Here is a 288,358-nt window from a genome sequence, read left to right on the forward strand (position 1 = left end):
ACCGAAACAAATTTTACTTTCAATATTTCTGTTTTTTGTGGGGTTTATTTTTACATTTTAGTTTTGACATTTGTAACACAAAGAATACAAACCAGAGAGTCACACATTGATAAAACCATGGTAACAAAGTCCAAAACCGTTACCTCGTGTTTAGAGAGATGAGACATACGCACTAATAGAATCATCTGTAATTATTAGGTTAAGTAGGCTAAGGTATGGGAGGGCTACAGGAAAGGAAACCTGAGTAATTTATAGTTGGTGTGTGTACAAATTACACCTTTAAGGAGATGAGATATGATAGAGTTGTCATTATACTGTGGAAAGGAGAGGGGGCCGATTTTATGAACAATCCAATGGAACTAAATCTGAGTGAAAAGTTCTGATTTTTGTGGAGATAAGTGACTTGTTCCATGCAAGCGACATGCCAAATGCGCTTTCTAAGTAAAGAGTAAGGGGAGGTGAGAGAGATCTTTGAACAGATTCATCACGTGTGGTATAAGGTGCCCATATGCCTGCAATTCCTACACCAAGCTGGATTAGCTGTAGGATAAGGACAAGTTTTATTGCATTTTCTGTGTGGGTTTTTTTTGTTGTTTTTTTAAATAGACCTGAAAGTCTAACTCAGGACGTTATTTTATTGGTGCGATAAGCATGCACATAGGCACAAGTGCTAACTGTCCATCAATAAAATAAAAAATGTCAAATAATAAAATAAAAAGGCCTGCAAAGAATACGTACCTAAAATCTTTATATCTTTAAACATGATTGTAATTCATTAGGTTTTTAAAATAAAATAAAACATCCCATGGAGGTTTCAGACTGCTCCAAGAGTGGAGCTGCACAAAAATATGCTAGCTCCAGTGAGCCCAGATAGCAAATAGCCAGTCAACCAATGATTGATAACCACTCTGTGATTGACTGATTCTGCTAGGTAAAATAGCAACTGGACAGGCCATACCTACACAGAGGAAATGAGAAGTGGACTACTGAACATGAACATTAAGTTGGACACGAGAGAATGTAAGCTTTCACAGAGGGAAAGCTGGTTACACACTACAGAAAATTTCTCTCGATGAGGTATCTAACGATTTTGCCAACAATTGAAAATCCCAATAATCATGCCGACTCATGTGTACATACCTACATGATTTACCTTCAGATCTGCGCTCCTCATCTCCCATAACCATCTGATGAATAGATTGTGACTCTGTAAACTCCATAGTGGTCTATGGACACTGCTAGTTGTCAGGGCTGGATTAACTCGAGGGCTTTCTGGGCTACAGCCCACAGGGGCCTCAAGCAGCTGGAGGACCCTAGAAATTTTTTTTTTTTTAGGATTTTAATATGGAATCTTTTAAAAAAAGAAAAAATCTGTGCGGAGCCGACTTCTTCTGCATCAGAGCCGGGAGTTGTCAGGTTAGGGAGGCTGGCAGGCAGCTAACAACAAATGTGATGCTGTTAGCTGCCTGCTGTCATCCTAGGTGTGGGGGCAGTGCACATTAATCTCCTTAGTGGGGATATCTCGTGAGAGTGAGACTATGAGTAATAGTCTCACTCTCACAAGATCTCCTGACTAAGGAGATTACCGAGCACTGCGCCCGCACCTACAGTGACTAAAGGACGCCTGCTGCAGTGAAGAGGATGGTGAGGAGGACCAGTGGACCACAAGTAGTTAGGAGGTGAGTGCTCGGGGTGGTGGGGAGGGGGTAGAGAAGGAGCGATGAGCAGAGATAATACATTATGGCTAGGGGGGAGATCATTATGACTGGGGGGCAAAAAGAGAGAAATATAACACAAAAAAATATATTTTAATATATTCAAAAAGATTATGGCTGGGCCTGGGGAAATAAAAAATGGGGTACCCCTAGCCCAGGGGCCTACAGTATCTTTATCCGGCCCTGCTGGTTGTGAGCGCATACACACTTCAGAATTTGCCTAACACCATTCCATTGTTGATACTGATTTTTAGTCAGTTTGTAAAATCAAATCAAACGATACAATGTGCTTGTTACAATAAAACATGATTGTGGGAGTGCACATACTAATGCGTACAGTCGTTTATCATGTGATTGGCACGATTATTGAGTGAAAAACCTGTAGTGTCCTTGGCTTTAAAGACAGTTTAGTTTCTTCCCTCCTCCTGGCGCTCAACGCGTGCTTCGAGCGATGGAGTTCACAGACAGATGCCTGAAAGGTATATTAGCCCTCTATTAATCCCCCTCGGCTACTGTTTCTGCTAATGGCCTGACCTCGACGCCTTTCCCCATTATGAATGGCACTCGCCAAGGCTGCCCCCTCTCCCCACTTATATTTGCTCTTGTTATTGAGCCATTGGCTGCTAGGATCCGAGATAACCGTGAAATATCGGTTATACAGGTGGGCCCCTCTACTCATAAGGTTGCGCTTTATGCGGACAATGTTTTGTTGACCATTACTCACCCCAAATCGTCGGTACCTCTCTCTTAGCTGAGCTAGACCTATATGGCTATTTTTCAGGCTGTAAGATCAACCCAGACAAGACAGAGGTTTTGGACTTTAATATTCCTGATGCTGACAAAGTGTTACTAGAGCGCTCTTTTCCTTTCCAATGGGGCCTCCACAAAATTAAATATTTGGGTGTTTTCATTACGAATCCCTACCGATACCTTTTCAAAGCCAATTTTCCCTGCATCCTTAACCAAATAAAATCAGACCTAACAACTTGGTCTCAACGCTACATCTCTTAGATTGGTTGCATTAATGCCGTCAAAATGTATATCCTGCCCAGATTGCTTTATTTCTTCCAGACTCTTCCTATTCGTATCCTACCTTATGTCTTTAAATTCCTCCAATTCCATGTTACCAGATTTGTTTGGTCGGGTAGATGGCCCCGAGTTCGACTTATGGTTCTTCAGAGATCCCCGCAGGGAGGGGGCTTGGGGATTCCTTACTTCCAAAGATACTATCTCTCCGCCCAACTCGCTCAGTGTGTCTTATAGTCTGGTCCGATAGAAGCTAGAGTTTGGTCTAAAATAGAAGCCGAGGGTCTGGGGCTGCTCTCTTTATCTTCTCTCATTTGGCACCCAAGCTCCCGACGTCCCACACGCTTTTTACTTCATCCAGTTTTATAACATTCTTTGTCCATTTGGGACTCATCATATCAGAAATTTGGTCTGTCGCCTCATCCCTCCCTGGTCATACTGTTATTTAATTCCCCGGATTTTATTCCAGGAATTCATCCTAGCTCATTTCTGCCCTGGCACTCGGGGGGGGGGGGGGGGGGGGGAGTCAGTTATCTCAATCACCTAACCATCTCCGCAACTTTTCCGCAATTCTTTGAAATTCAATCATGTATCCACATTCCCTCAAAGCACTTTTACCAGTTTCTGCAACTACGTGACTTTCATAGTGTTGTCAAGGACCGCCTGTCATCCCGCCCCCTCTCTAGCATTGAATCACTCTTACGCCAATCCTCAACAAAAGGTCTAATCTCTACTCTCTATTATGAGCTTGCTTCTTCCAACTCGAATCTTAGAGCCCCCCATGAATTAGCATGACCTTGGTGAAGAGCTGTTAGATGAGGAATGGTCTCAAATTTACGAGAATGCTGCCTCTAGTTCTATCTGTGTTAGAATTAAAGAGAACATCTATAAGGTGCTATACCACTGGTACTATATGCCTTCGCGTCTCCGTAGAATCATCCCTGACTCGTCTGACCTGTGTTGGCGGGGGTGCTCCCATGAGGGCACGTTCCTCCATATATGGCGGACGTGCCCAAATTTGTTAAGCTTCTAGGTTGAGATCAAAGGCTTGATTAACTCAATTCTTCAGGTGAACATTCCCCTGGAGCCTAAATTCTTCCTCCTTACTGTGGCAGCTCCCTCAGCAACCCGACGTCAGAATAAATTAATCAGGCACATTCTCTCGGCAGCTACTTGCCAAATAGCGGCAGACTGGTGACTGTAATCCCCTCCCTCCATGCAGTCCATAATTGAGTCTGGCAGACTCAACGGATGGAATATATGATCAGTATTATTCGCAACTCCTCTAGAGCCTTCACCAAGGTCTGGGACCCGTGGTTATCCGTCTTTCAGGCATGTCCACCCTTTACATAACTCATTTCTATTACTTCATTCCTTTCTAGGGCTTCTTCCTTCTCTTACATTGGATCTAGTCACTTTTCATCCTTCCTCTCACACTCTTTCCTTCTTCTGTTCTCTTCCTCTTGTCCTTCTCTTCTCGATGTACGAAAACTCTGGGTCACATATGACAAGTGAAAAAAATAGTATTACACTTTAAAGGTGCTACTGGTTTGTGGTAGAACAGTTCCAAATAGCATACACATTTCAGCAAAATTTTTATCAAGGTTTTTCTTGCTGTCGCTTGGGATTCTTTTCCCTTTGATTTCTTTACCTACGAAACAAGGAAATAAAAAATGTTCACTATTAAACTTCTATATCTGTAATTTATATCCAACACCAGAAATACTCTCATTTGCTCACCTTGCACACTGCTCGGGATCAGTTTATGTTGTGGTCCCTGTGGCGCAATCACAATAATAGCGGCTTAACCTCCATATATTCTGGAAAACAGGCGCCATTTTGGTTAATTATAACAGTACCGGTATGTGACCAAAGCATTTAGTTGTCTATACATGTTCACTGAAATACCTTTGTGTATAACTTCTTTCATATCTTGGGATTCAACATCAATTTTTTCTTGTTTGATAACAGGTGTTACATTAGTGGTATCAGTGGTATCTAAACAGGCCTTCTCACCATTAATTCTTTGTTCTGCCAAAAAAAAATCTATGTTACAGATTAGGCGTTTAGATTGCTTCGTGTGAAACTAGAATGAATTAAAGTCCTTCAAACAGGTACACTACATGTGCTACTGACCTTTTTTAATGTCGTAGTCGTACTGGTCCAGTACTTTTACAATCATCTCCACCTCTCTTGGGCTCATTGGATTTGCTCTTTGCTCTTCTTGAGCATCTCCATCCCCCACCTTAACTTTTTCAATATTTTTTGGCCCTTCCAGCACCACCTCTGACTCAGTCTCCGTCTCCATAGCTGCCCCTCCCACTGACACCTTCTCCTCACCCGCAACTCCCACTGACACCTTCTCCTCACTCGCCATCTTCTCACGCTCCTCGGAGCTAGACAGGCTCCTGTCATTTTATACACTCAGACATGGGCGTTCGTTTCTGCTCTGGACCAATCAGCTAGGGAATAATTATTGCATTGCACTTTACCAGTTAAATGTTTTCTCTAAATTTTATGTTTGGTAATAAACTTTTTATAGGAAAAAATGAAGAGACAGTGTTGCCTTCTCTTTTTATGTGGCTTTGGGTGTTAACTACAGTGAAAGCTATGCCCCTTTATGCTAATGTCTTTGGTATATCATTACATGCCCCGCAAATGATGCTTCAGTGTGTACGAAATTAAAATTATTGCTCACGACAACATGGCTGTAAAAAGTCCCCAACGGGACGGCCACTCTTCCCTTTATTGTCTAAAACAAGGCTAGTGTGTATGCAGTCCATGGACCAAGCGATCGGACTATCGATCAGATGTAAAATCGATCGGCACATAAATTTGGTGGAAAATTCTGTAGTGTGTACCCAGCTTTAGAGGAGAAGCCAGCAGATTTTGATTTTAGGCAGCCCACTTATCCTTCAAGTGGCTCATTAAGTATGTACATTACTTACAAAGAAAGTGACACTGCATTTTCATGTATACTCCTTATATATGAACTTGCCCTGCTAATACCTTTCAATGTAATTGAACAATCACCATGTGAATGGGGGAAGAAATGGAAAGGTCTTTTATATAAAGCTATACCCTCACCGACAGGGCATCCCTAGTTCTGTGTGTTGAGCCAGCCCTACCCCCACCAAAAGGCCTAAGACAAATACCCTTCCTTTGTTACTTTTTATTACCCTCACTAAATAAGTGACAATTACTTGGTAATAGGTTGTCATTAATGGCTTTTATAATGAAAAAGGGGGGCAGGGTGATGAGAAAGTGTAAGGAAGGGTTAAGCAAGTGCCAGTTAATAGTGTCCTGATCTTGCTAATGAATATTTTCCCTAAATCAGTCCAGCTAGATATTGGGGGGGTCCTTACTGGTGTATGCCACTGCCATGAGGGTTGATTTATTACAAGCTCATCGTAGATCCCTAGTGGAATATACAGTACAAGTTCAGCATAAATCACATATTATGTGGATTTTGCTCTATATATGATAATCAGACAGCGCCTTCCAACCTATCCAAAAGGTGGCCACCAGAACGCCATTGTTCAGATTCAATTTTAACGCTAGTGTCTGAAACTGAATTGTTTACTGATCAAGGCTTTGTGTACCTTGATGTAAACACAGGAGGCTGGCTCCTGCAGTAGAGACTCGACCAGGATAATCGAAAGTCTTGCGAAAGGCTTGCGAAATTCTGGAGGAGAGGATGGTCTCACTCCCAGAGAGGCAAGGCCGAATCTAAAGTCTGACCCGTGAAGAGGGAAATAATAAAGGCTACTTTAGCTTTTTCAGACACAAAATTCCCAGGAAGCATCTCAGAATGAATGAGACATTGACTGAGAAATCTCATGCAATTCTTGGGGTCTCCATCATATTTTGGTGGGTATGTAATACGGAGTTGAGGCGCTGCTGTTCCACCCGGTGGTGCTTCAGGCACTGAAGGAGAGGGATTGGCACAGACACTTAAGACTAGCTGCAGAGCATCGAGTTGCTGAGAGAGACCTTGGAGGCACTGCTTAAGTTGGTTTTTATTACTTCTCTGCCTCTCTACACGTCTGAGAAGGCAATGTAAGGGTTATAATTTGAGGGTCACCAGGTTAATAATAGTGTGTAACAGTTGAAATCTGCTTTTATGTCTCTTGTGTGTAATGTAACCCTCTGAGGGTTACATTACACACAAATCGTTACTCACACATATAGGAGGGTTACCTTACACACATATCTGTTTTTAACATTATAAACCCTTGTGAGGTGTTCTATTTCACAGCTAATTGTTTTTCCTTATATGGTACATGAGCAGATGGTATATGATTTGTACTGCTGTGTCTCTTTAACTGTGCCATCTAAATTGATGGGCAGCACTATTGCAATAAACAAAACTTATTCGATAACTGGACATTCAATTTTTTTATCATGTCCAATCAACTGTTGTAAAGGGGTACGAGCAACAGATTACCAGTGGAATCAATTGGCCAGAGTGTACTGCCATGCTTCAAACTGAGGGAATAGGATGTTACGGATTACTGGATACACTACTAATCTTGATTAGCGCTGGCTTACCTGAGGTGCGGAGTCTAACGATCTCCCCGGTATTCACCAAGAACTGCCGCAAGGCGGGATGGGCTTTGCTGCCAGGAGTCGCAGGTCGCGGTCCTCAGGTTTGCCCCAAGATGTAGTACAGCGGAATAGGAGCAGATGAGAATAGTCGGATAGGCCAGGTAGGTACACAGGCAGGCAATGCAGACAGAATCAGAAGGCAATCTCGGAGTCAATCAAACCGGGTCGGTACACGGGTCACAAGAACAGGAAGGTCAGCAAGCCAGGTCGGTACACGGGAGAAACGGAATCCAGAAGGGTCAGCAAGCCGGGTCGGTACACAGGAGGTCAAGCACACAGGAAGCAGGAACAAGGAGGACACAGGAATCAGGAGCCAGGAACTGGTAAGTTGCTCTGACACTCACCAAGTGTGCTTCCGGGTCAGACAGAGCGGCAGGGGAACGCGGAGAGGTAAGTATTCGTAACAGTACCCTCTATCTTAAAGGTGGACTCCGGACACCTACACAGGTTTACAGGGAAATCTTTTATGAAAGAGTTTGAGTAGACGGGGGGCATGAAGGTCGATTGCTCTTACCCAGGAGCGTTCCACGGGACCATATCCTTTCCAGTCTACTAGGAATTGTACGGCACCTCTGTTCTAACGGGAGTCCAGGATTTGTCTTACTTCATATTCACCATGATTCTGAATAATAACAGGAGGAGGAGCCCTAGGAGGGGTGGAAAACTTGTTAGTAACCACTGGTTTCAGCAATGACACATGAAAAACATCTGGGATACGTAGAGAACGTGGAAAGCTACTGGATTGATGATCTCAGAGATGGTAAACAGACCAATAAACCTGGGAGCAAATTTCTTGCTGAGAACTTTTAAACGAATGTTCTGTGTAGACAGCCAAACTTTATCACTGATGGAGAAATTAGGGCCGACTCTTCTCCTTTTAGCATAGGCTTCCCTAGAACGAGTGATGGCTTTTCTACTTGATTTGGTTTGTTCCAAGATATGCGAGAAGTTGCGAAATAATAAGTCCACTGCTGGGACTTCAGAAGCAGAAATTTGGGAAACGGTGGGTAATCTAGGATGACAGCCATAGAGAGCGAAAAAAGGAGAATTAGAGAGAGCCTCGTGGAAATGGTTATTATGGGCAAACTCAGCCCATGGAAGGAGATCCACCCAGTTGTGTTGATTGGCAGAAATGAATATTCTTAAGAATTTCTCCAATTCCTGGGTGGTTCTCTCTGTGAGGCCATTAGACTGGGGGTGATATGCCGTGGAAAAATCAAGCTTGATTCCAGATTTGTGACAAAAGGCTCTCCAAAACTTGGATATAAACTGAGATCCTCGATCGGAGACAATGTGATGAGGACAACCATGAAGGCAGAATATCTCTTTAATGAAAATATCAGCTAACAAGGAGGAAGATGGAAGACCTCTCAAGGGAATGAAGTGGGCATTTTTTGAAAAGCGGTCCGTGACCACTAGGACCACCGTACAAGACTTGGAGGGGGGGTAGATCCGTAATGAAATCCATGGAGATTTGTGACCACGGGTAATCAGGAACTGGTAATGGAAGTAAATGACCATAAGGCCTCCTCCTGGGGGTCTTGTGTTGGGCACATATGGAACATGAAGACACAAACCTCCTTACATCTTCCCGCATGGAAGGCCACCAGTAGTTGCGAGATAACAGGGCCCAAGTCTTGCGAATGCCAGCATGACCTGAGAAGAGAGAACGATGAGCCCATTGTAGGAGTTTGATGCGAAGAGGTGCAGAAATGAAGGTCTTGCCTGGAGGACAGCTTCTTTTGATATGTGTTGCTGCCAAAATTCGACTAGGGTCCAGAATAAATTTATTCTCCTCCAAGGGTTCCGAGTCAGCAGGATCAAATGAGCGAGATAGAGCATCTGCCTTGATATTTTTAGATCCAGAACGGAAGGAAATGTTGAAGTCAAATCGGGAAAAAAATAAGGACCATCTTGCTTGTCGAGGATTTAGGCAGCGTGCAGTACGTAAATATAGCAATTTCTTGTGATCAGTATAGATAGTGATAGAAAACTGTACTCCTTCTAGGAGATGCCTCCATTCATAAAGAGCCAATTTGATGGCCAGGAGCTCCTTGTCACCGGTACTGTAGTTTTTTTCCGCAGGTAGCAGGCGACGGGAAAAGAATCCGCACGGACGTAGTTTACCGGTAGAATCTCGTTGAGAGAGTACTGCTCCCATACCTACAGAGGATGCGTCCACCTCTAGAATGAAAGGGCGAGAACAGTCAGGTTGTTGGAGGATGGGTGCTGAGGAAAAGAGAGATTTTAAGGTAGCAAAGGCTTGGGTGGCCTCTTCAGACCATACGTTGGCATTCGCAGACTTACGGGTTAAGGCAGTGATGGGTGCCACCAAGGTAGAGTATCCTTTAATGAACTGGCGATAGTAATTGGAGAACCCTAGGAACCGTTGTGTAGCTTTAAGGCCTGAGGGTTGAGGCCAATCTAGTATGGCTCTTAACTTGGTAGGATCCATTTGAAATCCAGTGCCGGAGATGATATAAACTAAGAAAGGAACTTGTCTCTGTTCAAAGATACATTTTTCTAATTTACAAGATAGATGATTCTTTCTAATACGAGACAGAACCTCCAAGACATATTTGCGATGTAATACTAAGTCTTGGGAGAAGATGAGGATATCATCTAGGTAGATGACCACGCATTGATATAATAGGTCTTGAAAGAGTTCGTTCATGAAACCTTGAAAAACAGCCGGGGCATTGCACAACCCAAAAGGCATGACCAAGTATTCAAAGTGACCGTCCCGAGTGTTGAAGGCTGTCTTCCACTCACCCCCCTCCTTAATGCGCACCAGGTTATAGGCTCCTCTGAGGTCCAATTTAGAAAAGATGGTAGCCCCCTTTATACGATCAAATAATTCTGAGATTAGTGGTAAGGGGTACAGATTTTTTACGGTGATGGCATTTAGGCCTCCATAATCAATACAAGGGCGGAGGCCCCCGTCTTTCTTCTTCACAAAGAAAAAGCCTGCCCCAGCAGGAGAAGAGGATTTTCGGGTAAAGCCTTTTCCCAGATTATCTTGGACATAGTCCTCCATGGCCTTGGATTCAGGAACGGAAAGTGGATACACTCTGCCTCGGGGTATTGGTTTGCCAGGAATTGAGATCTATGTTACAGTCCCAAATTCTATGTGGAGGGGAGTTTCGTGGCCTCCTGTTCACAAAAGACATCGGAAAAGATTTGGTAGGGTTCAGGAAGGAGTGGCATTTGGGATCCTCCTTGGGAACTACCTTTGATAGGCAATGATTAAAACAATGTTGTCCCCAAGATAAGATATGGCCGGACTGCCAGTCCACGTTAGGGGAATGGAGACCAAGCCACGGAAGTCCAAGGATAACCGGATTAGTAGATTTATAGATTACGAAGAAGGAGATACTCTCCTGATGAAGTACTCCAATCTGAAGACGAAGAGGAGTTGTGCGTCAAAAAGATGGATCCTACAGCAATTCTTCCCCCATCGATGGCCAAAAGGGAGATAGGTTGTTCTAAAGCTTGCGTGGGGATGGAGAATTGTTTTACCAAGGCAACAGAAATGAAATTCCCAGCAGCTCCGGAGTCAAGGAGTGCGGACTGAGAAAAAGTATATCGTCCAGACTGTAAAGAAATGGGAATGGTGACACAATCATTACTATAAGAAACTGAGGGAGATGGAATAAGGAGGCCTAACGACACAGTTCCCGAACACGTTAGGCCCTGTCGTTTCCCGGACGTTTCGGACAAGAGTTCAGAAGATGACCGCTCTCTCCACAATATAAACATAACTTGTTCCGGAATCTTCTCTCCCTCTCTTCGGCCGACAGGCGGGTCCTCCCTAATTGCATTGGTTCCTTGGGTGGAAGAACAGGTGTCTGGAAATTAGGAGCCAAACGGATCATTCTACGTCAAGATTGTTCCCTGTCGGAATTACGCTCCTTAAAACGTAAGTCAATCTTAACGCAGAGAGAGATGAGATCATCCAGAGATGTAGGGAGTTCTTGGGACACCAGCTCGTCTTTAATCCGATTGGAAAGACCCTGCCAGAATGTGGCCACAAGAGCCTTGTCGTTCAAATGTAGCTCAGAGGCCATAGTTCTGAAGTGAACCGCATACTGACCCACAGACTGGTTGCCTTGGCAAAGACGCAATAACCCGGTAGCTGCGTTGGAGACCCTTCCTGGTTCATCAAAGATCTTCTTGAAGGTGGACAGGAAGGTGGAAAGGTTATGCAGGATGGGATCATTTCTCTCCCACAACGGAGACGCCCATGCTAAGGCTTGACCAGACAGCAGCGAAATTACGTAGGCCACCTTAGCCTTCTCAGAAGGAAAATTCCCGGGTAACAGTTCAAATTGAATGGAGCATTGGTTCAAGAATCCTCTGCAAAGTTTAGGGTCTCCATCAAACTTAGGCGGATTAGGTATCCGCAATTGGGAGGAAGAAGCTGCTGCTGCAGGAGGAGGGTCCGGCGCTGCACTCACTGGTGTAGGAGGTCCGGCGGCCACTAAGGTGTTCTGAACAACGTCCAGCCAGGTAGATCAGCTCTGGAGGAATTTTAAAAGTTGCTCTTGGTTCGCCTCCTGTTTGTCCATTCTTCCCACTAAATGCTCCAGTAGATCTTTAGCCGCTGGATCCATTGTCAGAGCAAACTGTTACGGATTACTGGATACACTACTAATCTTGATTAGCGCTGGCTTACCTGAGGTGCGGAGTCTAACGATCTCCCCGGTATTCACCAAGAACCGCCGCAAGGCGGGATGGGCTTTGCTGCGAGGAGTCGCAGGTCGCGGTCCTCAGGTTTGCCCCAAGATGTAGTACAGCGGAATAGGAGCAGATGAGAATAGTCGGACAGGCCGGGTAGGTACAAAGGCAGGCAATGCAGACAGAATCAGAAGGCAATCTCGGAGTCAATCAAACTGGGTTGGTACACGGGTCACAAGAACAGATGCGTGGTCAGCTAGCCGGGTCGGTTCACAGGAATGGCAGATAAACGTACAGAGAGAGAATCGTGAGACAATCCGGGTCAGGAGCACAGGCAGTCAGGAAGGTCATACACACAACATTTTTTCCCCCAGCACACTGCTATAGCCAGCAACAGATCTGCCATTTCTACTGTAGATAAAAATGCAAAAGTCTTTGTTGCACACATTTGCAAATGTATGTTTAAGCCATCCTGCCACGCCAAGGCGCTTTTGCTAATAGGATGGTCCTACTCTAAACAATGAGAGTCCCATATATTTGGGCCATACATATGTGTTTTTAAATTGAGAGCCAACTTACCAAAGAGGTACCCCAGAAGCCTCCAAACAGCAATTCAGTGCCAGTACCCCCTCTCAGCTACTGACACCAACATGCCTCTCAGACAAATACAAAAGTGGAAGCTGCTCAAATCAAATTATAGGCCATAATAGGTGCTTGAAAGGGTGGGGTTATCCTGCAAGGAACATACACACAACATTTTTTCCCCCAGCACACTGCTATAGCCAGCAACAGATCTGCCATTTCTACTGTAGATAAAAATGCAAAAGTCTTTGTTGCACACATTTGCAAATGTATGTTTAAGCCATCCTGCCACGCCAAGGTGCTTTTGCTAATAGGATGGTCCTACTCTAAACAATGAGAGTCCCATATATTTGGGCCATACATATGTGTTTTTAAATTGAGAGCCAACTTACCAAAGAGGTACCCCAGAAGCCTCCAAACAGCAATTCAGTGCCAGTACCCCCTCTCAGCTACTGACACCAACATGCCTCTCAGACAAATACAAAAGTGGAAGCTGCTCAAATCAAATTATAGGCCATAATAGGTGCTTGAAAGGGTGGGGTTATCCTGCAAGGAACATACACACAACATTTTTTCCCCAGCACACTGCTATAGCCAGCAACAGATCTGCCATTTCTACTGTAGATAAAAATGCAAAAGTCTTTGTTGCACACATTTGCAAATGTATGTTTAAGCCATCCTGCCACGCCAAGGCGCTTTTGCTAATAGGATGGTCCTACTCTAAACAATGAGAGTCCCATATATTTGGGCCATACATATGTGTTTTTAAATTGAGAGCCAACTTACCAAAGAGGTACCCCAGAAGCCTCCAAACAGCAATTCAGTGCCAGTACCCCCTCTCAGCTACTGACACCAACATGCCTCTCAGACAAATACAAAAGTGGAAGCTGCTCAAATCAAATTATAGGCCATAATAGGTGCTTGAAAGGGTGGGGTTATCCTGCAAGGAACATACACACAACATTTTTTCCCCCAGCACACTGCTATAGTCAGCAACAGATCTGCCATTTCTACTGTAGATAAAAATGCAAAAGTCTTTGTTGCACACATTTGCAAATGTATGTTTAAGCCATCCTGCCACGCCAAGGCGCTTTTGCTAATAGGATGGTCCTACTCTAAACAATGAGAGTCCCATATATTTGGGCCATACATATGTGTTTTTAAATTGAGAGCCAACTTACCAAAGAGGTACCCCAGAAGCCTCCAAACAGCAATTCAGTGCCAGTACCCCCTCTCAGCTACTGACACCAACATGCCTCTCAGACAAATACAAAAGTGGAAGCTGCTCAAATCAAATTATAGGCCATAATAGGTGCTTGAAAGGGTGGGGTTATCCTGCAAGGAACATACACACAACATTTTTTCCCCCAGCACACTGCTATAGCCAGCAACAGATCTGCCATTTCTACTGTAGATAAAAATGCAAAAGTCTTTGTTGCACACATTTGCAAATGTATGTTTAAGCCATCCTGCCACGCCAAGGCGCTTTTGCTAATAGGATGGTCCTACTCTAAACAATGAGAGTCCCATTATTTGGGCCATACATATGTGTTTTTAAATTGAGAGCCAACTTACCAAAGAGGTACCCCAGAAGCCTCCAAACAGCAATTCAGTGCCAGTACCCCCTCTCAGCTACTGACACCAACATGCCTCTCAGACAAATACAAAAGTGGAAGCTGCTCAAATCAAATTATAGGCCATAATAGGTGCTTGAAAGGGTGGGGTTATCCTGCAAGGAACATACACACAACATTTTTTCCCCCAGCACACTGCTATAGCCAGCAACAGATCTGCCATTTCTACTGTAGATAAAAATGCAAAAGTCTTTGTTGCACACATTTGCAAATGTATGTTTAAGCCATCCTGCCACGCCAAGGCGCTTTTGCTAATAGGATGGTCCTACTCTAAACAATGAGAGTCCCATATATTTGGGCCATACATATGTGTTTTTAAATTGAGAGCCAACTTACCAAAGAGGTACCCCAGAAGCCTCCAAACAGCAATTCAGTGCCAGTACCCCCTCTCAGCTACTGACACCAACATGCCTCTCAGACAAATACAAAAGTGGAAGCTGCTCAAATCAAATTATAGGCCATAATAGGTGCTTGAAAGGGTGGGGTTATCCTGCAAGGAACATACACACAACATTTTTTCCCCCAGCACACTGCTATAGCCAGCAACAGATCTGCCATTTCTACTGTAGATAAAAATGCAAAAGTCTTTGTTGCACACATTTGCAAATGTATGTTTAAGCCATCCTGCCACGCCAAGGCGCTTTTGCTAATAGGATGGTCCTACTCTAAACAATGAGAGTCCCATATATTTGGGCCATACATATGTGATTTTAAATTGAGAGCCAACTTACCAAAGAGGTACCCCAGAAGCCTCCAAACAGCAATTCAGTGCCAGTACCCCCTCTCAGCTACTGACACCAACATGCCTCTCAGACAAATACAAAAGTGGAAGCTGCTCAAATCAAATTATAGGCCATAATAGGTGCTTGAAAGGGTGGGGTTATCCTGCAAGGAACATACACACAACATTTTTTCCCCCAGCACTCTGCTATAGTCAGCAACAGATCTGCCATTTCTACTGTAGATAAAAATGCAAAAGTCTTTGTTGCACACATTTGCAAATGTATGTTTAAGCCATCCTGCCACGCCAAGGCGCTTTTGCTAATAGGATGGTCCTACTCTAAACAATGAGAGTCCCATATATTTGGGCCATACATATGTGTTTTTAAATTGAGAGCCAACTTACCAAAGAGGTACCCCAGAAGCCTCCAAACAGCAATTCAGTGCCAGTACCCCCTCTCAGCTACTGACACCAACATGCCTCTCAGACAAATACAAAAGTGGAAGCTGCTCAAATCAAATTATAGACCATAATAGGTGCTTGAAAGGGTGGGGTTATCCTGCAAGGAACATACACACAACATTTTTTCCCCCAGCACACTGCTATAGCCAGCAACAGATCTGCCATTTCTACTGTAGATAAAAATGCAAAAGTCTTTGTTGCACACATTTGCAAATGTATGTTTAAGCCATCCTGCCACGCCAAGGCGCTTTTGCTAATAGGATGGTCCTACTCTAAACAATGAGAGTCCCATTATTTGGGCCATACATATGTGTTTTTAAATTGAGAGCCAACTTACCAAAGAGGTACCCCAGAAGCCTCCAAACAGCAATTCAGTGCCAGTACCCCCTCTCAGCTACTGACACCAACATGCCTCTCAGACAAATACAAAAGTGGAAGCTGCTCAAATCAAATTATAGGCCATAATAGGTGCTTGAAAGGGTGGGGTTATCCTGCAAGGAACATACACACAACATTTTTTCCCCCAGCACACTGCTATAGCCAGCAACAGATCTGCCATTTCTACTGTAGATAAAAATGCAAAAGTCTTTGTTGCACACATTTGCAAATGTATGTTTAAGCCATCCTGCCACGCCAAGGCGCTTTTGCTAATAGGATGGTCCTACTCTAAACAATGAGAGTCCCATATATTTGGGCCATACATATGTGTTTTTAAATTGAGAGCCAACTTACCAAAGAGGTACCCCAGAAGCCTCCAAACAGCAATTCAGTGCCAGTACCCCCTCTCAGCTACTGACACCAACATGCCTCTCAGACAAATACAAAAGTGGAAGCTGCTCAAATCAAATTATAGGCCATAATAGGTGCTTGAAAGGGTGGGGTTATCCTGCAAGGAACATACACACAACATTTTTTCCCCCAGCACACTGCTATAGTCAGCAACAGATCTGCCATTTCTACTGTAGATAAAAATGCAAAAGTCTTTGTTGCACACATTTGCAAATGTATGTTTAAGTCATCCTGCCACGCCAAGGCGCTTTTGCTAATAGGATGGTCCTACTCTAAACAATGAGAGTCCCATATATTTGGGCCATACATATGTGTTTTTAAATTGAGAGCCAACTTACCAAAGAGGTACCCCAGAAGCCTCCAAACAGCAATTCAGTGCCAGTACCCCCTCTCAGCTACTGACACCAACATGCCTCTCAGACAAATACAAAAGTGGAAGCTGCTCAAATCAAATTATAGGCCATAATAGGTGCTTGAAAGGGTGGGGTTATCCTGCAAGGAACATACACACAACATTTTTTCCCCCAGCACACTGCTATAGCCAGCAACAGATCTGCCATTTCTACTGTAGATAAAAATGCAAAAGTCTTTGTTGCACACATTTGCAAATGTATGTTTAAGCCATCCTGCCACGCCAAGGCGCTTTTGCTAATAGGATGGTCCTACTCTAAACAATGAGAGTCCCATATATTTGGGCCATACATATGTGATTTTAAATTGAGAGCCAACTTACCAAAGAGGTACCCCAGAAGCCTCCAAACAGCAATTCAGTGCCAGTACCCCCTCTCAGCTACTGACACCAACATGCCTCTCAGACAAATACAAAAGTGGAAGCTGCTCAAATCAAATTATAGGCCATAATAGGTGCTTGAAAGGGTGGGGTTATCCTGCAAGGAACATACACACAACATTTTTTCCCCCAGCACACTGCTATAGTCAGCAACAGATCTGCCATTTCTACTGTAGATAAAAATGCAAAAGTCTTTGTTGCACACATTTGCAAATGTATGTTTAAGCCATCCTGCCACGCCAAGGCGCTTTTGCTAATAGGATGGTCCTACTCTAAACAATGAGAGTCCCATATATTTGGGCCATACATATGTGTTTTTAAATTGAGAGCCAACTTACCAAAGAGGTACCCCAGAAGCCTCCAAACAGCAATTCAGTGCCAGTACCCCCTCTCAGCTACTGACACCAACATGCCTCTCAGACAAATACAAAAGTGGAAGCTGCTCAAATCAAATTATAGACCATAATAGGTGCTTGAAAGGGTGGGGTTATCCTGCAAGGAACATACACACAACATTTTTTCCCCCAGCACACTGCTATAGCCAGCAACAGATCTGCCATTTCTACTGTAGATAAAAATGCAAAAGTCTTTGTTGCACACATTTGCAAATGTATGTTTAAGCCATCCTGCCACGCCAAGGCGCTTTTGCTAATAGGATGGTCCTACTCTAAACAATGAGAGTCCCATTATTTGGGCCATACATATGTGTTTTTAAATTGAGAGCCAACTTACCAAAGAGGTACCCCAGAAGCCTCCAAACAGCAATTCAGTGCCAGTACCCCCTCTCAGCTACTGACACCAACATGCCTCTCAGACAAATACAAAAGTGGAAGCTGCTCAAATCAAATTATAGGCCATAATAGGTGCTTGAAAGGGTGGGGTTATCCTGCAAGGAACATACACACAACATTTTTTCCCCCAGCACACTGCTATAGCCAGCAACAGATCTGCCATTTCTACTGTAGATAAAAATGCAAAAGTCTTTGTTGCACACATTTGCAAATGTATGTTTAAGCCATCCTGCCACGCCAAGGCGCTTTTGCTAATAGGATGGTCCTACTCTAAACAATGAGAGTCCCATTATTTGGGCCATACATATGTGTTTTTAAATTGAGAGCCAACTTACCAAAGAGGTACCCCAGAAGCCTCCAAACAGCAATTCAGTGCCAGTACCCCCTCTCAGCTACTGACACCAACATGCCTCTCAGACAAATACAAAAGTGGAAGCTGCTCAAATCAAATTATAGGCCATAATAGGTGCTTGAAAGGGTGGGGTTATCCTGCAAGGAACATACACACAACATTTTTTCCCCCAGCACACTGCTATAGCCAGCAACAGATCTGCCATTTCTACTGTAGATAAAAATGCAAAAGTCTTTGTTGCACACATTTGCAAATGTATGTTTAAGCCATCCTGCCACGCCAAGGCGCTTTTGCTAATAGGATGGTCCTACTCTAAACAATGAGAGTCCCATTATTTGGGCCATACATATGTGTTTTTAAATTGAGAGCCAACTTACCAAAGAGGTACCCCAGAAGCCTCCAAACAGCAATTCAGTGCCAGTACCCCCTCTCAGCTACTGACACCAACATGCCTCTCAGACAAATACAAAAGTGGAAGCTGCTCAAATCAAATTATAGGCCATAATAGGTGCTTGAAAGGGTGGGGTTATCCTGCAAGGAACATACACACAACATTTTTTCCCCCAGCACACTGCTATAGCCAGCAACAGATCTGCAATTTCTACTGTAGATAAAAATGCAAAAGTCTTTGTTGCACACATTTGCAAATGTATGTTTAAGCCATCCTGCCACGCCAAGGCGCTTTTGCTAATAGGATGGTCCTACTCTAAACAATGAGAGTCCCATATATTTGGGCCATACATATGTGTTTTTAAATTGAGAGCCAACTTACCAAAGAGGTACCCCAGAAGCCTCCAAACAGCAATTCAGTGCCAGTACCCCCTCTCAGCTACTGACACCAACATGCCTCTCAGACAAATACAAAAGTGGAAGCTGCTCAAATCAAATTATAGACCATAATAGGTGCTTGAAAGGGTGGGGTTATCCTGCAAGGAACATACACACAACATTTTTTCCCCCAGCACACTGCTATAGCCAGCAACAGATCTGCCATTTCTACTGTAGATAAAAATGCAAAAGTCTTTGTTGCACACATTTGCAAATGTATGTTTAAGCCATCCTGCCACGCCAAGGCGCTTTTGCTAATAGGATGGTCCTACTCTAAACAATGAGAGTCCCATTATTTGGGCCATACATATGTGTTTTTAAATTGAGAGCCAACTTACCAAAGAGGTACCCCAGAAGCCTCCAAACAGCAATTCAGTGCCAGTACCCCCTCTCAGCTACTGACACCAACATGCCTCTCAGACAAATACAAAAGTGGAAGCTGCTCAAATCAAATTATAGGCCATAATAGGTGCTTGAAAGGGTGGGGTTATCCTGCAAGGAACATACACACAACATTTTTTCCCCCAGCACACTGCTATAGCCAGCAACAGATCTGCCATTTCTACTGTAGATAAAAATGCAAAAGTCTTTGTTGCACACATTTGCAAATGTATGTTTAAGCCATCCTGCCACGCCAAGGCGCTTTTGCTAATAGGATGGTCCTATTAGCAAAAGCGCCTTGGCGTGGCAGGATGGCTTAAACATACATTTGCAAATGTGTGCAACAAAGACTTTTGCATTTGTATCTACAGTAGAAATGGCAGATCTGTTGCTGGCTATAGCAGTGTGCTGGGGGAAAAAATGTTGTGTGTATGTTCCTTGCAGTCAGGAAGGTCAGCAAGCCAGGTCGGTACACGGGAGAAACGGAATCCAGAAGGGTCAGCAAGCCGGGTCGGTACACAGGAGGTCAAGCACACAGAAAGCAGGAACAAGGAGGACACAGGAATCAGGAGCCAGGAACTGGTAAGTTGCTCTGACACTCACCAAGTGTCACAGCTATGCTTTTATACTGTGTCCACTTTTGAATTTCCCGCCCTAGATAGTGATCATGTGACCGCCCTAGGTAGCGATCACATGACCGCCGAACCCGGAAGTGCGGCTTCCGGGTCCGACGGAGCGTCGGGGGAACGCGGAGAGGTAAGTATTCGTAACATAGGATTCCTGTTCCTCAGTCAGGATTGGCACTGGCAGAGAGGTAAGTATTAGTAACATAGGATTCCTGTTCCTCAGTCAGGATTGGCACTGGCAGAGTCGAGACGCAGAGTCTAACAGGCACCTCATTCTTCACCATGAACTATCACAAGAATGGTCATTAGGAGGAAGGTACCAAATCAGTAGGCAAAAGCGAAAAAAAAGAAAAAAGTAGTCAGTAACAAGCGGAAGCCCGAGGTCACATGCACAAGTTCCAGGTGAGATACAACCCAGAGACACGTTCAAAACGAGAGGCAAAATTAAGTCAATTCACAGTAATGATTAAAATGTAGCAAACAGCAGGGAAAGCTATGGCAGGTAAGACCTGACACTCTGGCAGCAATTACTGCACAGAGTGGGGTTTAGAGAGCGGAGAGAGTTTGTCATGTGTCAGGAATCAATTGACTGAAACCAGGAAATTATGTGAAAGATCACATGAATACACAGTTTATATGAACCAGGAAATCAGAGATCACATGAGTGAAAACTCAGAGAAATCAAGAAGTGCCAGAAGCAGAGGATGCAGGCCTAAATAGAAATACCTGGCGGCGAGACTGGTACAAAAAGAGGATTTTTGTACTTACGTTAAATCCGTTTCTCTGATTCCGTCTGGGGGACACTGCTACCATGGGTTGTGGAGGGGAGCACGGAGTTGGCACCTAACTAGTTAACTTTAGTAACTGCTGACAGACCCCTCCTCTCTACAATCCCCCTGTCATCTCCCAGTTAATTAAAAAGCCCAAAGGAGACAAGGCCAATCAACCAAGAGCACACTGAAGGAAAGCAGAAGGGAGGGATCGCAGTGTCGGAATCAGAGAAACGGATTTAACGTGAGTACAAAAATCCCCTTTTCTCTTTTATCCAGTCTGGGGGACACTGCTACCATGGGGACGTTCTAAAGCAGCCCCCTAAGGGTGGGACCGCTCTGAAAACCCGGCCCATAGAGCACTACTGTCTACAGGTGTGGACAGAGGACCAGGTGGCTGCTCTGCAAAGTTGGTCCGCAGGAGCCCCATGTCTCGCTGCCCAAGACGCCCCTACCGACCTGATGGAATGGGCCGTAAGTCTCTCTGGCACAGGACGGTTAGCCCTGATGTAAGCCTGTCTAATAGTTGCCTTAATCCATCTTGCAATAGACTGTTTTGAGGCTGGCCAGCCTCTTTTATGCGAATCAAAAAGGACAAACAGAGAATTGGTACGGCGAATCTGGGAAGTTCTCCTAACGTAAATACGGAGAGCCCTAACCACATTTAATTTCTCCATATACTGCTGATCAGAATGAGAAGCCTTCAAAAAGACCGGAACCACAATTTCCTGGTTCAAATGGAAAGCCGAAACAACCTTTGGAACAAAGGAAGGGAGAGTTCTTAATACCGCTCTGTCTTTGTGGAAAACCAAATATGGTTCTCGACAAGACAGAGCTCCCAACTCTGAAACTCTGCGTGCAGATGCAATAGCTAACAGAAAAACGACTTTCCAGGTCAGAGACCTAAAATCTGTCGCAAGCAATGGTTCAAAAGGGGGCTGTCACTGGCACTAGGAGTTCTGCCCAGGATTCACCAGTTGATAATGCTTACCAGAGGGGCGGGGGTTTACACAGTGGTCCTCTGGGCAGTAGGGTGAATAGTAGGAACGTATATAACAGCAGATGGAGAGAGAATGCCAATGGAATAGATGAGAGTCAGTGACTTGCAGCTATACTGGTAGGAGAGTCAGCGACTTGCAGCTGTACTAGTAGGAGAGTAGAGTGGACGTGAACAGGTGAAGGAAGGTAACGGGAGAGTCAGTGGTCTGCGGATAGCAAGTTGTACCACTGCTGTGAAAGGAAGACTTGTCCAGGTGCAGGTAGGTAGCGGGAGAGTCAGTGGTCTGCGTATAGCAAGTTGTACCACTGCTGTGATGAGAAGACTTGTCCAGGTGCAGGTAGGTAGCGGGAGAGTCAGTGGTCTGCGTATAGCAAGTTGTACCACTGCTGTGAAGGGAAGACTTGTCCAGGTGCAGGTAGGTAGCGGGAGAGTCAGTGGTCTGTGGATAGCAAGTTGTACCACTGCTGTGAAAGGAAGACTTGTCCAGGTGCAGGTAGGTAGCGGGAGAGTCAGTGGTCTGCGTATAGCAAGTTGTATCACTGCTGTGATGAGAAGACTTGTCCAGGTGCAGGTAGGTAGCGGGAGAGTCAGTGGTCTGCGTATAGCAAGTTGTACCACTGCTGTGAAGGGAAGACTTGTCCAGGAGTCTATAACTGTATAAATACAATTGGAGAGCAGAGGAGCTAGTCCCAAACAGATATGCAGCGTCACAGCTAATAGTCTATAGCGGGTATGTATACCGCTGCTGAGTAGAGAGGCTTGTCCAAAGCGGATATGCAGAATAACAACTGATAGTCAATAACAAGTATGCATATCGCTGTTGAGTAGAGGAGCTTGTTCAAACAGATATGCAGCGTAACGGCTAAAAGTCTATAGCGGGTATGGATAACGCTGCTGAGTAGAGAAGCTTGTCCAAAGCGGATATGCAGGATAACAGCTGATAGTCAATAACAAGTATGCATACCGCTGCTGAGTATAGAAGCTTGTCCAACGAGGATATGCAGGCACAGCAGGAGAGCTGAGAGACTGTAGTGGGTATGGGAACCGCAGGTGAGCAGAGCAGGTAATCCAGCAGACAGCTGAAGACACGAGCAGGACACAGGAGTCAGTAGCGGGTTTGGGAACCGCCGATGAGCAGAGCAGGTAATCCAGCAGACAGCTGAAGACACGAGCAGGACACAGGAGTCAGTAGCGGGTATGGGAACCGCCGATGAGCAGAGCGGGTATCCAGCAGGAAACTGAAGATACAAACAGGACACAGGAGACACCTTCAGAGACTCACAGGGAATGAGACTCAAGATCAGGCCACGATACAATGGCCACAGGTGCCTTAAATAGAGAGAGGTGATTGATCCACCAATTAGGTTAAAAGCAAGGTCATAGGAGATCATGGATGCTGCGCATGCGCAGTCCATCAAGATGGCGGACGGCCGCGGCTCAGGACAGGCGCGAGGATAGAGAACCACGCACCAGCGCAGAGGCACTCACGGTCCGGTGAGTGACAGGGGCCCTGTAAGCATCCAGTACCAGGTTAAGATCCCATGGTGCTGTAGGCGGAACATAGGGAGGCTGAATATGTAAAACTCCCTGAAGAAAAGTCTTGATGTCTGGTAAATCCGCTAACTTCAGGTGAAAGAAAACTGAAAGCGCTGATACCTGAACCCTTAAGGAACCTAAACTGAGACCTGCTTCCAGGCCATCCTGAAGAAAAGCCAATAATCGAGGAAGACGAAAGGAGGACGTATGACAAGACTTATTTTCACACGATCTGATATAGGCTCTCCAAATGCGATGATAGATGTGAGCCGAAACAGGCTTACAAGCTCATAGTAGAGAGTTCACTAAACTGGGGGAAAAACCCCCTAGCCCTCCAGAGCCTGGCTTCAACAGCCATGCCGTTAAATTTAGCCGAGGTAAATCCTGGTGACGAAAAGGACCTTGAAGGAGAAGATCGTCTCGCGACGGAAGACAATGTTCTCGCCCTACCACCATAGAGATTATGTCCGCGTACCACACTCGCCGCGGCCATGCAGGTGCTATCAGAATTACCGGCAGACCGCCCTGCCTCACTCGTCTGAGTACGCAATGAATTTGGGGGAACAGATACCCCAACCTGAAGTCCCATGACATGGTCATTACGTCCGCTGCTACTGCCAAGGGGTCTCTTGCCCTTGCGCAAAACCTGGGAACCTTTCTGTTGTGTCTGGAGGCTATGAGATCTATATCCGGTAGATCCCACCTCTGAAACAGAAAGACTTCTGGATAGAGGGACCACTCCCCTGGCATCATCGCATTGCGACTGAGATAATTGGCCTTCCAGTTCTTTATTCCTGGAATGAACATTGCCGAGATTGCTGGAACATATTGTTCCGCCCAAGCAAATATCTGAGCCAATACCCGCATTGCAGCTGCAAGACTCGTTCCTCCATGTCTGTTGACGTTTGCCACAGCCGTGGCATTGTCGGACTGAACTCTGACTGGATGACCCTGAAGAAGGGTCTGGGCTCCCCGAAGAGCCCAAAGGATTGCCTTCAACTCTAAAGTGTTGATGGATAGGGAGGACTCCTGGGCTAACCAAAGACCCTGGAGCCTGAAATGAAGGGCTACAGCCCCCCGACCCTTCAGACTGGCGTCTGTGGTGACTATCATCCATGACCATGGAACAAAAGACCTGCCCACGGACATGTGATCCAGAATCAGCCACCACTGAAGCGAAATTCTCGCATCAGTAGACACGAGAGATCTTCTGGCGATCCAAATGTAGGTGGGATCCTGACCATTTTGTCAAGAGGTCCCACTGAAAGACGGGAATGAGCGCGACCAAAGGGGATCGTCTTGAAGGAGGACACCATTTTCCCTAGGAGACACGTGCACAAGTGAATTGAAGGACTGGGAGAGGACAAGACCTGAGATGTTATCCTCTGAACTGACCTGATTTTCTATTCTGGCAGAAACACCTTCTGTTGTTTGGTGGCCATGATGAGTCGCAGAAAGATCATGCATTGGCTCGGAACCATCTGGGATTTAAGTTTATTAACCATCCATGGCTCTCGAGGAAAGCTATGGTGAGGGACAAGTGCTGTTGCAAGCAAACCTCTGAGGCGGATTTTATGAGATCGTCTAAGTAAGGCACAATCTGAACTCCCCTTGAGTGAAGACAAGCTGCCATTACCGACATGATCTTCGTGAAAACCCTTGGAGCCGTGGAGAGGCCGAAGGGAAGAGCTGATAGTGGGAGGCCCCCACCGTGAATCTCAGGAGACTGATGACCGCTCCAGATAGGAACGTGGAGGTATGCATCTTTTATGTCTATGGAAGCCATAAACTGATTCCTTTCCAGTCTGTTTATTACTGACCTCAGGGAGTCCATTTGAAATTTGTCCACTCTTAAGTGCACAATTAGGTTCTTTAGATTTAGGATGGGTCGAAAGGAACCGTCCGGCTTCCTGACAAGAAAAAGATTTGAATAAAAACCTTTCCCTTGCTGAAAGAAGAGAGGCAACACAACTCTGTATTGCCACCTCCTGGTGGGTAGAATTGCAGTCATAATGCAGGCTTCTCCTGAACCTTGGAGGCCTGATGTCTAGCTGATAAAGAGGACCTACCTCTGACTGAGAAGCCTCTAGAATTTGGTTGTCTGGATGACTGGCCCCTAGGAAAGAAGATCCACCGAAAGTACTGCCTAAAGGAGCTGAAATGCGGGGGGCGGGATCTGCCTACGTTCACTGGCAAAAAGGTGCTTTTGCCACCCGTTGCCTGAGAAATGATACTGTTTAATTCCGGGCCGAACAAACCGGATGCTGAAAAAGGAATGGTTTCTAGGGATTTCTTAGATTCCGAATCCGCCTCCCAGGATTTCAGCCATAAGGTTCTTCTTGCTGAGATTGCCGAAGCCTGAATAGAGGAAGACACAGACGCTGTGTTCTGCGCTGTCTCATAAAGATACCTTGATGTCTCTTTCAAATGTAAGACTAAGGGAAGCAATTCTGAATTGTGCAAGGCCTCAGCCAGCTGCTCTGCCCATGCTTCCATGGCTCTAGCGACCCAAGTCGAAGCAAATGTGGTTCTAAAGGAGGAACCCGCAGCTACAAATATAGACTTTAAATGAGATTCAATTCTGCGGTCAGTGGGGTCCTGCAGACTTGCAGTGCCCGGGACCAACAAGGTAGTCTGGCGGGCTAAACGGGCTACAGGAGTATCCACCTTAGGGATTCCTTCCCAGCGAGCCAGATCCTCTTTCTGTAATGGATATAAGGAGGAGAATCTTTTTGGAATAGAAAACTTTTTATCAATTCCACCGGAGGAGGAAAACGAATAACCTTTCTTCTGGCTTTCTTAAAGAGACTTCTGTCTATAGGACTAGGATCCTCTGCCTCTGGGAGGTCCAAGGCCTGCCTCACCACTAAAACAAATCATTAATGCCCTGATATGTGGCGGTTTCTTCCTGATCAGATACCTGAGCCTGGTCAGGATCAAAATTTGTTTCTCCTTCTTCTTCAGAAAACCCCTCTGAATTCGACGGGGACAGTAAAGGATTAGAGGACCTAAACCGCTTTCTTTTAGTAGGGCCCAAATCTGGTGATTCAAGTAACTGGTTTAGCCTGTCTAAACCCTTTATTAATGATGAGGACCATGCTGGTTCTGCCGAGACAGGGGCCGGATCCGCTACCAAAGAAGAAGGGCCTGCTATAGCCGTTCCAGTAGAAGCAGCCGCAGCAGGAAGCCCCAAAGTTGTAACAGCATTGTCCGACACAGTAGAAAGAGCTGTCGAGCTTGTCAGTAACTGAGTAGATTTAGTGAGAAGCTGGGCTAAAGAGGAAACCGACTGTGTCAGAGAAGCCACCCAGGCTGGTTCCTCCGACAGAGGGGCTGGAGTGTGCTGGGTTTGCGCAGTCCCCCTTCGCAATCAGAACAGAGCGCCAACAGGTCCTTCTGCCCACAGGGTAATTTAACTAGAACAGGTAAAATATTTTGATATAGGACCTTTTCTTTATCTGACATCTTACAAAGGAAAGAATCACCAAGCACACCAGACTTGAGAGAGACAGAAAAAAGAACAAGTCATCAACTAATCTATAATAAAAGTTGCACTTGTACCTTTAAATAAACAATGTGATTTTGGCAAGTAAAGAGTACAATAATATTACCCCTACTAGCCCCACTTTGTCAGCAAACAATATAGTTTTAGAAATGCTTAATAACAAAAGAATACTTAGCCAAAAGGGCCAAATACAGGAGAGGAGTGCCACCGCAGAGTCCTGATGCCTGCTCCCACAAAGCTGTCTCTCTTCCCGGGCTTCTCTTTGGCGCCAGAAGACCGGAATGTTCCAAGTTAATTGAAGAGCAAGGGAGCTCTATTTAGTTTTAGCTCCCCCTCTTCCGATATCTTGTCTCCTCTCTTTTTTTTTTTTTTAAAGAAAAATATATATATTGACAGAGTAATGGAGACATCGAAAAGATTGAGGTCTCCTGCAGCGGTTGGACCCCAATGCCCCATCCTATTTCTGAGGGGGGATCTTGGTATTGCCCCCTTCTTGCTGCCTCTCGTTCCTCCGGAGGTCCTAATCCAATATGGCCACCGGCTGGTGATCCGATAAGCGGCGCTCTATGCCTGCAGTGGCAGCGCTGGTTATCGGGGAGGCTCTGAGAGTGACAGCGGTCCGGAGACCGCTTGTCACTCTGTCTCAGACACCCAACACACTCCCAGGTATGCCTTCAAAATAAAAGTCTCTAGAGTAAAAAATTAAAAGTTAAGTAAAAAAAATTTTTTTTAACTTAAATATAAATGAATAAAATAAAACTAGCAGTAAATATAGCAGCCCAACTCCTTGGGCACCTAGGAAAAAACTGGGAGGTGACAGGGGGATTGTAGAGGGGAGGGATCTGTCAGCAGTTACTAAAGTTAGCTAGTTAGGTGCTATCTCCCGTGCTCCCCTCCACAACCTATGGTAGCAGTGTCCCCCAGACTGGATGAAAGAGAAAAACGGATACTGGCATAGCCCAGTGACCCAGGAAAGGTAGTTGTCATGTTTTGGAGATCCGGATCAGGACCATTAGCTAAAACTGGCTTAGTTGTTGAAGCTGGGAGCCTTGAGGAAGCTGATGCTCATCTGCACCTTACTCAGAAGAGTAACATGGCTTCTGTAGGTACTGGTGGCCTGAGACACGGCACTCAGAACCGGAGTCTGAAGCAGAAAACTCAAGACAAGAATCTGGAGCTGTAAACTCAGGTCTGTAACCGGTCACAGGACACACAGGACTGAAACCTGCAACCAGGTGCATAGACCTGGAACCTTTTATGGGGAATTTAGAACTGGAATGAAGCACATGAGACTCAGAACTGGCACCTAGTGAAGCAATCAACGGAGACCAATCCTACAGTGAAGTGTGTGAGATGGATGAGGTGGACAGGACTTGGTAATGCTGTTAGCAGATACTGTAAAAAGGAACAGAGCACTTGGTAATGCAGGTAGCAAAATACTGCAGATAGGGACAGCATCAGAGCCAGGAGACCTTCACCTAAAGAATAAGAGTTATTCTGGCAATATGCATACCAGCAGTTCCTGGTTTAAGTAAGGAGTCATGTGCACGGATAGGCTGTCTGAATCATGTGACCGAAGTTGCTGAAGACTGGTTTGACAGAATGGATCATACGATGCAATTCAATAAAGCTGTGCCCATAAAGCAGAATAGCAGGGAGTGTTAGTTTACAGATAGTGACACAGGACTCAGGAATGATGTAGGCAGCAAAGAGAGCACGGATGGCTGTAAGGTGACACCGCCGGACCAGGTAAGTGGAGTCACTATGGGAAAGGGCCGGGTGACAGATGCCCCCCCTTAAGCCAGAGCCTGGGCAAAGACCTAAACAATTTGATCAGTAAAGTTCAATGTTTAAAATGTTTTCAATTTCCGCATGCGAACTAATAACAGTGTCCAAGTTCTTAAGATGAAACTTAAAGTTTTGACTCACTGGAATAGATGCCCAGGCCAATTAAGTAAGATGTCTCTGGGACTGCTGAATACTTGTTGGAGATGCAAGATATCTTAGGCACATCTTTCCATATCTGGTGGGCAGGGGAGGACTGGCACATTTTAACCCTCGGGGCAAGACTCAACTTAGCAGCCTGTTAAGAACATTTTAAAGTAAGAAAATGCAGGTGGCCCAGTGACCAAACCCAAGGTAGCCCATTATGGGACCGGCCTGGGGGGGCAGATACCCCCTGCCCCTGCTGGTGGGAGTGCCCAAGGGTCGTTAGTTATTAAAAAATATTGTAAATATAGCTGAGGGGATCATGGGTGGAGAGGTTCTGGTTGGACTATAATTCTGGCTCCTCAATCTAATTGAGATTCTGATAACAAGCAACAAAAAAATCCCTACTCAGATAATTGAGTAATGCAGCAAAGGCAGTCATTCCAACAAACTGGAGGTTGTCTTCTGTGGCATCTCTGAAGGAATGGTTTACCAGACTAGACTTCTTCTGTGTATACTAAAACCCATGAGCATCATCACTCATTCTGCATATGTGATCCAAGGGGGAATATATAATCAATCATGTAGTTAAGGATCACCACATGAAACAGTCTTGTTGTGGACTATGCTTTGTGATGCCCTAGTTCTATCATTCAGTTATATATAACCCACTGATGGTGTAGAAACAGTAGTCTTCAGATTCCTCTTATATCATCTTTGGATGACTGTTAGAGTGGACCACTAACAAAAACCACATAAGCAGCTGCTTCGTTAATAGTACCTATGGCATATATTAATTCTTTCCATAAAGTAGCATGTATGTCAGGTGTTCTTTAAGTATTGACTTATTCCAGATCATGTTAAAAAAACATGGTCCTTGGGCTAAATGTAATGTTGGATATATGCTAAAGGATGACTATATAAGAACGTCTATTTTATACTGATACTATACTCAACAAAACAAGCAAATGAATTGCGCAGATTAACCGATTATAAATTTATTGTATTTCTAGCCATTGCACATAAAATCATATAACTGTGGGAGTGATAATACCACTCACATATATTACCAGCAATTACAATAAAATAAAATATCACAAATAGTGAGTAAATATCACAATGCGGCATATATGTATATAACACATTTAACCATAAGTATCTAAATGAATCTTAATAAAAGATACATGGAGAGAGCATTAGACAATATTTGGAACAACACATATATCTAGTAGATCGATCAAATAAAAAATGCAAATATAAGTACTTATTCTCATTTAATGAGGATCGTAGGCATAAATATTTCACACTTGAAAGGTAGATATGGGAGATATCTATTTCCTTTAAAATCCGGACATTGCAGCAATATTGTAATATTCTAGTCAGTCATAAAACTAGAAAAAAGAGAGTGTGTCTTTCTCTTGTATTTTTAGAATGTAATATAGCTCCACTGAGATGTAAAGGAGAAATTGATGCTTTTTTGCCGTTCATCAATGTTCAATCAGACTCCTCATCAGCATTGCACATTGTCCCAAACAGAAAATGGATAAAAAGCTTGAGAAAGTCTGTTCCTCAGACGAAACGCGTCGCTTGTTTTATGCTGCCTCACTATTTCTGAACTTACCAACTACGGAGACACTCTGTTCTAACGGAACTTCTGTGTGAAATTGTTTTTTGGGAGGTGCGCACCGAAGATAAGTGGTTCACACACATGCTGATTGAGCCGCTCTGGCAAAGAAAAGGTAAAACTTTTTATCCATTTTCTGTTTGGGACAATGTGCAATGCTGATGAGGAGTCTGATTGAACATTCCCGGAGACATTTGGTGGTTCTTCAAAACAATTAGCCGCTATAGCGGTAAGAAGTTATACCAACTGGGCTTTCACTTTATCATTTCAGCTATAAAGCACAATTATGACATTTATGATCTATTTACTCTACTAACTATATGAACGGCAAAAAAGCATCAATTTCTCCTTTACATCTCAGTGGAGCTATATTACATTCTAAAAATACAGAGAAAGACACACTCTCTTTTTTCTAGTTTTACGACTGACTAGAATATTACAATATTGCTGCAATGTCCGGACTTTAAAGGAAATAGATATCTCCCATATCTACCTTTCAAGTGTGAAATATTTATGCCTACGATCCTCATTAAATGAGAATAAGTACTTATATTTGCATTTTTTATTTGATCGATCTACTAGATATATGTGATGTTCCAAATATTGTCTAATGCTCTGGTTAAATGTGTTATATACATATATGTCGTATTGTGATATTTACTCACTATTTGTGATATTTTATTTTATTGTAATTGCTGGTAATATATGTGAGTGGTATTATCACTCCCACAGTTATATGATTTTATGTGTAATGGCTAGAAATCCAATAAATTTATAATCGGTTAATCTGCGCAATTCATTTGCTTGTTTTGTTCTATATATGTGGAGACCCAGCACTGCCTCCTTTTTGAACTGCTGCATCTGACACTGAATTTTATATTAATTACTAGCTACATATGTTTTTTGTTAGCGCCAGAGATTCAAGTTGTTTCCATTGATACTATACTCACTCATTTTGTAGAACTGATACCTTAATATACTGTTGTTTTAAGTTGAAGTTAAGAGATCTCATCTAACACTGCAATCTGCAAGTATGTTTTAGAAGTTACTAGATGTGACAGGATGTAACAGACAGTTTTTGCCAATAAGTATCCTGAAGAAGTAGAAATTTAGCCACAGCTACTGAACATCTTTCTTTGTTATTCCCTATTAATTGTTTTATATCAGACATAGCCAATGCTTATATTTCATATAATTTCAATTACACATCAATATAGCACTCCTAAGTTTAACCTTCAGTGAGTAACCTTCATTTGCAAACTTACGTGACTAAATTTCTTAATTAACTACAATGTATTGCAAAGAAGCGGATGTTCCTGTAAGTTATCATTGTTAAAAGCAAGTAGTATTAAACTAAAGAAGCCTATAATGAATCATGTAGACGAGTGTCAGCTCTGCATTCTGTCAGGTTAAGGTACACAGGACTGGAGTGTTCAACCATTTTCCATCTATTAAATGATCATTACAGTATGGTAAATTGGACAAAACTGCATATTCCCACCTTCCTGGACATGGGTCTTGATGTAATGCAGGTATGGCACATTTGTATGACGTTTTGATGCAAGTTTCCATCTCTATGAACACAACTGAAACTGAAGGGAAACATAACAAAACAATGTCCCACATGTAACAAATTACTCAATGGACAGATTGGAATTGCTCTGCAGAACTAGGAGATTGAGACTGTACAAATGCTACAGGTTGTTATGTACCAAACCTGTAAGATGAAGAATCAACTTGTTTCCTTTGTATTATAATATATATAGCTCGGAAAATGCTATAGTCAATAAATAAGGCAAGTTTCATCATTAAGACATCATTTACTGTTAGAACAGAAGCCAATTTTACAATATATCTATTTACAAGCATTAACATGACTTTGGAAAGGGGGGGGGGGACTGCAATAAGGCACGGGAGAATAAATACACACGGGGCGGGGTAGTCAGGCTTTATCCGAGGGTTCCAAAGATTTCATCTGTCCCCCATAGATAAAAAGAAGCGAGTAGGAAGGGACCTGCCCAGGATTAACATTGTAGAAGTGGCTGAACAGAAAGAGGAATGGATGCAGACACCTCCAACCACAATCCAAATGCAGCTTCAGGAAACAGTACTTCATTGTATCTCCCACGCTGACAGAGAGCGGTTTCTGGTGCTCTCTTATAGGGCAGAGGTTGTTTCCTGCTTTATAAATGTACCTAGGAATGTAAACAATCTTTTGATCATAGACCAGAGTGGGATGTCGCAATGTTCTCACCTCACAGCTGGATTTTTACAAAAAGCAACCACTGATTACAATATTTCTACACAACATGAGAAATACCTTTTACACACCAAACAATTTACACACAGAGCCTGAGAAAAGAGCATTCATATTAACACAAGGTACAAAAACTCCACAGTCATCTAACACGTTCATTACATTTGTGAGGAAACAGTTATAGGCCCAAATCAGTTACCATGGTCTCAAAGTCTTTAGGCAAAGGACAGATGGTGAGCATCCATTGTAGGAGTTGTTGATGCTTGTTATGGTGCTCACTTTCTGGTAGCAGTGCGTTGCCTGTCCCAAGCCACACGAGGTAGCACATCAATGAGAAAGTCTACTTCAGTCACAATTGGCTCTTGTGGTATCTAGAAAATCTGGCTTCAAAAGTATCCCAGTAGGAAACTAGCTAAAGCCCTTGATTCAGCCATTCCTGGACACACCTCTTCTGTGACTATCTACAAAATTTCCCAGTCCGCATTTTGTGATTGGCTGCAGGGAATAACCAATGCCTACACATTACATGCTCCCATGATGCTTTGAACACTTCTGAGATTAGCTGCTGTTCTTACAAGGCATTATGCTGCAGTAAAACATAGAAAGGGTGTGTGCTTCAATGGTTAGAGTCACACAGACTGGGCCACGCATGCAGTGAAGACAGACCCTAGTCCGCACTGACAGGAGGGGGGCTCAGCTCTCGGATGCTGTGGAGGATTCTCTTCATGTGGCCCACTTTTGTCACACCCAACTCCTGCAGAACAAAAAGAGGTTATCATCTACTCTTCATATTGAAAATACTAGGGGCCCAATGCAGAAAGTGACATATAGGAAAAGTGAGCTTAGATGAGCAAATTCATTCAGCTAACTGGAAAGCCAATTATCTATTTTGTTTGTTTTAATTGTAGGTTAAGCCACATAATTAAATGTATAAACATTGTTGATACTGTCTGCATTATTTAAAACTATTTTTTTATGTTTAACAATATCCATTTTACTTCCTTACCAGTATGCTAATCATGTGCATGGGGGCATATAGACTTCACTCTCAGATTATTGCCCAAGATATTATGCTGGTAACTGTACTGCCCGCTGCTCTGTGGACTGTACACGTATATAGTTTTTTTTATTAATCAGTATTGATCCATTAATCTCTTCAGCTTATTTTACTGGGTTTGAACCCTTTATTGTATTTCTTATTTATGCTCAGGCTGTGGAAGTATGGGGCAATATATACACAGACTGACACCTGCAAGTGATTAGTGTATTAGTAGAATATTTTCTGAACATAAAAAGTCGGCTACAATGGTGCTTACTAAATTCCCCTCAATACCAGTTTAAATACGTGCTGAAGCTGCCTGATACCCTGGAAATGATAGCTGGAATACTGGTTTTAGTTGGGATCGGGGGGTGTTGCTGCTGCTTGTCCTTCCCTTGATACACAGTTTTAAAGAGGGGTTACTTATATAATCCATAGCTCATTGTTTATGGTTTGTTATTTTAATATTATCTTAATCTTACTCTAATTTTTAGGCTGTGTTTAAATGCTTTTTGCAGTCTACTATTGTACACCTTACATACACAGTAAATAAAAATATCTATGTTAGGAAGAAAGTTTGTTCTTGTAAACTAGCTACAAGAACAAGAGCAGTGCGGCTTATTATTATTAGCTTACTGAATGGCCATAATATTTTAGCAATCATTAAAGAAAACACAGATAAAAGTAAGATAATGACACTCGACCTACTAAAAATGTAACATTTATGGCTGTTGAAAATCGGCCTACCTAAAAAAACACTTGCGATTTGGCAAATTTTAATGTTTTTGCAACTAATTAAATATAATATTCATTGCCATGTAATAGTGCTCACTGACCGTAACATAGGGCAAAAGAGTACATATTGCATTGGTAGAACAGTGCATTTTATGACTGATTGCTTGCAGGCAGCACAGTATGTAACTAGGAAATGCTAATAATAAAGTACATGCTATGATTGGTTAAAGTTTAGAGAACAAGGTTGTAGTATAGTGCATGCTAAGTATGGTTACAGGGTACAGAGAAATGGCTGAGGGGAGTGGCTGTAGTATAGGGCATGTTATGTATGGTTATGGGATATATATATATAATTGGCTGAGGGGAGTGGCTGTAGTATAGGGCATGTTATGTATGGTTATGGGATATATATATATAATTGGCTGAGGGGAGTGGCTGTAGTATAGGGCATGTTATGAATGGTTATGCGATATATATAATTGGCTGAGGGAAGTGGCTGTAGTATAGGGCAGGGTATGTATGGTTATGGGATATATATAATTGGCTGAGGGAAGTGGCTGTAGTATAGGGCAGGGTATGTATGGTTATGGGATATATATAATTGGCTGAGGGGAGTGGCTGTAGCATAGGGCAGGGTATGTATGGTTATGGGATATATATAATTGGCTGAGTAAGTGTCTGTAGCATAGGGCAGGGTATATTTATTTATAGGTTATAGAGAAGTGAAAGTAAGATATGTAATTGGTTACATGGCAATCTGGTTGAGGGGATGTTAGGAATGCTAATGGGAAGACTATGATTGGTTGATGACACAGAGATATGATGGAGGGAAATGTTGGTAGTATATAACATGCTATGACTGGCTGTAGAGTACAGAGATCTAACAGATGGAATGCTGGTACTTTATGCCATGTTATAAGTGAATGCAGGATACAGAGACAGGACTGAAAGGAGTGCACAAGACAATAATAGCAATGATTGGTTGCAGGGAGAAGGAGTGCATTAAAAGCATAAATACAGAGCAAAGGAGGACCATATTGCACTTTGGGTGGGACATCTGTAAGAGATACCTTGAGGTCTCGGCGCTCCAGATGTAGGAGCTCACAGCCTCGGATGTCATGGCGAGTAAAGACCTCCTTGTACTCAGACAGACTGAGACGCTCCAACCAAAGAGACACCTCCTCCGTCCCCCATAGGTGAGCTGTCAAAGAGAGTCCCTCAATAAGAAACCACATCCCAAAGCAAAGAAACACCACTTCACAAGATAAAGGATTACCCACAGCCCAGAGTAAAGAAATCAAATTACAAGATAGAGACCAGACCCACAGTACATATTTGTGTGCTACAGTTTAGTTCACAGTCCTTTACTTCATATGATCTTCCTGACAAAGGGTCAGCCATCAGGCAGTTTTACTAGAGGACAAACTGAGTTTGGGACCTTAAAACTTTCATCCGTCTTTTCTCTGTAATAGACTTTAATGATTATAAAAGATAATACAACCAAAAACTGCTTCCAGTCTTATTGTGTGCCCTACAATACTGCCTGGTTTACCTCAGCATGTACTAATGTCAGCTTCTTCAGCATGTTCACCAGTGTAACAGATTATGTTTGTCTGGCTGATAAACTCCTTATCATTCACAGGAATAAGTAGCTATGGGCTTGGCAGGCTATTCCAAAGAGGCATGCGATAGTACAAGGACCACTATGCCTAAAATACAAGTTTCCTTATATGAAATAACAATGACAAGATTCACAAAGAAATATATGAGTAAAGCTGGTGACACACTGGCAGATCCTACTGCTTGAACCGAGCACCCAGTAACCGAATCACTGTCCAAGGTGGCCACATACATGGGACATTTCCAGTTTTACTAGACCATTTTTGTGTGGTTTTTAGGTGACTAACCATAGACTGAAAGCTGTCATCCTGCAACGTGTCCGAAAAGATCTGATCTATTACAGTTATATGATTACCTAGTATTGGAGTCACACATGCTACAATATTAGGCCAATTTCCAGAAATGGTGATATTGTAGTGTCAACAGTTTAAAAAGTCTCATACAGAACGTAACAGGTTTGACATTCATATTTGATACATAGGTAACTGCAAGCTATTGATTCCATTAGCAGATCATTCAGGCTGAAATAAGGCAGCATCCTTCAATGCGATTACTGACAAGAAGTCTTCTGTGTATAGGAAAATATCTTCTGACATGATGACAACGTTATCTCAAATATCTTCAGCTTTGATAACTTTTTACTCAAATGTTGTGAATGTAATTGGCAGCTGTTTCATCTATGACAGCTTTCATTTTATATTAGGGGGACTTCTAAAACACAAACCAACTGTTTAGTAGATTATACTTTCATTTCAATGGTGCTTCATATATTTACATGTTACTTCTGTAAATAAGAACATATCAATATCATATGCTAGTATAATAATTGGTATTAGAGATGGGAAATAACCTTGCAGCTCACTGAATAAGTGATAAAGCCACTGGGATTGAACAAATGTGGAGTTTGTAGACCTCTGTACGATGTTTACATAGATGTCCTGTTTCAGGTAAACAAAGTGAAATACTGGATACAACTATAGTGTTGTAAAGTACAAATATGTGGGTTTTATTTGCCTGAACTCTATCCTCAGTCGCTCTGCTAAATCCACATTTCTCACCTACATCATTTCAATAACAGTGTCACACTCTCTAAGCAATTCAGATAGACAGGAAATACACCGTAGTGATGGATCACTGGTATAAGGACTGGGAGTTATGAAACCCCAAAAAGCAGACATTGTAACTGACATCCACTGCTGTGGCTTACATTGACATTAGATACCAATCTACTTGCTATGTCAGTAGGTAGGAACAGAAGATAGTAACACTGCCTATTTTACTTTAGTAACCTTAAGGGATACCGTTTGCATTGACGGTTACCAATTATATATTTGCCCATAACTCTCTGGATTCTATCTTTCCTTGTTATGAGACTCCCGCTGCTGGTGTATTTTCAGATTATACTTTTCTAAGTCCAAGTTTATGTGAAATGTTTGCACTGTAACATTTTCTTGTTATCATTGGTGTTTTCTTCATTTACGATGCATATAAACCCTTCTTATCGGATTTCCTACCACCTTGATTTAAAAAACAAAATAAAACATTTCTTCTTTGAACATTCTGCTGTAAATATGTTTTCCTTGCCTTGATACACAAACACATTATGACAACTAGTGGACAGGATATAATTAAAGGTGTCCAATCACATTCTGTCATTTTTCTACTTCAGTTTAGAAAATGAAAGGAAATGATTGGTTGTTATTGATTGGTTGTTATGGCTTACAGAACTTTTTTCCATGTGCCCCAATTTTTGCAAATATCACCCATTCTCCCTCCTTCTCTTCAGCGCTACCTATTCTATATAACACGTCCTACTTTGGTACATTCTAGAAAATGATAGCTATAATCTGATTGGTTGCTATGGGCAACACCTCCACTTTTCCTTTTTTAGAAGGTTTGATAAATCTACCCCTAAAGGGTACATTTATCAAGCTGTGGGTTTGAAAAAATGGAAATGTTGCCTATAGCAACCAATCAGATTCTAGTTACTTATTTAGTACATTCTACAAAACGACAACTAGAATCAGATTGGTTGCTATAGGCAACATCTCCACTTTTTCAAACCCACAGTTTAGTAAATATACCCCTAAGTGTCTATTCCTCAAACAGCAGCAATAGTGTACACACTTCCAGCTAAACATCCATTTACCAGGCGCCCCTGTGCTGCTCCGAGTCTCTTTGTTCTTAGTGTTCTTCTCCTTCTTGAACTTGCTGACCAATCTAAACCGACTGCTGCGCCTTAACTTGGAGTAATCAAGAGAACCCTGCGAAGAAGTGAGTCACAAGTAAACATACATTGGGGTGTAATAACTAGTGACCTATCTCCATTTTACTCATATCTACTTACATGATTTAATGACATATATGCATTTAGAAAGCAAAAAAAGACAGTGTTCTATTACTGCATTTTTACATGTGCTGCTCAGTGGTGAAACTTTATACATAAGAACCACAGTACAACAGGCTTGTGCCATCTAAATCTACTATAACTTTCACAATTCTGATAAAATGCTGCCTGCTTAGATTCTTAGGAGGGAATTTAAATTCCCATGAAGTGCCGCGTTCATGAAGTCACTCTGCGCCGATGTAACTTCACTATTTTTCTTTGCCTCCCCCATAGAGAGGCGCATGAAAATCAGTGCTGTTCGGGTACCACAGTAATGGAAATGAGTGCAGCCAAATATCGTCGTGATTGCATTCCCCCCTTTAGGGACAGCTTTGGGAGTGTTTTGTTGAACTGGAAGGCAATGAAAGCCACAATACACACCTCTTCTTCTCCAGGCTCAGTGCTCTGACTCAGCCATGGGATGTCAGCTAGTTTCCGCAGCTCGTGTTCTGTGTTACTGAGTAACGTCATCAGCTGCTCCTTCTGAGGGGGATCTAGTAGCTGCAGGACACAAAGAAAAGTAATCAAACATTTCATAAAAACTTTTCATTGAAAACATTGAGACCACATCAAATAACTGAAACAGCAACAAACATATATCCTTTATGAACAATGCAAATTAACAACAATACTTAAGGTAATGAAAACAATATAAATAACAATAACTGTAAAGATAACATAAGGGCTACAAACTAAGACGAAGGCTAGCAATGCCAACTTTTGAATGGCAGCTAGTAAAATTTGTTCATGGAGATGAAAATGTGTAACGGAAGTGATGTCATGCACTTCCCCGCGCGCTCTGAACCCTCTGAAGTACAACACTTGACCATTTCTGCATTAGCCCTTGGACTAGTTCATCTGTACAAAGCAGTGTGATTTGTTGACATTCGGAGCAGGAAAATGGTCTGTTAGTATAATATTTGTCTGATGACATCTTACCAACAGTAAAATCGCAGGATGGCTGGAACACCATCTCCAATGTCATCCGGCAACCAGCATACCAATCACAAATCCTGTCTCATGGACCCTGTTTTGCCCCACTATTGGTGGATTATGTGCACTTTGGTAATCGGTTGACATTCAGGTAGTAAGTATGTGTGTCTGAACGGGGCTGGGAAGTCTTCCGCAGAGTTAATGGTCTCAGCTTTCTCTGCGCTCCTTATTTACCAGCATGGAACTGTGTTGGTATTTATATGGTGCAGTGATAAAATATGGACAAAAGCCTGAATTCTTTAATTAATTCTTAGAAATTAAATCATAGATCCTCCCTTCTCCCTCCATACCCTGTACCTGCAGGAGCACACATCAGTTTTTTAAAGTGGGGTCTAAGTTAGTTCTTGCAGCTTTTCTTTTTTTATTTCATTTATATTGGCCACATAGAGCTGCTGCGGCAGATTGATGAACATAGTGCATCGGCACAGCCCATATGGCTGAGTGATGATGGAGCAGGGATCGGAGGTGCTGAGTCATATTGCCAATGCCACCTCCCTGCTACCAACAGGTAGTGACGTGGGATTCCGTGCAGCGGCTGCAGGGAGGTAGTCACTGCACCACCACCCACCGGGACCAGGTCAGGTAGGGGTTACTATGACAGCAATGCCCCTACTAGTTTGGTCTGAGGATTCAGTTCTTTCTGCTTGATTGTGTTCAGTTTATTGTATTATAAATTATTTGCCTTTCTGCTATGTCTGACCGGTGGGAGTTCTAGGAGAGCTAAGGCTGTGAACAGCTGTTGTGTCTGTATAGATTTTTACAAGTTGTAAACTCCATGTTAAATGACCTCTTGGACAGTCAGGCGCAGATGTATTATGCACAGCCTTCCAGGCTGAGGATCATGTACCATGTATGCCTGAAGGCTCTAGTACCTTTGGTTTGGAGGAGCTTCTGGTGGACATGTGTCCCATTTGGTCATGCGTAATTAGGGTCCAGTGGGTTCCATAGAGGCATAACAGGAGGAGACTGTATGGGCAAGAAATCTTGCAACAACTGAGCAGCGAATAGTCAAAGTCTCCTCCTCTTAAAAAAGGATGTTGGATTCTGCCTCGTAGAAGTATGTTCTTTTCCCCCCATTGTGAAAACGAGTCAGATTCTGACAGGTTCTCCCAAAAAGAGGGCGTGGTAGCTACAGGATCAGATCTAGAGGATTCTTCATAGTCTGAATAAGATCATTACAGCTGAGAAGGGGTGAATGATCTGATCCGAGATATGCGCCAGATATTAGACGTCCAAGACACGGAGGTTCAGATATATGAAACTTCCCTAATTAAAAGGAAGGCAAATAAATCTGGTTTTTTTCCTTCATCTCCCCAGCTAGATCAATTGTTGGGAGAGCTGTCAACATCACCAGGTCATATGTTTCCCTTAAGCTGCATAATTATTATCCACTTCCTGTGCAGGATACAGTTAAATTGGCCTCCTAAGGTGGATAACTCTGTAGCGAGGTCGTCCAAGACAACCACAATTCCCATTCCACATGTGGTGAACATTAAGAATGGCGCTGACCGTAAGTTTCAAGCTGATGTAGAATCTAAGCCGACTCTAGAGTCCCATACATTCTCTGGGGATGTACTATTTGGGCATGAGCTAGATAAAATTATCAGCCAGGCCTCAGGGGGAAGGAGTGCTTTTCTTCCCATTAATGTTGCAAGAGCTAGAGCTTACGATTTCTAGGGGAGGTTCCTGCAAGAAAAACTAGGAGTCAATACCCCAGAGGGCAAACCTTTGTCATTAGGGAAAGTTTGCAGAGAGGGAAGGCAGGCTTGGGATGCTAGATGCCCAGTTGCCAGGTCTTCTGACAAGCCATAAGCATTACAGGAATTTTGTGCACACAGATTCGTCAGTGGTGGGAGCTTGTTTTGTCCTCCTTTCGAGACCAACTGTTAAAATCCACTACAGATGCTTGGGTGAGAAGGATTGTGGCTCGAGGATACATCATAGACCTCCTCAGGACCCCAACCATAAGATTCTTCACCACAGGGCTTCCAACAGACAAGACAAAATGTCTTCAAGCATTTGTTCAGAAGCGGTTGTTCTGGTTCCAGATCACCAAAAAAGGTTTGGGATTTTACTCAAACCTTTTTCTGGGTCCAATCGATAGTTCATTCAGGCCCATCTTGAATGCGAAAACACTGAACACCCAGCTCCGGATAGACAAATTCAAGATGGAATCCCTGAGAACAGTAGCAAACAATATGGAAAGGGATGAGTATATGGTGTCCTTGGATATCAAGGATACTTATCTACACGTTGATACGGTGGGCATTTCAGTTCAGCCACAAGGTGGAGCTGTTTTATTCAAGGATGAGAAACCCAAAGCCATTCTTAGTAGAGACCATGTCAATCCCCTGGCAGTTCCATCTAATTCATCTATTTCTCCCAATACCAATGCTTCTGAAGAAAGTGAACAGAGAAGGGGTTTGGGTCCTTCTGGTGGCTCCAGATAGGCTATGAAGATCCTGTTACACAGACACATTCACCATGTATGCAGGTCGGTCATGGCGTCTACATCTCAGACCAGACTTGTTAAGTCAAAGGCCGTTTCTGCACCAAGGTTTATATCATCTAGCTTTAATGGCATGGCTGCTTAATCCTTGATTCTCAGAGCAAAGGGTTTGCCTGACAGTATGGTCCAAACCATCCTGAGGGTGAGAAAATCGGTTTCGGTCAAAAATGACCATAGAGTGTGGAGGAATTATATTGCCTGATGTGAGAGTAAGGCGTTTCCCACATCATCTCTTTGAGCACCCAGGACCCTTATGTTCTTACAAGATGGCCTGGACACCGGATTAAGCCTTAGCTCCCTGATAAGTTCAGGTGTCTGCTTTTTCTGTCTTTTTTCAAAGAAGATTTTGCTGTCAGAGTTAAGACATTTTTACATGGTGTATTGAATATACATCATTCTTAAATTTTTCTGGTGGAACCATGGGATCTAAATTTGGTTTAGATGCTTTGCAGCATTCACTATTTGAACCTTTGGAGGAGATAGACTTAATGTGTAGCAAAAAAAATTTCTTTTTTTTTATTGCAGCGCTGTGTCAGCCAGAAATAGACTTGCAAGATTGTTTTCTTTTTATCCATTTCAACTGCTAGAAGAGTTTCAGGACTGGCAGCTTTGTCCAGCAAATCACATGGCTGCACTAACCATCTGTGTGGAGATCACTCTGTACTAAATGAAAGTGTTTGCTGGAGACAGTGTGGGCTACGATCACCCCAACAAGATATATTACTGCCAACTCAATATCTGCCTGAATTCACACAGGATCTCTACAAAAATTTATATATAACTGGTGAAAACTTTGCTGGGGATACCGATATTGAGAGCCCTTTCAGAGTGGCTGCAAGTCAATTAAGCTCTAAACTGCTTACATTTCCAAATAAGTGTGGAAATTATCTGTATCACAGTGTATGAAATCTAATTTTGTGGCTCACATCATTATTATATAATCTGTTTGTCATCTAATAATTGTGAGTGCACCAAGTTATATATATTTGATACACTTACTATACCACATGATGTCGCTATATATTGTTGCTGTTCCTGATTTTTGGTGCTATAGAGTTAGAGATATGTAATTCCATCAGTGTACACTGTAGTTAATTATATGATATATCAGTGTATTGTTATCAGCCATAAGTTTTCAATGTATATTGTTGTTATTCATGTGATTTTTTCATTACATTTTTAATTCTTTGCACGGCAGACTTAGTGTGCGTTTGTAGTGGTGGTATTGTTTATTCTCACCACTATATAGGTAAGAAGCAGGCTCTGGTATTTTCTATTGGTATAGCTTTGCCCTGCAGATCTCCTCTTCTTATATTCCAAGAGGATAGGACGGTCTTTCGGACCAGGCCGCCCTTTTAGCCTAAGGTGGTCTCTAGATTTCACCTTAACCAAGTATATAGTGATTCCAGTCTTGGTCCATGGTAGATTTCCAGAGGAAGAGTGCTCTATTTAATCTTTGGATGTGGTCAAGGTATTAAGGACCTATGTCAAGTCTATCTTTATGAGGCCCATAAGAACGGCTGGCTGGCATCCAAGATATCTATTGAGAGATGGATTACATGCCACATGGACGGCACGGCATAGGGTCTCGGCTGAGCAGCTGTGTTGAACTGCTACCTGATCCTCAGTTCACACATTTACCAAATTATATAGGTTTAATGTGTTTGCATCTGCAGATATGGTTACTATTACCATCATTTGGGTTCATACAATCTAGAATATATAGTATTTTACCAGAGGAGCACAGCAGATAAAAGGCTGTCTATATTTGCTAGTGTTCTGAGACCCACTACATATGATTTTCAGAATGTTACTTTACATTTTGTACCACTCTAATTCTTCGGTTGATTTTTGAGTATTTTATTAGCAATATGATACGTTTTTTACCTTCTATATACACGTGCTGAGATTGGGCATATACCTGACTCCTGGTATTATGGGAACATCTGCACTGGTACTGCAAACTGTAATATCTAAACACAAATGCAGTATTATAGGGATAATATATACAAATGTGCCAGGGCTGGGCATGGACCTGTGCCCCTGGTATTATCAGAATCTAGCAACAACTCCCCTGCCCCTGCAAACAGTAAGAGTAACATACAACATCTAAAAACAAATGCAGTATTATACAGAAAAGCATAGCCTTCATTATGAAATTTATTGTGAATAAATGTAGATGGAACCTTAGTTGCAGTTAAAGCATCTACATTTATGTCATTACTCACCAAAGCCATCTTTCCAGTAAGTAGCAGCTCTGTCTCATTCAGTAATGCTCGGACATTGGTCACCATTTCCGTAACATGACTGCAGCTTACACCCTACAAAACATAGTGTTGGAAATCATTAGAAGATATATTAGAGAAAATATAATCCTTAAATTGTGCTGTGTAATATATATATTTTTTTTAAATACTGTTTTATTAGTAACATCAAGTACAAAAGAATACAAAAATATAGCGAATTCAAGAGAAGTCCAACAAAAACATATGAACAGATATGGAATTGGTGGCACTTCAAAGCGTGATATACAGGGGAGGAATTCAATTCTCAGCGGTAATTTTTTAACACTGCGGTAAGTGATTTTAACACCGTTTTCACTCATTCTGGAACGCGATAACTTTACCCGTTACTCAAATCTATTTTCAACGTTTTGTTAGTGAAAACGGTCCCATTGCAGACAAGTAATTATCCATTTAAAGTTTAGGGAGGGAGGGAGAAGCGTTAAAGGCTATTCAATTCTTTGTTAACGTCGCGCGGTGAACTGTCAAATCGGCAGTTTTATCTCGCACCTCGTATTGCAGTGTCAAAAATTAAAAACGTAAAATAAAAAAATATGTTTCTCAGTAATGTATAACATGGAAAAGGTGAATCTTTTTTACAAAAAGGATGTACAATTTTTTTTAATAAAATTAATAAACACAATAATCACTAATTAATATACGTATGTATGTATGTATGTATGTATGTACTAATGTGTTTAGTGATAGTATAGTAAAAAAAAGTAAAAAAAAAGAAATATAGTAAAAAAAAGTGCTGTATGTAGATATTATAAAATAGAAGGTTGTGTAATGTAAAACTAATGTATGCCAATGCATTTTTTTTATTCCAGATGGCCGCGTTAAACCCTCCACTCCCCTAAAAATTTGCATGTACCAATGGTTAACGTGCAAGGGCGACATTGTTTGGTTTCAAATTGAATACCACAATTTTTAACGCTGCGTTAAGTAAAAACGGCTGCGATTGCACGTCCAAACCCGCATTTCGTTTTGCATTTTTAGCGTTAAAATAAATTCCATAGATAATTGAATTCCCCCCACAATGTCAGTAGTAAACATAAACATACCCCAATGACACCTTTATACTATGAAATCAACTGATGATGTTATGTTTTTCACATTTTAAGTATGAAGGGCGGGGTTTATAGGGTAGAGAGGAAAAGAGGTTAAGTACATGGTTGTGGGAGGAAGGGGGGCAAAGAAGAGGGATTAAATGAGGTGTCTGTATAATATTTTTATTCATGATACAATACTGCAGAATAATATTTTAGAGATTCTTTCTCAGATATTCTGTGACTCTCTTTGTAAGAAATAATAGGAGGCTCTGTAAACATAAATTGGTAGAAGCACAAAGTAAAATTATTTCACTTTGAGGCTGTGTAACCTTGACACTAAATGACACTACATGATGCTGATTGTTAAACAAATAAACATAAACTTCTTCTTGTAAATAATAGCAGGATATAGCAGCATTCTTAGACCCTGCACAGTTCTGGACTGGTCTCTGAATGAATCTTCCGATAAATCTTCTGGAATTGAGGATGGTATTCAACACACTGGAATGCAGCCCTACTAGAACTGGACAATGCCACAGTGGAGACATAATTAAGATGGCAGAGGTCACAAGAATGCTGACCCAAGAGAACAGCCATTTACACCCAGGGATTGAAGACAAATGGTAGATACGGGTTATCGTGGAATGTTGGATCTAAGTAAATGAGCATTTCATGCAGACTTGTTACTTGTGCTCACATCCAGGGACACACACCCAAAGTGAACCTCGGTGCCCCTCATCACAGAGTTCCTTGATATGTGGATCAGTACGGAAACCCCATAGCAGAGGACTTGGATTCAGGTACTGCCTCATTCAGATCGCAGACGACCCATGACTTTAGTGGCCAAATTGCTAAATAATCTAATATCCTGATAAGAGATTTGGACAGCTTGGAAATGTCACCAAGAACCCCCAGGCTATTTCACCCATGTGTAAAAACAGATCAATGGGGGAAACAATATCAGAGTTAGCAAAATTCATGTTGGGGATGGATGCATGCATGCAGTACAAAGTCACCTGTTCTGGCAACAGTATAGCTTTGCTGCAGAGACATGCAAAATAAATGATCAGTGCAGAGGGTGCTTTGGGTTTTCATAATTCCTCTCTGAGGTCAGACATGTTGTGTAATAAAAAAAAGCAGAGACTAGGCATACGCAAGGAGGTATCACACTCGGTGTGATGTATGATGGACGAGGGTTGTAGTGCCAACCTGGACCAAAAAAGATTGTAGAATCCCAAATTGTGTCTCTCCCAAAAGTTACAGCTGAAGGATGTGGGAGGGGGTGAGATAACACACTTCTGTACCCATCTGTGGTTCCTAGGATGCGCCTACTTGACAAGGAGTGCCCCTGAAGATGTGCACAATCCATCAGTGAATCCTGTGAACCCAACACAGGTTAAAGAGAGGTGAACACTAAAGGATGTCACAGTGGAAGCCTGAAGATAAAAGAAAGAAAAATACAAGCAAAATGTAGACAGGCCCAGAAGACTGGTCAAGTGGCTAGTGCAGGGGGCATGGCACCGGAAATGTCATCATTTTGGCCATATAGGGGGGTATTCAATTGTCTGCGGATTCGAGCGCGGAAAAACTATTACCGTTAATACGGTAATCTCTCACTGGATTTCAGCTCGCAGCTCCCTGAGCTGTGAGCTGAAATCCAGCCAGTAAATTACCGTATTAACGGTTTTTCCGTGCAGGATTACCGCGGAATTTTCAGCAATCCCGCGGACAATTGAATATAGGCCATAGGATAGGAAATAAGTTAGGTAAAAAGCCAAGCAAGCAAAACCAGAAACATGGGCAGCATGGTGGCTCAGTGGTTAGCACTTATGCCTCACACCACTGAGGTCATGAGTTCAATTCCCGACCATGGCCTTATCTGTGTGGAGTTTGTATGTTCTCCCCGTGTTTGCGTGGGTTTCCTCCGGGTGCTCCGGTTTCCTCCCACACTCCAAAAACATACTGGTAGGCTAATTGACTGCTAACAAATTGACCCTAGTCTCTCTCTCTGTCTGTGTGTATGTATGTTAGGGAATTTAGACTGTAAGCTCCAATGGGGCAGGGACTGATGTGAATGAGTTCTCTGTACAGCACTGCGGAATCAGTGGTGCTATATAAATAAATGGTGATGATGATGATGATGATGATGTCTGTACAAGCCCACACACATCAACAGTAATAGGTGGAAAAGGAAGAACATCCCATGGTGGGGAAGGGCTTCAGTCCCCAATTTGATCTTGGAGAAAACAGTTATTGGGAAGTAAAAAAATCCCATTTTCTCCTTTGGTCAAGGGGTACACAGAATGAAGATGGGGACAACCCAAACTATGTTGTTAAAGTGGAGGAAAGTAATGGTTATTCCACAACCACCTCCTGCAATACTTTCCTACCAAAACTGACCTCAGCTGGGGAGAAAATGTGCATCGAGGATAATACCGCCAACTCTGGCCAGAACGTTTGGCTAGTCTTTGGTGAAGGGAATTTACTAGATCTGTGCCCCCAAAATACACTTCTGGGATGGTGCTGAGGAAGTTCCCTCTCCTGGGTCCATCTGTGCAGAAGGAAGAGTAAGAGACTGCACAAGGACACGTGCCCAGTCCTGGAAGCCTGAAGGACACTGAGAGGGAGAGCTCCTCCTGGCACCAAGGTCAGAGGGAGTCCTAAGCATGAGTTCACCACTCACCAAGGACTTGTCACAAGCTTACATGTAAGAGGTGACATGAGAGAGATCATCAACTGATAGTCCCCCCATCAATGTGGCCTTTTGTGTCAGGTGAGACAGACTCTCATCAGAGAGAGGTCTAAGAAGACAGTAACTCCAGAGCGCATGTTCAGTGACACACCTCCAACACTCCTCCCAGAGGAAACTCCCGGTTCACCCAGTGTCCCCTGGTGGTTGGAAGAAAAGTAGCAATCCTCCAACATCCATCTATGGACAGAGAACCAAACTAACTGATGCAGGCTCCCTGCCTTCACTCCAATTCTTCGTAAACTGCTTCACTGCACTCCCAAAGGTATAAGGGGAGGGGAAGAGTATACATCAGAAACTTAACTGGAGTCCACGCTCTAGATGTTGAGGAAAATCTGACTGAGGAATAGGCTGAGGAGAGGGATAATAAGACAAGATATGGATAATAAATTCCTTGTCGAGTTTCCTATTTGGGGGAGGTGGTTAAGTAGGAATTGTAGGGGCCATTCGTCTGCATCCTGTGTGTGGTGCTTAAACCCACCATGATCCTGTGTTCCCCTTTGCAGAAGGAGAAATCTGCTTAAACCCACCGTGATCCTGTGCTCCCCTTTGCAGAAGGAGAAATCTGCACCGTGATCCTGTGCTCCCCTTTGCAGAAGGAGAAATCTGCACCGTGATCCTGTGTTCCCCTTTGCAGAAGGAGAAATCAAGTTTTTACCTAACTATTAATATTCAGGTATTATTGCATTGTTTTAACAACCAAATGCATAATCACAAAGAGTGCTGTGAACATTGTTTTTTAAACACAACATATCTAACTCAAGCAGCTTGTCAATTGTGAATGAATTAAATGAAAATAGAAACATATACATCAATAGCTGTTCTTTCTTTGAACAGATCAGAAGATTGGCCACATACAGGGTGGCTAGGTTTTGGTATAACCAGATGTAAAGAAGTGCCATATTACATGCCTTCCAGATTATGACATGGCAGACCAATGATTTGGAGGCTACACATAATGTGCCAATTTAGACCCGGCTTGTCGGTTTATACACCGCATTGAGTGGCAACTTCTTGGTACCCGGAGCAGATAAAGACAAGAGAGAGTGAGTACACTCAGATAATGAGACATTACCTCAGAGTTCTTGCTGTACACTTTCTCCATAGACTTTGAACTTGCGTTGACAGCATGGGCCAACTCCTGCTCCATACACTGGTGAGAAACAGCTATTTCTTTAATGCTGAAAACAGAGAGACAAGTATATTTCTTTCTATACATTTAGATTTGTGTATACATGACATAATGTAAAGTGTAAGTTATAGATATTAGAGGTTTGTGAGCTCTGCGACCACATACATGTTTTAAGACAAGTCACAGAACTCCAAAATAGGTTATCCTTATTATCGACAATAGAGGTATTTTACTTCTTTAAGTGTTTCAATTAATTAAAGCATGCATATTTCCAGGTTATGCTTTCCTGCACAAAAGAAACATTACTATGATAATAAAAGACGTTCACCTATGAATGAGGGCACCAGCTGCATGGCCAAATCGTGACACTTGCGTTGACTCCTCTTCAGACAGCACTTCAGGGAGCAAAGGAGTCGTAGAAAGGGGTGAGGAAGCTTGTCGGGAAAGTTCACATTTCTGCTTATCTTCCCAAGACTTTAATGTACTTTCAAAGGCCTGAAAAATGAGGGCATTAAACTGCAAATAAACAGCAGGGAAAAGTAAGAAACCCACCACTTACTGTGATTACTATAAAGTAAGTTACATAATAAAAGTTGGAATTTAGTGGGGGTCAATTAGTATGCTACAATATGGCAACTTTACCCTGTCTCTGGTGAGCGTCTGCGTCCTGTTCTTGTGCACTATGCGGATATAACCTGGGGGTTGGACCCAAGCCTCTCCATCTACTTGCACAGGAACTCCTTCATCTCCGAGTACTGTGATCTTTACTGTTCGACACTAATGAAGGACAGTATAATATAGAGCATTATAACAAACTAATCACATTAAATGATTCAGAAAAAAAGCATTTCTAGAGCTATAAATAAAGAAGCTGCATAACCTGTCCAAAATCATGTCTGAACAAAGAAAAGGCTTCAAATGTATTAAAGGTTTATGTACAGAACACATATAGCTAGCTGCCACAAATGTGGAAGATTTTATTCACAATCTGGTCACTGCAGACTTTGGCCTGATGCTAAATCTGAAAATCTGGTAAGCATCAGCGTGTGTGTGCAATAATCTGCCAATCACAATACAGGGGTTCTTGTGTGATCAGGTGCTTTAGAATATCCCCTAGGCCAGGCCTAGCCAAGCTGTGGCCTTCAGGTGTTGTGAAACTACAAGTCCCAGCATGCCCTGTCACCTACGGTAGACATACAAATGTGTGCAATTAAGCATTGCACTTTCAGTTGTCAGTATGGCTACAGAATTGATACTATGGTGATTCAAAAAGGCTGTTTACGGCATGTTGCGCTAGTTTAAGACAATATAAAATAAATCACAGTTCACATATTCTGCCAGGTTCAGTTGAGGTGTTGGGGGCTGTCTGCTTATATATGTCAATTGTAATTCCTGAAAATGTTGTAAATGAGTAGCCAAGGGAAACCGGTGGGCTGATTGGGTAGTTTCCACAAAATATAAGTTGCCTTCCTTGCATAGAAGAGTACCAGTCTACTACAGTTATTGAGAGTGGGCTGATCTAGAATACCAAGGAGACAAACACCAGGGGTTAAATGTTGAGTTTCTGGCTGGTTTGAAAAGTGGAGATGATACCTATAGCAACCAATCAGATTCTAGCTGTCATTTATTTAGTGCATTTTGCAAAATGATAGCTAGAATCTGATTGGTTGCTATAGGCAACATCACCATTTTTCAAACCCGACGGAAACTCGCAAATTGATACATTTATCCCCAGGTGTATGAAGCTGACAAAAGAAAATAAAATAAGCCTCTAGAAATGAAAGAACGCCTGAAAAAATGTCTGAAAAATGGGGACTCCAAAACCACGGCACATGGAAGTTATATTAATGTGTCCTCCGAGCTTCTGACCATATATGGTATTATTCTGTTACCTCTTCTCTGATCACACGGAGGAAAGTCCGGAACAGAGTATGCCTTAACAATAACACATTTTTGTATGTGAGAGACTTGAATTTGGAAAAGTGAAAGACATAAAGCAGAGACCACGCTTTGTGGCAATTTAATTCCTAACCATCAGCAATCACTGTACATTGACCCTGCAGGACTCAATGTCAGCCTGGTGTTACCTGTGCAATCCGATGATGCTGCAATTTGATAACCCTGGACACAGCCATCTGCATACTGCCAAATACAGCAACAACCTCCAGTATCTTATCATCAAAAGAAGGTGCTGCAAACGTCTGGCGGCAGGAAGTAAACATAATGTAAGGGAAGAATCACACCGGCAGTGCATGATCTAGACTGATTCTAATTCACACAAGAAACTTACATCGTCTTCCTTGCTGCCACCCCAGAAGTTGGTGCCGCCAGCGTAACTGGGAATGTTCAGTACAGCGATTCCTTGCAGGCTGGGCAGGGGAATGGGCACCCCATCACACTGCGGGGGACATGGGGGTAAGAGGAGGTAGACACGCACATCCACTGAGAAAGAAAGAGACAGACATCTAAAAGAAGAAAGACAGACACAACCAGTGTTAGGGACAGACACAGAGACATGCAAGGTGAAGATACACATCGCAAACAAGGAACCTAACTAAACACATACAGAGTGGAACCAGTGATGTGCAGTGTAATCAGTATACATGTGTACACATAGCCGTGTGGTGAACCTAGAACATACACATAGTGGAGGCATCCAGTTTGTGGACAGGACTAATATGCATAAAAATGTGGCCTATCATTTCCCAGCAATTAGCCAGATAGTGCCTTAGTGATGTCACTAATTACCAGCAAATCGATTGGCTGAATACAAGTTTATCTCAAAAACTAATATGGATGACTCCACTGTGTGTAGCTGACCGGGTAAAAAAATGTTAATTAAGGATTAGTGTAATTTAGCACTGTTAACAGTGGTATAGGTCAGGTTGATATGGATTAATAATATACAACTACCAACTCTGGCACATGGAGATGATTACTTAAAAAAAGTATAACAATTTTTTTTTTTGTCTATAGGCTTAAATAATTCCTCCCAAATTTTAATACAGTTCGAGATACAGTTAAGTGAATTATAGGAGATCTACTTCACTGGGTTGAAGAGTCCCCCTACACACTTCAACAATCCAACAGTAATTTATTCTCTGTTACCGAATCAACCATGTCAATACCCCTCCTCTGTGAACTACTAATTGATTTGAGTTCCTGAGGGATGAGTAGTGACGACACCACGGTGTTAGAAATGTGCCCCACATCTCAGCAAAGCAAGCAGCTAGACTGTAGAGTGTGGATGAGGGAAACGTCAAAGCTAAGTGGTATTTAATTGTTTTGGATGAGTTATCTTTTTAAAGACAAGAAGCCTGCTGTGCATATGAAATAAATTCCCCCCACAATGACAATATTATCTCAAACATTTCTAGTCTTTATTCACTACTGAGATGTATATATATACATATATATATATATATATATATATATATATATATATATATATATATATATATATATATAATGTGTTTGTGTGTGCTAACAATGTTGTTCACCTTTTATTGTAGCTTGTCCTTTGTAGTGGTCCTTTAAATGAAGCTTGGTAAGTCACTACATTACATCAAGTTGATATATATGTAAAACAAGTGATTCCCCTCCATATGAAACACTCTATATGTACACTCTATTTAACAAGGAGAAAAAGAGGATTTATGTACTTACGTTAAATCCGTTTCTCTGATTCCGTCTGGGGGACACTGCTTTACCATGGGGTTGTGGAGGGGAGCTGGGAGTTGGCACCTAACTAGTTAACTTTAGTGCTGCTGATAGACCCCTCCCCTCTACAATCCCCCTGCCTCTTCCTGTACAATCCAGTTAGTTTTAAAAAGCCCCAGGAGAAAAAAGGGCAGTCAAACAAGAGCACACAGAAGAATAACAGAAGGGAGGGATCCCAGTGTCCCCCAGACGGAATCAGAGAAACGGATTTAACGTAAGTACATAAATCCTCTTTTCTCTTTCATCCAGTCTGGGGGACACTGCTTTACCATGGGGACGTTCTAAAGCAGCCCCTAAAGGGTGGGACTACTCTGAAAATCCCGCTCGTAAAGCATTACGAGCGAAATTTGCATCTGCTGATGCAAACACATTAAATTGATAAAATTTAGTAAACGTATGGACAGAGGACCAAGTGGCTGCCCTGCAAAGCTGGTCCGCAGAAACACCATTCCTTGCTGCCCAAGACGCCCCAACCGATCTGGTGGAATGGGCTGTGATTCTCTCCGGCACAGGACGGCTAGCCTTTATATAAGCTTGTCTGATGGTAGACGTAATCCATCTTGCAATGGACTGTTTTGAGGCTGGCCAGCCTCTCTTATTAGCGTCATAAAGGACAAATAGAGAGTCTGTACGTCTAATCTGGGAAGTTCTCTTAACATAAATGCGGAGAGCCCTAACCACATCTAATTTTTCCATCGATTGCTGATCCGTATGGGAAGAAGATGAGAAAACCGGAACTACAATTTCCTGGTTGAGATGAAAAGCCGACACTACTTTTGGTACGAAAGAAGGGAGAGTTCTTAACACCGCTCTGTCCTCGTGGAAAACCAAATATGGTTCCCTACAGGACAGAGCTCCTAATTCGGAAACTCTACGAGCCGAAGCGATAGCCAAAAGAAAGAGAACCTTCCAGGTCAACCACTTTAGGTCTGCCTTACTCAAAGGTTCAAAGGGGGGGCCCTTGAGCATCTCTAGGACCATGTTGAGATCCCATGGAGCAGTAGGAGGGACATAGGGAGGTTGGATATGTAAAACTCCCTGGAAAAAAGTCCTAATGTCTGGCAATTCGGCTAATTTCTTATGAAAAAATACAGAAAGTGCCGAAACCTGGACCTTTAGGGAACCTAGCCTAAGGCCTGCTTCCAGGCCATTTTGAAGGAAGGCTAATAGACGGGAAAGCTGAAAAGAGGACGAGTGGAACGTCCTATTTTCGCACCACTTAATGTAGGCCTTCCAAATCCGGTGATAGATTCGAGAAGAAATAGGCTTCCTGGCTCGCATCAGAGTCTGAATTACACTGGGCGAAAAACCTCTAGCCTTCCAGAGGCTGGCTTCAACAGCCATGCCGTTAAATTGAGCTGAGGTACATTCTGGAAATGGAATGGACCTTGCAGAAGCAGGTCGATTCGATACGGAAGGCGGAACCCCGGCCCTTCCGCCATAGATATGATGTCTGCGTACCACACTCGGCGCGGCCAAGAGGGAGCGACTAGAATTACTGGCAGAAGGCCCTGCCGAACTCGTCTGAGTACTCGAGGAAGCATGGGAATTGGGGGAAACAGGTACCCCAACCTGAATTCCCATGACATCGTCAAAACGTCCACTGCCGCCGCTAAGGGATCCCTTGCCCTTGCGCAAAACTTGTGGACCTTCCGGTTGTGTCTGGAGGCCATGAGGTCTTTGTCCGGAAGACCCCACCTGAGAACCAGAGACTGGAAGACATCCGGGTGTAGAGACCACTCCCCCGGCATCAGATGGTTTCGACTTAAATAGTCCGCCTCCCAGTTTTCTATTCCTGGAATGAAAACCGCCGATATTGCTGGGACATATTGCTCTGCCCAAACAAATATTTGGGCTGCAATCTCCATAGCCGCTGCACTCCTGGTTCCTCCTTGTCTGTTGACATATGCCACGGCAGTGGCATTGTCGGGACTGAATTCTGACCGGTTGGCCCTGAAGAAAAGACTGGGCTCCCCGGAGAGCCAAGAGAATGGCCTTACAATTCCAAAACATTTATCGGTAGAGTTGATTCCTGAGGCGACCAAATTCCCTGGAGTCGGAGGTGAAGGATTACCGCACCCCAACCCTTCAGACTGGCGTCTGTCGTGGCTATGATCCATGACCATTGTGCGAAGGATTTTCCCACGCTCATGTTGTGCGGACACATCCACCACTGAAGAGATTCTCTCGCTTTCTGAGATAGAGAGATCTTTTGACTTTTCAGGTGTAGGTGTGACCCTGACCACTTCGATAGCAGATCCCATTGGAAACATCGAGAATGGGCTCGCCCGAAGGGAATGGTCTCGAAAGAGGCCACCATCTTTCCGAGTAGCCTCATGCACAAGTGCATTGAGGGGCTGGGGTAAGACAAAACCTGGGAGGTTACTGACTGAATAGAGGAGATTTTCTCTGCTGGGAGAAACACTCTTTGCCTCCTGGTGTCCATGATGAGTCCCAGGAATACCATGCGCTGACACGGGATCAACTGGGATTTCTTTGAATTTTTTAGCCAACCGTGGCCCTCGAGAACTGCCTGGGTGAGGGACAGGTGATAACGCAGGCAACCTTCTGAGGAAGCCTTGATGAGTAGGTCGTCCAAGTAAGGAACGACCTGAACTCCCTGCAGGTGAAGACATGCTGCCATAACTGACATAATCTTCGTGAAGACCCTTGGCGCAGTTGAGAGGCCAAAGGGGAGGGCCCGAAACTGATAGTGAGCCAATCCTACCGAGAATCTGAGGAGAGACTGGTGGTGGATCCAGATGGGAATGTGGAGATAAGCGTCCTTTATATCTATGGACGCCATGAACTGATTTATCTCTAGGCCGTTTATTACTGACCTCAGAGATTCCATCCGAAATTTGTCCACCCTTAAGTGAACATTGAGGCCCTTTAAGTTTAGGATGGGCCGAAAGGAGCCGTCCGGCTTCTTGACTAGGAACAGGTTTGAATAAAAACCCCTTCCTTTCTGCCCATCTGGCACTCTGCAGATGACCTGCTGGAGTAAAAGAGAAGCAACACAATCCTGTATAGCCCGTCTTTTTAAAAGATCCTGAGGTAGCGGGGTCTGGAAGAAACGCTGTGGAGCCGGGCCCAATAGGTCTATTCTGTACCCCTCTGAAATGATTTTCCGAATCCAAGGATCTTGGGAAGACGCTGTCCACTGTTTCTAAAACAGGGACAGACGTCCTCCCACTGGCGCCCTCTGTAGAACAGGTTGGTCGTCAGGACGCAGGCTTTTCCTGGGTCTTAGCGGCCTGGCGCTTGGAAGTAAACGAGGATCTTCCCCTAGAGGAGGAGCCTCGGGAATTAGATTGCCTTCCTCTGAAGGACTGACCCCTTTGGAAGGAGGTCCCTCGAAAGGGCTGTCGGAAGGAGCTATTCCTCTGAGCGCGGCTTCTGTTAGCGTATACTGGCAAAGAAGTGCTTTTGCCCCCCGTAGCCTGGGAAATGAGGGTATCCAATTCCGGGCCGAATAAGCCCGCTGCAGAAAAGGGGATGGTTTCAACGGACCGCTTTGACTCTGCATGACCTTCCCAGGATTTCAGCCATAGTGTTCTCCTTGCTGAAATGGAGGCCGCCTGAAAGGCAGAGGAAACCGCCGCTGAATTCTGGGCCGCCTCATAGAGATACCCCGAAGCTTCCTTTAAATGCAAAGCAAGGGGAAGGAGCTCGGAGTCCTGTAAAGCTTCTGCCAGCTGGTCTGCCCATGCTTCCATGGCTTTTGCTACCCAGGCTGAAGCAAATGTGGGTCTAAAGCCAGAACCCGCAGCCGCAAATATTGATTTGAGCTGAGATTCTACCTTACGGTCATTGCCGTCTGGAAGAGACGCTGAACCCGGGGCTGGGAGTAGAGTATGTTTAGCCAGGCGAGCAATAGGAATGTCTACCTTGGGAATACTCTCCCAGCGAGTCGCCTCTTCCTCCTGAACAGGATACAAAGAGGAGAACCTTTTGGGAATGAAAAACCTTTTCTCAGGTTGTTTCCAAGCCCCTTCAGCAATCTCTCTGAGTTCTGCAGAAGGAGGGAAACGGTTGGTTTTTTTGTTTGGCCTTTTTGAACAGACTTCTGTCCCTGGGGGAAACCTCCTCCGGCTCTGGGAAGTCCAGCGCCTGTCTAACCGCTAAAACCAAATCATTAACAAATTGGTTTCTAGGGTACACTTCCTGCTCTGAGGAATGACTATGGTCAGCATCCGAATAGATTTCCCCCTCTTCCTCAGACTCTTCCTCCGAATCTGAAAGGACCACAAGGGGATTTACCGCTTTAAGCCTCCTTCTCTTAGCAGGCGGGGCATTAGAGGAATCTAGCAACTGGTTAAGCTTGTTTAATCCCTTCAAAAAGGATGTAGACCAAGCCGGGTCTGTATTAGCAGGGGCTGGGTCAGCCTGTGATGTGGAAGTTCCCGGCAAACTCGATCCACTGGCATCTGAGAAAGCCTGGGGGACTGACTGCGTATTAGTATTGCTAGCCACCGAAGTTGCCACAGTTGATAGCAACTGATTTGATTGAAAAACCATTTGGGCTAGGGAGGTAACCGACAGTGTTAGGGAGGTTACCCAGGCCGGTTCCTCAGACGAAGGGGGTGTAACCTGCTGGCTTTGCACAGAGGGGGCCCCTGCTTCGCATGCAGCGCAGAGCGCCAAAGGGTCCTTCTGCCCACAAGGTAATTTAACATGACATTTAGAACATGTGAAATATTTTGCCATAGGGCCCTTTCCCTTATCTGTCATTTTATATAAAGGAAGGGACACCAATCACACAAAATCAATCTAGCTGAATATACAGATAGAGGTAAAGGAAGACAGAGAGAGAGAGAGAGTAAAATATTAAAAGAACAGTAAATTACAAGTAATCAACTAATGTCTTTGAAAAAGTTGTACTTGAATATTTTAAACACCATAAATATTTTAGGCTAGCAGGAGACTATAATGTAAACCTGCTAAGCCAGTAATAAAACAACAAATATGTGTTTAAATAAGCTTGTACTTAGCCCAAGGGCCACCAAGACAGGGAGAAGTCCAACCGCAGTCTGTGCTCTCCCTCAGCTCTGTTCCTGTTCCCGGGCTTCTGCTTTGGCGCCAGAACCCTGGGAAAGTCCATCTCTCTCTTTCTCTGTAAGAAGGGGGGGAACTCTATGTTTTTTAGCTCCCCCCTCTTCCCTGATGCCGATGTTCCTGCTTGAAAATCCATAGGAAAAACGGCTTTTGGTGGCAGATTTGTGGAGACCTCTATTAGTTCCTCTTCCCAGGACAGAGGTCTCCGCAGCGGTACTTTCCGACGCCCCCCTCCTATGTCTGAGGGGGGAATCTTGGTTTAGCCCCCTTCTCCTCGGCGCTGCTGCCGAAATCCAAGATGGCCGCCACCATTTCCATTATCCGATAACCGGCGCTCTATGCCTGTAATGGCAGCGCCGGTTAACGGGGAGGCTATGGGAGTGCAGCAGTCCATGAGACCGCTTGTCACTCCCTTCAATCAGGCACTTTGTACTTCAGTCCCTGTTAGTGAGAACCGCTGGCTCTCTGCTGACAGGGGAATGCCTGCGCTGCCAAGCTGTGAGTGTGTTCTCTATATTAGAACACACTCCAGCGCTGCCACCTGAAAAAAAGTAAAAAGTAAAAGAAAAAAATAAAATTTCTTAACATTAAACTAAGCACTAAGCAAAAAGGCTGCCCAACTCCAGGGCACCTAAAAAAAACTGGATTGTACAGGAAGAGGCAGGGGGATTGTAGAGGGGAGGGGTCTATCAGCAGCACTAAAGTTAACTAGTTAGGTGCCAACTCCCAGCTCCCCTCCACAACCCCATGGTAAAGCAGTGTCCCCCAGACTGGATGAAAGAGAAATAGTAATTTAATCATATTGTCCCTTTGTGAAAACCATATCTATTGTTTCATTCTATCCAAAACCATGTAAAGATAGAGCGAAACCAGGTTATTTTTGTAACATCTGTGGTTGACAGCAAACCCCAAACAGGAATTGGTTTCTAGTTCTGTGAAGTATTTGTGTAGAAAAGTCACGAATAGTGTTGTGTCCTTCATAGCAAGTCACGTACAGACAACACAATGGAGCGAAGCCACATAGTTTATAGAAGGGCAGTAGAGACAGACACAAGAGAAGACAGGGAATTAGGAGTAGTGGGTAAGAGCGCACCTCTAGCAGAACTCTCTGCTCCAAGTTCTTGTATGTTCTCTGTAGCAGCTCTTTGGTCCCCAGCACTCCATACCACATCATATTCTTTGTACGGCTCCTGAAATCAGGCAAACATATGATGTAAACTAGTGGATACACCATTTCAAGCGTTTCCATCAGCCAGTTGTACTTAGGCAGAGATTTCTTACCTACACTTCTTCGGGTGTTCATCTCTTTTATTGTTAAAATCCAAGGAGATTTTTGCATCCAGTCCAATCCCAAAGTAATTATTCATCACACATTTTTCTGTGTAACAATCCCTAATGAATGGAGCAAGAACATTAAAAAGGCCTCTTTTAATTTCCTGATGAGCATGTGTCGATTTCTTCTGTCAATTACAGGACAGTGTGACATGCATAGGCAGATATATCACACAAAATACTGTCAGCCATATTTCTTCTAAATTCACAAATCTGCACAGAATTAGCCACCTTCACTGCAGATATAAATAGTCATGAGTTGTAAGGGATTATTTCACCCAAAAAAAGATTACATTAGTTCAATAAGTTATATATAAAACAGAATGCTACATACCTAGGGTCTGGTCCCCACACCTACTGATCGATCCTGCAAGGGCTCTAAAGGACCAGCGATGCACAACTCTCTCCTAGTAAGTCAGACTTCTTACATACAGCTGTGTTGTCGCTGAATGGGAAGGACACTTAGAGGCGAATCGACAACACTGCTATTTGAAACAGTGAAACGGTAGTAGGAGAGAGGAGAACATCACTGGACCATTGAAGCCATACAGCTAATGTGTGGGGCAACACCAGACCTTATTATCATTTCGCCCCATCACTAACACAGCTGCTTCTATTACATCCGGTTAGCAGGACTCTAACAGAGCTATCAGGCACTGGAGACCTATACGGGTGCCCTGGGGCTGCCCTCTTCTGGGGCAAGTCCTGGTGATGTCACTGCAGTGTCTTGACTGTGATCTTAGTACCAGGAACCAAAATACATTTGTCGAACTCTGAATCCTCTGGATGTTACTGAGTTTTAATTTTAATATAGTGCAATGTTTGATACTGTATAATAAGACTCTAAACATTTCATGCATTGTGGTTCTGAGAAACATTCTGTAATATCCTCAAACTACGGGAAGTCTGCCATCTATAGGCTCCTAAATGGCTTTCACACTAATCACAAAATTAGTGTAATAAATAAATTGAACATATAAAGATATAATAAATAAATGTATTAAATATTATCTGCAGTAGAAGGTATATTTTATCTGGAGAGAATATAGTTTCCACCTCAGTTCTAATGGTTTGCCTACTCTACTGCTGTAAACAGATGAGTGCCTTGATTAAGCTAATGACAGAGATTGAGCCTCCAGCTTGTAAAAACAATCACAGAAATTAAAATGTCACAGAGAAATCTTTGTGTTTTATTGTACCCTTATCCGCTTTATGACATTCTTATCATCTCCACTTACAAGTAGTCTGGTTCAGAGCTAAAGGGGTCAGCGCTAATTAACAGGTGGCTGATGATAGAGTTCCCTGGCAAAGATCCAGACATTCCAGCTCTCATGTCTACAAACAAGGAGAAACGCGGTGTCACAACCCTTGCAGTCTTTGCGCTTATCAATCACATGATAACAAAGTATCTCACTTGGATACATGTGGTCCCGTTGGGTGTTAGCAGCAGGGAGGGATGCGGACGCTCCTGCGGACAGGCTGCTTTTGCTGGTCACTCTTTCTGACTTTGCAACTGCAATCACAAGACAAGATACAGTACAAACATTAAAAAAACAAAGTGAGCATATGAAAAAGACAGACAAACCCTAAGTTCAGGAGGCAGCCAATGGGGTACAGAGGGGGAGTAGCTACAGTTGTGCCGGTAAGCTCCAGTAACTGCACTCTCTACAAGTATTCCTGTTTGCTAGAAGTGGCTATTTCGTAGTGACTAATGAGCTTTGCTTGTTATATGCCCAGAAATAATACATTTTAATGCAATTTTGTGCAGAGTATATCTGGTGGAAAACAAAAAGGGCATTAAAAAGAAATGAAGTATCAGGAATGAGCACTGTATATATTGATTGTATACGCTGGTTTTGCAACTGCTAATTGCGAAAAACTGAAGTCACTAAGAGAAGATATCACAACAAAAACATACAGCTACAAAAAAATAAAGAAAAAAGAGATCATCCGTTCCTGACATTGACAATAGATTGTTCTGCATTCATTGCATTAAAACCTTAAAATTCTGTGTTTAAACCATGTGTAAAAATTACAAATTAACAAACATAGTTCAAGCCGAACATTCTTTCTTCAGGCCAATAAACATAAAGGTGTGAGAGAACGTGTGGCTGGGTGCTGCTTCCCGTCATGGAAACACAGAAGCTTGTTAAGTAACGCGCCCGCTTCCATGGAATCCCAGTGCTATGCATGAAGTTAACGATCACGACCAGAGTTGCGGTAACCAAACTGCCAAAGGGGATGATAAAAAAAACCTCTAAACCACCACAAAGATTACCAACACTGCTGAAGACATAACTGGGGTCTAAGCTGGCACAAATACCCGGAGGGCAGCCGGTCCAAAGGCAGTCTCTTGAAGTCACCACATATAGTGTATAAAAGAAGAAACAAGTATATATAATGAACTGATAAATACAGACTCTAAAGGATACATATAATAAAAGAATCAAGACACACTCACTATGCAAAACATCTAGTGGAAACATAAAGTGGAACAAACGAAGCTAGGAAAAGTGTAAGTATGTAGGGGGGAGAAAAAGTAACAAAAAATAGCAAGAAAAAGTCCACATGTTAAGCAAGCAGGATCTTGTTTGCGGAGTAGTGCAAAATATCAAAGACACTAAGTGGCATCTCAAGGTCAGTTGGAAACCCAAAGTAGTCATACAGATAACAATCTTCCTTGAGGGTATGACGATAGATTAAAGAAAACATCTCAGCTCTATGGTAGAATGGAACATCAATCAGATGCTACTGGCACTTGAGGGTCAAATGTTCTCTATTGGTACAGGTGAAAAATCATTAAACAGGGAATGTTTATTTGTCATAGAAAGCTATTCCATGCACTCCTCTCATTATGAACTATAGGGGCAACAGGATTTAATCTGCACAAGGAGAAGAGGCCAACATAAAAGGCTCCAAAAAGCCTCCAATGAGAATAAGAATTTGTTCTTCAATTTATCTACTAAAATGGAAAATAGAATTCTAAATAGACGATCTGGCTCTGCAATAAGCCAAATGGTGGCTGGGTGTCTCTGCTACTTACACCAGGTAAGATGATGGTGATTCAGGTATGTTCTAACGCTTATTGTCCTGAAGAAAGAATCTTCTATGACTCAGATTGGTCGGCTTGAGCCATGCAGAAACAAACAGGTATAGGATTATGTGGAATCCTTGAGATTTAGGGTTTTCAGGATGAGGCTTTTTTCCTGTAATTTCAGGCACCATACTTATAATGGGTAATTTTATATCGAACAAACATGATGTCAGGCGAAGGGAGTGGGGGGAAGTACCTCTGTTTGAGCCCCTTATCCTGGGCAGTGCATTCCCACTATGCAAGTTCACTGTGCTCGCAATGTTCTGTTCTTTGTCATCCTCAGGAGGAAAGGACAGGAGAAAGTCTTCATTATTCGGCGTCTGTGCATTCTGCTCATCAACAGCTGTAAGGAAAGTGTTAAGAGACTATGAATCAGAAAATGACCACACTGGGTCTTATGCTCAGAACAGCAGCAGATCAGGCCCACGAAGAAATCCCCATGTGTCCCACAGAGGACACGCTACATTCTTATACGTTATATCTATATGCTTATTGAGTCTGCATTGCCTTCAGCACTTTGCATACCTGCGCCACATTCTGGATATTCAGAGCAGCTTGCCACCTTGGGAACATTGTACATACCTTTCTCGGCCTGCTCTATTATCTGTCGGATAGCTTTCTTGAGGCTGTTGGCTCTTAGCATGAGCTGCTCCCGTGGCCGAAAACTCTGTTGTCGACCTGGGGACGGAGACATGGCTGGCGGACAGATGATCGTTTCTGAGGACTCCTCTACCTCCTCAGTAATTGTAGGTGGAGGCTGAGAAATAACCGACGTAGTCTGAGACTCCTCATTTAAGGCTTTCAAGAGAGAGTCCAGCTTCTCCCTCAGAAGTGTACACTGTAAAACAGGGGTTCACACTCAAATAATAATGAAATAGAAACACACATCGCCAATGTTAAGCTTCACAATGCACATTATCATGACAGATTAGATAAGACAACCCTGCTCTAGGCTTGGTAGGAAATTCCAATACTTACTACTAATAGGAGTATAGTAGAGAGGGGTCAGTGGAATCCGCTCCTGTGCTCCCTAGTAAATAACACACCATCCCTCCCTAAAAAACTATGCTGCCCCTGTCAGAGCCAATTCACAAAACACTTACGGCATTAACCAAATATTAACCCCTGCCAACCCAAAAAATGTTTATAATATGACACAATGAGCCTATGAAGCATGTTTATTAGTAACATATAAAGGCTGATTTATACAAGTATGTTTTCTCTAGTTACCTACAACCAATGAATTGGGGAAGGTTGATTCTTATTGTAGATGAAAGAAATACCTTTCCTGCCATTGTCTCAGACTCTTCACAGCTCTCAGTCATTCTCTCGTAGGCTTTCCCGACACGTGCAACAAAATCTTTTACTGTTTCACACAGAACCCTAAAAAACAGGCAGCACAATACAAACCACTGCTAGGTTACTATGCAACTGGTCTTTATGTTTCTAGGACAGATGCCAATGTGTCCTACAATTTAGTCATTCAATTTGATTGATTTTGATGAAAACACATACAGTAAGATGTACACAAACCTTACTGTATGTGTGAGAGATACAATCAAAATGATACAATTAGATTGTTTAGAATTCAGATTAGATGAAATGGAGATTTGTTTTATCATAATGTAATAGAATTGCTGTGTGTATATTTAAAATTATATAAGAACAATACCATTCAATTCTGCTTGAATCTGATAACAATTAATATGTACCGTGTGTGTTGGAAAATGGCAAGACAACTGATTGTAACATGCATGGTTAGCTTCCGCTTCAGAGACAGAAATCTCTATCTCTACACAGACAGGCTACCTGTAACTTTCAAGCTGTTGAGGAACTACAACTCCCAGCATCAAAGTGACAGGGCATGCTGAGAGGTATAGTTCCAGAACAGATGGAAAACCATAATAGAACAACAGACAGGCAGAGAGGTAATAAGGTCCTGCTCACAAGCTTACAGCCTATTGGATATGGAATGGGTAAGGGTGTCACTTACTTAGCTGATGAGATAACCACTGAGTGCTGGTCTGAGCTGAGAATCTGTGATAAATGAGCAGCTACAGAGTCTTCATAAACCAGGATTTGCTGAACCTGGAGAGAGGCAAAAACAACCTTCAAGGCTTAAGAAATCAACACTAAAGAAATGATTATTAATAGCTGGGATCATTTTAGAACCAGAACATGTAACAGCCACTATGAGCCCTCACCTCACAGTCCTCGCTTGGCTCTGTGCCCATAGAGGGATCTGGTGCCTGAGTTGGCAGCTTGGTCTCATACACCATAATGCTCCACCTGCCAGGAATCAGAGCATTATGATATATATGGGGACGTTGAATTTAACCTAATGTCCATATTATATTTACTTTTGCAATGAAAATGTTTACGATTACAATCATATAAGATTTAGACTTATTAGGACACATTTTCATTATACTTACCTATCCAACATTTTAGTCCCGGCTCTCTCCAGCTTCTCCAGTATCTGGGGTAGCTGAGTGTCATCATCACATGCAGAGCCCCAGCCAAGCACGCGTGCCAGGTCGTTCCCTGTGCCCAGAGGCAGAACTCCTAGCTGACACTGAAAAAGGAGATCAACAGGCATTTGACAAAGCACAGTGAAGTGTATCAATACCAGTTAGTATAGGCAAAATGTAAACACAAATGAAAAGACAGAGCCCATAACACACCTTAATACAAGCTTTATAATTCTATCATGCGCAGTCATGATTTGCGTCTTGCTGATTATCACTATAATGGAACAGCCTAGTATTTAATTACAAATGAAACATAACAGCTACATAACATTTATATTCCGTGTATACCTGTTTGTGAAGATTAAGCGTGTCTATTTCGGAGAGAACCCAGCCCACGCTGCCATCACCCCCACAAACCAGTATCCTGAAGGTGTCAAACTTTTGAAACAAGCGTAAACTAAAGGAGAATAAATTCACAATGTCAGCTGTGCCCTAATGTATGCAGGTTTTATTCAACATAGACATCAATGTAAGTGTAAATGCCACTTTAACACAGTAGATAAAAGCTTTGTGCTTTGTATACATGAGATTTAGCTATTTTTCCCCCCTTCTGAAAACACATGGCCGCATTGTCTCACCCTAGATGAGGCCCTCCATTCATTAGATCAAACACTTGGGCTGGGTTAAGCAGCTGTTTGAAACGTCGCAGGAACTTCACTCCTTGGTTGTCTCCGCTCTTTGAATTAACAAAGACAAGCAGAGGACTAGTGCAGGAGGGAGGGCAGGTGGCCTTCCAGAACCCTGGAGAAGAGGAAGAGATGTGCCGATCAGCGGAAGGTTGGACATGCTCACGTTCCTATGGTACAATGCAGACACCTACCATCCGAGTCAATGCTGTTGAGAGCTGTCGGGGGGATCACAGACACTTTACACTGACCAAGTGGACATTTTTCAGGCAGAAGTTCTTTACAAGAAGAGTGTACCTACATCAAGCAGAGCACTAGTTATATATGGGAAAATATAAAGGGAAAGCGCAATGTCAAGAATAAAACAAAAAAAACGTTGAAACACCACATTGCTGAATGCTGAAACAGTTAATGCTAAACTACAAGTATCCATTAGCTTAACATTGGTAACAAATGCTTAAGTGGGACACCAATGTCAAAATTGTATATAGTTTTAAAACGAATGTTTACATCTTAAGTACAGATGTCTCAGCTCTTAACCATTTATATTGTACAAATATTTGTATTATTCTTCCATTTCAATGAAATTTGTTTATTTGGCTACAAACCCATAACTATTCATCTTATCCCTAATTAGCGCATACAATAAAAGGAAAGCTATCATCACTAAACATGGCTCTTCTGGAGAATGGACCTTTTATTTTAATACTTTTCATTTTTCAGAAAGACACAGGAATATACCACAACCTGACAAGATTGCAGAAACTTGAGGCTACATAAACACCACTGTACAAACATTTATTTTGTGAGACTATAAAACACAAAAGAAACAAAAATGCTGTGAAAACAAGAGAAAAGTGTTGGCTTACAAGGGAGACTGGAAGAGGAGAAGGATGGAAAGAAAGGTGGCCTGAACCTTTTTAAGAACAGGACCCCAAGTCCAAGCTCTCAAGCGCAGGCAACACTGGTATTACAATCAATTTTGAGGGGAAGCTTAAAATCTAAAGGTTACAAATACTGTCAAAAATGTGAGCCTTCTTATGTAGATCAGTTGTGACTTTCTCCATACTTGCTACATGCCAGACTGTACTGAAGACAGATGGGGGTATATTTACTAAACGGCGGATTTGAAAAAGTGGAGATGTTGCCTATATTTTGTAGAATGTACTAAATAAATGATAACTAGACTCTGATTGGTTGCTATAGGCAACATCCCCACTTTTTCAAACCCACAGCTTGAGAAATTCATCCCATGGAGTTGTTACAGAAATCTTGCTAATTCACACCTAGCTAGATTAAGAATGTAAAAACGAAGTTGGTCTGTGTAAACCCAGGAGACTCAAACACATAACAATGGACTTTTAAAAGGGATTGGTCAACAAAAAATCTGAAAAATATTCGGATGCGTTAAAAACCCCCCAAACCAAACCCATCCACCTTAATTTATTATTATTGAGCAATAGAAAGATATTAGATGAGGCTTTTTTGCTTGTCATTTTATGACAAATTGTTTGCTGCAGAATGCTTTATACAGCTGTTACTCCGTCACTCTTAGAGCCTGCATGTATTTCAATATAAGCAAAATAAATCAATAGAAAGAGAGGTGAGTAAACCTCCGTTAAGTAATGTAAAAAACAACATACACCAACCAAACAAGACACAAGTAACAAAGAAGTGTGTGATAATATTAGTTGTTGTGTGCTATTTCAATATGCATATTGTGTACAAGGATTTGATTTAGCTACATTTAAAATAAATAAATAAAGCAGTTACGTTTTTGAAGAAACTTAATAAGAAGCAAAGATAAGTAATAATAAGGAATGACAAATCACAGGAAGATAGACTGGTAAGAGAGCCTAGCAAATGGCATAAGAGGATAAAACTGCTAAATGACAAACTGTATTATATGGAGATTTAAATATAAGAAATATTAAAATAGTGGAATTTATTTTTAAATCTTACAAGAATTAGCCCATGACAGCGTGCATGCAAATGAGATTTATCAATTATGCGCTTTAAGATTTTTCCCTATCCAGAGAACATTAGGCTACAGATTCAATTAACTGCAGTAACACTTCTTATCTGTAACAACGAACAATGCTTAGCTAATAATTGGTGTCCTATTCTACATTTTAATTGATAGGACTTTCTTGTGTTATATGTGTTTGTTTTCTATTCAGAGTGAGAATTTAGCTGTCATATCATTGTGTAACAACTTTTGACAAAACAATGCTTTATTTAATCAATCTTGATCTTTAAATAATGCAATGAGATTATGCAGGTAATTTTTAACCAAAAATCACATGAACAAATCATATGAACATGTGATTTATCCATTTTAATGATTAATCCCCAGTTGAAAGTAGATATGTTTTAATTCATTATATAAAGGTGCCCATTAGTGCTACGATTTTCACTACCAATTAGGCCCTCTTAGATCTATTTAGACACAAAATGAAGAGTGCACGGGACAGATGATAAAAACTGACGGATCTTATAAATTTGGCCATTCACGTGAATGATCAACCCAGTGGTTGGCGTGTATGCGCTTCTTAAAAAATTTGTAAATCCAAATATTTGCTGAATATGAATAACTTTGAACAAACAAATAAATGTAAAGAAGGAAAAGCATATGACAGATCCTTATGAAACTGTCACACACACTCTAGAATTGGCTTCTGTGACTTGAAATCTGTGCACACACTTAGTTTCACTTCACAATGGTTTAATTTTCATTGTTTGAGCATGTTGCTTCTTAGTTCCTCTCATGCATGCTGTCACATTGTCATATAGTGCTGAGGTTCTAATCTACTGCTAGTAAATAATTATCTTTTCTGTGTTTCCTTTATTATCTCTATGAGAGCAAATGTAGTTACATCATACTCTGTATTGACATATTCACAATTTGCAAACACTGTTATTACATCTCAACAAAATATTATAAAAACTCATTAACACAGTATTCCAATCAACTTCAGTAACATTTCCGCATGACTTTAGTGAACTGCTGACTTAGCTACTCTGGGTTTAGAGAACATAGACAGTAGAGAGTCACACTTACAAGAGTGGAGTTAGACCAAAAATTGTGTTAATAGGAACGGTTTCTCCAACACTTAAACTCTAATTTCCAAACATCTCAAATATTTTTTTTAAGACCATTACAGTCTAAACAACAAAAAAAAAGATGGAACCAGAGAAACGGATTTATCGTAAGTATAAAAATCCTCTTTTCTCTTTCATCCTATCTGGGGGACACTGCTACCATGGGGACGTTCTAAAGCAGCCCCCCTAAGGGTGGGACTGCTCTGACAGCCCGGCACGTAGAGCACTACGGCCAAAATTGGCGTCTGTAGATGCAAAGGCATGGAATTGATAGAATTTTGTAAAAGCATGGAGCGAGGACCAGGTGGCTGCTCTGCAAAGTTGGTCCACTGAGGCCCCGTTTCTCGCTGCCCAGGACGCCCCCACCGAATAGGTAGAATTGGCATTAGGTCGACCTGGCACCAGCCGGTTAGCACTGATGTAAGCCTGCCTAATGGTTGCAGTGTTCCATCTTGCAATGGATTGCTTTGAGGCAGGCCATCCTCTTTTATGTGAATCAAAAAGGATAAATAAAGATTCTGTGCGTTGAATGTGGGAAGTCCTCCTCACATAAATTCGGAGAGCCCTGACCACATCCAAACACTCCATCGAATTTTGTCTGGAAGATGATGCCCCCTGCCTGAAACACTGGAACCACAATCTCTTGGTTCATGTGAAATGCCGAAACCACCTTCGGTACGAACTAAGGAATAGTCAAGTAGAAATGCTCTGTCCTCGTGAAAAAACAAATATGGCTCAAGACATGAAAGGGCTCCTAACTCTGACACTCTACAAGGCGATGCAATTGCCAGAAGGAACGCTACTTTCCACGTTAAGAACCTTAGATCAGCTAAATGCAACGGTTCAAAAGGAGGCCCCTTAAGCATATTAAGTACCGGGTTGAGATCTCATGGTGCCGCAGGCAGGACATAAGGCAGTTGGATATGCAAGACTTCCTTTAGAAACGTCCTAATATCCGGCATGTCCGCCAATCGAAGATGAAAGAAAACCGAAAGGGCTGAAATTTGTACTTTTAAAGAGCCCAAACGGAGACCTGCAAGACGGAGAAGGCGAAAAGACAACATATGGCAAGGCCGATTCTCACACCATCTGATATACATGTGCCGGATGCGGTGGTAGATATGAGCCGAAACTGGCTTACGAGCTCGCAACAGCGTGTTCACAACTCTAGGAGAGAATCCTCTAGACCTCCTGTCACTCACCGGACTGTGAGTGCTTCTTCCCGTATATTTAGGAACCGTGGCCGTCCTCCATCCTGAGGGTCTGCGCATGCGCAGCCCTTTCAAACCCTTCAGTACCTGTTCCTTTAACTTAATTGGCAGATCAGGCAACACTCCCTATATTAAGCACCTGTGGTCAATACCACGTTGCCTGATCTTGGAGTCTCATTCCCCATGAGCCTCTGAAGGTGTTTCCTCGTGTATTCAGCGCTGCTGATTCCTGTGGTTTCCAGATCACTTCTACTCCTGTGGTTTCCAGACCACTTCAACCCTCCTGTGTTTCATCGTGACTGTTAGCTGATTCCTATCCGCTGCCTCCGTGCACTACAGTCTTCCAACCACTTCAACTCTGCTGTGTTTCATCGTGACTGTTAGCTGATTCCTATCCGCTGCCTCCGTGCACTACAGTCTTCAATCTACTTCAACTCATCTGTGTTTCATCGTGACTGTTAGCTGATTCCTATCCGCTGCCTCCGTGCACTACAGTCTTCAATCTACTTCAACTCACCTGTGTTTCATCGTGACTGTTTGGCTGATTCCTATCTGCTGCCTCCGTGCGCTTCAGTCTTCAGCTCATCTCATCTCTCCCGTGTTTCCTCGAGACTGCTACAACTGATTCCTATCCGCTGCTCTCCATGCTCAACAGTTCCAGCTCAGCTCTGCTCTCCCGTGTTTCATCGTGGCTGCACCTGCTGGTTGCTATCCGCTACCTCCGTGTACCTGCAGAGTCCTGCTGACTGCTACTCCTCAGTTCTACTCGTGACTACAACAGCTGATCCGCTTTCCGTGCTTCTCAGTGTTCCTGCTGGTCTCTACTCGCCAGTCTGCATCGGATCTGCGCCTCACTGCTTTCATCTCGTCTAGACCATCGCTACTCTTCAGGGTTCTCCAGGAGTCCAGTTCTACATACTACTGCTTCCTGAGTATTTGTTCCCCTGCTGGTCTACCTACCTGTGCGCTGCACCTACTTGATTACCGCTTCACCCTTCAGGGACTTCGCATCCTGCCGGCCTCCAGCCGTTCAGGTATCTCTGCACTCCTGTCTGACAGCCTGCTCCTGAATCACGGTATGCATACTTCTCATTGACTGTGCTGGTGTATTGCATATCTTGCTGGACTGAGTTTGTTCTCCTCTGGAGTTTACTATCCGCTGGGACTATTACCATCATTGACTGTGTTATCTTTTGCCCGGATTGTTTCAGTGACTTTCTACTATTGCAGTGCTGTTCAGTCATTACTATATTGTGCATGTTATTGTGGATCAAGTTTAAGGTGCCCGTGTATCCTCTGTATTGCAGTCTCTCCCCGTGCTCCTCCTCACATATATATTCAGTGGTACAACTTGCTAGAGGCAGACCACTGATCCCTGTTTCCTGTGTCACCTGTTCCAGTATCCTCTCACATAGCAGTGGTACAACTTGCTAACGCAGACCACTGACTCCCCGGATACCTCCACTTGGATTCCATTCCTTCACTCAGACAGCGGTACAACTTGCTATCCGCAGACCGCTGACTCTCATCACCTCCTCGTTTCTGTTGGACATTCCTCCTCACTATAGCAGTGGTACAACTTGCTACCGCAGACCAGTGACTACCCTCACGTGTCCTTTGTCCATACAGTTCCTCGTGTATTACTACATCCATATTACCAGTGCTGCTAGTCATAGACTTTCCTGAGCATCTCTATCACCTGCTATTTCCTGTTCCGTGATCACCCTGCTACCAGAGTACCATATTACCATCTATACTGCTCTGGTAAGCCTATCACCTGGTGATTCCTGGGTAAAGACTCCTAGTGCCCGTGACACCTCCAAAGGCTGGCTTCAACAGCCATCCCGTTAAAGTCAGCCTTGGCAAGTCCTGATGTTGGAATGGGCCCTAGAGAAGGAGGGCTCGCAGTGGTCTGCATACCATACTCTCCGCGGCCAGGTGAGAACCACCAGTATCACTGGGAATACCCCTTGTTTTACTCTTCTGAGAATGTGGTGAATCATGGGTATGGGTAGGAACAGATATCCCAACCTGAAGTCCCAGGGCATTGTCATGACGTCGACGGCTAACACCAGGGGGTCCCTTGCGCAGAATCTTGGGACCTTCCTGTTGTGCCTCAACGCCATGAGGCCCAGGTCCGGGAGACCCCATCTCCGTATCGGAAGACTTCCGGATAGACTGACCACTTCCCCGGCATCACTGCATGATGGCTTAGATAATCTGCCTTCTAGTTCTGGATGCGTGGGATGAACACCGCTGAGATTGAGGGAACAATCTGTTTCGCCCAGGCAAAGATCTGTGCTACCATTGCAATTGCTCCTGCACTTCTAGTTCCGCCCTGTCTGTTGACATAAGCCACTGCTGTGGCATTGTCAGATTGTAACCTGACTGGAAAACCCCCCTGGGCGCCTCGAAGAGCCATTAGCATGGCCTTCAACTCCAGAATGTTGATAGACAGGGAAGACTGCTGAGTCGACCAAAGGCCTTGAAGGCGTAAGTGAAGGGCCACAGCCTCCCACCCCTTTAAGCTGGCGTCTGTGGTCACTATGATCCAGGACCATGGAGCAAAGGACCTGCCTACCGCTAGGTGATCCTGGACCAACCACCTCTGAAGAAACACCCTCGCTTTGGAAGACAAACATAATCTCTGGCGTTCCAACTGCAGGTGGGAACCTGATCACTTCATTAAGAGGTCCCACTGGAAGCAGCGGGAATGGAACCGACAGTAAGCAATTGTCTCGAAGGTTGACACCACCTTCCCTAGGAGATGCATGTATAAGTTTCCCCTTCACTCCCCCTTCCCTTATCCTCCTTCTCTCCCTCCCTCGTGTCTTTCTGTCTGTCTACCCCACCCCTTAGATTGTACGCTCCTTTGAGCAGGGTCATCTCTCCTCCTGTTTTCACCACTTTTAACTCTGCTCTCCAGCTACCTTGCCCTCCTCCTCTAGGACCTTCTTCTCCCCGTTCCCTCTTGCTCCCTCCTCTCCACCCTGGGGGTTTCCCTGCCATCCGTGCCCTCTTGCGCTCCGCCGTATGCGGGACCTTCCCCTCTCCCCTCCCCCGCCCCTCTAGCTGTGCTTTGAGCTCACTGAGTTACTGTGCGTTTTGTTTACTGTATTGTGCTGTCTCACCTTTGTATTGTAATTTTGTTTGTCCCTGTACGGCGCTACGGATACCTAGTGGCGCCCTATAAAAATAAATTAATAATACTAATAATAATAATAAGTGAAAGTTGGACTGGGAGTGGCCAGGACCCGTGTAGTTATTTCTCGTAACAACCTGGCCTTGTCCTCCAGGAGAAACACCTTTTGTTATCTGGTGTCCATGATGAGCCCCAGGAAGGTCATCCGTTGGCAGGGAATCAATTGCGATTTTTTTAGGTTTATTAACCATCTATGGTGCTCCATTATCCTGATGGTAAAAATCAGGTGCTGTTGTAACAGATTCACTGATGTGGCCTTGATGAGGAGGTCGTCTAAGTATAGTATTATTCTGACCCCACTGGAACGAAGACATGCCGCCATCACTGACATTATTTTTTTGAACACAGGAAATATTTTGTAAGTTTGCTTTCCCCTTATCAGATATTTTTAAGAGAAAAACACACTGAAGCAATAGAAATTCAGTCACACAAGATATACCGGTAGCTTGAAATAAATACAAGTATACTAATTAATCTATGACAGACAAAGTTGCATCTTTTAACAAGCAATATGAAAAGATGTAAGTTGACTAAGTAGAATCCAATATTTTTTTAATCTATTTGCAACACATTTAACAATATATATCATTATCCAATATGAATATAAAGGTATATAATATTGGTACTTAGCCTTACAGCTAAGCCAGATATGCAGGAGAGGAGTCAGCCAGCAGTGTCCCCAATGTGATGGCTGAGGAGAGTCTGCTGTCGTCCTGAGCAATCTCTTGGCGCGCAGATGGGGGAATCTAAGTGTGCAAATCAAGGTGGGGAAGCTCTATATACCTTAGCTCCGCCCAGGAGGTTTCCTGCTCCTCTAATCGGTGACTGTTATCCTATTATTTTAAACAGCCCACCGCTTGTTTATCCTTCGTTCTCCTTCCCAGACAAGTTCCTGCAGCTTAGACAGGATCCCCCCTCCTTTCTCTGAGGGGGGAACTTCGTATGACCCAGCAAGATGGCGCCCGCCATCGCTCTGAGTAACGGCGCTCTATGCCTGTCAAGACAGCGCCAGTATGTCGGGAGGCTATCAGTGTGACAGCAGCTTCATTAAGCTGCCTGTCAGCACTGAAACACTGCAAGCGCTGTCAGTGAGAGCCGCCCGGCTCTCACAAGACAGTGTATGTGTGGGCGTAAAAAGGAGTGTGTTCTCTATCTCTAGAACACACCTCTTGGATAATATAGAAACAGAAAAAAAAAATTCTTTACTAAAAAAATAAAGGAATAAAAGAGTAAATCAAAGTAACAAGCTATGCTAGCACACAAATTAAGCCCAACTCCCTTGGGCACTTAATCTAAACTTGAGTAGCTACAGGGGTTGCAGAGGGGAGGGGTCTGTCAGCATTGATACATTAAACAAGTTAACTAGTTAGGTGCCAACTCCATGCTCCCCTCATACAACCCATGGTAGCAGTGTCCCTCAGATAGGATGAAAGAGAAAAAATAATTTTATGCTTTAAAGTGACTTTTCTTTTGCATCCTAGCAAAGTACAAGTGAAATATCTTAGATGCTCTACTAGTGTTCTAGTGGTATGCAGGAAGCTTTTCACCCATGTCTGAGTACACAGTCCGTTCATTTCTCATCGGAATAGCTGATACCTACAACGGCTGAATTATACTACCCCACTATCTGGTTCCACTACATTCCAAACGTGCACTTGAGCCCTAAGGGTAGTATTTGGATAGACCTCACACATCAAATCCCATTGACATAGAGAACCACATGAAGAAATGTAGTGAGCTTAGCTTCTTCCAATGTTCTTCTGTGTGACATCAAACTAATATACATATAGAAACTCCTGATGCAGGTTAAAACACCAAATATTTATGTGACTAAGGAGACAGACCTGACGATCTATAAGTAAGGCTTACCATTGCTTTGCACCACAAACACTGCCAGTCCTGCAGACGGAGTACACTGCCACATGTCTTCTCACATACTGTGCATTTAGCGCTCACAGGTAGGTTCCCCTCCAGCCACTGGTGCGGCATTGATACCTAAAGGAAAGTGAGCAGAATGATGAGCCATTTTTAAAGCATTTCCAAATACTACCCTCAAGTGAATGCCTTTCAAAAGTGTAAGGTAGGTAGAACAGTGTATAACTCAAGATTGCAGACCCCATAGCAGGACCCTCTATTTTTCTCAATCTTCCCCCCATTTGATTCCACTCTGCACTGACCTGCTCCCTCATCTAACAGGTCATGCAGCCCCCAGCCACAATGAAAGAACACAGCTGTCTATACTTGCTCCCCATATGAACACAGACTGGAGGACAAGGGACTGACTGGGAGCCCCCTGGGCCCATAGGATACACTAAACTTATCTGTGTAATGCAAATATTAAGGGATGAAAGTGTAAAATATTGTTGGCTTTATCAATGTATTAGTAAGTCTGCCTGCTGATGACCTCACCATTCTGTAGAACTGATATATTCTCCCAGAGTTCTCTTGTGAATCATTTTGACTATTGATAATCCATTTAAAATACAATATCTTGGGGGTGTTTTAGTGGCAGGGAATTTGTGTGACATCATCTGGGCATGATATGATGTCATTGGGGAAGGGTCTGGAAGGACACAAATATGACAGAGAGCAGACAAAAGTGCTAGCAGATGAGTTAGCTCATAGTCTACACAACAGCACGAAATAAAACTGTGTGTAGCAAATGCATTGCCGTCTGCTAGGCACAATTAAGTAAACAGTCCTTATAAATGTGCACAAGGGTACAAATAGCTCTGCTCTATTGGCAGAAGCAGCAGGAAGTTAAGCAGCGAGGACAGATGTAGTCCTGTATAGGGCAGGAGTAACACTGACAAATATTTCTACATATAGAGGTGGCGGTGCTATATGGGCTGCTATGACTATTGTTATATCACTGGAGACAGATAAGTAGGAATAAATGTATACTAACCCCATCTTCATCTTCAATTATGTCCTTCCCAATAGAAGCCAAAGTGGTCCATTTGCAGTTATTGGTGGCCCTCACTGCACATCGTCTATGAGATTTAAACTTGCATACTGTATATAGAGGTGACAAACAAACAACACCACACATAATAAACCAACAGTCATTACATTCCACACATACCTGCAATAAAATGTATAACACATACACTAGATAATATCCCTGCTACACCATTTGCACTGGTAGAGATGAATGGAGCGTTCTACTCATTTTACACTGTGTTTTGCTGCATACTTAGGTCACTTTCTGGGATGTTGTGTGATATTTGTTATAATACAAAAAACAGTGCTAATTGGAAAAACAAATGCTCTGACAAATGTATATAATGTAGCTCAGCCTTCAGCAAACAAGAGGCCCTTAAGTGGTTGTTGAACAACAACTCCCAGAATCTACGTTTAACTGCTGTCAGCTCTTGATGTATATACATCTTTTCAATGCATTTATAAAAGCAGAGCAGCTTGTCTTAGTTCATAATCCACAAAGCAGGAAGTCATGTCATGCTGACAAAGTCGTTGACTTTAAGTACATAGCCTTTTATGACAGACACACCTAAAATAGCACTGAAATTGTGAGCTTCTCTTAGCAACACACTATAATCAACGTTTCCACTGAGGTGAAAGCACTAAAGACATGTAACAATGTTCTGGCTGCTATTTATTATTCTTCAACAATTCTAACACTATGAAGAAAACCGTTGACAAGGGTTTTTGACTTGACAAAAGAAGAACATCATGTAAGACAATGACAGCAGATACAATTGTATATACTACAGCAGCAGTAAGCCTTACAACCTTTATGCTATTAGTCTCAGGAATGGAGACCCCCAGACAGAATGTCATGTCAGTAAGTGTGTTTGGGGCCATATATCACCATTTACCTGTTCACAGTTAGCCCCCTTCTTGTTTTTTAAAAAGAGAATTTTACTATGGTTTGGAAAGTCTGATATTACTTTACAACCCACAATATATAGGAAATATTACTTATGTATTAATAATATGGGAGAATAACGTAATTATTTGGATTTAATGACATACATCACTATTAACAGAATTAAGATCGACATATTACAGGTCTAATTTCGGAATTAGGGTTACTTTAGTAGGAAATGTCAATTATTGCATTAGATTACAAACTATAATATGTTGGGGCATTACAGAGAGTTCCAAACCATTGTTCAATGGACTGATTCAGTGTCTATTTCAATACTACTTGTCATTTATAGTTGCACTATTGCAAATCTGATCAGTTACCTTCTTATTTCCCAATACAGAATGACTCTTTTGCCATGCAATCCTAACACTGACCCGTGGCAATGCAAGTCATTAATGTGACTATACCAGTTACATATATCACAGTATCATTATTTGTAATTAAGCAAACTGTACTTAACAGTCAAGTTAACAGTTTTATCCTTTATAGGTTTGATATGTCGCAAGCAATGTAAACAGAGTGTGTAACACCACCAGCAGGAAGAACTGCAAGCAGTAGAAATCTTTGAGTAAAACAACCTGACAAATGAAACAACATTACATATGACAGTGTATTTTATTACATACCTTCACAGGAAAGTCCATGGGAAGTGACCCCAGAGAGGGCTTCGCGACACACATTGCAGTAGGTGGGTCGAGCATGAGAACAAGCGTACCAGTTGTGCATTCCGGAGAAATGGTCCATACTGTACTGGGCAGACTGTAAGTATGACAAGCAGAAAGCTGTAGATCCTGCAGGCAGTTTGCACACACACAGGCAAAGCAGGTCAGATCACTGCCCGGTAGAGTTCTGCCTATCAGGATTCTTATGCAAATTATAGGAGAAGTATACTACCTTAACCTAGGAGCAAAACTATTTCCTGATTTTTCTTTTGCATAAGCAACACAATGTAGAAAGGAGAAAATAAAACCAAACATATGTAAACTTTACTTCTCTGCAATTAAAAATAAACTGAAACATAGGAAAAACTTATAAGTGGATTCTAAAAAGTTTGAGCTAGAGATATTTTTCATTCAGTTTACCAGTGAAAGTCTGGCCACTCCTGCAGTACAATAATGAATATAACGTGCACTTGTGCCTTCCAGGCAAATGACCCAGCTTCACCTTTCTTTCAGGCAGTGAACACTATCATTACTGCAGGTCCTATTACATTGGCTGCTGACATGTCACTTACCTCAAACAGTTCACGATTCTGCACAGACTTAAGTGCCGCCATCCATTCCTCCATGTCTTTTCTGTTGTCCGCACTGAGGATGAGTTTGCGAAAGGGAGTGAATACCTGGAAACAGGAGAAGTGGAGCATAAAGTGTATTAGGGACAGGAGAAAGTAAGTTGAAGTCAGCTAAACAGAAAGGCCAGAGAAGCACAACTGAGGCAGGAGGAGGGAGAAAAAAGATCTCATTTAAAGGAGCTGTTTGCTAAAGGCATGAAACCCAAGTGTGCATGGTGGCACTGGAAAGACAAACAAGGGCTTGTCTATAAACAACTCGATATTCACAGAGCTATATATATATACACAAAATAAGGTGCAGCAGACTACATTGGTTCATTAAAAGAGACCTCTTATGGGATATCACTGTTTATAGCAATTAGAAAGAATGGAAAGAAAACAGTTGGTTCACAGCTGCCATTGGTTTAGTCTAACACATTTGTCCCCATTATTTAGCACAAAGCAGCAGGGATGATCATAATAATTCCAATTTTTTAGGCACAGCTATGATACTGCACCGAACACACTCTAATCAGTAAAAATGGGAATTCCTTCCAAAAGAAAATCAGTGGCATGACCTCATGGGAGAGCCATCCTGCAAAACACCTATTCTATTCATACACAGAAGCAGCCTCAGTCTGGGACTTACAATCAAAGCACAGCAATGTGGAGAGAAACTATTATCAAAGCAGATCCGTCTTATCAAAGCGGATAGCAGTGCAGGGACAAAAGAAAAGCATGTACGTTTCCTATCTCTCCTCCATTCAACACACACCCAAACTGGGTGTCATATGGCTGGACCACACCTGGCAGAATCGGTCATCTTCAAATCACATTTGCCAAATAACCAAAAAATATCCTATCCTTTGCCTGCAGTATTACCTGTGTAGTGGGCAATAGAATAAGATAGGGATATTTGTAGTGTCTTGTGGGAGTTTTCTATAATTGGGACAATTGATCTAAATTATAATGCCTATTTAATAACAGGTCTAAAATAATACATGTGTGCTAATAACAACCAATCAGATTTTAGCTCTGAATTGTCTAGTGCAAGTCACACAAATGAATGGCAATATCTAAATGGCTGCTATTAGTGAAAACACGTGTGTATTTTACATGACAATGCTGTATGAAGGTAGAGGAGGGGATTAAAATGAATGGGAGACAAAATTTGAGGGCCACAAGGTCCTGCTGCTAATAGAAAGTAAAAGTGGGTGAGGTGTGAAAGGCAGGTAGGGGGATCTGATGGGCATGTGAAGGGCATGTGGGTTGGTCTTATGAGCATTTAGAGAGCTCTGATGGGCATGTGAGCATGTAGGGAGGTCTGAGGGGCATGTAGGGAGGTCTGATGAGCATGTGAGCATGTAGGGAGGCATGATGAGCATGTAGGGAGGTCTGAGGGGCATGTAGCGAGGTTTGAGGGGCATGTAGCGAGGTCTGATGGACATGTAGGGAGGTCTGAGGGGCATGTAAGGAGGTCTGATGGCATGTAGGGAGGTCTGAGGGGCATGTAGGGAGGTCTGAGGGGCATGTAGGGAGGTCTGAGGGGCATGTAAGGAGGTCTGAGGGGCATGTAGGGAGGTCTGAGGGGCATGTAGGGAGGTCTGAGGGGCATGTAAGGAGGTCTGAGGGGCATGTAGGGAGGTCTGATGGCATGTAGGGAGGTCTGAGGGGCATGTAGGGAGGTCTGATGGCATGTAGGGAGGTCTGAGGGGCATGTAGGGAGGCCTGCTGAGCATGTGGGAAAGGCCCGATGGGAACATGTAGGAAGGTAGGGGGCATTTTGCGGTAAGTGGGGGTCTGAGAGTATATGTGTCTATTTTGGAGATAGTGAGAGGTCTGAGTGGCACAAGGTAGAATTTTGGAACAAGTGAATGGCATGTGATGATCAGTGACGTGGACATGCTGAGGAAGTTTTTTCTGGGGTTGTTTTTTTTATTCTTGAAATTAAAGGTAATGTGCTGCCTTTTTGAAGGTTGGAGGATTGTACCTGCAGCCCTTGCAGTATGTCAGGTTGCCCATAACAGTGATTAAAGTATTTACACTCTTATTTTATTATCGGGAACAAATACCACCAGTGTTTGCTAACTTCGTATTTCAGGTACATTCCATGTGATCCTTTTTGGGACTCTTACACATTACATTAGGGTAGCAATGTGTTACGCTACCAAAACCAAAGGATAATCATGCTTGCCAGGGGGTGAAATCATACATTACTGTGATACACTGCTGTATGCATACACTGTAATGGATGGATTTGAATCTAAATCCCTGCATATAGGGGAAATGTCTCCTGGGCAAAAATCCTACAATTCAACCACAAGAGGGCTGCATGCGGTTCTAGACCATGTGTTGCCCAGCACTGCTTTACAATAATGTATTATTTATGTACCACTTTTATTCATTTTACACTTTGCTGCCCACATACAACAATATGTAGAAAAAAAGTTTAAACAAAAACACATTTTAATTGCACACAAAATGTATGATGGTGAACTTAATATCCTAACATGTATGTAGCAGGTTCAACAGTCACATACAGCATTAATTGATCGCCTTTTGGTATTTTGTGAACTAAAGTTACAATCTACAATTGGGAAATGTACAAGGAGATAGCAATAAAGGTATTCCGGAATAGTAGAACAGAATCAGTATGATTGTATCATTAGCAATTAAGGTGATTTTATATTAAGGCATGTCTATGTGTGGGGAGTCAACATGTATTCTGTTTTGTTATACATGCATGGGGGTACAGCTCTGCTTTGCTTTATTTAGTTTATATGCCTTTCAGACATTCAGGTACAGCTGATGTCAGATAGCTGACAAGAAGGAAGGTGAAGAAAGGAAAATCTGATCCATAGCTACAAATAATTATAGAAACGTTAAAGATTGCTACTCCAGGGTACGGTGAGGAAGATATTCTAGAAAAGAGAAACTAAATAGTGGGTTGAACAGATCAAATGAAAAACAGTAGACGACTGTACTAGGACAAAAAAGAGTTTACAAACACAGTTATGAATGCATTAAAAGCAATTTTGGATTGTATATGTTCTTCATTATTAGCTGCAAGAACCAGATAAGAAAGCAACAATGAGACTATTAGCATAATCTACTTTGTCAGGCTTATAGTCTAGGACACCTTGGTTCCCAAAATGTGCACCGCGGCACCGTGGCCAGAACCAGAAAAAAAATAAAAAACAAAAAAAACGTACTAATCCGGTGGCGCCCAGGACCCAGCATCCTCCTCCCTCCTCGCTTCTCATTGAATCTCGGCCGTGACATCATCATGCTTGGCATTCAGTGAGAAGCGGCAGAAGAGAGGATGCTGGGTCCCGGCACCACCGAATTGGTAAGAAAACAGAAGAAAAGACAGAAGAAATAAAAGAAAGAAGGTCAAGTGTGGTAAGTAAAGAAACGGAGGGGAACGTGATAGGAAACAGCAATGGAGGGGCAAAAGAATGAAAGAGGGGGCATAGTGAGGATGCAGAAGGGGCACAGTGAGGTTGCAGAGCGAGAATGCAGAGGGGGCAGAGCGAGAATGCAGAGGGGGCAGAGTGAATGGATGCAGGGGCACAGAGTGAGTGGATGCAGGGGCACAGAGTGAGTGGATGCAGGGGCACAGTGTGTGGATGAAGGGGGCACAGAGTGTGTGGATGAAGGGGGCACAGAGTGTGTGGATGAAGGGGGCACAGAATGTGTGGATGAAGGGAGCACAGAGTTTTGGATGCAGGGGGCACAGAGTGTGTGGATGCAGGGGCACAGAGTGTGTGGATGCAGGGGCACAGAGTGTGTGGATGAAGGGAGCACAGAGTGTGTGGATGAAGGAGGGCACAGAGTGTGTGGATGCAGGGGCACAGAGTGTGTGGATGAAGGAGGGCACAGAGTGTGTGGATGCAGGGGCACAGAGTGTGTGGATGAAGAAGGGCACAGAGTGTGTGGATGAAGGAGGGCACAGTGTGTGGATATGAAGGAGGGCACAGTGTGTGGATTACGGGGCCACAGAGTGTGTGGATGAAGGAGGGCACAGAGTGTGTGGATATGAAGGAGGGCACAGAGTGTGTGGAGATGAAGGAGGGCACAGAGTGTGTGGAGATGAAGGAGGGCACAGTGTGTGGATGAAGTGGGCACAGTGTCTGTGGATGAAGGGGGCACAGTGTGTGGATGAAGGGGGCACAGTGTGATTTAGCTGTAAATTATTCTTTGACAGAAATATAATTGAAAATATTATATAAAAATATTATTTTCCCTTGGATTTATGTGTATTATTTTTGCATGCAGCTAAATAAGTATTTCTGTCCTGACCTAAATAATTATTACTTTTTTTTGACTACTTATAAAATGGGACTGCTCGGTAATTATTTTGGAGGGGTGCCTTGAAAAAATTATGGAGACTCTAAGGAGCCGATTCAATTCTGCCGAGAATAATGCAGTGTTAGTGTTTTACCGTTAATACGGTAAAACTGCGCATAATTACCCTTAATACGGTAACGGAAATCCAGGTTAAAATTACTGTATTAACAGTAATACTGTTAACGCTGCGCTATTCCAGGCGTGATTGAATCGGCTCCTAAGGGTGCCGCGAACTGCAAAAGTTTGGAAACCACTGGTCTAGGTGTATGTCTAGTGTTAATGATAGTTTGGTACTGTATAGTTAATGAAAAATATAATAAAAAAAATAGATCTTATAAAAAAAAAAGAAGTAATTTTATATGAATGCAAAAAAAGGGAAGGAAAACACAAAAATTATTTGTTTTAAAATAAACAACATTGAACTTCGTTTATTCAAACAAAGAAAAAAACTTCAGTTCCCTAAACTCTAAATACAGCAGAGACCGTACAACGTTCACAAGAAGTATGTGCTACATATACAACCAGAGAGAGACACTGCAAAGTGACAACCTTCTCCCCAAAATTACCAGGTTGGGAAATAACAGTTCATACAAAAATAGTAATAATGTGAATTTACATCTAAGTGGTGTCACTGTTTTAGTCTTATGTGAAGCACACTTCCCTTCCAGGAATGACCATGTCACATAAGTATAGCTGACTGACAAAACTTGCAGTCCCCAAAGATTAAGTAACTTTCAAATAGCAAACCCAAAGAAAACTACTTCACAAAAAGGAAAACTAAGCAACATGTTTAAATACGAGCATATAATAGTAAAAAGCCTCAGATATCTTATTGTCAGCAACAGAAATGTACATTTCACAAGCAAAGACTGTTACTGACAATAAGTAAAATCAAGTGTACATAGGGACAGACAATTAAAACATTAGTTTATATATACTGTACAGTATATGTGTGATTCTGATAACACTATAGAAACAAACTGAAGAATGGTAATTTGAGCTGAGAAAGTATAATACAAGAACTCAGTGAGCAGGAGAGATGTGTGTGACATAGAGACCACCTTTCTCTCCTGACATTGTTCCTAAACAAGCTTTAAGGATACCTAGGCTGGAACCACAGATACTGTGAAGGTGAGAACTCCCAACTACCAGAGAGCCCATACACAAGTCCTTACTGCTCTACTCCTGATCATACACCCAGTTCGGATCCCGGAAGATCTTACAATGCTGATAAAGGACCACACCTAATACTCATAGGAGACCCCCAATGACATTCTAACACAATGCTCCATGGATGTAGATCTGGAAAGGAGCTTACAGAAGCACTTTCATATGCCTGCCAAGAAGCATCTCATTCACTTTCAGTATGATTCACATTTATTTTTAATGAGGTCCGACTGTATACAAGAATAGCAGAATGTCCTGCTATTCTTGTGTCAGCTCGGTTGTTAACCCACATCCTGCCCTGTAGAGCACTGCTCTGTTAACCACATGCTGAATGATACAGAAGGTGTGTACTGATGAGCTTCAACCATAGCAATAAAGCCACTCCCTTGTGGTTAACGGACTTCAGTAATGCAGAAAATGTACACGTGTTCAGATTATATTATATAAGTCTTCATATATTGTCCTAGGCTACATGCACACAAATCTCCCTCACCACCCTTTCGCTGTTTAGCAGGTGATCGGAGGGGAATGGATAAATATCACTGTTATCTATTGACAGATGTCAGTATAGAACACACAGGCTCTTTACCACAACGGGCGATGAAACAGGGAAGGGGAATATCACTGCAGGTTCTATGTACCACGTTCCTGCTCCATAATGTGCACTGGTTCTGTATCTCTGCATGTGAGCGCTAATCTATCTTTCATTCACCAAATCACTGGTGTAAACCAGGTGTGTGCACAAGCCCTTGCTTCCATTGTGAATATTACTGCATGTGCACATTGCTTTTGTTGTTATCATTAAACAGTCCAAAACCAGGCGAATAGGTGAAAAGAAATACATAATATACACACAATAAGTAAAATAGCAACAACTAGCCCCAATAGTTCATTATATCACCAGACAGAGACATCTGGGGTGCCAAAGATGTCCAGTGTCAGACATGAATCAGTATTTACAGATATACATAGGAATAGTATGCATCAGCTGAACCGACAAAATCACCATCATCATGTGACATTAATGATGTCAAAGTATCAGACCTTTGGCAGAGAGATCCAGCAGATGTATAAGCAATGAACACCAGATTATCAGCATCTGCACATCCATGCCAGGCTACTGATGAAGCCCTGTGTTACAGGCGGGGGGATACTTACTGTGAAGCTGTTGTTTAGATTCTTGGTGCTTGACTCAGCAACACTGGCATCTGTTATGTCCACCTCTTCAAATATTATAGACTGTGGGAGAAAATCGGATACAGGTTTTTGAGTCTGGGATACAATATAGAAACTAAAGCACATTTCATCAATAAGTCATTTTCATTCATTTTAATCTTTTTTTGTTATGTTCTGCCAGTATGTTAGTACTGAACTCTCTATCTGAGACAGTGACAGCTTCTGACTTAATGGATGTTTGTATTTTGTACATAACCGGAACAGGGCATCCTGCCGTAAAATATAAGGATATTAGATGCCACAGAGGAATTCCATATAAAGGGCCACCAGCGTAGTGCTTTTATTATATAGGTCACGGAACTCTTGTAATAGGATTTATTTTATAGTATGGGAGTACTTTATTCTCTATAAAACACAAGTGTCATTTTAAAACAGAGCATCTTGCTTGTATGAGGCAATCTTCATATCCAGATATTTTTATCTTAACTGAAAGTTATGCTTTTTATTACAGGAACAAACTTTAAAAGCCTTCAAGATCAGTTACTTAACACAAGCTGCAGCACAACTCTCCAAATACAAGTTATAATTCTACAGAAGTGGCAGCACGTTTATTCAAAACGACATGACAACTCACGTAGTGTTTTACAGGACAGTTTACCTATATTAAAATCACTTGTGTAGTGTGTATGTGTGTATTCTTCTTTAGGATTGTTATAACAAGGTATGAGTACAATCCTGTGAAAATAAAGTATTGAAAACTAAAGCAGTAAAACAAAGAAAGAAGGAAGCATTACTGAGATATAACAAAAGTGAAGAGAGGTAACACGCGGTTCTGGTATATTTTATTTTCATGATCTTGTCACTTAGAAGATGAAACATTTGGAATGCCAATTATGTTGTAGTTCTTGTTTCTGTAAGTTACATAGGTGTGTGATATACCATTCCACCCCAAGCCCTACTAGATGTTTCATGCTCTGCACTCATTTATTTGTCACATTGTAGCCCTCACCCCCACAGAGGATAGGGACTGCAGTCATCATTTATCAAAGCATGTAAATAAATTTTATCTAAACACAGTAGCAAATGACTAGTAATCCAGACTGTCAGTAGACGAATTGTAGCTGATGAATATACTAATAGTCATTGCTGTAAAACAACTAAACAACTGCTAAAGGCATTCACCTCCATCAGTCCATGGTGAGTAGATTGTGGTCAAATCAAGAACCTCTAAATTGATTCATATTTTTCCCATGAGCGGCTGTCCAGCAAGCAAGCCTTGTGATGGACACACACACCAATATCCCCATCAGTGTCAGCAAATTTGCCTGACATGGCCGTGTGAGTCCCCACAACAGGAAAAATACCAAAGAATGATCATCATCGGCCTGTAAATATTTTGGAGGGGGGGGGGGGGGGGCACATCTGCTGTTGCATTGCATGTGCAGAACTCCTACAACCACACTAACAGGCCTCTATGTAATCTGTCCATGTCGTCCATGGGCCTCATGAGTGGCCAAGCTAGAAGGTGATCATACGGCTCAGGCTGAGAGACGGAACTGGCCCATGTGTAGTCAGACTTTGGCCACTACTAGAAGAGATTTATCTATGCTGAAAATCTAGTAGAGACTTGGACCACTGGAGATGGTCTCAGTGATGTCATCCACCAACCCCTATGTGCATTTTATTTAATAAAGATTGTTTTAGTGAGAAGCTGTTGGGGACCTTAGGTGTACCAATATCGTGTGGAGCCTTGCACCACCATCATTTTGTTTAAACTCAATGACAGTGCAAGTTTAAAAAAACATAGATAGTTATCCAGAGATCATGGTAATGCAGTTAACAATCCTAAACATATTAGTATTTTTCCATCAACAGAATGTCTGAAGTAGAAGAAATATGTATCTTAGAATTACTGAGGTTAAGATTTGACCTCAACTCAATTGAAAAGTTAAGGCATGACCTAAAGTGAACATATACTGTAAGGGAATCCAAATTATCAATGAGTTGAAGCTGCTTTGGTTAGAATACCTTCAATCCAGTGTGCGGGACGGATCTGCAGAAACATGAGACGCCTTCACAAACTATAAATGTGTACAAGTGTAAGCCTCCCATCAAGAGGCCAATCTCCTACCACTTTAGGAAAACACCTTCCTTAAAAAGAACCAGCAGTTCTGTTTAATTTAGCCTCATTTATGTTGCAAATTAATCATGAGAGTGAAAGGACATTGAGACTGTCTTTATTGCATGTGGTACTTGTTTGTGTTTGAAGGGGCAAGATGCTTCTCATTAAAAGCACAGACCTCTGCCAGCTGAGAGCTGGTTCAAACTTCAAGTCCTTTAGTGGAATTGTAATGCCCATGTGTCTCACTGCACAGGAGGAAATGCACCTTTCACCTCTTTATCTCACTTCAATCATCATCTTGTGCAAACTAAAATTCTGTTCCTGTCCTGCTCTGAAAATTCGCTCTATACTGTGTAAGTAATGTCTTCTCTCCACCAACCTCCTACTGCCCCTCCGAAATTCTGACATCTTACTCTGTATGTCCACACTCTTTGGCAGAAATCTGGGCGCACTTGCAAACACTTAAGCTTATGTATTATAAATTACCACATGGGAATGTTGGATCATACTTTTCAAGTAACACATATAGTTTATCCAATGAAAAAATACACAAAATTATAACTGGTTTGAAATCGTTAACAGCAATAAGGTGTTTTTGTGTCATCTAAAATAATGCTATATTTTGCAAAATGTTAGCTTGAATCACAAAAACTACTTAAATATTGATTAGTGAAATGGATGCAAATATTAAAAGGTGTTAAATATTAGAGATAGCAATACATTGTTATTTGTATACAAATATTCTTAAAACCTTACATTTTAATCTGTTGTGAATGCCACTTCCTGTAATACGCATTATATAAAACTATGCTTATAGAGTTTATACATTCTAGTGTACTCCTCCATGATGTCTTGTAAGATTTCTCCAATAAGATCAATATTACAAATCTTATTCACCCCCAACTAATATGTTCTCCAATTTAATTCCACATTGATGTAATGAAGAATTTTACCCTGGGTATTTAGAGTATTCAACAAGCTAAGTAATAGGCGGCTGCTAAAAAGAAAAGCCTACCCTACAAAAACTATGGAATGATTTGCCATCTTCTTATATAAAAAAAAATCATATTAAATTGTGTGTTACAGTATTCTGATTTTCCTTGAAAATCATATTTTCGAGACCTTTTAAACGTTCTTGACTGCAGATTTTATATATTACATTTGTATATATGTTACAACTTAGTTATATGTTGCTGAATATGGGGCCTCTTGTCCTAAGATTGACAACAAGCCATTTGCTAATTATTCTGCATGTGTATTCATTAACTTTAGGGTACATATAACACCAGTAGTGGTTTGTGGATATTAGACCCTAAGATTACACGCACTAGGATAAAACATGGCGGTTCTAAGTGTTTTGCGTAGTGAAGTGATCGCAACTGAGTGTGACTGCACAAAGACTTATTTATTTCATTTGCTGATGGAGCCATGGGGACGTACACCTTTCGTCAGGCGTTAAGCATTCAGCTCAGGATCACAGAGAGCATTCATCACTGCTGCTTTGCATTGTGTATTGTTGCTGCACCTTACATACTACACTACAAAAGCTATACTAATTCATGCTATGATTCTTTTAGTTCTGAAGTTCTATACTTTCAACATAAGACAATTTGCATATGTAGATTACATTTACAACACAGAAGGTGCGCCATGTACAAGACCTATATATTTATACCTTCCTGGGCAATCCTCAGCCAGCAGCACATTTACCCTGACAGTTAAGAGACTGCAAAAGTACTTGATGGTCTTCTCCTTCCCCTCCAGACACGAACCATTTCTCACCATCTCTGGTAGGCCCATCACTTCTCTGTGGTCACTACAAACTGTTCTTATAATGTAGCACATTGTTTTAAGTAGCCGGGTCCCTGGTTTCACTTTGCTCTGCCCGTGTTCCCTGAGGCATACAATCGACTGGCTTGCTCGGTCTCTGTTCCTCACGCCTCTGGGAGACAGGTACGACGTATGTTGCATGTTATAGTTTGTTGTTGTAATTTCTCCTCACACTTATTGCAACACCCTGAATCTGAATGTTTATGTTTTTAACAATGTTTTATTCGCTAGGATGACGGATTTTGCTATTGTTGTTTGCACATTTAACTGTTGTATTTACCAGTTACATTTAGGTATTCCCCTTTGAATGCCCTGGGGTCAATTCACCCAGGTCCAGACTCATGTCCCCCATAATTGTTTCACTTTTCTGCCACTCTTTTTCTCCCCCCTGTGACAAAAGCCCTATCCTCCTTACAGAAGCTATTTTTGCTTACCCCCCCCCGTTAGTTCCTTTCCTGGTGTCCTCTCAGTCCCTCCCCTCTCCCCTAGTTATATGGAGACTACTGCTTGGTGCGAGTATCCCACCCCTCAGGTTTTATTCAAGGTTGTCTCTCACATTCATCAACTTTCACTATGGTCCAATTTCTGTCTGTAAACGCCAAAGGCCTGAACTCACCCAATAAACGTAGTATAGCACTTACATTTTTTGCCACCCACAAAGCGGATATAGTTGCAGTCCAAAAGACCCATTTCTCCCTTCATTCAGCTCCCCAATTCCAGAATAAATGTTACCCCACCTCCTATGTGCCATGTGGCCCCTTTAAGCGTAATGGGGTGGCTATTTTGATCAAGGCAGGGTGTCCCTTTAATTTGGAGAAGCAGGTAACTGATAAAAAACGGACACTACCTCATTCTAGTAGGAACCCTGGACGAGCAGTCCATCACCTTGGTTTCCCTATACGCCCCTAACTCCCAGCAGATTCCTTTTATGAGACGCACATTCCAAGCTGTCCAACAGATTAAGAAGGGCATGGTGGTTTACATGTGAGATTTTAATATAGCCCCTGAACCCAGATTAGACAAGTCTAGCTCCTCCACAGCCCGGATCCCTTCTCCTGCTATCTCTCTGGCCCAGAATTTTGCTCAGCTTCATGCTGAATTTGATCTATATGACGTTTCGAGAGCAGAACACCCAGGGGGAACTGGATTACGGGATTATACGTTCTTTTCCCTGGTGCACAACTCCTTTTCTCGTATAGATCTCCTCCTCTCCGATAAATGATCTCTTCAGCAGGTTTCCAATATTACGATTATGCCTATTACATGGTCAGACCATGCTCAATTAACTCGGTGCTTGGAGGCCACTGCTAGATTCCCCCCCCCCCCCCCCCCCCCTGCCGCATGGCTGAATATGTCCTGATGGAGGATATTGGATAAAGAGTTCTGAGTGAAGCACTAGATTCCTATCTACAGACTAACACCCCAGAAGACACCTAGGAATACACGCACTGGTGGGCTTTGAAGGCATTCATGAGGGAAGCGGCTATACCGGCTAGAATTAGACGCACCCACTTGGAGGTGAAAGAATCTTGTGAGGCCCAGATTGTCGCTGTAGAGCAACAGCATAAGCTCAACCCCTCTGACCCTGCCATTAAAGCATCCTTGGGGGATTTCCGGAAAAAATTAAGTTCCATCATGTTACTCCAAGTGAACAACGCCATAGCCAAATTATATCAAAAGTTCTATACATTGGGGAATAGGGTAAACTTCAGGCACGTAAGCTCCGGGGTAAGAACGCCATTAACCGCATTAAGGCCCTTGCAGGCCCTCGAGGATCCCGTATCTATAACCCGTCGGAAATTGCTAATCAGTTCGCCGTTTACTATGCATAGCTTTATAATCTTCACCAGGACCTCTCTCAACCTCACCCCTCTCCTACTAGTATAGCTGCCTTCTTAGACTCCATCCAGCTCCCCACTCTGGATCCAGATGTGGCGGCTGAGTTGTGCTCTCCCTGGAGGGAGGATGAGATTTAAGGGGTGATAAAATCCCTTAAACGAGACAAAGCGCCGGGACCCAATGGTCTCATAAATGGCTTTTTCCTTGCCTTCCAGAGGGAGCTTAGCCCAGTACTCACATCTCTATTTAATAAGGCCACTGAGAAGTCTGACTTACCTAAAGAAATGCTAGAGGCTGGGATAGTTACCGTTCCCAAACCTGGCAAGAACCCGGCCCACTATCAGAACTATAGACCAATTGCACTTTTAAATACAGATCTTAAAATATTTGCCAAACTGATCGCCATTAGACTTAATCCTATCCTGCCAAGCCTTTGTCACGATCGTCTGAATTTCTTGATCCGATTCGGGACCCTTGGGACTAGCTGGAGCAGGAGTGAAACAGAACTTAGCAGCCTGGATGAACTTCTTGCTCATGTTCGTGCTGATTGTAGAATATAGCAGGGGAATTAGCAGTCTGGAAATGTAGACAGGAACACTGCACTTGTAATGCAGTCAGGAACACTGCACTTGTAATGCAGTCAGGAACACTGCACTTGTAATGCAGTCAGGAACACTGCACTTGTAATGCAGTCAGGAACACTGCACTTAGGAGTGCAGACAGGATTACTGCACTTGTAATGCAGTCAGGAACACTGCACTTGTAATGCAGTCAGGAACACTGCACTTGTATGCAGTCAGGAACACTGCACTTGTAATGCAGTCAGGAACACTGGAGCCAAGAACTATCCTCTGGAGAGAAGTGTGTTGTTCTGGCAATGAACAGATCACAGCAGCAGGTTTAAATAGGATGTCCCAAACAACTATTGGCTGATCAGTTCATGTGATCACAGCTTCTGAATCTGGTTGGTTTGGAATGATCACCTGACTGCATCCAAGATGGCCGCGCCCATGCTGCAGGACAGACAGTATGTGTTTGTTTACAAATGAAGGTGTGGAGAACGGGAATGCTGCAGATGACCAGAAGGGACCCAGGTAGCCGTGATATGACAGCGGCGGATGAGGTAAGTGCGGCTAAGATCCCGATTTGTGACAGTACCCCCTCCCTTACGAGTGGCCACTGGACACTTAGATTGGGGCTTAGTTGGAAACTTGCGGTGAAATTTTTTGATGGGAGATGGAGCGTGAACATCAGAAGCTTTGATCCAGGCCCTCTCTTCTGGACCATAGCCTTTCCAGTCGACTAGATATTGTAAGGTTTTATGTCGAAACCGAGAGTCCAAGATCTCTTTAATTTCATATTCGTCACCATGTTCAGTCTGCACTTCAGGAGAAACCAGTTTGGGTGTATAAAACTGATTTAGCACCAGTGGTTTCAAGAGAGAGATATGGAAGGTGTTGGGTACCCTGAGGTAAGATGGTAGATGTAATTTGTAGGACACTGGATTGATGACTCGGGAGATGTTAAACGGTCCAATAAAGCGAGGAGCGAATTTCATAGATGGAACTCTGAGGCGTAGATTGCGAGTAGACAGCCAGACTCTGTCTCCGGGTTTCAAGCTTGGAATGGCTCGTCGCTTTTTGTCGGCCTGAATTTTGTAGCGTTGGGACGCTTTAAGTAGAGATTCCCGTACCTGGCGCCAGTGGCCTGAAAAATTCTTTAGGAAAACTTCAGAGGCAGGTACTGAGGCTGTAGGAAGTGGAGTAAACAAGGGTACCCTGGGGTGTAGGCCATAGACCGTATGAAATGGAGTGGAAGCAGAGGATTCGTGATAATGATTATTATGAGCAAATTCTGCCCAAGGAAGCAGATCTACCCAGTCGTCTTGAGAAGAGGATATGTACAAACGGAGAAATGTTTCTAGGTCTTGATTAACTCTTTCCGTTTGCCCGTTGGATTGGGGATGATAGGCCGAAGAGAAGTTTAGTTTGATCTGTAGTGCTTGGCACAAGGATCTCCAGAATTTCGCCACAAACTGAACTCCTCTATCTGAGACGATTTCTTCAGGACACCCATGCAAACGGAAGATCTCCTTTATAAATTGCTGAGCCAGGATAGGTGCTGATGGGAGTCCACGGAGAGGAACAAAATGCGCCATTTTAGAGAATCGGTCAACGATGACCCAGATGGTATTGAAATTATTAGAATTGGGCAAATCGGAAACAAAGTCCATAGAAATATGGGTCCAGGGTTTGGTGGGAATAGGCAGAGGCAAAAGTTGACCAGCTGAAGATTGTCTTGAACTTTTATGTTGGGCACAGCTGCCACATGCGGAAACAAATTGCTGAACATCCTGATGAAGCGTAGGCCACCAGTAGCTTCTCAATATGAAAGATTGAGTTTTGCGGATGCCAGCATGACCGGCAAATCTGGAACAATGTGCCCATTGGAGCAATTTTTTCCGCAGATTCTCAGGAACAAAAGTTTTCCCCTGGGGAGGTGTATTGTCGGGTCTACTGACTGCGATGCTGAGTGGGCTGATAATAGGCCGTGGATCCACAATGATGGAATCTTCTTCTTTTACCATAGAACGTGACAGAGCATCGGCCTTGCGATTTTTGGAACCGGGACGGAAGGTGACATGGATATCAAATCGAGAAAAGAATAGTGCCCATCGGGCCTGACGTGGATTCATGCACTGTGCAGTTTTAAGGTAGAGCAGATTCTTGTGATCCGTGTATATTGTGACAGGATAACGAGCTCCCTCAAGTAAATGTCTCCACTCTTCAAGTGCCAATTTGATGGCAAGCAGCTCTTTGTCCCCTATGGCATAATTTCGTTCAGCTGGTAAAAATTTTCGGGAGAAGAACCCGCAGGGATGCCATTGCTCATCAGCTGGTTTTTGGGAGAGAACTGCCCCTACTCCGACAGATGAGGCATCAACTTCCAAGTAGAATGGACAGGTTAAATCTGGTTGCCTCAGTATGGGAGCAGAAATAAATGCTTGTTTCAGAAGTTGAAAAGCAGATTGGGCTTCTTCAGACCACTTGGCAGGATTAGCTCCTTTTTTGGTGAGGGCGGTGAGTGGTGCTACTACAGTAGAGTAGCCACGAATAAATTTTCGATAGTAGTTAGCAAATCCCAGAAATCGCTGTACTGCCTTTAGTGTAGATGGTTGAGGCCAGTTAAGAATAGCTTGCACCTTCTCTGGGTCCATACGGAGACCGGTGCCCGAGATGATATACCCCAAGAATGGAATGGATTCAACTTCGAAGGTGCATTTTTCAAGCTTGCAATACAGTTTATTCCTTCTGAGACGGCTGAGGACCTCTTTAACATGTCTGCGATGGGACTGGATATCAGAGGAGAAAACGAGGATATCGTCCAAATATACCACAATAGTATGGTACAGTAAGTCCCGAAAGATTTCGTTTATGAAATTCTGAAAAACCGCTGGAGCATTGCTCAGACCGAATGGCATGACAAGATATTCGTAGTGCCCATCCCTGGTGTTAAAGGCGGTTTTCCATTCATCGCCACGCCTGATACGGATCAAATTGTAGGCCCCGCGGAGATCCAACTTCGTAAATATTTGCGCACCTTTGACTCTGTCAAATAACTCTGTGATGAGGGGCAGAGGATACCGGTTCTTGATGGTAATGTCGTTGAGACCTCGGTAATCGATGCAGGGACGTAATCCACCATCTTTTTTTTTTACAAAAAAGAACCCGGCTCCTGCCGGTGAAGAGGATGGGCGAATAAAGCCCCTTTCCAAGTTCTCTTTTACATATTCAGACATAGATTTTGTCTCAGGGATAGAAAGAGGGTAGACTCTGCCACGCGGTGGGGTTTTACCCGGAACAAGATCAATGGGACAGTCCCAATCCCGATGAGGTGGTAGAGTTTCAGCGGCCTGCTTACTGAAAACGTCTGTGAACTCTTGGTAGGCAGAAGGAACTGGCAAAACTTCCTTATCAGAGGTGGAGCAATGTGGAAGAACACGTTGTAAACAGGACCCGAAACAAGTTGGAGCCCACGCCAGGATTTGTGGAGTCGACCAGTCAATATGGGGGTTATGCGTTTGAAGCCATGGAAACCCGAGAACCACAGGGCTAGTGGCTTCTGGGATGACCAAAAAGGTAAGAGACTCGGAATGCAGAACTCCTATTTGGAGCGTCACTGGAGAAGTCTGATGCGTAATGGTACCCCCTGGAATACGGCTACCGTCAACCGCAGAGAGAAAGATGGTCACTGGAATTTTCTCTAGTGGAATGGCTAGTTCAGCAGCTAATCTGGCAGACATGAAATTCCCAGCTGCTCCAGAATCCAGCAGGGCTGAAATGTATTGGGAGCCTTGAGCGTGTTTCAGAGTGACTGGGATAATACAGTCCTTGCCTTGTGGGGAGCGAAGAGCCACTCCTAGGCTCACTTCCTCATTGTCAGCTAGGAGGTTGTGTTTACCCGGCTTACGAGGACAATGATGTAACAGATGTCCGGAACTGGCACAGTATAAGCAAAGTTTCTCTCTAACTCGCCGTTCTCGCTCGGTGGGTAAAAGACGTGCTTTGCCTAATTGCATGGGTCCTTCAGGGAAAGGAGACGGTACACGGACCCGTTGAATAGGGTGGAACTTGGGGTGTTTCAGCCTCCTCTTTTCTAGAGTTCTTTCTCTGAACCGAAGATCAACCCGATTGCAGGTGGTAATCAATTGGTCTAGCGTTGTAGGTAAGTCCCGAGACGCTAATACATCCTTAATGTCGTCAGACAGGCCCTGCCAGAAAACCGCAACAAGAGCATCGTTATTCCAAGATAGTTCAGAGGAAAGTGTTTGAAATTGAACGGCATATTGGCCCACAGACTGCTGCCCTTGCCGAAGGCGCAGAATATCTAAAGCGGCTGACGTTGTTCTTCCAGGCTCGTCGAATATTCTGCGGAAGGTAGACAGGAAGCTATCAATGTCAAATAAAATTGGGTCAGATTTTTCCCAGAGCGGTGATGCCCATGCCAGAGCTTGCCCTGATAGTAGCGAAACAATATAAGCAGTTTTGGTACGTGTAGTGGGGAAATTTCCGGGTTGTAATTCAAAGTGTATACTACACTGGTTGAGAAACCCGCGGCAATTCTTCGGATCGCCATTGTATTTAGCTGGCGTGGGAAGATGGAGTCTGGATGAAGTAAGTAGTGAAGCAGGTATTACTGGCTCAGGCGGAGTATGGGATGGTTGACTGCGGAATAACTGCAAGGTATCCACACGTGTAGAAACATCCTGCAGCAATCTCAAAATTTGCCCCTGGTTAGTTTCTTGTCTCTCAATGCGTTCAGCTAATATTTGGACAGAGTCCTCCCTCGGGGTATGTTCCCCTAGCGGATCCATTGGGCCAGAACAAACTGTCACGATCGTCTGAATTTCTTGATCCGATTCGGGACCCTTGGGACTAGCTGGAGCAGGAGTGAAACAGAACTTAGCAGCCTGGATGAACTTCTTGCTCATGTTCGTGCTGATTGTAGAATATAGCAGGGGAATTAGCAGTCTGGAAATGTAGACAGGAACACTGCACTTGTAATGCAGTCAGGAACACTGCACTTGTAATGCAGTCAGGAACACTGCACTTGTAATGCAGTCAGGAACACTGCACTTGTAATGCAGTCAGGAACACTGCACTTAGGAGTGCAGACAGGATTACTGCACTTGTAATGCAGTCAGGAACACTGCACTTGTAATGCAGTCAGGAACACTGCACTTGTATGCAGTCAGGAACACTGCACTTGTAATGCAGTCAGGAACACTGGAGCCAAGAACTATCCTCTGGAGAGAAGTGTGTTGTTCTGGCAATGAACAGATCACAGCAGCAGGTTTAAATAGGATGTCCCAAACAACTATTGGCTGATCAGTTCATGTGATCACAGCTTCTGAATCTGGTTGGTTTGGAATGATCACCTGACTGCATCCAAGATGGCCGCGCCCATGCTGCAGGACAGACAGTATGTGTTTGTTTACAAATGAAGGTGTGGAGAACGGGAATGCTGCAGATGACCAGAAGGGACCCAGGTAGCCGTGATATGACAGCGGCGGATGAGGTAAGTGCGGCTAAGATCCCGATTTGTGACAGCCTTATTAATCAAGACCAAGTTGGCTTTGTGTTGGGCAGACAAGCTCCGGATAACACACGCCGGGTTCTTAATATATTGTCCACCTACACGTCTCGGGCTAGATGCTGAGAAGGCGTTCTACAGGATTCATTGGGAATACCTGCAGGAGGTCCTTGCCAGGTTTGGATTTAGTGGCTTCTTCCCCCAGGCAATTCGGACCCTGTATAGTTGTCCCTCAGCCAGAGTCCTCAGTAATGGATTCCTGACGGCCCCTTTTGATATCACCAATGGAACCAGACAGGAATGGAGCCCCTGGCGGAACGGATCAGGACAACGTCTGCTATCACTGGCACTAGGATTGGGGACATCCATCATAAGATCTGTCTATTCGCAGACAATGTTCTTTTATTCCTGACGGAGCCCGAGACCTCTTTACCTGCCTTGCAGGAAGTCCTTGGAGCATACTCTGAGGCTTCCTATTACAAAGTAAATACTTCCAAGTCCGAAGCTATGGGGGTGGGTTTAGCACCAGATAGACTTCTCACTACAATCTACTTACAAATCCCACTGGTGCTACTCATCTCTTAAATACTTAGGAATCCATATCCCATCCCACCCTAAAGACCTTATAGACTGTAACTATACCCCTCTCCTGCAACAATTTAAAGCCCTAACTACCTCATGGCCAGAATATGAGGTCTCGTGGCTCGGTAGGATAGCTGCACTCAAAATGAGGCTCTTGCCAAAAAACCTATACCTGTTCAGGTCCGTTCCAGTCTTGGTCCCCCGCCAAATACTCAACAAATTTTACACAAGTGTCTTGCGCTTTGTGTGGAGAGGCAAGCACCCCATAATGGCTCGTTCATGTCTCGTAAATTAAGAGGTGGCCTGGCAGCTCCTGACCTGGAACTATACCAACAAGCCGCTAGGCTTGACCAGCTTAAGGATTGGACCGCTTTCCACCCTCACAAACCATGGGCCTCTATTGAAGGCCAAGCGGTATCCCCGTTCTCGATAGAGGACTTACTCTGGCTAGATGGCAAGTTTAGGCCATCCACTCTGCCTAGTGTTAGAGTCTCCTTAGCGACCTCGGATAAGATGGTTAAGGTCATTCAGGACTTTTCCCTCCCCTCCTCCCACCTCTCCCTTTCTGCGGTGGTGACATTAATTTCCAACCTGCGACAGGGGTCCATGAATCTCCCGAGGTGTCACTAACGTCTCAGTCATCTTTGAGCAGGGTATTTTGGTCCCGGTTTCCTCTCTTCAAGAGCGCTTTCAAATCCCGACTGCGGACTTCTACAAATACCTTCAGATACGTCATTGGATCCAGTCGCAGCAATCCTGCCCATACAAGCCACGGAACCCCCACCGCTTGTGAAGAGGTTGATATACTCACGTTCCCACGCTGGGATCATATACGCTTGGTACCAATGTTTCTTGACAGCTCCCGAGTATTGTAAATTGCAAGTCCAAGTGCAATGGGAAACTGATCTCGGTCAGTCCCTGACAGATGAGGACTAGGACTATGTTTTCAAAAATGTTTACACCATGTCGAAATGTATCAATCGATCAATCAGAAATGCTCATTAAAATGGTCCATAGATTATATTACAGTCCTGTTTAAACTACATAAAATCTGGCCCTCTCTTTCTCAGCTCTGTTGGAGGGAGTGCGGGGAAGCTTGATCCCACTTCCATATTTTCTGGTCCTGCCTCAAAATTAAATCTCTATGGGACGAAGTTTTTGGACTAATAGGACAAGTAACTTCGTTGTCTATTACACCTCATCCATCTCTGGCCCTTCTCCAACTCTATCCACCGGACTTCCCGGTTCACCACCGTTATGTCACAGGGCACATTTTAATTGCTACTAGAGCAGCCATCGCTCAAGACTGGAAGAGCCTGGCTCTCCCGCCTCTCTCCAAAACTATAGCAAAAGCATAGCTATGTGATGGAAACCATAGGTTTCAAATATTCCACTTCTGCCTCTTCCACCCTGATGAAGTGGTTCCCTTGGTTTGATTACTATTCTACCCATAAGTCTGCCCTCTCGCCTTCTGGGTCCATCTAGGATAGAACTATCTCTTCTTGATCCCCCTTACGTAGGGGCCTATTGCGTTCCCTATCTGACAACCTACTTATAGAAGCTCCAGGAGTTGACTCCATCCCTTATAACCCCCTCCACTTTTATCCTTTAGCTTGTACTATATACCCGTCTCTGTTCTTTTGGTTTGATATGTTTTTGCATGTGTTAACAATACCTGATGCTTTTTAATGTCACTTGACCTTTGTTTGTTCATACATAGATATATTTACTCTGTCATTCCTCACTTGTGTTATTTTTTGTGCTTTTTCTTTGGAAAATCTAATAAAAGCATTTTTAAAATGCAAAAGTGGGAATGTCAATTTATAGCACTGCCTAGTTCGCAGGCCCCCTACACCCAAACAGTCAGATTTAACCTTTCACAATATTCCCTCGAGTATGGCATGTTTGGCCCTGAACACTGAAGATTGGTGCACCAGCAGCTGCACAATGTCACCACAGGGAAATACCGCTGAAGCAGTGCACAATTTATATAGGAATTGTATAGAAACTGCAGAGGTTATATATACGCATAAAGCATGTGGCCTAACAAAATATAGTATTAAATAGTATTAAGCATTAGTAATGCCCTGATCCGTCCTGCATGCAGAACAACAAATTGTTCCTTTGCAAAAGAAGGCATCTTACTATATAAATCCATGCACGGTGGTGTAAGACAGTATAATGGGGTCCTATACACTATCTGGACATGGGTGGCCCCATGGGTGGCCCTATTTGATTACTAGCTGCACATTAGACACATAACTGCATCCAACCTTTGAATTATTATTTTGCAGTGTGGAAATGTATTCTTAATTCTCTTTGATCCCTATGAGTTTTCCGAGCATAATAAATTGCTAAACATTCTGTCAAATCCACTTTGCTACTTCGATGGTTTTAATAGTTGCAACATTTAATACAGTTTTATTATGTTTTGCTCTTATTTATTAAATGTATTCGCTGGAGAGTGTGTCATCTATACACTCTTGTTTCCTAGCTGTGCCATCCATGCACAGAATGTACATATCATACATGTTATATAGATGACAGATGAAGGAAGCGTGGAATGTAAGTAAGCATTTTCATATAATCACATTTTTCATTTTGGGTGAAGTTATCCTTTGATTGATAACAGTCAGTGGGTTTCCTAGATAATAAAATAACTATATTAGTAACTGGACAGACACCCATTCCACCGACATAAATGAACCAAGCCTGCGCTACGAAGCATGTTCACTACAGTATATAATGAAGTCAGAGTTAGTGTTGCAGTATGATAGAAATAGAAATATCTGATGGGGGGGCATGGGGAAACTGTTTATTAAATGTGCTGTAGCACATTTAGTAACGCGCATTGTAGTACAATATATCTCGCTTTAAACACGCTTTGTAGTACAATATATCACGCTTTGAACACGCTTTATAGTACAATATATCAACTTGGTGACATTTCACCTCCCTGTGAATCGCCCATCTTATAGGCCGTGAGACATTACCGTCATCCTTTTCATATCTTGTATCACACTGATAATCTGGATATAGCCTTATGTTAGTTTGCAGCATGTATTTATATAATGGATATACATATCTCTCAGCTGTCCCAATTCAAGGTTCATAAAGGGGGCGGGGCTTACAAAACTGAGCTTCACCCCAAAGTGGTCGTCTCTGGGCAGGAAGTGGGCGTTTCTGGCATGGGGTCTGTGCAGACTGGAGCAGGGCTTATTCTGTCTCGATTCCATGTTGGGATATACAGAATATCCTGTTTTCTATCTCACTGCAAACAACCAGTTACATTCTTAATGCAGATGGACCCCTTATGAGATCTCAACACACAGGAATCTCATCTTATTGATTGCAGTGTTATAATGGCAGAAACTAACACTGCTGAAGCACACACAGTATAAATACACCTGGCTGCATATTGCATCATTGCCAGCACCAGACTGCAGCTCTGCTAGCTCTTGTGTTTGAAAGGACCAAAGCAGCAGCCCCTGTTCTTTTCCCTATCGTATCCTATTGCAGCAATGTGCTGTGGCTCAAAGGAGACATTTCAGACTGAAAGTGGTTTGTGCTATAATATTGCAGCTTAGAAAGATTCCTGAACACTATTAATCACTTTAATTTTTGTATTATCATATGCACGTTTCGCTAGTGCAGCTAGTGTGTCCCTCGCGAAACCACTAGCAAAACGTAAATTGGATAACAGGGGTATCTGTGAATGCTGCAAGTTGAAGCTATCCATCCCTCCTCGTATGAAAGGCCTGGTTCACTTTCCAGTGGCTCATTAGGATTCTAGAAGGGGAGTCAAATATGCCAACAATTTACTATTTTATTACCTAACTCAAATATGCATAGAGATTAATAGAATAATTGTTTTTTTTATTTTGCACAGTTCGCCCAAATCAGGTTCTGTGCGCAATAAAACACCATCCATGACTTATAACTGGCAGGAGTTGCATCAGCTATGTAATCCAAATCCATCTTGATAAGAGTGCTCTCAAATAGTTTAAGCTCTGGCTCAGATGTTTGCTATAGCCAGCCAGAACGGAAATAAATGTGCCCTGTGCATATGCCCTGAAAGAGCACCATAACCATAGCGGAGATGCAGAGGGAGCAATCTAATAACAGAAGAGCTCAAAAGATTCCCCACATGTCTAGATATAAATTCAGTGACCTCGGCCCAGTAACGTTCCAATACAAATGACAGAAATACGCCTATTTGCTGCAAACATGTAAAGTATATGGGGTGGTCCTATCACATAGGACTCCACACCTGAGCTTGAAGTGACATATTAAGAGTGCTGAAAAATGGTCAGAGATGATTTAATGAGAAAAGTCCCCTTTTCTTATTATGGCAGGACATCCCCAGGTGTAACTAAACACCAGGATAATATAGGAAAGAGATGTATAGGCCAAATGTCTAGTTACACCCCTGACATAACCCTGCACAACACACAGTTTACTATACAGTTTAAGTGTCATAATTTCAGATGAAAACAAATGGAGATTTCTACATTAGGAACACTTGTGTAGGTTGTATTATAAAACATATACCTTTACCAGCACCTTACTGTGGGCTAGACAGACCAAACCAATCCACTGGAAGCAGCTGATAATACCACCTCCGAGGCTACCCTCTGCTCTAAGCTTCCTGCTGTGTGATTGCCAAAAATGTAAGGGATTCATTCTGCTCAGAGAGAAAGTGATCTGGTGTTCCCTAGAGTAGATGGGTTGTTAAGCTAAGTGAGCGGCCCTCGAAACATTTGGGCATCCCTTTAAAATTTTGCAATGCCCCCAAATTTCTAGCTACGCCCCTGGACCCATAACCCTGCACAAAGATACATTTTGAGCAGGGAAAAAGCTATATTGTCATGCCACAAAATGCAGCAATATCTCCATGCCTCGTTTTAGCCATTTAGCCTTGGAGGCAGCACATAAATGTTACTAGATGGTTATGGCTAAAGACTGCTCTTATCCTCTTCACTTCATCTGTCATACAGAGCTAAGCACTGGTGATCTGCAGTGTAGGAGGACGCATTGTGCAGAGAGCAGGTGTATAAAACCTCAGGCTTTTGCTCTGTGTTAATCTTTCCCCAAGTAGACACACATAGAACAACAACATAAAGAACAAGATGTTTCACACATAACAGACTGAAAATACAATAAAAAGAAAATAGGTTACAGTGCTTTTAATGACTTACAGAACTTTGAAAATAATAGTGTACAGAGAGACAAAAAAGAGATAAAGCATCACTGTTATCTCTGCAGAGACTGTCCCTTTTCCCTTCCATGTCTGACCTTTGCAGTCTTGGCATAGTAGAGCGTCCGGCCTCGCAGTTTGAAGTAGCGCCTTCTCCATCGCTGAAAGGAACTTGTCTGCTTCTGCAGGTGACCTTCCTTCACAATAGCCTTTAAGAAGTGAAGGAAAAAGAGTAATAACTGTGCTGTGAGTGTGGCTGTCCCTTCATGGCACTCATTCTTGGTCATCCCTATGCTGCACTGAGCCTTATGCTTTCCAATCACTTCCTCATCTGACATCTTCTTATCAAACAAGGTCCCATTTTATGTGTAATGATCAGACAGTAGTCACTATGAGGAAGATTTATCAAACCTTCTAAAATGGAAAAGTGGAAGTGTTGTCCATAGCAACCAATCAGATTCTAGCTGTCATTTATCTAGTACATTGAAGAAAATGATAGCTAGAATCTGATTGGTTGCTATGGGCAACACCTCCCCTTTTCCTTTTTAGAAAGTTTGATAAATGTACCCCCCCGAGTATCGGCTATGTTGTATGAAATTGTGGAGACACAACAATCTGTTCAAATAAGCTGAACACACAACAATTTATTTCAGGTGATGTTAACATTGGCAGCAATTCTTTTTAGGATGGATCTATATGACTATTATAATTTATTACTGTTTATTTATATAACACCATCATATATAGCGGTCCATTGGAGCTTACAGTCTCTGCCATATAAAAGTACTGAGAGAAAACCATGCTCAAAATTATTTATCTCCAAAGTATCAGAGTTCCTGCTTTACTTATTAGAGGCAGTCACTCAGTATTATAAAGTATGTTTACCATCCAATGTGTGCACACTGGAGAATTTTCTGACCAATTTGTTATCTACAATGATTGTACTGCTGCCATTCATGCATACACACCGACATGATTTACCTTCAGATCTGTGCTCTTCATTTGGTCCAATAGTCGTTTAGAGAATGACAGCACAATAGTCACTCATTCATTCATTCATTCACTCCTGTTACACTGATTAACCACCTTGTTATAGCTATTCACATGCCATAACAAATTTCCTTAGCTTCTGTGACTCTGAAACAAAATATTCAGTCTCAGAACGAATAAACAAACTATTCCATCTACAGTACTCTCTACATTTAGTCACTGGGACATGTTTATTGTCGGCATCGGCTGCAAAGACCATGACTCTGTAACCTCTATGGAGATTGTGATCGTGAGTGAATACACACTCCAGGATCGTAAGGGGATTGGAACGAGACTATTATCAGTACGACCAAATAAACGAAACAACAATCGGCTCTTTGGAATGACTGTCGCTCACCGATATGTGGCCTTGCAGACGTTTATCAGAAGATTGGCCCGATAATTGGCTGAGAAACCTCCAGCGTGTACCTAGCCTCAGGTCACTGACCAACCTAGAAGTGATGCATGTATGTGGCCAGCTTTACATTACAATCTGTATGAGTTCCTGCAAGTCCAGGTGCGTACCCACTATACCACTAGTGAATGGAACTGGCTAAACCCTTGGCGTTAAGCCTAACGGGAGCCCGGCTCTTCACCAAGAACCACAGAAAGAGGGTGATCGACGTTGCTACAGAGAACCCACAGGTTGTGACCCCCAGTCTAGTGTCCCTAGGTGGCCTCTCACAAATAGGATACTGTAGGATATAGGCCGGGACTGTTAGCTCTGGTGAAAAAAAGGCTAAAAAGGGATTGCCTCAGTCCAAAACTCAAATGGCTTTACACAGTATTTATAAGAGGAGAACCTCGGACAACAGTACACAGAACCTGTGGCTCAAGCACTCAGGCAGAATGTTTGAAATAAAGGTTTGATGCCGTGCACCAGCAATGATAAAACACACATATATGTGAATGCCAGGGACTGGCAGTAGAGTGCCCAAGTTAGCGAGATTACATAGACAGTTAAGTGACAGTTTGGGGCAGTCTGCTACGTGGCAGTTCAGACTCCTAGTAATAAATGCAAATAGTAAATGTAATTAGGTAACAATTATTAACAAACATATCTTTTCTCCAATTTAGAACTTCAAATGTTCTTAAATTTGCAAGAATTTAAATTATAAAACAAATCATACAAAAATACATTAAAAAGTAACCAAGAGGAGGAGGCGGTATAAACTAAAAAAAGTTAATAAGGAAGTCAATTTTTTTTAATGAAAAACATATTGGTGAAATGTATATGCTGTTGTAAAATAGTATCATAAAACATGCCAAAAATTGTACTAAAAATTAACAAATAAAAGATTAAATTTGTCAATTTATTTTAATGATAAAAACATTAAAATGTCTAATCTGTTTTACACCATTTATTTTTGGTCTAGATTTAATCAATGCTGCACTTTAGATGTCCCATTCTCAAATTGTCATTTCTAACCTCAAGGTATACAAGACATATTATTTCCTTGTAAAGTAAAAATTTTGTGCAAATCGAGTTTTGCGGCGGAACAGGGAACAGGCCAATATGCAGAGGTGCGAATTTCCAGCGGTACAAACTTTATGTTCCACTTTTGGCTTTGCTATTCCATTTCGCACTAGATTTATACATTTTCATTACACTGAATAGTCTACATGCAAAGCTGTTAGGACAACAGTCAATTCATTGTGCTTAGTGTTGTAATTATGGTAGGACTGGGAATACATAAAACATGCAACAATTTGCAGTCAATAGCGGAATGAGGCCAATATTCAGCAGAACATTACTCATCTCTATCTCCCTGCAGCTCATTGTCAGATGAATAAATAAAACTTTGTACAAAACAGGCTTCTTTTTGCACAGTGTACCGGCACACTGCACGTCATTCTTCCCAGTTCTCGGCTTGTCTTCACCATCCTGCATTTTAGACAAACTCACCTATTTCATGGCAGTATATTTCTGGCATATATCAATCCCCACTCCTGCCTATAACACTAATCCTGGCTGCCCAAAAAAGCAAACACGTTCCTCATGGCTGCCTACAACAAATAGACTGTTGCTGGTTCTCCATAACAACACCAACACCATCTGTGGCTGCACCACTCTCCTCAATACTGCCTACAAAAAGAACATTACAAGCTACACAGCTCTTCATCTGGCTGTCCGCAACAACAAATATTCTCCCCATGGCTGTACATGATAACATCTGACTGTACAAAACAACAACAAATACTCTGCCCCTGGCTGGTTTTGAAAACAAACATTTTCCCATAGCTGCCCACAACAGTAAATACACACCTCTTGTTGACCCTGACATTCTGTCTTTGACATCACCCCTTCATTGCCTGTCCCTAACAACACATTCTCCAAAGCTTTTCACAACAAAGTTCATTCACTGTCTCTGTTCCTGACAACACCTTCTCCAAAGCTTTACCCAGCAAAACTCATTCACTGCCTGTTCCTGACAACACTTTCTCCAAAGCTTTAACCAGGAAAAATATTTACTGTCTCTTCATGGCAACACTTTCTCCAAAGCTTTTCCCAGCAGAACTCATTCATATTCTGTTCCTGACAACACCTTCTCCAAAGCTTTTCACAGCAAAGTTCATTCACTGCCTGTTCCTGGCAACACTTTCTCCAAAGCTTTTCACAGCAAAACTCATTGACAGACTCTTCCTGACAACATTATCTCCAAAGCTTTTCCCAACAAAGTTCATTCACTGCCTGTTCCTGACGTGACAACACATTCTCCAGAGCTTTACCCAGCAAAACTCATTCACTGCCTGTTCCTGACAACACTTTCTCCAAAGCTTTTCCCAGCAAAGTTCATTCACTGCATGTTCCTGACAACACTTTCTCCAAAGCTTTTCCCAGCAAAACTCCACTCTGCCTGTTCCTCACAACACCTTCACTATATCTTTTCCAAACAAAGTTCATACACAGACTCTTCCTGACAACACCTTCTCCAAAGCTTTTCCCAGCAAAGTTCATTCACTGCCTGTTCCTGACAACACTTTCTCCAAAGCTTTTCCCAGCAAATGTCATTCACTGCCTGTTCCTGACAACACCCACTCACTATCTGTCCTTGCCAATGTTCTCACAATGCTTGTCAGAGTCCCCATCCACCTGGCTGCATGTCAGTAGTTTCAGTCCCAGATCTATCCCAAGTCTCTTGCTGTTCCTGCACGCTTTATGAGCTTTCGTCTATTCCTACCACCCCCCTATCTTCTCTGTCCCTGTCATGCTCTCCCCAGTCTGTCTCTGCATCCCATCCTAGTATGACACAAAACATTCTTAAACAAGAAATGCACATCCCACAGTACATTTCCCAGGGACATATTTTAAACTAATTAAGTAAACAATTTGCATTGCCTGCTGCCTGTGTTACTGCATGTTCCGTCCTCTATTTATATTAGTATGTTATCACATATATGATGAAAATCAATTATATCATCAATCAGCATGCGTATAGAGCACAATTTTGACAATATTTTGTCAATGCAATCATGGAACAAATATCCTTTAAATATTTAGAAAGAAGCTCTGTGGAATATGTAGGCACTATAATATAAAACATGGCAGAACTGGGAATGCTGCACTTTATTTAATGACGTCAGGGCTTCTACTAATTTGTGACCAATTTTAATATTTTAGAGATACATCAGTTTCAATGAAAAAAAAACTATTCTATGCTTTGGTATGTCCAAGGAAATTGTACATTATTTTGGGGGGCATATAGGGCTTTCATTTGGTAGCATATTGGAATAAATATAATTACATGTTATTGGATTGTTAAAGGAAAGAATAAGGAAAAATACTTTTCCATGATTCATCCTAAAACGACTTTCAAACCCAGAAACATACACCAATATTTTACCAGCTAGTTGTCGCGAGTATAGGGATATAGGGATATCAAATATGTGTACATTGCACAATATCTGATGGACCCAGAGACAAAGATATACATTGTAGTATTAGAACGGTTTATTTATTTTGAAATGTTATATTATAATTGCACTATAGGGTGGAAGTAAGTGGGTATAGGGCGAGTAGTGGACAGACAACAATTGGGGTTATGGCACCATTTTTGTATGTTTGTGATGCTGAAGATAATCATTATCAGGTTTCTGTGGTAACACAATCTGGAGATTCCATCTGTATTTACAGAGATTTCTTTCCTGTGAACCAAGCTATATGGTTCCTGGACAAAACGCTGGAACCAGACGCGGTCACCCATTTTCTGCACTGATGTAAAATGGCAGCTCAGGCTTCATTGAAGTCTGAGATAAAATTTTATGTAATTTGGCATGTTGTATCTTTTTAAACAAGACATGTATGTGTGTCATGTGTCATACATGACATGTATGTGTGTCATACATATAAAAAAATATGAAAGGAAAAAAAATACTAAAAAAAGAGCTAGGTTTATCTTAATATTGGCATTTGTCAACACAAATGTTAGTTTTACTTGAAGTGCTGAGGAAAAAATAAATATCATTCCTAGATAACAACGCAGCAATGTCACTCAATGACCTAATCGTGATAAAAAATACTATAACACGTGTGATAGGCATAGGAGTACTCTTGTTTTACTAAGCAGCAAGCACTACAACAATGTTTTGTTTTGGGTTTTTTTTAAATTTAATTTTATTTAGCATAATGTATCTTTAATATATAAAAGTGCTAAAGGAAGTGGGTGGGGATTTTGCACTTGAGAAAATTAAAGCAACAGGGATAATGCATTCAGTTTTAGGCAATGTTACTTTCCACCTGAAGAAGGATGTTGTCACATGTGAGCTTTTTCTGCTATGTTTTTTTCCATGTTTTATTGAAGTCAATGGGTTTTGCCTAGAAGGTGTCATACAAATAAGATATCTGCCCGGACAGCTGCTAAAAAGTTGCGAGCGACATTTCACTATTACCTACCACACCATGGTGGTTTAAATAGCGGGATCCCGGTGCAGCTCCATGCACCCATCTATCCCAGGACTGAGCTGGTTCTGTGATACAGAAACAGCACATCTATTTTACTTACCACTTTGCAATGGCAGTGGAATGGAAAAGCAGGTGTGAATGGGAAGACCGACCCGAAGCTATAATCTCTTGATCCCAGCTTCTGATTGGCCTATTCTCTCACACCTCCACCTGTGAGAGGTGCACGGAGCCCCGGGGAACAACGCTTACAAGAGGACTCACCAAGTTAGTAAAAAGTATATAGTAGGTGTTAGTGCAGCTTTAAATCCAGCAACAAAACAGAGCACTCAAGACAGTGCATCATAGACGCCAATGTTATTTCTCGTACATCTGCCACACAAGCGATTCAAAATGAGATACTATGCAGAGCTTCCAAGCAGCGTTTTTCCCCGTATCAAACAACTTATTTCTGTTGCTGTTTCCATGTACTGGGACTTGTAGTTCCATATTAGCTGCAGAGCTGCCTGCCTCTGCTGCTGTACATCAATGAATCCTGTAGTTTATAGGCATAATTGACTTAAGAGCTCTGTTACCATATAAAGGCACAAAGCCACTTACTCAGTGCTTTTCTATTGACCACGGAATTGTAAAAGGACTTCCCAAGCCTTATATTCTACAGTAGCGAGTGTGTTATTCTTTAAAATAGATTATTTGTAATCATATATCATATACTGAATATCCAACTCACTGCTCATCAATTATATGAATTGTATCTGGATTATCACGTAATTAATGTCAGTATGTCATCACATGAACTGCTTTTTCCAAAACACTTCTTGGCATATCTAAAATATTTGTCCCATTAACCTGTTATCAACTGCCAAAAGTAAATTTACTTTGGCAGATGGCGGTACTTATGTTGAGGTGCCATTTATTTATGGCACCTCAATATGACAATAGTGTGACCTCATTACCGAAACCCGACTGTTAATGACAGCATCACTTGCGGTTGCTGGCCACTAGATCAATGTATAAAAGCATTCCAACTGAATGCTATGTGCAGCTCTGTGGGGAAGCCGAGACTTCCCCACTGAGCACTGACAATCCTGTGATGTCACAAGTGACATCATCAAGAATGATGTCACAAGTGACATCATCAAGAATTTCATCCAAAGTGGAGAAGCTGGGCTGGGAGGTCCCATAATGGTCTACTTTGGGCTAGGTCGCTTGGCTACATTTTTTATCCTTTAAAATGTTCCTAATAGGCTGCTGAGCTGAGCAAGCCCCCAGGGTAAAATTTGCCAGCCAGCCAGCCCCTGATTGGAGCTGTAGGGAGACTTGTCTCAAATGTTCCCTGTTTTTCAGTACTGTTATATTTAGTGTAATTTGGAACGAACTTGCTGACATGTCAACTGCTGCGACACTGAATCCTTTAATACTGATAATAAGGTAAGCAAATCTCACAATTATACCCTAATCACCCATCCCATTAAGCCTGGTTCGCTTCTTACCCAGTGACAGTCACACCAACAAGCTCTCAATTCCTATTACTGTCTGTTTCTTAACTTGTGGCTTATTTACTTATTTGTTTGTTTACCTTTTTCTAGAACTGTTACTATTCTGGGCACTGAAACATGTTCATGATATTGCATTGTATTCAAAAGCATAAACAAAAGTATTATATTTTTTAAACTATAAAATAATTTTAAAAGTAAGAGAAAAGTATAAAAATATTAAATATAGCTTGGTTCCTAGGACCTGTAACTCTGTCTTACAATACATCATATCCCTATACTAAGGAGAAGTAGGAGACTGATTTGGGGAATACATGTCCAAAATTGTGGGTAAAAGGAAACCTAAAAAGTATCAAGGAACATAATGTGCTGTTTAGCTAATCTCGCCTGTTCTTAACCAGTGTAAAGCAATTACAACAAAAAGTTCTTTATTAGCACTATCTGTCCCGAAATAAACAATGTGAATCTACTATGGTGTGCAAAGTAGTTTAAAATATTAACATTTTACCCAACACACAACAAGACTGTAAAAAATGTTCTGGTCACAACGGTATGAAATATCCCTGGTCATGAAGAGGTTAATGCACTGCATACCTCTTGGTTCTGTTACCTCCAGGTGTCATATTCATTTCTGGCTATGAACCGGAGATCTCCTGAATGGTCTACCTAAAATAATACGCTGTTTAACCTGAGAACTGTCCCATGACTTTTCTGTCACCTTCAGTTGTCTCTCTCAGACCTTTCTATTACTTTCTGTTATCTGCATCAGTCTTAGACCTATGTGTGTATCTTGCCGGCTTCTCCTCTTACTACAGACTGGGAAGCACTTTCCCTCTGTCTATCATACCTGTTACATTCTGCCAGCCCTGTCTATTCAGGACTAGTGCATTTACCCACCTCCCAAACTTCAGCCCCTGATGTCTTTATGAGCTGTCCCTTTATTATCTCACTGTGGTTCTGAGCGGTCTCTTAGATATTTCAGTGATATTTCAGTCACCTTAACGTTCATGGACAGTCACATTTAGGTCTCTCTCAGTATTTTATGTCTCAGAGAGATGTACACGATGTATCTCTCCTATGGTCACCCTGAGATGTCTCTCGCATGTTATATGACCATACAATATGTGTTGTGTCACTTTCTGTGACTCTAGAAACAGTTTACAAGGAGAGGTCTCTGTCACTATGATGCCCCGTACTGAACTCACCGTAACCCTGACTGTCTCTCTGAGTGATCACAGATGTCACCCATGGATGTCTCTTGCTGTGTGCCTGCTGGTGCAGGATTGCTGGCTCCTCTTCTCCATTGTAGCTCTGCCTGACCTGCTCTGTCCTCTGCCTGTGGGTATATCTTTCTATGAGCTGTCTCTTCCCCGCCCCACATCTCTCTCCATGGCCTCCTGCCTGTGTCCCCTCTCTCTAATCTACATGTCTCCTGCCAGTGGCGGTCTCCCTTCTTGTCCCAGCTGTCTCTCACCTTCCTCCTGATTTGGCCCGATGTAGACACTTTCCTTCGTAGTTTCTGTGGCTCAGGCTCCGGCTCACTATCCGATGAATCCTCGGTCGGGGCCCCGGGAGTCATTGCAGCCAGGGAGGCCGCCATCACTACCAAAAGCCGGGGACATGGACACAGGGCCAGCTCCAGGGACCGCGATCATCTGGGGAAACAGCGCCATCTGCTGGCAGCTGGGGCACCGGCAAGCCGGGGACAGCACCATCTGCCGCTGACATGGTGTAGAGCACCCATGATGCTTTGCAAGTCTAAGCCATCTACAATGTCCTACTAGGAATGCCGCAGCCACCGGAAGTCACGTTATTATGGTCTCTGTACATGATGACTTCTCCCCGTTCAGTGTCATATTAATATTTTACCTCCATGTTGGCTCATAACAGATCCCTAAACCAGGCCAAGGCACAACCCCTTCTGACCATTTACAGTGTCCAAAGATGATGCACTTTGCAGCCCATTTGAATCAAATTCAAACATGTCAGAGCATAGATATAAAATACACACAATGGTGTTATAGTAAATGTAGGATCCAAACAAATATTTACATGAGCCAGTAATGGATCATTTTAATACCATCACTGACAAAATTTAGTATCTTAGTATCTTCAGTAAATTGACCCTAGTCTCTGTCTGTCTCCCTCCCTCTTTGTCTGTCTGTGTCTATATTAGGGAATTTAGGCTATGCTCCAATAAGGGAAGGGACTGATGTGAATGAGTTCTCTGTACAGCACTGCGGAATTAGTGGCTCTATATAAATAAATGATGATGATGATCTGTAAGGAACCCTTTGCTGCTGCTATTGTGTCGGTGGTCCTTTGAGCACTACAATACCCACCATGTCATTTACTGAACATGTTAAACAATATTGCGTTGTAAAGCCTAAGCAGGAAGAACAGATGGCAACACTTGCATAACACGCACAAACTAAGAATTGTGCATTTGGTCAATATTAAAAAATAGAGCCATTTAAATTGCCAACAAACTCAGGGACACGTCTGTGAACCTGTACTGTGCATTGCAATAAGGGACAGGTGGCAACTGCATTACAGACGTATATATATCAGATCTAAAAAGGGCAGCCATTCAAAGTATTGGACCTTGTACAAAAAAAAACCAGAACAATGTACAATCAGAAGGTATATAACATAATTATACCCATCAAATGTCCCCCCAGCCAACACCCCACTCCCTTTTCCATCACAATGGCAGGGTTGTCACAAAATCAATAAAAGTAACCTAATTCAAGGAATAAGAGTGGCAACCAGGCTATGTGAGAACACAAGTAAAAATGTACACCCTTTTAGGAATGTAAACTATATCAGGTTAGCTCATGTTGTGTCAGAGGGTATAACTGTCTAAGTGGTAGTTACTTTTATCACCTCAGTGGTACAGTCCACCGTACACATAAAACAACTGTACAATTCCAGATTTAATTTTAGCTGACATTTTATGCAATAATCACATTTTACTGCATATTTGTAAAAGACAAAAATGGCAATCTATTATGCAATAGTCTTAAGAAAATTATAGTTTTAAAGAAAGGAGAGAAGACAAGTCAATCAGCTGGAGGAATAGTCTTGTATGGGTTCATAATGCCTTTTGGATCCAGCAAGTGTTTAAGCTGCTGCATGAGCTGCACAGCTCCTCTGGATTTGCTGTAATAAATGTGGTCCCTCTTTTTGAATCCTAAGCCATGTTCAGCACTGATACTGCCGCAGTGTTGAGCTGTCCATTCATACACAAAGGGTTCCAGAGCCGACAGTAGGGTGTCACTGTGAGATTGTGCTGTGATGTTTAAATGCAAATTCCCATCACCTGCAAAGAAAACATGCCATATACACAATATTACCACTGAAGCATGAGGATATGCTTTTTAATTACCATAATATAAATAAGAGATTTCTACATGATTATATGCCTATTAACAAGTTAATTTTGCAAATCAATGACGCCTCATCCCATTTTTATATAAATAGACACAGCTATCCCAAAGTAGAACCAAGTCTTATCAACAACAGTCTTGTCCATATTCTAGACCAGGGGTGTCCAATGTTTTAGCTTCCCTGGGCCACATTGGAAGACAACAAGTTGGTTTGGACCGCACATAAAATACACTAACACTAACGATAGCTGATCATCCAAAAAAACAATATAGAAAACATAGTCAACATATTAAACTTACTTGGAAATGAAGTTAGTGAGAGTTAGGAAACCTGTTGCAGAATCATGATTAAAGCAGTAGTCCCATTACCAGCTACAATTTAACTTACCTGCATCTGCCCCTTAGTGAGGTTCGGGGAATTAAATGCCAAAAACGTTTTTTCCTCTCTTTCTGCAACCATAAATCATTTTTTTTATTGACCAGTTTGAAATGGTCACAGATATAGGTAGCATCAGGAGGACTAATAGAAATCTACAGAGATTTAAATATAGGGTGGCGGGAAAAATGGCTCAATGGAGCTGCCTCCGATGAGGGTAACAGTGGGTGATATTTTCACCCTACTCAGCACTGCACATTTAAAATTGTTTAAAATATTAAAAATACAATCATCTCTTAATATTTATATTAGATACATACAGAGAACACAGAGTAACAACAATAAGATACTGGCTAATCTTTCACTGCTGCTGATAGTTCGCGCGGGCGACTCCTCTGTGCTGCACTCCGCAATGGATGTCGGGCATGACGTCATCACGCCAGACATTCACTGCGAGCGCCGCATGGAGGAGGAACAGGGAGGGAGTTGGAGCGCCAGCTGACGTGACCTCGTGACCGCAAGATAAGTATTTTTTTTTGCAGGATTATTTTTTTTCCATTAACAGCGCTGCCCCCTTGCCACAACCAAAACTCCTGCTGCACAACCAAAACTCCTGCTGAGCCACATTTACAGACGTGCAGGGCCGCATGCGGCCCGCGGGTTGGACAAGCCTGTTCTAGACGATGGTTAATATAAATCCACAATATCAAGTCAGCAGCACCACTGTAGTAGAGATTCACCAACACAACAGGCAGGTAATGCACACACACTGCCACACAGGTGCAATAATCTAATCAGGATGACAAAGACAGAGTTGGATACAACAAAGCGAGAAGGCTCTCAATAGACCAAAATGTTTTTAATAGTATTGATAAAAAGTAAAGTATTGCACTTACAATCAAGTGACCATAAAATTGCCTTGAGACATAACACATAGGTATGTTATATGTTGCTTCATATGTGTTTTATACTTCTAATTTTATTATATTTGTATGCCATTATGACTTGATTGGATGTAATGTGCTTTTCAGAGTATAATAAGGATAATTAATGTAGCCTATATATAATGTGGCTTTTCCCACACCCACACATATCACAGCATGTAAGAGAAATCATAATTTTGAAAAGCTGTCCTGATATTTTGGCGAGAGTCTTTAGTGTCTCAAGGCAGTTTTATTGGCACATGAATGTAAGTGCAATACTTTTTATTTTATAAATATTAATAAACATACTTTGATTTACTGAGAGCCTTTTCTTTTTTGTATCCAATAATTTCAAGTACCACCCTCCGTTTAAAGCTTCCAGTCTGTTATTCTAATTCAATCAGCATGACAGAGTGATCTCCAGCCTTGTCCTCGTCAACACTCTCACCTGTGTTAACAAGAGAATCACTGACCTGATGTCCTTTTGTGGCAGTGCTGAAATGCAGTGGAAAATGTTGTTTCTGGGATAAAGTTCATTGTCATGGCAAAGAGGGACTTTGAAATTAATTGCAATTCATCTGATCACTCTTCATGACATTCTGGAGTATATGCAAATTGCCATCATAAAAATGGAGGCAGCAGACTTTGTGAAAAATAATATTTGTGTCATTCTCAAAACTTTTGGCCATGACTGTACAAGTCAAACACACCACACCAGCTGCCTAATCCTAATCAATTATTTTCCTTTTAAAGCCGAGTCAATGACAATCTGTCATGGTTCTGGGACCATAAAAGGGGTGGTTTCTAACTGAATGTATTGGTATTGTTTAAAGAACATAATGAAAGATCATTTACTATTGACCACACCAATAAATTCAATTATTTTGTGCATATGGCTTCAAAGGTGCATTTTATTAAACACTTTTTTTTTTCTTTTTTTGTACTATAAACTTTATGGGGGGTATTCAATTGTTAGCGTTAACGCAAAAAAACGAGCGCTCAAAAAATATTACCGTTTATACGGTAATATTGCGTGCAAAAAGCGTTAATACGGTAGTTTACTCGCGGAATTTCACGGCGAGCTGAAATTCTGCGAGTAATTACCGTATTAACGCTAAGATTTTTTGAGCGCTCGTTTGAGAGCGTTAACGCTAACAATTGAATACGCCCCTATGTGTTAATGTTTCTCCTTCAGCTAAATAGTGCACAGACACATTGGGGTAAGCACTGGGCTTTTGCTCTCACCCTTCTGCCTCACTGTCATTCGCTCCAAGGAGTGCAGCAATTTAGGGATGTAGAGCCTAGAGCAGTGGTTCCCAAACTGTGCGCCGCGTCTCTCTGGGGTGCAGCGGTGATCTCACAGGGGTGCCTCGGCCAGGGCCAGTTGTAAGCAAGTCAGGGGACTAGTTGGTAATTATTTTGGCTTAGGGGTGCCTTGAAAAAATTATGGAGACCTTATGGGTGCCTCGAACTGAGAAAGTTTGGGATCCACTGGCCTAGAGAGAAGACAGGGCCTGCAGTGGTGGCTTTTCTATGCAAGGCATTTCTGCAGCAGTCAACACCTGTGGTTACCCAAAGAATAAAGCTGACCTACCAATACTGTACCTCATTTCCCACTATAATGGTGGGCAAACTTTTTTTTTATCCCTTTTGTGTTCTTCAGTTTCCCCAAAGAAAGGTGTCTACAGAACACATTCACATAAATGTTAAGCACATCGGGACCCTCGCTCCCTACTGATAACGGAAGTATTTGCTTTTCGTGTTTATATACTATGTCTAATGTGTTTGAACTGTGTCTCATGTATGTACCATTACTATATCTATGAAATAGCTGTAGTCACACTGGGGAAGACTGATCCTGCAAAGACTGTCCAGAGCACAGTCTGCTCCAGTGTTAACCCTTTGTATAAAAGTGCTGTTGGTGCATATTCGTACTTCAGAAATCTTAAGTATTCTTCCATTCAGATTCTTGCCTGGCTCTTCTACGCCTTTCCCACATCTACAGTACAGGAGGTGGGTGATGGGCTGTTAGGTAGCCCAGTGTGCACTGACAGAGTGTGGCATTCGGTTAACTCCAGGTACACTTTCAGCTGGTCAGGTAAATAGCCACTTCAGATTATACACTTTCCATCATTTCTGATCAGATCCCTCCTGGTTACTGGCTTTTTATATACCAGGGAAAGTTGGGAAAAAAAATATCTTTTTGCATATTTTTTTCTCTCCCACAAGGTGTTTCAAGGTACCATTGTTTATGACACCACTGTGTGCAGGCAACAAGCACCCAGTGGGGTGCTGGTCCTCTTCCCCTGTGTCTTTGAACAGCTTCCACAACTGTTCCTAAAGTATCTAAGCATAAACATGTACAACAAATTGGCGGGAAGTAATGGGTATCTTGAGGAAAAGGCGTTATCAGTAAGCATAATGCTCTTCTTTCCTCTTCCATCCTCCATGGCAGCCATTACAATAGGATGTACCCAAGCAGTAATAGTGGGGAAGGCAACAAACTCAGCAAGACAATTTTATAAAGTGGAGAATATGTCTCCCACACTACATCAGCAGATGACATTAAGTCCAATAGATAATACCCTGTGAAGGTATGAATAGATGACCATCTAACAGCTTTGCAGAGATCCACTGTTGAGGCCTGAGCCCTATGTGCCCAATAAGATGCCACACCTCTTATTGTGTGAGCTTTCAGGATTTCGGGCACCTTATGTGCATTTCTCTTGTATGCCTGTCTCTTTATGACTTCTTTGATCCATCTCGGGATGGTCTGCTTGGATGAGGCACACCCTTTATTGGTGCCTGTCGGGATCACAGAGTTGTTCTGTGTTCCTAAATCCTTCTGTTCAAGATAAGTACACAAAACTACTCTGACTAAATCCAATACGTACTTTTCTTTACCATCAGTACCATTAGGGCAGGTATACAATGTTCGCATACAGAGTCAGAGGTGGTAATCTGTTTCCTCCAAATGTTGCTGTCGTCGGTTAGAATTTATCCGCTTTTTGGGCTCACACATGCTGCAATTTGTGGCTAATTCTAAAACTGGCTATTTAACAATAACAATGGCAGTGTGTATATGCACTTGTATGTATATTGTTTGCTCCTCTGAAATGAATGTTTGTATTCTGAGATTAGATGTAACCACCTTGACAGAAGAAACCTGGATATAGGTTTTAAATTACATTATTGAAATGTATGTAGTAAAAAATAAGCCTCCCTTCACTGTGTTTTTTATTATTAGAAGTGTCATATTACCTTACCTAAATGTCCATAACCAACCACACATTGAGCAGAGGTCCCTAAGCGAGCCCTTGTTTCCTCAACCAGGGTATACAGCTTCTCCACAGGCACTGACAGGTCATATTTGTAGACATAGCCATCGTGTGCTAGAGCCTCAGTGATGCGCTCCCGGAGGGCCCAGAGGGACTGTGTGAAAAAGACACAGAAGTCAAATAAACAACATAAAAAGAGTTAACCACAGAGAGGAAGTGAAGATAAACAGGTTAATACCAAAAGAATAGCACCATAAATAGCTACTAGTGGAAAAAGTATTTGATCATTTATGCAATAACTAACTGAATATGTAAAGTTTAATCCGAAACAGGTATATTATTTGTCACTTATTTTAGAATCTTTTTCTTTGAGTCCCGTAATGTCAGTGCAGACGACAGGGGGGTCTCTACTTCACCAATGGAATGCAGGACAATCCAATTCTGAAGCTTTAACCTGACTAAACTTCCTCACTCTAAGATAGGCTACAGGAAGGAGACTTTATTTCAGTTAGCATAGCCAGGATGTGGAGTCAAAAGCATTATAAATGGAGCAGTCAAAGAGGAAGAACAAGCTGAAAATTGGCCGGGTCAGACATTACATGCCTTCAGCTCATATGTTGGTTCAGATGACTGGGTGCGTCCCAAAGTCTTGGATGAAACTGGTTGAGAAAACAAAACAAATGAAAAATCTGAAAAAAAGGGAGAACCAATGCCTGAAAAAGGAAAAACGATCTGCAACACTTTTTAGCCACAAACTGAGAGACAGCAATGTGAACATTGTTAAACTTAGTAATTGTGTGCAGAGATGACCACACTGTGGCCTGACAGATCTGCTCCACTGAGGAATGGAGCAATCATTCCCACTCATTGTGCGGATTAGGGCAAAACAATGGAACTCAGATGTAGTACAGTCTCTACATGAAACATCAAATTGGGTTCATTACAGGACAATGCACCTAATTTATTTGGAAGCTTGTGCAACATATTAGATAATTTTGAGGTGAACAATGTGAGTTTGCAGCCAGCCAGGGTCTCAAAGAGAGGGTGTTGGGCTTGGAGAGGACAAGGTTACCATCTCAAGGTGGAGTAGGTGCCCTTAATGGGAGGCTGAATATTGGGAACAGCTTGGAAGAAACAGTGACTATCCATTAGTAAATCTGTTAGTATAGTAATCCCAATGTTGATACTTGCAGAAAATCCAGAATACTTTGAATGTCACAGAGCTGCTAGGAGTCCAAGGCGCTCAAGTGGAGAAACTCGAGTTTGAGGTCACTGGTCTGTGCCTAGTAGTACAAAGGGTAGCTTCCACAACTGACTGACCAACATATTGACATTGACATTATCCAAGTACCATAAGTCTTCAGGCCATGATATTGCTACAAGGATACAACAATCAGTTTCCATCCTGAGCTTAAGATAGACCAGATGACACTCCCACTCAAAAAAAGGCAGTCAACAAATATAGCCTATAGGTCCCTAGACCCCATGAGATCTACACATGTGAAAGACTCCAGTGACTAACCATTTGTTGAAAGATCTCTCGGTGCAGTGACAATTTGCCTGGGTCCAGATGTCCACTTTCCAATTTTCTCGGCCTGGCATTAAGACTACTTCCATCTTGGGTACAGGAAGTTCAGGCAACTGGATGGTTACTGAGACTTTCTGTAGTGCTGCTTATTATCATCTTGGAGGTTTGTACAGGCAAAGAAGAAGGTTTGAGATAGCTCTTCTTTAAGTTCTCCAGCCAATACAATCTCTGCAAATAAGATTTTTCGTAAAAACCTGTGCTGCAGGTAACCAAGATGGGGGGGAGGGGGGTTCAAAATCAGAAATATTTCTTGTGGGAAGTAGGCCTCTTGCTAGTCAATCAATGTCTTAAAGATGGCCTTGTCTATATAGTGAATAACTCAAATAAAATACTCTATTTTGAAGTTATAGAAGTGCACCAAATATCTAAAAAATACCTCAGGTTGAGCCATGACTTTTCTAAAAATTGAGGCCAATTGAGATAAGGCTCTACAAGGAGGTTTAAATGTATTTGACCATGGGGTCACAGAATAAGGCTTCATAGGAAGAGTTGGTCGCTGTGATGTGAATGAAATGGCAGAATCTACTCTAGGAGTTTTGTCCTATACCTGCGCAATTCTCTTCCGACACTGGAAATTCATGGTAAAATGTTTTTACTAAGGTGCCTTGGCATTTGTTGTTGGGGACTGATACTGGAGTAGATCACATTTACTCACTGCGACCGAAGTCTGAGGTATTTTTTGAGAAGGCAAAATGGAGTCACTTCACTGGGTCCATAGTCTGCTGCAGTGCTGCCTTGGACCATTCTAAATATCATAAATGGGTGACAGCTCGTAGTATACCCAAGGGTTTCCTGCAGAAACTGACCTTGATAAAGAATGTCCTGGGTCCATCTGAGGACTCATAGACAGCAACATTTGGAGGAAACAGATAACATTGTGGTTGGTTATGGTGGAGTAGATCACGCAGATCACATGTATCACATCTAGATTTAGATGGAGAATGGATTTAGTTTTGTTGGGGAAGGGGAACCTCTCTGTCCTTTGCTTTTGGCATTTTGCCTTGAAGGTAGATGAAGTAAGCTCCCAGAGATCAGGCAGTGTTATGTGTGTAACAGAGAAGAATAGAAGTGAAGCTGCATGTTAAAAAGGGAAGGGATGCTGATCTGCCGACTCAGCAGATTTCTGGTGGTATCCAAGAGGGAGCGAGAGCCCCACTATGGAGAAATTAGTAGTCATCTAGTGAAGGGAATAGTGCACACCACTGCCTTAAAAATAAAAGCTAAATAACCAAAACACAAGAAAAAAACCTCATAACCCTGCCCCCTGTCAAGACAAAGAGAACTGAAGTCTTCTCATGCAGCAAGAGTGTCTAGAGCTAGGAGGCAGAGCCAGGTTATATCTTCAACAATGGATTGTTCTGTGGTGAAGAAACAGATACATCAATCATCTGCAGTGACAGATGACACTTTCAAGAAACTACAACTACCATAAAAAAATATAAGTACAATGTTCTTAATTGCTTTTGCCAAAAGACACTATTTGACATGAATATTAGAGTAAAAGAATAAATAATTTTCACAATGGTCTCAAAATTGCATGCAAGTTACACAAAATCACAAATGTTAAACTTAAATCTTTAGGTTGTATGTATGTATAGTTTATTTGTATAAACACCACCAGTGTACAGAGCTCCTTACAATATTACTAGCTATAGATAAGGGAAAATGTGCATATTGTAAGGAAATTTGTTTGATTGCAACAAGCAATTGGTGCTTCCTGTCTCAAAAAGCTTACACTCTGATGAAAGTACATTTGAAAAAGACAATAGAACATGCTGCATCCATGTCTGTCCAGAAGCTTATGCGTACTGTAAGCACTTTTCGTCATAAGGTACAGTAATCCTATATGCAGTGCCAGCTATCACAGGTGAAAGAAAAGTGCTTATGTACAAAGACCCATAAAATACATCATGCATTGAGATCACAGTAGCATGAGTGATACATTGTCTAAAATTTTAAATATAATAAAGCTTCACTTAATATCATATGTACTTTGCTGTGAATTAAAAAAAGAGTGCATCCAGATGAACCAGTTAAAGCTTATTGAAAATCTGCAGACATCTGCACATATCATTGGAGTATATTCTAGCAGCCCATACTGGATGGAAAAGATACAGGGGTTTTTTTATTAACCAAATCAACATACATAGTTTTAGGTTATTTAGATTATGGAGGTTGCATCTACAAGGAATTAAGCACTCCTAGGGATATATTTACTAAACTGCGGGTTTGAAAAAGTGGAGATGTTGCCTATAGCAACCAATCAGATCCTAGTTATCATTTATATAGTACACTCTACAAAATGATAACTAGAATCTGATTGGTCTCCATTTTTTCAAACCCACAGTTTAGTAAATATACCCCCTAGAAACATAATAAACATGCATTAAATTATTGCATTTACATTCATACCAAATATAAGTTGTTCTCTTAAAGAGCACCTATTGCCTACACACAGCAGAGGCAGGTGTTTTGTCATTGGATCCATCATCATTTATTTATATAGCACCACTAATTCCGCAGCGCTGTACAGAGAACTTACTCACATCAGTCCCTGCCCCGCTGGAGCTTACAGTCTAAATTCCCTAACACAGAGAGAAACAGAGACACAGAGAGAGAGAGACCGAGAGACAGACACTAGGGTGATTTTGTTAGCAGCCAATTACCGTATTTTTCGCTCCATAAGACGCTCCTGACCATAAGACGCACCTAGTTTTTAGAGGAGGAAAACAGGAAAAAAAATATTCTTAACCAAATCTCAAATCGGACACCCTAGGCTGCAGCCTGAGCCTACTGGATACTATCGGTAAGTGTATATTGAGGCACTCCTCGGAAGTATATCCCCGGCATGCTGTAATAGCTGTCAGCTGCTGTCAAACGAAAAAGGGGGATAATATAAAGGCGCTTCTCCTTCAAAGTAGTGTCTAAGCTGCCAAGTAAATAAACAATATATCAAAACATATAGAAAGATGAATCCTCCTCTAAACTCAGCGCTAAAGACACAAAGTGTAAGTGTATAAATAAAACCATGCACAGAACGATAAAAACGTATCTGGACACATAGATAAACTTGAATGAATGTTTAAAAGCTCTTTTGTAACTGTAAGCAAGTGTGGACACTTGGTGGAGTACAAAGGGAAATAGATCTTACCCTATTCTTTCCCTGCCAGTGAACGTTCCTCCATGCTCTGTTATACCGAGATGTATCACACGCTGCAAGGGAGTCCTTTTGCGAATGAGAAAGCTAAAAGTAAAAATAGTCCTCAATCTGGATCGGCTTCTTTAATACCCCAACCACACCGGCTGCAAAAGGATTGACAGACTAGGTCATGATGTCCGGACTTAGAGAATCCCGCCGGGCATCGGGCTCCTCTGACAGTAATACCATCATTCCTGAAAGAATCAAAGAGCGAGCGTTTCACTCAGGAAGACTGCAAAGATCCGGCACAAGTTGGTGACCGTTGGTCGGTGAAGATTCTCCTCCGTATCGTCATGAGTGTGCCAGACGGCAGGGAACGGGGTGGAGATAACATGGAGTACCGGGACACCTCGTTGTAAGAATTTCTCCCTTTTCCCTCGGAGCGGCGGCTGTAGAGAGCGTCGGTCGCGTCCACCACGTCACTCGCATGCGCACTGGAGAATAGAGACATCCGCCGGGCAGCAGGACGCTTTAATGTCCCCACGGCAACCAGGTATTCGCTCCATAAGACGCACACACTTTTTCCCCCACTTTTTTGGGGGGGAAAAGTGCGTCTTATGGTGCGAAAAATACGGTAACCTACTAGTATGTTTTTGGAGCGTGGGAGGAAACCGGAGCACCCGGTGGAAACACATGCAAACACGGGGAGAACATACAAACTCTGCACAGATAAGGCCATGGTCGGGAATCGAACGCATGACCCCAGTGCTGTGAGGCAGAAGTGCTAACCACTAAGCCACCGTGATCCAATATTCATAATGAATGCAGCCTATGCATTTACTAGGAAACAGCGCTTCATGAATTAGTATAATCATTATACCTTGTGAAATTTGACCATAAAGAGCATCCATAGGCTGCCTACTCATGAATACTGGGTTCAGACCTAAAGATGGCTGTCTGCTGTGTAGGCGACAGGTGCTTAGACTATAATCAATAAAATAACTGCCCTGTTAGCAGTAATGCATGCTATAACAGACACATACAGCTTTATACTTGACACATTGAAGAATAAAGGACATACCATTATTTTACTTTCATCTGTAGCCACAGTCCCTGATGTCACTAGCCCAGAGTCCAGAGCGGTCTCCAAAAACACATTCAGTTTCTCTTCATCGTGCTTGGCACAGGATCCTGATGTTTCTACCAGTACGTAGAATGCATTGTCTGCAATTGTAATATATTAACACTATACATACATACAATGGTTGCTACACATACACGTGTATACCTGAATACAGATTAGGATGGCAGTTACCTGGTAGAGGGTTAGTGAGTTTCAGATGTGTCTGCACCATCCTCATAGACTGGGAGTCCAGGAACTCACAGGCAGACAGAATCTCTCCAAGTTGATCTCTGCACAAGCTGAACACCTGCAGAACTCTGCTGAAATGGTCACAGCCTGCCGCAAAGCAAAGTAGATCCATCTACATGGGCTCTCCAGGGCATTTTATCTTTACATGTGGTAAATCTTTTAGGTAAAGCTACATTTATACCTCAACTTAAGTAGTTTAAGAAATAAAAATAATTCATTATATTACAGAAAGTGATGCATTCACACTTTTTCATAACATGTACAGAAAAAATACATGAACTTTGGTATTTTCTATATAGAACCTTATCATATTATTATTAATAATAATAATCTCATAGGATATGTTTATTGTACCATGTTTAGGAAACTAGTAAAGAGTGATCTAGCTGTAATGTTCTCCTCTGAATTATCATTGCTGTGCACATAAGGGGTATAGATCATAATTGCCTACTCTCCCGGAATGTCCGGGAAACTCCCAAATTTTTGGGAGTTCTCCCGGACTCCCGAGAAAGCAGGCAAAAATCCCAGATCCAGCTGTCCCCGTTGTTGTAGATGGTGGGGCTAAAAGTGCCATTGTGGCCCCGCCCCCTGCTGTGATTGGCTAGAATTGCCTAAGATTGACAGGGGCAGAGCCTAATGACACACCACGCGTGGCCATGCCCCCCTCGACTGACCCCCTTCCGGACAGCTGCCTTCAAAAGTAGGTAAGTATGGTATAGATACCTCAGAGTCTTAGAGCTCAGACGTGCTCAGCGGGAGACTATCAGACTACTCAACCACTGTTGTCTATTATATGGGAATTACACACAGTGCTCAGGCAGAAACCTTGATCACTTGCTGGCTGACAACACCATTCAGGCCTTCTATGCAGTCTCTGAAACTGAGCTGCTGCACATGCTTTAGTGAAGCAGATCCCAGGATCTATTGTGCAACGAAAGATGCTGACTTCAGGTATGTATGAGGGATTACAGGAACTGGGCGCACAACTATAAGGGGTAACTTGAAAGTATATTTGTTGATCCCATTACAATTAATATATTAGCGTAATAAAATAAAAAATAATTGTAATATATTATATACACACACATACATTCATACATACATACATACATACACACACAGTGGCAGTATGGAAAATGTAAGTGAATGTAATTTGATAGTTTATACTGCAGTCTGTCATATGAATGCACATGTTGTCACTCCTGATAATTAGCATCAGCTTCATTAACAACCCCCTTAATTAATCACTTTTCCTGGTTTCCCTAAAAAAATGCCTTATTTATGTCCTGAATTATTCATAAGAGTATAGGGAAATCAGGTCTGTTTTTTTAAATTGGGACTATTTAAGGAGTCACATTTGTAATATTTAAGTATTTTTTTCTGTATAACAATGTACTTTCTGCTTATAAAAAGTGCAGAGAAAGTGCAAAAGATGTTCCATAAAGAGAAGTAGCCGGTGCCTGATCACTGCCAGCTCAGGAACAACCCAGTAAGAGCAAATGTTTGTTCTCCTGCAGCTGCTGGTACATTGATACGTTAGCTCATGCGCATTCCCATACAAATGGGTGCAATATTAGGCACATTTTATCACAAAATAATTGCGCCACAAGTCTGATTTTTTCACACTTGTAAATCACTTTTCAGTATGCCATTGTTCACTCATGTAAATATGGAGAGTTATAAGGTTTAGCACTAAACATGCCCATGTGCTTTAATAACAACATATAGCAATGGTCCACTATGAAACTAATGGAAGCATGCACCTTACCCAGCAGTACTACATTGACAGCACTAGGTTTGCGAGGGCACAAAATGGATATGGCAGTTATGATGCCTAAAGTTCCTTCTGAGCCAATGAACAGCTGCTTCAGATCATAGCCTGTGTTATCTTTGCGCAGGGAATTGAGGCAGTTCAGAATAGATCCATCAGGAAGTACCTGACAAGAGGGAAACAGTGGTGGGAAACTGACACAGAAGCTATGTATACACAGTATGTGATACTAAATAAATCTCACTGCTTCCAGCCCCAAGACTGTCCCTCGTAGGGATCCGTACCGGAGGAGTCTCAAGCCACCAGCATTAGTAGCCAAATTGCCTCCAATATGACAGCTTCCCTTCGCCCCAAGATCCAGTGGCATTGTGAACCCTTGTTCTGCCAAGTATCGGTTCAGTGATTCCAATATACAGCCTGCTTGGCACACCAAGGCACCTGAAATGTAAATATACATTTAAACATCAGTTACTCCTATCTTGTATTGTTAACAAAGTTGGAACCCAATTCTGATCACAATCTCCCCATGCCCAATAAAAAATTGATATGAAGTAATAACCAATTTGTACACAAGATCATAAATGGAATTTGTTTTTGTATATTACAAAAAGTGAAAACATTTTTTGGGCATATTTCTTTCAATAATAATAGTGCCCGCTGTTGTTCAGTTAGGGTACAGTAGTTCCTGTGATCTCACCACTAAATCAGATTTCGATCAACAATGCAAATATAATGACACGGTCACACAACCATACCCTATATAATGACTCCACTAATTATGAACAAGAATGTGCCTATCATGGTAACAGTTAAGTTAAAGGAGTTTTTTAAAAAAAAAGGCAAAAAAAAGCAATTAGCCCACACAAATATGCATTCTGGAATACCATTTACAGCAATAAAGGAAAGGAAAATGGAATACAAGAAAAGCTGCCAAAGTACATGACATCATAACGAACCACATCCTTGAAATCCAGTACAGAACACATTTTTAAGAGATCATTATTATAAAGAGATCATGCCTGGCAGTATGGTTTACAGGAGGGGAGGAGGGGGGGAGGAGTGAACTTATTCTTATTTAGGGTCTAACTCCTTGGAGGCAAGGCCTATACCCATCAAATAAGTAAACAAGCGATTTTGAACTTCGCCACACAACAGTAAGAATTGGCTAGATATTAAAAATTAAAAAAAAAACTAAAAAAAACCAAAAACCCTGTATCCTCTTCCACAACCATGCTAGGCTCACACGTTTAGAAAAAATGGATCATAATGAGATCGGTGTATTGAAAGAAAACTCACCAGAAACGTCATTGAAACTGATCACCTGGTCCATAAGTGCACTTGAGATAAGAATCTCATCAAAGACAGGGACACTGCCCCCAACTAAACCTGTGTTCCCTCCCTGAGGAGTTACAGCCAGGCCCCTTTCATTGCAATACCTGTAGGCATGAACAAAAGAAATACATAAGGAAATCATTGAATAAGGAATGAGAGGAATGTTGTTTGGTTTAAAATGTGTGCGTTCCCTTGTAATATTGGGGTCTTGTCTAAATAAAAGTGTTAAAACTTAGGGAGCAATAGACTCTTGGTGGAAGTGAAATTCATATGGTGTAACGAACTTTGACTTCATGTATAACATTTATGTTAAACATATACCAGTGACACTGGGACTTGTACTCATTATTTAAGTGTTTTTCTGTACATGGATATCAAATGACAATGATTCGGTTTTATAATTAACGTACTTTATTCTTCAGAAGTGTGAGAAGAGAAGTGTTTTCTACATATAATCTTATGTGAAGGGCATTGGAGACAAGTTAAGCAGATGAAGAAAGGGCTTAAGGGAACATAATGCTGTGTGGGACATTTCACTTTTTGAATAACGGATATTGTTCAACTTTTTTTCTTTTTAGGATCAATCGCATTTCAGTGACTTTTATGCACTCAGTTTATCTAATTTACCAATTGTCAGTGTATCTACATTTCAACATATGCTTGAATAGGCTATTATCCTCCGATGTAATCTCAAAGACAATAAAATGGTGAGAAAGGGGTTTGTGGCACAACATTCAATATTCCATATGGTAGTACTGACAATGAATGCACTTACTTCAGGATTTGTGAGACTTCTTCAGTATTTCTAGGCTTTAGAAGTACTTTACTATGACCTAGGGGAAAGTCAGAAAGCACACTTGCTATAAAACTGAAGCTAAAAATATATTCATAGACGCAAATGCATGCTTTTTGTATATATTCAAAAATGTTTAATACACTCCCCTTTACAGTTTATTTAACAATTTAGCAGAGGAGGGACGAGTGCCATGATTTCTCCACAAAGATTTCAAACAATATTTTCTAAACAACACAAAATGTATGCAAATATTAGGAAATTAGTCAGATTGGACATGAGTCCACAAACACTTCATCAAAAGACTTGTCTACTTTATTATAAAGGTTAAATGAGGATGTCTGTTGTGAATTGCAACATACACAGGAGTGCCTAAAATATAAGATTTATATTTGATTATTCCCCATGTTAAATTGCTTTGATCATATGAACTCACTGTAGGCAAGTAAAGAAGGTGGTAATTTAACTATACTGCAAGTTTCACCTGTCCATCAGCCCTATCCCAGCACGGGGTCAGTATGTCTTATATTAGTGTTGGCTAACCTGTGACACTCCAGGTGTTGTGAAACTACAAGTCCCAACATGCTATGCCAATATATAGCAGCTTATTGCTGGAAGGGTATGCTGGGACTTGTAGTTTCACAACACCTGGAGTGTCACAGGTTAGCCAACACTGTCTTATATTCACATACGAAAGGAACACATAAAAGAAACAGTGTTCATAACTCATACGGACATCAATGTCTGCTTGTATTTAGAATCATTAAAATTAGGCCAATGACATATGTCAAACTTAAATGCTAACCCCATAGAGAAGATATAGTAATAATGTATTGTCCCAAATAATCTAATATTGTCATTCTTCATATTGGTGTATAAATTTGTGACTTATTGTTAGAATGTAAAATTATGCTACTATGATAGAAGGGTAAAAATATATTTCAGTTCCCTACTAAATGGCATGTACTGAAGGTAAAAAAAAGTTTGTCGTAAAACCCCATTAGCATCTACAGCCCTCTTCTAGTGACCTCAGGTTAAGGCAGCCACTGGGCAGTAAGAAATTTGTTTAAAAACCATGAAAAAAACTGTTACCCATTGTTCATATCCCAGAGATCAATGTGCTATTGAGGATTTCTCCTTGCCCCAGCAAAAAAATCAACAAATTGTGTGACTTTTTCTATTTCTACTTTTCTCCTTTTTAATTTAAGAAACTCGTGTCCAATTGCGTTTTACTGTAGTCATTTATATATATGTTTTTATATACTTTAAAGCATTGTGACTTTTTTGTTACATTAAACTCCATATAATAACTCTCTGTCTTTGTGTTATTAACAGATGCACATGCTAATTAAGCTTGGTTATTACAACAAGAAGAAAAGACTTGTCACACTAGTTCTGAAGGTATTAATCCTCACACTTACCCTTACTTGTACAATGTGTTTATTACAAAATACAAACTCTGTACACAATGTGTGCTCTCAAGAAGTAATTGTATCATACGGATTCATAAAGTAGAAAAAAGACTAATTTTATATTGAGGCCCTCCTGGCTTGGTTACTATATTATATAACTGAAATACTGGATTATTAGGTTCACAAACTCTGGTTAACTTAAGTTGAACTGTACAGGGGTATAAGTTAGAGAAAACCACTAATTGTTAGTTTTGAAATCAAAATACCGTAATAACGTTTTTTACGCGCACTGTTACCGTAATAACGGTAATAGTGCACGCGCCGCGAGATTTCCGGCGTTTCCGCCGACAATTGAATATGTCCCATTGAGTCCTATCGTCAAACCAGATGAAAGTTGAGAGAACTGCTTATTTAGATTGCACCCTGCAAGATTCTATGACAAACCTGCTCACATACTCTCCACCAATTGTTAACACAAAGGTTAAAATATTTGTATACTCAAAACCATATCTATGAATAATATTTAACATATGTAACAAACTAAGACAAAAGGTGGCAAATTCTTTTTAAAAAAAATTAAAATACACAGTTCGGTACACCAGTATGCCTGCTCGGTAATGTAAATATCTAATCAGCCAATCATGTGGCAGCAACTCAATGCATAACATGGTCAAGAGGTTCAGTTGTTGTTCAGACCAGACTGGGTTAGAAATGTGATCTACGTGGCTTTGACCATGACATGATTGTTGGTGCCAGACAGGGTGGTAGGAGTATTTCAATAACTCCTGATATCCTGGGATTTTCACACACAAATCTCCAGAGATTGCAGAGAATGGTGCACAAAACAAAAAACATCCAAACCCCCAGTGCAGGCTGCTGCTGGCAGTGTGATTGTGTGGGGAATGCTCTCTTGGCACACATTGGACCCCTTAATACCACTTGGGCATTGTTAAAATGCCACAGCCTACCTGAATATTATTGCTAATCATGTGCATATGGCCACAGTTTACCCATCTTCTAACAGTTACTTCCAAATACTTGCATTATATGTGTATCTCTTCTGTTTTGAGACTGTACTTCAGACATAGACAACCAGACATACTCCAGTTTCCAAAAAGGCTGCACATTACCTTTAATTTCCAAACAACTTTGGCAACCTCACATCACTCATCCCAAAATGCATCCACATGGTCCAAAATTTCACCACAAGCCCTCAGAAACCCCACTTGTCACAAAACAGCACCAGCCACTCAGACTTCCCTACATATCCCCCATGCCACTGGAAAATGTATTTTACCTCGCACTGTTCGTAGCCAATCAATATTATGAGACTTTAAGTCACTTTCATTGGTAACAACTCTACCAGGGATTATTTGCTGAAAGTGATTGAGATCCTGAGCTGTGACCTCTGTAAAGGGCAGACGGGATACTCCATATCGGTCCGCAGTGAGAGGAGGGTCCAGGGTAACACTCATAAATCTATAGCCCAAGGATACACTGCTCTGTACCCATCGAGGCTCAGCCAGTCGTAAGATCCTCATCATTGCCCATGACGTCCTCGGACAAGCCTTGAGTCCAGAGAAGATCATGTCCAGCCTGTGTGGAGGACACATTAAAATTAGTACCTAAAAATGAAAATAATACTAAATAACCACCCCTTCCCTCACACCATCCTGATACCTCTGTGGCCAATAGGAACTGGCTGACCTTGTATCAGATAAAAGATAATTACTGGCTGACCAGTAGAAGGCTTAAAATAACTGTTCCTGTTCAACGAAGCAAATGGAAAGAGGACCGGTTTGGTGGCAAGTTAAACACTATAGGAGGTTGGTGGAAAATCCATTTAACATGTCCCTGTGGCCCTGCAGTGAAGGAACTTTTTAATCACTTTTAAAGAAACAATAAAACCTAAAATCTAAGATGTTTTCTATGAAACAGTTATTAGTAACAGTCACAAATTTATATGTAATGGTTTCAACAACTTCTAAAAATCAAAGCTATTTGACATATTATAGGTTGAAATATTTTCCTGCCTTACACGTTAAACAGTATTGCAAGAATTGATAAAAAAAGAAAAGTATTGCAGGGAGCCACTAGCACTCAAATGGAAAAGTTAGCTAAAAGAAGCACTTACAATGTCAGATCTCTTGTATTATGTTAGCATAAGAACCTTTATACTAGCGATGAGCGTGCTCGGATTCCGCTAATCCGAGCCCACCCGAACAGTGCGGATCCGAACGGGATCCGAGCACTGTTCGGATATTTCCGGCGGGCAAAAAAATGAAAACGAGGCTCTGTCGTCCAAGTCTCGCGTCGAATCTCGCGAGGGGAGGGAGGGCCCAGAACAATTCCATCTTGTACCTCTTTTTTTGGCATTATGTGCTCAAGCTACCTCGGTGCAACCTTTTGGCCTAAAAACAATATTGTGAGGTGTTCAGAATAGACTGGAAATTAGTGGAAATGATTGTTATTGAATGTTATTGAGGTTAATAATAGCGTAGGAGTGAAAAAAAAAAACACAAAACTGTTTTTTTAGCACTTTTTATGTTTTTTTCAAAATAAATCCAAAACCTTAAATCCGAACCAAAACCTTTCGTCAGGTGTTTAGCGAAACAAATCCGAACCCAAAACCTCAAGCAAATCCGAATCCAAAACACAAAACACGAGACACCAAAAGTGGCCGGTGCACATCCCTACTTTATACACACACTTGCAAATGCCTTTCACACCGAAGGCAAAGAACCCTTATTAAATGACCTCCACTTACTACAATGTCTTCAGAATTGAAAGTTTAAAGCAGGAATGGCCAACCCGTGGCTCTCCATGTTATGACACTACAAGTCCCAGAATACTTTGCCAATAAAAAGCCAGACGCTATCTGCTAGGACATGTTGGGACTTGTAGTTTCACAACACCTGGAGAGCCACAGGATAGCAGCCTGTTCTACAGACATCCCACACTGTTCTCGTGTCAAATTACAACTAAGTACATTTATATAACGGTCTTTGATTTAAAGGGTTCAAGGAAAGTGCACCAGCAGGAAGTGCACATTGTAAACAGTACACAGCAGTCTTGGGATACATCCAGATATATCATTATAATTACCACACTTCTCCATATAGGCGTATTTAGCTATTACATGCCAGCATTTACATTCAGGACAATGCATCAAAGCTCTTAAACTTAGCAAATAATTTCCTTCTCATCCCAGACACAACAGAACTCGATACTACACCAAAAACTCTAACACCTCACCTGGGTAGTAGCTAAGTCCCCTTCAGTTTAGGTACCTTCCCACATCACTCTGACATCACAGGGTCATGTGACCGCAGCAGTCACATGATACACAGTGTAGGACGGCTGCTGGAATTCTATGGCAGTCAGTGCAGAGTGCAGAGTGCAGGGTGCAGAGTGCAGGGTGCAGGAGCTGCAGCATTTCTGTCTGTTCCTGGAGTCACTCGTGTAGAAAAAGGTAAGAGGAAGGGGTAATATGACGGAGCATGTCTGGCTGAAGGTGCTGGGCAGAGGGGGGAGCATGTGTAGCTGAAGGTGCTGGTCAGATGGGGGAAGCATGTCTGGCCGAAGGTGCTGGGCAGGGAGGGTGCTTGTGTGAGGGTGCATGTGTGAAGGTGCAGGGCACAAGGGGGGCTTGTGTGGCTGAAGGGGCAGGGCACAAGGGGGGCTTGTGTGGCTGAAGGGGCAGGGCACAAGGGGGGCTTGTGTGGCTGAAGGGGCAGGGCACAAGGGGGGCTTGTGTGGCTGAAGGGGCAGGGCACAAGGGGGGCTTGTGTGGCTGAAGGGGCAGGGCACAAGGGGGGCTTGTGTGGCTGAAGGGGCAGGGCACAAGGGGGGCTTGTGTGGCTGAAGGTGCAGGGCACAAGGGGGGCTTGTGTGGCTGAAGGTGCAGGGCACAAGGGGGGCTTGTGTGGCTGAAGGTGCAGGGCACAAGGGGGGCTTGTGTGGCTGAAGGTGCAGGGCACAAGGGGGGCCATGTGTGGCTGAAGGTGCAGGGCACAAGGGGGGCCATGTGTGGCTGAAGGTGCAGGGCACAAGGGGGGCCATGTGTGGCTGAAGGTGCAGGGCACAAGGGGGGCCATGTGTGGCTGAAGGTGCAAGGCACAAGGGGGGCCATGTGTGGCTGAAGGTGCAAGGCACAAGGGGGGCCATGTGTGGCTGAAGGTGCAAGGCACAAGGGGGGCCATGTGTGGCTGAAGGTGCAGGGCACAAGGGGGGGCCATGTGTGGCTGAAGGTGCAGGGCACAAGGGGGGGCCATGTGTGGCTGAAGGTGCAGGGCACAAGGGGGGCCATGTGTGGCTGCAGGGCAGAGAGGGGCCATGTGTGGCTGAAGCTGCAGGGCAGAGAGGGGCCATGTGTGGCTGAAGCTGCAGGGCAGAGAGGGGCCATGTGTGGCTGAAGGTGCAGGGCAGAGTGGGGCCATGTGTGATCAGGGCCGGATTAAGGGAATGGAGGCCCCTGGGCTAAGGGCGCCTCCATTCCCCCATGAGGCCCCCAATGTGAGCCACCCCCCTCCCCCCCCAAGCGCTTACCTGTCAGTTCAGTCCCCCAGCGTGCTGTAAGCTCCTTACTGAGGAGATCTCGCGAGATCTCCTCAGTAAACAGATTACTGAGCGCCGGGGACGGAAGACTGAACTGGCTGTGCTCAGCAGCATTGATCGGGCTGGGGGCGCCCCCGCCCCCGGACCGATCAATAATGCTGCTGAAAACTTTGAAGGGCCCCCTGGATGCCCGAGGCCCCTGGGCTATAGCCCAGTTAGACCTCGGGTTAATCCGGCCCTGTGTGTGATTGATGCTGCAGGGCAGAGAGGGGCCATGTGTGATTGATGCTGCAGGGCAGAGAGGGGCCATGTGTGATTGAAGCTGCAGGGCAGAGAGGGGCCATGTGTGACTGAAGCTGCAGAGCAAAGAGGGGGTATGTGTAAAAGTTCTGGGCAGAGGGGGTCTTGTGTGAGTAAAGCATGTGGGCAGAAGGGGCATGTGAGGTAGAAGCTTCTTCCCGACACTGCCCCTCCTCAACCAACAATACCCTGACAACACGCACCAGCTTTTCTCTGATATTCCCCATGATACGTTCTCATTATCTTTTCCCTCACATGCCCCGCTGCCTCAATTCTGACACCTCTCTTACTTCAAAATGAAAAGGCATCTTTTATTTGAAAGAGGAGTAGAGCCTTACCAGCAAATGAGATAATACAGAGACCGTTATTGCCATTGATGTTGTGGTTTTGTTTTTTAAAAATACTGTATCTACTCACATTTTACTCAGATGATATTATCATTACAGACCATGAGTATAATTGCTTTTGTCCCAACACCGTACATAAGACTTTTCTCGATTTTCTTACAAAAATAACAATACATCCAGTTTTCTACGCACTTTTTTTAGGTGGTATACTTCAGCCTTCTCACTTATCCATAACTTTAAAATTTTGATATTTTTCAGGCATTCATTGCGGGACACTAGGAACCATTGGAGGATAGTGTAGGACCAGGCGAAAGGGCAATTTAAGACATCCTAGAACAGTGATGGCTAACCTATGGCACACCAGGTTTTGTGAGACTACAAGCCCCCCGCATGCTTCTCAAGTAGATAACTAGCTGATAGCTGGCAGAGCATGCTGGGACTTGTAGTTTCACAACACCTGGAGTGTCACATGTTAACCATCACTATCCTAGTAGTTCACTTACACTCCTCCTGCTCTATACTCCTCTCCTGTTAGGCCTTCAGTTTAGATTAGTTGCCCAGCGTGGCAGGGCATATTTTTTATTACTGGGGTGCTCTGTAGGACAGCAAGACTGAGTGTTAACCTTTCCCACCACAGTGCTGGAAGATAGGTTTAGTAAGCTGCTGTGGGCCACAGGCAGCGTCGGACTGGGCCGCCGGTGGACCGGGAAATCCACCGGTAGGCCCTGATGGCAGATAGCTCCGCCCTCCTCCGTGGTGGGGCGGGGCTAAAAAAATGATTCTTGTGTCGGTGGGGGCCGGAAGCCAGGTGCCGCGCGGCGGGGTCAGCGTGGCAGTGGGTGGCTGGCCCCTCCTCAGGGACCAGTCACTTTCGCTAAACAGGAAACAGGAAGTAGCGTGCGTTCCACCGTGGAACGCACGTTACTTCCTGTTTTGCTTTTGATCGCACAGCAAGCATGTGAGATGCAGCAATAAGGTAAGTGTGAATGAAAGATGGCCCTGCTATTTGTGTGAGAGACAGGGGAGGGGGGCCTGCTATTTGTGTGAGAGACAGGGGAGGGGGGCCTGCTATTTGTGTGGGAGACAGGGGAGGGGGGCCTGCTATACTGTGTGAGAGACAGGGGAGGGGGGCCCTGCTATACTGTGTGAGAGACAGGGGAGGGGGGCCCTGCTATACTGTGTGAGAGACAGGGGAGGGGGGGCCTGCTATTTGTGTGAGAGACAGGGGAGGGGGGCCTGCTATACTGTGTGAGAGACAGGGGAGGGGGGGCCTGCTATACTGTGTGAGAGACAGGGGAGGGGGGGCCTGCTATACTGTGTGAGAGACAGGGGAGGGGGGCCTGCTATACTGTGTGAGAGACAGGGGAGGGGGGGCCTGCTATTTGTGTGAGTGACAGGGGAGGGGGGCCCTGCTATACTGTGTGAGAGACAGGGGAGGGGGGGCCTGCTATTTGTGTGAGTGACAGGGGAGGGGGGCCCTGCTATACTGTGTGAGAGACAGGGGAGGGGGGGCCTGCTATTTGTGTGAGTGACAGGGGAGGGGGGGCCTGCTATACTGTGTGAATGAAATGGGAGGGGGGGGCCACAATATGGTGTGAATGAAAGGAGTGTGGGCTGCTATAATGAGGGAATGTTTTTTTTAATATAATGTGTGATATGAGGGAAAGGAGTGGGGTTGCCTTAATAGTACATGGGTAGGAGATAGGCTATTAATTTAATGGTGGAGTTTAGGTGGGGGCTAATTATTTAATGGGAGCTATTTTATTTGTGGGGTGATGGTGGGGCAATTTAATTTATTGGTGGGCTATTTAATTTAAGAGTGGGGCCTATTAAATTAAGATGGGGTGACAGACCTTTAATTTAATCCTGGGGTGGTTTAGGTGCTATTGATTGAATGTGGGGCTGAGTTTGAGGAGCACGAGGTCTATTTATTAAATGTGAATATGAATTATTTAATGGCAGTGCCTGTTGTGGGAAATAGGTATATGTATTATATGTAAATGATATTCATTTATTGCTGGGGCTGTTTGGAGGGAGGGAAATAGGTTTATTTATTAAGTGAGAATACTCTATCTTTAATGTTGGGGCTGGAGGAAGGCCTAAGTATTAATTGTGGGTGCTATAGATTTTACGCCGGGGCTGGTTGGAATTTTCTAAATGTACCCATTTTTTTTTCAAAATAGGGCACCCAACATTCCGGGATCCAGACAAGTCGCAACTTAAGAAACCAGCAGCCACAGGTGGTGACAAGAACAGGTAGGACAGTCTGTCAAATGTTCTGATTCTAGTGGGACAATCCAGATTTTTGGTGACTGTTCTACCCAATCTAAGGGGGAGGTCAAGACTGTGTACTCTTTATATACACACTGCATTCTTTATATACTACACTATGATGCTAGCTGTCCTTCATGGGCTGACCACTCCCCCCTCTAGTGTCAGGCCACGCCTCTATGATGCTGGCCACACCCCCTCTGGTGGGCCCCTAGCTTTGCAGTCCCCCGGTGGGCCCTTCATGCCCCAGTCCGACACTGGCCACAGGAATAGTTACCTCTTAATGTTCGGGCAGGCTTCCTGTTTCCTTAAGGGCCCTGGGTCAGGTGGGGGATACTGGGTGTATGTAAGACCACACTAGACACTGGACTGGTGGATGGTGCACCCTTTTTAACAGCTACCAATGCATTTCTGGGGAGAGGTGCTTCTTTCCTTTCCCTGCACTTTCTCTCTGGTGGTCTGGCACTCCACGTGTGCAGTCACTAGAACAGCAGCCATCTTGGATCACCAGCACTGCTTGTCTCTGATCCTCTTAAGGTAATAGGTTTTTCAGGTTTTACTAAGTGGTTAGTCCCAAAGACTTATTGGGCTTTAGGGCTGCCTTGCAGGCTCACTTTTTTTTTTTTTTTTATTGTGTGCTGCTTCTGTCTGTCCTTGTATTTTTCCTTCTATCTGTGCTTATGTCAGATTGCAGGTTGGTCCTCCAGGGCTATGACTGGGGTAACTTATATGAAGAAGTTTACCTGTTCCAGTTGAAACTCTAAATGCCTTGGATAGGTCACTAGCCAACTCTCTGGCTTAGATTGCTCAGCTAGTCATTTCACTTTGGCTCTTCAGGGAGTCTGGCTTGTTTGGTGTTTGTGTTGTTGGGCCAAGGTCCTGCGGGTCCTGTGGCAGCAGCCTGGTGTTTGTTTCCTCCATTTTGGAGAGGATGTTGGAATCCGCTAAGTGTAAGTGCTGGACGAGGTGACACCCCAACCTGAGAATGAGCCAGACTCTTGACTGTCCATAGGGAGGGCAGAGTGCTAGATTTGTAGGACTCCTGCTTTGGGCAGGGGTCCTGTCAGTGGGTGAAGGAGCCGATACATGCTGTGCGCCAGGTCTTAGACATCCCAGAGATAGAAGTCCCTGAGACGGCAAAGCCTTCTCTGTTTAAGTGGAGGTCAAAAGCGCGGGTTTTTGTCCTTTTTCCTCCGCTGGATGATTTGTTGGGTGAGGTTTGTAACTTGCGGACCAGAAGTTCCAGGTTTCCCTGTAGGTCACAGTTCTGTTTACTTCTTACCACTGAGGATATTGGTAAATGCGAAACAACTCCTAAGGTGGGCACATCTGTAGTACGGTTGTCCAAGACAACTACCATCCCAAGTCCTAATGTAGCCATACTTAAGGATGGTGCGAACCATAAGGCTGAGGGCAACGTTAAGTCCTTTTTTGGGGACAGCCTCCTTAAGGTTCACTTTGGTCTCTGCTTGGGTGATCAATTTTGTGAAATGCTGTTCCGAGAAGATTATTGAGGGCTTCTTAGCTGGCAATCAGTGCTCTGAATTGCTCCTATTGGTGGAGCAGATTCAGAGAGCTACAGAGTATCTGGGAGAGGTGGTCCTGGACAATGGATTGATTGGGCAATGGATATCTGACTCTGATTTTGGCTTGTTGGACTCTCTGGCTTTAGTCCTTGGAAGATGATATGAAGTCTAAGAAGACTCGAGTCACATTCTTTTTCTGTAGCTTGTCAATATTATTAGTTAGTGGACATGAGGAAAAAGTGCTTTCCTTCCTGTTAATGTACCAAAAGCTAAGGAGCCCAGATTTCTCTCCTTTCGTTTCTCTCATCTGCTAGGCGCTCAGTTGCCAAGTTTGCCGATAAGAAATTGGCATGATGGTGTACTGCCCACCCACGATCGCTGATGTTTGAGCCTGTCTACTCTTCTCCAGGGTTAAACATAAATTGAAGGCCTATTGGGAGAGTGGTATAGAGGGGATAGAGCTACAGTGAACTTCTAGGATGTCTTAAAGTGTCCACATAACTGGTCCTTACACTATACCCTAATGTTTTCCAGTGTCTCCCAGTGGACTAAGAAAAAAGGATTTATCAGATATATAAAAATCCTATTATTTCTTCTGTTTTCTTTCCATGATTACTTTTTCAGAAATAAAACATTTTTTCTTGCACTACAAAGCAATTTTTGTTACATACTGTCCAGACTGCTGCAACATCCTTCTTGCTATAATGGTATATTGGTCCCCTACATTCCATTCAAATAGCCACTGCAGGAATAACCTCTCTACTCTCCATCATTAATTACTCTTTTCCTACTGAAATCATATGGTCTTCCATTTTAATTATATTTTCACTACAAACGTATTTAGTGCTGTCCTATCCATTTCGACTTGTTATATATATTATCACAGTCTCTGTACATACCAACTCTCTGCTCACGCTGACGCTTTTTTTTCCCCCCAGGTTACCTCCGCTCTCAGGACCCTTCTTGAATGCTGCCCCTGGAAATCTTCAGCAGAATGTCTGTCTGTCAAGTATCGTCTCTAACGGCAGGATCCTGCTGAAAGCTCACCTGTTTAAGGAAGTGTTCAAATAGTGCTTGTGACTTCTCCCAGAGCTGCGCTCCAGAGGGTAAAAGGACACGCACTGGAGAAGACAGACTGTTATGGGTTTCTTTTTTATAGTGTCCGTTGATCAAGCGATATTAAAGGAGGAGAAAGCAAGAAACCTAATATAGACAATTTATTAATTATTTTATATCTGCTCTCGAACTTCATGTTATTACCCCACCTAAAAATGGCTGATGAATTTAAAACGAAGAGTGATAGTTATGTGAATAGAGAGGGGGATGAAGCTCTTTATATATGTCTAATGCATGCTGATGTGCATTAAGGTTCTAGCACCGAATAATAATTGTAAATAACTTTTCTCCTGGGCTAATATCTACACATTATCCTTTACTTTGAGTTGACCTTTCAGTTTGCATTTCTTGCTGTTACTTCCAATTTATAACCCTGTATCTTCAGTTTCGCTATTTCTCACTCTAAGATTATCTTGTTTTTAGCTCTCTACGCATCCATATTAATCATTAGTGAGTAACCACAAGAGAAATTAACTCTTAAAAGGTTGTCCCAATATGTACATTTTATCAATAAAAAATAAATGGCTAAATATTATTTTTTCGGGTGACTTGGAAACAAATTCAAGACAAAATGTACATATTATACTATCCATTTTCATGTTATTTAGTACTGATACTATCATCACCAAAAACAACCTCCGTAATATAAGACAGTATAAGTGTGGCTAAGAGCTGGCTAAATCCTATTTCCCATGCAGTGAATGTAAAAGGTACCTACACTGAAGGGGATTTAGACACATCACTGTGAAATGTCTAAATCCCCTTCAGTGTAGGTACCTGGTATATTCACTGTATGGGAAATAACACACCCCTGTCATCTGCCCTCCACTGTATGTAGCAGAAAGCGTAAGAAAAGCCACCTGACGGCCTTCAGCCAACCACAGCTCTCCTCTCATCATGTAAAAATAAAATAGCTACGCAGCTACTAGTACCAGAAATAAAGGACGTTCATTCGCTGTGATTGTGGAACTGGGTGGGGACATATGGAATGTTGTGACTCTGTGTGGAGTCAGCCGAGCGTCTGATTGGAACCGAGGCTGCAACTCACAAGCTCTGATGTCCTCTTATTCCACCTATAATAGTTATAGCTGTACTGACTGACCTCGCCCAAACATATTAGTTACACTATAAAAGGCACATGCTTTATTTTCAGGTTCCTGTGCTCAGCGTAGCCATGGTACTCACACCCCATAGTGCTCAGTTTAAGTCCTATTAGCAAAAGGGAATAGGTAAATGTAGTGTATAACGGCTAAAATATTTCCAGTGACCGGCACATCTTTACAGAATGCCCAAAATGGCCGCATAGAGGATTACTCGCGACTTAGCCTAGTACCTTTTATATTTGAAACTGTGTATCTAGTACAGGTTCATTCTTGATGTAAATGTAAAAATGTTAAGTATTAATTATCTACAGAGATTTCTGGTTTTGTGCAGTTACTAGCATTTTTGGATACTTTTGAGGCTTTTTTTTTTTTTATTGCAAACATCAAAACACCAAACGTGAACTACCATATTAGCAGGTGGTCCAACTTTTACAGTCTCACACCTGGGGTGGGGTGAGGTGTATTTTTTGTCAACCTTGGCCAGTACATGGTGGGCCCTACAAAATTTTGCTATGTATCCTGCAGATGTCAACGCTACAGGTTTCATATAATTTAATGCTTCAGAAGAAAGCCTGGATTTACACTTCCTTAATAGGCTTGGATAATAACAGAAATAGCCACCACATAGGTGCTGGCTAGCAAATATTAGCCTGGGGGAAAGCAATTAGCACCTACCCATAGGCAGTGGCCGTCCTTAAGAGTGTTTTTAGGTATAGTACAGAGGTTGATTTTTCAAAGGTTGAAAGGCTGGTGAAAAAAGTTTTTTTTGCTGGAGCTGGTTGTTTTCGCTTTGCCCTATACATTAATTGCGTTATCCCTCATTGGCGGAGCCTATTTATAATGCTTTTATGTGGTACCGCCTCTTCAGTTAATGGCATCACGAGATGGCATTACCAGAACAAAATCCCCTCTGTTTAAACAGCCTGCTGTACTACTTGCTCAGCCACTCCCTACCCATGCTACAGCTATTTCAGCCACCTATCTCATCATTGCACTTTCAATTCTACTCAAGGCTTTGTCTGCCATCAGAAGTAGGAAGAAATGAAACTGATTTTGAACCACTCTCCTCTCTCATGACTCTGCAAGAACTCCGCTACTCCATCACCTGTTCTTTATTACTCTACATTCAACACTTCCACCCACTCCCCCACATGGCTCCCCATATCATTACTCCATGCTGTCCAGACTTCCACGAATAACTACATCTACTGCAGCCTCACTCTGCACTACTTCTCTGATTACACAGGACATTGTAATTAGGTAACTCTTTTAATTCCCCCATTTTTTGCTATTTTACTCACAAATCCCAATGCTTGCTAAAATATTTTTCTTTCTATCTTTTCATGGCATTATCTATGTACCCCTCACTTTTCCCACACACATATAGCTACAGCAATCCAGCAAACCTCAAACGCATCACCAGTCTCCCTCTCTTACAAAGTCCTTTAAATGTGCCCTTTGGAATGCACGTTCTGTGTGTAACAAACTTACCTCCATACACGATCTCTTCCTCTCAAACAACCTAAACCTTCTAGCAATATCAGAAACATGATTCACGCATTCAGACACTGCCTCACCTGCAGCCCTTTTACATGGTGGTCTCCATTTCACCCACACCCCCAGACCGGGAGGCAGACAAGGAGGGTGGGGTTGGACTACTTCTCTCCCCTAAATGCACGTTCACAGTTCTCCTAGATGTCCCATCACTCACGTTCACATCTTTTGAAGTACATGCTGTTAGGATTTTTAACCCATTCTCTATGCGTGTTGCTGTCATCTATCGCCCCCCTGGTCCACACCAACAATTTCTTGAACACTTCTCTGCATGCTCCCTCACTTCTTATCCTCTGACATCCCCACCATCATCATGGGTGATTTCAACATCCCTATTGCTAATCCACATTCCAAAGCTGCTCCAAAGTACTCTCTCTAACATCTTCACTTGACCTCTCTCAGTGGATTGAATCCGCTACTCATCAGGATGGCCACTGTCTTGATCTTGTTTTCTCTAGACTATGCTCAGTTTCTGTTTTTCCATAACACTCCTTTCCCCCTCTCGGATCATCACCTTATTAGCTACTCACTCACCCCCAGTTCTTTAACCTCCTCACAACCGCAGGAATATCAACTCTATTGATCTTGAACAGTTTTCCACCTTTCCAACACCTTCTCTCCCCAATTTCTAATGTGCCATCATGCCCATGACAGAACCCTTCCACTTCCATGAAAACATTAATAGAAGTCAGAGACAAATTTTTATTGTCTGTTGTTGAACTAGAAAGTCAGCTGCTAAAGTCTATCTTCTGCTATGGAGGATTTGTCTGTTATCATCCAACTCATAGCAATTGTAGCTGTTATGTAGGTATTAACAGAGATTTGTCCAGTTTATTATGCAGCCATGATTCTGTAACAGGCTGACTTGAGTTTTGTATTTTGGCTTCCCTACTACAAGATGTCATCTAGGCATGGGAATACTGCAAGCCCCCGTTCTCTGAGAAGTCATCAATACCTTGGTAAATCCTCATCATTATTATTTAGCACCACTAATGTTGCAGCTCTGTACAGAGAACTCACTCACATCAGTCCCTGTCCCAATGGAGCTTACAGTCTAAATTCCTTAACACACACACTAAGTACTATTTGATAGCAGCCAATTAAACTAGGAGTATGTTTTTGGATGTCCTTATCAGAAGCTCCACATATTCAGTTATGTGTTTTACTGGTCTTCTTCCCCTCTACATGAGTACTGAAAATGGGTAATGTATAAAAATGTCTACCTAACCCTTGTATATTATGCAGAAACCTCCCAAGGGCTTACCTAGAATGGGTTTCTTTAGGCTTCTTTTCAGGGGTTCCAGATCCATGCCGCAGGTTGTGTACTGAGACTGAGTAGTGCTAAGTTTCTACTGCCTCCATCCTCTGTCAGCTGCTTCAGGTCATGGTACAGGAGGCTTCTCATGCTGCTGAAACCCTAACCGCAAATTCCAGACCGTTGGTGGTGGGATTGTGGTCCGGGAAGCCACTCCCAGCTTGGTGGGTTTTCAGTAAAGATTTTAGGTAAACCTACTCATAAGAAAAGCCTTACCTATATCACCACTGCCTTACTAAGCTATGATGAGACAGGAAAAAGACAGGCTGTGGCAGGAGGAGTCACATTATGTAGAATATATTCATTCCAGGGCTGGCAGTCTTTTCCTGTCACTACTTTGCTGAATAAGGGCATAACCAGTCTGTAAGGGCTGCCATGGAGTAGGAAGAGGACAACCATATAATTGCTTATTTATTAAATGAACAATGATCAGTGTATGTTAAATCATTATAACTTTCACTGATTCTTAAAAACTATGTATATGTAAGAGCAAAATAATGTAAGAATTTATTTTTTTGCATGCATATCTGTATTCCACCATCATCAGCACCCCAGAGAAAACAGTCTGTCAGAACATAGTGTAAATAATCAACACGTATGCTTTTTATTCTAGCATGCATGAAAGCAAAAATGAACCATTCAGGATACCAAAAGTGTTTGTGTTGATAGCTTTAGGAAAAAGAAAGGGGGGGGGGGGGGTCATGGTAATTGAACCCCTATCATTATCTGTAACTACTAAAGTTAATTATATACTTGTTCTTTTTACAAATGGATTGCTCCATTTATTGTGTGTGATGCATTCTCCAATGATACCATCAGCGTTCAGTGATTCCAAATGGCAAGTGCTGTTTACGCAGTGACTGAAAGTAAACAAATATGCAACCACCCGTCAAAAGCTCAGCTACAAATAGGACTTTGAAGTAGCAGAGCAAGTAGTAATACTTGTGGTATAAGCAAGTTTTAGAAGATCAGTTATGCTGCTCTGCATCAGTTTGGAATGTAAGATTTCTAGAAATAAAAAAAAAGGGACAACAAAACAAGTATGCAACTGTATGAAGAAGAAACCACATAGGTGAGGTGTGCAAGCAAGTTTATATTTCATAATATTTAATAGATCCAAACTTTTTATTAACTTTCCAGGTTAACATTGGACTGCAACATCCAGCTTCATTTAAATAGAACATTTATATCAGTCAAGAAGTCTTATAAATTAAATAACTCTGTTATATAACATATTCTCTGATATGTTTCAAAACATACATTAACAGTTTGTGACCATTTATAAAACCTGAAGATAGAATACCAAAATACACATAATATACATTCTGTCAACAGGGCTATTAGAATCTGACATAAAATATTACACCAGTACTTTGGTCACAATTATTAGGGGTTATACTGATAACACTAAATATATGCTCACAATATTGGCTACATTCAGACTTCCATTATATTCAGATTACAAAATAACTAATAGATGCAAAGTGATGAATAATGTTCTGTAAAGGAGTTCCCCATGTTGTTTGTCAGTGAGATTTTTGCTGCACATTTTTAAAAAAAAAAAAAAAAAAAAAGTACAACCATCATGAAATTAGAAGATTTAGAGCAAAACATTTTTTCAATTTAATTATTAATTAATGTCTTCTTTGCTTATGCCAGGTTAGAATTCATAATCACAGTTAACTGGCTTTAAATTGATTATAACAAAGTTATATTTTACATTAAATAATGACCAAATTGAAAAGACAATTCCTTCTGTGCACCTTTAAATAATTTACAGAAGTCTCCCATTCGCCAAGACTTTTGCTTTGGTGACTGTCCCTCTCCTAGGACCTATGCCATTTACACGAAGCAGTGGTGCATAAACTCCACTGGATTGGGTAGCTACAGAGGCAGAAAGAACTGATGAAAAGCAGCATTTCCACAAGTCAGGATGTGACATGCGATTAGAAATGGTAGCTGGCTCCCGATTGGATGATTGTGACACGCCTACAATGTTACAAGAGATCTAGCAATGCATCTGCTATTGCAGTTCCGTCTGCCTGCAGGTAGAATCCGGAATCTAAGAACGCACTCCAGTCCAAAAGAATGGAAAAGAAGAAGATATTATTGTTTTATCCTTATAGCCTTTTCCCTTCTTTTGGACTGGAGTTCCCATATTGATAAGTTGGAAGAGCACACCCTCACCCACTTACATTTTATAAGATAGTATAGGAATGATGATAGTCCTGGACTTGTGCAGATTCATTTCTGGTTTTGCTGCACGTAGAATGTGTATATTTTACACAGATGCAGCCCTAACATTTGATTTAAGCTCTTTATAGTAAAGCTACAAAAACAAAAACAAAAAAACTTTCAGGTTTACATAAATTGCACACTGAGAGTTTTACCATGTGCTAAACAATGACCACTTCAACAGATCGCACACAGCTGACAGAGGTCTATGGACAAGAAAGGAGCAGATTTACGGCCCAAAAAAAAAAAATGCATTAAACAGTGGCAGTGATCTAAAACAACAAGCGAGTTACAAATGAATATGAAAATTAAAAAAGTAATGTTATAGACCTGTATTCATGTCTTGACAAGGGGTATAATTATTACAAATCCTGAAACTAATTCTAAAGTAGATTAACACTGTAAAGAGAAAAGCAGTTTCCATGGCAACACAACACTTCCTCTGCGCGTGCAGATACTTCGTCTTCCTTTTTAGAGTATACAAAGCGAGATCGATGTACCTAACGCAGCATATCATTAGAATGGCTACAGCTGCAATAACTGTCCTGGCAGCATAGATCTGCTCTGCCAACCAAGGAAATACAAGCAATATCTCATATCATGGTCCATAGAAATATTCTATCAAATAGATTTGCTTGGGTTTAGCTATCCTGTAACGTCATTACAAAATGTGCCACTATTTTGCAATATTATGTTTCCACAATTGATGCATGCAACATAACATGTATTTTCGGAAGATCTATTGACTGATTTTCGGATAACACTGCATAACGTTGCAGTTTATAGCGTTTTCAGGTTAGCCACACCGAGACACACAAATGCACAAAATGTCCAGTTTAATAATGAACACACATATTGATGTCTATTTAATAGAAAACATACAAATATGGGTACTTGTAAACAAAACATTACCCTAAAAGTGGGATGATGCACACAAATTACCATTGGATATACCAACATACATAAAAAAAATCCTTCACTACTTTCTTTAGTTTGTTTTTAAATCTGCCTTTTACCCCTCGCATTCCTGCTGGCCCATGCCAAATGAACGGACATTTTATATGCGACGACAGATGTAGAAAGATGGATAGCAGTTTGAAAATTGCTGAGGTTTCAAAAAGAACATCTTTTTAGGCAAAAGTGACAGACCCACTTCCATATAAACTAACTGTAATGGCAACAAGTACCCCCCTTGCAGTAATTTGTGTGTCTCTTCACAGGTTTCATTTCTGTACAGGGTTACGTAAACCTTTGCCTCATGGGAGAACAACATGCTCCATGGATGAAGGCCGTATATATTTAAATTAGGAATAAATTATCATTTTCAATAGCTAGAATGCTGTATGTCCCTAAGAAAAGATCATGAATGAGGTGACAAATTAATGGGTATATGAAATATATTTCATTATCACCAATACTTTGACAGTTGCTCAGGAACATATTCCTGCTTTCGCAAAGATAAAAGTAACTAAAACTGTGGCCGTACTGAAAAAAAACAACCTAATAATATATATATATATATATCTCAGACACATACACACGCACTGAACAAACCATTAAACATCTTTTCATGAGAACTTCATCAAACTAAATATAATTCTGTCTCGCCATAACTCCTTTATACATATAATCTGATCTCCATATAGATATACATCATATTTATGTATTTACATGTAAAAATAAGAACTGGCACTCTGATACTATATTGGGTAATTTAATTTAATTTAACGGGCAGCCTCACAGAAGACCCCGAAAGCTGTGTAATAGATTCAATGGGTTCTAGAATCAAATATATAATCCACATTTTGAAGTTTCTCTATACAGTTTTGCTTAAAATATATCTTGAATGAAAGAGAATTGATAATGGGTCATCTTTGGTGCTTCTTACTATACTTAGCAGTGTCAGTTCACAGACATGCTAGAACACAATAGATTTGTTGTCAAACCACTTCTGAAACTGCACCATGAGATAGGAGCTCAGCTGAAAGGGCTCAGAATAGAGCCATAGGCTAAACATGGTGACTTAAAGAACTAGTTAAAAGGCAACTGCCCTACAATAAATCTACAGTCCTCTGTAATCTTATTTCACTCATATGAGTACTAATTAAGTCAGGTTTTACGATTAGCTTTTTCCTCAAGACCACTTGTCACCTCCAGCCATTTTTTTGGGGGATGATCCAGAATGCAGCCTATCAATTCCTAGAAACAAGTGACATTGAAATTAATGTTCATGATGGTGGACATATTTATGACATACTTGTTCTTGGTGAATTGAGAGGCTACATTTTTTTGAATAGTAGGAAAGCCCCCCAAAATGGATATTACATTATGGGTACATGACAGGGCCGCTTTAAAATGGGGGGGCACTCTTAATTAATACACAATATGAGCTTAAGTAACGTCACTAATTACACATGCTTTATGTGTAATTCTACATTACTGCATGACAAGGTCACTTTAAAGCTGTAGTAAATAGTTACAGGGCTATATCTTGTAATGACAATGTTGAGCAGTAGTGCAAGGGCTGGCTTTAGATCACTGCCTTAACTGTGAAGACAACACTGCAGTAATAACCCTCATTGTACTCACTGTAATAAGCATGCATGTTGTGTATGAGGTCAGAGTGCCCCTTTATAAAAATATTTAAACATCTCACATCAGCTACATATTGTTCAAAATTTAACATGACGGGTACATAAAACAATGGTTTACATGGCGTGTCACTGCACCAATGAGGTAAAAAGGAAGATCTGCTTGGTGCTTTGTCCTTCCCCATCAGTAACTTTGGTTGATGTAAAAACTTTGGAAAGGGAATCTGGATTAAGTGGTAGATTCTTGACATAGATACAAAAAATAAAAATGAATATATTTATATATATTTAGCAGTACCAATTCTAAAGTGCAACAATACTCTCCCTAGGAAGAGAGGTTGTACACTTGGCACAACCTGATTTGCTGCTTCTGCCCTTCATTAGAAAGCCATCCAGTAGCAAGACAAATGCCAGGGGTGATACACTGAACATAAGAACGTGGAAGTAGTAAAGACGAATTTGATCACAGATGGTGTTATGATCATTTCTTCCGCTCCTGAGTACAGCGGGGACAGAACCTAGAAAAGAGATTTACTTTAGCATTTGCTTCCCACAATGTACAGTGGTAAACCAACATGCAATGGTAATAAACATCTAAGATTACTGGTGCTGGAAGTCAATTTATAGCACTATTTAGAATGTGAAATCCAATATTGGAACACGGATAAGTCTAGTGGTTTATGTGCATGTTTCCATAATATATATATATATATATATATATATATATATATATATATATATATATATATATATATATATATATATATATATATATTACACATACACACACACACATACTCCAGTCAACAATTACATTTGAGACTTACCATTTTCCTTTTGGTTTAGTGGTGAGATCTACACAGGCAAAATGGAACCACTCTATAGGACACTAGCAATAAAAAACAAAACAACAATATTAGGTTTAAAACTTAAACACATTTTGTTCACTTGCTTTCAGAGAGAGAAGGAAGACTGAAGGTGTCCAGAGATGGACTGATCCTGCTGCTTGGCAGGAGTTGAATAGCAGCATCCTTCAATGTAGACACATGCTGGGGCTATACGAGACCCAGCTGATCAGCACTTGGGCTGAGCAGATAGATAATTTCCGCCTTCTCTGTAATCTGTCAATGCCGTCACAAGATGACTGTGCATACAGTCAGATAGTCATTGTTTGACTGCAATTTCCACCATACCAATTATAGCTCTAGAACAGTGGTTCCCAAACTGTGTGCCTAGGCTCCCTGGGGTGCCTCGGCGATCTCACAGGGGTGCCTCGGCCAGGGTCAGTGGTAAGCAAGGCGGGGGACTACTTGGTAATTATTTTGGCTTAGGGGTGCCTTGAAAAAATTATGGAGACCCTAAGGGTGCCTTGAACTGAAAAAATTTGGGATCCACTGCTCTAGAAGATAATTATCGGGCATGGGGCTTTTTGGGACAAAACATCGATGTATAACAAAGAGTGTGTTTTCATTAACAATACAGAGGTCTTACATTCAGAGGAGGGGTTATTTTCTTTCTAATGCACGAAATGAGCAGATTAGTTATTACATTATCTACCCGTCTCCTATATCTTCCTAGTGGGCCCAAATCATTAAGTAAGGTAAATGCCGATATTCACACCAGTGAACTCAAGTGCATGTCATTCACCTTCCAACAGAAAGGACACTGCTGACAGCCTATGATGAGGTGGAACAGGGGAGGGAAGGGGCGTATGCACATAGGAAATGTACAGCAAGGACGTGGCAAGGTTTAGCGCACACACTTCCGTCCGATTCAAGGTCTGGGCATCTCTGAGGTGCATGAGTTTAACTTGCGTCAGCTACAAGGCAGGTGTAAATGATGATGACGGTCGCTTATGCACGCTAGAACATATGTTTGCAAGCAAGAGCATCTATAAAAAATGGACTTTATACACAGTAGGCATTAATAACATCCTGATTTTTTTTTTAACTGTATTCTCATTAATTATATTATTAACAGGTGATAATGTATTTAATATTTTTTGCTTTCGGTACGTTCTGATAGAACTTTATATATACATATGCATTGTTCACATCCAGCAGTGAGTTGTGTCTGTCTGCATACAGCAAATACAGTGTAAGCTGAGCATACCTACACCTGTATTCAACTAGAAACGTTTCAGGAGATCGTCGGGAGTACCTGCTTGCATTTTCCATCCGTTAAAAAACCAAACAAACATAAAACTCCCGCAAATTGCGTTCACTTCGCATTCCTTAATTAAATCAGGCCCAGTATGCACAAGGTGACCAATTCAGAAGGCATTGAGTAGCTTAGCACAAAAAAGGCCTCTAGCTTTAAAGAGGAATTAAAAGTCATTAAAAAGTCTCCTTACTGTTTTAAAACCCCATCTTTAGATAGACTATAAGACTATGAAAGAGTCCCTTTGAATAATATATATATATATATATATATATATATATATATATATATATATATATATATATATATATATATATATATATACACACACATATATACACACACACATATATATATATATATATATATATATATATATATATATATATATATATATATATATACACACACACACACACACACACACACACATATACATACACATACATCTCTATGAGAACTAGTGCATAAAATCCTTACATCTGGATTGTCGCAGCCAATCATCTCTCCATAGGACACCTGGTGACACAGGCAATATGTGGGTTCATTAGGGTCTACCGGCATATCAAGGACATCGGAAGGATGCACAGAAAGTACCGCCTCTGAAAACATTGGCCTGCCAGATGAAACAAATCAGTTATTCACAAGGCACACAATTGTTGATTAGGGTTATCACATTAAGTTACAAAAGACACTGGATTGTACATACAGTAAATGGTATGAGCCTGGGAATACCAAGGGTTCTAATGTGACCAGGGCATTATTTGAGTGGTGTTTGAACATTCATCATATGCTTGTATGGGTTTCCTCCCACAGTTAAAATACATTCTGGTAGATTAAATTGGCTTCTGACAAACTGACCTTAATGTGCAAGGAAAGGAAGTTACACTGTAAGCTCCACTGGGGCAGGAACTGGTGTGAAACAACCCTCTCTACAGTGCGGTGTAATATGATGGTGCTATATAAACAAAAGGTTAATTAACAATGGAGGGAGGTAATCGTCTCAATGTGTATGTGCTCCTAAACAATCTAAACACTCTGCAAAGTAGTATGTAATACCCAATCCATGTAAGTAGTATGTAATACCCAATCCATGTAAGTAGTATGTAATACCCAATCCATGTAAGTAGTATGTAATACCCAATCCATGTAAGTAGTATGTAATACCCAATCCATAAAGGCATCTTTTGTAAAATGTCAGACCCTGTTACGTGTTGAATTCTAGTAGAGGAGGCAAGTTGTGACCTTCCAGCATGCACTGCTAACCATATTGATAGTACTTGTAGCTCAACAGGTTGCCCAAGCCTACTCTAGAATATTAAATCCATATGCTCTGCAGTGGATGCTCATGATCTGCATTTCTTCTTAGAGTAGCTGATATTATCTTTCATGCTTTTATTTTTCTTATGAAATGTTTCCAAATAAAAAATTTCAGACATTCTTAGTCATTGAGAGTACTGCATGGAAATCCACATTGTATCTAGCGTCTCTGGATTCTAATCACAACAAAAAGACTTCATCTTTATGATCATCTTTCTAAGCTGCAGGGGAGGAGATCCTGGTGTTGTGGACATGGTAATCATCCGAACACAACTTCCAGAAACACACCAATCACAGCACCCCCACCAGCCACTGCCGTCCTTCCTCGTAGTCTCTGAAGCTTAAACTATTTGCTGAAGCCACTCACACTTCTGATGTCTCTATGAGGACCATGGTGCTCACTTATCTATTCCCACTACCAGTGACTGCTGAAAGTTACTGAATATTTCGCAATGATGGCCATTTTATAACCTCTACAGTCACTTACCCTCCTTTTAGTTTCTTTTTCTTTACAGTGTCCTCTTCTGATACTCTGCGGCCTCGAGATCCCCGTTTTTCTTTCTGAGCACGATTCTCTGTAAAATAAACAGAGCAAATGTAAAACATGATATTCTGAAACAACTGAACCTTGCATACACAAAACAAGGCCTACATAAGGCAAAGCTTGTACTGTACAGTTATGATTTCACAACTTACTTTTTATACCTCGTCCAGTCGGGCTGTCAAACTCTGCACCTTCTAATTTATCCTTGAGGTCAGCCTCGAATCGCGCCAGATCTGCGTCCAGCCGTCTGATGTGTTTATCCACCTTTAAGGGGTGCAACAAGCATGTATTGATGTAAAGGAGCACATCCCCAAATACACTGTTAAGGATTATAATACATAAAGTGCTACACTTCTCACTCGTTAAATAGCAGACACAGGGTGCCTGATTCATTATCTGTCCCTACATTTTAAATGTAATGGTTTTGCCCAGGAACAAACTTACTCATTTTTTTCTTTTGCTTTACTTTCCTTAATGAATCAGGTCCATTTAGTGTTTTGCACTATTGGAAAAGAATTTTGCCCCAATTGTAATACAGAAGTCATCCATTGTACCAGATGTTAATCAGAATAATGCAGTATTCCATGTAAAATACTGTATATGATAATGAACCCCAACTGTGAAATAAGAACATCAGACGTTCCAGAGATGATCCTCGTCCATATAAAAGGACAAGGACACAACTAGCCGATTCAGATTTCAGTGAAGAAACACTAAAGTGAAATTAGAAATGTCAATAACTATAGTACAACAGTTGTATTATCGCCGCTACTTACCATCTCATAGGTCTGCATGGCCAACTGCACTTTGTCATCACTATACTCCTTGCACTTGGTGTAGGCATTCTGGATGCGTTGTAAATGCTGTACCCTCTGTTCAGGGGTGAAATCTCGCACCTTGGCAATGTACTCACTAGCCAATGTGTCAATCTCCTTCTTTTTATCTGTTACAAAGTTACAGGAAAATCTTTGTTAAAAAAATGTTTTACCAAAAGATCCATTACATCAACCAAAATGTACTTTGTATCCAGTTTAAAAAATTAAATTTTAAAAAATGAAGTATATAACATGAAATTAGGTTTATTTGTAGAACATGCACTATAAAACAGCTATTAAAATGTCATTTTTAAAGGACAGGTTCATCTTTGTGGATTCTTTTTAGAGAACTAAGAAAGTCTACTTTGTAAATAGAAGTATCTTTTATCTGGTTAGATACACTCCCTTGCAGTGTATATACCACTATATGAAGCTGATGGCTCTGTGTCAATGAGAAAGATCCTATGCAGTCGACTGATGTACATGGTTTTGAATATCTTTCCATGGTGGTGATTTCTAAACCTGCGAATGTTGTACAGATGATAGTCTTCAGCCAGATACACTTTCCAGCAGAGTAGCTAAATACTGGAAAAAGACAGGCAGGCACTTTTACGAACATAGTATATAGTATCTGCAAACCTAAATTTCTGAAAACCAGAAAGATAAAACTAAATACATTGCTACAGCTGGTGATTAGGTTTTATGAAAAATGTATTTACATACAAATTTGTATAGAAAGGCTTTATGTGCGGTGACGGCGCTTGCTACAAAGAGTAGTTAAACAGTCCATTAGAAGCATCACTATTGTTCGTGCTGTCTCTCCTGTGTGTACCAAGTTCCCTCTTTCCTCCCTACCATCATCATCTTCAGATGCACCACTCCCCATCTATACTGCAGATGGGCAGCATACCCTCTACACAAATGCCTGATAAGAAAGTAGAGAGTACGGGAGGGAGCAGAAGGGACCAGACATCCTTGCCTGCTGTGTATAAAACTCAATAGGGGGAATTCAATTCCCCCCGAGAACACCTATAGAATACCTTACCTTATCGCCAAGTCTTTTACCATGAATACAGTCATTTCAACTCCCATTTCTGGGAGTTAAAACCGGCATTGAAATGACTATATTAACAGTAATTATGGGCACTATTACCGTAATATCGGTAATAGTGCACAGGCCATCTCACTTTTTACAGTAACGCAGCCAATTGAATTCCCCCAATGTATCCCACAGAAAGGTCTTTATTCAAAGATAAATGTAAAAATACTGGCAGTTTTATTTACTACCTCCCTGCACATAACAAATATAAAGAATAATGTTGAGGTCAGAGTCACTCAACATGATCCGTTTCATAGCACTTACCTTCTGTCCTCTGGTCCAGGTCACTCATGAGTTGGAAATTCCTTTGAAGTTCACATGGTAAATTTTCTATGCCTGAAAAGGTGAATTATGGTTAATGCACTGTTAATTTATTTGGTAGTGGTGATCGTGTAGAAGCCTATGGATGAGGGTGAGAAAACATGTAAAGTTCTTGAACAGAGACAAAATAACCAGACTATTCCATATTTCCATTGAAGCAGGATTATCAGTCAAGCTACATATATTTTGGTCTCTACGAACAGTGTATGTTTGTTGATTACCTGAGAAAAACATATATATGGTGCATTTCTAAAATACCTGGATTGGCAACAGCTAATATTAGATTTAGTATTATTACATGACATACTGTCTGTTTTTTAATTAAATACATTAATCCCTTAATAGATTAAGATGATTCAGGCCTCAGTTGTTAGGCCACTTGTTATATTAAAAGCTAGGTGTCAATTAAAATGTATCTAATTTATTGCTTACTACACTTAAGCAAGATGTATATGCTTTTGAGTATAGTTAATCCCCAGTCATATATGTTGTTATACACATGCTTAGTTGCATACAATGCAGATGCATGCACACAGGATGCACCTGAACTAGCTACAAAATTGCCTGGCCGTAAGAGATATCAAATGTCTCTAATCCAACATTATTAAATGAACTTCACCCTTCTTACTACAAGAAAAATATGCAATTGTACAAAGCTAAATCATTGCATGGGATCTGTTGTTCATGTTCATTGTATGTTTGTATTTCATTAAAATCATATTAAAATAATAAAATATCTTGGAGATATAAGTGTGCATAATACGACCACATAAGAAGTGTAATCTACCATTTTTATGATTCATGAAACTTTAATCCATACAGTAGTTTCATACTGAGATTATAATACAGCTGAAATTAGCTTCTTATTAAAAAAAAACAGTACTTTTAAAGGATTAAATCAAGATGGATCACTGATTTCACATTACATTAACACAAGAGAGGCTGCCTTACAAATTGCAATATTATTTACCCAGGACCAACATGGGTTAGGGTATAAAACCAGGTGGCAAAGTGGACAGTCACCATATTTTATCATTTTGAATAAGTAGCTGTAGTTTTGCAACTAATAACTCTCATAATTTGAGAGTGGGATTCAACGCAGAGTGGTCAGTTACAGGAAAAACACTTGACTTTAACCTGACCCAACACCATGAGGCTGTATAAAACAGAGGTAAAGGAAATGTAATTTCAGTAGAACTACAAATCCCAGCAGGACCTCATCCTGGAACTTGTACTTCCACAGCAGCTAGCAATCCACAAGTTGCTTAGACTACAAACAGCACTTATGGAACTAGGGAGAAACCTACACACTGAAGTTGTGTCTCCTGTAATAACCATCTGATAATACAATTACAGCTGTTGGGATGAAATTATTTTGTTAAAATATGACTTTATAAATAAAGTTTTATTTTATCTATTTAAATAAAAAAAAAGTTACGTAATCTTAACTACGTCACCACGTTCCGCTGTGTGCACGAGTGCGTGCCCGCAAACTGGTGACGCAGTTTTAATTACACGCTCAGACACATTTTTATTATAACGTCCCCGCGTCCGGCTATAACACCGGCCTGTGCCCAGCCCGCTCATACCCTTAGACCCCACACTCACTGTCCAGGTAGTGCTCGAGGTACATTGCAGTCGCCATGTTCGCGAAGTCCGACCGTTTCCTCCCTCAGATCTCAATCCCGCTCAGCGGCTCTGTGGATTATTCATGAGTAGCGCGTTTCCGGGGTGGCGGGTTGGATGACTGCTTGATTAATATTCATTAGACTGAGCAGCCCGCGCCGGTGGTGGGTTTACGCAGCTTTGCTTTGGAACCAACTACAGCCTCTGTCACTCGGTTCGCTGATTGGTGGTTCTCGGGGCAATGAGTTTATCCCATTGGTGGAGATCTCAATCTACATGGGGGGCGGTGTCAGTAAATGAGTCACTGTAACACCATTAGCTGTCTAGTCCCGCCCCAAGCTGTGGTGGGTGGAGTCGTACACATGGGTCTGATGTGATTGGCTGTTTGGCATAAGAGCGGCATTTCTGATTTCATCCCCCGTGTCTGCTGTGCTGTCCCCGGGTCATTATCTCCCCGTGTAACAGGAAGATGGCGGGTCTGCGTGGGGCATTAATTGTATTGGAGGGTGCAGACAGGGCTGGGAAGAGCACGCAGGCCCGGCGACTGGTGGAGGCTCTGAGGGAGCGAGGCTACCAGGCCGAAGGCCTGCGCTTTCCTGGTGAGTGCTCAGCAGTGTATCAGCAGTACAGTGTCTGTATCAACTATGTACTCTCCCATTATCAGTAGTACAGCATCTGTATCAGCCATGTAGTCTCCCATTATTAGCAGTACAGTGTCTGTATCAACTATGTACTCTCCCATTATCAGTCAGTACAGTATCTGTATCAGCCATGTACTCTCCCATTATTAGCAGTACAGTGTCTGTATCACATGGACATTATCAGCAGTACAGTGTCTGTACTCCCATTATCAGTAGTACAGTATCTGTATCAGCCATGTACTCTCTCCCATTATTAGCAGTACAGTGTCTGTACTCTCCCATTATCAGTAGTACAGTATCTGTATCAGCCATGTAATCTCTCCCATTATTAGCAGTACAGTGTCTGTATCAGCCATGTACTCTCCCATTAGTAGGGATGTGCAGCGGCCACTTTTCGCGTTTTGGGTTGTGATTACCTTCAGGTTTTGGGTTCTAATGGGTTTTGCCAAAACGCCCTCCTCAAGGTTTTGGGTTCTGATTTTTTTTTTTTTTTTAAAAAAAGCATAAAAACTGCTAAAATCCAGATTATTATTTTTTTCACTCCTATGCTATTATTAACCTCAATAACAGTCATTTTCCAGTCTATTCTGAACACCTCACAATATTGTTTTTAGGCCAAAAGGTTGCACCGAGGTAGCTGAATGACTAAGCTAAGCGATACAAGTGGGTGGCACAAACACGTGGCACTAAAGTGGCAGACAGGATGGCAGTTTGAAAAACTTGGCCCCAAAGAGCACATAATGCCAAAAAAGGTGCAAGATGGAATTGTCCTTGGGCCCTCCAACCCACCCTTATGTTGGGGAAATAGGACATGCGCACTTTAACAAACCAATCATTACAGCGACAGGGCCTACAAAACTGGCTGAAATGATTGGTTCGTTTGGACCCCACAAAACGAGCTGGCAAAGAAAAAAAAGAGGTGCAAGATGGAATTGTCCTTGGGCCTCCCACCCACCCTGATGTTGCGGAAAAAGGACATGCACACTTTAACAAACCAATAATTTCAGCGACAGGGCCTACCAAACTACTGTGGTTGAAATGATTGGTTTGTTTGGGCCCCCACACAAAAAAAGTAATTCATCTCTCCCTGTACAAACTAAACTGGCTCTACTGAGGCAAGATGTCATCCTCATCCTCTGGAGTTCCAGCGCGGCACAACCTCTTGTTTGAGGTGATGGGAGGTTCAGGCGTTTTTGATGGTGCTCCAGTCTTCAGTATGCAGTGGCAGAAGGGCGAAAGTGTCCCGCAATTTTGCGGGCCACCGCAAGCATATCCTGCACACCCGTCACTTTTAAGATAATGCTGCACTACCCAATTTATTGTGTGGGCAAAACATGGGACGTGCTGGAAATTGCCCATATGTAATGCCCGCACAATTTTACTGGCGTTGTCTGACACCACAAATCCCCAGGAGAGTCTAAGTGAGGTAAGCCACTACGAGATGATTTCCCTCAGTTTCTCTAATAGGTTGTCGGCGTTGTGCCTCTTACTGAAATCGGTGATACACAACGTTCCCTGCCTTGGAACGAGCAGGCGTTTCAGAGATGCTGCTGTTGCTGCGGAAGGCGATGCATCTACCCAGTGGGCTGTCACAGTCATATAGTCCTTAGTTTGCCCTGAACCACTTGTCCACATGTCCGTGGTTAAGTGGACAGTGGGTACAACCACATTTTTTAGAGCACTGAGGACACTTTTTCGTACTTCTCTGTACATCCCGGGTATCGCCTGCCTAGTGAAGTGGAATCTAGACTGGATTTGGTATCGGGGACACAATACCTCCATCAACCGTCTAAATCCCACTCCACTGATGGCGGACACCGGACGCACGTCTAACACCAACATAGCTGTCAAGGCCGCAGTTATCCGCTTTGCCATAGGATAACTGCTGTCGTACTTGTCCTCATGGCAAACGACTGTTGTACGGTCAATTGCTTAGTGAAAGACGTAGCGGTCTTACAACTTCCCCTCTGCGAAGATGACCGACTCGCAGTGGCAGTAGTAGGCGTAGCGCTGCAGGATCCTCCGGAAGAATCCCGGATTGAAGAGGACTCAGTCATGCCGGTGACATGGCCTGCAGGACTACCTCCAATCCGGATCGAGGAGGAAATTGACAAGGAGGGTGTTGCTGGTGTGGATACAACAGGACCAAGGGATTTAGGTGTCCCTGTACTGCTGACTGTCCTAGCCACAGTTCCTGAACTAAACACAGAATTATGAAGGGTCTTCAGGTGACGTATAAGGGAGGATGTCCCCAGGTGGCCAAGATCCTTACCCCTGCTTATTGCAGCTTTACACAAGCTACATATGGCAATACATTTGTTGTCCGGATTGGGATAGAAATAATTCCAGACCGAAGAGGTGGATTTATTGGTCTTCTGCCAAGGCATGACGATGGGCTTTTTCATCCCATGGACAACAACTCTCCCCCCCCCCCCCCCCCCCGGTGCCTCATTTAAGCAAATCACATCAGCATCCTCCTTGTCAACTTCCTCGGCGCCAGCTACATCAATATCCTCCTCCTGGTGTACAACATTGACACCTTCATGATCAAAATCTGGAACTGCACTGTGGGTGATCCTTCCAGCATATGCAGAGGGCGTGCTGCAAATGGTGGAAGGAGCCACCTCTTCCCGTACAGTGATGGGAAGGTCAGGCATCGCAACCACCAACACCCTTGGACTCTCCTTGGGGATTTGTGATGCCATGTCTTTAGAAGGCAGAGTTGTTTGCTGTGTTTTTGATGACAGCTTAACTCTCAAATTTTCTAGAGAGGGGGAAGAAGAGGGTTTAGATCGTTGTGTGAAGCTGAACCACTAGTCATGAACACGGGCCAGGGCCTAAGCCGTTCCTTGCCACTCCGTGTCGTAAATGGCATATTGGCAAGTTTACGTTTCTCCTCTGATTTGAATTTTCTTTTTTTTGATCATTTTAGTGACCTTTGGCTTTTAGGATTTTACATGCCCTCTACTATGACATTGGGCATTGGCCTTGGCAGACGACATTGATGGCATTTCATCGTCTATGTCATGACTAGTGGCAGCAGCTTCAGCATTAGGAGGAAGTGGTTCTTGATCTTTCCCTACTTTATCCTCCAAATTTTTATTCTCCGTTATATGCAGCACAAGAAAGTGTACCCCTAAACCACACACACTTGGCAAAGCCTTTAAAAATCCTATGCGGCACAGGAGAGTACCACTGGACTTATACGGCTGTACCACTGGACTTATACGGCTGTACCACTAGACTTATACGGCAGGATCAGTGGACTGGACTTAAGCAGCACAGGACAGAACCACTGGACTTATGCAGCACAGGACAGCACCATTGGATTTATATGGCTGTACCACTGGACTGGACACAGGACAGCACCATTGGACTGGACTTATATGGCAGTGCCACTGGACTGGACTTAAGCAGCACAGGACAACACCACTAGAATTATGGCAGCACCACCAATGGAATGAGCAGGACAGAGCACAGGGCAGCACCACCAATGGAATGAGCAGGACAGAGCACAGGACAGCACCACTGGACTGAGCAGGACAGAGGACACCACCACACACCCTCCCTCTTCCCTCTCCAATGCCCGAGTGAAGATGGCGGCGGGAAGCGGGGAATAATATGAATCCGGATCTCGCGAGATCCGACGGAGGCATGATGACGTTTTGCCTCGTTCTGAGTTTTGCGTCGGCACTGTTCGGGGGTGTTCGGATTTCAAATATCCGAACCCGCTCACCCCTAATTATTAGCAGTACAGTGTCTGCATCAGCCATGTACTCTCTCTCCCATTATTAGCAGTACAGTGTCTGCATCAGCCATGTACTCTCTCTCCCATTATTAGCAGTACAGTGTCTGCATCAGCCATGTACTCTCTCTCCCATTATTAGCAGTACAGTGTCTGCTGCATCAGCCATGGACTCTCTCTCCCATTATTAGCAGTACAGTGTCTGCTGCATCAGCCATGGACTCTCTCTCCCATTATTAGCAGTACAGTGTCTGCTGCATCAGCCATGGACTCTCTCTCCCATTATTAGCAGTACAGTGTCTGCTGCATCAGCCATGTACTCTCTCTCCCATTATTAGCAGTACAGTGTCTGCTGCATCAGCCATGGACTCTCTCTCCCATTATTAGCAGTACAGTGTCTGCATCAGCCATGTACTCTCTCTCCCATTATTAGCAGTACAGTGTCTGCATCAGCCATGTACTCTCTCCCATTATCGGCAGTACAGTGTCTGTATCAGAATTCCTACCCATATACCTTCTCAAATGGATTTGCTGTTAGAAACCAAACATACATACACACTCCCAGCATTTTAACTTTCACACCTTACTCAGTTTCCTGTTTTGTATATAATAAAATATTGCATTTGTGTGAATATTAACTTTAACTTCAAAGGCAGCATTTGAGACCATAAATACTGCAACAAGCTGCACAGTCTATTCCCATCCTAGCACAAGACGACCTGGAGTTAGTTCCCACTAAAATAAGGAGAACATGAAAGTGTTCTCCCCCTGCTAAGGTGGAAACCAACCCAAGTCATCTAGCCTCTGGCTGGTTACCACTATACCTGAAGCTTGTGGTCCTTCCGTTATAGTAGAGCGGCAGGCTGGGGCCTCTGAGAACTGGTAGATGCAAAAACAAAATCGGCATTCAACCTTTTCACTCAGTGCTGAAAAGCGCTATCCTGGTAATAAGGAATGGTGCATTTAAACTGGTTTGACACTTATTGTGTGTGTTACCATAACCACTGCTGTATTTTCTTGCACAGTGGTGGATTTTTTTTTTCTTATGTAAAAATAATCTTGGGAAGCCCACAAGTAGCCTTACAATTATAGTAATAAAGAAAAATCCATGAAAAAAAATAATAAAATGCAAATAAAATGTACGCAGTTACGTGTCTTTAGGAAATGCAGATTTGCTTTTCATTTTTAGTTTAGCGCATTTTCTGAATGTCCATGCTTTTAAATGTTTCTTTTCTTCCAGTTTACAGTAGTGTATCAAATTACATTTATGGACGATTACAGAGATGTTAAACATAGCTACATGCTGCCGCAATACCTGTTCTTATTGCCCTCTCTGGACGTCGATAAAAGATGAAAAAAATTTATTTGAATAAAGTGTTTTTTAATGCATCATGTTTATACATGATGCTGATACTCTTATTTTAGAAGTAGTCATTTAAATTAGCCCCCCCAAGTTCTTGATCTTTGGTAGGTTGGCGTAGTTCAAATGTAAATACAGAAAGGAGGACAAATTGTTGAAAGATTTTTTTATTATTTTTTTTTTCTTATCCCAAGCTTTATTTTATGCTGGTCATAAACTTTCTGCAGTGGTTCAGTGTTTCCAGACAAAATAATGTAGATTTCTATTTTAATCAATATATGTAGATGGTTTATTAAATGGAATATTTTAACCTTGATTTGCATAATATTGAGCTTAATTTAAGACTGTTCTTTGTTTGTCTTGTGATCTGGCAGAGAGGACAACTGAAATTGGACGTCTAGTTGGTTCCTATCTTGAAAAGAAAAACGACATTGAGGATCACACTGTTCATCTGCTGTTTTCTGCCAACCGCTGGGAGCATGTGTAAGACTTATGAGAAATAATGGAAGCATTTGGGGGGGTTTGCAGAGTACTTTGTGTTTGGGCATAAACTTCCATTCATTACATTTATTGGAAAACAGTACTGGTTACCCATACTAATACTGCATTTCACCAACACTTTGTGGTAGGGGGTTACATGGCATATGTAAATAGAGCAGACAGCATCCAAATTTCACACCTGCTGCTCCTGGCCACATATGCGAGTGGTAAGAGGGCCCTAATGTATTAACAAAAATTATTTTGTTTTTTTAAAAGGTGTACCTTCCCCTGTTCTTTCTTTTATGTGCAAGAATTCTCACTTAACATGACCAGCCTTAAAGTGGAACTGTTACCATATATATATTTTTTTAATTATTGCAGTGCGTGGCCCCAACACAAGCATGTGGATGATTATCTTTTCAATATTGATCAGATCATTAGGCATATCTATCGGTAAAATCGGACAGATTGATATATTGCAGAGTGTATGGCTAAATTTAATGGGTACACTACAGCCCATATTTGTGGGCTGTAGTGCTATTTATGAGAAACCAGCCTATCAATGCACTAACAACCATTACCTCAAGTTGGGCCTCATGGATTATGTGCTAATGACAGATGTAGATATATTGTGGAGTATTTTCAACTGTAACTGCTTGTCATGGTGTAGATAAGAAACCAGTATCTACTGTCCGAATTGTTAACTCCTGTCATCGCACGTGACAATCTAGGCCCACTTGTGTTGTACTTTGGATGTGTAGAGCAGTATTTGCACTGTAGAACAGCTGTTTTGTTCATAAATTGCTATTCATGTAAGCCCTCCTCTTTCTAGGTCCCATTATAAGGACTGTCCTGCCAAAATCAGGACAGTTAGCAGCTATGCCATATTTCAAACTTTGTTTCTGGATTACCTAACTGGACAAAAAACAAATTAAAAAAAGCTTGGGCAGTGGGAAGATTTTAATTCGAACACGTTCCAGAAACTTTCAAAAACTTTCTTATATTTTAGTTTACTTGTCCTCATCGTGTGAAATGCCTGCGAGAAACCAAGTGAAACCGTTTCCCTTTCACTGTCACCTTGAACTACTATAGTATCCAGTGCAGTTTAGTTTCTTTTAGTGTGTTCAAAATGGTGCACGACTGTAGTATTTAAACTGGGAAAGTTGCCCATACTTTGACTTTGCATCGCCTTTAAAATGTTTAGGGTGTAATAGTATTTGATCATCTGTTTTTCCCTGCAGGCCTACAATGAAAGAAAAGCTGAGAAGTGGTATCACTCTTGTGGTTGACAGATATGCTTTTTCAGGAGTTGCATTTACAAGTTCCAAACAGGTGACTACAAACAAGTTTATTTTTTATATTTATTTCATATACTAAAGTGTGGTACGTACAATGTACTACAGCAAAAGACCTAAAGTCCCACATGTATACTTAAGGGACTGAAAAGCGAGCATGTATCATGCTAAACAGCTTCCTTTTTCCCATGTGAATCTATATTTATAAACTATTCTGTGCCCATTTTTACTGTTGTGAGATATGTACTGTTCGATACTTGCAAACTCTATCAATAAAGAAATGTTTCTGTCAATATGATTTTCTGACAGGAGTGAGGTCTTAGTAAAACCATTGTCATCTAGGGCATCTAAGTTACTACCTTAAGAGATGGCAAAATCCAGGCCACCCTTTTGAGGGTCATTTTCCGTCTTCGTTGTGGGTCAATAAGGCACTTGAGAGGTGATTGGAGCAATTGGTGGAGAGTTTGCAGTCTAATACTTGCTCTGGTGGAGCATATCCGCGAGGCCTCTGAATATGTTGGGGCTAATACCATCGATGCAATGCTCATTGGGGCTAGGGTTTCAACAACCAGTCTTGTTTGGTCCTGAACGGAAAAAGATTTCTCTGGTCACATGGGGAGACGTATTTTTTCAATGTTAATGCCCCCAGAACAAAGGGCCCAGGTTTTACTACTATCGTCCCTGTGGATGCCTGGAGTCTGATCTTAAGAGATCAAACATCTTCTCCTCATGGAATCTCGCAGAGGGGGAAACAGGTTTGGGCAGCTAAACGTCTGTGTGAAGGTTTGAGAAGTAAACTGTCAGCATGACAGACAGACTACCCATCGGGAATCAACTGTGTTTCAACAAGCCTACTACTTTTCTGGGTCCTGTCGTTCAGTTCAACCATAGATGCTTGAGTGAGAGGAACACTTTCTTCAGAAACCATCATGGATTTCCTGAAGTCCCCGCCTAGAAGGTTTTTCACCACTGGCCTTCCTGAAGTCACAAAGCATTTTAGTCTACGAGAAACTGTTCAGTGCTTGGTCTCCTCAGAAGTAGTTTTAGTCCCAGAAGAGCAGAAGGGATCTATGTTTTACTACAATCTCATGGTTCACAAACAGGACTGGTCCTTTTAAACCAATCTAAATCTGAAATCCCTGAACATCCAGCTTCGGGTGGACAAGTTCAAAAGTCCTTGATGTCTTTCATCAACAGCATGGAGCAGGGTCGGTTTATGGTGTCCATGGACATCAAGGTAAGGCATGCTTGCATATTCCAATCTGTTAGGCACACCAGTGTGTCCTCTGATTTGCTGTGCACTCCCAAAATTTTCAGTTTGAGTCTACCTGTCAACAGGTGATGGTGTTCACCAAGATCATTGATGGATGGCCTTCTGAGATTCAGCGGGGTGACTCATTCCCTTCCTGGATGATCTGCTGATCAAGGTGGGCTCCTCAGCCTTGCTGCAAACGCTTGTTCAAGAGAAGTTCCAGACCTTAGAATCTCACGGTTGGATCACCGACTACAAGCAGTCGAACCTGACTCCTTCCTGGGACTTCTGTTCAACACCAGCAAGGAAAGGATTTTTTTCCTGTAGCAAAAACACCACCTGCTGGCCATTCAGTGACTTTTATCACAGCCCATTCTAAAAAATCTCCATACAGTGTTCTTGATGTGATGTGCAGAGTTAGACTTAGCAAGCATAAAAACATAATTAAACAAAATGTCTTGATCTTATAGGGCCATAAGTGTTCTCAACTTGTATATCTCCCACATGGTTTTAGGCAAACCAAAAGCAAGATGTCACCTGGTGAGGATGAGCTAATATGGCATAACTTTCAAGTGAAAAATACAAATAGGGGGTATGTGACTGAGTATTATATAAGGTGGTGGAGAATGTGAATTGAGAAGGTGTGTCATAAGTGTTGAAAGCTATAGGAATAACAACTTATAGTATATAGAGGAATAACGTAAATAAGTGTGTGTGTGTGTATATGTAGATAGATATTGATAAATGTTGTAGTGCAATTACTATAATTTTGGTCTTGTTATATTGGTTGTGAATACTATTTCCATTCCACAAAAGGACTAAATTTTTGCAATTTTAAGTTTGGATGACACATTGTGAGACGCCTTATTTAAGCTGTAAGTGAGGGAAAACTAGGCAAAATTTTGAAGTTTAAGTAAATAAAAAAAAAAAGGTGGTTCTCTGCTTGTATCCGTTTGTACTTTGTGACCTTTGTACTGTGCCCCTATTCAGACTTGAATGCCTCTGCTAACTGAGGAGCACTTATAGCTTTCAGAGGCCTCCTGCAATTCAGAATATCATACCCCAAATCCCCTTTAAATGTATGCACAACTGATGTTTGGCTCTAGGCTCCCTGGTCTATACATTTCTCATCCTGATGTGTTCCCTTTTCAAAGATGGATACCTTTCTGCTTTCTGTGCATGTAGGTGGAGGTAATCTGGACTAGGTTCTATATCTTTACCACAGAAGGAGGTTCAGCTCTAGCTCTATTGCCGCACAAACGGTTTACTGCCAATTTTTCCTCCTTTCGTGAATATGGGAAAAGTATATAATAAAAGTTTAGCTGTTTTTTTTTATCAATTGTTCATTGTATTTCAAGAATTCATTTTCAATTCTAATTTTAGCAATTATAAATTATCTTTCCCTTATTTTCACTACTTTAACTACCCTTTGTTTCATTTTCATTGACATGTTTTTGCCATACGGTGTGTACTTGTAATAACAGTATTTAAAAGCTTTTTAACAATTTTACATTTGGTCACTTTACTTCTATTTGAGTACACTTTCCCGGTCTACAATCTTCAGGGATTATCTGAGCTGGTTAAACATTGCAATCATAAAACTAGCACCCTTGCAGAAAGTTTTATTGAAATTCAAATCAAATGTTATATGTCCTATTACCTGTACATTGGATCTCGTGTCTGTTCTATTAGTACCAGGTCCAGCACAGTTCAGTTGTATTTTCTATTAATAAATTTGGAGCAATGGTACTAGCAAAGGAAGCCAGATTGTTAACGAACCAGATAACAATCAGCTCGTATATTGAACGTCTGTACAATCGTTTATGCTAGGTGACTTACCTAAAATCTGTAATTTACTGATTTTATTAGATTGGTCACTGTGCATTTTAGAAGACTATTGTGGTTTCTGCTCCACTCCACCAACCTCACTCGATTAAAAGTATTTTTTTTTGCACCTGGATGTCTTAATACATTTGAAGAATTTGGAAGTAGAGTGAGCTTTTCTTGCAGTCAGTCTGCCGCTTTTCTGCAAATGTTTGTGCTTTGAAAATATAACCACGCTTCTGCAAATCAAGGAGTATTGCAGGACCATGGCTGATTTTTGCAATGTGCTTCCTTCATTTCTCCTAACAAACTTGTTTTCCCTATCTTCATTATATTGCACATTGTCTATCTAGACACACACCCTTCTTGCCTACCATCCATTCTCCCTCAAGTTCATGTTTAAGATCTCCTGTATTTTCTTACCTGCACAGCTGAAACCTCCCAATTGATGCCACCAGTACCTACTGTTGAGCCTGTAACCAAGAGAGATTGGTCAAGTTCTCCAAAATTTCTGAACCCTCCTTCCTACAGCAAGTCCTGTAGCAAGTGGCATAATATTTCAGAAAATACTTCCTTTTTGTATTTGGAAGTACTTGCTTAAATTCAGTTTCCCTGAATTTGAGTACTGTCCATCTAGCTTGTTAGCTTATAATTTTTCAGAGTATGCATGCATACAGCAACACACATCCCATTTGTGTGCAAAAGCCATATGCAAGAGACTACTTCCTTTCCATTCACTGACTGTCCATGATGTTGCTAGTTTTTGGTAAATGTATAGACTGAGTTGTCATGAGTATTGGTTCAGCACACAAAACTGCTGCCTGTACAATGTGTAAACATCGGGTGCACTTTTAAGATGTCTTTGTATGTCTTGTATAAAGAGATGATCAATTTTTTCTTTTGCACTCAGAACTTTTCCCTGAACTGGTGTAAACAGCCTGATGTGGGGCTCCCAAAGCCAGATCTTGTCCTCTTTTTGAACTTAAGTCCTGAGGATGCTGCTAAACGTGGAGATTTTGGCAATGAGCGTTACGAAACAAACTCTTTCCAACAGAATGTGCAAAAGCGATATGCTGAACTCATGGAAGACAAATCTATAAACTGGAAGGTAAAGTCAGCCTGAATATTCTACATCTGTATGGAATATACTATTGTATGTACCTTAAACATTGCTACCATTTTAGCAACCCTTAGGGCAGATTTGGATTGGCCTCATTTACAAAGCATTAGCTCTTAGGGCTCTCTATACTATCATGGATCCACAGTGCTAGATCAGTGGCACCATATGTAATATTTAGTTATTGCATATAATGCAGCTCTCCTCAAAAATGGAGCAGTACTAACTTCTGCCTCGCTCTGTCCACACTCCCCTCCCCCTAATGTTATGGGGGTTATCTAATTAAACTCATGTTGCCAATCGTTTTGTAAATGTGTACACTTGGTTTTTTTGGGGGGTTTTTTTTGTTTGCTGTATCTCCAAAGTTTAACCACCATCAGAGGTGAGTTTTGCATGAGGAGACCTATAAACGTAAAACAAACACCTATTGGTTTATACCTTTCATGGGGCGACTGTCTTCATGCTGACTTACGAGTGCATTAATACTTTATTTAATAATATTGTGAAAGACCATCTCACCATTTTGATGTTTTGTATTTCCAATCAGGTTATTGATGCAGCACAGAGTGTGGAAGATGTTCACAATGCAATCAGACAGATAAGTGAAGGCATCATAAAGGAAGCTAAGGATCAACCCATTGGGAAGCTGTGGGATGATTCTCACACTGTCTAACTATTGAAGTTCCACATGTCACTTTCAGTTCAAAACAAGACTTGGACTACTGTATAATTTTCACTAGCTTTAAGTGTCTAAGTTCAGTATTTTATCCTTTTAAAACTGATTTTTACTGTTGGTCTGTTAAGTCTGATTTAATTTGATCTGTGTTCATAAAAATCAACATGTGGATATTTATGGTTTATACCAAGTTGGCTTTCCATAGGAAGCAATTCGATTTCAACTGCTATCTGCAATATTTGCTATTATGGGTAAGGAACCCATACATTCCAGCGTGGCAAGAGAATACAGAAGAGGTTTTTATGCTGTGTATTGCTTGCCATAAGAATGAAATCTAAAATGTTCTAATTGTATTTAATATATATCTTTGAGTTATACTTTGTACATTTTTCTAAGTGTGTGAAAGGGCTGTAAGGCGAGCTCAGGGAGGACAGAAACCTCCCATGGAGCAGAAGGGCAAGATTCATTTATTACTAGATCACTATATATGTCTTTGTTCTAAGTCTGTGACTGATTAAACTTGTATAAAAAATGTATTTGTCATCCTCTTTACCACTGTATCTTGTATGTACTTGTGTAGTAACTAGATTCAGATGTATGTTACATAGTTCTCTGACCTTTCATGTAAGTATCGCTTGATACTTATAGTGCATCTGTGCTCACTATCACAGGCACAATAAATTTTATTAAAATGGTGGTGTAACCTAAATTGCTGTATGTACTGCAGCATTCTCCTGTTTACCTGCCACAGCAGGTAAAGTGAACATTATGTTATTGACCTTTTATATAGTGCCAACATATACACGGCACTTTATAGAGAATATTTAATAATTCATGTCAATCCTTGCCCCATTGGATTTTACAATCTAACTTCTCTACCACGAACATGCACACAAGGTTTAATTTTGTCCGAAGCCAAATAACCCACCAGTATGCTTTTGGACTGTGGATTGAAATAGGAGCACTAGGAAGAACCAACTCAATACAGATAGTGCTGTTGGAATTGACCCCCTGGCCCCAGAGGGGTGATGCAGCTCACCCCTGTGCCACCATGCTGCTTTCATCTGGATGGGCAAATGGTCAATAATTAAGCTGTCAGGCGCCGTCCCCGCTGATCCGCTGTCAAACGGGGGACGGACGCCTGACTTCCGTTGTGGCTGCCTCTGTATTCTGTCGGGACGCTTCTGTGCCTTGGGGCGCCGCCCTCCCTGAGCCTCCAATCATCCCCTTCCTTTCCCTATTTAAACCTGACTGGCGCCATTAGGGTGCCAGAGTATCGGGTTCATTCCTTGTGTTCCTGGCTTCCCTGCTCCTGTATATTGAGTGTTGCTCCCTGTGTTCCTGATTCTTCGTTGTGACCCGGCTTGCTGACCATCCTTCGTTCTGTGTGACCCATCATGCTCCGCGAACTCTGCTTGTTGACCTCTCTTCTGGATTCTCCCTGTTACTTCGCATTCCCGATTGGGCTTGACCTGGACCGTCTGACTCTTCTACGCTACACCGGTAACTGGCTAGCAGGACCGTGACCTGCGTACCCTGTGCAGCAAAGTCCAAACCTCCTTGCGGGGGTCCCTGGCGAATACCAGGGGTACGTTAGACTCTGCACCTGTTGGCTCAGTAGTGCGAATACCGGTTAGTGTCCTGCACTAGTACCCTCCAGAGGCTTTCGGCCTGCCATAAGCTGTCTGTCCTCCAACCCTCAAAATTGTGGGATGTTGGTTCTTCCAAATGTTAAAAGAAACTATATATTATTTTTTTACTATACATTTGGGTAAGAAACATCTACCAGTGCAGGCTCTTTGGACAGGTTCTCTATGCATTTATAGCTTAATACCATGGGAATCATTTAGAGTTGGGCATATGTCAAATTTGTAGTGCAAGATACGAATTTACATACCCAAAATTAGTTCCCCGCGTGGAGAGGAACCAGCTCACAGTCCCAGACAGCCCCCTATGCTGGACCCTGCAAAGGAATAGTGGGTGAGGGTTGTTGGTACCAATAGTGTCAGGTGGGGGCTCCCTGTTGAAGCAGCCCCATACTATTCACTATTTTAATGCTAGGCCCAGGAAGGATGGTGTTATCCCTGTACAGCACTTCATCCTTGACAGGACTTCCCTATTTGAGGCAAGCCCACCCAAAACAGACACTGCAGCAGTTCTCCCTTCTTTAGGGATTATAGGGTCAGGGGGCTGTTTCAGCCACACTTGTTCTGGATTTTGTGTCTTTTTTGCAGTCTTGCTCTGAAATTGGTCTGTTTTGGATTGTGCACTGCTGCTATGCTCTGAAATTTGTGTTTTGCAGTCCACTTTCAGTTTGTCATTGTGCACTGCATCTGTCCTCTATCTCCACTCATATTTCTTATTATGTGGGATAAGGTGAGTAAGTCCAGGGCCAAGCCTGGGAACATGATATTAACTGTATAATATTCTCGAAAGTGCCATTCTAGAGTGTTTAGTGGCCAATCACGTGGTGCCACAGGTACAGCAACTGCACTTACAGACATGGGGGGGGTCAATGTAATGGCTGAACCTGCTTCATTGAGATCATCGGTCTGGTGCATGCAGAGCTGATGCAGCTCTCTGTTTTTTTCCCCCCAGGGGCTGAGCAGGTATATACTCTCCTTTGCCCCTCAGGAGGAGCTTGTTGTGGTATCACCAGACTAGCCAACTTGGGCAGAAGGCCTGGTGTGGTTGGTGCAGGTTCTTGTTCAGTTGTCATTCTGCTGTAGAGATTTATGGAATCTGTCTCTGCAACTAAACCGTGGAAATGTAAAATTCCTGCTGCTCTTCAGTCTTTGGAGACTTAACACTCTATTTATGAGCTAATGGAAACCGACTTTTCATCTTTCTTCCCCTCTATTGTAAGACCTTGTAGGTTCGTTATGGTCCAGCCTGTTTGTAAATATAGGTATCCTGCAGGTTGCAGTCCCCATTTTATTATTTCCCTTGCAAAGATAAGCAGAGATGGGAAACGCCACCCTAGGTAGATGCTCCTATAGCTCGCCTCTCTAAGCCCACCTCCATTCCGATCTACCTTAAGGGATAGCATGGATAGAGGAACAGATGCCACTCTTAGGTCCATTTACACAGAGGCAGGGGCACCCCTTAGACCCATCTTTACTTTGGCTTGAGTCAATTAGCCATTGGAGAGGTGGTTAGGGCTATAGGCTGAAGGTCTGAAGACTGGTAGATGCTCTGCAGATTTGGTTACTCTAGTGGAGCATTACCAGAATGTTTCTGAATATTTCGGAGAAGCCATTATCAATGCAGGGCTCTTTTGGGTTTTGGATTCAGCCTCAGCATGCCATTCCATAACATAAAGGACACTAGAGTCCTTTCAGTATCACCTATATGCTGATGATATTCAACTCTACATCTCTTCTCCTGATCTTTCCTCCTCCCTCCTCTCTCGTGTAACTGACTGCCTCTCAGCCATCTCATCCTGGATGTCCTCTCGCTTTCTTAAAATTAACATCTCCAAAACCGAACTCATTGTCTTTCCCCCACCCAGGCTCCCTTCTCACCATGACCTCTCTATCGTTGTTAACAACTCCACTATCTCCTCTGTCACCCAACTCCGCTGCCTAGGTGTCACTCTCGACTCCTCTCTCTCTTTTGCCCCCCACATTCAATCCCTTGCCCAAGCCTGTCGCTTCCAACTCCGTAACATTGCCCGCATCCGTCCCTTCCTCTCTCAAGATGCCACCAAAACTATCATCCATGCCCTCATCATCTCCCGTCTCGACTACTGCAACCTCCTCCTTACTGGCCTCCCCCACTCCCGTCTCTCCCCCCTCCGCTCTATACTCAATGCGGCTGCAAGACTCATCTTCCTCTCACGCCGCTCCTCCTCTGCCTCCCCTCTCTGTCTTTCCTTACACTGGCTCCCCTTCCCCTACAGAATCCTTTTCAAACTCCTCACCACCACTTACAAGGCTCTCTCTCAGTCTACTGCCCCTTACATCTCTAGCCTCCTCTCCATTCACACTCCTGCCCGCTCCCTGCGCTCGGCCAATGATCGCCGCCTCTCCTCCACTCTGATCACCTCTTCCCACTCTAGAATCCAAGACTTCTCCCGTGCTGCACCCCTTCACTGGAACGACCTCCCTCGCTCCATTCGTCTCTCACCCAATCTGTGCTCCTTCAAGCGGGCACTTAAAACTCACCTGTTCCTTAAGGCCTACCAACCATCCACTTAACCACTCACCCTTCTGTTTCTCCCCTGGCTCCTTTCCTCTCTCCCCGTTGCTTCACTGGCTCCCTTTTGTGCCTGACTTTGTTTACCCTCCCTTAGGATGTAAGCTCGAATGAGCAGGGCCCTCTTCCCTCCTGTCTCCATACCTGTTCTTCTGCTCCGTCTCTACTGTATCTGCCTGCTTGGAGTTTCTGAAGTACTGGTACTTTGTGTTTATTGTCCTGTACTGTTTTACCCTGTATAGTCTACTGTTTGTACCATGTTCGGCGCTGCGGAAACCTTGTGGCGCCTAACAAATAAACGATAATAATAATAATAATAATTCTATAACTAAACAAATCCTTAATGAATGGGGGTGAAGGAAGTTTCCAATGTACTGGAATGAGTCTTCGCAGCATTATTTAAATGTTTCAGAAGGTTGTAATTAGAAATGGATAAATTGGGAGGAGCCAGAATTGCAGGTCTACTGGTATCTATGTCCCTGGTCTCTCCTTTAAGAGACTAAACACTGTTTTTCAAATTGCAGTGAGTTTGGAGAAATCCCACCAGCAAGAACCAGAAACAGATGAAAATATGTGTAGCAGGCTAGGTGTTTTGTGCCACCTTGACAAAACTTTAAATTGTGTCTCCACAACTGAGATACTAAGTGAGCATGCATGAGTTATTTGGAATATTTTTGTCCAATCACTGTCTGCTAAAGGTCTGGAAAAATCTCTGTTCCAGACTCCTACAAATCATGGCATGGAGTGAAAAAATCCTCCACAAGTAATTTGTAGAGAATAGCAATGGAATGTCTGGACCAAAGCGGTCGTGTATACTGACTCAAAGGACATAAGAACTCTTTTCCATTGAAATAGATTGCCAGGATTTGACAAGAATTGTCTGATTTGAAGGTAGACGCAATGTTCCTGAGGTGTGAGGGTGAACTCCTCATAAATTCTCAGAGAAAGAACATATGCGTTTCTTACCCGCACATCTCTCCCTCCCCCCCCCCCCCCCCCCGCCTTAGTCCAAACTTCAAATATGCATGGTTGAAGAACTGGGGGGAAATCTGGATTCTGTGCAGTCTCCCACACTCTAGAGTGGGACCAATTGTAGGGTGCAAGATTTTGGGTGGTTTAGACAACCAGGTCTATATGCATGGGCCCCTTACCCTAGGAGAGGTGCACCCACACATCCTAATAGGTACAAATATTTAAAGAAAACAGGGATGTGTATGAGGGGCACTCCGGAATTAAAATAATGTTAAATAGTATACTCATAACAGAGTTAGTGAAATATTAAAAAAATGTATAAATGGAATGATAAACAAAATGGATAAACAGATAAAACTAGCAGAAATTCTGCTAGAACGCGCCGACACTACTATATTAAATAAATGTATATAGGTGTTTGAGAAATCGTGAAGATGCATCCTTCTAACCCTTAATTCAGTAGTTATAGTTTGATTCCACAATGCAGAAAGAATTTCATTCCAAACAAAATCTGTGTCAGGTATAATGAGTGATGATATATAAGTGGATAGTGAAATCCTATAAAGTATCAAATATATAACCCATAGGGTTAAAGTAATTTCAAAAGGAATCTCCTAATGTTAATAGATACATACCCATCCATGTAACTGAAAGCTTTCTCAGCAAACATTACAAGGTGAAATGGTGTGCGTTACAATGTAACCAAGGATCCTCGAACACTTTAGCCTTAAGAGACTTTCCTCCTGCCTATTAATTTTAAGTAGGCTAATCAATCAGGCTGTTCCCCGGAGTTCCTACTAAGAGAATCAAACTCGTAATAACCCTTTAACTTGATATAAACAAGAACACCTATGATTCATAAATTCACATAATTAAGAGAGAGCCGGCACACGTGTAGCCGTCGCGCGTTTCACTAACACTAGCTTTTTCAAGGCAACCCGATTAAGTCTCTTAATAGGTTATTAATAGTCAGGGGAACCTCCCATTAATGATGTCATACATAGCATACCACTGTAGCAACCCAACATGTCCACTTCTGCTATCGTTACTAGCAGCCTCTGGATCCATATTTAGCCAGCGATATTGCTGACGGGAAAACAGAGGAATCTTAAACACACAAATAGAAACTGTATATACGGTAACTGTACAAACAAGGTAAGTACTTCTCAAAGAAAAATAACAACATAACTGCGGGCAAAGAGGACTATATTACTTTATATGTAAAGAGAGACACGGCATCTAGACCCAATATAGAGACATAGAGTGAACAATTAAATGAAATAAAATAAAAAAAAAGGAAAAAGACAGAAAAAAGTTCATTTTATATATCAACCACTAAAATAAAATAAAGAAAATAATAAAATGTCATGAAATAAGCGAGTACAGAATACAGAAAAAGGAAAAAGCTAACTATTATATGTGCATAACTAATAAGGAAATCTTATACTGATAAGGATACATGAATAAATCCTATTCGGTATATACACCAACTGTGATAATACTTTGTATCAAAAAAAAACATCATATGCAGTAAAATGCATAAGAAAAACTAGGTGTAAGTGACATGTTAAGTCAATATGAAGTGGGTATTTTGACCCAATTGTCCATATTGATATGATACTCTGTGTAAAAATAACATCATATGCCAGGGTTTCCCAAACCCAGTCCTCGGGGCTCCCTAACAGTGCAGGTTTTCCATATCTCCTTGCTGGAGCACAGGTGTATTCATTACTGACTGACACATTGTAACAAATCCACAAGTGATCCAGAAAACCTGCACTGTTAGGGAGCCATGAGGACTGGGTTTGGGAAACCCTGTCACATGCAATAAAATGCATCAAAAGTACTTGGTGTAAATGTGACATGTTAAGACAGTAAAGTGAAAATTGTTACCCCATTTTCCATAATAGTATAATTAATCAAAAAGCAAAGCAGGGCCTATAGAAATGCCATAAAGTTGTTATGGTCGTTAAGACTACTAGGGGTTAAGCTATCCATAAGAAAAAATCCTCTTTGCTTCTCTCAAAAGTTCCAAATTCAGATCACCTCCTCTAAATCCCATTTTGACTTGCTACATAGCAAATGCCTGGAGTCCCTGTGGTCTTCCATCATGACATTTTTTGAAATGTCTCGCCACTGTCGTTACCGGTTTCAAATTGTTAATGTCCCTTTCAGTCCGTCTGATAATACCCACATACTCCAAAACTCTTCTTTTGTAAATTACATGGGCAAGTCAGACAATAAATTACATTGGGGGAATTACAATTTAGAAAACCATTGACCTTCCATACCTTAACATAACGGTCCTTGTACTCCTTAGTTTGGACCACATATTGGCAGGTCAGGCACATGCCACATTTCTAAAAACCGGCAAGTCTATCAGAAAATCTGGTTATAGGCGGTAAAGCACTATGTACAATGCTATCCTTAGGTTTTTTGATCGACGCCACGATATGGATACCCTATCACCCAGAATATTTTCAAGATCATCATCAGATTTAAGCACATCTCAATGTTTTTGGAAGATTTTACTAACCTGTCGCCTTTCAGAACAGAATGTGCCAATCATACGGACCTTCAGATCATGAGTTTTACTTTTGGGGGGCAGGTAAATAAGACTTTCCCTATCCCTCTTATTCACTGTTACTTCAGCCTTGTGGATAGTACGTTTACTGTATCCTCTGGATTTTAGCTTCATTTTAAGTTCATCTGCTCTCCTGGTATATATATATGGTCATTTGAACAGTTACGCTTCATTCTAAGCAATTCTTTAGGAATACCCCTAATCACAGCTGGATAGTGGGAGCTGTGGAATGCAATAAGCTGTTAGTGGAGGTTTTCTTTCTATATATGTCAGTATTGAGATGCCCCTCTACCGTTTTTTGATATAGTCGGGTCCAAAAAATTAATACTGGCATCATGCATCTCAGACGTCAATTTAACATTCAGATCGTTAGAGTTAAGGGTCCTGGCAAAATCAAGAAAGAGGCTCTCCGCTCCACCCATAAGATAAGTATATCATCTATATACCTTAGCCACATGATAATGTGGCTAGTATATATAGTTTTGTCCTCAATAGAGACCCTCTCCCACCAACCAAGGAAGAGTTTTGCATACGTGGGCACGCAAGCGCTACCCATCGCAGTACCCCTGATTTAAAGATAAAAAATTTCTTCAAAGACAAAGTAATTACATGTCAAAACAAGTTTCAGTAGACTCATAATGAAATCACTGAAATCATCCATTGGTCCCATGTCTAGGAAGTACCTCACTGCCTGCTAGCCTTGCTTATGTACTATATTAGAATAAAGGGATTCCACATCAAATGATGCCAGCTTAGTTGTTTCATTTATAATGATATTATTAATTTTTGCTAAGACATCAGATGTGTCCCTAACATGAGTCAAGGTTGGTAACAAACTGGCTCAAATGTCCATCAATAAATTTGCTAGGCTTTTCAGTGAGATTGCCAATGCCCTAAACCATAGGTCTGCCTGGTGGGTTATTTTGGTCTCTATGGACCTTAGGGAAGACATAAAACAGCTTATTGCATTACACCAGCTCCCACTATCCAGCTGTGATTAGGGGTATTCCTAAAGAAGAATTGCTTAGAATGAAGTGTAACTGTTCAAATGACCATATATATACCAGGAGAGCAGATGAGCTTAAAATGATGTTCTACGAGGGTTAAAACATCATTAATGTCATAATTTCTTCAGTCCGCGGAATGGACATTTGCAACGGCAGTGTACTTTTTTCTATATATGGTACCATATTATATCAACTTTTTTGGCCATCTATCCTGATTCTGTCTGACTTGGTTTGTCAGTGAATTTAACAGCTGTCAGCGATTACATCAATATTGCTATCAATATATTGGTTATATGTTTTATCCTGTTATTATTACATTTGAATATTTTTATTAATAAATTGTTTACTTTTATATTATTCTTGTTGCTTTGCGCTCTTCCATTTTTGCCATATGTATTTGTATTTCTGACAGTTTCAGATTCTGTCTTCGAAGGGCTGCAGCACAAGTTGTAACATAAGGGTTAATTGCAGCACCTTACAAATTTATTTTTGTCTTTTTGTCTATTTATCTGGTTGGTAAGGATGCAGCATTGATCTTCTTAATTTTATACACATTTTTTATTGTTACCTACATGATCCACAGTTGGAAGATTTCAACCAGTTGGTTATTTTAATTTTAATTTTTTGATCGGGTGTATTTATTAATAATACACATTAGTGTAACTTAATATGTCTCCATTAAGGTGTGTAACCGAGAGATTGGAAAGAAGGCAAGGTTATACTATTCGGCCTAATAGTTTTACATCTAATAATACCGGTGATAATAATCTTGAAATGTATAAACTTTTTAATAAATTGGAAACCCTATGTCTAACTGAGACGCGCCATTGGTGGGATCAGATTACATTACAAAAATATCTTGATGGAGGTATTATTCCAATAGGTCAACGACTTTTTAAATCTGCCTCCTTTCAGGAGGACTCTGGTTTTACCAAGGAATGGAATACGCTTTTAGATAATTGCTCTTTTTCCTTGATGCGACTTCTGATTCAATACAGGAATAGTAAGGTTGATTCCTTACAGGTAGAAATTGAGAATATACAGGGATCCCTTAAACCAGAGGTGTCCAACCTTTTAGCTTCCCTGGGCCACATTGGAAGACGACGAGTTGGTTTGGGCCGCACATAAGATACACTAACAATAACGATAGCTGATCATCCAAAAAACCATAGAAAACATAGTTAACATATATATATGAGAAAAAAAGTTATATATATATATATATATATATATATATATATATATATATAAAAAAATCACTTTTTTTTAAAATCCCCCTATACTTACCTTTCAATCGCCCAGTTTAAAAAATCCTCTCTAGTTATTATACTATAATCACTTTTTGTATTGTTTCAATGGAATATCAATAAAGTGCATTTAAGCCAGGCATTGTATATCAGGGTGCCCTGACCAGGCCTGTGGTACCTGACATATACATCACTGTGACCCCAAATTGTGACCTGTTTTGCTAATTACACCACTATGTTAGTTAAGGGATAACAACTTATAATGGGCCAAGAGAATAATATATAATGCCCCATTAGTATTACAAGTAGAAGTATGTAGCAAGGAGATAATGTCCATGATGCTCCAGGACAAGATGACTTTTATTCACTGGTCAGCGTCCCTTGAACTAATAAAAAAAATCCCCTGTCCTCTGCTCTTCTTTTCTCCAATTCTGTGCTGCTGATTGTTCTTCTCACGCGGGTGACTCCTCTGTGCTGCGCTCCGCAATGGATGTTGGGCGGAATGACATCACGCCCGACATTCACTGCGAGCACCGCACGGAGGAGGAGACAAGGGAGGGAGCCGGAGTACCAGCTGACGTGACCGTTTGACCGCAAGGTAAGTATTTTCTTTTCTTTTTTTTGCAGGATTTTTTTTTCCATTAACAGTGCTGCCCCCATTCCACAACCAAAACTCCTTCTGGGCCACATTTACAGGCGTGCTGGACAATACGAAGGAGTAGAGGGTTTCAAAGAAAGAAACCATAAGATTAATTTAAGGGTAGAGGATTTCGAAAAATCCCTTATAACCCGTAAGAACAATAAGTTAGATAGGGATCGTGAGGACTATAAATTAGATCAAGTTAGATCTTATAATCAGAATAAAAAACAAAGGATTCCCTATAGGGGCAGGAATACCTCACGTTCAAGATATCCTCATAATTCGGTAGATCAGAGAAGATTTCGCTCCAGAGAACAGCCTCTCTCATCTCCCTATAGGTTTGAGCCACATAGATCCTCAATGAGGAAGTCATCTAACCATGGTTCGGAGTATAGAGTACAATATAATGGAGATGCGAACAATATGAACAGAGGAAATGATAAAGGAGGGAAACCTCCATCAACTCGCAGTGATTAGGAGTCTACTGTCAGAAGTTCCCCAGTCAGGAGTAAAAGTAGTTATGACCAACATGGGTGTAATGAACAGGGCGCCTCTGCTTCCTCTAATTCCTCCGCTTTTTTAGGAGACGGAATGTTCGCTCCGACATATGCACAAAAAATACAAGAAAAAAGTTTTCCTTCATTCAAAAGAACAAGAGAGGAAGAATCGGGATCCAGAGGAGGCTCTGCTAAGTCATGTAAAAAACACACGTCGCTATTAACGGGTAAAGGTGTTTTTAACCTTTCATTCAAGAAACTTTCACAAACAGAACTGAAATTACTTGAAAGAGGACTTAAATTCGCTCCAGCGAGTAAACCTAATCTTTTCGATTTGTTTGTCGATCTTAACAGGTATGTAAGAACATTAAGTAGGAAGCGATACTTTGCCTATAAAGCACTAAAAAAACCTAAAAGTGAAGCATCTCCGATTGTGTTGGACAAGGATGATAGATTGGCACTTGCAGATCTAGAGTCCCTGAGAGAAGAAAGCTCTGAATCAGAAGGTGTTTCTGAAATTGAGCTTTTTGACATCAATTCTTCAAATAGACATAGAATTTTCCGTAATCAATCAAACTTTTACCCCCTTCAGTTTAAGGGCCCTCTGATGGAGATTTTGTATCAAAATACAATGGATGAATTTAGAACTCTATGTGCAAAGGCAGAGAAGGAACCTCTTAGGGATAATTTAACTCCTAGGGAAAGGAACTTATGAGTGACTCCGGGATTATTGTAAAATCAGCAGACAAGGGCGGGGGTCTGGTTATCCAGAATGTGGCCGATTACCACAATGAAGCTATGAGACAGCTCAATAATGGTCTCTTTTATATCAAGTTGGATAAAGACCCTACCCTTGTTTTTCAGAGCAACCTAAAATGTCTGCTGGATGTTGCATTAACTAATGGTGTAATTTCCAAAGAAACTTTTGCTTTTTTATTCACTTTGTATCCGATTATACCAATGTATTATCATTTACCAAAGATTCACAAGTCACTTTTATCACCTCCTGGTCGACCTATTATTTCAGGTGTTGGGTCTCTGTCTAGTAATCTTTCTTTTTTTGTTGATTCACATTTACAACCTTTAGTCATTAAGCTTAAGTCACATATTAAAGATACTATAAGCTTTTTGAATTGAGTTAAAAATATAACTTGGAAATCTTCATATCAGTTTCTAACCAGCGATGTAGAAGCATTGTATTCTAACATTCCTCATCAAAAAGGTATAGATGCAGTCCAATATTATTTATCACAACAGGATGTAATTGATCAGTCATTATGTGACTTTATACTTGATGCCATTCATTTTATTTTACATCAGAATTATTTTTTATTTGCTCACCAATTTTATCTTCAGGTGAAGGGTACGGCGATGGGGACCAGGTTCGGCTGACGAGCTTCGTGAACCTTTATATGGGTCTGTTTGAGGAACGGTACATATGGGGTTCCAAATTTGGGGCGAATCTGGTCTTATTTAGCCGCTATATTGATTTATTTTTCATTTGGGATGGGGATTCTGAATCTATTTCTGCTTTTTTATCACATCTTAACACTAATGATTTTGGTTTAAGTTTCACTAGTCTTCACCATTCGGCAGAAATTAATTATTTGGATGTTACTCTACGAATAGAAGAATCTTCTATTGTTATGGAAAGTTACTCTAAACAAGTTGATTCACACAGATACGTGCACTATAAAAGTAGTCATTTGAATTCTTGGAAGAACAGTATACCTAAAAGTCAGTTTCTTCGTATGCGAAGAAATTGCTCAGATTTAAAAGAATTATAATAAACACTCCGATAAATTGATTAAAGCCTTTATAGAACAGGGCTATCCGGAAGAGCTCGTACAAAAAGCGTATATTGAAGCACATGATACAGATAGGGATTGTCTGTTAACCACACGTCCAAAAAAGACTAATTCTGACAAATCTGTAGTATTTGTCACTAAATACAATAGTTATGCAAATGAAATCAGACGTATTATTACTAAAAATTCTGTTTTGTTAGAACTTGATGACTGCATAGGCCAATATGTTAATAAAGGTAGAAGTATAGTTTTTAAGAAATAGAGGAACCTTAAAAACAAGTTATCTCCAAGTTTTTTTAAGAATAGTTTAAGTGAAAAATCCTTGTTATCGTATCCTTCTATAGGATGTTGGCTAACGACTAGACCGACCGGTTTCTATAAATGCGGCAAAATTAAGTGTACCATCTGCCTATTTGCTGACCATAAATGTACAAACTTCATCTCTTTCTCAACAGGTGAGAGTTTTGAGATTGAGAAAATTTTGAATTGTCGTTCGTCCTATATATCTTATCAACTGTAAGTGCGGGATGCAGTACGTGGGACGTACGATTCGCACACTAAATGTGCAATTTTTGGAGCATCGCCACAATATTATAAAGGGCATTAAGTCACACAGTTTATCGTCACATGTCAACGTATGCCAAAAAGGGGAAATAGAAGGTTTAAAAGTTCGAGCAATAGAACAGATCAATTCCACTATTAGGGGAGTGGATCGTTTCAATATTCTTTGTAAGCGTGAAGCTTTTTGGATCTTCAGATTAAACCCTACTACCGTTTGGCCTTAATGACAGCATTGAACTTAATAATATATAACAGTTTTGATTAGGCTGATTAGATTATGGTATGCATTTTTGTTATAATCGTTAATCCATGGTCATATTTTATGGTTATTTTGGTTATTTAGTTTTGTTATTCAAGGTGTCAATATTTATTATTAATTATCTAGTTTACCTTATGTGTTTCCAACTGCATATTTATATGCTGCTATATTCAGTTAACATTGTTTATTTTTCAACTTATTATTATTATTTTTTATTTATATATATTTTTATTATTATTTGTATAATATAGGTCAACTTTAATGGCTTGGTTCTGTGGATCATGTTTGGTTTTATATACGCATTTGACTTGTGTGCATTTATTAATTAAATGATTTTTTTAGAATTATGTTGTTTTAAGAAGATCATTTACCTGTGTTTTTAATTACATGGATAAACAATACATGCAATTTATGTTTCTCCTGGTCATGTGATCTGGTTCATAGGAGATCGGACTTCTCTGAAATGAATGATATTCAGTCGAATATTTCCGGATGGTTAGTTGATGAGGTTGAGACTATTTGATTCGGAATAGAGGAGATTGAATGTCTCCGAAATGAATTATATAATCGGACATTTCCGAACGGCTAGCCGACGACCATGAGATCATGTGACTTGGAATAGAGGAGATCGGTTACTTTTGTGACCAATGCCAAGCGGTCGGATATCTCCGGGCGGTCAGCTGATGATCATATGACTAGTTCCATGTGACTAGTCTTGTGCATTTAAACCAGCGCTGCTGGATTCTTTCATTATACTTACCTCTGATGAAGCGGCAGGACGCCGAGAAACGCGTTAGGACTGATACTCAGAGTAATCTATCGGGTGCTGGCCAGTTTACAACCTCTAAGCTGATTTGGATTATTTGCTACCAACAGTGCACTTTAGGCTGCCATTTGTATCCTACCGGAAGCATTGGATCAGGACTGACTATAGAAGTTTGGAATCCACGCGCTCACAAAGAGAAGCTAAGTACCTATTTGATATCCATCTGTGCCTATTACACCTATTGGTGCATTTAATATCTGGACACTGACACAGGTTTCTCTTATATCTGATATTGACTGAGCCCTACGAGGATTAGAACATCATTAATGTCATAATTTCTTTAGTCCGCGGTATGGACATTTGCAACGGCAGTGTACTTTTTTTCTATATATGGTACCATATTATATCAACTTTTTTGGCCATCTATCCTGATTCTGTCTGACTTGGTTTAAGTCTGTGAATTTAACAGCTGTCAGCGATTACATCCATATTGATATCAATATATTGGTTATATGTTTTATCCTGTTATCATTACATTTGAATATTTTTATTAATACCGTATATACTCGTGTATAAGCCGAGTTTTTCAGCACATTTTTTGTGCTGAAAAAGCCCTCCTCGGCTTATACACGAGTGAACGTCTGTTCTGCCGTCCCTCAGCTTTAAACTTCCACAGTGGAACGCATGTGCGTTCCACTGACAGGAAGTTCGGCATTTGGAACGCAAACTTGCGTTCCAAATGCCGAACTTCCTGTCAGTGGAGGCGCACATACGTTTCACTGCGGAGGTAAGTAAAAGGCTGAACACCGCTAATTTCATTTGTTTAAAAGGTTATCTCCAGGGGGGTTAATTGTCCTCTTGTAAATATAATAGTTAAATATCTCAACTGATAATCCAAGGTATCTATCTGCACGAGGAGGAATAGAGATTCCCAGATGAATAACTGCTGTGCTTCTAAACCTACTGCCTCTAATGCATGCAATACAATATGCGGGGGTTAAATAATCCACTACCTCCTATTTGTGACAGACTGTCTTGGAATTGAAGGTGCTGCACATACTAATATACCGGTAGGTATATTATCTGTAGCTGTTATGCTATAAGTATCTATTTAGTCTTGAAAAAGGCCTTGAAAAAGCATAGCGAAACACTTAACAGATTTTAATAAATGTAACTACTATGAAGATTGACTCTGCTAGTTTTCAATTCCTCTTAATATCGTCTGTGTTTTCTCTCCCCCACCTCTTCTCTCTCCCTCCTTTTTCTCTCCTTCTCCCTTCCTCTCCCTGCATTTCCCACCCTAGGCTTATATTCGAGTCAATAAGTTTTCCCAGTTTTTTGTGGTAAAATTAGGTGCCTCGGCTTATATTCGGGTCGACTTATACTCGAGTATATACGGTAAATTGTTTACTTTTATATTATTCTTGTTGCTTTGCGCTCTTCCATTTTTGCCATACGAGCTTAAAATGAGGCTAAAATCCAGAGGATACAGTAAACGTACTATCCACAAGGCTTATTTAACAGTGAATAGGAGGGATATTTTCCCGCCCCCCAAAAGTAAGACTCATGATCCGAAGGTCCGTATGATTGGCACATTCTGTTCTGAATGGCGACAGATTAGTAAAATCTTCCAAAAACATTGGGATGTGCTTAAATATGATGAGTATCTTGAAAAGATCCTAAGTGATAGGGTATCCATATTGTGGCGTTGATCAAAAAACCTTTAGGGATAGCATTGTACATAGTGCTTTACCTCCTATAACCAGAATTTCTGATAGACTTTCCGGTCTTTACACATGTGGCATGTGCCATACCTGCCAATATGTGGTCCAAACTAAGGAGTACAAGGACCGTTATGTTAAGGTATGGAAGGTCAATGGTTTTCTAAATTGTAATTCCCCCAATGTAATTTATTGTCTGACTTGCCCATGTAATTTACAAAAGAAGAGTTTTGGAGCATGTGGGCAATATCAGTCGGACTGAAAGGGACATTAACAATTTGAAACCGGTAACGACAGTGGCGAGACATTTCAAAAAAATGTCATGATGGAAGACCACAGGGACTCCAGGCATTTGCTATGGAGCAAGTCAAAATGGGATTGAGAGGAGGTGATCATGAATTTGGAACTTTTGAGGAGAGAAGCAAAGAGGATTTTTCTTATGGATAGCTTAACCCCTAGGGGTCTTAACGACCATAACAACTTTATGGCATTTCTATAGGCCCTATTATGGAAAATTAGGTAACAATATTCACTTTTTCTGTCTTGACATGTCACATTTACACCTAGTTTTTCTTATGCATTTTATTGCATATGATGTTTTTCTTTATGATACGAAGTATTATCACAGTTAGTGTATATACCGAATTGGATTTATTCATATATCCTTATCACTATAAGATTTCCTTATTAGTTATGCACATATAATAGTTAGCTTTTTCCTTTTTCTGTATTCTGCACTCGCTTATTTCATGACATTTTATTATTTTCTTTATTTTATTTTACTTTAGTGGTTGATATATAAAAAGAGGATTTTTGTACTTACGTTAAATCCGTTTCTCTGATTCCGTCTGGGGGACACTGCTTACCATGGGTTGTGGAGGGGAGCTCGGGAGTTGGCACCTAGCTAGTTAACTTTAGCACTGCTGACAGACCCCTCCCCTCTACAATCCCCCTGCCTCTTCCTGTCAGTTAATTAAAAAGCCCCAAGGAGAAAAGGCCAATCAACCAAGAGCACACAGAAGAAAAGCAGAAGGGAGGGATCGCAGTGTCCCCCAGACGGAATCAGAGAAACAGATTTAACGCAAGTACAAAAATCCTCTTTTCTCTTTCATCTAGTCTGGGGGACACTGCTTACCATGGGGACGTTCTTAACCAGCCCCTTAAGGGTGGGACCGCTCTGAAAGCCCTACTCGTAGAGCATGAGTGAAATTTGCATCCGCGGATGCAAATATATTAAACTGGTAAAACTTTGTAAAGGTGTGGACAGAGGACCAGGTGGCTGCCCTGCAAAGCTGATCTGCAGAAGCCCCATTTCTCGCTGCCCACGACGCCCCTACCGATCTCGTGGAATGGGCCGTAAGTCTCTCAGGCACAGGACGGTTAGCCCTTATGTAAGCCTGCTTAATGGTTGCCATAATCCATCTTGCAATGGACTGTTTTGAGGCTGACCAGCCTCTTTTGTTAGAATCATAAAGAACAAACAGAGAATCTGTACGTCTAATCGGAGAAGTTCTTTTGACATAAATACGGAGAGCCCTAACCACATCTAACTTTTCCATAGACTGCTGATCAGAATGAGAAGTCGATGAAAAAACCGGAACCACAATTTCTTGGTACAAATGGAAAGCCGAAACTACTTTTGGGACAAAAGAAGGGATTGTTCTTAATACCGCTCTGTCCTCGTGAAAAAACAGATATGGTTCTCGGCAAGACAGAGCTCCCAATTCAGAAACCCTACGTGCAGATGCAATCGGCAAAAGAAAAACGACCATCCAGGTCAGACACCTAAAATCTGCCGCCAGTAGTGGCTCAAAAGGAGGCCCTTTAAGCATATCCAGTACCAGGTTGAGATCCCATGGTGCTGTAGGCGGAACGTAGGGAGGCTGAATATGTAAGACTCCCTGAAGAAAAGTCTTGACATCTGGCAACTCCGCTAACTTCAGGTGAAAGAAAACTGAAAGCGTTGATACCTGAACTCTTAAGGACCCTAAATGGAGTCTTGCTTCCAGCCCATCCTGAAGAAACGCTAATAAGCAATGGAGACGCAAGAAAAACGTGTGACAAGACTTATTTTCACTCCATCTGATATAGGCTCGCCAAATCCGATGATAGATGCGGGCCGACACAGGTTTACGAGCTCGCAGCACAGTGTTCACTACACTGGGGGAGATTATGTCCGCGTACCACACTCGACGCGGCCATGAAGGAGCTATTAAAATCACCAGCCGACCGCCTTACCTCACTCGTCTGAGTACTCGAGGAAGCATGGGAATCGGGGGAAACAGATATCCCAACCTAAATTCCCATGACATGGTCATCACGTCCACAGCTACCACTAATGGGTCTCTTGCCCTTGCGCAAAACCTTTGAACTTTTTTGTTGTGTCTGGAGGCCATGAGATCTATATCCGGAAGACCCCCACCTCTGAACTAGAGGCTGAAATACTTCCGGGTGGAGGGACCACTCCCCCGGCATCATCGCATTGCGACTGAGGTAATCGGCCTCCCAATTTTTTTTCCTGGAATGAACACCGCCGAGATTGCTGGAACATACTGTTCTGCCCAAAGGAATATCTGAGCTGCAACTCTCATTGCAGCTGCACTCCTTGTTCCTCCCTGTCTATTGACATATGCCACAGCCGTGGCATTGTCGGACTGAACTCTGACTGGGTTGCCCTGAAGGAGAGTCTGGGCCCCCCGAAGCACTAATAGAATTGTCTTCAACTCCAACGTGTTGATTGATAAGGCTGATTCCTGAACTGACCAGAGCCCCTGGAGTCTGAGGTGAAGAACTACTGCCCCCCCCAAACCTCTCAGGCTGGCGTCTGTTGTGGCTATGATCCATGAGCCTGGAGCAAAGGACCTGCACATCTACATGTGATCCTGATCCAGCCACCACTGGAGCGATTCTCTCGCCCCCGGAGACAGAGAGATCCTCTGGCCCGACCATAGGGGATCGCCTCGAAGGAGGCCACCATCTTTCCCAGCAGCCGCATGCACAAACGAACTGAGGGACTGGGAGAGGACAAGACCTGAGATGTTATACTCTGAATAGAAGTGATCTTTTCCACCGGCAGGAACACCTTTTGTTGGCTGGTATCCATGAGTGAGTCCTAGGAAGACCAAGCGTTGACACGGGACCACCTGGGATTTCTTTAAGTTTATCAGCCACCCATGGCTCTCGAGAACCGATATTGTGAGGGATAGGTGCTGACATAAGCAAATCTCTGAGGAGGATTTGATAAGCAGATATTCCAAATAAGGCACGACCTGAACCCCCTTTAAGTGAAGACACGCTGCCATCACCGACATGATCTTCGTGAAGACCCTCGGAGCTGTGAAGAGGCTGAAGAGAAGAGCCAGAAACTGATAGTGGGAGGTCCCCACTGTGAATCTTAGGAGAGACCGATGATCGCTCCAAATGTGAACGTGGAGGTATGCGTCCTTAATTTCTATGGAGGCCATAAACTAATCTTTCTCTAAGTCGTTTATCACCGACCTCAGGGACTCCATCCGAAATTTGTCTACTCGTAAGTGCACATTGAGGTTTTTTAAGTTTAGAATGGGGTCGAAAGGACCCGTCCGGTTTCTTGACCAGAAAAAGATTTGAATAAAATCCCTTCCCTTTCTGGTTGTCTGGGACCCTGCAAATGACTTTTTGCAAAAGAAGAGAGGCAACACAGGCCTGTATTGCCTGTCTTCTTTGTGGATCTCGGGGAAGCAGTGTTACAAAAAAACGATGTGGTACCGGACCCAGTAGGTCTATCCTGTACCCCCTTGATATAATGCCCTTAATCCAATGGTCTTGGGATGACGCTGCCCACTGTTCCTGAAAGCTACAGACGTCCCCCCACTGTCGCCACCCCCGGGGGAAGAGTGAAAGTCAGGACGCAGGCTTCTCCTGAGACTTGGAGGCCTGACGCCTAGCCGCAAACGAGGACCTGCCTCTGACCGAGAGGCCTCTAGCATTCGGTTGTCTACCTCTAAATGACTTGGCAAGGAGGTCCCCCGAAAGGAGCTGAACCGTGGGGCTCGTCCCCTACTTGAGAATACCAGCAAAGAAGTGCTTTTGCCCCCTGTTGCCTGGGAAATCATAGTATCCAATTCCGGGCTGAACAAACCTGCTGCTGAAAAAGGAATGGTTTCAGCAGACTTTTTTGAATCCGAATCTCCCTCCCAGGATTTCAGCCATAACATTCTTCTTGCTGAAACAGATGCAGCTTGAATAGAGGAGGACACAGACGCTGTGCTCTGGGCCGCCTCATAAGGTACCCCGATGCCTCTTTCAAATGTAAAGCTAGGGGAAGTAAATCAGAGTCCTGTAAAGCCTCTGCCAGTTGATCTGCCCATGCTTCCATGGCTCTAGCAATCCAAGCTGAAGCAAATGTGGGTCTAAAGGGAGAACCCGCTGCTATAAATATAGATTTTAGCTGAGATTCCACTCTGCAATCAGTGGCATCCTGCAGAGTTGCTGAGCCCGGGACTGGTAGGAGAGTGTGTCGGGCTAAACGGGCTACTGTAATATCCACTTTAGGGATTCCCTCCCAGCGAGCCACGTCCTCCTGCTGCAATGGATACAGGGAAGAGAACCTCCTGGGAACATAGAACCTTTTATCAGGCTGTTTCCAGGCTCCCTCTGCAATATCTCTGAGTTCTACAGAAGGGGGAAACCGAATAACCTTCCTTTTGGCCTTCTTAAAAAGACTTCTGTCTCTAGGACTAGGATCCTCCGGTTCTGGGAGGTCCAACGCCTGTCTTACCGCAAAAAACAAATCATCAATAAACTGACTTTTAATGTTCTCTTCCTGTTCCAAAGCTTGAACCTGGTCAGGATCAAAATTTGTTTCCTTTTCCTCTTCTGAAAAACCCTCAGAATCTGAAAGGACCATAAGAGGATTAGCGGATCTAAGCCGCTTTCTTTTAGCAGGGGGAATGTCTGGGGATTCGAGTAACTGGTTTAGTTTATCTAAACCCTTTATAAATGCTGCGGACCATGCCGGTTCTGTGTGAACAGGGGGCTGGTTCGTAAGCAAAGAGGAAGGTCCTCGTATAGCCGTTTCAATAGAACCTGTGGCAGCAGGGAGGCCCAAAGGTGTAATAGCATTATTAGCCGCAGAGGCTGCCACACTAGATAGCAACTGATTAGATTGAGAGATAATCTGTGCTAAAGAGGAAACCGACTGTGTCAGGGAGGCCACCCAGGCCGGTTCCTCCGTCAGTGGGGTCTGACTAAGCGGGGTTTGCGCAGAGGGGACCCCTCCTTCACAGTCAGAGCAGAGCTCCAACGGGTCCTTCTGCCCACAAGTTAATTTAACATGACATCTAGAACATGTAAAATATTTAGCAATAGGTCCTTTTCCCTTATCTGACATTTTATAAGGAAAAGCACACCAAACACACTAAATAAAGATATATTGAGAGAGACAGAGCAAGCAACAAGTAACCAACTAATCTATAATAAAAGTTGTACTTGTATGTAACAGACAGTGTAATATTTATGCAAGTAAGAGAATACAATAATCCTTACTAGCCTCGCTCCTCCAACCACAAAATACAGTTTGTAATGGTTAAAGAAAGATTTTTTGCTACTCAGCCAAAAGGGCCACACAGGGGAGAAGTCCAACAGCAGTGTCCTGGTGCCTGCTCCCTCCAAGACAAGTTTCTTCCCGGGCTTCTTTGGCGCCAGAAGACCGGACTGTACCACTTGTGCTGAAGAGCTGGGGAGCTCTGTGATAGTTCCCCCTCTGCAGCCTTCTGTCTCTCCTTTTTTTTTTTTTTTAAAAGGAACTTATCTTTCTGGCAGAGTTATGGAGACCCCTTAGAAGAGGTCTCCTGCAGCGGTGAATACCCCGATGCCCCCTCCTATTTTCCCGAGAGGGGATCTTGGTATGGCCCCCGCTCTCTTTCTCCTTCTTCCTGCGCACCTCCGCGGGCCGATGACGTCATCATGGCCGCCGGCGAGGTATCCCGATAAGCGGCGCTCTATGCCTATAATGGCAGCGCCGGTTATCGGGGGAGCCTCCAAGAGTGACAGCGGTCCGGAGACCACTTGTCACTCTGTAATGTGACCATTAATGTTCTGCCATTGAGAGCAGTCTGCTCCCTCTGACAGAGCCCGGTCAGTGCTGCATCCTTTCTGGGAGTGTGCTCTCTATAATAGAACACACTCCCAGCTCTGCCCTAAACTAACTAATCTAAAAAGTAAAGAAAATTAAAGTTATTAAAAAATAAATAAAAGAAAAAACTAGCTGTATCTAAAACTTGCCCAACTCCTTTGGGCACCTAGAAAAAACTGACAGGAAGAGGAAGAGGCAGGGGGATTGTAGAGGGGAGGGGTCTGTCAGCAGTGCTAAAGTTAACTAGCTAGGTGCCAACTCCCGAGCTCCCCTCCACAACCCATGGTAAGCAGTGTCCCCCAGACTGGATGAAAGAGAAAAAGTTTTTTCTTTGTCTTTTTCCTTTTTTTATTTTATTTCATTTAATTGCTCACTCTATTTCTCTATATTGGGCCTAGATGCCGTTTCTCTATTTACATATAAAGTAATATAGTCCTCTTTGCCCGCAGTTATGTTATGTTATTTTTCTTTTAGAAGTACTTATCTTGTTTGTACAGTTACCGTATATGCAGTTTCTATTTGTGTATTTAAGATTCCTCTCTGTTACCCTGTCACCAATATCGCTGGCTAAATATGGATCCAGAGGCTGCTAGTAACGATAGAAGTGGGCATGTTGGGTTGCTACAGTGGTTGCCATGTATGACGTCATTAATGGGAGGTTCCCTTGACTATTAATAACCTATTAAGAGGCTGAATCGGGTTGCCTTGAAAAAGCTAGTGTTAGTGAAATGCGCGTCGGATACACACGTGCCGGCTCTCTCCTCTTAATTATGTGAATTTACGAATCATAGGTGTTCTTGTTTATATCAAGTTAAGGGGGTTATTATGATTTTGATTCTCTTAGTAGGAACTCCGGGGAACAGCCTGATTGATTAGCCTACTTAAAATTAATAGGCAGGAGGAAAGTCTCTTTAGGTTAAAGTGTTTGAGGATCCTTGGTTACATTGTAACGCAGACCCTTTCACCTTGTAATGTTTGCTGAGAAAGCTTCCAGTTACATGGATGGGGATGTATCTATTAACATTAGGAGTTTCCTTTTGAAATTACTTTAACCCTATGGGTTATATATATTTGATACTTTATAGGATTTCACTATCCACTTATATATCACTCATTATACCCGACACAGATTTTGTTTGGAATGAAATTCTCTCTGCATTGTGGAATCAAACTATAACTACTGAATTAAGGTTCAGAAGGATGCATCTTCACTATTTCTCAAACACCTATAAACATTTATATAATATAGGACTGTCGGTGCGTTCTAGCAGAATTTCTGCTAGTTTTATCAGTTTATCCATTTGGTTGACCATTCCGTTTACACATTTTTTAATATTTCGCTAACTCAGTTATGAGTATACTATTTGACATTATTTTAATGCATATCAATAAAGTTTGACATATGTTTTATATATTTGATTTCCGGAGTGCCCCTCATACACATCCCTGTTTTCTTTAAATATATGCACGGGCGTCTGAGAATGTACGTTTCTGATCTTTGTCCATTGCTTTGCACGTCCCAATTGAATCCAGTCCAAAACCCTTCTAAGCATTATCGCTTTGTGAACAAGAGAACAGGGGTAGCTGTAATCCTCTTCTATCCTTGTATCTATAACACAAACATAAAACAAACCATGCTTACACCTGGATCACTTGCCCCCTAGACAAAGTCATGGACCATATTTAATAAATTAACCATAAATTTGAATAAAGGGGGGGGGGGGGGCGGGTTATCCTAATTGAGACTGCCTGCATGACAAAAATAATCTTGGGAGAGAATATTCATTTTTAGAATATTAACTCTTCCCAACCAAATAAAGTTTTTGGATTTTTCGTTGCTTGAAGTCTTTCTGGCCCTTGTCTAAAAGAAGTATGAGTTTGAGGCTGAATAACCGAGTACAATACAATACCCAGGTACTGATCTGGGACAGCTCTATGAGAGTTATCCATGAGCTTATAGTGTCCTTTTTAATACATGTTTATAATAAATTATTTATAGTCTGGAGAGAGCGCTCTCAATTTTGTTTTGTCTGCTGCTTGTGTCCACAGGTCCAGAGTACTGTGCTTTGGGAGCTACGTTTCAGACTTCATGCTGTTTGTATGATTCATAGCACCTGATATTTTCTTTCTATTGTTGCAGCTTTAGTTTTACACTGAAATGTAAAAGTTGATCTAGCACATGCCCTACCCCAACTATAAATCTGGCCCCACATTTTAAATTTACCTACCCTTCCAATGCAACATGGCTTTGCCAATGGGCAAAGCTACGCCTCTTTTTTTTTTTTTTTCCTTTGCTCTCCTTAATGACTCAATATGTTAAGAAAACACAAGAATGTAAAGCGCACACACAAACAAAACCCCAAAAAACACAAAGAGGGCAGACTAGAGGCTCTTTTCTGATGTCAAATTCTGTGTTTCTATTTATCTTATGGTTCATTCAAAACTAACTTTAAAGCTGCACTACCACCTACACATTACTAACCTCCTCCCACTCTAAAAAGGTGGCGGAGGGGTTGTGTGAGCAGGAGGACCAATCACAAACATACATGGACTTGTCCCAGTTTTCGGCCTGAACTGTGAGAACAATAGAATGAGCTCCGGTAAAAATTCCTTCACGGAACAGCATCCATGGCTCAGGGGAAGGAGGACGTTAGTAAAATGTAACGTGTAAGCGGTAGTGCAACTTTAACGCATGCGACAGTAATTATTAACATAGCCAATGGACAGTCATACATACATTAAGGTCTAGGCCAGAGTTGTCCAACCTGCGGCCCGCATGCGGCCCAGCACGCCTGTAAATGTGGCCCAGAAGGAGTTTTGGTTGTGGCAAGGGGACAGCACTGTTAATGGAGAAAAAATCCTGCAAAAAAAATAAAAATAAAATACTTACCTTGCGGTCACGTCAGCTGGTACTCCGGCTCCCTCCCTTGTCTCCTCCTCCGTGCGGTGCTCGCAGTGAATGTCGGGCGTGATGTCATCACGCCCAACATCCATTGCGGAGTGCAGCACAGAGGAGTCACCCGCGCGAGAAGAACAATCAGCAGCACAGAATTGGAGAAGAGAAGAGGACAGGAGAACAAACTGATTAAAAGGTAAGTTAAGGGGGATTTTTTTTATTATTTCAAGGGACGCTGACCAGTGAATAAAAGTCACCTGGTCCTGGAGCATCAGGGACCTTATCTCCCTGCTACATACTCCTACTTGTAATACTAATGGGGCATTATATATTATTCTCTTTGGCCCATGATAAGTTGTTATCCCTTAACTAACATAGTAGTGTAATTAGCAAAACAGGTCACAATTTGGGGTCACAGTGATGTATATGTCAGGTACCGCAGGCCTGGTCAGGGCACCCTGATATACAATGCCTGGCTTAAATGCACTTTATTGATATTGCATCAAAACAATACAAAAAGTGATTATAGTATAATAACTAGAGAGGATTTTTTGAACAGGGCGATTGAAAGGTAAGTATAGGGGGCTTTGAAAAAAAAGTGAATATATATATATATATATCACTTTTTTTCTCATATATATATATATATATATATATATATATATATATATATATATATATTATATATATGTTAACTACAAGTTAACCCGTGCATGATACTCATGCATTCTAGTCAAATCAAGCTACTTAAGGTGTTAAAAAGGTTCTTGTCATGCATTTGGGCCATAGCCCAGGCCTCCTCAGGGGAAGAGCGTTACTTCCCGACGTAAGCGCCCTTTTTTAACGTGGTTTTGTCCACATGTCACCACCTCATCATTCTTCTCCATCACCTCATCCTTCATTTTCATCGCCACATCTATCCAGATGTCTATCCAGACACAGGGATCTCTCTCAGCGGTCCTGAGTATCACACTCCTCTCACTCTGTCACCCCCGGCAACCACCAACCACTCCCCACTGTCACCCCCGGCAACCACCAACCACTCCCAACTGTCACCCCCGGCAACCACCAACCACTCCCAACTGTCACTTCTCCTTCAAGAAATATATATATTTTTTAAATCTTTATAAACACTTTTAACAATTAACAAATTAAAAACATCTTAGTATACCAAATTTCAGCCCTTTCTGAATTTTTTTTTCCACACACACTAAGAATTTAGTAGGTCAGTGTACAACTCTGCCCAGCAGGTGGCGCTGCAGCTTGGTTTTATTTTTTCCACACACACACACAGAAAGACTAACACACGCCACTAAGCATTTATATTATAGATGTTTTCTATGTTTTTTTGGATGATCAGCTATCGTTATTGTTAGTGTATCTTATGTGCGGCCCAAACCAACTCGTCGTCTTCCAATGTGGCCCAGGGAAGCTAAAAGGTTGGACACCCCTGGTCTAGGCAATCCTGGTTATAATATATGCCCAAAGTGAATGAACTGTGTACATCAGTGTTGGACAAATATTGAATGCCAGGTTATAATGGCGCCAAGATTTACACCTAAATTAAGACCCGTTGCTAAAATTTCTCCCTGAATTTGGTGTTATTTGTCCAAGCCTGTTGTAGACTATGATTTGTAGCCTTATGCTATTTCAATAGCTATTTTGTCCCATGGTTGTGAACTAACATTATACTAAATACTGCTCCACTGCCTCTACATGCTCCTTTTATACAGTGAGGCTACGCAACAAATACAATTATGTATACAATTATGTTTCTGGCATCCTTGAAATAATCCAAGGTATACATAGTGTCACATCCCTACAGACAATGGTCTCTCCTATAGGCACTGCACCTGTAAGGACCATATTATAAAAGAGGTGTCGATAAATGCTTCATCAGATGTAATGATAAAATAACACACATAAAGTGGTCTTAAATATGTGCATGGCAAATCACAATACTATCACTTGGAAACAGATGCGCTCACCAGGATCACAAACATAGTGTTAGTTGAATATTATATAAAAATGATTTGCCTAAAGCAAGTCATGAAATACATATGAGATTAGCCTAAAGATATGCTAGAACCTTGTCACTTCTGTATGTGGCCCCAAAAAAGAATGTTTAAAAGAAACATCTCACAGGAGACGCATTTGTGAATATACACTAACATTTCTTTAATATCTGCCAGAAAATATATTGTAGTAACAATATACTGATTATGTGGCACCAATTTTATTATATGCTGGAGACAATATAGTGAAGTATTAAATGTGAGAAGCAGAGCACTGTAAACGGTTTATGGTACCCTTGGTGTAATACATAAGTATTGGACATTGTTGTACACCAGACTGACATCTCAAAGTTGTAATCCACAATTATGACATACGATTAAACCAGCCGTTAAAGACCGTCCTTATAACTTGTAACCTTTTACCACCATGAAAGAATTCAAAACTGGAGGTGGGAAAAACATATCTGATATATTTTAGTCATCTTGTGATGTTTTCAAATGATTTAAAAGCAAAATACCCTAAAAGCCATGGCATATAGTATACCCATTGCCTACACACAGTGGAGGCGGACATGTTGTGTGCTGAACCTGAATTCATAATAATACAGCCTACCAATTCAGCAGACCCTAACGGCATCGCAGAGGCAGGAATAATGATCCAGCCAATAAAATGGCTGCCACCACCTTATATGTGCAACTGGTACACTGCTCCCATCTCATCACTGATCATTACACACTTCCTAGCAGCTCAGCCTCACATGATCTGGCCAGAAAACCATGCAAAGATCAGCATAAAGACAGTGGAAATGTTTTCAAGAAATTCCAAAAACGTTTTCACTGAAGGCATTAAAAGGCTTTTTTTTAATCCCATAAAATCTGCCATATCCCCTCAGCTTGGGCCTTAAAAACGGTTTTCAGCAACATCACTTGCTGCCCAGCCAAACTGCTCGTGTATTAATCCTTCCTGGCACAGCAGACTGTATAGAACACTCTTCTTAGCTGGGTAGGCTCTCCTAGAACTGTATCCCTGTGCATGGAATGTAACAGACCCAAAAGCATTACATTATACCCGATCCTGGACATGTCTGGCCATCCTAGCGGTAGGCACTGCATTAAAATGCAGGTTGCAGTATCTGATCTCTTCTTTGTATGGGGCTTTGCGAATGTAATAATCCTTTCCCCCAGAAATATACAATATCCAGCAATCTTCAGTTTCTGACCCATGAAGAAGCAGATGCCTCCATCTCCTGTGGAATATTCCGCTTTGTCCACCTTCTGCCTCAATCATCAAAAGGATAAAATCTCAAATTCCTCATCTTCAGAATCAAAGAACCTGTCCAGGCGGTCAGCGTCTGAGGAATCTAACGTGGACATGATTATTATTACTCACATACATATAGGTCCAAATACGCTCAATGGAAATCTTAAAATAAGACTTGTGTGCTTCAGTCTAAAGTATTGAAGAGTCATTGCTGCCAAAAAATTACCTGGATTTTTGTATACTTGACTCTCTTTCCATTTCTTTACAGCAATGGAGAATTATAAATGCCACATTGGCATTGGGCTATGTTTTACAAGCAGTGGCATCCATCACACATGTACACTGAATATATATCTATTCATGTCTTAGACTAAACGAAACAGCTGGCTTCTTTTTGCTTTTCAGTGGCTTATTTATAACATTTCAAGACTGCAACTGTATGCATGCAGAACCTGGACCTGAATCTTCTTACGTGTATGGCAGAACGTCAGAGTTGCCCAAAGTACACCGTCAAATAGGTCACCAGTAAAAAAAAAAAAAAGTAACATGACCGCAATTACCTGGTGTAAGGTTCAGCACATCGGGATTGGATAAGTGGAGGGGCAACTGGTCCACCACCTCAAACATGGGCAAAGCTCCCCCAGGAAGAGAGATCTAGAAGATACAGATGTGAAAGGGAACGTATCTGAAGTGGCCTAAATATGTTACATTATATAATATGACTATATACAGGGAACTGGTCACAACTTAAACTTGATTTTATATTTGTTTATTCAAAGTACACCCTTTATCTGTCTGGTTTATGAGAAGCAGAGTTTGGGAGGATTACAGAAGACAACAGCTTATCTCTGGTTATATTATACACATATAATTTCACTTACACAACTGTATTTAAGAAAACAAAGCAACATATTAAGATGTGTCCGTATGACAATACCCACTGCCTGTATGTATAAATGAAATATTCAAATATTAAAGACAATACTACAATAGATTAGTACTATTAGTATTTGTACTGCCTCATCTGCCCTGCAGGTACCAACCTTTCTAATGCGTTGACACCAATCATCAAAATCCTGTTCAGAGCTGCAGAAGAATCCCTGGAGTACAGAAAGGGATGGTGTGTGGTCAGCATTAATGTGACAAGGATTGTCCCCCATCTAAAGCGCCAGAGACGCACTCACCACAGCAATGGAGGGGTCGATCTCAGACACATGCATACGGCAGGGAGGGTGCTGGCAGTGGAAGCTCTCGTCTATTATATGACCATCATCACTGGGCTCCACAGCCGGCTGTGTAGTGTGAGGGTCCAAATAAATGAGCTCATCTCCTGTCCGAGATCAATGTGAACATTACATTAAGGAAGTTATACTGAGCCTAAATATATTTGTCCTTCTCAAGGATAATTCAAATCACATGGAAAAGATTCCGAATCATCTGACCACACGTTTACATAACACAAACAAGCCAATAAAACACTCTGTTACCAATTACTATAAACAGGTAGTGCTGCTAAAACACTCATCACCTGGAAAAGCCGCCCATTTCAAAGCAACAACATGGACCATTTAAAGGGACTGGGACTTTTCTTATTTAGTAATAGACTATAAGCTACCTATGCATGATGCTATCTATCTATTCCGGAAATGCCAACGTATGATTACCTATTTATATTTCATCTGTATTATTCCTTCACTGCCAGCTCCTCCCTGATGTTAGGGACTTTCAAAAGGAGAGGAACCTTTCAATAGTATTTCAATGAGGGAATCTGGTTACACTATTATTTTTACCTCAATATGTATTTTATTACAAAGCAATAATCTGATCCGCCATATGGAGGCCATGTGTCCCCTATAAGCAAATTGGCCCAATACTGCACCAAAATGAGCGAAGTGCCCAATGAATGATCCTATAGCAGCGGTTAGGTCATTATGGGGCATCCCGCTAAATCTGGAGCTTGTCTGTGTGGTGATCTCATAACCGCTCTTACAGGCCCCACTGAGTTCATGAAACAAACACAAGCTGCTGAATGCATGAATCCCATCCAACATGTCCACCTTTAGTCATGTGTGCAATTGCTACAAAACAGACAGACACTGAGATGTCAATTGCTGTGTTAGACGGTTCTACTAGACATCTTCTGTAATTGTATGGTTCATATTAACCACCTGTTCAGGACTATGCAAACCTAATAGCATTAGTGAAGGGCTTTCAACATAAGTGTAATAAGGGGCTATTTAGCAGGAATATGAGCCCTTGTCACTATAGCTAGTGGGAGGTGCATTTGAACAATTATTAAAAATACAAAATAAATATTCCCCTGATTGACTGTTTATACAGAACTGCATTATACAGCCATAGTGCATAGAATTCCCAAGACTCATAGCACAGGCAGCGTTTCAGTCTCTTTGCACTGATCTGCTATACCCAGGCAGACTGCACAGATCTGCCCACCCCCTCCCTCCTGATTGCCACAGCAAACGTTTCCCCAACCACATAGAACACTCCCCCACCATACCAAGCAAGATATCCTTGCACAGACCTTGATCCCATAACTAGATGCCACATGACAAAGACCTCCCCCATTCAGTGGTGCGTAGCTAGTTCCAGTTTCTGCTTTGCTGTCATAGTAGCGGCAATACCCGGATCTAATATAAACTAACCCTAGCCCAAAAAACATTAGGAAAGTTTGCTGGCAGTGTAGGCTTTTAAATGCAAAAAGAAAGGGTTAGACAATTTTTTTGCGGAAAAGTGTATTCAGGGATAGTAGTGGATATAGGGTAAAAATAGGACTGCAATATTGGGTCTGGGGGGATTTTCACAATTGAAACAGATTGGTGGTTGCTTACTCTGGATCAATTTCAAATAAAGGTGAGGGATCGCAGGAGATCCAAAATGGGTTGAACTTGATGGACTGGTGTCTTTTTTTCAACCTCATCAACTATGTTACATAGTGTGTGCACGTCTGGAGGAATGTGTGTTGGGCCCATGTAACACCTACTTCTGTCCATAACAGCACTCTTCTTTCTGTGCAGCTTTGAGTGTCATAATAACAGCTTCATTTTAAAACCAATTATAAAGACTATGCGTACCACAGGAGTTTGGACAATCTATTCCCAAAAATATGATTCATTGATGACTATTCCATCCATTATATTCACTTTTCAATTGTCCCAGATACCGAAGGTAGAGTATCAAAACTTATACTTACCCACATATCCTATGAAGTAATGAGCACTGTTGGGTCGGCCACCAATAACGCCCAAGGACTGCGGTAGCATGAAGCAGTGCTGTGCAATACACAAACATACCAAATGAAGATACAATATCCAGGTATTCTAGTTTCCTAATGACTAGTTACAGATTTAGTTGTGAAGCCAATATAGTAAAACAAAGAACAAAAGGTTGTTATTTATTTAATTTTTTTAATTATAAATGGAAAAATTACCTTCAGTGTTTCAATATATGCTTCGTTGATCTCACTTAGTCCCAGCCGTAGTGGTATAAGTAATACAAGCGGCTTCCACAGCATGTCTGAGTCAGAGGCTCCAGCGTGACCATTACACAGCGTCCCAGCCTCACAGCTTCCTATTCTGCACAGTCTTCCTGCACACAGCAGTGGGTCAGTGGTCAGACAACATTATCCTGTTACATTACCCATAACTGTGACCATTACACAGCGTCCCAGCCTCACAGCTTCCTATTCTGCACAGTCGCCCTGCACATAGCAATGGGTCAGTGGTCAGACATTATCCTGTTACATTACCCATAACTGTGACCATTACACAGCGTCCCAGCCTCACAGCTTCCTATTCTGCACAGTCTTCCTGCACACAGCAGTGGGTCAGTGGTCAGACAACATTATCCTGTTACATTACCCATAACTGTGACCATTACACAGCGTCCCAGCCTCACAGCTTCCTATTCTGCACAGTTGCCCTGCACACAGCAGTGGGTCAGTGGTCAGACAACATTATCCTGTTACATTACCCATAACTGTGACCATTACACAGCGTCCCAGCCTCACAGCTTCCTATTCTGCACAGTCTCCCTGCACACATCAATGGGTCAGAGGTCAGACTACATTATCCTGTTACATTACCCATAACTGTGACCATTACACAGCGTCCCAGCCTCACAGCTTCCTATTCTGCACACAGCAGTGGGTCAGTGGTCAGACAACATTATCCTCTGTTAGTTCCAATACCCATAATTGTGACATTCTGTTATGGAAGTGATTTGGTTCCTGTCCTTTTGACTATGAGTGACGGTTGAGGTCCAATGATCACAGCGCACATTATTAAACAAGCGTCTTAGTATTTGTGATAAACATCGCCCCTTACATTGATCATGTATGAAACTTTCCTCTCTTACTCACTTATCTCATCTGTCACAACAGTATTATCCATAGCTATGTGAACGACCATTGAGCTCCACACATCAAAAGCAGCTAATTTCCTATGGGAAGAGAATATAATAACTAATCATGAGATAAGTGAGACCAGGTCAGTAAGAAACAATATACAAACGTGCTCCGACATACCTTAGCACCTGGGCCACAGTGTTTGGTCCATACCACTGTCCAATGTACTTTCCTTCACCAACTCCCATTTGGGCTGTAACAATAATCATAAGCTTTGAGCATTATATTAATTTCAATTATTGGTTTAATTATCCAACAACACAGAAAAATAAGAAAGAGAGAAGGATAGATAGCGGGTGGATGGGAGGGCTGGGGTCAGGAAACAGAGGATAGAAACATATAATAAATTCTAATACAGTCCAATCCGTAGGTGACCATTAAAGGGGCTGGATGAAATATTTAAACTCCTGGGCCCCTGTGATCCATCTTCCAAGTTTCCTCCTCCAATATTTTTGTGAAAGAGGGCAGTGTGCTTTTAGGAATATATATGGGAGACAACATGAGTCTTGGGGCTGAAACCATACTGCTTCTTAGTGCAATATTGTCCTGCACAGCTCCCTATTGCTCATCAAAGACCTGTAATAATAGGATCACTGCAAATACTCAGAACCAAACCATAGCAGAAGATTTTCAGTAGCCAATAGAGCCAAAAGGAGATTGAGTTCCTCAGATGTCAGTACATCTTTAAACCGTGAGCACGCTCCAGTAACTTCAGAGAGTGGGCAATAGTATGTTGAGAGATATTTGGTGGACTGTGGAGTTCAGTGGTGTGATAAATGGACTAATTGGGTGTGATTGGCTATGCTAGGTAATATTTTAAACAATTTTCCATCATTCTATGCAGAAATCAACAATTCAAACTATTCACTTTATGTCCAATCATTTTGTTGAACCAATACTGCTGCCTTGTGGTATAACATGAAAGTCAGGGAGATCTAGAACCTCCTCTAGATTTGTGCTTCAGAAGCACGTTGAAGACAATTTATTGCTTTATAACAGCCCAATTATATATTAGAATAATTAAAGGGTGTGGAACTGGAGTTGGGAAGTGTCTGAAATAAGTAGACAATTATAGGAAGGATATTCATTTTAATTACCGTATATCTATTTTTCCAAAGGATAACTTCCAATTTCTAAGGTATTTCTTAAATTGTGTAAGGAGTTTAATAAAACAAAACTTGTGTCCACTGGATTTGCAAGATAGGATATACAAGATAAGGCAGCATACAACACTGCCTAGAGGCGGTGTGGATCAGGAATGACATGACACCATTCACCAACGCTAGCAGGCAGGTTCCCATAGAGAGCCATCACCCAGAACATTTGTGTAGAATTTATATTATTTAGAATTTGGGTGATGTCTGTCATGTCCTTATTTTGTAACTTTAACTGACCATGCACAGGACATGTTTTGAAGCAGTGTGCAGAACAATTCAATTCAAAATATTTTTGATGCACTTGTCATGTGTTCAGCAGGAATGCTTTCAATACAAGAGTCAACCCAAACACATGATGAGGACAACAATCATACTTGCTTCCGATGCATGTGTTGGTGTATCTGATACAATACACAGGACTTCACTCAGTTTAATTTTGGTCTCCACATCTTTTTCTTTGAGCTTCAGTGCATGCAAAGTGCTTTCTATATAAAAGGAAGTTCATACAACGATAGATATCTTTATGGGGAGGGATCTCTGACATGCCAGACCTCACACACAAACACCGTCTCACCAATCTGATGTATGGAGTAGTAACTATCCTTCTTGTCTAGAAAAGCAGTCAGGATGCTGAGGTATTTTCCCTGCGGTTTCTGTTTGTCCCATCTCCATTCTGGAAACAAGAGCACAGGTATTGAATGATTGGTGATGTCAGCTACGCGCACATAGAGATTCAGATACAGTTAAGGTTGTAGTACAGTTGTTTTCAGAATGTATTATTAATGCAAAGAATCACAGCAGAATAACCCAGTTATTAATAGGGATTCCCAGAACGTATAACAGGGATGCCTTATTAGGACAGCCTGGTGGCTCAGTGGTTAGCAATTCTGCCTCATAGCGCTGAGGTCAGGTGTTAGATTCCCGAACGGGGCCTTACCCATTTGTATGTTCTCCCTGTGTTTTGTGGGTTTACTCTGGGTGCTCCGGTTTCCTCCCACACTACAAAAGCATACTGGTAGGTTAATTGACTGCTAACAAAATTAACACTATACTGTGTGTGTGTGCGTAAGCTCCAATGGGGCAGGGACTGATGAGACTGACAAATATTCTATGTACAGCGCTACAGAATTGGTGGCGCTATATAAATAAACGGTGGTGACAATGATGCCCGCAACCACCCTTCAGCTGCTCATTTCTACAGGCACTTCCACCTCAGTTATATTGTGATACAAATGTGAATACACCCTAAACCCTATCATTAATTTCCACATGAAACATCCACATCTGTAACTAAAGCAGGATACAGGGCAGCTCTAACAAAAACACACTTGAAATTCATTGCAATACAGAATGAAATGGAGAATATAGACAGTATTATTTAATTAATTAAACAAAGCTAAGTGAATCAGAACATGTTAGAACAAACAGGCCGACCACCTTTACCTCGTCCTATGTGCCTAGATATAATAGCCTGAGCAAAAATCATCTGTCCACAACGCAGCATGCAACCCCAACCGGTGTCAGATGTTGGCCCTGTTCCACCTGAAAAGATAATGGATAAGAAATGATAAGCATCACAAAAATACCAATATATCTCTAACAGGCACAAGCTCACTTGTAAGACACAGGATGGATTCAGTCCCGATACTTCATGTAGGAATAATCCTCAATATTGAATAGGGACTCCAAGGAGTATATTTACTAAACTGCGGGTTTGGTGTGGAGATGTTGCCTATAGAAACCAATCAGATTCTAGCTGTCATTTTGTAGAATGTACAAAATAAATGATAACTAGAATCTGATTGGTTGCTAAAGGCAACATCTCCACCTTTTCAAACCTGCAGTATACTAACAAATTGTCTATGATGTAACAAATTTTTAATGACAATTTATATATTCTGTAACACATGGAGCTAGTACCATTGGAGATTGACTTTGTCACTGCTCTTGTAGTATGAGTGTGTTACTGCATCTGTTGAACCCCATATGATTTAAAAAAAACAAACAATCTTATATATTGACTTTAGTGGGACATTTTGTGACAAATCATATTCAATATAGCAACAGGAAGAGATACAAAGTTACAAAACATGTGTCACAACTGACAAATCACAGACATTAGCTAACAAAACACAGACGCAACATACGTCACATGACACACAATACTATTGCAACATTAGCTTAACTCAAGACACTTCTGCTTTTTAAAGACCTCTACACAAGCAGAATATTTTTCCAATATTAAGTTGGGAGAAGTTTGAAAGTAAACTCAAGGTGCGGAGACTGAAATGGTCAATACATCTGACTGGACAAACCATGTCTGCTAAAAAGGTGTCACTGTTTTTTATAATTAGATGAACATATACTAAAATGCAATAACATAAACTTTGATGTCAATGACCTAACAGCCAAGAGCTGCTTTGAGTGGGAATTCTTTGAGGGGTGGAAGGTACATATTTGCTACAATGTATGAAGGAGTGAGATCTGGCAGGTGGATGGCAATAGGGTGAAAAGAAGTGCCTGTGACCATTTTAATAGAAAGACCTTAAATTTCTACCAACTAACAAAAGAAAATAATCTGTAATTGTCTGGTCCATAAATGTTCATTCATTCATACCTATTGCTGGGAAGTTCCTTCTGTAAGTAAACCACAGTCTGGATGTGACATCATTCAGAAGCTGCTCCTTCTCTGCATAAGGAGACAGGTTAGTGAATGGGACGATATAAAACAATAGCTAGCTTTCAATCCTTTCTTTAAATCACAGAGTCATTCCGTCTGAGTTCATAGAATTATTTTAAAATTAACGTGTTATATACACACAGTGACCATTTTTGAATCTTAGCCAATATTCTGTGTGGAATTTGTATGTTCACCCCGTGTTTGCGTGGGTTTCCTCCGGGTGCTCCGGTTTCCTCCCACACTCCAAAAACATACTGGTAGGTTAATTGGCTGCTATCAAAATTGACTCTAGTCTCTCTCTCTGTCTGTCTGTCTGTGTGTGAGTCTATTGTAGGGAATTTAGACTCTAAGCTCCAATGGGGCAGGGACTGATGTGAATGAGTTCTCTGTACAGCGCTGCGAAACCTTGTGGCGCTATATAAATAATTATGATGATGATGAGAATACAGCTTATGATTGCAATGAGAAATAGTGAGATCTATGAGGCAATCAGTGCCTCATGCCTCAGTAATGTCACTGGTTCCTACTGAACTAATAAGTTGCATGCTCCCGAGTACTGGCTCAGCCTCCAACATACAAAAACAATAAGTATATTAAAATCCATGTATTTATTCTATACACTGCCATATTCAATTATATTTAATTTTACATCAGATTAAAATAAATGTATATAGATTACAGTTTCGCTTTTAACAGGCAGCAATCAGATTCTAAATCCCCTATTTCTCTACAGTTTGCCCTGTGAGTGTAGGTTGTCTCATTCATGAACTCCAATAGTAAAATTAATTGGCGATATTTAAGAATCCAAATATACATGGGAACAAAATTATAAGAATAGCAGATTAGACAAAGTAAACAATTATATACTATTCAGAAAGTAGGTAGGAATCAATTATCCGTGATAGGCTTAACATGCAGTTATAATACCTGTCAATGCACTGTACTTCTTTCCCAATATCCAGACTGGCTCTGCAGTTTCAGGAAAATCAGGGGCATCTGCAAACCTCAGCGTGTCATAGGTGAGTGTTGCTATAATGAGAGAGAAGAACACAGAACAACACCTTATTTACACCGCTACCATTCTTCTTTTCATAATCTGTAAACTGTTTGGGTCAAAAAGCAATTTCCTGTTCTACATAAATACAGGGTATACCTCTATATAATGGGAAGCCAATGAATATGTTGCCACTTTAAATCACAAAATTGAAATTTTCAGATAAGAACCATGAAGGTAAAATACATTGTTCAGTGTTACCCTAACATTACACTATAGCTCTCTTAAAAAGTATCCCTCCTCGCTACATTGCAGACAGAGGAAGCTCTTCCCATATCTTTAGGGCAGTGCCCTAATGTGAGCTGTATGAATCCACAAAGTGATCAGTCCTTTCATTGGAACAACGATCAAAACATTTGTACGTAATTTCATCTGGATCTCTGTTATAGACTGTGCGTACCGTCTCTAGATCCAATAAAAGGACTGAGCTTCGACCTGCAACATAAAAGAGTTTTTCTGATGACAGCTTCATTCCTTTTAATGTTTTCTTTAAGGTAGCTTTAGTATGTTATTATTTAGATATAAAAGAGTGTGCTCTCAATATTAGGAGTTGTTCACAGAAAGTGTTGACAAAATCTTCAGCGCTTTTTGCACATTTTTCAAAACTGCACCTGTCATCAACACCCACTGTGTGTCCGTAACACGTTCTATCATCTCCTCTTCCAATTTGTTCATCAGCTGTTCCTTTAACTGGTCAGTACCTGGATAGTTTATTCATCTAATTGGCACTCTGGCATCACTGGCAGATCCAAGGGAAGGGGGGGGGGGGCTTTTGGGCACTCACCCCCCCCTACTAGCAGGGGCATACTGCTTGCGGCCACACACTATCTACAGGTCTGTGACGGCAAAGACAGAAAGAGAAAACCGCTCAGCCACTCTGATTGTGCTTTAAACACAATCAGAGGGGCCGGGCAGCATACTCTGACTGCCTGTCTCTGCTGAACTGACCAGCACACAGTGTGTGGCCGCAGGCAGCTTTACCTATCAAATAGGGGGCGGAGACTAAATCACCCTACAACAAAATCCTAGATCCGCCCTGTCTGGCGTACACATTATATTTTGCTAGGCATACTTTATAACCACTCAGATCTGATCAATCATCCAATACCATCTCTTTTAACTTTGCTCCACTTATCATTAACGTAACATTCTGATGAGAACAGAATGTGTACCACTTACTTAGACACAGTGTATTATAGAATGATGTGTCGCAATAAACAACAAACACTACAAATTTGAGAACCAACTTTAAATTGGGCGTGGACAATCTTAAAACATCAAGGAATAAAGACAATGTCATATGTTTTTTGTAAATCCTGGCCTGAGAATGTTTGGGTTTTGTACATTCATGCATGCCAAAAATTGTGGATTTCTGAAAATATCAAACCCTTATAAATATAATAACTCAAAAACTACACATTCTTCTGTGCTGCTCCTCAGTCCTTTCCAACCACCATGGAACCTGTGTATTCATTTTAACAGACTATTTCCCCCTCAGTAATCTTGTCAAGTCTATAGGGATTTCTGCATCGATTGCTTAAAGTACAGTAGCTCCATCACTTTAAATATAATTGCTTCACTATGATTGCTTTAGTAAATGATTTCCCTTAACAGCTATGTTTTGAGTCTGAATGTTACCACTCTGCTTACCCATGTTTAAGTAATATTAATAGAGCAAACCAAAATGATATATATCATATATTGCTAAACATTGAACAATGACTGTCTAATATTACCAAACAGTGATAATGATGAAATGTTGCAGATTAAGTAATTCTCACAGAGGTCAATGGATGCGTTACCCACGGCTTCTAGTCAATTACACAGAATCAAGATCCAATAAACTGTATGAGTTTCAGCGGCTATAAAGCTGTGAGGTAGCTGTAGCTATGTTTGTGATCTCCGCAACTTACCACTCTTACCTACCACCCCCTCACATCCATTGCTTATTTGAATCTGTTATGTCATTTAAGGTTGACTGGTTAGTGCAGTACTTGATGTATAATGTAGAATGTCATATCTTGTACCTTATGGGCCTGTGTTCATTAAGGAAAGGAAAGCAAAAAAAACAAAAAACTTTGAACCTTGGCAAAACGATGTTGTTTTGTAGGGGGGAGGTAAATTTAAAATGTGATGATAGATTTATAATTGGGGTAGAGCATGTCCTAGGTCAACTTTAAATTTCAGTGTACAAATAAGCTATCAAGTATTTGTGTGCTACATGAAAAAACAGCCAGTATTTAAATCATGTGCAAAATAATAAACTCATTTGCACCCTTTGAATTGTAATATGGTTTTGTCCTGGAAAAAACTTACTCTTTTTAGTGAATCAGACCATATGTCTTGTATTGTGCTAAACCAGGCCTGTCCAACCTGCGGCCCTCCAGGTGTTGTGAAACTACAAGCCCCAGCATGCTTTGCTGGTAGACAACCAGGTGATAGCTGGAAGGGCAAGCTGGGACTTGTAGTTTCACAACATCTGGAGGGCCGCAGGTTGGACAGGCCTGTGCTAAACAGTATGAAAGATTATGTTTCACGGTGCACTGTGTACACTTGAATGTAATGTATTGTATGTTTTTTGTACCTTTATACAGATAAATATACTTTTTCAAGCTGTACCTATGCTGTCCTGAACTAGCAGAACACACAGTACGCTGAACGTTGTGCTCAAACTGAGACAAGTATGATGCTTTTAGCCAGCAACTGACTGACCACAGACAGACTTTTAATAATTTGTTAAAGAGACTCACTAAATGTAACAGGAAAGAGCAATTATCACATAGTGATCAATAGGCGCGTGAGCCACTACTAGCCAGCGAGCCAAAGAGTAATAACTGCATGTAGTATTAACTGTGGTTCTTCAGCTCAGGACCAAATAAACAGTATAAATTTAAGGTGCTGAACTCTACAGCCCTGCTGCAGCTGTATCTATGACGCCCTGTGCATATATTCTGCAGTACTAATATCTAGTGTTGTGCACACAGTCCGAGTCGGAGTCAGGTTCAATTACAAGGTATGTCTCACCAGAACCTCGCACAGTAATAGCATTTACGGTACTGAAATCTTTGCTTATTTTTGCTTGCATCTCTAAGAGATGAAAACCAAAATAAATGAAGATTTTAACCCTGAACATCCCACCGAGGAGCCTCATATGAGGTTCTGACTAGGCATCACTTATAATTGAATCTACTCCAAAGACTACCAGCAACTTGGGACACCCCACAGACACCCGTTTATACGTTTAGGAAAGACAAGAAGTTATTTATTTCAACTGGACAAAGTAATTCTCAGCGATCAATAGGTACTCTGGCCACAAGCAGACCTCAAAGATTGTATCACCAGAACTTCGAACCTATGAGAAATATCCTGTTCTACCTTGAATCTAATTTCTCTACCAATTCTTTCATCTCTAGTGTGAAGCAATGGTTAGACATGGAGTGTCACAAAATGCAGTGCATGATAGAACTTAAGAACTTTAGGTTATGCAAATGAATGGGTTCAGCTACAAGAGTATATTTCTAACACAATAATTCACATAAAAGAAATATAATTTTTGAATAGTTGTTTTAGATAATATATAGAAATAATCTGATTGGTTTTCCTTTGTTACAATTAAAAAAAACAACTTTGTGTCTTCGAGTAAAAGTATGCAGGATGCTATAAATTATTTGGACTTAACGTTGACACCCTAATTTAAATAAAATGACAGAAGATAAAGATGGTACTGCCCAAATGAGCTTACATTCAAAAGACAGAGATGACCAAACCCAGTCCTCAAGGGCTACCAACAGTTCATGTTGTCAGAGTTTCTTTAATCATTCATATGCGCTTTAATCTATTTCCCTGGGTCAGTAATTATCGTACCAGTTTCTACAGATAGAAATTCAGAAACTCTTGAGGACTGGGTTTGATCACCTCTGGGCTGAGGTGTGAGATACACTTGATACATAAATAAGAGTTATAACAATTGTAGCAGTTGGTGTTGTAAGTGCACGTGGCTATAGTTAGCCAGCAGCATTATCAGTCACAATAACAGATCATTGGCCAGTGTACAGCACAAACTCCCCTACTCCTTCCAAAAACAAATTTGGTACCCCTCTCAACTCAGCCCATGACCCACCTAATAGACCTCTCACATTTTAGCTCTATCAGAGGCTTGGAGTCTCTACATGAAATATGATGCATTACTTGATTAGAATTCTGTTTTGTTTGTAAAAAAAATAAAAATGTAAAGAACAAAAACAGAATCCATTTGAACAAGTCTACATCGCTTAACTACACTACACAGTAGGGGTGAAACATTGCATCGGCAGGACCTATAGCAAAACTTGGGAAGGGGACTGGATAGATTGTTCTCACCTCTTGTGCCCCCCTCTCTGCTCTCAAAAGAGCAGTGGGGGGCCACTTCTGAGCATGGGCGTTCCAGCCCATGAATCCAGTGGGCATGTGCCAAACTGACATATTATCAGAGGAGCCCTCCAGTCTGAGATCAGGGGGATGTCGGAGATGGGGGTGACTCTCTCTTGTTCCCCTTGTAACCATACCCCCTCCACCTATGATAGTCACTGCTATCTTAAGCTAGCTTAAGTAGCGCCTAACCTCTGGCCTGAAGGCAGTGAATAGGGAGGACTTCCACTGAGACTCTGTGGTCAATAACAAAGTTCACCACAACACACAGTCACATGCAAAATGTAATAAGATAGTGATAATGCCATCAACGAGATCATGCTAGAATATACCAGCAGTAGCAACAGCATGATGTCATATGTCATATTGTTCCCAGCTCTATCTCATATGCCTATATTATTCAGCTCTGTAATACATAGCCTGAATATCAAATATGAAAGGCTGATGATGATGAGTACTCTTTAAACCAAATAGTGAACATAAATCACCTTAGTGTCTGTACACATGTGACACTTTAGAATTCTTTGATATCACCACTAAATTTCTAGCAACAATTTATTTTATTTAGTTTTTCGATAAACCAAAAACAAATCCTACTATAAAAGTATTCAGCTCTGCCATCTGATGTAGTCAGCTTTGGGCACAAAAAGAACGATTGTTGCATGTCTATGTTAATTCAGAGCATGATATTTTGGCTCCTAATAAATATATAATAAATTATTTCAGATTATAACGAGACTCCAAAGCCCAGCTACATAATGTACAATACTGTCATAGGCCGACCATGAAATACAGGACTTACAATAGAAGATAAAGCTACATTACACGAGCTTAGGCCCCACAAGTGTTCATAAATATATTTTATGCCATAATCAGGGCGTAAGACAGACAGGTAGACACATGAGCTGACAATCGAAGACTCAACTCACCTGCGTCCATCATTCCTTTTTTTTCACCCACTCATACGGCATAATGCCAACCTAGTCTGATAACAACTACTGCATCAGCTGACCTGCAATCCACCTATCAGGAGCAGCTTTACTACAGGACCCCTAAGAATGTGCGCAGACACGGAAGTCAGGCGATGTCGTAGAGGCTGACATGTTGTTGTACGGAACAAGGATCGGCGCTGGGACGACGTGTATGGCAGTTTGTATCAGTACTGGCAGCTTTAAGGGAAATCGTCTCTTGAGGCCGAAAGAAGCTTTCGTACAGGAGAGGCCATATTGTGGTTTTGCTCTGTTCAGTCAGGTTGTTCCTGGGAGCAAGGGTGCCGCCATCTTGTACGGAACACGAAGGGGGCTGTCATGGTGATATGCTGTGCAGCGCTGAACTGCACCAACCGGCAGGGGAAGGGAACGAGAGGGACCGTTTCTTTTCACAGGTACCAGCTAGGCTGGTGTCTAGGATACTATCAGAGGCTAGGCATGTTTTACATAAGACATAGGTGCTAACCTGTTGCTCTCCCACTGTTAGAACTACAAGCTGCGAGACATGCTGGTACTCGTAGTTCCACAACAGTATCCCCATGTTGCCTACTCCTGACACCTACATAGGTGTTCAGTGCTATCCATCCACTATGCTCTAAGCAGATGAGAGACAGTAAACTTCTGTCCTACAGTTCTACTTTTTCCTTATGTTTTCTTATATATAGTGTAGATAACAGTTTCAGACAGTACCCCATACTATATTAAAATTAAAAACTATTTTTTATTTCTCAGCCTGGAACACTTGAAGACAAAATGCCACTTTGTTGGACAACTCATTTTGAGCCTGATGTATAGTTGGATGCAATTTACACTGCAATCGTAAGTGAAATTGCATAACAAGTTGAATGGATCTTTAGATCTATGGACTTACTATGCAAACTGCATAAACACACCTCTTTATCTGCCTTATGGACTGGTGTGCATGATACACTTAAGTGTATCAGTCATAGCAGCCATGTAAAGTAGAAGAATTATTAAATGAACGTAAAAAAAATAAAATAAATATATATATATATATATATATATATATATATATATATTTATTTTTTTTATTTTTTTTTAAAGCGTGCTTCTCCTCCCACAAACAGCACTAGGGCTGGTTAAGCTATTTCGAAGGGGATGCACACCTTTTTGTAAAAACAAATTACTAACAAAAAAAATAAAATAACACAGCAAGGTCTGTTGCACCAGCAGAAAGCACCTGCAAAAGATACATCTAGGGATCTATCTGTGCCTGCTTTCAACTCCGCATAGTATGTAAAGACATTGCTAGGCTCGCCCACTACCATCCCTGTTCCAGAGAGGTGCAAGGGGAGGTCCGTTTCTCACGGAGTGCAAACAGACAGATCCTAAAAGTGCTTTTTGCGCTGATCGGTTGGACATGCATCCAGCTCTACATCAGGCCCATTGTAATTTCCAGACACCAAACACCACACTTACTTTCTTTTCATACCTCACTTCCAGAAGATGGGGAGGTATGAAAGAAGAGCTGGCTTGATGATGCCATTTGCGTAATCAAGTGAGTGAGTCTTATTTTGTGAAAATACCCCTGGTCCCTTCCTATACAGCAGCAGGTAAATCCTGATCAAATTGATGGCTCTCCCTTGAGTCCTTACCCTATTCCAGGAGTCTTGGTAACTATGCCAAAAATAGATTTTAAGCACAGGTGTTGTTACAGACACTAGAGTATAGATCACAATTGCTAAACTAGAATTATTACTTTTTAAGTGTGCTAAAAAAATCATATATAATGGAATGTTTTTTGTTTTTTTTTTCTGGAAAATTCTCTCCCTTCAGAGGAGTTGTGATTTGCCAGTGGTCCCTTCAGACACATGTTACATCACTTAAAATAGGGATTGATCCCTGTGTAGTAAACAACAGGGGTAAATGTATCAAGCTGCGGGTTTGAAAAAGTGGAGATGTTGCATATAGCAACCAATCAGATTCTAGTTATTTATTTTACACATTCTACAAAGTGACAGCTAGAATCTGGTTGCTATAGACAACATCTCCACTTTTTCAAACATGCAGCTTGATACATTTACCTCATACAGTAAGTTTATAGAGAATGCTGGAAAGATCTTGCAAAACCTTCCTGTAGTCAGGGCAGTGGTTTAAACCTAGAAAAAAAGTACCAGGCATATGGCAGTATGGATGGTTTGTTCAGGAAAGTAGTGCTGTCATGCTAAATAGTGAGTGTAGTTTAATTGAGGGTAAGTCTAGTATGATAATGGGTTGAAAATGTTCAACATTTAAAAAGAATAGTAAACAGTTGAAAAGTGGGGAAAAAAAGTTATCGAGGCTCAACAGATCTTCAATTAAGGGAACAATCTATATTTATTTTTATTGAATTTATAGTACAGCACAAGTTTCGGGGTATTTTACAAGATACCAATTTGGATTGTTCCCTTAATTGAAGATTGTTAGACCCTCAATATGTGTTTATGTTACTGGCCATTTAGTGGACGATTGCTAATCGTATTGTGCTCCTATTTGATTAGAGGTATGCAAAAACAGGGATATTACATATTGAATCTATAGGGTTGTCACACATCCCAGCATACAGAACATCAAAAGTGACAGTATGCAGTTGTCAGTAGACAAATAAATAAAAATTCAGGCTCATTAAAATGTGGTGTTATGTTTGTTTTACTTTAGTAATTTACCCTACCAGTCAAAAAATACCTGATGGCTGGACTACTCTATTGGGTCAGGGATCCCTATTCCAAATGATGTACAAGCCATGTTCAGCATGAGACTAAAGTCAGCTCAGGCTGGATGGATCATGGTTGTAATAAGTGCTACTTCGCTCAGTACTGAATATGAGGTTATTATGTAACACGTTTCACATATTAGATGGTCCCTGTAAACCATAGTTCATTTTGGATACTAACTGCAATAAACTGCTTTGGAAATTAAGCCCCTTATTCCAGGTCTGACATGGCATTAGATTTAAAAAAAAAAAAAAAATTCTAAAAAGAATACAAATATAGAACCATTTTTACAAATTACAAGCTTTTTAGGAGGAAAAAATCAATGCTATGTTTTAAACTGCACTATATGGGAGTCATAAATACAGGGAGTGAAGTTGGAGGAAATATATTCGTTATATGTTTGTAGAAAAGATTACTATTTGTAACCCTGAAAGATTAAATCTGATTAAAACCCAATATAAAGTGGGAAAGTTTCACTTGTCCCATGGTAATTTATACTTAAATAAATAGAAATGTCTCATTTCTTTTTATAAAAAAAATAGTTTTAAATCCTGTCTCTTTATATCTCTTTATTTATTGCATTACAATCTTCCTCCTTTAGACCTAAATGCATTGTTTGTCTTTTTTTTCTCCAAACTGTTGTTTTCTTGGTTCTAACTTGTAGGTCTCAGAGATAAACCTTTCAGTAGACACCCCCCCATCCCAAATGTCTGCATTTTATATGGTTAATTTATGTTTAGTTTTTATCTGTGATTGTTTTGTGAAATGAAAATGTACTCCCAACTTCTGTTTCCTTGTGTCTGTATGATGGCATACACCTGGTGACAGGGCATACCTCTAGGATGTATGGAAGACCAGAAAGTCTGGAGTCTTTTCAAAATGACCAAAGTCTTCCAGACAATGTTCATAATGACCAAAGCAAAAGTACTAAGATTCAAAGGCATGAGAATAGCATATACCATAGAAGAACAGTCTAACTAGAGGGGGTGGTGCAGACTGAATAATTTACTGTCTGAGTTGGAATCTTCAGCTGCCACCACATCAATTTTATAATGCTTGATGAGTGTGTATAGAGCTACTAATGTGGTTACCCTATAGATTTCCTATGGCGAAACTGTAACTTTCAAGGTCAGCTATTGTGAATTGAAGAACTAATAACGGCTTAATTACAGCAATTTTTTTTTCAATGTGGTCATGGTTTGAATCTTAAAAATAAACAAGATGTTAATTTGAGTTTAGTTACAAACTTACAGTTACTGCAATAAACTGTATGTTAATTTGTTCATCTAATGCCAGACATCATCCACTCGTCTAGGTTCCCTCTGAAAGATGTCGCTCGCCTCTGCCTCTGGACCGCTGCTATACAGCGGAGTGACTGGACACCAGGACCCTATTCTTTCCTGTGCAGCGAGCATTTCAGCCAAGACAGCTTTGTCCCACGTATGCCTGACCAGCACCAACTACTAAGACACAATGCTGTGCCATCCTTATTTCAGAGTGGCAGGGAGGATAATAGTGGAACTGGTGGACTACATATTTTGCGAGTCGGAAAGAGAAAGCGGCCGCCAAAAAGACCACCCTCCTCCAAAGAGTCAAAACGGTCTCTTGTGTTAATTGGAGACAGCCTTTTAAATGAAAGCAGACATCACACCGACATCAATATCAGGGATGACCTCACGGACACCGCTTTTACCTCTAACCCACCCAAAAGCCATACAGCCTCTAAGTTCATCTTCTCCCTGCATTCTTACAGCAGGTCTTCCGTGCCATCACTGACACAAAATGTAGCTAATATGGATCCATCAACTCATCCAGTGGAAGAGAGAACAGAACATTCATTTGATATAACTAATGAAGAAAACAGTAAGAACCTTCCCACCATTGTACAGGACAGTGGGGATTTCTTCTCTGATGTAGAATGTTCCGAAGGGAAATCACCTCAAAGAGAGTTTAGTGGTAGCAGCACATTGGCTTCCATAGGACGTATTCCTATTCAAATAGAGTTAAACCACAGTGAAATCTTGGAATCCCTCCCATATCAGGCAGAGGCGCCCAGCCTTTCCTGTAGTGGACAAGACAGGATTCTTCCTCAAGACATTTATTCACTGGTTCCAGACACTATAAACACCCTTCATTCCTATTGCTCCTTAGCCAAACCTCTGCCCAGCCCAACACATCAGTGCAGTAGCCAGGAATTGACAGCAGGGTGCAGAGGTGGAGAACACTGCAGATCCCGGGCTGACTCCAAACTACCAGGTAAGAAGAGCAGCAGAAGGCAAAATAATGTAAATTCAATTAAAAATACTGGTTTGAACAATAACAGTAGTAGCAGTAACTAGCTGATCAAAAGATATACTGAAAATATACTTAGTTTACAAAAGAAATGTGTGTCCTATTATTCTTGATGTGAATGAAAATCAGGGAGAACGTTTCTGTTATTCTTCTACTGTCATCTGCTTCTAAATCCTAAGAAACTCCTGGTGCCTGACCCCTTAGATATGTCCATACAATCCACATTTCTGATTTTATCCATTAAAATGCATATTTAGCCATTATCCATAACTATTATTAGAATGATTATTACCCTTTGCACTTAGGCATCGTACACGGACATTAATTTAGGCGCTGATGTAGAGTCGGCCACAATTGCACCTCAAAGCGCAGACCAAAATTGTGGTCACTAAAATAAAGCCACAGTTGGGGACATATGCAAAGCTGCAACTACTGCAAGATACATGCAGGTCTGCACCAGTAACATATGTGCCTGGTTTATGTTTCATACACTATTGCCCATGTTTATACCCATTTGTTCTGTTTGCAAAATAAATTTTCACTTAGGCTTCAATAAAATTTCAAAAACCCCACTAATGCAGAAGAAACAACTCCCTGTCTTGCGTATTTGAAAGAAAACAAATTGTTTAAAGAAACACCAACCAGCGTCAGCAAACAGCCAATCACAAGCAGTTTCTTATTGCTGGTGACTGTCATCATCATCATCATCCTCTTTTGACTACCCACATACAAAATGACTTGTAAAGACGTACATGCATGTTCCCCTGTGTGCATCTGTTCACAGTTGCATGAACACGCCCTTACTGTACTTGGCCTAGGTTAGACCACTCCTTTCCCTGCCTGGTCCCGCCTCTCCAGATGCAATACAGCATGAGTGCCGGAATCACGCAGTTCTATATAGGCCATATGCAGAGAGATTTCATGCAAGATACACTACACAGACTGGAGTAGTAGCCAGTCTGCATCAGCCCCTTAGAGCACAATATAAAATGCACTTTGATGCTGATAGTGCAAACAACAATGTAAGCGACGACCTGGCCTTCCCTTCATGTCCATGTCAGCATTGCCTGCAGTGTTCAAAAAGTAGTGTTGCTCTGTAAATATGATTGCGTTCTATGGGAACGGTCTCAAAGTACACAGTACGCCTTAATGCAGGGGAGCGATAGGAGACATTACTGAACACACTTCTAAAACTCTCTTCAAACGGACAAAGTACAAGGTTTTATGTGTTTATAATCAGCACCAACACCTGTGTGTACAAGTTCCTATAGTGCCAACCTGTTTTGTAGTATTGAACAAGGAGAATTCCTAAACTGCTAATCATACCGGTACATTTACAGAGAATGGTAGAGGTCTCCTTTATATATGCTATTAGTGCACGTGCACATTAGATTTTCTTTGTTACATATTCATGGGTTTTCCTAAGCTTAGGTTTTCCTAAGTCACAGATTATAGATAACTTGGGCGTAGAAATCAGGTGACAGTGCTTCTGACATTTACAGCTGTAAACTCTTTGACAGCTCATGTAATATGTAACCTGAGACTATATCTCCCACTATGCCCTACTTCTGTGTGATGTCATATCCTGCCTATAACAAGACAGAGAAGAGACATGGCCAGTGTGCTAAATGCAGGTAAAGAGTCTGTCTACATCAGAGGAGTGCAGACATACAGTAGCTTCTTGTAGGCAATGCTGGTGTACAGTAAAGGGCACTGCAGAGCTGTGCCTCAAGGTATTCTAAATGTAACCCATCTGTTTCCTTATGTTACAGGCAAAGCCAGACTTGGTGCATTGGGGATCACAGATAATGTGTCTGGGTCATAAATTGGTGTTATACTGTATTATGAAATGTTATATTATGGTAGTGCAATAATACTGCATTGGTTAAAATGAGTGAATGCCACATGTTTACAGGACAAATAAGTACAGATAATAACTAATATGTATGTGACAGTGACACACTGCATATTGCTTACTGATCGTTGTTTTACTCCAGATATATAAATAACAAAAAGCTCTAGCGTAGAGATATGCAGCAAGTGGCTCTTCAGCTGCTGTGGAACTACAAGTCTAAGCATGCCTTTTCTGACATACCATATTGGGACTTGTGGTTCCACAACAGTTAAGAGTCACAGGTTGTCTAAACTTGGTCCGAGGTCTCTGTGTGATGTGGTCACAATCAAAGGGAAAAATATTTTTGTGTAGGGCCAGTAATGACTTCATAAAAAAACATGACACAGTTATTACCTGCTCTACATCTATAAGAATATACTAGATAAATTATAGCTAGAATCTGATTGGTTGCTATGGGCTGCACCAACACTTTCCCTTTTTAGAAATTTTAGTAAATCTACCCCTAAATGTTTTGCATCTTACAATGTGTGTTACAGCTTGCCAGGCCCTCCAGAGCTCTTAGGCCTCATACACTGTCGCTATTGTCAAACATTTAACGTATGTTCTCAGAGCCTATTATAGACACTTAGGGGTATATTTACTAAACAGTGGGTTTGAAAAAGTGGAGATGTTGCCTATAGCAACCAATCAGATTCTAGTTATTTATTTAATGCATTCTAAAAAATGAAAGCAAGAATCTGATTGGTTGCTATAGGCAACATCTCCACTTCTTCAAACCCGCAGTTTAGTAAATCTAGTCCTTAGTGCATTATCTATCAAGCAGCAGCTTCAAGAACTGACTGTTCCCTTTCTGCCTAATATACCTCACCCCTTGACAGGTGTCATTGTAACAAGATAATCGGTGTTATTCACTCCACTTGTCAGTGGTTTTAATGTTGTTGTGACTTATAGGTGCTGCAGGTTTTCTAGCAAACACTACTTGAAATTTCCCAGTAAATACATGTATTTGTGATTCACTGTCACTTGTATGTACATGGGATAATTAAACACAGTAATGAATATTCCTAGCACCTGTCATTTATGTTCAGGAGCATTGTAAATCCTTGTCTCCATTCTGCATATGATTGGTGTCTAATTTTAACTTTCATAAAAATTGTTTCTATGATTCCTATAGTCCTGGTGATATGTGTAGTGGGATTACCCATTATGAGGTTTACAAGACACTCTGTTAGCTCATTATAAAGGTAACTTGACCCCTGCTTTCAAGTTACATGGAAAATAAATGTTATCAGCTAATGTGCCATAGTCTGGATACATTTTATGCTTTATGAGTGACCTCCCCCTTTTATTAATACTGATTATTGTTCAGTATTGTATTGGGATTGTAACATTATGTACTCACATACTGATTGTTGGCAGAGTTTACAATATGTTGTTAATATGTAACAGATTTAAGCTCATGTCCATTTGTCTGGAAAATAAAAATAAACATTTAAATAAATCCCAACTACAGAATTACAACAAAGCAACTCGAGATACTTTATAACAGTGTGATCGTTGCCAAAGGATAGTCCACCGTTTTCAAGCTAAATTATTAAGATCTTTACTATTGCATTAGTTAATTTGACTACATGTGTGGTTTTATTATTTAGTGTTCTTGATCTGAAATACATGGATGTATTGGTTTGACTTTGTCCAGAACAACGTTTTTCTGCCTCTACATCACAGACATAAAGTAGTAGCAGAGTCACACACAGCGGTAGGTTCTTGAAAGATCAGGAGAGAGGAGGGTAGTGTAAAATGTTTAATAATATCATAAAACCTGTGATCAGTGGGTGAGAGGAATACAGACATGTAGATGTAGCGGCAGCTGATAGTAAGTGAATGCACAGGAACACAGACTGGGGTGGGCTTTCCTCCGACTAGGATGGTCAGGGAGTAGGCGTTTATTTACACTGTATATCATCATCAAAGTTTATATAGCACCAACATATTCCGTAACGCTTTACAAACACAGTAATAAACTGAGTAAAGCAGATAAAGAGGTGAGAAGGAACTGCTCGCAGGCTTACAATCTATGGGACAATGGGAGTTGGATACATGAGGTTAAGTCTACATATTGCATTTCAGTCCATTTCAGTCCAGCCAGAAATATCTTGTCTAAATGAAGTGTATAAAGGTGTGTTTGGTGTTTTGCACAATGTTGTTGTTCCAGATGCTCCTCCTTTGAACCCGGCTGTGGCACCGCTGGTTTGGATGCTGGGAACCTGGGTATCTGATCCCGCTGGGGAAGGGCAGTTTCCCTCCATCCCATCTTTCCGCTACATAGAGGAAGCTGTCATCTCGCACATCGGGCAGCCCATGCTCAATTTCATGTGAGTGGTGGGTTACACAAAACAAGTAGGATATGACGGACTTCTGCAGTTGGAACCCTTGGCTAATATATAGTTGACTTTTTTTTTTTTTTTTAAAGTAGGGCATGTAATATTATTTATTATCTCTTCTCCCATGCGAATCAATGATGGCTGCTTGCAGTTGGCTACAAAGTACTTTGTGTGGCAGGTACCTAGTCTCATCCATCCACCCAATAAAAAAAATGTAATAGTCTGGAAAGTAAAGCGTTTTTTTTGGTGCAGCTCCAAACATTCTGCACTAAATAGGACCAGGATGTAGGATATTGCATGCTAGAGAGGAGGTGGAAGAAGGAAGTACGAGTTAAGCAGGTAAACAGAGTATTAAGGCATGTGTACATAAATTATACTACAATTCACGTGTTTAGGCTCATGTTGTTGTGCAGGTTTTGTTCCTCTAACCCTGAGACGGGGAAGGCGATGCACAGAGAATGTGGATTCATCCGTGTAAAGCCTGGGACCAACCAAGTGGCATTTATATGTGCCCAGAACACAGGTAAGCCCAGCATAGGAACCACATTCTGTGCACTGGTGCTGACATGTTTATGGAATCTCTGTACTCAAGATAGATTAAAGTACAAAAACAAAAAGCTTCAGTAGCGTCTATCATCATCATTTATTTATAGGTCTCCTCAGACTCCGCTCATCTTACAGATGTGGCATCCATCTTATAGATATCACATGCCTGAATATAATAAACGTAATAATATATCAATATGTAATATCACATACATGGATAGTCCTGAGCTAGCAATTACAGTTGGCATGGATACCGGTATGAATTCCAGATATGACAATCAGCAGAAGATTCAGCTTAAATCATGACATCAGGATCGTACGAGGTGGACAGACATAAGACACAGAGAGGACCTTGTCCGTGAGAGGTTACATTGTAGAGAGAGAGGGTAATGAGACAGTAGCTGATCACCAGGTCTTCCATTTATTCTGCAGTGTAATTTGTAGACTATACTAGGGCAGGATTCATGTATATAATATTAGCATATGTAAGCTACGCAAATATCAAAATGTGATGTTTGTCGAAAAGTGAAGGTCCCATAAAATTCCTGTGTTTGCCCCTGTGGTAGTTCTCTTTCTATGATACCTTACAGATTAGGAATTCCTTCTCAGAGAGCCTGCACTTGTCCCCACTGTAGAGTGCGCCGATGTAGTGACCAATAAGTCTTTGCCTTTTTCAACTATATATGAATACTTAAACAATCTGCTATGACAATACCAACCATTGAGCGTTCATGGTGGGATTGAGTCTTATGTATTTCTTCTTTACATTAATGATTATTATTGACTTTAAACCATGTGCTAATTTTGTATGTTTAACATTGGAGTAATGTGGATGTTTTTGCATGAACATTAGACACAAATATAGTACGCCGCACTGGTTCTGTGTGCAGGAATTGGTAGTGGTGGTATGACAAGTTTTACATATCTCATCAATGCCTGGCTAGTGTCTGTTTAATACCTGTCCTGCTTATAGCTGTATTATTAGCGGCTGGCCCTTACTATAGTCATTGAGGTGGTCCAGGCTGTTTGTGATGGAGCACATGATTTTCACAAATCAGTTTGAGAGATGTGCTGGATCACTACTGTGTTACTGCTAAGTACATCTCTGCATTATCTGTGCTCAGGTGTTGTGGAAGTGGAAGAAGGAGAGGTGCAGGGAGAACAGCTCAGTCTGACCTCACAATCACTCGGCAGGATCAGCTTTGCCAAAGAGCCTCATGTGCAAAAGGTAAAAAACCAAGTGGCCAACTGTATAGAACAGTGCATCAGCACATAATTGTACAAAATATGAATTGATGGAATATAACAAGGCATTTTGTCCCCAGGTTATATAGAACTTTAGATGTTTGAAATTGCATATTCCATTGTTATCTAGCCATGTCCAAGCCATTATCCTCCACATATCTCTAATTTAGACTCCAGAGGGTAAACGTATCAAGCTGTGGGTTTCTGGCGGGTTTGAAAAAGTGGAGATGTTGCCTATAGCAACCAGATTGTAGTTATTTAGTACATTCTACAAAATGATAGCTAGAATCTGATTGGTTGCTATAGGCAACAACGCCCCTTTTCAAATCCGCTGGAATCCTGCAGCTTGATACATTTACCCCCAGATGGTTTCTTGTTGTTACTTTCACTAGGCTTACAGCCAGACTTTATGGTGTGCATATAAAAATGTTTCTCCTCTATTCACAGCCCAATATATCATTTTAATTCTGATGACACATTCCTGGAACTTTTTCATGTATTTGTGCATGTCACTTTGATATTCTATTTGTCCATTAAAGTTGACACAGCAATACAATCGTTCTCCCCATTCGGTAAACAGACGGATTTGTCAGCATTGTTCTCCAAATAGCATAGGGCCGGTTCTAGCTGCCATGGTTTGTGCATGCCTAAATGTGACATCCAATGGTTGGGACACTAATTATCCCATACAGTCTGCTGCAACAAAGGAGGGAAAGTTTTAATTGCATTAGGCAATTCAGACAATCATTTGACAATTTTTTTTATGTATGTGTATACAGTCAAGTCCATAAATATTAGGACATCGACACAATTCTCATATTTTGGGCTCTATACACCACCACAATGGATTTGAAATGAAACAAACAAGATGTGCTTTAACTGCAGACTTTCAGCTTTAATTTGAGGGAATTTACATCCAAATCAGGTGAACGGTGTAGGAATTACAACAGTTTCTATATGTGCCTCCCACTTTTTAAGGGACCAAAAGTAATGGGACAAACTAAACAATCCTACATCAAACTTTCACTTTTTAATACTTTGTTGCAAATCCTTTGCAGTCAATTACAGCCTGAAGTCTGGAACGCATCACCAGATGCTGGGTTTCATCCCTGGTGATGCTCTGCCAGGCCTCTACTGCAAATGTCTTCATTTCCTGCTTGTTCTTGGGGCATTTTCCCTTCAGTTTTGTCTTCATCAAGTGAAATGCATGCTCAATCGGATTCAGGTCAGGTGATTGACTTGGCCATTGCATAACATTCCACTTGATAGCCTTAAAAAACTCTTTGGTTACTTTTGCAGTATGCTTCGGGTCATTGTCCATCTGCACTGTGAAGCGCCGTCCAATGAGTTCTGAAGCATTTGACTGAATATGAGCAGATAATATTGCCCGAAATACTTCAGAATTCATCCTGCTGCTTTTGTCAGCAGTCACATCATCAATAAATACAAGGGAACCAGTTCCATTGGCAGCCATACATGCCCACGCCATGACAATACCACCACCATGCTTCACTGATGAGGTGGTATGTTTTGGATCATGAGCAGTTCCTTTCCTTCTCCATAGTCTTCTATTCCCATCACTCACACAGGTTGATCTTTGTCCTGTCCATAGAATGTTGTTCCAGAACTGTAATGGCTTTTTTAGATGTTGTTTGCCAAACTCTAATCTGGTCTTCCTGTTTTTGTGGCTCACCAATGGTTTACATCAGGCTTGTCCAACCTGCGGCCCTCCAGATGTTGTGAAACTACAAGTCCCAGCATGCCCTTCCAGCTATCAACTGGTTGTCTACCAGCAAAGCATGCTGGGGCTTGTAGTTCCACAACACCTGGAGGGCCGCAGGTTGGACAGGCCTGGTTTACATCTTGTGGTGAACCCTCTATATTCACTCTTGTGAAATCTTCTCTTGATTGTTGACTTTGACACACATACACCTACTTCCTGGAGAGTGTTCTTGATTTGGCCAACTGTTGTGAAGGGGTTTTTCTTCACCAGGGAAAAAATTATTCTGTCATCCACCACAGTTGGTTTCCGTGGTCTTCCGGGTATTTTGGTGTTGCTGAGCTCTCCGGTGCGTTCTTTCTTTTTAAGAAGGTTCCAAACAGTTGATTTGGCCACACCTAATGTTTTGCTGTCTCTCTGATGGGTTTGTTTTGATTTTTCAGCCTAATGATGGCTTGCTTCACTGATAGTGACAGCTCTTTGGATCTCATATTGAGAGTCAACAGCAACAGATTCCAAATGCAAATGTCACACCTAGAATCAACTCCAGACCTTTTACCTGCTTAACTGATGATGAAATAACGAGGGAATAGCCCACACATGTCCATGAAATAGGTTTTGAGTCTATTGTCCCATTACTTTTGGTCCCTTAAAACGTGGAAGGCACATATAGAAACCGTTGTAATTACTACTATCACGAGCCGCGCCTGTATGCCACATCCTGGCGTGAACTAGCAGCCGGGCATGTGCTTTAGGTTCTATGCTCTGTTATTTTCCTTGTGGCATAGATTTAGAAGGGTGTAGGGACAGCCTCCAACACCAGGGGGAGCGCTCTCTTATGATTTAAACTGGTTCACTTATATTTTTATACATGCTTCCTGGTTTTGTTATTACTTATGCTAGTTCTAGCTAGTAATTAATTAGCTGCCTCCTGAGGCTGATTGTCAGCCCTATCCTTCTCTGTCCTGATTGGCTCTTAGTGCTATGTAAGGCAGTGAGATCAGAGCCTCACTGCCGGTTATAGCGTCCTGTTCACAGTTCTGCTGCCTGCTTGGTGTTAAAACCTGTGACTGACTTCCCTTGTATAACCCTCGCTTGTTCCTGGACCTTGAACCTACTCTTCTGACCCTGACCATTTGCCTGGAAACTGGATTCTGCTCCTCCGCCAGTGCCCCTGACCTTTCGCTTGTCCCTGGATTCCGTACCTGTGTTTGTGACCTCTGACCTTGGTTTACTCTGCCTGAACCCCACGCTGCTGTCCGCCAATCACTCCACTCCTGAGTTCTCCTTAGCCGGTATACGATTCTCGACCCTCTGTTAGCCTGAGGCCAAGTCTGTCCCCACCACTAGGGGCTCCAGCGAACACCAGGCTTTCAGAGTAGACTCCGAGTTTTATTGTGCTGGCTAGGCAGTTCCTAACATTATAACCGGCAGTGATGCTCTGATCTCACTGCCTTAAATAGCACTAAGAGCCAATCAGGACAGAGGAGGATAGGGCTGACAATCAGCCTCAGGAGGCAGCTAATTAATTACTAGCTAGAACTAGCATAAGTAATAACATAACCAGGAAGCATGTATAAAAATATAAGTGAACCAGTTTAAATTATGAGAGCTCCCCCTGGTGTTGGAGGCTGTCCCTACACCCTTCTAAATCTATGCCACAAGAAAAATAACAGAATATAGAACCTAAAGCACATGCCCGGCTGCTAGTTCACGCCAGGATGTGGCATACAGCCGCGGCTCGTGACAGTACCCCCCCCCCCTTGAGGAGTGGTCAAGGAACCCCGACAACCGGGCTTTGTGGGAATTTTTTTTAAAAATTCCTTCTTGAGTCTCTCAGCGTGGAGACGCTTTTGTGGTATCCAACACCGCTCCTCTGGACCATAGCCCTTCCAGTGCACTAAGAACTGGACCTGCCCTTGAACCTTCCTTGAGTCCAGAATTTTTTCAATGATGAACTCGCGGTCTCCATTTATAAGCAGAGGCCGAGGTCTGTTAGAGGAAGATTGATTGTATTTGCTGGGAGCAACGGCTTTTTTCAGAAGAGAACAATGGAACGTACAAGAAATTTTTAAAGATGGTGGTAATTTGAGTCGGAATGCCACTGGATTCACTTTCTTTTCAATCATAAATAGCCCGATGAATCGAGGACCAAATTTCCTGCAAGGTTGCCCCAATTTGATGTTCCGTGTGGACAACCACACATGATCTCCTGCTTTCAATACACATGGACCACGATGGCGATCAGCGAAGGCTTTAGACCTAAGAGAGGCTTGACACAGAGCGGAATGTACCTCTTCCAAACGGACTTCAACCTGGCAGTGAAGGCAGGTATTCCAGGATCACCAAGGGAAACAGCAGAAGAGAAGGAGTTAGATTTTGGGTGGAACTCGAGAACACAGAAGAATGGGGAAGTGTGTATAGAAGAATAGCAGGAATTATTGTACGCGAATTCCGCCCAGGGCAAAAGAGAGGACCAATTATCGTGGAATCTGGAAACATAGATGCGGAGGTAATGTTCCAAAGACTGATTGGTCCTTTCCGTCTGCCCATTCGACTGAGGGTGGTAAGTGGAGGACAGACTGATACTAATTCCTATGGAATTACAAAAAGACCTCAAAGTGTGCAATAAACTGTGAACCTCGATCTGAAACAATGTTTTCTGGGAGGCCGTGGAGACGGAAGATATGGGTAATAAATAAGGTAGCCAAACTTCTGGCATCTGGCAATTTGAGTAAGGTTATAAAGTGTGCCATCTTGCTGAACCGATCAACAACTACCCAAATGGTGTTGGAAGCTGTCCCTACACCCTTCTAAATCTATGCCACAAGGAAAATAACAGAGCATAGAACCTAAAGCACATGCCCGGCTGCTAGTTCACGCAAAAATGTGGCATACAGCCGCGGCTCGTGACAACTACACCGTTCACCTGATTTGATTGTAAATACCCTCAAATTAAAGCTGAAAGTCTGCAGTTACAGCACATCTTGTTAGTTTCATTTCAAATCCATTGTGGTGGTGTATAGAGCCCAAAATATGAGAATTGTGTCAATGTCCCAATATTTATGGACTTGACTGTATGTGTGTATATATTATATATGTTTGATCCATTTTTTTTGTTCGTCTTCAGATAGAAAGTCAGAGTTATGTATCATCACCTCTGGTTTACTCGGGTTCCAATAGTATTCCTTGTCTTCCTTGTCTTGCTCCCCTCACAGATCTCGCGGACCTTCCGTCTGACCGCTGAAGGGAAGCTGGAGCAGACGGTCTCCATGGCAACTAGCACACAGGCCATGGCTCCGCACTTACGTGTCACCTACAAGAAAGTGACCTCATAACAGTTTGTGTCCAAGATATTGAACTAATGCCTTTACTGGGCACATGAACTGATTAAATCCAATGCTGCTGACCGCTCTATTGTATCCTTATAAGATTGTTTGTTTGTTTTTTTTTTTACCAAAAATCCATATACCAAGTGTATCATTACTAAGTCTATTATACCATTCTTAAGCTTTTTTTTTTTTTTTTTTTTTTTTTTTTTTCAGTGAGGTACATTATACAACCTCTTCAGTGCCTCATGTTTTCACATAGTGTGTAAAAGTAATTTTCCAATTGTAACCAACACATCTGAAAAATGGGAAAACTGTTCTGATTATTCAGCTGTTAAAAAAACAGGTCACTAAGCGGTTAACGTTCACTTTGTTTATCAATCAGTTTTTTTGTTATCTCGTTTCCTTGTAATTTTCTTCACTATTCAAGCATGTCCCGGTGTTTAGTATAAGTGTAGTAATAACACTTTGTAAGGCATGTACTTCTTATAGAGTGATGAGTAATACATGGGTTATTTGTGTGCGTGATCCATGTGGATGTCAGTATGAATGAAACAGCTACTGGCTGATAGAAATATGGAGAATAGATGCCAACAGGTTTGGGGTACTACAGAAAAACTAGCCTAGACAAAATAAAGAAAAAATGTAAATTTGGGCATGGAAAAATTACCCCAGCGTTCTTAGATTAATTCCTGTCAGCCAGACAAGACTATTTGACCGCGGCCATTATTTGACTGTAAGGGGTCGATTCAATTCTGCCACGAATAGCGCGGCGTTAACAGTATTACCGTTAATATGGTCATTTTAACCTGGATTTCATCTCGCAGCTCAGGGAGCCGCGACTAAAAATCCACCGTTGTAATTACCGTATAAGGGTAATTATGCACAATTTTACCATATTAACGGTAAAACTGCTAACGCCGCGCTATTATTGGCAGAATCTAATCGGCCCCTAAGAGTGGGTACAGCAAAGAAATTGACGTTGAGAAAGTTGATTCAATACATTGTTCTCCTTCTGCATTTGTGCTGGTTGAAGCTGTCTTTTGTGTAGAACCTCTGGTCAATTTTTTTTACAGAATATTACAGGGACCACACAAAATACAAAGGCTGTACTTAGTACTTATCAAAAAATGAAGATTTATAATTAAAGTAATAAAAAAAACTACTTACTGAAAAGTGCATCTTCGGTCTTGGTAAAATGTTTATTTTCATAAACGTCTGTGTAACTCTCTGTACAATAATAATGAACGTTATGTACCCCAATAACCCGTTCTACAATTCTGTCTGACATTGTGTTTCTATACAACTTGGTGTAGTGATACAGCTTGTGTGAAGGGCTGTGACAACAGATATCTGTCGGCAGAATCTTTATTCCATAACACCTACGTATTACACAGCACTTTACAGATAATATGTGATCTGCCCAGTGGAGCGTACAATCGGTAGAATTAATTATCATTATCTTTTAGACTGTGGGAAACCCAGGCAGACATGGGGAGAAGATACAAACTCCACATGGTAACCATTGTGCCACCTATATTGGCAGTAACGCTCAAGCCCCCTTCCTCATGTAACCCCTCCCAAGCAACAGTGACTACCCTCTCACAGGGCAATAATCAATGCTTTTTCTCTGTATAACCCCCTCCAGACACCAGTCCATGATGCAGTAAGAAATATTTGGTCACAGTCACCCTTTCATAGAGAAATAATGCTAGTTCTCATTATTTCTCCGTTTTCCCTGTCCCAAATAACAGTGCTGCACCAGTATTGCTGGCAGAGGCTGTCTGGGTGCGGCTTTTGTGCTCCATTTGACCAGCTTTTTGTTCTTAGGGGGGGGGGGGAAGGGGATTTATACCCAGCCCCATTTTCTCTGTCAGCCGCACACTATAATGTCCCTGTCCGCAGATGATGCTGCCCGTCTGCTCGGATTGTGTTTAAAACAACATCGGAGCGGCCGGACAGGATCTCTGGCTGCCTCTCCGCCCACAGCGACAGGAATATAGTGTGCGGCTGCAGGTAGCCCGCATGTGCCCTGATCGCCCACAGATCCGCCACTGGTATGACTAGAATTTTTCTGCTCTTATCTTTACCCCGCACTCACCATGAAACTTAGTCCATCAATTGCCGTTTTGCATTTTATCATACAGTATTGTTTAGTACATATGTCTTTGTGTTCCCCATGTTAACTCGAGAATAAAAGTGAATAGTGCAGATAGAAAGTAAAGTCATATAAAATGTTAAACAAGTATGACCTATTCTAGAGGATTAAAGGAAAGCAAAGCACCTGATAGAGTAATATTTCTGGAACTTTTAGCCAAAATAAAGGTGATATTGTGTATGCGTACTGAATAGATTCTTTGATAAGGTTTGTAAAAGTTGTGTGTTTCACAGGCTGCACCCGGATACTATCCAAGTCTCCACACCATATACAAGACACATATAGAAAGCAGCAATAATGTAATATTGTTTCAGTATAATCACCAACACATGCGTGTTTTGAGTGCCGGAAGGAGTAGGACCTCTGGTGTACTGCTCGGTGGAAAGAGACCTCAAGAGATTTGAGGTTCGATTGCTACTACAGATATGCAATTTTTATTTATTATCTGGTACGCACAATTACATCCACGGGGTGTTTTGGTGTAGTTATTATACTGAAACAATATTACACTATTGCTGCTTTCCGTATATATCTTGTACATGGTGCGGAGCCTTGAACAGTATCCGGGTGCAGCCTGTGAAGCACACAACTTTTACCCATCAAAGAATATATTCAGTACACATATACAATGTCACCTTTTTTTGGCTAAAAGTTCCATAAATATTACACTATGAGGCACTTAGCTTTCCTTTTATCCCTTAGAATATCTTTACCCGACCAACCACCTGGATGATTACAACACAGCTGCCGCTTGTACACAAGAAGTGTTTGGGTGAAACTTATGAACTAGATTGGGACTGGATTTGAATTTAGCGCCGCTTATAAGCATATAAGTATGACCTGTTGTATAAAAAATACCACTTTAATCATTTGCATCAGAAAACGGAAATTGAAAGACTAAATTATGATCTTTTATTTATAAAGTGACACAAAGGATCCGCTGCACCGTACATAGGGGGATGAACAAAGTACATATTTCCACACATTAAACAATGAATACGTAATTACACAAATGTTATACAGTGAGCAAACAGCCACGAATTAACGGAGTACATAACAAATCATACAAAAAGGGACATACATAAGAACAGTAAGTATATATGGGTACAGAATAATATAGGCATGGATTCAATTAACAGAACAAATCACATGGCATGCAGGAATCATTCATTTAAAGCATAACAGAGACAAGGAAGGCGCGGAAACAGAGAGGAGACATAGGATAGAGGACCCTGCTAACATTCTAAAGTTGTCCTAGTATCAATATAATGAAACGGAAGCATAGTGTTTATTTAATACTACAAATATGGATGACAAGTTTCTAGTGATTGTTATGATATTCTAAGAGTCTGACACTGGTGGACAACAGTGATAGGCTTCACATTATAATTGGATAGAAACATTGAGGATAATGAAGGTGAAATACACATATATTTACACTTCATATCCTAAATTTGCACCTAGACAAACCATAGGGTGCAAATGCACCAATATTAAAGATGCCTTCTATAGACTAAGATCCAAATACATACAGAAAAATGCCAGTGCTAGAACTAAAGATATTTGAGATAATACTGTATGTAAGAGATTTTCTTGCCTCCCTGTGAAGGAACCATGGCAGCTACCCTCTGTTAGACCCTTTTTGCAAAGAAAAATGGCTGATAACAGAAAGTACCAGCTTACACTGTAACTTCATAGTTAAATGTCAGGTTCTGTCATGGCCATTCTGTTGTCCAATCTGGCAGATTTAGACAAAATTAGCCCAGAATCTTCGTCTGAGTGAGGACCCAGCAAACACCAAACTGAAATCAGGAAGTTACTGGCTATTATGTGTGTCTATCAATCGGCAGACGGAACTAATGGAGCCTCACATGATCCAGCCATTTGCACTGACTGTTAGATCTGTCCAATTTGTCCAACCATGTCCAAACAGAACATAAAGAGCGACAGACCACATCAACGTGGGAGGCAACCTTCACATGTATGCTTGTGCATGGTTAATACAAGACAACTTGCATTTCAATTTTACTTCTCTAGTGCCTGATTAGATAATACTAAGTCAGTTATCCAATTAAACGCCTTTTCTAGTGATGCAGCACCTGGGTATCATACACTTTGTTTAAAGGATAATTAAAACAAAAATTAGGTTTGGAATATACAAAGTTAAACCTGATTCCAGACCATTATTAACCTTTATTCATAAAGTGCCTACATAGTACATAGAACTTTACACAGAATAGCCATTCATACCAGTTCTTGTGTCAGCGGAGCTGTATTCCCTACCACACAAACACACTAGGGTTAATTTTGACAGAAAACTTTTAACTTACCACTACGTATTTGGAGTGTAGGAGGAAACCCACACAAACATGGGAAGAGCATACAAACGCCTCACAATAGGGCCTTGGTTATAATTGAAGTCATGACCCTACTGCTGTGAGGATACGGGAATGAAGAGACCCATCACTGCCCAGACCGTATAGCGATTACCTAACTTTGCTCTCCTTACTGCTGCTTGTAGCATGTTGGCACCATGTAGTCACCAAGCTGTTCATATGAAGAAGGCCAGGTCGATAAAAGGGAAGAGAGTCCCCAGTTATCTGACGTCCTCTCTATGCTCCTTTCAACCTGGTACATATTAATAGAGACAGTGTACTAAGCAAGCAGTACCAGGCGTACAACAGACAGACCCCATGTAAGATCTGTCAGGGCTAATTCAAAATATTCAGTCCAGTTTTTGGATTGAGTATACAGACTACAAACACTAGCTGACTGCAGGAGCTCCTGTCACAAAATGAAAAAAACTGGTGCTTTATAACCTGGGGACTTCTCTATGACCTCAGCTCTGACAATGTGGGAAATCCCCAGATAATAAATAGACCTAGCATCTGTCTTTTTTCCATTTTGCATGGGAGCTAGTGTGTGTTGTCTGTTAAGGTTTTTGTTATTTTGCCAGGCATGTTACTGTGAAGTATTTTGGTTTATCAAGCTGTAGTACTAAAAGCACCAGCATGCCCAAACTGTTAATGACAGACTGGGATTGCTGGGACCTGTAGTGGGGGGGGTAGTCCGATTTTTCTTTTTTTTGGCGCACACCATCTCCCTCATTATGGCAGTAGGACCCATCTCTGCGGGTGCCCCTACTATAGTGCCCACCAGCCCCGAAGTCTCCGGACGAAACGCGTTGGTTAGACACCTCACAAGATCCAGACAAGCCAACCAAAGAAACCTGAACGCGGAGAAGCACCACAGATTCACAAGCCGCTCCACATAAGGTGATACACATCCGAGGGCAGGAGACACACACGCGGAGAGCCCTACTCTGCAGTGGAACGCACAGGCGCCTGTGCGTTCCAACCCAATACCGGAAGTGAGGCAGCTGGAACGCATCTGCGTTCCAAGACCAACGGGAGGAAGCCGCTCGGCCGCAGCCACCCCGGCCGCTCGTCCAGCGCTACAATCAACATCTACCATCAGCAGCCACCCGCCCACCAACGGCACCGTGCCCAGAACAGCCACTAAGTTGCGCCACGGCAGAAACAAGAAAACAAGCACGGGAATTGGAACACCCGGAACATCCGTAACGGCAGCAACCACCCTCAAAATACACAAATCAAGCGCAGACGTCCCAGGTAAGCCCTCCCAAAAGGGTCTCTTCCACCCACATCAATGCCCTTTGAATGATGACATTACTGCTGTCGACAGTCACAATGTTACCATTTTAAACATGTCGACAGAATGTATGTAGACATTTACACTGTCAACATTTAAGTATAATAATATATGTTTCAACATATTCACCATCGCCAGAATGTCTACATCCCGTACACAAAGTTTACTGCTCCCAGTCTCATGTGGTCACTCCCACGACCAGATTTACTGTCCCACTTTTATCTGATTATTGATTCACAGATATAAAGTCTAATTTTTACCAAATCCTCTTAGGCCCACATAATTCCTAAGAGATATTAGGCAAGTTTGGTTTTAAAATAACCAAGTTAAAATTGCTGCCTTTGTGAATTAGTCCTCAGTCTTCTAGATGACATTTGATAAAGTCAGATAAATTCGGTCAGCTTGTAACCCATTATTCATTTTAACATGTTAATCGTTCGTAAGAAACACTGTAACATACCTTAAAGTGACTTTCGCCTCAAAATAACTTTCCAAAATCTTCCTTTAAACCATTGTGAGCTACTTTTAAAATTCATTTTTACACCACTCTTTACATTTTAAAACTATTCTCAGGAAATACAGAAAAACATCTTTAAAAATATTTCTCACCATAAGATATGGTATTATATTTTTAAAGCAGACCTATCACGCACAGTACTGTTCCTGTAAATATATATTCTCATGATGAACATCCTGTGACGACATCAAACTGGAGAAAGTTACCAGCTTGTAAAGGTTTTTTGGTTCTGGAAGCTCACATGTGTTAATCGTCACAGGGGCTTCAGGTCCCACAAACAGATAGTTTACATAATTATTGCAGAAAGAACCAATAGGGAGTGACATCGCTTATTGTATCAATAATGGTATATGGGCTAATGATTGTACATTGCAATTGGGATTTTACACATACTGTACAATTGATGATTTTTTGGAATAGTATAATCGACATAAAACAACTCAACCGCACATGAGTTCTTCAAATGGTGACTTCAGTGAGAGAAATGCCATCTATGGAAGACAAGACCTCTTTAGTATCTAGTAAATAAAAGTTACACTGTAGCCTACATGTACCAGGGGGGCTCTGAAAGATTTAAAGTGAACTTTGACCTAATCCATTGAACTCCATATAATTACTGGTAAACACTGCTGCAAATAATAAATACAGCACTCAATCATAAGGGATTATTCAACATTCAATATCAGGGGGTACACAGCAAGAAGGTATTAAGGAAACCCAATCGACAACAGCCAGCTTCTTCTTTACTTACAATGATGGTGGTGGCTGTTCAGCAGAAGCTGTTTTACTAGAACTTGCTTATCTAGTTTCTAAAGCATTTTAATAGCTCTGTGGTTTTGGCCCAGAGAGCCATTATGAGAGTTACAAAAACAGCAACTATCACAATGTTGTTTTTCCACTGAAATGCTGACATTATTGGCTGTTCTGCAGAGAGAGTTTATTGATGAAGTGGAACCTTGATATTCCTTTGAAAATCTCATTAGTTCCATGTGACTGACACTAAAGGTCATGTGACAATGCTGAGCTTTGTAGGATTTGGTGGGTTTTCAGATTTCTTCCTGACCTCTTCTGGCTGAGGCCCAAAATATTTAAATTCCTGAAGCTAATTTGCTTTATGCATATACAAGTCACAGTTACATTATTGCATATTACATTATTTTCTTACTCATTGCAATTACATTAGAAAGTATAAGTGGCTTTCCAGCTGTTGGACAAGTCGACCACAGGGCCTAAGAAATGTAATGGCAAAATGTGACTCACATTTATAAAAATTGTGCTAACAGGTTTATAGATGTCCCCTGTATAGCACCTTGGTTTGAAAATCCAATCAGATTCTAGCTATCATTTATTTAGTACATTCTACAAAATGAAAGCTATAATCTGATTGGTTGCTACAGGCAACATCTCCACTTTTCAAACCTGCCGGAAAACTCTCAGCTTGATACATTTACCCCCAGGTCTGACTTGGTGAAGGACGTGTGTCTTATAAGCACTGAATTTAATGTTGCCAGCACTACCTGTTCTTCTTGAATGTCATGCTCTTCTTTACACTACATCTCCACCCCTTTTTCACATAGAAATTAAAATTTCCTGCTCCCCCTCTATGGCACAGTGCTGTTGTTGCTTATGATTTCATTTACAAAATACTTTCACAAATGCTCGCCATTAACTTCTTTTCATTGACATTCATACATATAAACACCCATAAAGAAAAGTAACAGCTTCCTCATTGATCATAGCAGACAGCTGGTTCATAGCATTCAGTGGTGGTCGCCAGGTGTTTCAAGATACTCCCATTTTTTTATATATCATAGAGAAAAATATATATTTTTTAAATAGATATAATACTAACACAAAGTTTACACACTTTGTAAAAGCTGCATACTATTTTGGATGCCAAATGCAGTAAAATCAGCGAAAAAACTGAACAGTCCTGGGAAAAACAAGACTAGGAGCTCTAATTGTTTGTGGACCTGGGACACTTGCATTTCACACTCGCAAGAAGGTTGTAAATACTTTATTACCACTGAAGCTGCCTCATCCGCAGCTCTTAATCTTCTTCATCATCATCTATTTATATAGCACCACTAATTCAGCAGCGCTCAACTCACCCACATCAGTCCCTGCCCCAATGGAGCTTACAGTCTATATTCCCTAACACACACAGACTAGGGTCAATTTGACAGCAGTCAATTAACCTACTAGTATGTTTTTGGAGTGTGGGAGGAAACACAGAGTAGCTGGAGGAAACCCACACAAAAACGGGGAGAACATACAAACTCCACACAGATAAGGCCCTGGTTGGGAATCTAGCTCCCCATTGATGTGAGGCAGAAGTGCTAACCACTAAGCCACTGGGCTCCCCCAATTGTTCCCCTATTTTATAGTGTTTGAGAACCAGTGCAATGTGTTCATAAAGCCTGAGCATGACATACATATACTACTGCTTACTATCTGCCTAGAATTCTCTTTTATGTCACATTGCAGAAGACAGATCTAGACTAGAGTACCGAGAGCAGTAGTATATTATTGATTATAAAATTACAAAAGAAAATTATATGTAACAGAATTTTTTTTATTTCTCTTTTATGTGCACTGTTGCTTCTTTAATACTGGTGTAGTATATCTAACAGTAACTTAGCCTAATCTCAACTATTTCCACAGTGTATATGTCCACACACACATACTGGTCCAGTTACAGTACAAATGGCTCAAATCAGACAACACTGCTACTTCTGTCTGCAGGAGTTGCTCTGAGACCAGAGAAATAGCACAACACTTTCTGATGTTTCTTTATGAATCAGCATCAGAGCCAAGGTTTCATTCGTGTAAGCACGATGATCCATGATGGGTTCACAGGACACCGACGGTCGGACCAGGACACAGGACACGAAGATGAAGCAATGTCTGGCAGTAAATGACTTGTTCTCAAAGCTGAAAATGCTTCAGGAACATGTAACTATTTCAAGTGTTTATCGCTCACGAAGCAGGAAAAAGATTACCGCCTTCAGGAAGTGACCTAAGTTGCAGGCGCTGGAAACCAACCAATGCGATCGGAGGCCAGGTTCAGAGGCGACGACGCATTTTGTTACATCCGTCTGTAAATCAAAGGAGAAGAAAATTAGGATTCATTCTACTGTTAAAAAAGCTTATAAGCTGGCTGCACATACTGCCAATTATAACGAATATCTGGAGCTGTAGCTACTGGAATTATGGGTGGAATTCAGTGGCTTGGAAAATTATTCAAGACTCTATAAAGTCAACAGATTTGTCTGCATTACAAATGAGCGAGTGAGCAAGTGATTCTAGTAACACACTGCCATTGGGACCTGGCATGATTCACATGTGATACATATATTCTGAGGACTGATCGGACTACAGTGCATAACTACTACGCAACTGCCACTAAATTGAATTGTAAGTGTTTACTACTACTTGTAGTTACTACTTGTAGTTACCTGCTATCCACCATCTCTCTAATTCTTTGATATCATCTGTTTATCTATTTACATACTGATGTGGAGCTTGTACTGCTAGACACAGGATATCAAGATCATCGTTGCCATTGACTACTCACGATCAAGCCTCCTGTAGAACTCTATTGGTAATAAGCAATTACCTGGACACTGATTACAATCCTTCTATTCTTGGTCAGTAGAAGCACTATTATAGCTAGCCACTATATATACATATATATATATATATATATATATATATATATATATATATATATATATATATATATATACATATATATATATATATATATATATATATATATATATTCCTAGTCTCATGATCAGAGATTGAGCGCTGTGTATTGTTTTCCTTTTTGTATTACAAGTGACACTTACACAGATTGTTCCAGACAGTATTTTTATTGTGAACCAGTAGGCTCTTAAAGTAAATGTTCAAACTCATAATTCATTATTTGTCTGCAGATTTTTATTAAAAATAAAAACAGAGAAATGCTGCTTAAGTAAGTAATCAACCCCGTTCTGTGGAAGCTCCATGTTTACACAGATGAAGATATTGCCCTAACAATTGGCTTTTAATTAGCCTCTATCTGTGAATAATTAAAAAAGGTCAGCTATTGGGGATAAAAGACCCACTAATTCAAATAACATTGATCATACTATGAATCTGAGGGAAAGCTGTGAAAAAAGAAGACCAAAGAGCATGCTAAGAAAAGTAAAGATAAAGTTATAGACACACACAAGATAGAAAAAGGCTACAAAGTAATATCCAAGTGCTTGGATATCCCAGTTGAGCACTGGTGTCAATTGTGAGGAAATAGTGCCTCAAAACTCAGCGTCACAGCAAGAAGGAGACTTGTGAGGGAAGCACAGAGCGGCCAACTATCACTGGAGCTACAGAGTTCAGTGGCTGAAGTATCAAGAGCTTTGCATATAACTGCACGTTATGGGAGGGTGGCTGGAAGAAGCCATTACTGAAGAAAAAAACACAACAAAACACAGCTGAAATTTGCTAAAAAAAACAAACAAAAAAAAAACGTGACCAAACTAAAATGTGGCATAAGGTTTGTGGTCAGATAAGACAAAAATGTAGTTTTTTTGTATGGGTGTGGCAGCATCATGTTGTGGGGATGCTCTACTGTCCAGGGAGTGAGGAGTTTGTATGTTCTCCCCATGTTTGCGTGGGTTTCCTCCAGATTCACCGGTTTCCTCCCATACTCCAAAAACATACTTGGGTTAGTTAATTGGCTGCTGACAAACTTATCCCTAGTATGTGTGTCTATCTGTGTATTAGGGAATCCAATGGGGCAGGGATAGATCTGAATGATAAAAATATTCTCTCTACAGCGCTGCAGAATTGGCGGCGCTTTATAAATTAATGGTGATCATGCTTTTTCTCAGTGGGTATTGGGCATCTTGTTAAAATCAGAGGACAGATGGATTATGCAAAGTACTGGGAGATATTACAAGACAACCAACTTTAGCCTGATAGAAAACTAAAGCTTCGGGGAATGTTCACCTTTCAATGGAGCAACGATCCCAAGCCAAGGATAAAGCAACATTGTCATGGTTGAAGAAAAAAATGAATGTTCTACAATGGCCAAATTAAAGTCTAGGAGGTAAATGTATCAAGCTGAGAGTTTTCCGGCAGGTTTGAAAAATGGAGATGTTGCCTATAGCAACCAATAAGATTCTAGCTATCATTTTGTAGTATGCACTAATTAAATGATAGCTAGAATCTGATTGGATCTTCAAACCCGCCGAAAAACTCTCAGCTTGATACATTTACCCCCAGATCTAATTTTAACTGAGAATCTGTGGCATTGTTTGAAAATTGTAGTTCACAAGCGTCACCCAACCAGCCTGAACAACCTGGAGTGAATTCCAAACAGTGTGCAAACCTGTTAGAAATGTACCCCAACGGACTTAAAGCTGTTATTGCAGCAATAGGTGGTTCTTCCAAGTACTAGTCTCCAAGGATTGATTACTTATGCAGGCATCACTTTTTAGTTTTTATTTTAAGAAAACAAAACAGACAAATAATTAATTATGTGTTTGAAAATTTACTTTAACGGTCTACTGGTTCGCTAAAATACTGTCTGAAACAATCTGTGTAAATGTCATTTGTAATGCAGACAAATTTGTTTACTTTTTAGGCGGTTGAATAATTAGGCAGGCCACTGTAGGGTTAATATTTCTGATGGGAGCCCAGCAGATGGGTATTAATAAAGAATCAGTGATCAATCTAAAAAAATAAGCAATGTGATTTAGATAATTTTTAGAGGAATACTTAGACTTTTAGTAATACTACTTTTGAAAATTTTGTTAATATATTTTTGTCTGTTTTTTACAGCATTACATTACATTACACAAAAGGGGAAGATTGTTGTGAGCACTGTAATACAATTCAGTAGATTTGAATACACTCAAAATCTAGAAATTATCTGTATTCTTTTAAAAATATTTACTGTATTTTGTAGCCATATTCTGGGAACACAGCATAATGTCTCCTGTAGAGAAGTTATTATGGCTAGCCTCATCAGAGCAGCTTTCAATGAAGCTGAAATAGAAGCCAAGTAATCTTATCCTTATCAGGAAAGAAAGCCGAGATTGGAGTTCTTTTTCCAATGAATTCTTGGTATTTGAGCTGCGTCACAGACCTTTTAATCCAGATTAAGAGTTATTTTAACTGGATGTTCATTACTAAAAGATGGTGTGATGCTACTTTTCATATGTTTTCTTTGGACTCATTCTTAAGTCAAACAGAGGCAAGTGAAGAAAGACATACATTCAGAATAGAACAATAAACACATAATCAGGGTACAAGGTATCAGAATGTATAGCTTTGTATGGTGTCTCTCACACAGCGGATGTTAGTTTTTAAAACAAATTTTTAACGTCAATATGAAACTTATGAACAGTTTTTTTTAAACTGATTGCAATGTCAAGTGTGTCAAGAAGCTTTAAAAATAATTTTGATACTATGATTTCAGCCTTAATGTACACTGATACACAGGAAACAAATAATTTTATTAACATCATTGTCACAAATTAGTCTAGAACTGTTGAACTGTAACAAGCACTGTTTAATTATTTTTTAAAACAGCTTGTGAAGACATCTGATCACCAGTTATCGAATTTGCCATTACTTTTTCAATATTTTAAGCAACGGTCAATAAAGTACAAACAGTTTTCAAAATGAAACAATATCACAAAGGAACCACAACTAAATAAGTGCTTATACCTTGTACAGAATGATTTAAATCAGTAGCCCATGGGGAGTAGGTACAACATCAGTCCAGGTTACTGAACAGGACATACTAATCAATGTTTATTTTTTTTGAAGGGAGAAATAAAAAAGATGAAACAACCAACAAAGGCAATAATCCAACAAAGAGACAACTATAGACATATTTAACACTTTAGTGAATGTATACCTTAGTCACTCATTATTATGTTATATGAGAAAGTAACTGAAAGATACAGTCATTCAAGAGTGAAAAAAAATACTGCAGTATTTGTTTATGAATATGTGTATTTAGCTACAACTTGCCGGTTACTATGATGCTATTATTAGCCTGACGTATATAGTAGGCAATGTACAGATGCAGTGACAGATCTACGTGGGAGGTAAATGACTAGAATAGGCGCCAGACTGGGTGTGTGTCAAAGTAGTGAGTGGCTGAGTGAGATAACTAGTAACTGAGCCAACCAAGCAATATAATTAATAGCATGCGAAGTATGGCAGCCTGAGCAGAGCACTCCATGCCGAACTTACTGCTATGATCAAGCTGTATCGATCATTAAACAAGATGGTTCATACTTACCTTCCAAAGAATTCTCCTCCGCTCAGCAATGTTGCCAAAGCTCAAAAAACTCAGCCGTACCCACATTTTGGGCATACTTTTTCAGGTATCACCTGACATCTGCATCCTCACAAGATGACAGATCCCTATGAATCCCTGAAGAGGAAGACTTAGCGCTGGGTGCTGACAACATCTATAATCTATAAAGCTTAAAGACCTGTATTCTGATATAGAAGCTTTATTAACAAAACTCTAGACACAAACATGCTGGAGAGCGACTGGCTGTATTTGTTGAGTCATGTGGGGAGATGCAAACTGGCAGCTTTAAACTACACTCCCAGTTGTACTCTGTACTGAACAGCAAAATGATGCTGATTATAGAGTAATAACCTCCATTTAATGGGTATACCGCAGTCTGTTACTAACTTGGAGCAGTACTTAAACAGTTTTTCATTCCATCCTCCATGAGATGGATGCTGATAGATTAGACCACACCCAACGAGCACTGTGAAGACCATTGTCTACCTTGGCACCCCCATGAGCCACTACCCTCCAGCTATATTATCTATATATCTAAGGAAGCCATATTCACTAAGCTTAAGCCATGGTATAATTACACAGTCCAGGGAGCTCTCACGTTTATTCTGATATTTCTCCTACCACAATGGTTAGAAGAACCTTCTTAAGCCCCTATCACTGATGTCCTTCATGATAGACAGATCCTGTACCAGTGGTGAGTCCTGTTCCCACTCATTCTTCATCTCATCGGACAGCTGATTTTTCTTTAGGATCTTAAGGATCAATATAATTTTTTTCACTTACTTTGCAACACTGAATTGCCATTAAAATATTTACCAATTTCCTGCTCCCAGAATGGGCAAATATCAATAGTTCATGAGTATTATTATTATCCTTTATTTATAAGGGACCACAAGATTTCCACAACGCTGTGCTGAATACAAACAGTTGACCATACAGTGTAAAACAGTACAGAACAATAAACAAGTAAAACCAAGACTCCAATAGGTTCAAGCATAGCTAGTGCAGTGAAATTGGAGGAGAAGAAATGGTCAAGAGACAGGGGGGAAGAGGACCTTGCTCATAAGAGCTTGCACACTAGAGGGAGGGCAAGCAGACTGCAGGCATGAGGGGGAGTCAGTGGAGGGAATCAAGTGCAAGACGAATTTCACATTTTCACATGATGAGTGTATGGATAATGATTTTTATGGCATCCTGACATAGGAAGGGCCAGATGCGGGCGATGTTGCATAGTTGGAAGCGACAGGATTGGGCAAGAGATTGAATGTGGCGGCAAAAGAGGGGGAGGAGTCAAGCTTGACACCCAAGCAGCGGAGTTGAGGACCAGGAGAGATGGTAATATTGTTAACAGTGATAGAGCAGGACAATAAGTTCTGTTTTGGCAATGTTGATTTTATTAAAATGTGAGGACATCCAAGAGGAGATGATGGTAAGGCAGTCAGATACATGAGTGGGGGGGGGGGGGGGGATCAGAAGAAGAGATGTAGATTTGAATGTCAAAGGTGATACTGGACACTGAACAAAGTATGATTGCAAAAAGTTGCTGTAGTATTCTTGGCCTTTCAATCCTTCCAGATGCCCAATTTTTACCAAAGCTGCTGCAGCCTGAAATTATCTACATAACTTTTTCGTGCTCATATGGGATGTTAGACTGCTACATGTCGGATTTGGTTATCTAACCAGTTTCATATCTACAAAATGACTGCATTTTTGCTAAAGGATATGAAGTTTATTACTCCTGACTGACACTTCAGCAACAAGTTTTATGCATTATATTTGTATGCTAGTTCTTCTCATTTTGGAACTAGACATTTCTGCACTATGTTGAAGATGCGGGACCCTGAGTGGCGTTTAATGGGACTATCCTAGCCTTGCAGTGAAATTCAAGGGAGTTTACAATCTAAAGGGGAGGGGGAGACTGACAGGAAACATAACGTGGGGAGACAAGGTGATGGGACTGGAATTCTGAAGGGAGAGATGAACAAGACTGGGTAGCAGACGCGGGCTGGCAAGTTTAAGCCCGGGGGCGCACAGGCGGCCGCATCACATGACACACGGCCGCGTAATTGATAACGTGGCCGCATCGCGGCCCTAACAGAGGTTGGACTGAGCAGCCCCGGCCCAGCCCGCCCCGGCTGGGTAGTAAGAAGAATGGAGGAAGAATGAGGGGGAGATATAGTATGGTTAGTGAAGAGGGGTAGGCTTTCCTGAACATATGGGTTTTAAGATCATTTGAAATTTAGCAGGCTAGGAGGTAGCCTGATAAAACAAGGGAGATCGTTCCAGAGAAGAGGGACAGCACAGGAGAAATGTTGAATGCAAGAGTGAGACGTGGTAACCAGATAGGAGGTGAGGCAGTGGTCGTTGGTTGAGAGGGTGAGAAGGAGTATGATTGAGATGAGGTTGAAGAGTTAAGGAGCAGTGGAGTTAGAGAGAGATTTGTAGATGAGGGAGAGGAGTTTAAAGAGGATTTTGAAGCGGAAAGATAGCCAGTGGAATGCTTGACAGAGAGGGGTGGCAGAAGTAGACCGGCAAGAGAGGAAGATTAGTCAGGCTGCAGCATTGAGTAAGGACTGAAGAGGAGCGAGACGGTTGTGGGGGAGGCCAGGAAAGAGGAGGTTGCAGTAATCAAGACAGAGATGATCAGATAATTGATGAGAGTTTTGGTGGCATCAATGGAGAAGAAGGGTCTGATCTGGGCAATATTGCTGGGATGGAAGCAGCAGGATTGGGCAAGGGATTGGAATGTGGTGGGGGGGGGGGTGAAGGAGAGGGTGCAGTCATGGATGACACCCAGGCATCGAACTTGGGGAGAAAAGGTGATCTTGGTATTACCAAGAGAGATGGAGAGGATGAGGTGGATGAGTATCTTGAGTGAGGGAAGACTATAAGTTCAGGTTTACCTATACTTAGTTTAAGGAAATGTTGGGACATCCAGGATGAAATGTCAGAGAGGCAGTAGGACACCTTAGTGAGAAGAGAAGGGGAGAGGTCAGGAGAAGAGAGGTAGATTTGGGTGTCATCGGTATAGAGGTTGTACTGGAGGATCCCCCGCTGAAGAAGTGTATAAAGAAAAGTGCAGGGGGCCAAGGGTGGAACCCTGAGGGACTCCTACAGAAAGTGGGGAAGATGATGAGGAGGAGCCAGAGGTAGAAACAGAAAAAGAGTGGTTAGAGAGATAGGAGGTGAACCAAGAGAGGACAGTGTCAGAAAGGCCAATGGTAAGGAAGATGTGCAGCAGGAGAGGGTGATCAACTGTGTTGAGGGCTGCAGATAGGTCCAAGAGGATGAGAAGGGAGTAGTGGCCTTGAGATTTGGCAGATAGAAGATCGTTAGTGGCTTTAGTGGAGTGAGGGGGTGGAAACCAGATTGGAGAGGATCGAGGAGGGAGTTATCAGTAATTAATGTGACAGCTGTAGACTAGCTGTTCGAGCAATTTAGAAGCGAAAGAAAGGAGAGAGATGGGGCGGTAATTGTACAGGGCGGTGGAATACAGTTTTTTAAGAATGGGCGAGACCAGAGCATTTTTTGAAGGAAGAGGGCAAAATTCAAGAGGAGAAGGACAAGTTGAAGAGGTGAGCTAGGATCTAAAGAGGTGGGAGGGAATGGGATCAAGAGGGCAGAAAGGCCAATGGTGTGGGGGAGAGGGGAGAGGACACAAGTAGAGAACGGACTTCTTCACTCGAGCTGGGGCGGTAAGAGCACAAAGGATGATGGTTGGAGGAGGGATATGAGAGAAGTGTGAGGAGGAGATGTCGATCTTCATGGCATCCAAAGCTTTCAATGAAACAGACTAACAAAAAAATGCATGATCTCACTGTACTTCGCATAGAAATTAATAGTTTGGTATCAATATAAGAACTGTTATTTTTAGTGAATTTTGACTATGACACTTCTTTACCCTCCCTTCCCCTTCTCCCTTACCTGTTATCAATCCAAGCTTAACAATATAAAAATGACAAACTGGCATTGTTTTTCTATCTCATATTTGTATTGTTACATTATTGTCAAGTTATTGAACAGTTTGTACTACCAATTTATACTGTTTCTACAAGTGTCATTTCAAAATAAAAAGTGAAAAATAAAATAAAGCATACATTTGGCCCTCAGGCAATATGCAATACTGCATTCAGCTATGGCTCTCTATCTTAATCCTACAGCTAGGGTTTGAGCAGGTGTCTCCTCTCTGAGTGTTTTCCATTAAATATGGCACGTGACAAGGTTATAATATCATTTTTGCTCTGTGTCTAGAGCAGAAAGTGAGATTGAATTCAGATATGTGAGGCACAAAAGTGAGATCAGAAAGCATCCAAATTGCATTATTTGCAGATGACACCATTTTTACACCAATAATGACACTTCCTAAGCTCTACAAATTTAGGGCCTTATTTAGCGATGAACATAAATCAATATGCAGCTCATATGAAATGTGCTTGTATTAAGAGTTAATGTAAAATACAGCTGCAGCCCTGGAAAGGTGGATCAGAGGCATTCATGTGTAAGAATAGCACAGTAATGGTGTGCACACATAAGTGCAGCATGCCCCCCTTACAGTCTTGGCTTTTGTGGTTCTGCATTATTGGTACAGTAAAAACCTCCTGCCTGCAGTGTTGCTGTATGCTGAATTTTTGCTATTCCAGCAATGTGACAGTTAACTTCATCCTTCAACCAGTAATGAGTGCACCTGTGCTGTGGTTTTATAAATCTGCCTTTTATAGCTATAAGGGCTGGTTAAAGGTCCTGTTCCTTGTTCCTGTCTTATGCTGTGTTTTGGTTTATTCACTGCTGCTGACCCTGGCTTGGACCTGACTATGCTATTTGTCTGCCGCCTGCCACTGACCCTATGCCTGGACCTGACTATGCTATTTGTCTGCCGCCTGCCACTGACCCTATGCCTGGACCTGACTATGCTATTTGTCTGCCGCCTGCCACTGACCCTGTGACTGGACCTGACTATGCTATTTGCCTGCCGCCTGCCACTGACCCTGTACTTGGACCTGACTATGCTATTTGCCTGCTGCCTGCCACTGACCCTATGCCTGGACCTGACTATGCTATTTGTCTGCCGCCTGCCACTGACCCTATGCCTGGACCTGACTATGCTATTTGCCTGCTGCCTGCCACTGACCCTGTACTTGGACCTGACTATGCTATTTGCCTGCTGCCTGCCACTGACCCTATGCCTGGACCTGACTATGCTATTTGTCTGCCGCCTGCCACTGACCCTATGCCTGGACCTGACTATGCTATTTGTCTGCCACCTGCCACTGACCCTATGCCTGGACCTGACTATGCTATTTGTCTGCCGCCTGCCACTGACCCTATGCCTGGACCTGACTATGCTATTTGCCTGCTGCCTGCCACTGACCCTGTGCCTGGACCTGACTATGCTATTTGCCTGCTGCCTGCCACTGACCCTGTGATTGAACCTGACTACACTACCTGCGAGCCACTTATCCTCTTACATTGTGCTTGGATCTGTTTTTACTGGCTCTTACTCTCTGTCCGTCACTTCAGTCAGCATTTCATCATTTGACACCTGGATACCTACAGCGAGTATTATCTAGATTATTGTGTCTCCAATATTACACTTCTGTTGTGCTACATGATTAAGTCATGGGGACAGCTGAGTACCAGTGAGGTGTTCTGAGGCCAATGGGGGTTTATACGCAGTACTAGAAAGGTGTACCTAATAATGTGGCCACTGAGTCTATATCTTCTGGAGTCTGGAGGGAATAAGTAACAGAAGAGTTTTTTAACAGGAATCATGGCAATTGGACCTATAATAGTCAAGGTAGTAACTAAAACTAGAGCAGTGTCCAAAGCACGAGCACCAACAACTTTTGGTTTAATTACTTCCCAATGTAACTGCATCAGATAGCCAGCATCATGTGTTTGCTCTATTCACAGCTGATGGATCCCTGGACATCCACTTACATTTGATTAGAGTGTTAGCGTCTGAAGCTAGCTCTCATGTAATAAGCCAAATACATTTTTGAAGTCTGTATTCTCTATGGCTGACAAGGTGGCAAATTAATTTCTGGTATGCAAGATATTTGTCATCTGATAACAACTATGCAAGTTCCAATATATTGTTTTGATGGTTTTATTTTTTTTTTACAAATTATTGTCTACTGTGTACATAACAGAATTACCAGGGAGGAAGATTACACCCGTGGAGAGGGCTGCATGTGACACCCTCCTTGTCCACTACTGAACAAGGCAGTGTGGATGGGTGTTTAATTTGGTCATAAAATAATTGACATGAATGGGTTATCAAAAATGTGCATTTACCCATCCTCCTCTCCTCTTTAGCCAGGTGACCAGAGTTTTGCGTACAAACTCCCCGAGACAGTCCACAATGGTTAGAACTAGTGCCGGCTGGGACTGCTTCACACAGTCCACTGCGAGACCTGCTGCCACTGCATACAGCGAGACCACCTTCCCCCACGTAATCCCTGCAGAGGAAGATGAAGGTAATTAATACAAAGTGTACAATTTACAAGTGGATCTAAACAAGAAAACATTTAATTTAAAAATCCAAGCTAGAGTCACGTATTCCTACAATCACTGTGGCTCATTTACTAACAGTGCAAAATTAATACTCATAGCAACCAATCAGACAACTGCTTTCATTGTCTAACTTGCGCTAGGCAGATAATAGCTAATTGCTGATTGGTTGCTGTGATGCAGTGCACAGTTTGCACCTAAAGGCAGTGTAAATGAGCTCATCTGCCTTTACTAAATGGGATATGCCATGATTACAGTGTACTCATTTCTTGCTTAGATTCAAGAAAATGTGAAGAAGCTAGAAGATTTGATTTTGTATTTTAAGTAAAATCCCTAAATATTGTAGGGAATAAAAAACTATAATGTAGCAGAAATTTGTGCCAGCGGATGTGAGGAGTATGGTGGAGTGAGGGCGTCCATTGCAAGGTACAGAGTAGTTGCACCGGTGCAGCTAGTATATTGTTACGAGCCGCGGTGGTACTCACAGCCGCCGCGGCTCGCTTCCTGTGCCCTCTAGCGTCCCGGCCGTCACCTTGACGACCGGAACGTCATTTCCACCTAAGACCCGACCGTTGCCAGGGCAATGGTCAGATGCTAAAATCTTCCTGGCGCCGCGTCCTGGCAAGATAGGGAAGCCAGGCGTGCGCACAGAATGTTACTAGCCTGTGGGCTAATTAATTAATGTAATTAGCAGGGGGCTAATTACATTGGCTATCAGCAGTATTTAAGGCAGTGAGGTCTGAGCCTCAGTACTGGCTCCTAGTACATTGATAGGCTGAATTCTTATGAATATTGGTTCAGCGCACAAGATGGCTGCCTCCTCTGCGTGTGAATGACGTGTACATTTTACACATTATAAGTACCTGCTGTGAATATCTCTGCAGCAACTGCCAGGAAGGCGTCGGACAGAATAGACTCTGAGGTGAGCGAGATGTTCAGCTGTCGGGCTATGTTCCTGTATATGGCCGGTCTCATATATTCCAACTCATCCCCTGCAATGCAACAACAATAGGAAACCGGTTGTTATCGAACCCTCAGCTTGCGGAACACAGAGTAAATACAGGACGAAAACACATCGTTCTGGATTGATCAGTTATATTTTACACTACAGAGTGAAAAGGCTGGTTTGAAAGCAGCGATACCCACAACCCACGCCATGTATAATACAGTACACATGTGGGGTCCGGGTATTGCCGCCTTAAAACCGGCCTTTTCACTCTGTCTATGGAAAATGACGGAATTTACTACTGTACCTATTTAGGACATTTGGATCTTACACGCGCCACTCATTGAAACCTTCGGTCAAAGGTAGTATCTGTTATATAGTAAGTAGGCTTTTTATTAGTATTGCTGTTATACCAATCGTTATGCTGGGTTCGTTTAAAACTATGTCGGCCTTCACAGAGCCGTAATAATGAGTACCACCGGTTGTAGGTCTGCTGTGCTCTACCACACAAGACACTGCAGGATACGTCTCTATGTTTTCTATTTGTTCACTTGTCACAGACGTTATACAGCAATACTTCCCTATATGGATGTTGTCCTTTTTTCCCTCAGATTTATCACACTTGGAATAAGAGCAGGTGCTGCAGAAGGCTGACACCTCTCTTGTTTATTATCATTGCACGAAAGGCAATTATGGACTTGGACCATTATTTTACTTAAGGATTTCATTATTTACCATGTGTTCCTTGTGTACTGAGGTTGGCATAAAGAGTGGATTGTTTTCTAAGTAAGTCATGTTTAGCACTCACTGAGCGCCCATCACACAGAGTTATTTTGGTCAATGTTAAAGGAATGTGGATACAGTTCAGGCACATGTGCCGTATTATTTAATTAGTAATTAGTAAACTACAGTGTTTAGAACTGTTTTGGAATGGAGCAGAGGGTGCCTGCAGTGTCCCATCATGAGTTTGGTTTAGGACACATGCGTTGAATTTACACAGCATCGATTTCTGGCGGGATGATCATTACCTACTTTTCATAACTCCCGGAAACGAAGAATGAAAACAAGTCTAAATTTTATCTGTATTTGTGACAGATACATTAAGGGATTGTAACATATAGAGTTACGACCATAAGAGAAGGAGGGAGGGGGATATGGGAGCACCAAGAAAAATTGTCCAAGAGAAGCAAAAATTGCAAATATGGGTCTAGTACTAAATTTAGGCTAAAAATACTTTTTTAGAAGCTTATTTATACTATGTCAATAGATTCTAATATCTGAACTTAAACCAACATCCAATGTTACGAAAGATCTTCAACCTCAAGATGGCTTTTTAAATCTCATTTCCCACATTGTAACAGCTGCTGGCTAAGAGTCCTTGTCACTTATTAATTCTATCTATCTGCAGTACTGTGTGTGTTTTTATACACAGTAACTTGCCAACTTTCCTGGAACATCTGGGAGACACCAGAATTTATGGGGAACTCTTCCACTAGAGAGGGCCACCATCTGCATTCCACCCACTTCTCTAGTGACAGGAGCATTGATGGTGCCATTAGCTGCGAATGGCCTTTAGTAAGATAATGGGGCTAGCACAGTGGCTAAGTGGTTAGTACTTCTGCCTCACAGCGCTGGGGTCATGAGTTCAATTCCTGACTCTGTGAGGAGTTTGTATGTTCTCCCCGTGTTTGTGTGGGTTTCCTCCGGGTGCTCCGGTTTCCTCCCACACTCCAAAAACATACTGGTAGGTTAATTGGCTGCTATCAAAATTGACCCTAGACTCTCTCTGTCTGTGTGTGTGTGTATGTTAGGGAATTTAGACTGTAAGCTCCAATGGGGCAGGGACTGATGTGAGTGAGCTCTATGTACAGCGTTGCGAAATCATTGGCGCTATATAAATAAATGGTGATGATGATGTTTATTATTATTTTTTATTTATAAGTGGGGAAGCAGAGCTTATAACAAAGAAATACCAACAGGCAAAGTAACAGACATACAGGAAGCATAATAATGTTTATAAGATGTAATCAGGAGAGTATACACATGTTTTCCTGATGAACACTGCATTGATGACATCAGAACACACCGATTATAAGCAATGACTTCAGATTAACCCATACTTGTCAACTCTCCAGGAATGTCCGGGAGACTCCCGAAATCTGGGTCAGTCTCCCGGAATCCCGAGAAAGCAGGCAATTCTCCCGATTCCCGGCCGGGCTTAGTGGTGTCATGCACGGCACCACTAAGACCCGTCCCCTATTTTTATTGGCAAAAAAAGTGATGGCGGCTTTGGGGGCAGGGCTAACGACGCGATTCTTCGAGCCCTGCCCCCACACACCCACTTGCCTCCCAGATCTCCCGAGACACAAATTGCCAATGTTGGCAACTATGGATAAACCTCTTCACACTCACAGATATAAATGACAAGAGCAGACAAGGAGACAAGCGGAAACCCTGTTTGCGAGGGCATGTACCCCAATCATGAGATCCGGAGAAGAGTAGGAAAAGATGAAGTGGGAGGGGCTTGATGACAAGGTTCATGTCAATTGTGCTATCAAGCAATGCCCACCCTACTAAGTCTTCATGATGCGGTTCACATCACCATTAGTATGACTATTTCCAGCCAGTTATGTTGGGGGACTATACTGTGGCAAAGGCTTTCCTCAAAAAAATAAAGCATTCCAATTACCCACTTATTTAAAGTGACAGACAGATTTTTCAGAATTTGCTCGAAAAATACCCAGCAATTTCATATTTGAAAGTAACTTTTAACTTTAATATCCCAACCTGCATATTTCCTCTTCTGGAAGTGACAGCTATGTACAGCACTGTCTTATAAACCACCCAGCACTACTGTCATCTTCATCTTTGTCCATTTTAGTTACAGAGCAGATTGGCACAGTGAGGTCAGCCTGGTATGCTCAGCCATAGGTTATAAAGCCTGCAGCTCCACAGGGTTGAATAGTAAATCACATATAGAGGGAATGCATTATTATACAGGGCCAAGGACATGGCTGAGGTTGAAGGACACTGTGAAGAATAGCGCTTGTCAGTATGAACATAAATATGTACTGTAGAAAAGAAACATGAACTATATAAAAAAAAAAAGCCGTCAGTGAGCAGGGTCTGGTTTGTATTTCATTAAATAACCAAAACATAGTCACTTGCTGATTCATGAAAACAGGAACAATGTGGCCAGCATGGAAGGTTCTGTAGCTACACTTAGTGCTGCTTTTTAGTTTTTACCACAGGAAATGTTGATATGGATACTTTCCTGGATGTGCATGTTTATCTGGAATGTGTTCCACTATTTCTCTTTCGTGGCTTTTTTTTTTTCTTAGAATACTCACTTTTTGTATTAGTCAGTTTTATGGTCAGAGGACCACTATATCTAATCTCTAATTTGCCTTATTGTAAAGCTTGTAGTAATGTTCAGAATGAATTATATGACCCAGCATTTTCTTTTGTTGTTCAGCTGAATTCAAGCTATTGTTCACTGTTATCAGGCATTTATGACTGAGAAGAGGCTGACACCAGAGGCTTTCAGAGAACTACTGACAAGATATGTGAGACAATGGGCTAGATTTACTAAACTGCAGGTTTGAAAAAGTGGAGATGCTGCCTATAGCAACCAGTCGGATTCTAGCTGTCATTTTGTAGAATGTACTAAATAAATGATAACTAGAATCTGATTGGTTGCTATAGGCAACATCTCCACTTTTTCAAACCTGCAGTTTAGTAAATATACCCCAATGTCTCCCAACATCATCATAACTGTATCTGAAACATCTTCCATTCTTCTGAAACCTATACCTATACATGTATATGCTTTATAAGGCAGCTTGTAATGTAGGTTTAGTGGTCCTGTAAAAGAAAAGAATTAGCTCTGTCTGCACCATATGTCAGATGTCATGAGAGTACTGACCCAGCCTCAGAAAGGTGGCAGAAACCTCCGCCATACGTCCGCCTGCTGCAGAAGCGATGCCATGCTCTGGTTTATTCCATCCAAGACCAGCACGCTGCAGCCGAGCTTGGATAAAGTCCCTGCAGAGAGCTTTCCCCTGTGCAACCAGTTCTTTATCGGTGGGTGATCTGTCGAAAGCCTCCAAAACTTCTGCGGCAAACACAGAAGAGCGGCGTAGCATCTCCATGGTAAGAGAACACGGTCCTGCCCTTCAGACGTAGTCCGGAGTCGCCATCCACATCCAGAGTTAAAGATTTCTATGAGGTTGCTTTTTTATTTAAAATGTCCAGTTTGTCCCAACGTGTACCGTACCCTGGAAGACAGATGACAACAACTTATGACAGCTTGTGGTTCTGAATTACAAATTAAACTTATACACATTGGGCCTGATTCGTTAAGGATAGCAAAGCAAAAAAAAAGAGTATATTTGCTCCTAGACAAAACCAGGTTACAATGCAAGGGGTGCAAATTAGTTTATTATTTTGCACATAAGTTAAATACTAGCTGTGTTTTCATGTAGCACACAAATACTTGATAGCTTTATCTTTACACTGAATTTTAAAGTTGATCTAGGACATGCCCTACCCCAACTATACACCTGTCCCCACATTTTAAATTAACATCACCCTCCAATTCAACATGGTTTTGTCAAGGTGCAAAGTTACTAATTTTTTTTGCTTTACTTTCCTTAATGAATAAGGCCCGGTGTGTTCTCATTGCTCATCATAGCAAACAGGTAAATCAGTTCTTCATCTGGCAACACACAGGCAGTGGAATTGGACAGATTCAGTTGTTACAGCAATGGCCATCCAAAGAATCATTAACGACACAAAGCTTCCTGATCGCTGACGACCATACACAAAGCCGATATGGTCACGGTCTGACAGGCAGCCTTGTGCTATTCTGAAAAATTCTCATGAGAATTTGATTGTGCTGAAAACTCCTTTTGTGCCCACAGTGATAAAACTGGTTATGGGAATATGTAACATGTAGGCACCATAAGAGATATCCGTCACATAAACCAGGGTTATCTGATGACCTCTAAGCTTTGCAATCTTTAAGAGAAAGAGCAAAAAGGTCTAATGAGGAATCTACCCTGAAGGGCTTACAATCTGCAGATTTATTCCTAGCAAGTAACATTCTTAACAGTATCATTTCCAGATCACTAAGATTAGAGGGACCAGTGCTGGTGACAGAAGCCTGAAAATATTTTCTTTGGAAATAATAAAATTGACCTTTATTTACCCTAAGTGACCAAATATGTCCTGAAATTACCTTAATGACCTCTAGATTCTTAAATGCAGTCCAACCTCAGCACTTTTAGTACATTTTATAAAGGAGCTACATTCAACTGCACTCACTATCACAACATTCTGCAAATTAATGATGCCACAGGGTTTGCTTGGTGGTGGTATATGCAGACGCTGATTACATCTTACAGTACGCAGGACACATTAGGCCCACAAGTAAGAGTATAACTACCAAAGAGGCAGGGGCGCAGCTGCTATAGGGCCCACAGCAGAAGGGAGTCCACCTTCCTATCACAGCCCCAAATGTATGTAGGTTTTTTAAGACCGAGCAGTACTTGGGGGCCCTTGGCAAATTTTTACTATAGGGCCCATAAATGTGCAGATCGTAAAAACAGGACAGAGATAGGGGGACCCAGGATGTCGGGACAGAAATATTACAACAATGTGAGGGGGGTACTACAATAGGTTTCTGTTCTGGCATCCTCTGTATCTGACCTGTCTTTTCTCCCAGAACTCACTGGGGCTGAGGGGATGGGGACTGTGACAGTGAGGTCAGGCTGTCTAGTAGCTAATCAGACATAACTCATGGCAGACTGTCACTGTACTATGGAGTTTAGTCTCATGAGTGAGACTTGTTCAAGGTTTAGCTCATAGTTTCGTTCTCCCGGAACGAAAGAGTACGCAAACCTCCCAGACCCTGTAAAATGATGAAATTCACAGCACTGAATAGCGGGGGGCGGAGCTTAATCGTGTCATTAAGCCCAAATGAGTAAGGTCAAATGAGTTACAAGGGAGGGGCATAGCACGTCCCCTTTGTAGCATGATGACACCTATGTGGCATGACCATGCACAAAAAGATTGTGCAACCCTGGATTACAGCATTCATACCACACACCTGCTTCCAAAAATACTTCAGTGAAAAACATGCAACAGACAGCCACAAAAACACAGAAGTGCAGCACATTTCTTCAGCGTGTTCATGTGAAGTGTTGTTTTTTTTTTTATACCAACACATTAGTTAATGTTCTGTTATTAAGGTGCACTTGGCGAAGGTCTGAGTCTGTAATAGTTCACTATCTCCGTTACTACTTTAGGCAACAGCAAACAAGAGGAACGTGATGCTATTTAAAGTTATTTTTGGACTGTTCATGTTCTGGGAAAGTTAAGTGTTTATTTTAAACTGTCAGCTCTGCCTTAATATTCTTCTGCCTTGCTTATATTATAGACTATAACTTTTACCTAGCTACCCTACCTCCTGGAAAAGGAGCTAAATATTACAGCAAATTTGTGTGGGTAGTTGTCATTTATCCTATGTGATATTTCCATCTGTAAGCTCTGGCAAGCCATTGTCACATTCCTTTGTGTAAGGTTATCCACACGCATTCTGCTGCCTGTAGTAAAATAAATACAGAGGATTTGTGTATGTATAATATATATATATTAGTCATGGACAAAAGTTTTGAGGATGACACAAATATTATGTCACAAAGTCTGCTGTCAAGTTTTTCTGATGGCAATTTGCATATACTCCAGAATGTCATGAAGAGTGATCAGATGAATTGCAATTAATTTCAAAGTCCCTCTTTGCCATGACAATGAACTTTATCCCAAAAACAACATTTCTATTGCATTTCAACCCTGCCACAAAAGGACCAGCTGACATCAGGTCAGTGATTCTCTTGTTAACATAGGTGAGAGTGTTGACTAGGACAAGGCTGGAGATCACTCTGTTATGCTGATTGAATTAGAATAACAGACTGGAAGCTTTAAAAGGAGGGTGGTGCTTGAAAGCATTGTTCTTCTGTTAACCATGGTTAGCTGCAAGGAAACACGTGCAGTCATCATTGCTTTGCACAAAAAGGGCTTCACAGGCAAGGATATTGCTGCTAGTAAGATTGCACCTAAATCAACCATTTATCGGATCATCAAGTACTTCAAGGAGAGAGGTTCAATAGTTGTGAAGAAGGCTTCGGAAAATCCAAGAACATCCAGCAAGCCCTAGGACCCTCTCCTAAAGTTGATTCAGCTGCAGGATTGGGGCACCACTAGTGCAGAGCTTGCTCAGGAATGGCAGCAGGCAGGTGTGAGTGCATCTGCACACACAATGAGACGAAGACTTTTGGAGGATGGCCTGGTGTCAAGAAGGCCAGCAAAGAAGCCACTTCTCTCCAGGCTACAGGAAACACATCAAGGACAGACTGATATTCAAAAGGTACAGGGATTGGACTGCTGATGACTGGGGTAAAGTCATTTTCTCTGATGAATCCCCTTTCAGATTATTTGGGGCATCTGGAAAAACACTTGTCCGGAGAAGGAAAGGTGAGCGCTACCATAAGTCCTGTGTCATGCCAACAGTACAGCATCCTCAGACCATTCACGTGTGGGGTTGCTTCTCATCCAAGGGAGTGGGCTCACTCACAATTTTGCCTAAGAACACAGCATGATTAAAGAATGGTACCAAAATATCCTGCAAGAGCAACTTCTCCCAACCATCCAAGAACAATTTGGTGATGAACAATGCCTTTTCCAGCATGATAGAGCACCTTGCCTTAAGGCAAAAGTGATAACTAAGTGGCTTGGGGATCAAAACATCAAAATTTTGTGTCCATGGCCTGGAAAACGCCCAGACCTTAATCCCATTGAGAACTTGTGATTAATACTCAAGAAGTGGGTGGACAAAAAAAAACCCTACAAATTCCGACAAATTCCAACCATTGATTAGGCAAAAATGGGCGTCCATCAGTCAGTATGTGGCCCAGAAGTTCATTGACAGCACGCCAGGGCGAATTGCAGAGGTCTTCAAAAAGAATGGTTAACACTGCAAATATTCACCCTGCATAAACTTAATATAATTGTCAATAAAAGCCTTTGACACTTATGAAATGCTTGCAATTTTACTTCAATATACCATAACAACATTTGACAAAAAGGTGTGTGTGTATATATATATATATATATATATATATATATATAGCAACAGTAAGGTAGAGAATAATGCCATACCCCATCCTGCTAGGGAGATTGGGAGAGGAAATAGTTGAGGCTATTGAGGGCCAAAAATTCTGGAAGAGCCTCAGGACCGGGTGTCTTCTTGGCTGCATATTAGATAACTTTCAGCACATACTTATCTCACATCTATACAGTCTCTTTAATGAAGTTATTATAAGCAAGTCATATTCTTCACAAGCCCTTAAAGCCAAAGTTACTCTATTTCACAATCCTGGTAACCGTCCAAACTTTTGTACAAAGTGCCGGCCCATATCTCTAATAATCTCTCTTCCCTTATTTATAGCGGTCAAGTTGGATTTGTCCCAACTAGGCAGGAAAGGAACAATAACAGATGGTCTAACCTTTTAATTAAAACAATAAATGTAACAAACACTCCACCTTTACTCCTCTCATTAGCCATTGAGCAGGCTTTTGACTGGAGCACTGTTGAGAGATATGGGTTTATTTTGGATTTCCTTAAAGCTAGTAAAGCCCTTTATATTAATGTCTCAGCTTAACACGCCAATGTCATACATATTGGGAACAGCCCCAGAGAGGTTTGTCCATCTAATCCTATTTTCTTTGAGCTGGGAAATAATGTCATATTGCTGATGATATTTTATTTACCCTCCCCCCCCCCATGCCTACCTTCTGAATTAAATCCATTCTCTGCTATATCATGTTCTAAAATAAACTGGGACTCATTCCTACATACAACCCCAATATAGAAAAACAGGCACTTATCCAAAATTATAAACTGAAATGGGGATCCATGAAAATTCAATATTTAGGTATTTGCCTTTCATCTGATTATCACTCTCAATGTAAGGAGAAACTTTTGTATTTAACAGTATTAAAGTAAAAAAACTGCAATTAAAACTCTTCCTTTATTTCATTCAATCCAAGTTATATTCTTATGGAAATTCAAAAAGATATTACACAGTTTAATTGGATGAGAAAACCTTCCAGATTAAAACTGTCTACTCCGAGCGGTTACAGAGATAATAGGGGTAGGGGTCCTCCAGATATCAACTAGACACTACTGTGCCCCTTATATAGGCCAACTAGTGGCTGGGTTTATTTGCCCAGAAACATCTAATTGGCTTCAAATTGAGACAATGGGGTATATTTACTAAACTGCGGGCTTGAAAAAGTGGAGATGTTGCCTATAGCAACCAATCAGTTTCTAGCTGTCATTTTGTAGAATGTACTAAATAAATGATAACTAGAATCTGACTAGTTGCTATAGGCAACATCTCCACTTTTCCAAACCCGCGGTTTAAATCTAGCCCAATGAGCACTAGTGTGACCTCTTTGGTATCAATACTAGGCTCCCTAATAGCCCGTAGGAATACAGTTGGTCTTGAAGACACTGTACTTACATTTTCTCGCTCTTGATGGAAATATAAATACTAAGCGATTTAATCTGACAGTGTTTTCCTCCCCTTTACCACCTATCTGGGATAAGACAGATTTTCTACTGGTTCTTCTCCTTCATATCTTCATCCCTAGAAAAGTCTCAGCCAAAGGACTAAACTTACTTAAGATATTACAGATAGGACTGCTTGGCGATCAGTAGTTTCCTTGTTGGAATGAAAACATATCCCTCGACCAATGCCTCATGCGTATCTCCAAATTTGCTTATTTTTTTACAACCTCTCCAAAGGGATAAGCTGTATAGACCTATTTCTCTGTTTGAACAGCTGACTTATTATAATCCTATAATAATCCTCTTAGAAAATGCATTATATCCATTTTATGCAATATGTTATGTTCTCCAAAACTTGGGACATGAAGAAGACTGGGAGAGAGATTTGGGTCCCCTCCTCCAGGCGAAGATTCCTGACTTAAAATTGCAAGCACAGCTAAGTTCTTTATAGCAACAATAATAAAAGGAAAGTCTACAAGATGGTATTTAGTCGACACTACACACAAAATGTTCCTCTCATCTTCTCCACTATGTTGGCATAGGCTGTGGACTGGATATAGAAGGAAATGTTTACTAATTCGTGTCCCAAAGTTTATATCTTCTAGAATAAAGTGCAATCCCTATTAAATAGGATTTTCAAATTATCCCCATGGTTAGAACTTTTATATCTATTGATTCCTAACTTAACAAAAACTCTGATAAACTCACTTGTCACCTATTAAATGCTACAAAAGCTGTTTTTGGAAAACATTGCAAGGATTCAGCACCCCCCTCCCTAGTGTGTCCTTTGGTGTATTGCAAAAATGGAAAGAAAAGAATAGCTGAGAAATTATGTGGATAAACTGAATATGTGAGGAGTTTGTATGTTCTCCCCGTGTTTGCGTGGGTTTCCTCTGGGTGCTCCGGTTTCCTCCCACACTCCAAAAACATACTGGTAGGTTAATTGGCCGCTAACAAATTGACCCTAGTGTGTGTGTGTGTATGTCTATGTCTGTCTGTCTCGGTCTGTCTGTCTGTATGTCTCTGTCTGTATGTCTGTCTGTGTGTGTGTGTGTTAGAGAATTTAGACCGTAAGCTCCAATAGGGCAGGGATTAATGTGAGTGAGTTCTCTGTACAGCGCTGTGGAATTAATGGCGCCATATAAGTAAATGGTAATAGTAATAATAATCTTATTTAAGATACATGGTGTGTCTGACTCCTACAGACAATCTTCTCCATTAGGAGAATCCTATTCGATTTTTTTTTTATTTGTTTTTTGGTGGTGCACATTCCTGTCTTACCAACCCTTTCACTTCCCACCATCCATCTTCTCCCTTACCTAATACGTTCCCATATAAATCTCTGACATTTACAATAAAATGCCACATTGAGATTACATTGTATACACGTCTCTTTGTTGAACTATGTCATGTTTAATGTGTTATTGTATACTGTTATTTTGAAATAAAAAGTTTAATAAAAATAGGTAGAGAAAAATATTTTCAAACTTTTTTTTTAATTGAATTCTGTAGCAACTATGGCTATGTGACTATACTGGAGGGTCATTCTAGGCGGTTATTGTTTCAAATGTAAATTTGTTTTAATGACAAATTCAATACAAATTCTGAGCATGTTTTTTTTTTATTCTCTTTATTTAGTTTTGTTATCAAACATTTTACAATGAGAAGAGATAATGTGCAGATCAAACAAGGGAGTGCATCAAGCATAAGGTGAGAGTGTGTTGCTCATAACATAATGATTGTCACTTAATGACATAACTGCAATGATATCAAATATGTAGCAAACATTCAATAAACAAGTAAGTGCATTAAAAATTCCTGGTCATTGTGGTGATTATGTTCTGCAGGCATGAATAAAGTGCAGGGCCGGACTGGCCATCTGGCACTTCTGGCAAATGCCAGAAGGGCCGATGGCTATATGGGCCGGCCCAACTCCCCCTGTCTTCTTGGTGGCTGGTTCGGAACCAGCCACCTCTGCTGCGCGCTCCCCATCTCCCTCCCCCGTTATGCTGTGCAGCCAGTTACACTGGTGAGTTTCCTGTTTTTTTTCTAATTTGCTTTTTTTTTACTGAAGAGGAAGGGGGTGCCGCGATTTTCGGGGGGGTGCCGCGATTTTCGGGGGGGCTGGGGTGCCGCGATTTTCGGGGGGGTCGCGGGGGTGCCGCGATTTTCTGGGGGTGCCCGTGATTTTCGGGGGGGGTGGGGTCGCGGGGGTGCCGCGATTTTCGGGGGGGGGTGGTGGTCGCGGGGGGTGCCGCGATTTTCGGGGTGAGAGAGCCAAAGGGGGTGCTGGGAAAGGAGGTGAGAGAGACGAAGGGGGTGCTGGGAAAGGGGGTGAGAGCCAGGGGGTGCTGAGAGAGAGGGTGAGAGAGCCGAAAGGGGGTGCTGGGAAAGGGGGTGAGAGAGCGGAAGGGGGTGCTGGGAAAGGGGGAGAGAGCCAGGGGGTGCTGGGAGAGGGGGTGAGAGAGCCGAAGATGGTGCTGGGAGAGGGGGTGAGAGAGCCGAAGGGGGTGCTGGGAAAGGGGATGAGAGCCAGGGGGTGCTGGGAGAGGGGGTGAGAGAGCCGAAGGGGGTGCTGGGAAAGGAGGTGAGAGAGCCAAAGGGGGTGAGAGCCAGGGGGTGCTAGGAAAGGGGGTGAGAGAGCGGAAGGGAGTGCTGGGAAAGGGGGTGAGAGAGCGGAAGGGGGTGCTGGGAAAGGGGGTGAGAGCCAGGGGGTGCTGGGAGAGGGGGTGAGAGAGCCGAAGGGGCTGCTGGGAAAGGAGGTGAGAGAGCCAAAGGGGGTGAGAGCCAGGGGGTGCTAGGAGAGGGGGTGAGAGAGCGGAAGGGAGTGCTGGGAAAGGGGGTGAGAGCCAGGGGGTGCTGGGAGAGGGGGTGAGAGAGCCAAAGGGGAAGGGGGTTCTGGGAGAGGGGTGAGAGAGCCAGGGGGTGCTGGGAGAGGGGATGAGAGAGCCAGGGGGAAGGGGGGCGCTGGGAGAGGGGGTGAGAGAGCCAGGTTGGTAGGGGGTGCAGGAAGAGGAGTGAGAGAGCCGGGGGGTAGAGGGTGCAGGAAGACGTGTGAGAGAGCCAGGGGAGTAGGTGGTACAGGAAGATGTGTGAGAGCCAGCGGAGAAGGTGGTGCTGGGGGTTAAGTGAGAGGGACAAAGGAGAAGATGGTGCAGGGGCATAGGTAAAAGAAAGTGTAAAGGGAGAGACATCTTAAGAATGGGAATGTCAGGGATGCAGCCATCATAAAACACAAGTAGTAATGAAGAATGGAAATGCACAGAGGGGACAAGTGTTAAAAAAAAAAAAAAATCAAGCCTTCATACTCCATTCACCTATATTTTCTATACCCCCACTCCTAAATTTCTGCTTCGACCACTGCCCTCTATTCCTGCTCCCGACTGCCTGTGTGAGCTGACAGCTGCTGATCCCTCCTCGCCCAGCGCGCCCACTTGGAACAGAACACAGGATGCCATAATCAGGTAAGTTCATATATTTTCTTGTGTGCAATATGTTTTTAACCATCCTTTCTTGAACTGGGGACACTACAGCGTATCCAATAATGTTTAACACTATGTATTGCTCATTATTGCGCTGTAATGTTTTTTGCATATTTATCTGTACAGAGATTTTTAATTAAGAGGAAAAAACATTGCTTGTCATAAATTTTATCTGTAATTGTGTCAATATATCTATTTTTGTTTGCATTGTAAATGATGTATTAAGCTGCTCTTGGGACTCACACTCAGTATCTGATATGCTGTACCAATTTTTATTTGTGAATGAGTTTTTATCTGAGCTTTACTAATGATTTGGGGGCACTACTGTATAGTATATGTTTTGGGGGCACTACTATGCCATAATATGATTTGTGGGCACTTCTGCATGACCAAATATGAATTGAGGGTAATACTATGTGGCATAATATGACCGTGCGGAACTACGATGTGGCATAATATGAACTGGGCACACTACGGTGTGGCATCATATGAACTTCTGCCAAAGGCAAGTCTTTCATTGTTGAATATGACGGGAGCCCAAAGAAGTTGCTGTATCGGGGCCCAAAATTCCTCTTGTCAGCCCTGCCTGTGAGTCAAGGGCGTAGATGCCTCCAGGTAAATAATCTAAATGTTTCCTATCTAATCAAACTGATGGATCACATCCAATTATTTCTCACCCACCTCCTCTATCCCCCTTAATTTATATACTGTGTTATTTAAAATGAATAGAAAAGACGCATATCCAATTACTGTAGTAAAACAAAAATATTTTTCTGTGACATTTTGCTGTAGATGGAAATACTTTTAATGCGGCCGTGTGGGTTCAACTGATCATTCAATAGTTATGTTTTTTTTAGATATATGTTAGTTTTATTTCATGTGGAATGATTCATGAAAATTCTGCCATTACTATTTAATTGAGGGAAAAGGGTACCTGTTACCTATATGTGTGTGTAAGTACTCTGTTCGTTGTTGCTATTTTGTGGGAGATTTGAAAAAAGCAAAACATTGTTTCCTACAGTGGCGTCTGTATAATTTGTGGTATTGCTGTAGTATGGGGTGGCGTGGTGGTGCCAATGTTGTAGTGTGTTTGGTGCTTAGTATTGCTAATAAGTAGGAGAGGGTATTGCTATAATGTGGCGGGTGACGCTGGACGCTGTAATGTGGGGGGTGATGCCGGTTGCTGTAATGTGGGGGGTGATGCCGGTTGCTGTAATGTGGGCGGTCATGCTGGACGCTGTAATGTGGGATGTGATGCTGGACGCTGTAATGTGGGGAGTGATGCTGGATGCTGTAATGTGGGGGTGATGCCGGTTGCTGTAATGTGGGTGGTGATGTCGGTTGCTGTAATGTGGGGGGGTCATGCTGGATGCTGTAATGTGGGGGGTAATGCTGGACGCTGTAATGTGGGGGGTGATGCTGGACGCTGTAATGTGGGGGGTGATGCTGGACGCTGTAATGTGGGGGGTGATGCTGGACGCTGTAATGTGGGGGGTGATGCTGGACGCTGTAATGTGGGGGGTGATGCCGGTTGCTGTAATGTGGGGGGTGATGCCGGTTGCTGTAATGTGGGGGGTGATGCCGGTTGCTGTAATGTGGGGGGTGATGCCGGTTGCTGTAATGTGGGGGGTAATGCTGGACGCTGTAATGTGGGGGGTGATGCCGGTTGCTGTAATGTGGGGGGTGATGCTGGATGCTGTAATGTGGGGGGTGATGCTGGACGCTGTAATGTGGGGGGTGATGCTGGACGCTGTAATGTGGGGGGTAATGCTGGATGCTGTAATGTGGGGGGTGATGCTGGATGCTGTAATGTGGGGGTGATGCTGGATGCTGTAATGTGGGGGGTGATGCTGGACGCTGTAATATGGAGGGGTGATGCTGGATGCTGTAATGTGGGGGTGATGCCGGTTGCTGTAATGTGGGGGGTAATGCTGGACACTGTAATGTGGGGGTGATGCTGGATGCTGTAATGTGGGGGGTGATGCAGGACGCTGTAATGTGGGGGGTGATGCCGGTTGCTGTAATGTGGGGGGTGATGCTGGATGCTGTAATGTGGGGGGTGATGCTGGATGCTGTAATGTGGGGGTGATGCTGGATGCTGTAATGTGGGGGGTGATGCTGGACGCTGTAATATGGAGGGGTGATGCTGGATGCTGTAATGTGGGGGTGATGCCGGTTGCTGTAATGTGGGGGGTAATGCTGGACACTGTAATGTGGGGGTGATGCTGGATGCTGTAATGTGGGGGGTGATGCAGGACGCTGTAATGTGGGGGGGGTGATGCTGGATGCTGTAATGTGGGGGGTGATGCAGGACGCTGTAATATGGAGGGGTGATGCTGGATGCTGTAATGTGGGGGTGATGCCGGTTGCTGTAATGTGGGGGGTAATGCTGGACACTGTAATGTGGGGGTGATGCTGTAATGTGGGGGGTGATGCAGGACGCTGTAATGTGGGGGGGTGATGCTGGTTGCTGTAATGTGGGGGGTGATGTCGGTTGCTGTAATGTGGGGGTGATTGATGTAGTATGAGTGTGTGTGGGGGGTTATTTATTGCTGTAATTTGGGTACTAATAATGTATTGTCATGGTATTTATTGATGTAATTGGGGTGCTAATAATGTAATGTTGAGGGTCATTAGGAGAAATAAATCCCCCCCCCCCCCCCACACACACACTCATACTACATCATGTTGTACTGCGCCAGCATCAGTGTGCAACAATATAGTGCATGGAGCCCACAACACGTGGGCCTGTGTGCTTTAAATGCCAGGGCTGATTTTTAGTCCCAGTCCGGCCCTGATAAAGTGTATGTATAAGGAAAGGAGAAAAGAGAAAGGAGAGCGGGAGAGAGGGTGGGGGGGTTATATATTCCACTTTGGAGTAAAAATACCGTAAAATAGGGTTAAAGACTTCTTGCTGCATGGGGGGGGGGGAAATAATTGTTCTCCAGTTTCATGCAATCTGATATTTTGTGGCGCATCATATATGTAATATGAGATTCGTCTATTTGTGATGAGGGGGCCCACAGAAGAAGGTTGGTGAGCGACAGCCTGAGGGACAGTACTGTGGCATTAGCAATGAGTGATTTTATTGTGTCCCAAAATGAGATAATCTTGGGGCAGGACCTCCAGGTGTGAACGAAGCTGCTCACCTGGCCACACTCTCTCCAACAATGGTTGGATGTGCTGGGTTAGATTTTATGGAGACATTCTGGGGTGAAGTACCATCTAATGAGGACATTGTAAAAGTTTACTTTTATAGCCACACTGATTGAGGTTTTTAGACACTCTGGTGTGGATTTTATCCAAGGTTCCTTCTTTCATGGGTTCCCCTTTGTCTGATTGCCAGGCTAGTTCATGGGTGTCTTTTTCCTGTTTGTGTGGTGATAGGACTGAATCATAGAGTAGGGATTTGGGGTTATAGGTGCAGGTGTGCTCAATTTTAATTAACTGCCTTGACAGTGCCTCTTTGTCACTCAAAGAGACACTGTCAAAGCAGTTTATTCAAATTGAGGAAAATATTGTGGTAATGGTACAATTTATTGTTAGGCAGATGGCTCCTTTCTTGTAGCTCTGCAAATGATAATGGGGTGAATTATCTGGCAGAATCAAGTGATCCCTGCAGCCTTCCACGTGATAGCCATTCCTTCACTTTGCCCTGGTGGGAATATGCCCAGTGAGGGGTGACCTGACAGGTGGAGAATTCAGTCTCAAATGGACTACATTTAGTTCACAGATGGGACAGTTAGGACCGAGTTCAATCTATGCTATTTTTTAAGCTAGGGAATTTATTCCAACGAACTCTCACCAACTAACTCATTCTCCAGGTCAATGCAATGATTAGCGTCTGTCTTAGTGTGCCAGGTCAAATATGTAGTGAGGAGCCTGACTAAGAGGTCTCTCGTTAACAAAGGTGTTTTATAGTTCCATATGAATTTGTTACAAGATGACTGGATTGTGTCAATAGTCCTAGTTGGCACAGCCACAAGTAGGGAGGGGAGGACATTCATTTTTATTGCATTTATTCTACCTATATATGATGTGAAATGTTTCTTCCAGTGGAAGAGATCTTGATCAATCTTATTGAATAGTATGGATAGTTGGCCTTATAAAGCTGATTATAAGATTTAGTTATGTTGATACACAGTGGTCGAAGTGGAAATTTAGAAGTGGTGGTACAGGAAATGTAAGTCAATGGCATTGGATTGTTTCACAATGTAAGCAGTAGGAGAAGAGAAGATGTGGCATACCACCCTATACTAGCTCACTTTGATCAAATAACATACTTAATTGAGTTAAGCTTCCACTAGAAGTTGAAGTTCAATTTCAGGAGCTTCTTTAAATGGTCAGGTAAATAAAAGGGTAGTGCCTCATATTTGATGCCATTTACCATATATCCTGACAATTCTTTAAATAAAATGGATAGAGGTGTGAGATGTTTAGTGAGGGTCAGGATGACATCATTGGTGAAGAGGGCAATATTATAGTGGGATTTGATTGAGGTTATCATCATCATCATCATTAATTTATATAGCGCCACTGATTCCGCAGCGCTGTACAGAGAACCCATTCACATCAGTCCCTGCCTCATTGGAGCTTACAGTCTAAATTCCCTAACATACACACAGACACACACAGACAGACACAGACAGAGAAAGAGAGACTAGGGTCCATTTTGATAGCAGCCAATTAACCTACTAGTATGTTTTTTGGAGTGTGGGAGGAAACCGGAGCACCCGGAGGAAACCCACGCAAACACGGGGAGAACATACAAACTCCACACAGATAAGGCCATGGTCGGGAATTGAACTCATGATCCCAGCGCTGGGAGGCAGAAGTGCTAACCACTTAGCCACTGTGTTTCAATGATCAGAGCAAATGTTAGCAGGGATTGTGCGCCTAATATTGTTAAGTTCCTTTCAGGATAACCCCACCTTTCACGCACCTGCTATGAACCTGTAAGTTGATTGAGCAACTTCCACTTCTGTATTGTTTGTTTGAGAGGCATTTTATGGTGTCGGTAGCTGCTGGGGAGTGCTGGTGCTGTATTGTCATTTGGAGGCTTTTGGGGTACCTCTTGGTAAGTTAGCTTTCAATTTAAAAACCACATATATGTATGGCCCAAATATAGGGACTCTCACTGTTTAGAGTTAGAACCACCCTATTAGCAGAAGTGCCATGGAGTGGCAGGTGGCTTTCTATACATTTGCAAATGTGTGCAACTGAGATTTCTGCATTTTTATGTACAGGTAGAAATAGCAGCTCCTTTGCTAGCTATAGCAGTGTGCTGGGGAATTTTTCTGTGTGTTTGTTTCTTTTAGGATAACCCCGCCCTTTCATGCACCTGCTATGAGCCTATTATTATTATTATTATTATTATCCTTTATTTGTTAGGCGCCACAAGAGTTCCGCAGCGCTGTACAGAGCACAAACAGTAGACTAAACAAGGTGAAACATTACACACAGTAAACAAAAAATACCAAAACTTCAGAGACTCCAGGCAGGCTAATGCAGTAAAGACGGAGCAGAAGAACAGGTATGGAGAACAAAGGGAAGAGGGTCCTGCTCAAATGAGCTTACATCCTAAGGGAGGGTAGACAGAACTCAGGCACACAGCGAGCAAGTTGAAGAAGTGGGGAGAGAACAGGGGGGCTGGGAGGAGAGAGGGGGAGAACAGGCGGAGGAGATGAGATGAGATGAGAGGGTTAGGTGGAAGGTTGGTAGGCTTTTAGGAACAGGTAAGTTTTAAGTGCCTTCTTGAAGGAGGACAGATTGGGAGAGAGACGGATGGAGCGAGGGAGGCCATTCCAGTGAAGGGGGGCAGCACGGGAGAAGTCTTGGATTCTGGAGTGGGAAGAGGTGATCAAAGTGGAGGAGAGGCGACGGTCATTGGCCGAGCGCAGGGAGCGGGCAGGGGTGTGAATAGAGAGGAGGTTGGAGATATAGGGAACAGTAGACTGGAAGAGAGCCTTGAAAGTGACGGTCAGGAGTTTGAAAATAATTCTGTAAGGAATGGGGAGCCAGTGTAGGGCAAGGCAGAGAGGGGAGGCGGATGAGGAGCGGCGAGAAAGGAAGATGAGCCTTGCAGCTGCATTGAGTATAGAGCGGAGGGGGGCGAGATGGGAATGGGGAAGGCCGGTAAGAAGGAGGTTGCAATAATCAAGGCGGGAGATGATGAGTGCGTGGATGATAGTTTTGGTGGCATCTTGGGAGAGGAAGGGCCGGATGCGGGCAATGTTGCGTAGCTGGTAGCGACAGGCTTGGGCAAGGGATTGGATGTGGGGGGCGAAGGAGAGAGAGGAGTCGAGGGTGACGCCCAGACAGCGGAGTTGGGTGACAGAGGAGATGGTGGTATTGTTAACAGTGATAGAGAGGATGTGGTGGGAAGGGAGTCTAGGGGGAGGAAAGACAATGAGTTCAGTTTTGGAGATGTTAATTTTGAGGAAGCGCGAGGACATTCAGGAGGAAATGGCAGAGAGGCAGTCAGATACACGCGAGAGGAGGGCGGAGGAGAGATCGGGCGAGGAGATGTAGAGTAGGATGTCGTTAGCGTAAAGGTGATACTGAAGACCGAAGGAGGAGATGAGAGCCCCCAGGGAGGAGGTGTAGAGCGAAAAGAGAAGAGGGCCAAGAACAGAACCCTGAGGGACACCAACAGGGAGAGGGAAGGGAGTGGAGGAGGAGCCAGACGTGGATACAGAGAAGGAGCGGTTAGCGAGGTATGAGGTGAACCAGGCGAGGACAGAGGACAGATCCAGAGAGGCCAAGAGAGAGAAGTGTTTGAAGCAGGAGGGGGTGGTCCACGGTGTCGAAGGCCGTAGAGAGGTCAAGGAGGATGAGCAGGGAGAAGTGACCCTTGGATTTGGCTAAAAGTAGATCATTAGTAACTTTGGCCAGGGCAGTTTCGGTGGAGTGGAGGGGGCGGTAACCTGATTGAAGAGGGTCGAGGAGGGAATTGTCAGAGAGGTGTCTAGTGAGGCGGCTACAGACAATCCTCTCAAGTAATTTGGAGGCAAAGGGCAGAAGTGAGATAGGACGATAGTTAGCAAGAGAGGTGGGGTCAAGATTGGGTTTTTTGAGGATGGGAGAGATAAGAGCGTGTTTAAAGGAAGAGGGGACTACACCAGAGGAGAGTGATATGTTAAAAAATTGTGCAAGGTAAGAGCAGGCAGTAGGAGAGAGAGAGCGAAGGAGGTGAGAGGGGATAGGGTCAAGAGGACAGGTGGAGGGTGGAGAGGAAAGAATGAGGGAGAGAACTTCTTCACCCGATGTGGGGCAGAAGGAGCACCAGAGTTGGATGTTGGAGGGAGAAGGGATGAGGGCGGGAGAGGGATTGGAGGAGGAGATGTTCAGTCAGATGGTTTCAATTTTGGAAGAGAAAAAAGTGGCGAAGTCGGAAGCGGAGAGGGAAGGTGGGACAGGAGGGGGGGGGGGGAGAGAGGAGGGAGTTGAAAGTGGCAAAGAGGCGGAGGGGATTGGAGGACTGAGAGGAAATCAGGGACTTAAAGAAGGATTGTTTAGCCAGGGAGAGGGCAGAGCAGAAAGAGGTGAGTATAAATTTGAACTGAAGGAAGTCGGCCAGGAAGCGAGATTTCCTCCAGAGGCGTTCAGCAGTGCGAGAGCACTTTTGGAGGGAACGGGTGAGTTTGGAGTGCCAGGGTTGAGGAATGAGGCGGCGCTGGCGAATAGAAGAGGCCGGGGCTGTTAGGAACTCCCAAGCCAGTACAGTGAAACTCGGGGACTACTCTGAAGGCCCGGTGTTCGCTGGAGCCCCTAGTGGTGGGGACAGACTTGGCTGCGGGCCGACCGAGGGTCGAGTAACGTGTACTGACTTAAAGGAGTACCCAGGAGTGGAGTGATTGGCGGGCTGTAGTGAAGAGGTATCCTAGGTCAAAGGTCACAAGCACAGATGCAAAATCCAGGGACAAGCGAAGGGTCAGACACACAGGCAAAGAAGCAAAATCCGGAATCCAGGCAAAAAGGTCAAGGTCAGAAGAGAAGGTTCACAGGTCCAGGAACAAGCAGGGGTCAAAACACGGGTAGTCAATCCAAGGTAGCAATAACCAAACAGATAGAGCAAGCAGGCAGCAGGACTGAGGGCAGAACGCTATAACCGGCAGTGAGGCTCAGTCCTCACTGCCCTAAATACCACTGCTAGCCAATCAGAGCCTAGCTCTGAAACAAGTCACAGCTCCTGCCTGATTAATACCTACAGGTTTGCGCTAGACTGCGCATGTGCCCAGCTGTTTATTGCGCCTAGAGCGCCTGGGCAAAGTTCTCAGCGTCCGGCCGTTGCCCTGGCAAAGGTCGGGCCGAATTTCCGGAAGTGACGTCCCGGTTGCCATAGCGACAGCCGGGACGTCAGAAGAAACAGGAACTGAGTCGCGGAGGTGCCCCGCGGCCGCCGCGGCTCGTGACAGGGGCAAAAGCGTCCAAGGCACTAGAGAGGGAGAGGTTGTAAAGAGAGGACGCCTGGTCGGGGCAGACCAGGGAGGGAAGAGGTGAAAGAAGTGTGTCAAGAGAGGAGGAGAAAGAGGTATGGTCAATAGCCTCAAGGTTGCGCCTAGTGAAGGTAGCTTTAGGCGAGGTGGGAGCAGGGGAGGAGGACAGAGTGAAGGAGAGGAGATGGTGGTCAGAGAGAGGGAAGGGAGAGTTGGAGAAGTTGGTGAGATCGCAAAGATGAGAGAAGACAAGGTCAAGGGAGTGACCAAGACAGTGGGTGGGGGAAGAGGTCCACTGAGTGAGGCCTAGGGAGCTGGAAATGGCGAGAAGTTTGATGGTGGCAGGGTCCGAGCGGTTGTCAATAGGGATGTTAAAGTCGCCAAGTAAGATGGAGGGGAGGTCAGAGGAAAGGTAGTGGGGGAGCCAGGCATCAAAGTTGTCCAGGAAAAGGGAGGTGGAGCCGGGGGGATGGTAGATGACAGAGATGCGGAGGTGGATAGGGGAGAAGAGACGGATGGAGTGAACTTCAAAGGAGGGGAAAGAGAGGGAAGGTTCAGTGGGAATGACCCTGAAAGTGCAGTTAGGGGATAGGAGGAGGCCCACTCCACCACCCTGACGCTCATCCGGCCTGGTGGAGTGGGTGAAGGAGAGGCGGGGTGGTGAGAGGCGGGGTGGTGAGAGGCGGGTCCATGAAGGTGGTGAGGGGAGAGGATAGGTATGGGAAATGAGCGGGGCGGCATTGTAAATATGTAAAACAGTAAGTCAGTGTAACACAGTAAACAGTAAATATGAAAGTAGTAAATCTGAATTATGTAACAGTAAGTATGAAAAACCAGTAAATATTAAAATGGTAAAAAGTGCAGCAGTAAATATGTAAAGCATTAAATGAGGAAAAACAGTAAATGGTGAAGTGGTAGATAAGTTTTCACAGGTTTTCTACCTGTGAAAAACAGTAGAAAGGAAGATAAGAACAGCGGAGCAGAGTAGGACAATGGAATAAAACACAGGGAGAAACAAAGAGACAGCGGCAAAAATAATATACAGTTAAGTAAAAATTAGGATAAGGTTAAGAGACACTGCAGTAGATTGAATAAATAAATTGATATAAATTGATATAAATTGATTGAGCAACGTCCACTTCTGTATTATAATATTGTTAAGTGCCTGCCTAAATGTGAATAACTCCACCTTGTCTAGGTGGATTAAGCTGGGCAATGAAAGATTAATTCTGTTGGTCAATAGGTTGGCAAAAATTTTAAGATTGGTGTTTAGGAGTCAAATTTGGTGAAAGTTTGAGCACACCAAAGGGTCTTTCCCTAGTTTAGGAAAGACTATTATTTTCTCTTTGGTTGTATTTGAGTAGAGGGTTTCTTCCTCAAGGATGCTGTTAAACATTGACTGTATGTGAGGGATTCAAGTAGGTGCAAATGTCTAATAGTGGAATAAAGGGTGCTCATAAAGGCCTAGGGCCTTAGAGGGTTTTTTGCGATTTTATGGCTTCCTCAATTTTTCCTCCGTGATATCACTGATTAGTCTTCATGAAGTGGTAGAACCAATGCAAGGCACCCTATATGAGGAGAGGTTCTTACAGTTTATTATAGTGTGTTCTAAATACTTCCTTTATTTTAACAGGGTCGTAATGCAGGGTGCAATACCAAATTTATATATTAATGAGTCAATACGACTAAGGTTAAAAATGTCATGTACAAAATTTATGTAAAATAAGCTTTAAAACTATGCAAAAATTATTACTCCGAAAAGAGCATTTGGTTGCATTAACATTATAAAAAAACCAATATATTTTTCTACTTTCAAGTGCAACATTTTCCATATTATTATTATTATCAGTGTTTATTTGTAAGGTCTGTAGCACCGTACACTAAATGTACAGTAGTATACAATACACAGAGTGCAACGATCCATAGCACATTATTAAACTAAACATAATTATGCAAAGACCTAGGGGTAAATGTATCAAGCTGAGAGTTTTCCAGCGGGTTTGAAAAGTGGAGATGTTGCCTATAGCAACCAATCAGATTCTAGCTATCATTTCGTAGAATGTACTAAATAAATGATAGCTAGAATCTGATTGGTTTTTCAAACACGCCGGAAATCTCTCAGCTTGAAACATTTACCCCCAGGCATCTACTAATTAATAGATTACTCACAGATAACTTGGTAACGCAGAACAAGTTAATTATGGAACAGTGAGTGAGAGTGATGGTAATGACCAACATGAAGTAGGCCTGGATTCAAGAAACCAGCTCAAGTGATGCAAGCCTAGACGTACAGAGGGTGATGCAATAGTAGAAAGAACAGGAGGAAAGAGGGCCCTGCTTGTGAGAGGTTACATCTTAAAGGGAAGGGGAAGACACAAATAGGGTGGTACCGACTGGGGGTGAAAGCCGTGATAGGGGAGATAGCAGGAGGGTTGATTGCATAAACCACTGAGTTTTAAGGGCATGCTTGAAGCATACTTGCCTACTTTTGGCAAGTTCTGTCCAGGAGAAGGGCGTGACTGGAGAGCGGGAGGGGGCGGGGCACGGCCAAATGCAACATTTTGGCCTCGCCCCCGCGACGTGAATGTCGTTTTGTTGCAGGGGGCGGGGCCAAAATGACGTTATTCACTGCGAATCGCGTCATTTTGGGAAGGCAGTTACGGGATGCGGGAGACTTGCCTGATCTCCAGGGAGTCCGTGAGACGGACCCGAATTTCGTGAGTCTCCTGGACATTCCGGGAGAGTTGGCAAGTATGGCTTGATGTCTTGGAGAGTAAAAGTTAATCTAAATGGGAGTGGGTCCCACAGGTGAGGAACAGCCCAGATGAAGTCCTGGAGGTGGCAGTGGGAAGAGGTAATCAGTATGGTAGTGAGACTGCGGTCATGGGCAAAGAAGAAGGGGTGGGAAGAAGTGTGGGTGGAGATGAGGCTGGAGATGTAGAAGTGTGGATTGGCTGGGGGTTTTTGTACATGAGGGTGAGGAGGTTAAATTTAACAACATCATAAGCATCATTAAATAAACATTTTAACGAACAATCACTACAAATTATGCAATAAAATTAGTTTTACAAAAAAAAGTATGTGCATTAATATGTTTTTATACTAACATTTATTGTTAGTTAAAGCTGCAATCCCACATAGATTTGTGTTTGTTTGTTTTTTGTTAGTTTTCTCCACATATCTTCCCTTTCCCAAGGAAAGGGTCACCTCATCTGTGAGTCATAGTCTTCCCTCCATGTACAGGATTGGACTGAGGAGGAAGCAGTGGCCTGGAGGCATTGTACTGTGAACAATCATGCTGAGAAACTGGGTTGTACTAAAGCCTCTCTGCTCACTACATGTCAGGGGACTGTGTGTGCCATGGTAGTCTCTAATATCATCTATCATTACAAGCAGTGTGAAGAGAAAGGAAAACCACATTGTTTCTATTTAAGTTTTTTTTAACATACATCAACTGTTTGTCTGTAAATTTTACAGACAAACAGTTGATGTATGTTAAAAAAAACTTGCATCTTGTTTTCATGGGATTGTAGCTTGGAAGCCATAGTTACATAAGTATATCTTCCTTACTTTCTCCTTATTTTTATTTATAAAATAACCAGTGTGGTAAGTTGCCCATGCATTGTACAGTGGAATAAGCAGCTGCTTTATAAAGAATCATAATATCAATACTACCAATGCTATGTATAGGTTACATCGGTTTATACTGTCTAGTTCTATTATCTGTGTTTGGCAGCGTTTTCCTGTATCTACTTTGTGGTCTCTTCAGTTGCATTTCTCCTTGTTGATAAAGCCTTAAGTGACACAATAGAAGGTATCACAAAATACAGTATATCTTGGCTAACTTAAAATAAATGTCCTTTTATTCTTCTAAATTAGAATTAATAGACCGAAAAGGTCAATTATGCCAATAAAAATAACTACCTAAAGCAGACAATAACATGTTGGGCAGGCTCAGTGCCCTATGTCTGTATAGAGTGTAATAGAATGGTATTATGATCATATCCAGTAGTCAGGTCATGTTGGGGGTGTAGTGTCCTATATCTGAATAGAGTGTAATATAATGGTATTATGATCATATCCAGTAGTCAGGTCATGTTGGTGGTGTAGTGTCCTATATCTGAATAGAGTGTAATATAATGGTATTATGATCATTTCCAGTGGTCGGGTCATGTTGGGGGGTGTAGTGTCCTATATCTGAATAGAGTGTAATAGAATGGTATTATGATCATATCCAGTGGTCAGGTCATGTTGGTGGTGTAGTGTCCTATATCTGAATAGAGTGTAATAGAATGGTATTACGATCATATCCAAGGGAATGACTTGATGGTTTTGTACAAGTCATTTTCTGAACACTATAAGCCAATACACCTACCCAACACAACCTAAACACAAGATGTGATCATAATACCATTCTATTACACTCTATTAAATTATATATACACATTTCCAACCTGTTAAATTATTACATCATAACCGTCAACATGACTAAAAAATTTCCAAGGGAATTTTAATGTTGGACATTAATATTTCCTTGATATATAAAATTGGTGGCTGTCAGACGCCGCTCCCGCACCATGCCAGGTGCCAGGAACGGACGCCTGTCTTCTCAGACGGACCCCCGTCCCATTGCCTAGTAATGGGACGTACTTCCGGGTTCCGCCGGGCGAGCATGCGCAGTAGCCGCGTCCCGTTGCTAGGCAACAGGACACTTCTGCACCGCTATATCAGCGGTCAGGAGCACCTGACCGCCACAGGCTACCTATCAGGGCCAGTGCCCTACTATATAAGGCTTCTCCTTTTCCTCCCCTGGTGCCAGAGTATTGGTTTCACCTTTCTCCAGCACTTATATCCTGCTCCCATATTTAGTGTCCTTTGGTGTTTGACTCCCGGCTTGTCCCTGACCATTCTCTGGCCAGCGATTTGGCTTCTTCGTTTCTCAGATTCTGATCTTTGGCTTGCCTCCCGACCTTCCCTCTGGATCTCCCTTGTGTACCGCGCTATCGCTTGGCTACTACCCGGACCATACGACTATTCCTGCTATCTCCCGCTGCACTGTTAACTAGCTTAAAGGGCCGCGACCTGCGTACCCCACGCAGCCAAGCCCATACCCCCTTGCGGGGGTAGCTGGTGAATACCGGGAGTACGTTAGACTCCACGCCTTCCTGTCTAGTAGAGTTAATACCTGTCAGCGGCATCTCCAATTTTGATCGTGACAGTGGCATGATAATGTATGGTAGGCTTTATATAAGCTAGGTAAAGTCTAGCCACAATAATATTATTCAAAATGCATCTCTTACAGGCAGCGGAAGGGTGTGTAAGCAGGGGTACCAATCAGAAGCGTTAATCTCCATAGGTGCGGCTTCTGATTGATCCTCCCACTCACATGTCCCTCCCTCCACAGTGTCATAAAGCCCCAGTTTTCATCTGGGACTATGAGACAAATGCTGCATGAGACTGCCTATAGGACTCTGGGAATGGGGGGAACAGGTTAGTGCTACGTGGCAATGTATCTTTATTACTTGTGTTTGACAATTACCGGGGGTAAAAAAAAAATACTGTTATTGTGTACTTAAGTTACCATTCAAAAAGTTTAATGGACATACTGGTCTTTGTCAGCGGTGAATAATATTAAGTACTTGGAGTAATCCTAGAATGTGGTGCTTATTTCATTTTGTTATATAAAATGGAGCACTAAAAATGAAAGATGTCAAATAAACGGGCTTTACTCCTCTTTTATATCTGACTCTATCTATATAAAAGCGTATAAAAGCGTAGATTAAATTATCAAGTTCAGTTTTGAATCTATATGGGTAATATGTGTGTGACATGTAAATACGATTCATCCAACAGAAATGGTAATTAAATCAGCAAGGAGGATAAAAGATTAAGGGGTAATTAAGAATGGAGTTATGAGCCATGTGAGGAGTTATGAGCCATGTGAGGAGTTATGTGCCATGTGAGGAGTTATGTGCCATATGAGTAGTTATGTGCCATGTGAGGTCTCCACGGAATGCACCTGAAACACTAAGTAAGGATTTTGTTGTTAGTGTAGAAGTCATTGGTCCTAATACATGAGCTGCTCAAACAGGTGTAGCAGGGAAACAAATCAAAACAGACCATAACCAGACAGGTTAGATTAGACTACAAAGTAGAATGAAATAAGATTTGTAATCGAAAACATAAAGGAGGGTACTATTGTGTCTGATGCTACCAGTAGGCAAACTAAGACGACCACCTATAGTGACTTTACTTTGAGGCACTTGGCACAGACTGCCTTGGGGACTAATCACACACACTCCCCTTCCTCCTTGACTGGCAAGGCATTTGTTTTTTTGAATTTACTGGAGTGCACCCTGCACGCTTCCTACCATGTGCTATAATGGTGCCGGCTGCAGCTCCTTGGTGTCAGTGACAGGCTGGAAGTACTGATATCCCCCTCTTCTGCCTACAACCCATGCTTTGGGCCCCACCCCTTTGTAATAAAATAAAAAAATAACAACATAAAAATGCTTAGACTAGTATTGGACCCTTCTGTAATAAAACAGTATAACAATGGGCTATTGTAAACTGCCCCCTCAATGCAGGAGTTTAGGTTGCCTATTGGGTGATCAAGCTCTACAGAACCTAAATCTGGGTACACACTACAGAATTTTCCACCAACTTTTTATGCCGATCGATTTTACATGCGATCGATGTTCCGGTCGCTCGGTCCATGGACTGCATACACACTATCCTTGTTAGGACGATAAAGGGAAGAGCGGACATCCCTTTAGCGACTTTTTACAGCCATGTTGTCGTAATTTCGTACTCACTGTTGTGGATCGGTCGGAAGTTTATACACACTACACAACGGAAACGAGATTGGAACGAAAATATTAAACGGTACGACCAACCAAATGAGGCGACAATCGTCCATTTGGGCAGACTTTCGACCATCGTGTCACTGCACACACTGACCCGACTTTTGAACGAGTGGTCGTATGTCGGCTGATTTAGCCGATTATTGGATGAAAACTGTGTAGTGTGTACCCAGCTTTAGGGAGACATTCTGAGGAGGGGTCTCCTGATAGGGAGGGTCACTAGGGGCACCTAGCACCTTGCTCCGGTCCTACTGCTAAAGATTTGTTGATTGTATTAACTTTTTTTATTTTAAATGTTTTCTTTTTGTGCTACTTGCAGTGTACTAAGTACCTGTTTTTCCCATATTACCACTGTGGAAAGTGGTGTCATATAAAGAGGTAGGAGCATGTTAGGTACATAATTACTAACTGAGGTGTAGCCACAAAGTCATAGGCACTATAAACCCTAAACACTGGTCTATCTGGTTACACATAATCACTATTGTTTTACATCTTACTAATGTAACAGGAATTTGTGATATCTGCAATCCATTAACTATTCACTATTTATGACACTTATACTGTATGACTGACACAGTTTAACTACAAAATAATGGGATGTAGTATCAGATTTTTTATCTCAAAATGTATACAACTTTATGACATCTATTGCAGTGGTGGGATTGCCCAGTTAATTATATTACTCATAATGGAATGTGCCTATTGAATTGTTGTAAAGGCTTTATTACATTAGGCACTAATATATACAGATAATTGTTGGAACATATGTTGCATTTATATCTTTACTAAGTTCATAAATAACACACCAGAAACCATCACAGCATGCAGGTTAAAAACTAAGAAATAAGTTATTTAATATGTAAAAGTAACATATACAAATAAAGTTTGGAACATAAGTATACGGGGGCAGAAAGTCATTTCTTATATACCTGCAGTTACTTTAGTATCTTCCTCAGTATTTCTCACATAGCTTTTGATGATGTTTTACTGTTCCCTGCAATCCTGTGTCCTTGGCAATGGTACCAGTGACAAGGGGTAGAGAAAGATCATTTCTGATTGTAAGTACAAGTTGTGGTACATCGTGCACCTTATCAGACTAATCAAATCGCTTTCTTATCGGGTTACATGGGTGGGAATCTTTGACACTCTTGTTTCAAACAGTTGCTCTAAGATTTGACATTTAGATTCATCTTAGGTTTATTTGTTATTTATGTGACTGTGTCCCAGGTTTATGTGACAATTTAATAGAATAAGTAGCTGGACTGAGTATAAATGAATATTGAACACTTTCAAATGTTGGAGGTGCAAAGAAAAATCTGGATGTCCTGCCAGTCTGTTTATTTACACAACATGATACATACAATAGATGAGAGAAATAAACAAACAAGGAGAATCTGACTACTCACCAGTGTGTTTGTGTAGAACTCTCTGTATTTTTCTCTATGTACCAGGGATTAGTGTTGGATGAGCTGAGACTCTCTCCTGTGTCTTTGTGTTCCTCCTGCGGCAGATCTTGTTCCTCAGTACTCACTATGCGCTTGGTCTGGCAGAAGCAAGCACAACCAGAAGCTTAGAGACAGAAGGAGGGGGTGGGAGGAAGGAGGGAGTTAGCAGGCTTTATCCTTCTAAGGAAAATAGCAAGAATGCAATGGAGGAGGGAATAACATTGCTGCTTAAAGGTGCAATATGTGCCAATCATACCACATGTCCCAAATGGTGCAGATTGTCTGTTAATTATTTTTCGATATTTAATGATTTAGCCAAGTTATAATGTAATAAATAATTATTCCTTTTGTTCATATTGTCAGGGGTTGGGGATTACAGATACAAATGTAGTTTGTATCAATTTTAAGGTGAGTTTTACAGAAATTACATGGGGAAAAAAGCTGTTTGATATTGTTTAACTCTAACAGGTTCACTAGAGGGCTTTGTAGAAATTCTCCCCTGTTTAGGGATTTGAGTCCCATGGGTATATTTACTAAACTGCAGGTTTTAAAAAGTGGAGATGTTGTCTATAGCAGCCAATCAGATTCTAGCTGTCATTTTGTAGAATGTACTAAATAAATGATCGCTAGAATCTGAATGGTTGCTATAGGCAACATCCCCACTTTTTAAAACCTGCAGTTTAGTAAATCTATCCCCCAGCGTACAACCTTGCTTGCTGATTGTGGTATCTGCCCACAGGTACATCACAGGGTCACATGCACTAGCATGATGACGGATAGATGGTAGGGTGCCCCTAGGACTGCAGGATGTTGGCAGAATCTCAGGTGTGATTCAAATGAATATGCAGCCTAAGGCAGTTCTCTGATGCCACGCTACACTCCCCCAGCTGACAATAACTTACCTTCTAGTGGAAACCAGGCTGTACCTGTTTACAGAGTTCAAGCTCAGAGAATGATATGTCTGTTGAATTAAAACTGCAATTTCACATAGACTTTTCTTTTTTTCAAACAGCACGTTTTGTACCTTTGTAATATAGAGTAGCAGGAAACCAATGTTCTCCTATACCTCAGTCTTCCATTTGCAGAATCTCTTTGTGTGGAGACTGCTATGAGGAGAATATAACATAGGACCTGATTCATTAAGGATCTTAACTTAAGAAACTTCTTATTTCAGTCTCCTGGACAAAACCATGTTACAATGCAAGGGGTGCAAATTAGTATTCTGTTTTGCACATAAGTTAAATACTGACTGTTTTTTCATGTAGCACACAAATATCAACTTTAAATTTCAGTGTACAAATAAGCTATCAAGTATTTGTGTGTTACATGAAAAAACAGCCAGTATTTAACTTATGTGCAAAACAGATTACTAATTTGCACCCCTTGCATTGTAACATGGTTTTGAGACTAAAATAAGAAGTTTCTTAAGTTAAGATCCTTAATGAATCAGGCCCATATTTATCAAAAATGTTATTGCAGCAAAGTGTCATTTATTTTTTTCTGCTTATAGCAGCAATAGAAAATGTATTTTCGCAGCAGTTTACAAATAACTCATCGTCATGACAGCTGAGTTATACTCATCTTGAGATGGCGTTAAAAAACAGGTATTATGGAGCTACAAGGGACACAGTCAGTGGCGCACGCAGGGGGGGTTTCTGGTTCTCCAGAAACCCCTCCCCTCCGCAAACCAACGGTACTGTACAGCAGCCGCGGCGCTGTCAAAGAAGCGTCCGCGGCAGTGCTGTATTGTAGTATAATACAGCACTGCCGCGGATGCTGCTTAACAGCGCCGCGGCTGCTGTAGAATTCAGACTCACCGAAATGGAGCTGCTGCGCATGCGCAGCAGCTCACTCTCGCAATATTTTTTATTTTTTTTCCGGGGGAGCGGAAACCCCCCCTTCTAAATCCTGCGTTCGCCCCTGGCAGTGATACTTCATAAATAGCCTACATACAAAAGCCTACATATATAGTATGAAGCAGAGGAAGCCCTTTCACTGGCGAAAACATCTGTTATCACTGGCAATATAGTTTTCTGCCTTTTCGTAATTCTGATCTTTCATTGAGAAGAGAATATTCCAAATCTTCGCTGCTGACTACATCATATGTCATATGACTGTCATTGCCATGGTAATCACATGACACTTAGCAAACAGTAATCAATAATAGCACTTTTAAGGAAAAATGAAAAACTCCATGAGAGTATAGTTACTAAACTGCGGGTCTGAAAAAGTGGAGATGTGTTTTCTTACAGTTAACCATAAATATTTATGTTAATACACATATACTTTTTAATGGGATAGCAAATTTAATGGTCAATATGGAGTGCACAATGCCTTGGGTCACTAGCACCAAATCTAAAAAAACTAGGCTGATACAATTTTTTTCCAGCTGATACAGTTCAGTAAAACTCTAAGAGGAAACCAATTGCAAGAGGGAAAGTCCCCAAACAATGGGAGTTGGGATTCTGTTTTCACTTCAGATAGTGCCCATTAGAAATAGTAATTTCAGGTGGCATATTGGCTACCTATCAAGGATCGATATGAGCTAAAGTGGGAAGAGGACTTTGGAGTTGAACTGGAAGTTGACGATTGGGCTGAAATCAGGACTCGAATAGCTAAAAGCTCTATTTGCGTGCTGACCAAAGAGAATGCGTATAAGTTACTTTATACCTAGTCCCCACCCGTCTAAAAGCTATATTCACTGATGCTTCCAGTTCTTGTTGGAGATCATGTGGGTAAGAGGGCTCTTTTTTGCACATCTGGTGGTCATGTCCCAAGATGGTCAGATTTTGGCAAAAGGTAAATAATTTAATCCTTAGAGTTACTTAGATGCAAATTCCTCCATCTCCTTCCTAATCACTCCTGCACAGGCCAGTGCCTGACGCTGACAAACATGAAACAGCATTAGTGAGTCACATTCTTAATGCTGCTAAATGTGCAATAGCGACAAGTTGGAAACACCTTGAACCCCCTACGCTGCCTGAAATAATCAGCAGAATTTGGCTGACTTATCGCTGCGAACATATTACGAGTATACTTAATGACCAACCTGACAAATTACGAAATACCTGGCAACCTTGGCTCGCTACTTACGGAGCAGAGCAATAAAGCATTTCTCGAGATAGGATACTGACACCAGAAACTTAATATCATATCTCATACTAAATAATTGATACTTGCTAAGATACCGGGTTGAGCCCCCCCCCCCCCCCTTCTTTTTTTCTCTATCTTTCCTTTCCTCCCCCCCTTCTTTCTCCTCTTGTGCTCCTCCCTCCCTTTTTTTTAATGTTGTTGCTTTATGTTGCTATAATAAAGTTCTTAATAACTTTATATACCGATTGAGTGATTTATGTTCTAATCTGTATGCTGTTATAACTTGAAAAACCTTCTTATAAAATATGTATGAAAAAAAAAAGAAATAGTAATTCCAGTTACTGGGGCTCAAAGGATGGCAAAGTAACATTTACACTAAGGGTGTGCACCGGCCACTTTTGGTGTTTTGGGTTTTGGGTTCTGATTAGCTTGAGGTTTTGGGTTCTGATTTGTTTTGCCAAAACACCCCACGAAAGGTTTTGGTTCTGATTTTGGGTTTTGGGTTCTGTTTTTTTTTTAAAAAGCATAAAAAGTGCTAATACCATATTTTATTTTATTTTTCACTCCTACACTATTATTAACCTCAATAACATTAATTTCCAGTCTATTCTGAACACCTCACAATATTGTTTTTAGTCCAAAAGGTTGCACCGAGGTAGCTGGATGTCTAAGCAAAGCGACACAAGTGGGCAGCACAAACACGTGGCCCATCGTAGGTGGCTGTGTAGGCTTGAATGGCCTTTTGCTGCTCCTCCATCCTCTACAGCATATAGAGGGTGGAGTTCAAGCGCGTGCCTACCTCTGGTGTTAATTGATGACAGGGCAGGTTCATGCTTTTTTGATGTAGCAGGAACAGTGAACGTAGTTTAATATCTGATACTAATATTTCTGCACTGCAGGAACAGTGAACGTAGTTTAATATCTGATACTAATATTTCTGCACTGCAGGAACAGTGAACGTACTTTAATGTCTGATACTAATATTTATGCACTGCAGGAACAGTGAACGTAGTTTAATATCTGATACTAATATTTCTGCACTGCAGGAACAGTGAACGTAGTTTAATTTTGCAGAACTAATCATTCTGGACTGCAAGAACAGTGAACGTAGGTAAATATAGCAGTACTAATATTTCTGGACTGCAAGAACAGTGAACGTATGTAAATATAGCAGTACTAATATTTCTGGACTGCAAGAACAGTGAACGTATTTTAATTTTGCAGTACTAATAATTCTGGACTGCAAGAACAGTGAACGTAGGTAAATATAGCAGTACTAATATTTCTGGACTGCAAGAACAGTGAACGTAGGTAAATATAGCAGTACTAATATTTCTGGACTGCAAGAATATATTGCACTAGAATTTTTTTTATACTTTTTAAATTATTTTTTTATATTTTTTTAAAATTATTTTTGTATATTTTTTTTTATTTTTTTTATGATTTTTTAATAATTATAAAATTACTATGGACTTAGCAGAACAAAGCACAGGACAAAAGCACCACTGGACTCAGCCGGACAGAGCACAGGACACAGCACCACTGGACTCAGCAGGACAGAGCACTGGACAAAGTACTACTGGACTCAGCAGGACAGAGCACTGGACAAAGTACTACTGGACTCAGCAGGACAGAGCACTGGACAAAGCACCACTTGACTAAACTGATCAGCAGCACAGAGCACAGGATCTCCCAAATAATCACTGAACAAAACTAACCAGGACAGGGTCTCCCAAACAACCTCCCTCTTCAGTGATCGCAGGGAGAATGAAGATGGCGGCCGCGAGAGGGGAATTTATGACATCCGAGTCTCGCGAGATCCGACGCGAGACTTGGATGTCATAGCCACGTTTTGGATTGCTTTGGCGGCCTGAAGTACCCGAACAGTGCTCGGATCCCGTCGGATCCGCACTGTTCGGGTGGGCTCGGATTAGCGAAATCCGAGCCCGCTCATCTTTAATTTACACTAACCAGTTTACTTACAGATGTGGCTAACAGGAGAGTACAATACTCTTTCTCCTGGGAATCACAGTGATTTCTCTACTCCGCTAACTAACCCTATAGCGCATGCTATCACTGTCATCTTCCCTCTAGTCATCCCGTTTACTGTTCTCTGTTTCATTGTGGTGTCCCAGGTAAAAAGCTTCAGGTATGCTTTGAAATGCTAATTAACAATAAATTCCTGTATACTGCTAGCAACCACATCAATAAAACTAGCTAGCGTAATTCAAAGTTCTCACAATCACTTACCACAAATTGTTCCTACCCAAGAAATCTCTCTGTGTGAACAAGCCTTAACATTCTACAAATAATATAAAGTGCTATGCGAAACCTGGAACAAAGGATATAGAGTGCCCTGCTCATGAGGGATTACAGAATTGAAAAGGAATAAAAGCATAAATGATATATAAGGGGTGGGCAGTGTGAGGGACAGGATACTTGAGTATTTATTTAGAAAAAGCATTGTGGCATAAAGGACAGGAAATTAAGATGAGGCAGGTTAAGCTACTCTGAAAATAGCTTCTAGTGACTACTTAAAAGCTGACTTATGGAACAAGAGGTCTATAGAAGTGGTAGAGAAGTTCTGAAGGGATACGTGAAATGAGGGTATAACATACGTGTTTAGTAACAGGTGTTGGAATGAAATAAAATTTTCCATCAGCTATAGACAGATATTAGCTGAATATACCCAAGAAAACAAAAATTCATAATTCTTTTTAACATTTCAGTGATACATGTGTATTTTGTTGCAATGTACTACATTATTATCATACATTTTTGTAACAAATTAATCTTGTGTTGTTCCCTGTGGACAGGTTAAAGGTTAATGATTATTTTAGAATCTTACACATTCCATCGCATTCATCAAAGATGCAGTGATGTCATGAATGGCAGCAGCTGATTAAATTCCATGGCAGTAGCCCATTACATAACATTAAACCTGCTGGAACAGAGATTCTTAAGAGATTATTATTCAGTGAACAGGACTGCTAGCACCACAGTGATTTTATCACTTGGGAAGGGCTCATTTATTTGTTTAATCAAAAGTCTTAGCATGCCATACAGGGAAGTTGATGATGTCATTTTGCAAAATATAGACTTCCATTGGATCATATAGATGAAGGTCGGTGTATATTGAATTAGTGATTCCATTATTTTTAAATGAAAATTGAGGACAGTAATGTTGTCTGAATAAAATCCACCCCCTGCTTCATTTTGGGTGTCAAATAAGATAAAACGTGGAGAAACCTTTTACTGCTTATCCTGTACAACTAATTGCAATATTTGAGTAAGTGCCCTGGATATGGGGGCGTGGTTGTGGGATGATGGGGCGTGACCAAGTCATGATGGGGGCGAGGCCATATATTGGAGGCCTACCTAGTTTTTTTAAAGTTTGAGGCTTCCCTGTTCTCTCCTCCCATTAATCCCTTTATTGCCGTGCACACAACACACCACACACCACTCGTTTACCGGGATGTGGATGACGGGACAGAGCCCTTAAATCAAGACTGTCCCACCTAAATCGGGGAGGTTGGGACGGAGTTCTGAAACAGGTGGCAGTTTTAAATGACTCAGATATATTGCTTCAGAAATGGAGATACTCAGTAGCTAGAGTGGTCAACTTCATTATTTAATTCAGGAACCACAACCAGCTTTGAAAGTAGATCTTAGCTGAGATGTGCTGCATAAGACATCTGCTAAGGTATTTAGGTAATTTGTACAGAAAGCTTTTGAAAGATAAACAAGCAAAGTATACTACCTGGACTCCAGGGAAAGCCAATATAAAGTTGATAACATGTCACATTAATCTCCTTAGGGTGCTCCACCATTTAAAAGTTAAAAAATGTGAAATAAAGAGCTGAGTATCACCAACAGTTGAGAGAGATAGGGACTGCCACACCATCATAATCAGGAACGACTAACAAATAATTTGTTTGTCTTCGAATCAAAGGTCCAAGTTGTTAAAGTATAATTTTTATTGCACATAATATCATTAAAAAAAAATCAATGAATGTTTGATACTCTTAGAACATAATAGGTCTGGCCAAACTCAATGGGTTTGATTCATCAATGCAGTCATTGTGAGGTAGTATCTTTAAAAATGCACATAAATCAGCTCTGCATACTCCTAAATTCAACAGGGAACAGATCTGAAGAAACGTGCGCTGAGGAATTCGGGTGTAGGTCTGCTGTGCTCTACTACACAAGATACTGCAGCATACGTCCAATACCTATGTGGATTATTATTTAATCTCACCAGTTAATAATATAGGCATTAATGATAACAGAAATAAAAAGTGTTTTTTTTTTTTTTACTTTTTCCCGCATGAAATATATTTATTAGGATGTTCTTAATGTCTAGTGAACATAAAATACATTTTACAGTTCTCCCTGATTGCAAACACATGTTATAGCATGCATACAAATCTGTCATCACTATTACTGACTTAGACTAGCCCAAGTAACTAGAAAAACAAGTAACTTTGGGATGCCCAGAGCTTGATTCAGAGGTGGCTGCATGTGCTTGAGTTGGGCATTCCCTTACTGTAAATTGACTACGACCATATGCCCCTTCCCTGCCATGTTCACTCTCCGAAATTGTAGGCTGTATTAAGTGTCCTGTGTGCTCTATTACGGACAGGACATAGCTGCGTTTACTGGCGTATGGTGGGGTTCTGGGCATATGCAGAGTGATTTTGCATATGATACGTTCAAAATCGGAAGATAGGTATCCTGATGAATGAGGCCCAATATGTATAGACGTAATACAATGGCTTAAAGAAGTCATTAAAATAATCACACAGAAAAAATCACTTTGTTACTACGAGACCAAGAGGATAAATTCCCTCAAATCTGGGCTCCCTGGCTCTATTTCAAGGATCCTGTATCTTTCCTCCCTCTAAATAACCCCCCCCCCCCATATAACCCCATATAACACCGGGCCTTTTGCTTCTCTGAGCACCATAATATAGACCTGACAACATCCTCTCCTGTGCGAGCTTATGTTCCTTCTAGTTCCCTTCACTCGACGACCATCCATACCCTTCCCCCCTCCCCCGCCCTTCACCCCTTAAATATCCATAGCCTCACCCATCTTCCCTTTCCTCATTACTAGCCGGTTTTATTGTAATGTATATTTTTATTATGGAAAGTGACAGTGGCTGATATTTGTATCTTGACTGCTTTATTCAAGTTGTTTTTGTCACTTATGTTTCTATAACGAAAAAGTTTGAGTTAAAAATAATCAAACAGATTTTAGAATAAAAGCTGAGTTCTAATGTTGCTGTTATTTGTTTCCCTATGTGTGAGTGCTGCATGCTTTCAGTTAGTTCGAGCTGCACTGCAGGTATACTACCTGCATATGTCAGGATTCTGTTGCTAGATGTCAGTGTCAGACTCTGCTGTATGAGAGCTCTCTGCTTTCTGTTAGGCTGAGCTGCATTGCAGGTGTGTTATTATCTGGGTTTCTCAAAGAAGATGAGACCAAAATAAAATCCAAACTGAAAGGCATCTTCAATTTGTCAGATAGGATTCTTTCTTCTGCCGAAATGTCATTATTAACAAAGGGCTTAATTTTTCCCCTTCTTCTGCTCGAATAGTTTCAAATTATTTGTTGAACTCGATCCTTATGCTGCAAGAAATATTTTGCGCTCCAAGGGGCATATGCAATTAAGGATTCTTGCCTGCAATTCTGCACGGCTGCGCTTGTAAAGTGTCATTACGGTACCGCAACATCGTGGATTTCTTTTAGAAATCCGCAATGTTGCGGTATCGGGACCCGTGCAACCGTGCGGAATTCCTAATTGCTCCAATCATATTAGATAAAGCTTAATGCTCCAGTTTAATGCTCCAATCATATTAGATAATGAAGATGATTACAGCCTTTCTGTTTTGGAGGAGCTATGGTAGTAGAATCAAGTCCCCATAGATAATACGATCCCTATTTTTGATATTGGTAGTTCAAGTGATAATCTAATAAATGAAAGATTAAAATATTTTATATGTGAACCCACCTACAATAATTTTAAACAATTTTGTACAAAGTCTAATAAAAGGTATACTAATCGTTCTAGAGGTGAGAAGAGGGCATTGAAAGATCTTAAAGCTGATTCATCTATTATCAGCAAATCAGCAGTTAAGGGCCGGGGGAGGGGGGTTGTTATACAGAACCTTCAGGATTATAAACAAGAAGCTTTTAGACAACTTTCTGATGTTCACTTTTGTAAGAAACTTTGTAGCAATCTAACATTTGTATATCAACGGCATCTGAAAACTTTATTAGACGGTGCTCTAGTGGAGGAGGTCATCTCGAGAGACACATAGAAGTTTTTGTACGTTTCTTTCCTGGTTACTCCTATTTATTATCATTTGCTGAAAATACATAAATCACTTTCAGCACCTCCAAGGCGACCTATTATTTCTGGTTTGTGTTCCCTCCCTTCCAATTTATCTTTTTAT

The 288,358-nt window shown here is 41.8% G+C and overlaps 7 protein-coding genes and 1 long non-coding RNA gene across 16 annotated transcripts; 3 read left to right on the plus strand and 5 right to left on the minus strand.

Moving 5' to 3' along the window:
- Positions 1–32,146: 32,146 nt before the first annotated feature.
- DGKD (diacylglycerol kinase delta) lies at positions 32,147–111,608 on the minus strand. Of its 3 annotated transcripts, none has more exons than XM_075201759.1 (30): positions 111,394–111,607; positions 102,593–102,703; positions 84,814–84,894; positions 78,103–78,207; positions 77,495–77,627; positions 75,885–75,991; positions 74,846–74,971; positions 65,656–65,758; positions 65,414–65,576; positions 65,124–65,232; positions 64,740–64,879; positions 64,509–64,593; positions 64,298–64,392; positions 63,588–63,687; positions 62,887–63,142; positions 62,501–62,647; positions 60,625–60,723; positions 60,449–60,545; positions 59,160–59,270; positions 58,972–59,068; positions 51,391–51,498; positions 51,188–51,301; positions 49,743–49,877; positions 49,429–49,616; positions 49,044–49,149; positions 44,114–44,206; positions 38,765–38,884; positions 38,147–38,261; positions 35,448–35,578; positions 32,147–33,357 (listed from the first exon to the last, which is right to left on the minus strand). In XM_075201759.1, exons 1-30 carry the CDS (start codon positions 111,517–111,519, stop codon positions 33,271–33,273), a joined length of 3,588 nt encoding a protein of 1,195 aa, XP_075057860.1. In that variant the 5' UTR covers positions 111,520–111,607; the 3' UTR covers positions 32,147–33,270. The 3 variants fall into 3 exon arrangements, with proteins under 3 accessions (XP_075057860.1, XP_075057861.1, XP_075057862.1); XM_075201760.1 differs by having other exon boundaries at positions 49,429–49,595; positions 111,394–111,606; XM_075201761.1 differs by lacking the exon at positions 35,448–35,578 and having other exon boundaries at positions 111,394–111,608.
- On the plus strand, positions 66,189–85,516 carry LOC142143703 (uncharacterized). 2 transcript variants are annotated; one of them, XR_012689567.1, is made up of 3 exons: positions 66,189–66,428; positions 77,503–77,629; positions 85,343–85,516. It is a non-coding gene; the product is annotated as an uncharacterized LOC142143703 (long non-coding RNA). The 2 variants fall into 2 exon arrangements; XR_012689566.1 differs by lacking the exon at positions 85,343–85,516 and adding an exon at positions 78,044–78,492.
- A 1,239-nt stretch (positions 111,609–112,847) lies between the features above and the next one.
- On the minus strand, positions 112,848–132,674 carry D2HGDH (D-2-hydroxyglutarate dehydrogenase). 3 transcript variants are annotated; one of them, XM_075201762.1, is made up of 10 exons: positions 132,548–132,674; positions 130,590–130,888; positions 127,863–127,920; positions 127,052–127,191; positions 126,000–126,193; positions 125,753–125,921; positions 123,928–124,071; positions 123,694–123,836; positions 117,874–118,039; positions 112,848–113,241 (listed from the first exon to the last, which is right to left on the minus strand). In XM_075201762.1, the coding sequence occupies exons 2-10, from the start codon at positions 130,879–130,881 to the stop codon at positions 112,982–112,984; spliced, it is 1,566 nt and encodes a 521-aa protein (XP_075057863.1). In that variant the 5' UTR covers positions 130,882–130,888; positions 132,548–132,674; the 3' UTR covers positions 112,848–112,981. The 3 variants fall into 3 exon arrangements, with proteins under 3 accessions (XP_075057863.1, XP_075057864.1, XP_075057865.1); XM_075201763.1 differs by having other exon boundaries at positions 132,583–132,667; XM_075201764.1 differs by lacking the exon at positions 132,548–132,674 and adding an exon at positions 132,398–132,504.
- An 11,813-nt stretch (positions 132,675–144,487) lies between these two features.
- ING5 (inhibitor of growth family member 5) lies at positions 144,488–156,232 on the minus strand. The gene is made up of 8 exons (XM_075201765.1): positions 156,075–156,232; positions 154,410–154,481; positions 153,008–153,174; positions 152,384–152,495; positions 152,175–152,262; positions 150,848–150,983; positions 149,035–149,096; positions 144,488–148,725 (listed from the first exon to the last, which is right to left on the minus strand). Exons 1-8 carry the CDS (start codon positions 156,109–156,111, stop codon positions 148,689–148,691), a joined length of 711 nt encoding a protein of 236 aa, XP_075057866.1. The 5' UTR covers positions 156,112–156,232; the 3' UTR covers positions 144,488–148,688.
- A 122-nt stretch (positions 156,233–156,354) lies between these two features.
- On the plus strand, positions 156,355–169,016 carry DTYMK (deoxythymidylate kinase). Its single transcript, XM_075201766.1, has 5 exons — positions 156,355–156,691; positions 162,213–162,321; positions 163,560–163,650; positions 167,600–167,797; positions 168,354–169,016. The coding sequence occupies exons 1-5, from the start codon at positions 156,562–156,564 to the stop codon at positions 168,477–168,479; spliced, it is 654 nt and encodes a 217-aa protein (XP_075057867.1). The 5' UTR covers positions 156,355–156,561; the 3' UTR covers positions 168,480–169,016.
- A 26,889-nt stretch (positions 169,017–195,905) lies between these two features.
- On the minus strand, positions 195,906–211,781 carry ATG4B (autophagy related 4B cysteine peptidase). Its single transcript, XM_075201772.1, has 13 exons — positions 211,679–211,781; positions 206,216–206,317; positions 205,226–205,297; positions 204,052–204,150; positions 203,183–203,281; positions 201,572–201,644; positions 201,407–201,486; positions 200,477–200,634; positions 200,240–200,318; positions 198,213–198,358; positions 198,072–198,128; positions 197,589–197,682; positions 195,906–197,128 (listed from the first exon to the last, which is right to left on the minus strand). Exons 1-13 carry the CDS (start codon positions 211,689–211,691, stop codon positions 197,055–197,057), a joined length of 1,146 nt encoding a protein of 381 aa, XP_075057873.1. The 5' UTR covers positions 211,692–211,781; the 3' UTR covers positions 195,906–197,054.
- A 60-nt stretch (positions 211,782–211,841) lies between these two features.
- On the plus strand, positions 211,842–228,999 carry THAP4 (THAP domain containing 4). Of its 4 annotated transcripts, none has more exons than XM_075201771.1 (6): positions 211,842–211,890; positions 215,768–216,708; positions 220,815–220,974; positions 221,379–221,506; positions 222,654–222,757; positions 227,713–228,999. In XM_075201771.1, exons 2-6 carry the CDS (start codon positions 215,895–215,897, stop codon positions 227,830–227,832), a joined length of 1,326 nt encoding a protein of 441 aa, XP_075057872.1. In that variant the 5' UTR covers positions 211,842–211,890; positions 215,768–215,894; the 3' UTR covers positions 227,833–228,999. The 4 variants fall into 4 exon arrangements, with proteins under 4 accessions (XP_075057872.1, XP_075057869.1, XP_075057870.1 ...); XM_075201768.1 differs by lacking the exon at positions 211,842–211,890 and adding an exon at positions 211,898–212,133; XM_075201769.1 differs by lacking the exon at positions 211,842–211,890 and adding an exon at positions 211,898–212,133 and having other exon boundaries at positions 221,397–221,506.
- A 7,173-nt stretch (positions 229,000–236,172) lies between these two features.
- On the minus strand, positions 236,173–278,961 carry BOK (BCL2 family apoptosis regulator BOK). The gene is made up of 5 exons (XM_075201777.1): positions 278,768–278,961; positions 252,873–253,224; positions 248,865–248,993; positions 247,786–247,949; positions 236,173–237,268 (listed from the first exon to the last, which is right to left on the minus strand). The coding sequence occupies exons 2-5, from the start codon at positions 253,096–253,098 to the stop codon at positions 237,143–237,145; spliced, it is 645 nt and encodes a 214-aa protein (XP_075057878.1). The 5' UTR covers positions 253,099–253,224; positions 278,768–278,961; the 3' UTR covers positions 236,173–237,142.
- Positions 278,962–288,358: the final 9,397 nt, after the last annotated feature.

This window comes from Mixophyes fleayi, chromosome 3, assembly GCF_038048845.1.
Source record: "Mixophyes fleayi isolate aMixFle1 chromosome 3, aMixFle1.hap1, whole genome shotgun sequence".
NCBI lineage: Eukaryota > Metazoa > Chordata > Amphibia > Anura > Limnodynastidae > Mixophyes > Mixophyes fleayi.

Coding starts and splice junctions, on each gene's coding strand:
- D2HGDH (XM_075201762.1), bottom strand. CDS start 130,881: ATGATCTTCTCTGGACTCAAGGCTTGTCCGAGGACGTCATGGGCAATG. Junction 127,192..127,862: donor GAAGTCTCACAAATCCTGAA/GTAAGTGCATTC, acceptor TCATGCCTACAG/GTATTGCAATGAAAGGGGCC. Junction 126,194..127,051: donor CAGTTTCAATGACGTTTCTG/GTGAGTTTTCTT, acceptor TTTACATTTCAG/GTGCCTTGGTGTGCCAAGCA.
- ING5 (XM_075201765.1), bottom strand. CDS start 156,111: ATGGCGACTGCAATGTACCTCGAGCACTACCTGGACA. Junction 152,496..153,007: donor CCATGCAGACCTATGAGATG/GTAAGTAGCGGC, acceptor CACCCCTTAAAG/GTGGATAAACACATCAGACG. Junction 150,984..152,174: donor AAAAAGAAACTAAAAGGAGG/GTAAGTGACTGT, acceptor TTCATCTGGCAG/GCCAATGTTTTCAGAGGCGG.
- DTYMK (XM_075201766.1), top strand. CDS start 156,562: ATGGCGGGTCTGCGTGGGGCATTAATTGTATTGGAGGGTGCAGACAGG. Junction 156,692..162,212: donor CGAAGGCCTGCGCTTTCCTG/GTGAGTGCTCAG, acceptor GTGATCTGGCAG/AGAGGACAACTGAAATTGGA. Junction 163,651..167,599: donor CATTTACAAGTTCCAAACAG/GTGACTACAAAC, acceptor TTTTGCACTCAG/AACTTTTCCCTGAACTGGTG.
- ATG4B (XM_075201772.1), bottom strand. Junction 200,635..201,406: donor TGTTGTGACAGATGAGATAA/GTGAGTAAGAGA, acceptor TGCTGTGTGCAG/GAAGACTGTGCAGAATAGGA. Junction 198,359..200,239: donor TTACTTCATAGGATATGTGG/GTAAGTATAAGT, acceptor GATCTCGGACAG/GAGATGAGCTCATTTATTTG.
- DGKD (XM_075201759.1), bottom strand. CDS start 111,519: ATGGCGGCCTCCCTGGCTGCAATGACTCCCGGGGCCCCGACCGAGGAT. Junction 102,704..111,393: donor CGGGCCAAATCAGGAGGAAG/GTGAGAGACAGC, acceptor CACTTCTTAAAG/GCTATTGTGAAGGAAGGTCA. Junction 38,262..38,764: donor CTGAGCCTGGAGAAGAAGAG/GTGTGTATTGTG, acceptor ACTTCTTCGCAG/GGTTCTCTTGATTACTCCAA.
- THAP4 (XM_075201768.1), top strand. CDS start 212,057: ATGGTGATATGCTGTGCAGCGCTGAACTGCACCAACCGGCAGGGGAAG. Junction 220,975..221,378: donor CAGCCCATGCTCAATTTCAT/GTGAGTGGTGGG, acceptor TCACGTGTTTAG/GCTCATGTTGTTGTGCAGGT. Junction 221,507..222,653: donor TATATGTGCCCAGAACACAG/GTAAGCCCAGCA, acceptor ATCTGTGCTCAG/GTGTTGTGGAAGTGGAAGAA.
- BOK (XM_075201777.1), bottom strand. CDS start 253,098: ATGGAGATGCTACGCCGCTCTTCTGTGTTTGCCGCAGAAGTTTTGGAG. Junction 248,994..252,872: donor TGCCACCTTTCTGAGGCTGG/GTCAGTACTCTC, acceptor GTTGCATTGCAG/GGGATGAGTTGGAATATATG. Junction 247,950..248,864: donor TGCAGAGATATTCACAGCAG/GTACTTATAATG, acceptor CTTCCTCTGCAG/GGATTACGTGGGGGAAGGTG.